The sequence below is a fragment of the Oxyura jamaicensis genome, chromosome 2, assembly GCF_011077185.1.
Source record: "Oxyura jamaicensis isolate SHBP4307 breed ruddy duck chromosome 2, BPBGC_Ojam_1.0, whole genome shotgun sequence".
Classification (NCBI taxonomy): Eukaryota; Metazoa; Chordata; class Aves; order Anseriformes; family Anatidae; genus Oxyura; species Oxyura jamaicensis.
In genome coordinates this window covers 716,018-1,000,760 of record NC_048894.1, presented here as the reverse complement: position 1 = coordinate 1,000,760, position 284,743 = coordinate 716,018, and the positions used below count along the sequence as shown (strand labels likewise).

General features: G+C 49.7%; 3 protein-coding genes and 3 long non-coding RNA genes across 29 annotated transcripts; 2 read left to right on the top strand and 4 right to left on the bottom strand.

Moving 5' to 3' along the window:
- Positions 1–2,533: 2,533 nt before the first annotated feature.
- On the bottom strand, positions 2,534–84,010 carry SMARCC1 (SWI/SNF related, matrix associated, actin dependent regulator of chromatin subfamily c member 1). Of its 3 annotated transcripts, XM_035317734.1 has the most exons (30): positions 83,759–84,010; positions 77,848–77,967; positions 73,879–73,964; positions 72,509–72,535; positions 70,185–70,266; positions 69,214–69,306; positions 66,394–66,463; positions 64,083–64,152; positions 62,897–62,972; positions 60,937–61,062; positions 60,120–60,238; positions 58,703–58,827; positions 57,890–57,949; positions 57,192–57,229; positions 54,687–54,808; positions 51,304–51,375; positions 46,663–46,776; positions 45,756–45,909; positions 45,334–45,447; positions 43,119–43,178; positions 39,221–39,479; positions 38,424–38,585; positions 29,166–29,221; positions 27,141–27,255; positions 26,097–26,251; positions 20,362–20,496; positions 16,322–16,580; positions 5,032–5,208; positions 3,311–3,507; positions 2,534–3,261 (listed from the first exon to the last, which is right to left on the bottom strand). In XM_035317734.1, the coding sequence occupies exons 1-30, from the start codon at positions 83,993–83,995 to the stop codon at positions 3,196–3,198; spliced, it is 3,546 nt and encodes a 1,181-aa protein (XP_035173625.1). In that variant the 5' UTR covers positions 83,996–84,010; the 3' UTR covers positions 2,534–3,195. The 3 variants fall into 3 exon arrangements, with proteins under 3 accessions (XP_035173625.1, XP_035173626.1, XP_035173627.1); XM_035317735.1 differs by lacking the exon at positions 72,509–72,535; XM_035317736.1 differs by lacking the exons at positions 2,534–3,261; positions 72,509–72,535 and adding an exon at positions 4,315–4,322 and having other exon boundaries at positions 3,421–3,507.
- On the bottom strand, positions 11,444–16,040 carry LOC118161949. Its single transcript, XR_004748236.1, has 2 exons — positions 12,722–16,040; positions 11,444–12,453 (listed from the first exon to the last, which is right to left on the bottom strand). It is a non-coding gene; the product is annotated as an uncharacterized LOC118161949 (long non-coding RNA).
- On the top strand, positions 78,212–78,809 carry LOC118161950. The gene is made up of 2 exons (XR_004748237.1): positions 78,212–78,547; positions 78,578–78,809. It is a non-coding gene; the product is annotated as an uncharacterized LOC118161950 (long non-coding RNA).
- A 2,521-nt stretch (positions 84,011–86,531) lies between the features above and the next one.
- Positions 86,532–91,009, bottom strand: LOC118161948. Of its 2 annotated transcripts, none has more exons than XR_004748234.1 (3): positions 90,846–91,009; positions 86,673–86,941; positions 86,532–86,588 (listed from the first exon to the last, which is right to left on the bottom strand). It is a non-coding gene; the product is annotated as an uncharacterized LOC118161948 (long non-coding RNA). The 2 variants fall into 2 exon arrangements; XR_004748235.1 differs by lacking the exon at positions 90,846–91,009 and adding an exon at positions 89,391–89,771.
- A 13,958-nt stretch (positions 91,010–104,967) lies between these two features.
- On the top strand, positions 104,968–138,572 carry DHX30 (DExH-box helicase 30). Of its 7 annotated transcripts, none has more exons than XM_035319737.1 (20): positions 104,968–105,066; positions 108,526–108,579; positions 117,678–117,808; positions 120,057–120,167; positions 121,597–121,952; positions 123,030–123,156; positions 123,821–123,970; positions 124,718–124,870; positions 126,391–127,212; positions 129,797–129,875; positions 130,729–130,833; positions 131,839–132,014; positions 133,115–133,321; positions 133,706–133,787; positions 134,296–134,489; positions 134,571–134,730; positions 135,021–135,178; positions 135,358–135,461; positions 135,627–135,766; positions 136,477–138,572. In XM_035319737.1, the coding sequence occupies exons 2-20, from the start codon at positions 108,549–108,551 to the stop codon at positions 136,710–136,712; spliced, it is 3,522 nt and encodes a 1,173-aa protein (XP_035175628.1). In that variant the 5' UTR covers positions 104,968–105,066; positions 108,526–108,548; the 3' UTR covers positions 136,713–138,572. The 7 variants fall into 7 exon arrangements, with proteins under 7 accessions (XP_035175628.1, XP_035175629.1, XP_035175630.1 ...); XM_035319738.1 differs by having other exon boundaries at positions 104,971–105,062; positions 108,528–108,579; XM_035319739.1 differs by lacking the exon at positions 104,968–105,066 and adding an exon at positions 105,695–105,867 and having other exon boundaries at positions 108,528–108,579.
- A 4,223-nt stretch (positions 138,573–142,795) lies between these two features.
- On the bottom strand, positions 142,796–258,062 carry MAP4 (microtubule associated protein 4). 15 transcript variants are annotated; one of them, XM_035319723.1, is made up of 25 exons: positions 258,009–258,062; positions 237,300–237,556; positions 229,603–229,668; positions 202,448–202,579; positions 199,924–200,034; positions 199,250–199,378; positions 198,876–198,950; positions 197,376–197,516; positions 195,396–196,013; positions 194,150–194,296; positions 193,197–193,367; positions 191,589–192,055; positions 187,724–191,552; positions 165,375–165,475; positions 164,264–164,476; positions 162,489–162,666; positions 158,356–158,415; positions 157,873–158,192; positions 155,500–155,628; positions 153,746–153,838; positions 149,382–149,463; positions 147,510–147,622; positions 145,039–145,216; positions 144,832–144,852; positions 144,655–144,734 (listed from the first exon to the last, which is right to left on the bottom strand). In XM_035319723.1, the coding sequence occupies exons 2-24, from the start codon at positions 237,535–237,537 to the stop codon at positions 144,845–144,847; spliced, it is 7,599 nt and encodes a 2,532-aa protein (XP_035175614.1). In that variant the 5' UTR covers positions 237,538–237,556; positions 258,009–258,062; the 3' UTR covers positions 144,655–144,734; positions 144,832–144,844. The 15 variants fall into 15 exon arrangements, with proteins under 15 accessions (XP_035175610.1, XP_035175613.1, XP_035175616.1 ...); XM_035319724.1 differs by lacking the exon at positions 144,832–144,852; XM_035319719.1 differs by lacking the exons at positions 144,832–144,852; positions 145,039–145,216 and having other exon boundaries at positions 142,796–144,734.
- Between the last annotated feature and the right edge of the window lie 26,681 nt (positions 258,063–284,743).

The following is a 284,743-nucleotide window of genomic DNA, read 5'->3' as shown; positions in this document are numbered from 1 at the left end:
GTTGCTGCCAGCCTGCGGCTGCACAGCTTGAAAAGGAGCTTCCAGACTCGCCAAATCCTTCCTTTTAGTTTCTCATGGGAAAGGAGGAAGAACTGGAACAAGGGCAGAGGAGGACAATGCGCACCCTCAGACTCCCCAAACTCTTTAGGTGTCCTAGCACGCAGATTTTGCTTTAATTCAGTTGAAGAAAAAAAAAAAAAAAAAAAGGGAGCTTTTCAGGAACCACACGGTGGAGCTGGTATTGCCAGGCACCACCCAACAGCGGCCAGGGGTTTGGGGATGGTGTTAAGATGCGGAGACCATTCAAGACGTGGTGTGTGCGTGGGGCTGTCCCCACAGCTGCCCTGCTGCCCCTCTGCAAAGCCTGCGTGCTACAAAGGTACGAACAGGAGCAGTAATTCACTCTCCAAAGCCTGCCCCTGTCCTCAAGAGAGGGAGAGGAAAGGCAGCAGCTGCTCCCCGTGCCGCAGAAGGGTGCAGCCAGGGGGGATAAACCTCCCCGGAGGGAGCAGCACGTGCAGGCACGGAGCAATTCACCCGTCTCACCTGGCCCTAAGAAGGAGCAGCAGCCACCAGCGTTCAGCAGAAGCCCCCAGCCCTGAGGCGTTCCCGTGCCTTCCTGCACCAGCAGCAAAGGAGGAAATCCCAGCCGAAAGGAGGGCAGGCGGCGTCTTGGCGTAACCGGTCCCGTTCCTCTCGCTGCACCTCGGACCGCGTCACGCCTCGCACATCTCCGCTTCCACCCTTTTTGTTCTCCGCCTTCAGGGAGCAATGGCCTTCGTCTATTACATGCATGGATCTGGGGTGCCCTGGAAGAAGTGCTGCTGTCAGAGGAAAAGCAGCTCAGCGGTGAATAGCGGCAGCACTGGGAAGAAAAGCCAGGCTGGGCTCCCAGCTCCAGTTTAACCAACGGGCAACCCATCCTGGCAGCCTCCAGAGCCCTGCGGGAGGACAGATCTGAAGATTGAATTAAACAATTAACCGTGAGGCTGGTACAGGAAGAGAGGAAAGGTGGGACCCTGCTAGGTCAGCGTGCCCAGTCCTCCTCTACTGAAAATGCCACCCCAGAGCGGTTTTGAGGTGCTTAATTCAGCCACGGATGTGAGCGTGAGCAGTGGTCGGAGGCAGCGGTAGCACAGCAAGCGTGTGAAAGCAGGAATCAAAAAGAAAATCGTCCTAGGCCTCGAGTGCTGTTTTACCTCATCCACAGTCGTGGAAGGTTTTAACATCCGAAATATTCCCAAGGCAGATCACCGAGGGCACTGTGAAGGGCCTTCACTCACCTGCCCTACTCGGATGCCTCCCAGCTTGCAGGTAACGAGCTCCGGCTTTGGGTTCAATCTCCGTGGTTAGGACGCAGCCCCCAGACAGCCCCGTGTTGCTCAGCGGATCCCCAACGCCCACCCTGAGAAACCAGACTCCAGACAAAGGGGCCCGAGCTTTGTACAAAAAAGACTTTTTTATTTCACAAAATTGGGTGGCTGTGTTGCAGGAATAAAACCGGCCCTATATAGAGGATCAAGATGAAAAAAGTCAGCACACGTATTATTTATACAGAAACACAACAGTGTCAAGAGTTCAGGTACTCTGTAGGATCATCACTAGTACAGTAAAAAATAAGTCTCCATCTGGATCCTTTAGATTTGAAGTTGATCGCGCTAAAAACAACCTGAGGTTATTCTAAACCGGACTACGGTCTGAACCAGAATCCCATGCTCACCCCAAAGACCCCGGAGGGAAAAGGTAACATTGGGAAGGGATTTCCTTTGTGGAAGGTGGAAGGCAGGCGGGCCCTGACCGTTCTCTGCTAGGCACTGTGGATTCTTAGAGCTTGACAGTGGAAAGCGTTATTCCTATGCGCTGGAAGTATCGAGGCCGCAGCCGCTGGCCTGAGCACGCAGCCGGTGTGCAGACAGCCCAGCAATGGTTACCCCACGCTCACGCACCCTCAGGACCTGAAGTCCAACCGTTAGCATCGATGAGTCGATCACCCGAGTGCTCCTCAAAGCAAACCCTTGTTTTTAAGCCCGGTGACTTACGTGGCTCTGCGGGCTTCGGGTTATCTGGGAGGCCTCTCTCTGGCCAAGCCTCAAAACACCACCTCGCAGGGCCCCGAGAGGCGCCCCTGCAGTACGGGAGCAGGCTCCAGCCGCTTGGCGTGAAACCTGCCCGGCCCTCTCGGCCCGGGGAGAGGGCAGAGGCCCCAGGGCAGGCACAGGGTTCCTCTGCAGCCGCTAGCGACTGGCGGAGCGGCAGCTCGGGGCTGCCTGGGTCCTGCGTCATACCCGGACTGCTCCGGTGGTCTCGTTCAGAGCGCTCCCAGACTTTGCCTTGCCCACAACCCCACCGACAGCAGCCTCGAGGAGGTCGGCGAGCGGAGGCGGTGTGTGCACGAGGGGCTCTCCCGATGCCGAAGCGGCGTACCGCGGCCACTGACCTCTGCCCACGCCGGCTGTCGCAGGAGGTAGTTCTGGCATTCGCACCCCAGCCATCCCAACCCAATCCCGTATGCTAGCACTTCTTTGCTACCTACTTTTTTTTTTTTGTTCATTTTAAAAAGTAAAAAGTATATGCTCCAAAAAAGAGGGACTAAAAATCGTGTTTTTATTCCTCAGTTGGCTACTGTACCAAACTACTCAGAGGGAAGGTTCAACTACCACCTTCAAAGGCAAAAGAAAGGTAAAAACTGGAGCAAGAAAACTCCTACCGTTGAGTGGTTTTATTCCAATTGATTTACTCCTGGCTTCGTTCGCACTGGATCAATATTTTCTTTAATAAGTTAGCGAGGCAGCCCCAGGACTCAGCTACTGTCCTTAATGATCAGATCTCTCTAATGAGCACGGCTGGCATTCCTGCACCTTCCGTGCTACAGCACGCCCTTACTTATTTTCCTTTTTGGCCCAAAACGCTGGTTTAACATCCAATCTTGATGCTTTGCGCGTTCTGCCTGGAGAACCTGAAGCACGAAGCCACAGGTGGATTGGGTCACATGCTGCATCCTAAAGCTCAGTTAATGCTTCCACCTTAAAAGACAGATATATATATATATATATTTTTTATGCTCCCCAGGAGAACCCAAAGCTCAAAACACCAAGATGAAAGAAAACCAGAGTTGAGGACGCTCCGGAAGGCGAGCAGACCAAAGCGTAAAGGACTTCCCACCAGCAACACGGGAGCATCGCTGGCGTGTCTCACCTAAAGACTTCCCAGAGGAATGCCGAGTGCTGCCGGGCTGCGAGCGGAGGGGACCGGGGGAAGGAGACACCGTGTGTGTGTGTGCTTGTACACGTGGACGTGCGTGCACACACGGCTGGGGCAGGTCAACGGGAGGCAGAAGCCCCCCCGGGGAACAGAAGGTAACTGAGGAGTTCTTTTTGGTCACCACTATGTTGCTGTAGAAGTTCCTTCTTCCTCGACTGCTTAGGGAGCTGCTGAGGCCGGCGGGGCTCCTGCCGGAGGTGGGGTCACCCCTTCCGCTGGTGGAGGCGGCTGCGCAGGGGGGGGGATCTGCAAGGACAGCAGAGAAACAGTGAGCTGGGAGCTGAACGGGTGGAGGAGCACAGCACGCCCAAGTGGCTGGCTCAGACCGGCCCTAGGAACGGCCACGATTGCGGCATCCCCCCCCTCGAAGCATCACAGGACCCCCCCAGCACGTCTCATCGCGCCTTTCCTACCCCTGAGCACTGCGCGAGCTCTGTGTAAGAGGGGAAAACCCTTCCCCGTTGGCACAGAGAAGACGAGAGGCGTGCAGCTCACCGGGTAGCAAAGTGCTCACCAGGCGACTTTCAGAGCTGGAGTTCGCATTCCTCATCTCCGTGCCCGAGCCTTCAGACACGGCCCCGTGCTGCTTAAAATGGACGCAACAACGCGCCTCGCGCGCACACAGCCTGCGCCCCGGCTCCGCGCGGCGTACGGAGGGTAAAGCGGAGGAACCCACAGCCGCAGCAAGTGGAAGGGCAGAGATGAAGTCCACAGAAGGGCAGCTTTCGTGCGCACGGAGGAGATGCTAATGGAACATGACTGACTTGTTCAGCAGGGGAGGGAAAAAAAAAAAAAGAAACCGAGGTAAAGGAAAAGAGCAGGCAGGAACACAACCTGACACGAGGTATTCCCTGAGGTAGCAGATCAGAAAAATGGAAGGCAAAGTAAGGAAAGCTAGAGCACCAGGAGAATAAAGAGCAAGGAGCTGCAGAAATAGCACCCGAACGAGAAGTAATTCATGCTCATGCTGATTGCCAGCAGTGAGTCAGTACTCCTCGGCAACTCCCTTCAGCTGGCGCCCAAATGGGATGACTTCTCCCAGTTATTTTGTGCAGGAGGAACTAAAAGCCACTGCAATCCCTGCCTGGGTGGGCACAGCAGCGAGGCAGGCCAGCAGCTTGTCCCGGGCTAACGCAGCTGAATTTATCGAGGGAGTCACCGCAGCATCTTTCTTCCGGCAGCCATTCAGCTTCTCCTCTACTCTCTGGGCTTGGCCACAATCCTTATGCTCATTCAAGTAACACCCACACGGTGGCTACTGACTTGAGCTTTTTTTTTTCTTGGCTGGCATAAATGGACTTCATTTGCAGAGTATTTATACCATGCGAGGAACGCTCCCGATATACTTTTTGCTTTTTTAAAAGCAGTGCTTCCTCTTCAATTCCAGCGCTAAGCTGTCAGTTTTTGTGTTCTGATCTATTTAAGGACCTCGCTGCAGTTTGTTCGTGAGGCTCCGCTGTGCATTCTCACAGACTTAGCCGAGAGAGGGTTTTGACAAAGCCTACAAAGCCTCAGCGCCATAATGAATAAAATAACGGATGTTATAAATAAAATGAAGGACAACGGAGTATGTTTGGATGCCTAGAGGGGAGACGAGCACTTAGAGCTTCCAGCACACCTCTGGAACCAGCCTTTGGCTGCCAACACGTACAGGTATTATTCCCGCAGCACATGAAGGGGTTTTCAACCGCAGTGACTTTTCCAGGCGAGCCACAGCAAAGCCGCACCACGCCAGGTGCGGTCAAACCGTTACCGCTGGAGGACACTTACACATGCCGTTCGGAGCTGCCAGAGGAACGCGGGGTCCGATGAGGTTCCCTGACATCGGCGACATGCCGGGTGGGGGAGGACCGCCGCCGGCCGGGTGGATGTTGGCCGACACGCTGGGCATCATCCGGCCTGGCATGGGCTGCCCAGGCATCATCGAGCCGGGCCCCGGCATCTGACCTGCAAGAGGATCGGAGAGACACGGTAAAGAGATCAGGAAGAACATGGATGTGATCAGAAAACAGTCCGGCCGTCCTCCGAGCAGAGAGAAAAGCCGTCTTGCACACAAGAGCCAAGTCTGCATGCTCTGGGTGCCACCTCCATCCACCCCAGAGAAATGCCTCTGCACCCCCTGTCGACACCTCAGAAGAGCTCCTGGGCGCTTGTCATCTCTCAAAAGCGTCTGCAGGAGAAGTGAGTGGAAGGTAACGCACAACCCGAAACGAAGCCTTGCTAAAACGGCGTTTAATATCCAAACAAAGGCACAGGAAACAAACCGCTACAACGAGACATTGAATTAAGAGCACTTGATGAAAATGGATTAATTTAATGGGAGAAATTAAATCATTTAATTTAAAATTATACTGTACAAGTATTTCCACTGTTAAAAAAGCCTACTCTGATGCGACGAGGTTCCAACAAATCTCCTTTGCTTATCGGCTCTGTAGGAGACCTTTGCGTTTCAGCAGCATCAAGGAACTGTTAGGGCTGCACGGCTTTGGACACCCACAACTTGCCGATTTGCTGCTTTAAAACCTCATTTGGAGAGATTATTTTGCATAATCCAATTATATTTACTTTTAGCCATGTATAAAGGTACAGCATTTGAGTTAGCGAAGCAGCTACTAGGCACGGGTTGTAAAGGCTTTCTCCAGGAGAGCACACTTCACCCCCAAACCCGGGCAAGTCTGTGAAATAAAGCGTGAGGACAGGGCCCTGCAACGAGGAAGGCTCTGAGAACAGCACGTAAAAGCATCACAGCCGTACTGGCAGAGCCAAAAAAAGTGCAAACGCCGTATTTGTGATCGAGGCAATACTTCGGCACAAGCACTATTAACTCGAGCTGCTCTTCTGAAGCCGAACGTCGGTGGTATTTCATCCACGCTCCCCTTGTCTAGGGTTTGGAGGCTGCTGGAAGGAGCGGTGCTGGCCACGAAGCCGCACGGGCTCACAAGTGGCTGGGGGGTTGCAGCTCTCAGCCAGGGCGAGCTGCACAGCCCCCAAGAGACAGGGCAGCCCCTGAGCCTAGGGGGAACCGGTGGCTTGGGCTGTGCCGTGCTGCTCAGGAATTAACAACCCAGAATAACGAGCAGCCAGCTCCGCACGAGGGCCGTGTCCTGCACTCCGAGGTGCAGCCTAGCCGCCACCCCAAATCCACCCCCATCACCTCCCTTGTGCAGAAAGAGGGGCTAGGGAGAGCACTGAGGAGTTAGGACAGCAGTTAAAAGAGGACAAAATAGCACAAAAACTGATGAACTGGCTCCACTTCCCAGCGTTTGGTGCCCCTGCCAACCACACAGGTCTCTCGGCTCGGCCACGTCCCTCCCGAGGATGCAAATCTCCCACCTTGGGAGCTCATCAGGCCCTCGGGTGCCAGCCTCTGCTCTGATGTGCTGGGTAAGGACAGGCAAAAACCTGCTCTTGGAGAAAGGCAGGCTGTCCTTGCACAAAGGCAAGGCAGGACCACGGGATAAGGGAGTACTTGCTGCTGAAAGCCGAGCCAGTACCAGCCTCAAATCTCCTCTTTTGTCCCCAGCAGTAACAAAATATTTCCTGCTCTGGTGATGATGAGTTGGTGACTCCAGGCAGCCCCCGGGAATCCTTACTCCAGCCTGAACACGAGAGGAAATGCGGGGCATTTCCTAACATTACACCGCACGCCTTTGTCCTCAGCCTCTCCAGGCAGAAAGATGCAGCCCTTGACTGTCTCTGGTCGCCCTCAGCTGACCTCGCTCCAATTTATTAATGTCTTTCTTGTACTGGTGGGCCCAGGACCCTGGACGTGGTCTAAACAACCAGCACAGCCCAAGTCCTCCCAGGCACAGCCTTTGCATTTGTCCTCGCTGCGTTTCACGAGGCTCCTGTCCTCCCGTTCCTCCGGCCTGTCTCAGCCCTCCTGAGCCCCTGCCCTCAAGCACATCGAGACGTAACGCTCGGACAGCCGAAGATCTAAGCAGACTTGGCATGAATTTACTGCCACGGGCATCCACGCATCTGTTCCGGGCCAGCTCACTTGGGACTGAGGAGTGGGCAGAAAGGGCATGGCAGGACACGGCAGGCAACACGAGAACAGTGCCACTGAAAGCAACAACCCGGCACAGCCCGGGACTTAAAGACGTGGTCACCCAGCAGTGCTACAAGTGGGGCAGGAGCTCCAGGATCAGCGCTGCTGGGTTTACACCCGCAGATCCTGCACCACCCTCCTCCAGAGCTGGAGGGATCAGCACAAGGCCATTGTGTCTCGGTTCTGTAGCAGAGGGCAGAGCTCGGAAACCTCCGCCTGCGGCTTCACACAGGTCAGTACAGCAGGGAGACGAGGAGCAGGCAGCTCTGCACCGTCCTGCAAGGCTGCCGATGTGCAGAAACCGATCTGGGGGCTTCTCCAACCTCGGCGGTAGCAGGTCGGCTCTGAAGCATGGCCTGATGCAGAACGGGCTGCACGAGGGCCAGCTCTGGCAGCGCGGATTTGCCTGACCTGTGTGGGACAGATGTGGGAACTTCTGATGTGCCTGGTGTTGCGTGGTGACCTGCGGCACTGGAGTCACAGCGTATGAGAGGACAGCTTGAATTTCAGTTGCCGAAAGTTCTGGGAAAGCTATTAAAACAAAACCAAAAGCCTGCATCGCCAGCCATCTCAATTTACCCAGAAGAAAATGAGATTTGCTAACCGATACCAAGCAAGCCCTTCACTTATGAAACGTCCTGGCTATTGCCAACTCGGAGGAGTTACTTTGCAGGGAAGATTCATACCCTCCTGCTCCATTTACCTGTGCCCCTTCACCTTACGCTAAGCAGTCCCCAGGAGCAGCTGGTATCTTCAGGGGTTGCTGTCGTAAATGCAGCTCCCAGAGCCCAGGACAGAAGAATGCTGCAGGCTGCTTTTCCTTGATAGGTAGGGAAGGAATTTGAGCATTTCCCTCACCGTACTGATGGGCTGCCTGTTCCTGGTCAGTCCAATCTTACCAGGTGCACTCACGACAACATTTAAGAGCAGCAGAGCTGGCGCAGAGACGTGGGCATCCAGCAGACGTGCAGAGGTCAGACCTACCAGCGGCTCAGGACACGCCAGTGCGGCCCCCTGAGCATCAAGTGCTTGGAGAGCAGAAGTGCTGGATCTGCACTCACCATGCCTCTTACAGCCTTCGCTGAGTATCTGCTGCCTACCAGATCTGAGGCAGCAGTGTGAGTCTTTGTGCCGAGCAGCAGACGCTCACAAACCAAGCTACAAACTACTCGTGAAAAGCCAAATTTGCCAGAGAACGGAGAAACCGGCGTGCCGAGCTTTAACAGTGGCACAATGTGTCCAGATCTGGGTTAGCTCAGCAGGATCGGCACGGCTTCTTGCCACGTCCCACACCTTGACTCACACCTTGTGCTCTGGAAGGAGATAACACGAGGACAGCCACGCTCGGTACACCAAGACGTTACCATGCTGCGAAGAACTCCAGCTTGAGCACATCTTTATTTTTTAACGAACTCTCGTATTTTCAACTACAAAAAATAAAGGGCAACAATTGCATCTGCAAACATCCAGAAACAAAGGGAGATCTACCGAGCAGATACAGGGCAGCTGAAACTACGGTGGCACGTCTGAACCTGTGCCAAAAGAAGAAAACGGAGACAGAACACAGCCCAGAGATGCAGAGGGCTTTGCAGCAAAAGGACAAGACGTTTGCCGGTATGAGTGAAGTTATTCGCTGGCAAAACAAAGGTTGAGGGGGGAACAAAATTGAAAAAAATCAGCACATCACAGCTGCGTTGCAGTAGAGCAGAACTGAGAAATCCCCAGTCTGGGAGCTGCCATCTGACACAAGCCTGAAACTCTCCAAGCACAATTTGGCTTTCTTCCTTCTAACGCCGCATGCCTGCAAGACTCTCCCCATGCAAATGAAACGATTAGTACTGGAAAACCTCGTCTGAAACACCCGAAGCTGGATCAGGCTTACTACATACGGAAACGTGCTTCACGTGAGGTCTTAAGCACCAATTAAATCAACTTAAAAATTTGTTTCTTCATACATTCAAGTTGTGTAATTACTCCAAATCTTCTAACACCGCTCGCTGGGAAGTTCCTGCTATCTGAGCGGAGGTATCTGTTATTTTTTTCCTCTCTTGGAGATTTAAAATTAAGTGGCACTGCAGTTTTTTTTCCCATAAGCTGGAGAAGAGCGTGTTTGAGTACAGGGCTGGCTGTCCATTCTTCGCCTTGCTGATGGGATAAGCAAGAATTTTGTCTTAAAATGAGCTTAAGGTACTTGCAGAGGAACAATCTTATCTCGTACAGAACTCCAAAACGCTGAATTTGAGCGGTAATCAAGCAATAGCCAACCAAACTGGGATTAACAAAGGGGAAATTGCCACTACCACCATGGCAAAAACGAAGTGCCGTTTCTACAGAGATCATACGCTTTTTCTTTTCACAAGAGATACCGTTTCAAGACAGCAGCTCAAGCATAAAATGTGGAAGTGTGACCTACATAAGGGGGAGAGCTTAAAAAACAGCAGACGCAGGAAGAGATAAAGCCAAAAGGTTCAATAAAATGAGATTTAGCGGACTAAAAAAAATCCTTTACACGTTAGAGATTGGAGACATTTTCTAATGCGTGCTCCGAAGCATTCCACTATTACCAAACTGCCAACCGCAGATTCACGTTGGAGCGAAGCTCACGAGGAGCAGTTTTTAAAGGATCTCCAAGGTATTTATCTCCATTAAATTAGCCTCTACCTCTAGGAAATCAGCTACCCGAGGGGCACTACAGTGGCCAACACAGAGGATTTTTGTTTCACTGTAGCAGTCAACAGGATGCAATGCACGAAGCCCGAGCCGATGCCAGTCCTCCTGCACACCTCTGCTGTATATCGTGCAAAGCGTGAATGTGCCAGCACAGGCAGTGCTACCTGAGGGCATTTCCCCCTCCCGTGGCCAGGATTTCAGAGAAGGCAAAGCAGCGGGCACCGCGACAGTCCTGACCTCCCCAAGAGCCACATCCTTCTACAATCCTGCTCTCCTACTATTGACTGAGTTGTTTCAAAATCCTGATGGGGGAGCAGGCAGACAGACGCTCTGGGCACGCCGGCTGGCTCGCGGCAGTGCTGCGAGACACGCTCCTCCTCGCTGCCAGCGGAGCCCACAAGACGCGGCAATCCACGCTCCAACCAGCCTCCTGCAGACGGCCTCTCCTTCCGCACGTCCTCCCCCTAACACGCGCTGCGGCAGGCGATCCTGTAGCCGAGAACTGTGAATAATTAACCACAATAACTCATTTAGCATCGAGTCTCGGGGGAGAGGCAGAGTTTCCACTTCACTTGCACGCTGCGTTTCCGTCGCTTCCCTCCAGCGCGATGCATTCGGCGCTGGCAGAGGCATCGGCGGGCTGCGCAGGCACCTCCGAGGGCCTGGACACACCGCAGCAGGCTTTGGGGCCAGCTGACGGCTCGCTGCTCGTCTTCTGTGCCCATCTGACAAACCCGATGCAAGATCCTTTGTCGAGAGGCTGCTTCATGTGTTACGCCAGCAAGGACAAGCCTCATGCACAGCAGCACTGGTAACCTTGAAATATTAAGGCACACTCAGTAACACCTCCTTGCAAGGAGCTGGGAGCTGCTCAGACTCACCGGAGAAGCTCTGCAGATGTTCAGCATGGTGCAAGTCAGCAAAATGTCATCCAGCATCCCCAAGAGGAGTCGTGGTCCCCCAGTCAGCTCTTATTTCCTACTCAAGCCCACTGCACTTCCCCACAAACAGCCTTCAGCACTAACACAGCAAAGAATTCGAGGTAAAGTTAACACATCTTCTGCCAAAATGGAAGTCACACAACTGCCTTTCCACAACACAGCTGAGAATCTGCCAGAGCACATTATCTGGCTTTAATATATATATTTTTTTGTGTTACCAACCACTGCTACACCTTACAAAGCCACAATGAAGCGTGGATTAGGGCATTAGGGATGAATACCACAAACCTGTTCACCACACGTATTACTTTGCTTTCCTGTTGTGTGACGACCCCCTGCAAGTCTTCTGCCAGCAAGCTCACGATGTACAAAAAGGAAGCACTGACAGTCCTTGGAAAGGATTTACCAGAAGGAAGCAAACCCTAAAATCCTTACCTGGACAAAAAAATATCCTGTGATTGCAGCCAGTTCAACGGGAAATTACAGAGCAACCAGTAGCTCATTTTTTATTTTTATTGTAAAATATTTCAACAAAAAATTGTGGAAAATATATTGGGGAAAAATGCTGTAACGTTACTCATCCAGCCGTGGTGGAAGGTGCATCCTTACCTCTATTCTATTTCTACTTTGGGTCAGAAATGATTTAGTAGCTGGAAATCCACTCTGAAGGGAGGAGCTAATTAATCCCAGCTATTAGCACACGCACCTCTCCCTTCCTCCAAGAACCGCAGGCTTCTCACAGCACACACCACAAGCATCACTTGTGCAAGGCACTTCTCGGCCTTTCACAGATCACCTGAACACAGAGAAACGTGTAACGTGCGTGCTTCAGATGATACAACCAGCTGCAAGGCCGGTAGCACAGGAAGAAATTCGGAATTTTATTTTATGTTCTAATTATGAGGTGCATTTTTTCATGGTGAGAAACTGGAATCCAACGTTATTTTTCTTTATTTTAAATGTCTTCCTTCCAGGGACTGGAGAGAACAAAATAAGCTCAGTCAAAATCAAGTGAAGAGTTGTGGTTAAGTCAAAAACGTAGGAAATGAGCTAGCAACGGGACTTGTCTGAAAACAGCGAACAGCACCACTGAGCTGACCAGGACCTGGTCACATCCAGGTGCCAAAGCCCAGACTCAAGGCAGCCAAGCTCAAAACGCAGGCTGGAGCAGCAGGCACAAGTTTAACTGAACGTCACGGCAGACACAGCAGAGTCCTACTTCGGATTCTTAACTCCAAGCTGTGTCTTTTCAACCATCAAGCCGTGCTGCTTGCTATGACTAGCAAAGAGAGAGCCCAGCCTGCCTCTGAGTCCAGAGGGGCTGCAAGCAGCGACTTCCCTTTCTTCCATTTCTAAATGCCTTTCAGATCTTTTCATCACTTCGTTTCCTTGCCATCTCTTCAGCTTACGTCAATCACTTAAAAGACATTCGACTCAGCTTTCTCTTCACGGTCTGCTGACCCAACAGTTACACTTTTTGCCACTGTTAAGGTCAGAAACCTGGCTGATAACGCTGATGAGAACCAAGGCCTGGAGTCGGGCCCACGTGGCTGCAGGGGGAATGGCAAAGGTGTATTTCTACCTCCAGCTCCCCCTCGGGGCCTTGCTGCTTCGCTTCCATTCACAGATGGATTTTGAAAACTTGCCCACTGGCAGGTCCAAGTTGTTTGGGGATTTTTCTCTAGTGCCAACTGAGTGGGGCAGCCCCTCCTGCGGAGCTGCCAGCCGGCCCAGCGGGCCGCGGCTCATCGAACAGCCTCCAGCAACCTCCTTGTACCCGAGAGAAGGATTATTCCACATCACTCGAGTTCCTTGGAAGCGTCCACTTTAGGGAAAGCAGGCTATTAATGGACAGAGACTGAGAGTTAGGGTACAAAACATTGTTTTTCTTGCACAAGGATTTCAAGCTCAGCACTGGCATGCAGCACGCTGACAGCTCCGAAGCTCAAGGTTCACCTATGTGGCTATCACTGACAAAAAACAGTTCTCAGATTTCTTCTGCACGTGTGTCTCGGCCCTCTCTACCTGGGACTACGTCTGCTAGATGAGGTCAATCTACAAAAAAACCCTCTGGAATTTTAGCACTCCACCAAGACATGAGGAGAATCCCCTGCAGGGAGGGAACTTCAGGCACAGATGTACAGCCAGTAAGGTGAAGTTCCCCAGTTTGTTCCAAAGGACCCCAAATTAGCAAACATTGTTCCTGACCTATGTATGAAAAAGTGTATCGTGAAATTATTTTACTGCTTAGTTGCCCTAAAAAAGTAAGTTAAGGAAAATGCATACATTACAATGGGAATTCTGTAGTATTTAACACAGATTCAACAGGACCAATATGATGCAATAGGGGATTTTTCTTTTCTTTTTTCCATGTATACAATACGTGGTGTGCGCGCACATGCGAAATGCAGCTGCTGACTGCCTCAGGGTTCCAGCAGGATTTCCAGAGATTGCAGCTTTGTGTCTGTCGCGTGCACCGCCTGCACACAGACCCAAGCTGCAACGTACTGATTTGTGAGAGAAACCAAAGTCACGCACCAGGCAGCTTAAGCTACCTAAACAGAAAGTCGGGTCAGTCTGTGAGTTACCTTCTCAGAGGGCTGAAGCATTCTTGTTACAACAAATACACCCTGGAGTGGCTCAGCATTTAAGTCCTGAACTCGCTCGAGGAACAGTGAACTCTGTTTCCTCTCCTTGCCCTTGAGATATGCAAAGCTCTGCTGCCTTCAGCCAGCTCATGTTGAAGCCAAGGAGCTCTGGTACTACGTCGTGGACTTCCCAAGCATCTCTAATAGAACTAGAAATTTTGTTTCTGACACCGAAGAGCCTGAGGAAAATGGACTATCTTGATTCTTAGGCGGGATCAGTCTGAGATAGTCTCAGTACAGAGGAAAGGATTTTGCCTTCAGATTCTCCAAGTGTCTTAAAAGGCATTTGCATTCTCACTTTCATAAAAGTACCAAGCCCATGAGCTATCAGGTTCAGTAAAATGCAAGATCCACCTCCTCCTGTGCCTGCACGCCGACAGACGGCACCAGATGCTTCCCTGTCAGGGAGGCTGCAGTGCTGCTCCTTGTCCATCAGCTTGCCACCCTCTAACAGGAGGGGGGAAGTCGATCTATTGACTAACTTTAATCAGATCTGAAAAAGAGATGTGCTGACTAATTAACACAGTACCACACTCCTCATAATACTCGCTGGAAGGGATCACCGGAGATACAGAGGGCCTGGATGATTATGATGGGGCTGAAATAATAAGGTGTTATGTGAACCAAGGATGCAAATATATTAGAAATCAAGCTTTATTAATCCCCTAGTGAATACAACAATGCATTTAATCTTGTTATATTTTCAGTCTCGATAGTACCTTGTAAATAGGAGCCGGTCTAATGATATACAGTATGATTTCCCCTCCCTTTACACTGTTTTCAATTTGCTGTTTTTCCATTTCACAGAACATTTCTTCATTCCACTGAATGAACGAACTCAACTGCCGATACAGCATACAATAGACAAATCAGGCTACAATGTTATTTGAATCTAAAAATTAGAGCATATTTTATCACATCCCCATTCTCCAATTTCAGAATTAACTTTTTGTCCACAAGTGCTCAATGAACTCGCTGACCCTGACCTCTTGAGAAGATAGTTAGCTTAAGCATCTAGATCACCAGACGACTCTTATCTTCCTCTCCAATGGAGATTTCCCTGCATCTGTTGACTGAATCGCGTTTTTATTACTGCGGAGATTCACACAATTGGATTTGATGCCTCACATTTCATGGTCATCTGCAAACCCTGCTAGTTCACTAAGCACTTTTGCTCTTTTTCAGACCATACATTCAACAGTACGATACAAACTGCCCTTACCTCAGGCTTTTATTAAGGCAAAAACTCAATCTACTGCACCCTTTAGGTTACTACGTCTTATTTTTGATCATGATATTCTTAACTTTCCAGTTTCTTCAGCTATGTAAGACCTTCTGAAAGATTTTTAGCTAATTAGCAAATAACCAATCAGGCCATCTTTTGGAATGGCTTTTGGTCAAGCAGTCGACATCTGACAAAAGCTCTTCTCCTTTGCTGCAATCCAGTCTACCAGGTTCATACATTCCAAGTGGTGACATTATTTTAAATGATCATTTCAACGACATGCAAGTATAGCAAAGCCTTCAAAGCTCATTCCCATAAACATCTTCACAGCACAAGTGCAACACTTGATAGTCCCAATTCCTTTCCACACTAAAATTGTTTTAAGGTGAAACTGCAAATGCTCTTAGTAACTTTGTCACTTAACAGCAGGGCTATTAGTTTTGCCATGAAACAAGGAGTAGTTTTTGAATAAATGGCAGAGATTTTGTATTTCCAGCAGATGTTCCTCCCCCTGTTAGGCACAGTCACTTGGCCACCTAATTTCTCCATCCCTTGGTATTAGGAACGTCTCCACCCTTGAACACATCTAAACACCAATGGGACAAGTCCCTCAGTTGTTGGATCCAGCCAGGCTTGCCCTGAGCAGCAGGCTGGACTTTCAAGCAATTCTCCTGACCAACACAGCTCTGCGATTCTCATCTCACATCTCACAAGGCAGAAAGCAAAGCCCTAAGTCGGGGGTAGGAGCATATCAGAATCAAGTCTCCTGCCAAATAAAGCTGCCTAAGGAGCTTTCTGCCCCTGTTTCTCATGCTTGTCCTTTCCCTTAAGTTTTTTACCCGATTAGATGTGTCATGAACTAGAGAATTGGAGTGAATGATTGCTGTTGAAGGAGCAGAGATCACTTGGCATAAAAAAGTCTAAAGAAATACAAACAAGCTCACAAACATTTGAAAATGATAGTTGGTGGCAGCTTGCAAGCTTTAAAAAAAAAGAAAAAGGAAGAGCCTTTAGAGGCTTGGAGTGACCACCTACCTCCAATCACAGAACCCTCAGCCTCGCCAAGCAACCTGCTCCAGTGCTTAGGGATCATCAGAGAAAAGGGTTTTCTTGTGTTGACATGGAATTTCAAGTGCTCATCCCTTCTTGCCCTGTCACTGGCTGCAACTGAGAAGAACCCGGTACCCTCCTTCTCATTCCCTCCTGTCAGATATTTATAGGCATTGCTAAGATATCCCTCCCCAGATTCCACCGCACATCTAGTACTGGGACATAAGCTCTAAAACAAAGCTGTAGTACAGGCAAAGCAAGAATATCCCAAGTTGGAAGGGACCCACAAGGATCATCGAGCTAACTATTCCAGCAAGCTGCTTCCATTTTACAGGAAGCACCGTTATAAAACACCACGTCACAGAACATCTGTCAAACCTTGTGCAATTTTATCCGTCAATACCTTTTCCTCTTAATTTAATCTACTCTGAGTGGTGACGAATAACCTCGGAGGATTTCTCCTTCCAGTTCTTACCTGGCTGTGGTGGGTGGGGTGGTGGCATCTGGTGGTGCATCATTGGGTACGGCGGGGGCTGCTGATGGGGCAGTAGGCCTGGATGTGCTGGTGCCCCGAGCGGGTTCATTCCAGGCCCACCGGAGTGCTGGTGAGGTTGCTGTGGGTTTTGACTGTGCTGCTGCTCCATTTGCTGACGAGCCCTTAATTCAGCGTATTTCAGCTGTTCCATGTGAAAATTCTGGCGTTCTGTCAGCAACTGCTGTCTCTGCTGCTCTAACTACGTCAAAAATAGGGAAAAATGAAAAGAGGAGAACATAGTTAAGAACTACATATTTAAGCCATTTCAATCGGATCGGCATTTGATTAGCAAAAAAATTGGCAGCGGTTTTTGGTAATGGGTACAGGCCATCTTCCAGCCGGAACTGATGAAGTCACCTTGTTTTGTCCTAAAGAATCCCCCAGTAATATGATTAACAAATTACTCGATAACTGTACAGAACATTCAGCCTCAATCCAGCTCTAGCAGTAACTGTACGTTTTTCTCTCATTGTGTTGGAGCGAGGAGAAATAGCCCAAAGAGGTTCCATAGAAAGACCAAAGCAGAACATATGCAGGCAAGAGCATGTGCTCAGTGACTACAGGCAGGACCCTGCTCTGTACCTTCATTTGAAGTGTAGAATCTGGACATCACAATATCCAAACACCAATGATTGGCGCTACCAACGAGTGTTATTCAAAGAAAAGCCTCATGTAACTTAGGCCAATTAATGTAAAGAGATTACTTTAATTATGAAGGCATATAGTTTGCAAGCAATGCCCAAATTACAAGATAAAGAAGCTTCAGAAAATTTATCTTACTATTGGGCATTTATAAGACCGATCACTGCCATGGTTGAGGAAATGCATTTGACTATGAACCAAGAAATCATAATGCATTTTTATGTCTGTTACTCTCAAGCAACTGGACCTATTTGTGCAGCTACTTTACGAATTTTGAATGAGTGTTTAAGACTTACTCCATTATTTATCCGAAAAGCAGGTTGCCAAGGAGACTTCCACCTTGTGGAAGTTCTCCAGAAATCCCGAAGCTCCACCAATGCTTTGTGTTAGCAGTTTGACTGCTGACAAAACACGGATGAAAACGAAATTCCACTACAGAGCACACATTCACCAGCAGAACCAGATGGGGACAGAGCTGATGAATAATACATGCTCCTTGTTGGGGGCTGTTTTTCAGCATGTAGGGACCACAATGTGATTATTCATGCTGCCATGACTCCTTTGTCCTTGACCAATCTGATACACTAGTGGGAGGAACTCGGTAAGAAGCAGAGACACATACACCAATGGTGTAATTGTGCATGTATGGAAACAGATTCGGTAGGTGACAGGCGGTTCAGAAGAGAATTACTGCAAATGACCCGAAACAAAGGCTTAAGCAAGAAGAACTGCTACACCATACTTTTTATATTCTTTTACACTCCTGCTTTGCTCTCTTCATGGCACCCTATCCTGCTACACCTCATCAAAGAGGTCAGAGCAGTCAAAAATGCTTTTTAAAGCATTACCAAACAGCATCCAGTATCTGAAAACACACCTTGTACTTAAGAAAATGAGTAAAAACTTCCCTCCTATACATTTCTTTCCTTCAGGATGAGAAGACACAGTTGGACAGAAGAGAAAGGCACATAAATACAAGTTACAGCACAAGCTGGTCTTAGAACTGGCGCAGGGCCCAAAATACCCGGTTCTGCATTAGGTTCTTGCATGTCACAATCAGTTCCAAAGCAAGTTTACAGACTTCTGCTGTACAGATCAGAAGAAAGATGGTGGTAAAAACGCATTTTTTATTGGGCAGATTTCCAGTAATTTGCATTCTCTGAACTCCATAAAATCTGCAGGGTAATGTCAGGCAAGAGCGGAGCTTGGCTATCTCAGCAAAGACGAGCGTGCTTCAGTCTGCTGCACAATCTCCTACACAGCTCGATTCATTAAATCCACCACATGCTTTAGGTACACATTCATGAATACTACACTCTTGACGATCTTCAAGTTTGCAGCAACGTATTTTTGCACTGTTGCAAAGTGATTCCCATTAGAAGGGACTCTTACAAACGCTTTATATATACACTGCTGCAAGTTGTCACTGTACTACAAACTCCATCTTCAGAAAATAACTCCTCCCTAACAGCAACAGGAAAGAAAAGCATTCACGTGTGATTATAAATTCTGGGTCAACAAGGCTCCTACCAATAGGATCCTTGGGGACACAATCAGAATTAGCACTGAAATTACTTCAGCTTAAACACCAAGTGTATTTGTTTTGTCTAAGACCTAACACCATCCAGTTAGCAGCACAGAGTTCTTTCAACGCTTGGGATCACCTCACCTTTAAAGTAATGAAGCCACCTTTGCTATAATGCAACAAATAAGGACATAAGCATACTGTGCAATAGCACTAAGCAAACTTTTGCTTTAATTATTCCACCAAATATCCATAGTGACAGGTGAAAAGTCCAAACTTAACTGCTAGAAAGCCAAGGGGAAAAAATCTGTATGCACTTTTTGAAAAGGAAAATGTCATATGCCTCAAAGTGGAAAAAAACCTGTCCGTAATAGAATGTATCCCCCAAAGAAAGAAATCTACAGAGAACCTTTTTGGAATAGTTAGGTCCATTTCTTGCATTGCCAATCAGTGTCAGAGGCAGACACCACACTGTAATGGCTGAGGATGCTGAGCAATCTAGAAATTCTTGCTGACATTCTGCTACAACAAAAGACCCCAGTTCGTCAAATTCTATCAGTGTGATTAGTGCCAAAGTGAGGATGTAAATTCCATTAAATTCACATGGTAGGGCAAACATGAAAACCCCTAGAACTATGAGTCAATGTCTTCAACACACCTGGAGTAATTGCCTATTGACAAAAATGAGCAAGCTAAACAACAGAAAAATGCAAAACCTGACTGCTCTCTGATAAAAATGAAATTTTGGGTCATGTTTACAGTAGTCAGAGAAAAATTGCTTCTCTGAAAGCCCACTGATCTATAAATGGAAGAACACTCAGTAATTGATATGTAATCCAGGCACTGGTAGGCAGAGGCAGCATCTCTTTCATATTACATCCTGATTTTAGGGATGCACAAGCCCTCAGTGAGATGTACTAACAGCGTTACGACAAATAAACCCTGCCTGAGATGCCCCATATATGCTCTCTCGGGGTCACTACTTTCTGCAGCTGGCTAGACCTCACTCACAGCCTGTGCCCTGGCTACTGCTTCACCAGACTGAAGTCAAATGAACAATTTCTCTGCTTTACTTGCCCAGCTCCTCCTCCTCTGTATCCTCCATATCAATCATGCTTCCTTGTCAGGTTTGATAATCGAGCTTTGTTCTCCTTTGATACCTTTCTGTTCCCTATGAGCAATCACCTTTTCTCATCTCTTGACATTACTGTTTCCTTCGTCGTCTTGCGCCTGCTGTTACCCCCTCCAGCTCAAGCAAATCCCTCATCTGAAAATGAGAAGCTGTTACTCATGAGCATGTATCCTTCTGCCACTGCTCTCAGGATTTTTCAAAGAGCTACTGAGAACGTCCTCAAAAAAAAAAAAGAAAGCTACCTGCTTAAAACCACATCTCCCATCTGAACTGGGTCAGGAATCGTAGGCAGACAGTGCTGGTTTCCTCCTTCCCTCTAGGGAAGCAAGGTTTCCATCCATTTCAGTCTCTTTACAGGGAAAAAGCCATTTTTGTGTCAGTTATCATTCACATCACAAGGCCTACACACAGGCGCAGACTTGGGTCCATATTCGTGCTTCCATGACAGCAAAAAGGATTAGGAAGCAAATCTGGGATATTGCCAGTTTGCTGCTTATGATAAAAGGAAGATTCTGGACAGAGAAGGAGGGCTCAGACACCACAGTATGGGGTAATTACAAATTTGAGCTGGGGTGGAAAGAAATTCCTAAAGGCGAGGAACAGCTGAAAGTGCTGATGGCATAAAGTCTTTGTAGTGACTGATACAATCCAGAAGTTCAGATTAGTGTCCCCACTACTTACTGCCTCTTTCTCTCTGTCCATAATGGTTTCCAACTCCTCAAAATGGCGAAGTTTTATCTCCAGCTTCTTCATCTGTGTTTCCACCAGAAGGGCAACCAGGGACTTGATCTTTCTTTCTTCCACTGCTGCTAGATGCTGAGAATAAAACACAGGATTTTTCTTTACACGTATTTTACAAATAGAGCATTTTAAGTAAACGAATTACCAGTTACCCCTGCACCTAGCTTTAGCCATTCTGTTCCACTTCTGGAAAGAAAGCAGGGCACCAGATTATCAACTTTATGCTCAGAACCAAAAGCCCTTGGAAGATTATTGAGCTTCTACATAAATATACAAACGGTATTGTGGATGCTCAGTATTCAAAAGCAAACCAGCTTTGCCCCAAAGCCTTCTGAATGTGCAACAGAGCATGTTCAGGGGAAATGCAAATAAGGAAGCAAAGGTTAGGTCATACTCAGTCAGCTGCAGGTCATCCAAAAACACACCAAAACTCATACAGGAGGCTTTTACCTGGAACAACCCACAGAAGCACTGAGATGACTTGCATGCCTCTGCCATTACATTTTTTTTTCCTCAATTAAATTAGAAGCTATGTATCTAGCTAAGTATATTCCCATTACATTCAACACCACACTGCTAAACCGTAAGCTTTCTTACTGCAGCAGTTCCACCTCAGGCTAGGGCAGAGACTGCAGAGAAACCTCTACGTATCTATGAAAAGAAACTGGAAAAAAAAAACACCCTCTGGTTTCCTTCAATAACCAGGTTGCAAAGCTGTATATAAACAGTGTGAAACAGAGCTGCAGAAAAATGCAAACAGGTTCCTCGCGAGGATTTAGCTTTAACACATACACACGCAGACACGTACATGACTTAAGAGATAGATAATATATATAGGATAGGTAGATATAAGACGACCTGTGAAATCATTTCACATTTTCCAAGTGTGAAAGGCATGCTAATGATGCTTTCTACCAGCTTTTGCTACAAGCCCACTGTTCAAACTAAAAATACACTCCAAATAAGACACCCATTATGGGCACACACTGCTGGGCAGTTTCTGTAGCAGCAGTCCCAGGACGTTTCCTGAGCAGAGCGCTGAGGCAGAGCCAGCCTGACCCATCCGAGGGCTGGGGGACAGCAAGGCTGCCTTTTGAGAAGGGCAAGGTGAGGGCGGCAGGGAAGAAGGAAGAAAAATGCTTGATGCAACCAGCAAGCAGGGAGTCATATTAAGCAGGCTGTGTCCCAGACCTTTGTTCAGAACTGGAAGAAATACTGAGGAGAAAAGCAGCATTAGAAAACTGGTAATCCTGACCAGAAACAGAATTTCTCAAATCTCTGATGTTGTTTCCATCGCTAATATGCTTTACTGGAAATCAACGCGGTTGAATGACAACACACCAACAATACAGCAAGTCTTTGGGAAGTCTTGGTACCGTATGCTCAAGACTCACTAAGTTTCCTTTTCAGTAAGGTCCAGCTTAGGGAACCACAACAATCCCCCAAGTTCAACTGCTGGCATGCCGTTGTGAAATCCAAGCAGGACCTTCACTTAAGTGCTGACCAGACTTGATGGTGCACATCTGAAATAAACTAATTGAGTGGCTGACAGAACTACAACATACAACGTCAATTAATATGGCTTAGTAAAGCAGGCTGCTCTGTACAAAAGTCAGTGACAGAAGTACCTCTGTTGGTGCACAAAGCCTTCGATAGTCATTTTGCCTTGCCTGACGTGTGTAATTTTAATAATGAAACCAAATTAACAAGATCAGCAAGACACATGATTAGGTGAAAGATGTCTCAAAATACACATTCGAAAGGAAATCCTCACAGAATTTGTTTCTGAAGAGAAGTGAAGAAAGCACTCCTTAGCCTGACGTTACTCAGGGCTTTCACATGGACAAAGAACAAGTCATTGCCAACTCTGAAGCTTACAAAACAGAGTACGATAAAGTTAACAGCGATTTAAATTGACTGCTAAGATGGATGCAGCAAGGTGCTTAACAAGTAACAAAGCAAAAAGAAGATATGACATTATCCTGGGACACTGCTGCTCTGAAAGAGCTGAGCATCCCCAAGCCAGCACCTGAGCGCCTCTACAGAGCTTCTGTTCCCCGTGTAAGCACCGACTCCTGGCCATGAGGACAGCAATTACCACCTCCGTGCCTGAGATCGTGCCCATTGCCACGAAACCCACTGCTTCCTCTGCTCGCAAATTCCTTCTCAGTGAATACTTGGAGAGGAATCCCAAGACTAGCTACGGACCCAGCAAAGGCACATTACAAGTCACTTCACAGAACCTAACCAGCCCCTAATCTTTTTAACCCGTGCTTCAGTTAGGAAAGGGGCTAATCACAGCAAGAACGTGACAACGGGTACATGCAACTGTAAAACCAGAGCACGAGACACCTGGAGAACGGATAGTGTCCTTGCAACACATCACAGGGAGCGTGACAGCCTCTCATCTACACACAGGAGATTAGTTGGAACTGCAACAGGCGGAGAAAATTATTTCTCTCCCTCCTCTCTTCTGTTTTGTGAAAACAGACCAGGTGCTTCACCTCACTTTTGTTTTGAGGCCCAGAGGGCTCCGTTCTTTTGCAAATGAAACAGAAGAAATAGTTCTGTGTATTTGCCATCTTTACCTAAACCAACGCGCACAAGGAGAAAAACTGCTGAATCCTGCCCTGCATACGTTCAAGCAGGAGATGAGGAAGGTTCTACACTAAGTTTCTAGAGCAGCAGCAAAAAGGAACCATTTAAAGACAATTGGATTTGCCTATAAACAGAAGACATGATGTAGCTTCCCACAAATAAGGAGAAATAATTTTAGTAACAGTGTCTATTCTACTGCTGAATTTCACATTTCTGAATACCTCCACGCGGAACAAGCGGTTGCTAACCAAAGACTTTTTAATTCAGTAGGAAAGCGTTGCAGTGGTACAATAGTGGCTGAAGCGCACCAGACTAGAAATAAAGCTTAACAGCAAAGTCAACCACCCACGGAAAAACTTCTGGCTAATTACGGGGGGTTTTGCATCACCGGCAGTTTTGAGATCAGCATCTTCTAGAAAAGAAGTATTTGATCACAACTACCTCAAAACAGAAATTCAGAAGCCATATGGTCGCTGCCATGCAGGAGGTCATGTTATGAACAGAACAGCCCTTGCAGGCAGCGCAGTGATGGTCCAACAGCTACGGCAGAAGGGCACACAACTGTACAGAAGTCAACAGCAGTCTGCAGGACAGAAGGCATTTTCTGTCACGGCCTGCTTATTGTGTTGGGTTGATGTGGCAAGGTTTTGGTAGTGGGGAGGACTTTGGGGGGACCTCTGTGAGCAGAGCCCAGCAGCTGCCCTGTGTCAGAGCAGAGCCATGAGATGCTGGTTGTGCCTCTGGGAGAGCAGACTGAAGAAAGGGAGGGAAAAGAAAGCAGCTGGGAGAGAAGAGTGAGAAATATGAGAGAAGCAGCTGTGCAGGCCTCAAGGTGAGTGCAGCAGGAGGGCAGGAGGTGCTCCAGGCACGCAGCAGCAGTTCCCCTGCAGCCTGTGGAGAGGCCCCTGGTGGAGCAGGCTGTCCCCCTGCAGCCCATGGGTCCCACATGGAGCAGATCTCCACGCTGCAACCCGTGGAAGAGCCCACGTGGAGCAGGTGGATGTGGCCTGGAGGAGGCTGTGGCCCATGGAGAGCCCCCGCAGGAGCAGGGGTCTGGGCTGGAGCTGCAACCCATGGAGAGGAGCCCACCCAGGAGCAGTGGGTCTGGGGGGAGCAATAATAGCCATCCTATGCCAAGTCTGTTTTGCCCACAGTGCTAACTGGTGAACAATCCTCCTGTCCTTATTTTGACCCATGAGCATTTTTTCCTATCTTCTCCTGAGGGGGGGGAGTGGGAGTACGATGGCATGGTGGTGCTGAGCTACCTACTGGTGTGAAACCACCAGGCTTATGTGCAGAAAGAAAAAAAACAGCTTACATTGATTTAAGAATCCAAGAAGAAAATGAGAAAAAGGGTCTTAAAATAATTCTAATAATGTTTGTACCAAAGCCATAACCTGTAAAAATGCATTGAAAATAGTTGCTCCATTCTATGTGTAGGAATACAGTCTCTCCCTCAGATGAGGGGTAAAGCTTCTTATCTCAAAAGAAAAACTTCAAATGCCTGCCTTTAACACCTGTTTCTCCTTAGAAGATAACTGCAATATTCCTCTAATATAAAATCACAAGGAAAATAACTCTGTAACAGCTCTTCACATGACCAGGTCTTTAGTTTAATATGAAGAACTGAATTACTTTCTCAGACCAGATACAGCTCACTGAAAGCCTTAATATTGTCTGGGTTTTTAAATGCAAGTGGAAAGAGAAATCCCTGTTGAACCTGAATTCTACTCTAAGTGTGACCATCCTAATTATATTATTTCCTGTAATATAAAGATAAATTTCTTCTAGAATATTATTATCATCATTACGAAAATTGCCATTAGCAAAGTCCCTTCTCCCTCTAGCACTCATTATCACCAAAGGAAGGAAAGTAGGATATAATTTTTTATTTGGAGAAAGATGACTTCCATGAAATAGAGATTAAATTCCACACTTTAAAGCAAAACATGGCTGAAAAATCAAAGAATCAACAGAATCATTTAGGTTGGAAAAGACTACAAGGGCAATGTTAAACCATGCAGCTTTTGATTTTAGAAACTAGTCTGAAAAGTAGCCAACTAAAAATATCCTCAATCTCATGGATTCATAAAGGAGGGATTGTATTATTTCAACAACATCTATCATCATACTTGCATATGATGCATCTGGGAAAAATAGGTCTAAAGTTCAAGGGGCAAAAAAAACAGACTGGAAAGTCAGTACAACACATACAACACCTCATTATGTCCACCATTATGTTCTGGAAATCCATCAGGAATAAATGCCATCCTTGCTTTGCTTTTTGGTATCCATAAAGTAGATGGAATGCTATGGAATTTGGCACTGAATCCCCAGAGCAGTAAGAAACCCAAACTAAAATGTGAATCCCCAAAAATATCAAAAGAGAAAACCGATTTTGAAAAAGATATTCTGAAAGAAATAAAGGCAGTCTGGTTCCTGCAAAAAGAATGGGAACAAAGGACAGCATGCAATTAGTAATTACAGGGTAACGAAAAGCTACTAGCCAGAACACTGATTCAAACCACAGCTCATTAAGAGACTACAGACAAACAGAAGTTTAAAAGCATGTTTTTGTCTATCATTAACAGACACACAGCACCTCTTAACGCAAATATCATCACGTTGTCTATAAAACAAATTGTAACACTGGAAATGAGCATCACATTGTTTTTACAGACAAAGGATCCAAGTAGAGAGGGCTTGTGTGAAGGCCACCGAATAGACTGGCACAGCAAGAAAGGCAACGTAAGGATGCTGCCATCCAGATCTATGCCTTCAACATTACAACCAGACCTACTGAGCAGAGAAAAGTCTTTACAAAAGACGACAGAAGTTTTGGGGGTCTTTCTTATGGATGTTCATTGACTTCATAAAGATGCAAATAGCAGCCTAAATTAAATTATACACAATTTCACTTCGTAGTTCAAGCAGAATAAATTCAAGATGACATGTGGTCTTTCAAGGTATTAGAGATCAGAACATGAAATTCCGCAGATCTGGAACAAAGGGCCATTTTAAAAACAGCTGTAACGTGAGCTGGAAATCAAGCCAACGCATATTTGCATAAAACAAACCTTTGCTTTGGTGGCAGCTGAGGCAAGAGCAGCAGCTGCAGCTGTAGCTACGTTTCCTTCCGAGATTTCGTGTTCCACTTTCTTCTTCCCAGCCTCATTTTCTTTGTCTTTGCTTGCATCAACGTTCTCCTTGTTCTCTTCTGTCTCCTTTTCTTCTGAAAGAGATTTCCCGCCACATTTGTTATGTGCATTCTCCCTTTGTTAACAATATCACTCAGGACAGGAATTGCACTTCACGCACTGCTATTGGCCAGACAAATCCATTCATCCACAGTCACATTCCTCTGTAACACTACTGCTGCTTGCCCAAATGCTGACGTGGGAACAATTTCAGAGGATCTGATCCAACAAATACGGCAAGTTTAAACGTTTTTAGTTTTCATCCTGCCAATTCATCTTCTGCCATCAGCTTTCTTTCATTAAGACTCTTGTAGCTGCATTTCCAAATCAACTCCATGATTACCTTTACTTTTATACGTGAATCCAAGCACGTCTTGTTCTACCTGGTGCTAAAATACTGATTGCGAGTTCCAGTAAAGATCAGTGTATCCACCAGGTACAAGGGGAATGTGTTAAAAATAAATAACAAGAGTAACGTCTTATGTAGGGAAAAAACTTACCTGCTAACCTGTCAAAATAAAGGCTTCACATCACTTCACAGGGAAATTGAGCTAGCACATTAACTTATAAGCATAGAAGTGAGCAGTCCCATTTCTTTGCATCAAAAATGATCAAATGGTGTGTAATACAGGCAGAAGGAAAGAATTTGTGACCTATACTCACTTTGCCATTGCAATTTCTTCACCCAGTCACAACACACAATGAAAGCTCAGCTCAGCTGAGGTCTAAAATGAGTTCAAGAAAGAATTTAGTGCCTGAGCTTTGCAGTGAAATTAAACTAGAATATTTACTACTGAACCATGAAGCAGCCTGATGTGCAAGACAAAATATTTCTGCCAGGGCTGAGTTTATAGACTATTCCAACAACTTTAGAGGAAGGCTATTAAAGCTAACACAGCTTGAGGAACAGCTGGGAATCATTACCTGTCTTGGTGTCTGCAGTCACTTCACTATCTTGTTCTTTTTCTGTGTTTCTCTCATTTTCTCCTTCTTGTGCTTTATCACCTTCTTCAATTTCACTCTCTACTTTGTTTTCAACCTAAATGAGATGAAGGATCGTTTGGAGAATGAGAGCTATACAAGACATTCAATGTTAACTTGGTTTATAGCTTCCAAATTAATTCACTATCATAAAGGAAGAGATTAAGTTTTAAAGGCTGACTTTACTTAAGCCCATTTTGACAACCGTACCCACAATCTGAACAGACAAAGCAGCTGCCATACTGGAATCTACCAGATTCAGTAACCCAGGTAAAATGCTTCATCTGAAGGTACATGAAATCCTGAAGATGACAGGTAAGGACATCTTCTACTCCCCACGCTGTCACCATTTATTCTGGTAGTTCGTGCACCAGTCTCCTATCTTTTCCATGCTATGTTAACCATTCATACAGTATTCAGCAATACACGTATCACCTCCAAATTCTCACGGTCACAACAGCATCTTGTGGCATTAAACACTACAACTGAATTACATACTGCAGGAGGGTGCTTCTGTCCCGGAACGGGTGGGAAAGACTAATGGTTGCAAAGTAGAAGTAAAATAAAAATATTTGTTAAAAATCTAGGTACCTTAAGATAGTATTCCTAAAATCAGCGGCAGCTTCGTGCTTAGGACTGGAAATATAATTTTCCCCTTGGGAATAATGCAAACTGACCCAAATGTTTCTCATTTATTCTGATTTAAAGAACAAAGCATCTTTTCAAGCTCTAACCAAGACGTCTTCTATGCCTGCATTTACCTAAATGTACCTGACTATTTATCAGAAGAACAGCGTAAGAGCTATCTGAGACCAGAGCGAGAAGTAACACGAAGTCTACAGACAGCAACACTTACGTCACTTTATCTCATTCCTCTGATGAAGCACGCAACACAGAAATACCATCTGTTGTTGCAGAGGGGATAAGCGCCTACCACAATTTATTTAGCAGAGTGATGTTTGAATTCCAGCATATTAGTTTTAATTGCAGTTTAGGTCAGGAACAATCACAGCCAGTGACATTACTGCTGACCATCTGAAAAGAGGTACTGCGTTTGTAGACAGTGTTATAAAAGTCCCCCAAACACTTGCATTCTTGTAAGCATTATCAACAGGTAGCAAGAATTAATTTCTTATCTGATCTTTATTGGCAGGCTGCATCACACCTAACATCAAAAGCACATACTGCACACACCTATAACCAAAATTTAACCCAGACTTCTCGTGAAGAGGAGTTTTACTGACCAGCTCAGCTATGGACACCTTCATTTAGTCAGATCTCATTTGCCCACATCCGTGGAACTGAGAACGGTTCCAGGAAGAGCCAACAAAGCCGCAAGTGATCACACAGACTGAACAGACGTAACTCACACTGCCACTGGAGAGTTGTGACAATAGCTAATAATCATTCAGGTCACCTGTTCAGCTCCACACAGGCTACTCAAAAATGGTTGCCAAATATACTGCAAGGAATCCAAACAACTCACCAGTTTCCAGGAAAGCCCTGATCCCTCTGATCTTGACAGAGCTGAAAGCTGTATTCAACTTGGGAAAGGCAATTTGCCACAAGACAAACTTTTCTAGGGCAAGACTTCAAAGTGGTACTTGCTTTAGACCACTACGAGTCATGAACCGCAACAAACCAATGTCCTTCTGCAGCTTAAGTCTCTACAGTTAGTTTGATACTGCCTGCTTTACATTTCCTCCCAGTCCCAACCTTTTTTTTCTCATTACTAAGGAAAAACATGCCAGCCATTTGTCCAGCACAAGAAACTTCTCCATGTGACTTAATCACTCATTAGAAAATGAAGTACTAGGAAGACTGGGAACTGTTAGGGAACACTGTTCATTCACTGAGGACCGACCAGCACACTACCATCTACCTTTTATTTTTTAGCAGACACTTTAGAATTTAGTAATTCAGGTTTATAAGTATTTTCTCAGAAACAGTGTGCTGAACTAAGCTTACCTTCTCAGACTGCTGCCCATCTGTTTCTGTTTCCATTTTTTCTTCTTCAGCTCCATCTGAGAACATAAATGAAGAATTTAGAATTTACACAATATCCATTTATTATACTTACTTCACAGTTAACTAAAATGTTCTGTTCTCTACTGACAGTGGTTTATAAAGAAAGCCAGACAGCACTAAACTCCTGGAAGACCCAATTCTATTACACTAATCTTACTTTAAAAATCAAAGTTTACTTGCAAATTTAAATTTAACAGGCTTTTATTTACAGTCCAGCAAGGACAAAACATTAAGTTATCTGTGCTCTACTCAAACACCCAATTTACCCCCACAGGGAGAAACCCCCAGATCTATCTAAGTTAGATAAAGAACAGTATGAAGTACAGCTCTGCAGTATTCAAGTCATACAGTAATTCCCTTCGGTAAGTCAAAGCATTATAAAATGTTTTTCCCAATACAGCCAATTTGATTCTGTAGATGGTTGTCAGCTGCATGATTAACCTCAATTACAGTGCTGCCAGACTTGTAATTCCTCCTCAGCATAAGATCCCCTGAGCTGCTTTTGATGGAAGGTCCACCCAGCAGCACTGTCGCGCATTGCAGGTCAGCTGAAGATCTAAATTGCATTTTGCAGGTGGTGAAAATACCGGAGTTCTGTGCTGAAGTTTGCCAAAGCAGACTTTAATTATTCAACGCCAAAGTAATACTGAGCATTGCATGAGTTACCAAAAGGGGAGCGGCACAGAGCACACGAGGCTAAATACCTTGTTACTGCCTCTTAGCACTTGATGCCAGGCACGGCACGTGGTTACAGACAATCTAATAGATTTTCCAGGTGTTCCATGTGCGATGTAGACCTAGAGGTCCCAGTGAATCAGAACTGAACAAGGATGCTTAAGTCAAAGAAACCGGTCCAAAAGGTGCCCTACGATAGATGTTCTTGGACGGTGCTCTCACTCAGGCCTTAATCATTCATTCTCTTGCTTCCTCCTCAGCTGAAATGAGAGTGATACTTGTGGGTTTGTACTGAAGAATGGATCAATGAAGGGATCCAGGTTAAACCCAAACGCTTTATTCACTTTCTGAGGAAAAAAGCTGTTACAACAACTCCTTAAAAGTCCAACTGCAGCTTCCCGGCTAGGTGCTCAACAAGCCACGCATCGCATTTGAGCGTAAGAGTTGGTTGTTGGTTTGGTACAGGAAAAGAAAGTAACGGTCCCAGCTTTTTAAAGAACACGTTTTCCAAAAGCAGAGCTAGCATGTGCTTTCAATGCTAACACCGAAGAACACAACTGCGCTATCCCAAGAAGCTAGAAGCACGTCATATGAACCATTTGGACACTTGGCAGGTTCTCACTGCTGTGGATGTGTGGGTCTGGACGCCGCCCACTGCCTCTTACACATCCTTCATATTTTGAACCCAAAACGAGTTTCCCAGAGACCCAGAAAAACCTGACCTTGACCACAAAGCACCTTCCGAGTGCCCGGCCTCAGCTTCGCGACACGACTACGTGATTCCTGCTGTTGCTCATTTTGGTTTTTGGCTGACGAGACCGAGCTCTTCAAGCTAATAACCTCTTATTTACTGCCATTCAAACATTTACTGCATTCAAACAGCCACAACAGAGACATCTGAAGGGTTCTGACAAAACAGAGCCAGACCCCCTTGAGTTACAGACTGCTGTCTGAGTACCAGCTGACCAGTTATCATCCCTTCTAATTTTGGCACCTACTAAGGGAGATAATAGCCTAACTGGTATGCAAATGAGACTAAAATGAGACAAAAGAAAAAAAAAATCCATCTCCTGTCAGTGCTACAGCAGTGACGGTACCATGTGCTGGATGCATGCACCTGGAAAGAGTGTTTTAACAGCAGTTAGCATATTCCTGTCCTTAGGACAGATCTGCTGCTGCTAGCCTTCGGTTCACTCATTTATTCCTTTATAGAACATTTAAATAAACGTTCTTGCTAATGAAAGCAGGCCTCTTCAGGATAGCAATAAATGTGTTGATGGTAAATACCATGAAGGAGTCTGAATAATGTACTACTATTTCCCAATATTTTCCTATACAGATTGTTTGCTAGACCAAGAAACACCGATCCATTTGAAGCACCCAGATGTTCTGTAAGAACAAACGAGGGAAACTTCAGCACAATTCTGTACTCCTTGCATAGGACCTCAGACCCAAAAGACTGGACACCAGTGAAATTTAATGTATGGAGGCATTAAAAAGGGAGCTTACTTAGATCACTGGCTGCAGCACACGCTGCCATACCCATATAAAACTGCTGGTGAAAAGCCTTTATCCATCTCTAAGCTTCTGAAGACATTGGCTGGTGTAAGGGTGCTCATTTTCTGTAATCCTTACTTTACTGGGAATTCCCACGTGCTACGCTGAAGCAAAACAGATGCACAAAATGTTTTTCCTTCAACAGCAATAGTTCTACAGAGAAGTTTTTACAAGAGTCCGTTCCATATGTAAGAAGGAATATCTTAAAATGTCTGACAGAGGTGATGGTTTTCCTCTTGGCTTGTTTAAGACAGAAAAACCTACTTATGTGGAGTATCTGCCACCATCACTCAATTCATGGTGGATGGGGACACACCTCCTCTGAAGCTGTAACTCCGAGTTAGGATTTGGTGACCTAATAACAACACCAGGAAAACCTAGGCTGGATTTTCTCAGCCAACTATTTCAAACCTAGAAGCTCCAACCTGTGCTTAAAAGTGTCACTCCTCATGGTAAACTAAAGAGATTTTTTTTTTTTTTTAACAGCAAAAAAAGGAGAGGCAAAGTGCAGAACATTCCAAGTGTGCTTGGTTTACTGGAGTGAAAGACCATGAGCTGAAACTAGGAGTGTATTGCACAGGAATACTGAAGTTTTCATTTCTGGTACAGCCTAGCTCAGACACCAAGAACTTCACGTGGAAGGACATGGACGTATGAGAACAAGTTCAGAGGAGGCGCAGAGATGGAGGAGCAGCTCTGCTACGGAGCCAGGCTGAGGGAGTTGGGGTTGTTCAGCCTGGAGAGGAGAAGGCTCCGGGGAGACCTCATGGCAGCCTGCCAGGGCCTAAAGGGGGTTGCAGGAGAGCTGGAGAGGGACTCTGTGTCAGGGGTGTAGGGATAGGACATGGGGTGATGGCTTTAAGCCATCAGAGGGAGGGTTTGGGTTAGATATGAGGAAGATGATGGCCTTAAGCCATCAGAGGGTGGGTTTGGGTTAGATCCGAGGCAGAAATCCTTCCCTCTGTGGGCAGCGAGGCCTGGCGCAGGCTGCCCCCAGGAGCTATGGGTGCCCCTGGCAGTGCCCAAGGCCAGGCTGGATGGGGCTGGGGGCCCTGGGCATTGCAGGGGGTTGGAGTTAGATGACCTCTAAGGTCCCTTCCAACCCAAACCGTTCTGTGATCCATGATTCCTAGCATCAGAATACAGCGTAATTGAAAGAAAAAAGGTCTGCACAAACAACCCAGAACTTAAATGCACAGAGAAGCGGAGCAGTTCTAAAGCTCAGAATCATACAAATCTCAGACTGAAACAGACTAGAAAAGCTCCAGCTTGTGGACGATTTTAAGTGGAAAAGAGATGTCCGTCTTACAAGCTCATAACGTGACACTGTTCGCTGTTCTGGAAGACAAGAACCTGTAGCTCAGGCTCCTCAGCCTGGACTCACGTCTCAGCACCCCATACCACCACGCTGCTCTCATGTGCCAGGGGCTTCCAGTCTGAGGGAGTCCCCACAAACCTGCAGCTTCACCTTTATAGTCTGGCAGAGGGGAAAAAAATAATTACTAAGTTCTTGTCACGCAACTGCATACAATTTGCTCAGGACCACCAAGTGGGTGCCAGCACTCCTTGCTAGATGCACATTCCCCATCACATTTGATAGCAAGCTGGAGGTTACAATCATGCAAGCTGCCCCTGAGAATGCCATAAAGTCAAGTCCTGTAAGACACAAACCTTCCTGCTCTATCCAGAAAGCCAGTTTGTTCTCGGGTCTGTTAGATAGGACTGAATTCCCTTTCTACCCTACGATCAGTTTGGGGTGGTGGTTTTGGGTTTCTGATTACGATGCACGTCAAGGTTTCCAGTCCCGAGATAAAGAGGAGCAGCAACTACCAACGTGTGATTCCCTGCAGCAAGCAAAGGTAGCAGCACAGGATGAGTTTGTGGAGGTTTACAATGTGCTACCTATCAAGCATGGGGTCGAAAGCATTTGCTGTTAAATCCCTATGCATACTGGGACAAGTTTTATTAAGTATTTATTTTTTTACTTGTAGACCATTGTTGGGACAGCTGCTGTGGCAGTAGTCACTCAAGGCAAACATGCACCCTAAGAGGGTAAACTCTTTTCCCCCAACCTTTAAAAAAAATCTCAAAAAAAGCACATACAGCATCTCTCAGAAAGGCAAGCGCCCTTCGACTCTCCCCGCCTCTAATACATCTAGCAAACTCTTCCCTAAGCCCAGCACGCTTTTGTATTACAGAGGGACACATCCAGCTACACAGTTAGAAGGAATGTGTGTGTGACAGTAAGACTGTTGTGAACATCCTGATTTAGCTTAGGTTTTCGAGTCCTGGCTATAAGATAAAATGTTACTTTAAAATCAGGATGACGACTTTAGGCAGGTTGTAGTCAATGGCTTTTGAAAACTGTTCTCTTCTATTAGCTAGCAAGCCGCTATCTGCGGTGACAGCGCTACGCCTCTGCAGTTCCCACTGGCAGAAGCCGTTCCGTGCTAGTACACATCGAGGAGACCATGCTGAAATACTGCATGTAGTAAGAAAAAAAAGCTAGCAATTATTAGTTTGGGCATTAAATAATTTTATCTGGGTTGAAGCAGGTTTTTGCTTCCAGCTTACGGGCTACTGGAAGTACCTCTAAACAATTAGAGCTCCAAAAAAATTAATTTTTAATTCAAGTATGAAAAGATCTAAAAAAAACACACCACATTTCTGACCCTCAGCATGAGAATGACAGAAAGTACTCCTGCGTTTCAGTGAGATACAAACACCTTAATGATTGAAAGAGGTTAAAAACACAACTACGTAATTGAATGAGGTAATGAAAGCATAACTGACAATGAAAATGAGGATTGATTAATTAGAGATACATGTTCCTAATACAGAAGGAGAAGAGAACTTTAAGACCTGATAATCCCTTTTACAGAGCACCAGTGATGCTCTTTAACACTCTTCACCAGGTTTGGTATCATACCTTGAAAGTTGCAGGACATGGGAAAATAAATTAATGGTCTTTCTTAAATCAATGGCAGGCAGATGGTCACAAGACACTACAAGGCATCTTTCTAGAGGAAGAAGGCACCTGCAGAGGAGGAAGCACTGCCTCTCCATGCCCTTCTTCAAACCTGAAGCAGCAAATATTTGCTGCTCTATGGCAACTTGTTCTGTTTTGCATGTTATCTCCAAGAACAGGGGGGCTGTTTGCTAATACATGAAGAATTTATAACTGCCTTCTGATGAAGCCCAGTGACTTTACAGAGAAGTTAAATTGACTGCAGGTCAGCAAGGGAAACTATAAAATTTCCAGCATCATAATTTACCGCATCACCAGCAAGCAGACGCTTGCAGCACATGCAGATAAGTAACCTCTGTTGTCACTAGACGAACAGTAAGCCAAACCCTACATACAAATGCAGGGCACCACGCAGGAGATTCAGCTCAGCAGCCAGCTTCAAGCTGCCCGCGAGGCATCCCTTCCCCTTTGTTTTCAATAGGGCAACACGTGCAACTTGTCAGAAGTCAGGCTTGAATATTAATATCTAATTGAGAGGAAATATACCATAGCTGTAGAAAAAAAACAGGGACTGAACGTGATAAATACGTTACCATCTAAGCCATAATTTATATCTTCCAAATTAAGTCAGGACTCAGAGCCTCCGCTGCTGCCCCAGGCAGCTCGCACACAGACAGCGCGATGGCCCCGCGGGCTGCCATGGAGAAGGAATTCCAGATTCACAAAGATGCCTGAGTCCATCACAAGGGGATTGATGGGCTCCGTCCTCCAACGGCACGGAGCTAGCTTACAGGCACCTGCACATACACAAAATGAACGAACTGTTCGCTGTCTATCTTAGTAATGTTTGCGTTATTTCAGAGTGAAAGCACACCCTAGGGACCACACGAGAAATCAACCTGCCAAAAATGAAGTAAAATAGCTTCTTCTGCATGTTTTCTGCTATATGTAGTATTTGAGAGCATTACATCATGTCCATAAAGAGTTAAATTTAATTATCTGTTTAAGTTGCTTACAGTTGTGGTGGAGCCCCTAAATCAGCCACCATCCCCCCAGTGTCTGCTGTCACAGATGAGCTACACCTGGAGGCCTCCACGCACTTGTGCCAATGGAAATGTTTCCAGTGAAATACTTGAGTAAGACCTAAAATCCACGAGTAACTGCCTCCAACACAGGCACTTCAGAGACTCCCCTGTGCCTAATTCAATGCACATACATGCAGGCAATGGAGTTAATCACCTTTGGAAAGTTATTAAGAAAGCACACACACTCAGTGAAGACCTAAGAGGGATACTACGCACTGCAGGTGCACTAAATATTCCCCTTCTCTGGGGCTTAATCCCTGGCCTGAAGAACAGGCTCCTTTGTTTGCTCTCCTCAATTCACTCAGTAAAACAAACGCAGGGCATCTTCTCCATCGCATTCTATAGCCTACAGCTGCGGTAGCATCTTGGAAACTAAAAGACAGTACCCGTCATGCTTATAGAGAATCTGAACCACTTGAGTCCATTCTTAATTCTACCGAAGCTTTACAATATTAATTTTAAAGGAATCATCATCAGCCTTTAGAAATTTTAACAATGAGGACAAGAATGAGATTCTTGGATACCAATGTAAGCTCCAGGAATCTCTTCCAGTCCCATTTCCCCCTTTCACATTCCACGCTGCCCACAGTTCGCCAATATTAAGGGCTTTCAAAAGATTGCAGAGCTATGGTATAATTTTATTTCTAAAATATACCAACTGATGAGCTTTAATTACAGTATGGAACCCTCCACAGATATTTTTAGTTCTCTGGCGACGTGTAGATACAATACCTCGGGTCTAGTCATGCCAAACGGCTCCGTTTCAGCGGTTATGCACCACAACGCTGCACTTCAACATCCAACACACCTCTGCACGTGCAAGCCATGGATTCCCCTACACCCTCCAGTGCAGAGCTGTTTTGGAGGTGGAAGGCGCTGCAGATTGCAGAGTGACCCAGTTCACTCTTGCTGAGCAGCTCCCCCAGGGAGAACCATCTGCTGTTGTCCTAATTTATTCCATTAGTCACAGCCCAATACAAATCGCATTAGCTATAACAGGACAGTATTATTATAGAGCTCACCACACAGCTCATTCAGAAATAATCGCGTTATGGTCATCTGCTCTCCAGCTCCCCATATTAAGTGACAAGCACTTCAAAATTTCTATTTGCAACTTGTGTACAAATTCTCCTACAGAAAGGGCTGACACACTAGCAGTATCACTAACGATGTCGATGATAAACTTCCACAACTGTGCTGCAGGATTAAGAATTAAGTCTTAAAGAAGCATACATGATACAGAGGTCCTTAATGTGCATACTACAGTGAAACCTGTACTCAGAAAATAGGGAAGAGTTGAACAGAGCCACGGCAGAAAAAAAATATGTATGTATTAGCCTAAGCTAAGTTTACTTTTAAAGTAGTCATCACATTAAACCAAGTCGCAGAGTAACACCTAGATTTGTTTCATAGTAGACTTGAAAATAAAACCAACCCCCTTGAACTTTCAACAGAGCTTTGATGCTTTTTGACAGTTTTGTGCAGAGCACTGCAGATACTCCAGATGCCAGTGTTTCCTTTCCAACATGTCCTCCATCTCTTTCCAAAGCACCGAGCTGCCTGACATCAGGTCTGTCCCACTGAGCGTAGGACTAAAAAAAGATGAGAAGGAGCGAGTGGCCTGTTATTATTTTTTTTTTTTACATTTAAGAAACACCTTAATGAGTTAAACACTACTTTTAAATCTTATTTACAAGTGTAGTTCTACTTTGGATGCTAAGTACCATAACTAGTAGTCCTGCATCTTCAGCTGTACGGCTAGCAGTGGGTAACCGAACAGAACTGGAACTGGTCCCTCACGGTCCCACCATACAGCACGCACCTTGCTCGTGCCTCTACACAGGGTGACAGCAGGTCAAGTAGGAGACACACGAGCACAGCCCAAATCAAACCTCCCAGTCAACCCAGATCACATTCCATTCAGTTTTATCCAAAGCTACAGTGGCATTTAAATATGCAGTCACTAAACTCTCCAAAACAGCTTGTGGCAAGCTGAAGAAAACAGCAGCCAACAACGACGGAGAGAAAAATTAAGATGTACTGACAAACTGGTAGATCAGTACCAAACGCAGGAGGATCAAAGTCTTTGAGAAAGTGAGCAGGTATGTAGCTGAATGTCCCCCTCTGCACTCATTTCACTGCTGTAGAAGAGCCAAAACAGAGACGGAATGGGGTTGCACAAAGCTTTATAGGGAGTTGCAGTAAGATACACTTTTACTCACCGTAGTAATAAATTTGCAACTGTCAAAGTTGCAGATAACAGACTTTATATCAGAGAATCTGCAGAATACCATAGAAAATAGTTCCTCTGAATCTGAGCTCCAAAACAAGAGCTTGTTAGTACGCAGTGTAACGTACGACAGCCAGAGCCAGGAACCACCATGTACCATTCACCTCTTAATAAAAAGCTGCTCTTCTGCTACCACCAGTTAGCAGCGTACCCAGCGCAATACTTACACTAAAACTAGTTGCCAAAAGGTGTGACAGAACATTATAGGCTCAGCTGGAGCACAAAGAGCCAATAAACCTCTGTTTGCTCTACCATAACTATTATGCTAGAAAGACATCATCATTCAACTGCTCTCATGCTCGTGGAACTGGTATGAAATCTTCCACTTTGGTCTTTTTGCGCATTCGACTTGTATACATCCCAAGCAATGGCATTTTCACTTAGCCAGCAGCAGGAAAACAAAAGGCTGAAACTAAAGCTGGCCCTAAGTCCATTAATTCATTGTCAAGAGTTAATAATCCGCAGAGAGCTGAAGTGGAATGGCCTGTCACACACGCTCCTTACCACCATTCCCATCTCCCGTTGGAGGCGAACTTAAGGTTTATTACGAGTCAGAAGAAAGTGCCTGCCAAAATCCGATTTGCAGATATTTCTGCAAAATGCAGAACCGACAGACAACCTACCGATTTTCTCCGGCTCATCTGGACCTGTTCCGGCAATGCAACTGCTCTCCAGTCCATACGTTGGATCCACCTTCCCAGAGGCTCGTGCTGCTTCCTGTACTTTCTTTACATGAGCTTCGACTAGCTCCAGCGGCACTTCCTCTCTGACTCGAGAAAACTCCTCTGTTAAAATTACAGGTGTGTCATATTGCATGTGTTTTACTGCAATTTGTAAGTTACAATTTTCTCAAAGAAGCACGCAGGTAAATCTTGTGACAAAATGCATTCTCAAATATAAGTTCCCTCTTTTCACATTAGGTAATTTTCTCTCTCAAATCAGGTAGAAGAGATTCTCCTTCCGGTCATTAAAATTATTTTTACACGCAAAAATAAAGAAAAACCAGAAGGAACTATTCCATTGAGTTTCTTAGGGGATGGAACTGTGGCTTATATTTTCAACACAAGCAAAACCAGGAAAACCTGAGGTTTAGCATTGTGCATTTTTAAAGAACTAAACTAAGAAGTTGTCACAGTAACACCAACTACAGGGCAGGGCTTGCAAGCTATTACTACTCAATGTGTGTAGAAGAGGGGATGTAAGCCCTCTTCAGATATTCAGTGGCTTTTAGGAGTTATTCTAGCTTGTCTGTAAACTGGCAGGTACAGTAACAACAGAACACAAACCTGGGTATTAGCAGACCCGTAGAACTTATTATCAATCCTCAATAAACTCTAGAAACAGCTGATTCTAAGAGCAGGCTGACAGAGCAGAATCTTGTACAGACAAGGTGAAAAAAACTGCTGGGGCAAACTCCTACCTAATGCAGCCTTTGCTGCAGCTGATGCCACCCGAGGATCCACCACCGATGCCAGAAAAGCAACGGTACTCATCACTGGATTGCCAGATTGGCTGAAAGGAACGGGCTGGTAAGCCAGCGGGCCGAGAGACGCATCGGAGTTCTCCAAATACGGGTCTTCGATAGGAAGCCTCAGGAAGTGGAGAATGCACTCATCTTGGGTGCGGCTCCCCACGTGCTCCGAGACTTTGTTCCAGTCATCTTTGTACATCTCCAGAGCCTGTAAAAGATGAAGATTGTGGTATAGACATTAGCTAATTTGAAAAACAACACAAACAAAAAAAAAAAACACAACTGCTTTATACAAAAAGACTTTTGATACTAGTTATTTTGGTGATGCAACAACAACAGAATCAAACAACTGTTTGAATCCTAAATTTTTGGTAGCGAAATTCTTCCGCAGAAGAACACACATCTCGCTGGCACACGAGTTAAACTTAAGCTACAGAGAGCATTACACAAGTTTTACGCTGTTACTCTACCAAAGAGAACTGTCAGAAGATTTTGGATTGAAGAGTAAGATTTGAACGGTTTGCATTTCCCCGTTTTGTATTCATATGTAAAACTTTACAGAGAAATAGTCTGCTTATCCTCCAAAGCCTCACCAAATTCTTTTAATTCTTAAGTACTCCACATGACAGCATTCTCGTGTTCCCTCATTAATATCTTAAATCACCAAGCTCTTTGGGGTAGGAACAGTATTTATTTCACTTGTACTATATGTGACGATGAAGTCCATTTTTTACCTCCAACATGTGTTATGAAGACAAAAGAGCATCAAAACACTACACCAAGGAAGAAAGGAAAATATATTCTGTATCATGAAGTGAAAAGAGATCAGCTTTTTAGGAACTACTACCCAGTCCAACTCTTAGCAAGTATTCAAGTTAAGAAATTGTTATTATGCAGGTAAGACACCTGATGAATTAAGGACCATCCAGATTAAGTCAAAGATTTGTAATTCTTAATTCCAGTCACTTCCGAAGTTACTTCAGCCAAGCTTCAATTAAACAATTTAATGAACATGAGATACTGATGATTCTGCATTAGTTTTCAAAAAAAACTAATAAATTAGTACCATAAAAAGTGGTATCCTAATCAATATTATCCTTCAGAAGATTTTGTTGTTGTTGAAAATTACCTTAGTTATACTTAAGCATTTGGATAGCATAAAATTAGAGTTTAAGTATCCTAAATAACTTTTAGATTATTGACATGATTAATGGTCAAGTCACCTAGGAAAAAGTAAAAACCAATTTGATTTCTAGACCTATTAAGTTAAACAAACGAATCATGAAAAACAAATCTGCAAACATAAACAAAGGCCCACCAGAAGTCTTCTGAAAATATTTAATACTAGAGGCTGCACATGAACAGTAAACACCTGTTTCCTTGAGTTACAGATCCCATTTGCATTTCAAATTGTGTGGAGTTAGCATTGAAGTCAACTTGCTTTTTAACTTATGCACTTGGGCACATCGTGGATGTTGAAAGCCAGCTTGGGAAAAAGTGACCTGGAAGTGGTTTAAGCTTTACCTTCCTGAAGTCTTGTATTTCTCTCAAAAACCTCGTTACTTAAATTGGGTGGGGAGGAGGGAGCCAACCCCAGTATACCTGCAGAAGGCCGCTGGTTCCCCACTCCTGCCCCAAAACACGGGGGGTAAGATTAAATGGGCAGGCAGCAGTACAGGAAGGAGGGAAGGCTGTGCTCCAGCAGAGCCTAGCTGGATGGAAAGAACAATACAGGAACTGTTGCAGACCACAAACTAGACAAAGAGAGGGGTTTTAACAGCTCCACAGAAAGAATACTGTGGCTTGGGAACGAACAAAGGACAAGCCACGTTGGACAGCCTGCTCAATACCGCAGCGATCAATGGTCCCTAACTGCTTATAAACCGTTCGCCTGACCTCCTTCACCTCCTTCTGATCTTGCCCCAGTGCTTAAAGAAATCAAACTCCTCAGTTCACTAGGTCATACTCATGGGGAAGCATTTATTTGTTGTTCAACATTAATTTCACTTTCCCTAATTCCATCTCAAGTTGTGCGTCTTTGTCTACCCATTGTTAGTCACACTGGCATATTACATTAAGTTTCGCTTTTCACGGCCATGCAGGATTTTTTTCTCTCTTTCTCCTTCATTACCTATTTTTCTGCTATACAAACTAGCTCTCCCGACAGTTGTCCTTACTATAAATAGCTGAAAGTGCCTTTAACTCCACGGAGACGCAGAGCAGCAGTGTGGCAGCGAAGATGGTTCTGGGAGGGAAACGAGATTCCCCCGCGTCCCCTATTCACTCAGTCAACGGGAGGAAGGACAATAATTATTTTAGATACGATTTATTCTTTGGAACTCCACTGCATATATATTTGCCCAAAGCTACCCTGAGGATTTAATTGGACTGGGCTGCCTTGTTATAACTGAATTACTTATGCTTGAACTGATGTACTCTCTTCACTGATTTATTCATAGGATAAATCCACGAAGAACGAAGAACATTATTAATTTAAACTCACATTAAATACATTTGCAATCTCAAGACTTAGTTGTTTTTTTTTTAAAAAAAAGAAAAATGAATACGCCATCTGGATTATTTAATTAGGCTACTACTTGCTATGTATGATCATAAGTTACAGACACGCAAAAGAATGGATCTTAAATATTAATAATAGCAAGCAAAGACAGCATATCCAGATACTACTCCTAAGTTTGCTCCATACAAGAACGCCATGAACAATATCTTATCTGTTTTCACCCTGTAAGCAAAATTTTTCCACATGCTGACACAAAAATGTGGGCTAAACAGTGTGCAGTCTGACATGAAAAAAACTGTTTTGGCTATTTGATGAACACGCTTCTGGATCTGTGAAGGCTAAATCAAAGTATGCTGCTGCTGAGGCACTTTGTCTAGTTCAGAAAAGAAGCCACACAAAAGTTTAGTATTGTTCAGCACTGTTAATACCCATTATCCAAACTTTGCCATATAAAATTTCTTAACTTTTCAAGGGGCTTATTAATGACAAAAAAAGCCAGAGCAATCTCAGTTTAAGCTATCTGTAAGTTAAAAAAAAAAAAACAACAAAAAGCATCCCAAAATGGAATTTTCACAAAAACCCTGAATTGTAACAAAACTGTATTCTATAAAAGGAAGAAAAAAATCCCACCCAATGTCTACTCCAAGAAAATATTCCTGTAATAGAAAGCTCAGTAGAAAAAAATATATATATATATTTCTTTTTACAGGAAATGGCAGCACATTAATTATTTCAGGCCACCTAGAGTCTCCTTACAAAGTGCTATGAAAAACCCACATTGCCCTGACACCAGTAGGAAAGACCAGAATGTACTTATGCAGTACACCCCGTGTGATGGTTTTCATCCTAGGTAGGAAATCCAAGAGACCTGAGAATTATCGTATTCAACAGCTTCAGACTAAGCAGTCTGGAAACAAAAACCCGATCTAGTGTGCCAACAGCTCTTTGACCTATTTTTTACAGTACCAACGTGACTCCAGTTATCTCGTGTAATTCTTGAAAAGATCTCTCTGCACTGCAAGATCTCTTCTTGAGTTTATGCACTCATTCCCAAACGCCTAATTTCTGGGTTGCAGATACAAGTTCAATAGAACTGAACCTTAAAGTTCATGAAGTCCCTTGAGAACACAGATGTTACTGCCATCTCTTTTTAGTAGTAGCATTCTTGTAGCAGTGATGGTCAAATAAAGAGAGAGAGTTTCGAGGGAGAGCTGTAACCGTTTATCATCAGTTCAGAAGAGACAGACCAGGAGCCTTGTACACGCAGATACTCAACCACACTCCTCCTCCAGTTATGTAGAAATTCCTTCCCCCTCATGAACTTACTTCTAATAGCAGCAACGTCTCTTGTTCCGTCCATTCTCTTCCAGCACTTGCACCTTTACTCTACAGAAGACAGAAAAAAAAAAAAAAAAAACAGAACGTAAGGGGAAGAATCTTTTAAGAATCTTTTGTTATTTGATCCACTCAATATCTAAAGCACCTACCTCTTACAACATTCCTTCTACAGTTCACCAATGCCTAATTATCTAATACACAAGTTCACAAATTTACCTAACATAGCTGAAACATGCCGGGCAGGGCATTACCGCAGGTTTTGGGGAGGTTTGGGGTGCGTGTGTGTGCCGGCTTGGTACCCTTTTCTCCTGGCTCCCACCTATCCTTGCATGCAAATACAGCCAGTTGAAAAGATGATTTTCCATATAATAAAAACCCTCAGGGAAGTAGATGGCATTCCAGTCAGCTTGATTTTGGCCAGTGAACTTAAGTCAAGAACAGAGTGGTTTACACAGAACATTCTGCAATTCACACCAAAGAACAGCAGCAGCTAACAGAGCACGATATCTAACTGCCCCTCATCAGCTACTGCACAGAAGATGGATGCTGCTGTCAGTCAGGGAGATGGAATTACTTGATTCTGGTACAACTGGACCACTGTCAGCTCAAAGGGCACATTTTGCAACAGAGTAGGGCTTATGTCAACCAAACTTCAGCACCTCTCAAACCTCTGGTATACTTCCAAGGCAGACTGGAAAGTGTGAAGCACATGCTGGTCCAGAAACAAAAGAAAAAGACAACACATACAATTCATCTATCTAAAACCACTAACTCTGTAAAGAGAAAAAATATCTTAACAGATAATGAGATGAGCTATCTGAAAAGACAGCAGTAGTAGTAGCAAGATAATCTGCATCTTTAGCAATCACTTGCTCCAGCCATTACTTCTCCCAAATTTGCACCCTGAGGTTAACTTCTCAGATCTCCTAGAAGCTACAAAACTCTTGGTGAAAACTTACTCTTCCACTATTACAGTAACCCTCATCGATAGGCATCAAATAAAGACAAAATCATGTTGTCAACTGCTTATAGAACAAAATTATCTAGATTGGATGTCTCTGTGTAAAACCACACCAGAAGGAAAAGGGGCACGTAAATCTATCTCAACAAGCATTTCAAAAATATCATTAGCACACAGGAAATACTAATCAAAGTGAGCTATTGAGCTACTGGTCAGTTCTCAAGGAGGCTGGTATCAATGGCCAAAAGTACAGTTGCCACAAACATGCAAAGCAAAAAGGGAAATCAGCTTCTGCAAATAAGTCTGCTCCAGTTTATTACAGATGCTTGCAAACAGAACCAAAGTCAATCACTGAAAGGTTTATGAACTTGGTAAGAATCTCTCTCTAAACGAAAAGAGTATGTCACTCCATGAAATGTGATATGGAATCAGGCTCTATAAAAAATGCTGATCTCTAAAAACATTGTGTGGTGGTGTGTTTTTTTCTCCCTCCAATTTAATATAGTTGTCTTGTGATCTCTTAGCGCAATAATCATTGTACTTACAGAAACCGTTTACACAGAATTAGCCTGATGCCAGCCCAAGAGAGGCAGTAATCAGCAGAACACTGCAGACCTTCCAGACTGAAGGCTACACTAAAGTAGTAAGCTCATATTCCTGCAGTAGCTTCAAGCACTATCAAGTACCCACGCAGGTATCAGACACGAGCAGGAGTTAAAGTCAACAGGTTATGGAATCTGCAATATCACTGCAATGGCAACTCAAAACTTAACTAGTTATACACTATGTTGCAATGACAGTGCTAAAAAGCCCCCTGCAATAGTTTTGTGACACCTTTTGTAATTAAGTGGCTTTCTAGCTCTCAGTCTGGAAAACCTTGCTCAGACTTGGAAAAAAGGATAGTTAAAGATGCTGCTGAAAGATTTCAATTGCTGTATTGAATTATTTGATAGTTTGTTGACTCTGAAGAATTCAAATAAAACATCCAAAAAACATAACATGAATTCAGTGTCTGGAGACTAACGGTATTGACTAGCTTGGGGTAGGTACATGACTTGGTATCCGATACAACTGTGAGTGAGGCATGCTAACATGAAATCTAAAACAGAAATAATGAAATAAAGAAATCTAAAACAGAAATATAATAGTAACATAAGGCATTTCACTGTCATCTAGTGGAGCACAATTAAGGAAGAATGCTTAATAGAAGCCACAGGGGAAAAAAAAACAGAACAGACTTGCCTTTGCTAAAGTCTTTTTTGAGTAAATATCTGTGCGAAGCCCGAAGTTCTGTAGATCAGTAGGTTTCTCTTTGTTTTTCTCAGGAAAACTCAGCATCTGCTGAGCAGCTGGAACCTGCAAACAAACATAACAGAAGACAGGTCGGAGGGTCAGGAAGTGAAAGTTATTCACGGTTTTCAGAACACAAAATGAACAAAAAAGCTGAACGTAACCTATAGAGATGTCTTTATATAATATCACTTACACAACACTATCAGGCTTGACTTTGGAGAATCTGACTACTTGAAGCCCCAAACCTAGATGGGGAACATTTCAGCAAAACATGCATACGTTATTCTATTAAGACATTCCAAGACACGGGCTGGAGCTACAAACTTCTCACATCTAAGGCAAACACAGTTCGTGCCATGCGTGGGGCTCACCTGGGGAGTGCGGATGTGGAGAGGCATCAGGCCAGAGGGCGTATCAGCGAGCACGTTGAAGTGAGGAGTAGGAGGAGGGCCCATTGCCATGGGACGGCTTTCTGGATCCACCTGGTAGTTGATGAGACCCCACTGCTCCAGAAAAGCATGTACTCTATGAGACGACAGGACAAATTAAGATCTTAACAAGCAAAGCCATTTTGGTTATGTAGAAAGGAGGCAGCAAAGGAAGCAGCTTTGGTTTAGGATCAAACTGGTCCATAATCTCCTAAAATCCTCCACTAATCACAATGACCAATACATGTTACATATGAGCTTTGTGCAGACTCGACAGTATCACTTCAGTGTGTTAGCTAAAACAAAACATGATGGTTTGGTTCTGGGTAACAGGAAATTATTAAAGACAAAGGCAAAGCAAAGACAAGGCTGCATGCATGGAGCCCTCTGCAGATGTAATATCCACGTGAGGGTTGCACATCCCTTGGTTTGCTTCCCTAATCTATCTGCACCCATTCTTCACTGGGTCTGCTTTTAGCAAGTTCCAGACTCTAGGACTCTGCTGCACCTCACAGCTTAAGACTGGTGAAACACATAAAACCAACAAAATTTAACCGCAAACCAGGAATTCTGAAAAGAACTCCACACACTGTACTAAACAGCAGAACCTAAATATTACAAGTTAAGATCCAAACGTTGTAGGCTTGGAGCACACAAAATATTATAAAGGATAGTATAACGTAGTCTGGTTACCATAAAACAAGGAACTGTCTGCTAATTGGCAGCACAATGGCTATTGCCCACGCCTTTCCTGTCACGCTGGAGCACTTCCATTTCCATTTCTTTTTGTTAAAGTGAAAGCAATGGCTGAAAGACCTATGGTTGTTTTTTTGTTTGATTGGCTTTTTACCTCATAACAGCACACACATCTCCAGTCAGATTCCTTCTGCAGGCAGTGCTGGTCAAGTACTCCTGAGGGTTTAAGCGATAGGTGTCAATCATGAAGTTGCGGTAAGCGAGGTATCTGAAAGACAATTGGTACGTATTTCATATTGTACACTGCTGTCTAACAAAGCTTAGTATACATATTTTAGGATTCACCTTCTAAAAAGTGTGTTTTGACTGACAAGCAAACACCTCCAGCTAGTTTTTATTGATGAAATGTAGTAAGGTGAAATCAGTATCAAAATATGCAAGCAGAATTTATGTTTCATGTACTGAATACAGTCCATCCATCTCTTCCAGATATTTCATTCTGGATTTTCTCAGTAATTGGATTCGTAACACGAAGCATACTTAAATCTCAATTGCACAAAGTTGTAAAACTCCAAATTAAACAACTCAAATTGTTACCTACTAATTGTCAAGTACTTTGAAAGCATTGCAACCAAAAGCAGTAGTATTAAGTCTAGAACCAGGCATGTCAGAAGGTTAAAGATGGGTTAACTCCTTGATGTATCTGCTCTTCCAGCACTAATATCATGAAGAGGAAAGCAAACACCTTCTTTTACACCTTTGCTTCTGCTCTATTACAAACATACAATACTTGCAAAGATCAGGGATATACAGTTGGTCATATACCCACTCCGTTTAGGTTTGAAGTTTCGAGAAGACAGACACTGCATCCTTGGTGGAAACAGGCCAAATACAGGTCATCCTTCTTGCCCCACTCCAAAGCACTCTGACTACAGCTGTAACTTGGCCACTAACCGAGTATTTGCTCAACAGATTGCAAGCTGCAGAAAAAATTAACAGGGCCTGGTCCTAGCAGAGAAACAGGGTAAATAATCCTAGTCAGTCCTCTCTGCGTGCCTGGAAGGAAAAAAGCTGCACAGAAAAACCAAAGTTGTACGCTGGATGGAACTCTACTGTTTCTATATGAAGACTTTTTATACATTGAAATAACAAGGAAAAGGTTAGAGAACCAAATGGAGAAGACAAAATCTCTGAAAAGCAGAAGGAAAGCATCCAGAAGCCAGCACAGCACTCCCCATGCACTGAGCTGGGAATAGCTGAAGCAGAAACTACTCCCATAGGTTAGTGCACAATGGTCCAAGTAAGCAAGTTTTGGGGTTCAGCCCACTTCCTGCCCTGTACACATTACTGCTCGGTCTTTTTCAGTAAGTTTCTGAAACATACTAATGCTTCCTAATACAAGTTGTTCAGAACAAAAACTACCATAAAGTTACTGCTAGCCCTGTTCTTTAGATTGATCAAAACCAAATCTGCCAACAGACACAGGCAAGTTTCCTAAGATTTGTTCAAAAAAAGTGTATAATAAACAGACAATTTCTAACTCCCCCTATTAAAAATTCAGCATGGGGATGTCTTAAATGCAGTGTAAAAAGCAGCCAGCACTCAACATTCGAGAACATAAATCATGCAGAGAATGAGCACCAGTGTCTTTCACAGGCAAGCCATAAGCAGACAGATGCTGCAAGGACCTATTCCTGCCAAAATCCCACATCCTCAATTCTGAAGTTATATATAGAACTTGCTGGAAAACCACTATGGGACCAGGTGTTGAATGTTGTTGTGGTAGGCGAGAAGCAAAAGGGAGCTTCTTCGATAAGGGAATATTCAGGAAGATTTCTGAATGTTCCTGGAGAGAACTGGGTTGCCACCTGCTTGGAGAAAGGCTACCTTAAAGTGCTCCTGGCTGCAGAAACAAGTTTAATACCTTAATGATAAGGTCACATTACTAGGCCGGGAAAAAAAGCCTAAGACAGAAATATCCCTGAAGTTTGTCCTGAAGGGAATCTGTTTGCAAGAGTGACACGACCCATAGGCTATAACTTGTCAACAGCAAGGAAGAAAAGTCAACTCGTATTTAGTTAAAATCCCTTCCAGACAGAAAGCAGGCCCCAGGCCCTACTGTCACATGAAGGAACCTGAGTGAGCTCTTGGGACACGGTATTTTGTTTGGCCTGAGAACTGAGCTGTAGGCAAGACATTTCCATGCAGAAGGACGTTTATTTTATTAAGACCAAATCACGATGCCAAGACCACTGCTACTCCTCCAATCCCTACATGGGGACAGAAATACACCCCCAGGATAACACCAGGACTGGGTGAAGGGTGTCCCTCATTTGCTTCCCTCGGAGGGAGGTAACCAGCAGTGGTTCATGGACAAGTGCCAGCACACCCAGTGTTTTGTTGCAAACTGAAAAGGAAGCATGGGGTTCCATGCGATAACCACATCAGTGGCAAATATACATTTCAAGATCCAGCTACCACCCTATAACCAAAATTGGAGGGGGCAATGTTTCTTCACGTTTGTCCCCAAGCTTTCTCCAGATAAACGAACAGCCCAGGAGGAACAAGCAGTTATTGTGTGTCCTCACTTACTGGGGCCTCAAACTAGTACCCATTACCATGGTTTTGGCTGCAGCTACTGGAAAATTATCCACGAACTATCCAAATCTGTAACTTGAGGAACTAGACTGAGAACCCTTGAAAGGTGTTTTCACAACTCTGCCTGTTTGCAGCCTGAAACATGAAGCACTAAAAGGCCCCAAAGAAGAAAAAATACATTGAATAGTAAAACTTACAGAGCAGAGTTAGTGTCAAATACATTCTGGAACTGCTATGATGCAGGTAGAGTTACCTCTGCAACTCAAACATAGAGAAGTTGGAAGCAAAGAGCAGAGACTCAAAATCAGTCAGGGTACAAGAGACCTCAGAAGGTCTCTAGGCCAACCTGCTACTCAACACTGAATCCAGACTGGGTTAATTAGGGCCTTGTACAGCCAGGAAATGTTCAAGGCAGAACATTGCACAACTTCCCCAGGCCCCTATCCCATTGCTTCATCTCCCTCAGAGTTCAAGAAGTTCCCTTGGTATCAACCTCCAACTTGCTGGGTTTCAGTTTCATTTATTTTTTCTGCTGCCACAGGAACAGGCCTGGCTCCATCCTCTCCGTGACCTCCTCTGGGCATTTGGCAGCTACTGTTAGAGGTCTCCCAGTCTGAAAAGGTTAATTTATCTTTTCTACCTCAAAATCAGATCAAAATCCTTGCAAAATACCAGCCATGCCTGAGAAGAGATTCAAGTACAAGAACATTTTCTGAAGTCTGCTTTGTTTACCTGTTAGACCAACACAGGATGATATTAATGCTATTATTTGCGCTAAGGAAAAAAACAATTTGGAGAATTGCTATGTAGAAAAACGCACAGTTTTGCACAGGTTACAACAACATACTGAGAAGACCCCTCAAATACTTCATTTCACAGTTCACAAGAAAATGGTTTTTAAATCCCCAAAAGCTGCTTTGCAGCTGAACCGAGATTTGCTACCATGATAAAGTGAACACAATTAGCCTGGTTCCATTGTCCAAGTCATCAAGCATACAGTCGTGTCCATTGTGATTTTTTGTGAACTCTCAGGTTTTAGGATTATCGTTTTAAGAAAAAGGAGTACATTGTTCAAAAGCCTTACGTTGACTATCTCCCTTTAATCAATCACCTTTCAGGACTGCTCTGAATAACTCCGTTTACTGTTATAACAGAAAATTCTCAAGGAAGGGAGATGTACTTTTACTAATGCACCTAACAAGATTTGCAGTAGATTCCCAAAATAAGCAATTGATGTAAAATCACCAGCTTATCTTCTCTCATTACTAAATCAGAGCAGAAATTAATAATTTGATGTATGGAAAGACCTGCAACATTTCAGGACAGCATTCAATTGTGATTCATTTTAAAATTTCTTGAAAGCTATATACAAACATGGTGTTTGTAAAATTTCAAATTAAGAACACTTAAGTTCTGCTGCAGATACCAGACCCCCCCAAAGCAATGAGATAGGTCAAACTGGATCTAAATTCAACCCAGAGAGCTCCACCTACATTTAAGAGGCATGATCAGAATTAAAAAGTCACTAGAGGGTTTGGAACAGCTATAAACAAATGCTTTTCTTCTTGCACTGCACACCTCCAGCTGTCTGATTTTAATCAGACTACCTAATATTCACTTTCCAACCTTCACCTGTTCTTTCAGAATTACCCATCACCTGCTCAGGGAACCATGAAATCAACACAGATAACTGCAGAAAATCCATTCCACAGTCTGACACAGCATCCTATAATAAACCTTGTCATCAGTGCTTAAACACAAAACTCTCAAGTTGCAAAAATACAGCATGTCATGAAAGGAGAGCAAGAAAAATAGGAGGATCATTAAGGTTCTACAGTATCATGATTTTATTTCTTTCAAGATGTCTCTGGAAGGTATGTCCTGCGCCACAAAAAAAAAGTCCAAGGGTTTGTTCCAATATTACTTTTGCAAAACTAGTTGGATTAATTTTGTTCCTGGCTAACCATTAATAATTACTGCATTGATAATTAAAGTTTTACTTCTGCTACCACAGTAATGCATAGTCGTTCTCAAACTACACGTAGTAGCTGTACAGGTGCTCTTCCCTTCTTTTATGCACTGACAAGACAATATCTGCTTAACACACGCACAGGAGGAAGTGACTGAAGGATCTGTGACACTAAAGCCTCCTCTGTCTCGCGGAACTCTCACACACCTATATTCACATTTTACTTACATTTCTGGAGTCTTGGACTTGTTTTTTCCGTTGAAGAATTCAGGAAGAGCACGACGCTCGATCACATGAATACTGTAACAAAAACACACAATTCAAGTGCCAAATCCTAAATAATCTTACAGAGTACCCTACACACCTTCAAATGACCATCTTGAGAGCCCATTTACAGAAAGAACTACTTTTTAGAAACCCGAGTATTCTAGCATGAGCCTGTGAATTAAACATTTTCATTAAATACGCAAAGCTGTATTAAAAAGGCATCACAACATTCAGTCACTGATTTGAAGCAAAACTACGTACCCAGTGCTGCCATAAACAAACTCTGAAGAGAAATCCGAGCAGCAGCCCGTTTCCATCTGCACATTCACAAGTTCTGCCTTCCAAAAGAGGCGTCTTTCCGTTCTCTAGCCTAATGACTGTTAACGTTCACCCAAGAAACCAAAAATTCCCCAACTAAACCAAGCTTTCATGGTATACACTTATAAGATGGGAGTGTAAGTGCATACTTTGAACCCAACTCCAAAACTGGTCTACATAATTACTATTGCTTACAAATCAGGCAGAAGACTGGCTTCAAGAGCACTGCCAGCACCTCCCTGGTCAATTAGGAAAATAAAATCCTAACTGTGGCTATTTGGAGCAACTTAACACCTTCTTAAAAATAATTCCTCCCCTCTGGACTCCAAGAAGAAACATGGAGATAAAACTGACCATGGAACAGCAAAACTATTGATACCTAAGGTGCTATGCAGCATGTAAGAGTAACTAATGTACAGATTACAGCTAATTCAGCTCTAGTTACTTGACAGATACATAAGTATTTTCCCTTGTGCAGCTGTTTCAGGTAAAGTGTAAATACTCTTTAGTAGAATTTTCCATTCTGCATGTACTACCAGCCTGCCAATGTAAGTTTTTACTGTCCTATTTACAAAATCGACTTCTCATCAACTTACTCTCATATTCCCTAAATAAAAGATAGGATTGATTTATTTTTAACATAAGCAAGGAAATTGGGTCCTGAAGGGTCACCGCACCTGGGGAGCTCTACCAACAAATAATTAACAAGAACATTTTGTGTAATCCATGGCATAGGTTAATATGTAAGAAGGTCTTGACTGCAAAGCAAAATTACAATGTGAGTAAACAGCCAGTCCACATGGACCTCGATTACTCCACTTAAAAAAAAAAAATATCCAAATTCTATAAGGGATGTGAAATTTAATCCACCTACTACTAAAGGAGGAAAGAGCATCAAGATTCAGAAAACCTTTATTTTATAAAGTATCAAAGATGCAGGACTTGTTAAAATAACTTATGAGAGTAACTTCATACAACAGCACATACTTCATTCGAGTTAAAATCTGGAAAACAAATCGTCCTTTAGGAGTAGTTACTTTTAAAGGAAGTATAATTTTATTTAATATATGATCTCATCTTTTCAATTTTTAGCCTAACATGCAGTTGTCCTTCAATACAGACACTGTTCATTCTTGTCATTTCTGCAGCATTAACTTGAAGAGAAAGATTAACTGATAAACTGTTCAGATCTTAGTAGCAAGCAAATTATTTGGTTCTTGCAAGGAAGTCACCCATAGCATAAAAGATTACACTGAAAATGAATTGAGCATCAAGAAGTTTCTCTGTTTACTAGAAAATTAATTTTAGTAATGACTATTCTGAAACAGCAGTTTATAATACATTTTAATAGAGGCACATTAGAATTATTCCTCAGCTTGCTTCAAATTTGTTGCAACTGGACACAAAGAAACATTTGCAGTTTGGGAGGGCTGCAGACAGCAGTTTATATATTTACATGAGACAAGAAGCATCTTTTGGCACCGCAACGGCAGTTACACCTGAAGTCTGAGGCTGCACAGCACTAAGTATATGCTCTCTACATCCCCAGGACTACAGAAACCTTTCTCCGGATGAAAGAAGTGCTCAGGGACACCAAAATGTCAGTCCCACAGTTGTGCTGTTATTTCAGCCTCACAGCCGAATCAGCTTAATGTGCAGATTGTTTCTGGGGCACCAAAATCCAAAAATCAAAGCTTTTTTCACATCCTGCTGCCTTATGGAGACCTACTCTTCCTGTCACAGAGATGTTTTGAGGTTGCCTTTTGTAAGGTCAGCACAGAGACATGTGAGGCAGTGAGAAGTTCATTCTGTTTCTTTAGAAATACTGCATTAGTCTCTCAGCTGTGCTTCACAGGCTGCTTTAGCTCTCGGGAACACCCTCACAGCTACTGCTACTACAAATAACACCCCTAAGGAGGTTTTAACCAACTGCTCCCTGAGGGCACCTGTACAATAACAGAAGAGTCAGCTCATGACAAAATGTTACCCTTGACATAATTTTCCCAGTAGGGAAGTATTACTGTACCTTCATTTGACAAAAGGGAACTGAGCACAGACTACAGACGTACCTACCTCGGGTTAAAGTACCCCTCAATTAGCTCAAGCTACGCAGCGTTTCACTCGACACGTGACAGATCTGTACGTACACCTCAAGCTTCTCTGCTCAAAAGCAACTGCAGCACCTACAAACTCAGGCTGTGTTCCTTGTTTTTTCTGCTTTCAGGACCATCTCAATGGAGAGCAAGGGGACTGAGAAAATGGATGGTTCTATTTAAGAGGGTTTAGGTCAACTCAAGCTGCTGGCACAGACATCATCCAAGCAACTGATTCTATGGAATAAAGTTTGCCAGAGCTGAAAATTGAACCAAACCCTTGTACTCAAGCGTCCTAGTGTTTCTCTTCAGGTTCCACTCCAAACACTGCCTGAACTCCTAGAGCTACGAAGGAATGCATGCTCAAGTAACAGCCTTCCCAGACAGCTAGTCCTTATCCTGTTTCCACAGTAACTTTTTATTAAAAACAAGCAAAAACCTACCTAAGAGTTTTAACTTGTAGAGAGACTTTAATTCCTTTCATTCCCACACCACAGAACTTTCAGTATACAGAGAAAATCAGCGTTACCCTAGCAAGTTAAGTGGTCGTATACAGTCACAAACCTGTGACTCCGAAGAGGATCCCAAAATGCAACAACTGACCCCCCTGCACAATTGAGGACTTATCCTCATGCAAGTATTAGGAAAGTAGGGAAGGAAAAAGGAATTCATTCTCCCATGAAAAATCAATGCAAAACAAAACAAAAAATGCTGATTCGATAGACTGAATATCTGTGCTCTCTGAAATCCCCTTCCTCACTCCCAGTTCCCCAAAACTGACAGAAGTCATCTCAGGAAAATTTATGGGTGGGAAAGACGTACCCATACACGGGAATTAGACCCAAAACGAAGTTAAATCTTTCTGCTCTTATCATGACTTATGAGAAACCACCTCCAAAACTCTACATCCCCAGTACCAAATTACTTCCTTACCAGTTGTAGTCAAACCAAGATGCATAGCTTGGAATAATGATGTGGTTGGTTTGTTCTGTGACGTTATCTTCACCTGGATCAATTGACCGACTTTGATCGCCTTTGTTAGGATCTTCGTCTTCCTGTATCGCAGAGGGAATGCACTGGTTAACAGGTTGCAAACCTCAACAGATACCTAAGAATTCCCAGGCAGCACAGAGTTAGCCTGTAACAAATGCTTTCCAACCCTCTGCAGCATTAAATTTTTGATGCAATCTCTCGTCAGTGGAGAAAGCCTCAGGGAGGAGAAAAAAAAATCATCTTTCTTAAAAAAATAAGGGAAGCATAAAGCCACTAAGAAGTTTTTATAGAACAGCTGTCAAACCTTAAGAGGATACTTGGCAATACACTTAGATCTTGCTTCAAGCCTTGTTAAAGTCTTCTAACTATAGGAGAAGATGTCTTTGCATTTCAATACTGCAGTATACCGCAAAGAGACATGATAAATACAGCACAAAGCTAGAGAACTTTGCAAGTTGACAGCCTCGCTCTTGCTGCCATCTCCAGATACAGACACTGCAACAGTTTTTTATTATTTGCTAAGATTATTTTTGCCATTCTTTCCCATGAACTTTCTCACTCCTCAAAAGAAAATTAAAAGAAATCAGATCCATTACTTCTCCTAGTTTTACTGGGAAACCCTTGTCACTGGTAATAATTTCATGCCTACAAAACTGCATCTCATTACCCTACATTTTTGCTTGGATAAACTCACATTGATCGATCATAAAGCTGGTCCTAGATACTTCTCTGTAGTGAAGAGGAGATACTAAGTTCAAGTTGTAACTGTGCCATGAGAACACTGGCACAGAATATAAACATCCTGTGTTATAGAAGATGGACAAACCTTTCATGGTAGAACTTAAGACTAATAGATCCCAGAAGTGAGAATGAGAGGGCAGAGGTTTCTTTAAGAATGTCGATAATAAAGTAAATAGGAGATGTTCTAACAAGAAGGCATGAAGTGCTGATAATGGGTCACATGCATTAACAGGTTAAAGAAATCATTGCTTTCCCATCAGAAAGTTAAGACTACATATGACATCAGCACAGATTCTTGTATGCAGAGGCAATTTTAAGGCTTTCACTAGATCACGTTTCTTGCGCATTTCTAACAAAGAACAACGGATAGTTGAACTCCATACCTTACCACAGGCAATTCAATTTTTAATGATTTTCTTTATCTGAATTACCAAGCCAGTCAGATTTCAAAGAAACAGAAAAGGCTGTTAAAAACAATCAAGTCCCTAATGCAAGATTTTAAGACTACCACGTTGCATCTTTTGGGACAAATGAAATTCCTCTGGAGATGACAAGGCATCCTTCTGAATCTATTTAGCGACCTGACATTGGCTGTTCAGAAAAGAAATCCACCCTCTCTTCATCTCCATAACTTCAATATCCTTCTCCTCTCAAAATACGTTCAGTAAAGAGAAAACAGACCATGACCAAAAAAAAAAAAAAACACACCAAAACCCACAACCAACAAATGTTTAGAATAGAACTTAAAGCAAGCCTCTTCCAACTTAACAGGGAATGAACACTTGCAGCATGAGTTCCACAGTTAGGGGTCATTCTACATGCAGGGGTGGAGAAATTGCACCACCCCAAAAAAAGAGAAGAGTATTTCTCATACTGGAAAAGCCTGCTGTCTTTCCAAGATGGTTTCCCTAGCTTGAAACAGCGCTGGCCTAAGAACAATATTTTGGCAATGGGTCCATGTGTATGTACCAAAATACTTAAACCCACTTAGTGTGATACCAGAGCCTAAAACCTATAAGAAAGGTTGCTCAGTAGCTAAACAGCATTTTTCTTATTTGGAGTTGTCTTCTTTCCCCAGTTTAGAGCTTGAAAAAGGATTTTCAAGCACTTATGTAAAACAATACATAGATTGGATATTTATACTGAAATACAGTAAAACTGGAAATACATCAGTAGAACAAGAAAGTCAGATTTTCTTAATAGGTAACTAAGGACACATCCAAGCATCTGTGTCTGCAGGCCTGCAACGTATGAGCTAACACAGATGTGATCTTTTTCTTACCTGCCTGTTCAGACAGGCATCCTACTCGGCAAGCAGTTAAAAATAGTGCCTGGCATACCAACAATGCAATTAGATACAGACGCTACGCAGCAAATCCATTAAAGTGATCAGAAAACATATCTAGGGTTTAGATTTAGTCTCGAAACCTACAGAAAAAGCACAACCTTTGAAAAACCTGCAGCTGAAAAATGTTTCTTTGAAAATACTTTACACCTGTTTTTGTTACTCGTTTCTAAAATCTTGGATTTATAAATACAAAATAATCTCACGCTATTCATATGATTTTTATAATAGCAAAACATGTCCTCCAACAACCAATTTGATTTCATGTATCACTTGAAAAACATTACAGGGGTAAATTTCTGAAGAAAAGAAGAAGATCTCAGTTTCTACCACATCCAGTATGAAATGACTGCTATTACCTTTCCTCCAGTTGCCACCGTCTCCTCATCCTGTTCATCTGAAAGGTAAAAGTATCAGGAATTAAACTAATAAAATGCACCTGACTACTCAGAATCCTTTCCAGCCATGCAATTGCTTAATTGGAAAGACTGCTTCATTTGTTTTGGGAGGGAAGTGAGGAAGAAAGCAAAGTGGACCACACATCATTAAGACAATCTCATCCTTATGCAGGCACCCAATGATCCCAGACAAAGGAACACATAAGAGCAGGAATACAGAGGAAGGATAATTAGAATTTTTCCACACTTAGGAACCCATAATTAATTATTGCCTGGCCCAGTGCCCTAGATGTAGCATTGTATAAGATACGGGACACTAGTTTCTCTCTCTTATGCCGAAGGACTAGCAAAGCTCAGGGAACCTGTGATTCACCCTAATGCCTAATCTACCCAATAAGAAAAAAAATCTACCAAAAAAGAGCTCGTGTCACTTTCAGAAGAAACGAACAATGCCTACAGGGAAAAAGCCTCAAAAAGGGAAACAGTAAGTATATTCCAACTGGAATACAAATGAAAACTGAATTAATTCAATAAAAAAGTAGAATTAGAGATTCCTTTTAAAATTGAGAGAGTTAAAAATATTTATTCTGTTGCCCACAAGCATGACTTTACTCTAAGAGGGGTGTGTGTGCACTTGTGTCTTTTTGCATTTGTTTTACCGAGGTCCGCTACTGTTCCTCCTTTCACAGGTGTGTTTTCACTGTCTTTCTTTGGGTTCACTGCAAAAAGAAAGATTGAAATCCCAATGAGTAATCATCAGACAAGCTACAGTTATCAAAGTCTAACATGCTTTTACTATCATATCAATAAACCATTCTGTTGGTCGTGTTTTTGCAGTTCAGAAGAGTTCATCTGGTCAGTGTCGTTTGAGAACAACAGACCATTTATTTGGCTACTCTCCGATTCCCCATCTGAACACAATGCAGCATCTATTGAGGCCGTCACTGCACTGTGCTCTTCCCACCTGCACAACACGGAACAATTCTTACATGCAAATTCAAACCAGATGAACGCCAAACCACGTGACACCCAACATGGTTTGGTGTTACGGACTGACTAGGCTAACTTATTCCTGGCCTGTCTTTATTTACTGCAAAAATCAAACTTTTCTCCTTGAATCAGGCCTGTTGCCAGAGTTCCCACTGACTTGATGTGCATTCTTTTAATCCAGAAAACTTCATACCCCGACACATGAACTCAGTATACTGGGCAAGAGCAAGCCCAAAACAGGCATGACTAAACGTTCAAGCAGACTGTCATAAATGTATTTCAAGAAACCTAAAGAAGGTGAATCTGTTGCCATTCTTGGAAGTCACATTCAGAGCCTTGTCTAGATCAATTTGGATGAGCACAGACTACCTGGCCCCATGGCCACAAAGTATTACAAAGATTTGAAAACACACGTTTATTTTCTCTATACAGTGTAAGCAATTGTTTTAACATTCGAAGAATCCAGTTTATACATATTTTACCATTTTTGGGAAGTACCACTTCTTCTATATTAGGTACCGGTGTGGGATCCTCCATGTCCTTTGTAAGATCTTCTTGCTCATCTTCTTCTTTCTGCCCTCTCCTTTTCCCATATAAGGCTGCTTGTCTAAAACAGATCACATAGAGATACAACCATCAGACGTTTTCATCTAGACATTATTCTTCACTAGACAGCAGGATTAAAGGATTGGGTTAAAATATTTTTGTGAAAACATTAGTGCTTGGGGAGTTAACAGCAACTAGTCTCTGTATATTGCTAAAAAAATAACATTTAAAAGAACACTATCAAGTTCACTTTCACAAGGTAATCAGATTCTCACCCTGAAGTATTTCTTGGTTTCAACTAAATAATTATCTTTTGCCATTGTTTCAAGACCGTAGAACACCACTGTATAAATTCTTAATTCCAACCCAGAACTGTCTCCAGCACGTTGGCAACACCTGCATACCAGTCAGACTCAAGGCAGCAGTGGTTCGCATACATTTTTCCCTTTTTAAAGTTGCAATAAAGGAATCTGCTGCATAGAACAGAGGCAGCAACAGATCATTTCAAGGCACACGGCCTCATTTTAACAAAAAAATCTATTTTATGATCAATTCTGTGTAGGGAGAAACAAAGCCAGAATTACTTAAGCTTCTCCTTACAGAATTTATCTCAGACTTGACATCAGGAACAGAAAAGTCAGATAATAAATGAACTCTCTCATCTCAGATGATGAATTTCCAGTCCTTTTTTTTTTTTTTCCCCCCAGAGCCCCACAAGACTTGTAAACAAGACTTGAATTTTTAAGGACTTTTTAAGTACTCCCCTCCCTACTATGCACAAACCCCATAAGTGATAAGCTGTTATCTGCATATAATCTTGACCTTTATTTAAAGGTCGAACGAGTGCTGAGGGGATACAAAACCAAAAAAGCACTTATCTGCAGGCCAGCTGCAATCAGCAAATGCTGCTCCAGTAAAGAGACATTTGAGAAGTGGACTTTAAGACACCTGGCTATGCAGACTAAAAACTTCTCAGTTAAATGCAGCAATTTATGTGTCTCTGCTTCAGAAAGCATACACGTACTATTTGCTTTCACTACCAGAAGTGATTTATTTTAGAAGCAGCTGAGTAACTTCTCATTTGAGAAGTTCTACTCTCAATGCAGCACTGCACCTTATCACCGAGGAACAGATAACATCCTGACTTGCACTAGATTCTCCTCCACCTGCAGGCAATACATTTCTACAGAGGAGCAGGGAAATTATATGTATTGCACCTAGCAAAATCACACTAATCTATTGCAGAAATAATTATTCTACTATTATCTAAGGTGTGAGAAGTGACAGAGGACAGATTCCCATAAGCATATCTTCAATAAAATTAGCCTCAGCTTCCAGGAATTAGATACTTACCCTTTCTTCCCTGTCTTTTTTCTTGACTCCACAGGAGTGGGGGGTGGAGAAGGAGAATGCTTTCTCTTCCTTGTACTTGCTGCTGCCTTCCTGTCTCTCCTCTCTGGACTACGCACGGGCTGTTACAGAAATGAAGGTATGAGCTCATCCCAAATACTCCAGTTATTGAGACGCTGTAGGCTAGTCTTCTTTAATACATCTTATAACAAAGGAGCTAAAAGTAGTAATACCATAACAAGCACCATATTCAGCTCCAGAATACTTTCCAAATACACGTCTGACATCGTGGAGAACCTTGACTTTTTTTATAGCCATCCCCCAGATACCACAGTAACTATCTACATAAGAACTGTGTTATAAGAGCAAGATTCAACAGCTAATTTCTGATGTGTTCAATACACTCTGTCCCTCAGGAAAGATTTCCCAGTGAGTAGCCTGACCTCAAGGTTAAACGGGCATGTTTTCACAGTCCTAACTGATTTCCTGCATCAGGAGGGATACAAAAATTGGAGAATTTGGAAATTAAATGACACCATTCAATGCACTCCCTGGTTTCACTTAAGAAAAAGTACAAAGTGGGTCTTATCTCTTACTATCCTCAGCGAGGGGAATGAGAGGAAAAGGCAAGAAAAAAATCAAAAGGGCACAGTTATGCTTCTGCAAAGACATAACAGAAGAAATGTCAGATGAAAATTAAACTGGACTGTATTATTACAGGTACCTGAATCTGTTCAAACAGACTGAATTTTAGCAACTTTTGCACAGAGAAGGAATATGAATGTTTCAACAGGTCACTCATAAGCAGAGAACCACCTACCTCTTCATTTTTCATGGAGATTCTCTGCCGAAAACTCACTGATTTCCTGTTCTCATCTACCTCATAATCCTCTTCATTCATCCATTCGTTGAATATATCTGTGTCCAAAATCCACTTGGCATGAACCTAAAGAACAAAACAATATGCTGACATGCTGATATTTTGCTTTGAAAACTTAACTCCACAGCAGACCTAATAGTACAAAGGGAACACTTGCAGTTTTGTTCAGGGTCTGAAGTTACAGACATCTCATGTGAGTTTTACACATAATTCTGAGGCAATGCAATAAAGGATGAACGTGCCTGTAAGCCTACTGAATGCCATGTCTGTTCCTCAGCCATTTTTAAGTCATCTGAGGTGCGAGGTCAGTTCTCGCAGCTGGACAATTGCTCTATTTTAAAAGTGCCCCCAAAATAGTACGTTTTTCATGCCAAAAATTACCATCAAAATCCTCCAAGTAGAACACAGATCCCCTTAGCAGATATAACGTGCCACAATGGAGACAAAAAATAGGAAGAGTTGGACGTATCTTGAAAAGGAAAGATTGACTATCTTGACTTAAAATACCATCTTCAAGTAAGTTCTAGTTCACATCACACAGCTAAACAATGAAAATAAATTGAGCTTCAGTGGATTTATACACAAAAAGCATAGTATGTGCCATTTATTTCCAAGGAACAACTAGGAATAAGTAGTGTTTGAAGAGACCAAATTACCTTCTGACCTGAGCTGCCCTTTCCTAACTGCTATTCAGATTAACAGCACAGGAGCACAGATACAGAACAACATTCCACGTTATGTATAAAAGAAGTCCCATAATAGGGCAATACAGGAGTATTTACTGCTGTTTGATTTAAATTGCTTTGTATTGTCCTCTCACAATGAACTAAATCAGAAAGACCTTTTTCCTCCCTGTGACATCAGCAAAGCGCAGAGCTCCCATCAGAGCGAGCCTTTCCATGAAGGAAGAGGAGACCCTCAGGGATTCTTTAAACAGCCTCTGGTTTTCTCAGAGACTCTCTCGTTGGCTCTTACTCTAGGGACAGCAGCATGCATTCATATACCACAATTCTTTAACAATGTCAGGGTTTTGGCAAATTCGGTCAAACAGAAGGGCATACAGAAGCTGGTACCTCCACTAGTACTGAGCCAAGACAAACAAGCCAGCTGAAAGGGGGACAGGGAGCCCATGGCCGCACGTGATCTAACCACGCCACAGTTCTACTTGGCTGGACATTAAGTTGCCACTACAGTGATGATAATTCAAGTAGAACAACGTGATTTTATTTGTACCATAGAATTCAAAATTCAGAGTTCTCCAAAATTCTCATAAAGAAGCTACTCAGTTTCCACATAATCTAACTCCTAATATTTTCGGCCGTTTCTATTATTATAGGAATGGATGAACTTTCTGCACACAAAAAGTGTTTTAAACTCTGTAAGAGGTGTGAAATAACCTGGGGTTCCTAACTGGGTAATTCTTTCCTCTTAACAACATTCTTCCAAAAAAACAAAACAAAACAAAACAAAACAAACAAAAAAAAAAACAATCACACAGATACAATATTTTCCCCAGCCCCCTCCTTAAATAGTGTATAATACCATCATGCCCAGTCAGTCTCATTCCAGAGATGGCTGCATTTCAGCAGCAGGGGAAGGATTTACTTTTAACAGAAACCACCTCAAGTCATGCCAAAATAAACATGGTAATTTTGGCATTATCAGAGATGCATTCATCTGCCCTTTTCACTCCCCAGAAATTTCTCAACAGCATTCCTTCCCAGACCAAAGAAATGTTTCAGGTATTTTCATTACAGCTCTAGAAATATTGCTGGCTTTCCATATATATGGAAATGCAGCCATTGATACGCAGCAGCACATTGAAACATCTATCCAGTAACACCTGGGGATGAGCTATATCAATACAATAACTTTGAGAAACTCTTTAAGAGAGACTTACCTTCCATGGCTTTTCAGGAATTGGAGGATCCTCAATTTCAGCATCTATTTCATTGGCATGTACCCAAGTGTCATAGCTAACGAGAAGAGTCAGAAAAAACAGAATTGGTCCCCTGGGCTGTTTATCCAGAGAGATCACCAGCAGGGGTATTTATTCAGCAGCTTTGACATGTTTAAATCATACTGCTGGGACAGAATAGCAAATAATTTTCCACTCAATGCAAGTTAAACAAAGCAATAATCACTGGATTCTGCTACAGGAATAGGGCACACTGAAAAGGGAGGTGCCCAAGGCATCTAATGCACGTTATTAGCTTTCTGAATTTAGAATCCATCTCTATGAAGTCAGCTCCAGCTTGAAATTGCCCATCTAGTCTCCAGATTCAGGGGTACAGATAAAATTTCTGAGTCACCTGTTCAAACTCTGGCAGTAATTAAGTCATTTCTGTTCTTACGAGCTTAAAGCGACAGATACTGGAATCGCTGAAGAAAAAACTGCATCTTCTACTTCAATCCCTACTGCTGTAGAATCTGGCTATTGTTTACGTTCACTTTTCCCACACACTATTCTCCCTTTTGGCTTTGAAGTCTCATTAACTTTGTGGAAAGGCTTACTGTGCCCTTTGGAAATTGCAGCCTTCCTATTGACTCTGCAGAAGACTAGACTCCTTTTCTAACTTCACCCACCTGACAGGACCATAAATAGGTATGCATAGATCAGTCTTAAAGCCACTGATTAATCTTTTTAATTCTTGGAAAAAAAATAACAATACTAAATTATTGAGTGGTTATACTTGTAAGACAACCCCTGCTTGTTCTGGAATATAAACAGTGACACTCAATCATTCCGAATCAAAACAACAGGAATGCAGTCCTGCCTGTTTAGGTTACGTTTTAGGAAGAGTCAACAGAGGACAGGTCTGAGCCTGCTGCTCTGCTGAACAAAGAGCAGAGCTGTAGCCCACACAGCTGGGACGTTCCCCATGCAGGCTCACTGCTGACAGGCACAGCACACACTGCAGACAGAAGGCAGAGCACTGGCTTCAGGAGAGGTAGGATTCAGCAAGCTGAAGGAGCAGCTCGTTGGAGGATGTGCATTTACCTGCTTGCAAGTTCTTATCAGTACCTTGCCTTTAACAAGCCTGAGAAAGATTTGGGGTGCGCTCTCTTCCCCCACCTTTATTTACCTGTCTGGAAAGAAACCCCAGTGCACCAGCACCTGCTTGTCTTTTTTCATCACAGGTCTCAGCCATTCATCTGCAAAGGGGAAAGAGATCTACCATCAGACTCAGACTTAACACTCAGCACACTAAACATTAGTCTGCTTTTCCATAGCCAGCCATAGAAAAGTCATTGTAATTCTCTCTGATGAGGTCTACTCTAATGAAATCACGGTGTCCTGACCTGTAGCAGTAATACACTTGCCTGCATTAGCTTTGCCATGCATAGACATTCATGTGCTCTGCTTGTATATGACACATTACATGAGTAAAATTATTTTAATGCAGCATATTATTACATTTCTTGCCCTGGCAATATTCCCACCCTAACACGCTCATGATTAAGACCCAGTGGGGCTTGAAACAATCAGCTGTTCCTCAACAGAAGTGAGAGGAGTTTCTGGCTGACAGGTGGAAGCGCTGCCAGCTCATCTTGTCCCATCTCATCTCTCAGGTGCTTTGCGTGGTTGGGATGGGACAGAGCAAATCCTCCAAAATGATGTTCATTAAAGACAACAGAAATAACGTAGAGATAACAAATAACTGGAGAGATATTCCCCAGTCTGTCAGGACATTTGTTTTTATTTTTTAAATCACTGTGCAAGTGGAAAAACTAAACTTATCCCAAAATGCTTTCTTGTCAACTGGTAAATGTTTCCTCTTTTTTTAAGAGAGGAATCCCCTCATTAGCTTCTTTTATTGAGTTACACTTATTTCACAAGTCCCTCTTCCCAGTATTAAGTTCTACCCTCAACGTGTATTTAAGAAGACAGCAGGAAGAGCTTTGAAGGAAGAATTTTGTGGCAGGGAGTGGTGATGAAACCAGCTTTAAAGAAAACATTTCCAGGAGTTTCGTGAGACTTGGATTTCAACTTTCTCCCTTCACATCAGTGTTAACACAGGCTTACTGAGCAGCACTAAGGCTTTTTCTGATCTTGTGATCGGGTGTATGCTCAGTTTGACTGGTATTTTAACTAATTTTTTTTTTTAAACTGCACACTGCACATCTGACCCATCCCCTGCAACTCAAATGAGGAAGAGTATGTCCCAGAGAAAAACCCTGAAGATTTGCACCTGTATCATGTTACCCTGCTTGAATTCACAGCCCTTTTTCTCACCTTACTGCAATCAGGCTTTGCAAGAGAGCTCTATCTAGTACACCTGCATGTTCACTGCCTACAAGACAGATAGAAACTATTGTGTTTGACCCTTTTCCAAGGACCTGAGGTGGTTAAAAATAAATACAAAGCTGTAGCTAGACATGATATTCCCAGAAGTACAGGGCACACAGAGCCAAGCACCAGCGGACAAACAATCCGTGACCATTCCAATAAGGAAGTGAACACTTCCATCTAGTGGAGATCAGATGCCAGGGCGTGCCAGAAAAAGTGAACTTAGGATAGCAAAGCTCAAACTCAACAACTGTCCACTAGACAATGAAATGTATTTAATATGAAAAAATAAGAGCTTGTTTTTACTACTTGCTGAAGGATACAACCATTTAATTGCTTTTGAGGTGCCTATTTCATATATAGAACAGACTGCATTATAATAAAGCCAACAACCCCAATTTATCAAGTCTACATGTTATTGTATCCACCTTGCCAAACCACACGCAATGATAACGTATCAGCATCCCCAGTCTACTGCTTGGGAAGAGCAGAACACGACAAACGGTTTTTCATTCTCATTTACTTTGGCATCTACGAACTTTCACACATTTCATGGTTTCCTAATACTGTTTCACTCAATATTTCAACCAATTCTTGCACATGGGGCAGACACACCAAGGAAGGAAAAAAAAACAAACAACAGTGGATGGAAACTTCAATTTTAAGCCCCCCCATCCATTATCCTTCCTTCACTTTTTCCATCTAAGCTGGTTTCTTCTTCAGTTCTTCCAGACCCTTAGGCTTTGGTCCCCTTCAGCATGTAAATTATTTGGGACAAAGAAAATGTTCATTTGCTTTGTATTTTGTTGAATAATGCATTCAACAAATATTAATAGCTCAGTTTCCAACCCAATCACTGAGGAGTAGTCAGTGTTACACACCCTTTCCTGAAAATGTTACCTCAGTTAAAGATGCGTTTGTTACACCTAACAGTTAGAAGCAGGACACACAATGATTCGATTTGGAGTTGTTAATCCTAAGAACACTTTGGAAGCAGCTCTCAAGAGCCGGCTAAGAACATTCTGTGCCTGTGTGAAATCTCCCCTAAGTGCTAACAAATGCAGTTACAAGATTATTTCCACTTAAAAAATTGGAAGCATTTTTACCATCATCCATTGAGGTAGGACTTGGATAAACGTGGTGGGTAGCCTTTGATTTCTCTTCAGTTACTGTTCCCTGTGGGAAGAGTAGAATGAAAGACAACACTGCATGAGAAACCCTCACATTACCCCAAACTTCTCAGTTGTTTCTTTTCACTCACATTCCACACAACCTAGAAACATTTGAGGCTCACCACAACGCAACTATGAAGAATACCACCACTAAGAAGTGCTAGAAAAAAGCAATTATTTCGAGAGACAATTTCTAAATACTACAATTTACATAATATTAACTCTGACAAGCAGGAACTCAACTAGGAATGGCTAACATGAAAAGGATATCCCCAGCATTCAACTCTGTACATTAAACGACAAGAATTCTTGCTCTTTGTAAAAAGACTCATATCACAGAAGGGAGTAAATCAGACACACCATTAACTCTACACAACTTTTAGGCACACATTCAGACACAAGCACGCTCTTCTTGAAGGTTTACAATAATTTTCTTCATGTACAAGAAGCAACAGGCAGACTCCTCATGCTTATGTAGATGCCACAATTATATACCTATTGGACCCACATCAGCATGGAAAAAGATGCTGCTATATAACTAGGTATCTGTTCAACAAATGCATAACAACACATGGTCAGTCAAGAAAACCCTCTCCTTTCCTCATGAGGGGGGCCAGCTGGATTCTCCCATACGCTGCAGAGACACTGCCAGTCTCCACAGATGAATAGTCTTTGCCAAAGACAGGAGAAATTCACTGAACTCAGGCTCTTTTGCTGAGGAGCAATTATGCTTTGGTATAGTTTTTTTTTTATGAAAATGTTATTCAAGGTTTACATTCAATAACTATTTGACAGATTTATTTAAAGGACTTAAGAGCAGATGGGACAGTTTACAGCAAACAACGTATGAACAACTTATTTGAAGGAGTCATCAGCATCAAAAGGAGAAAAATTTCAAGAAGCACGATGATGCATTACGTTACGGTAGAAATATTCGGAGGCTACTCTGATATCAGGGGCTGAAACAATCGTTTCTACCCCCATAAGAGTTCGCAGAACTGGGTAAAAGGAGAGGAGGTGCTCCAAGTAGCAGCAAAAAAGGAACTGGAAAGTGACAGGAATTTAAAATCATTCAAAGAGAAGTGCCTAGGCATGACTGAAGGACCTGCAAAGAGTTCAACAATAATGGAAATTCTCCCTTCATTGCCCACGAGCTGGAGAGGCCTCTCCAGGTATCTAACCTGACCTTTACCAATGATACCAGTCAGTTTCATTTATTCCCTAAGGAGCTTCAAAAAAACAATACATAGAAACTAGGCGAACAGGAAATCTTTCTAGATGCTACCTTGACTGAAGAGAAAGGGATAGATAACTTTAAAACAACTTTCTGAGGGATGTAAACAAAATATAAGGCTTATTTCCTGCCTCTGCTAAACTGAATACAACTGGAAGCTGGAGGCATAACAAGATGCACGAGTTCTCTACTGCCAGAACACTTCTTTTGAAGCAGATAGATATAAATGCTCATCTCACTCTTTAACTGCTTTCAAGATCCTAAATTATTATTCTGGTTCTTCTCAAAAGAATCCTCAGCATTTATAAAGAAAATCAGATGAGGTCTGACTACGAGAAGCAGTAACATCTTCATCAGCAAAGACTGCAGGGAGGACAAACTTCTTCCTGATGGTTCTAAGTCCTGAGATGCAACTACCACTGTGCTGGGGCAAGAGCGATGAGGAAACGCCAGGGAGAAGGGAGCTACATTACTGGGGAAGGAAAAGAAGAAAATGACAAATGACAACAGGCAAAAATCAAGACAGCGAGCAAGCACTGGCAGCAACACAAATTAAGAACTCTTTAGAATTCTTGAAAGGAAGAAAACTGAAAAAGCAGAATTCAACAATTTCTGTTTTTATTTCTTCACATCCCTTTTAAAGCAGGCAGTTTTGTCACCAGAGTCCGTTAAATCGTTCACAGACAAAGAACAGTCTGGGTGGAAAGGGACCCAGAGAGTTTACAAGTTTTTTAAAACAGCATCCTTTTACTGGCATCAAGGTATTTTCAGTGCTGTTTCCCTTGCTTTATTGTTACACAGCTTGTAAGCAGCAGTAAAATCATGGCTCATCCAGAGCCAGTTCTTCACTCGGCCCTATCTGTCAGAAGAGCTCCCATTCCAGAACATCTCTCTCAAGACAAGTGACAAGACTGTTTATATTTTGAAGAGATGAAGCTATTCATCTTGTTCAGTTCATCATTTAATGTATTAAATTACAACAGCAAGATGTTGACTCTTGTGGAAATACACTACCTGAAAGGAAATGGATGTTGCTTGTGCTCTGTTCAGTACAAGACAAAAATCAAATAAAATAAATCAAAGAGGTAGTGATTTTTTTTCTTAAAATTAAAACTTCTTTATGCTTGTTCCCACATACCTAGAATAGTTGTATTACACACTACCTTTTTTGGTCTCAGATTTGGACAAACTGTGAGCTTCTGCTCTATGTAAGCAGGAATTCAACGTTGCTGAGCCAGCAGCAAACTCATTGAGAAAGCATAAATCTCAACCTGGTTACTACTTTAAACTTCAACAGATTCACTTTTTGAACAGAGTTATGACTGTTTCCACATGAGGACAATTACTAATCGCATTTTACAAATGGTTAACATTTGGTCTTAATTGACTTCTCGTTGCTGCCTCATGTTGTCGAGGCACAATCCAAATGCAGCTGGTATGCTGAAGTCACGCAAATACGCTTGATCTTACAGAGTTACAAGAGACAAAAGACGTTTTAAGATATGCTATGTAACAGTTACCTGGTGGCGTTTGACAATATCCTTTAATTTATTAGCCAACTTCAGTTCTATATCTGGAATGAGGTAGATGGTTGGTCTACTCAGACAGTTGTTCTAGAGGAGAGAATAGGAAATTAAATAAGAAATTAGTAGGCCACCTGTGACATAAACCAAAAAATTCCGGTTATGATCACCAATGTTTGAAAAAGCTCAAAAGGAACTGCACGTATCAGACTGGCGCACTAATTCCAGCTCCAAAATCCTTACGACAACATTATTTCCCTTGCAGCCTCCCTACCACAGCCTTATCGTGTGTTTACATCTGGACTCTGCAGATTTGCTGTTAGCCCTGTCACAGACATTATCACGGATGAAGGAACTCAACCCATGGTAGCTGCTCTTATGTTCCTGCTTTCACAAAAACATCGTTAATTAAAATTGCGTCTTGGATTACAAAGAATTTTTGACAGGTTCTGGAAGACTTCACAGGAAAAGGAATTCATCTACCATGCAGCTTTGTGCACTTGTGCAGCCTTGACACACATACATTTGTTCTATTTGCAATTTTAACGTGTACTTTATGTATTAAAGCAGCCATAGAATGGTAATACTTTTTAATAAGGAAGTATCATTTCTTTTTGCTGTCCTTCCTATTTCCATTTTCAACAAGCACCTGAAAGTTACATTTTTACTATGTTACTTGAGTATAAACCACAGGTTCTTGACTTTGAGAAAAATATTCTGTTATTCACATGCAGCAGTAAAAAAAAGAAAAAAATAGCTTCAAGTTAGACTTCTCACAACTGCTCCCTCCTACCTTGTGGTAGTAATTCTGTAGTTTTGATAAAACAAGTGAGTCTAAAATGCACCCCAAAAGTTACAGATGAAGCTCTTCAGTGGATCACAACCAAGGTACACATGCTAATGAATCATTTCCCCTGAGCATATGTACACATACAGAGAAACCACTTGGTTTTGTACAAGTTGCTTGCCTGCACTAGTGTTTTCTCAATGTTCATGAACATCTCCACATTTCGATCCATTCGGGATGGATTCTGCAGGTCAAACCTCCGCCTGTTGAAGGAAATGATTCAAAAATATTAAAAAAAAAACAACTTTCTTCCATTCAGTAGTAAAGAATCTCTCATGTTTGACATAAAAAGCAGCATATTGTGGTAGCTATGTAAAAACACTTAAAGCACGATCAGAAATATTTTTGCTTCACTTGGCAACTCTCACAAGAAAAAGAATCACCATGAAGCAATCAGCAAAATGCAACTGATTTGTGAAATGTTTAACAAAAAGGAAGGTTGAAATTGTCCAGCAAAAACCCTGTAGCAGGTTTGTGCATTCCACTACAGTTGCAAAGGATAATTAAATAGGAACGTAATCAAATGTTCGAGATAGGTTTCGACAACTAGAGGGGGAAACTCGCGAACAAGTTCTCGTGTTTTCCTTATTTTTAGTTGCACCCACCCACCAGCCCCAGATCCTAGCCCAGGAACAAAGAGCAATCCATTGTCTGAGATCCTCTGAACCACAGGCCAGTCTGAGAACACCCCCACCCCCAGCATGTAGGTAGCTAATAACCCATGTCAGCATTTTATGATCGTCTTTATTGGATTCTGGTACTTCCAAGTTCCCCACTTCATTGACAAAGTAATAAAAAAAAAATCTCGAAATAACGGTGCAGGTTTAAGCATCTACCAGAAATGGAATGACACAATCTGAGACTTTCTACTGGGGAGGAAAAACCCCGAGAGCCCACAGCAGGCATCCTGCCAGGTCCCCCTGACACGTGCAGAAGTCACGGACGAATCACCTCAGATGAAGAACTGGAGCAGTGTCCCCAGAGAACTGGAAAGGCTGGACAGTAAGGGCACCTGTGCCAAAGCTCAGCACCTGCGTTGGCACCGACCCAGTGCCACTAGCTGGGTACGGGGCTGCAGGGGCCTCGGAGGGATTTGGGCCTGACCCCGCACAGCTCAGCCTTTTCCGCAGTGCGACGGCAGCTTTGGATGATCAGCTTGGTGACTCTTAGGTGTCAAACACTGTCTGGTGCACGGCTGTGCTGCTAGTTTTGAAAAAAGCTGTCAATAAGCCTGAAAATGCACTTAACCAGAGTGCTGAGCTGGCGGTCGGGGCGGCAATCAGGCTTTCAGCACAAAATTGTACTCAATGCAGTGAAGGAGCCATGCTCTGATTACCCTGGGGTGACTGACAGGCTGCTTTCACTTCACACCCAACTTCAGGCACAAGAATTTATTGCTGCACCCGTATCCTTAATGGCAGCTTCTTTTAAACACAAGCTTGTTTCCAGTAACACAGCAAATCAATTTTTAAAGTTCATAAATACACAATGAAGGTAACCAAAGCAAAATTGATTTTTAGGCACAAAACCCATTACTACCCAAAAATGGCATCCCACCAGCATTATACTACTAAATTTAACAGACGCCTCAGCTGAGGCCACCACGTTTTTCTTCATCTGAGGCTTTCTAGTATTTTCAAAAAGACGCTGTCCAAGCAGGTGGCACCACATAAATATGCTGTAGTGTTGTGCAGCACTAGCAAACATCCGCTATTAGTCTAAGGCTGTTTCTATCCTCAAATGGACTCTTAGGACCTGGCAAATAATTTAATGATAACATTTGACATATTTAATTTTAATTTTAAAAGAAAATTATGACCTCTCTAGACTGCGCTGTGCATGTTGAAAGCTCTACGCTGACTTCTGGAAGTAGAACAAGTCATCAAGAAGTCTGTCAGTTCACTGCACAACACAACTTAATGCATTCAGTATTTTACACCTAGATGCACAGGATTTTAAGAGCCAAGATCTTCTCCACGATTCTTGCACTGACAGCTTTATAGTCTATTTAAAATGTATGCTTCTCAGGTAAGTATAACAGAGTGTCAAGGAAGTGAAAGAAAATAAATGCCAAATAAATACAAGCTATTTTCCCAGACACCCAAAAAAAGTCTCCAGGAGCCGTGAAACAAAGCCATTTAAGGCATTCATGGTTTTCCAAAATTTTTACATTTGGTTGCCTAAAATCTACACCAGATTCACTTGATGCTATACATGCCCCCAAACCTTTACCTGCTTCTGAAGCCCATACTTTAAGAGAAGCGTGTCAATATTTTAAGAAATAACACTTTGTAGTTGCCCATTTAGATAAAATGGTAGCACTAACTCTTTCCGTCCTCAGTTTAACTGATACCCTCTGGCAGGCTTTAGCCAACAACTACGTGAATTGCAGTGATAGACAAGGTATGTCCAGCTGCACTGGATAAGTGCATTTTTGAGACATACCTATTATGACGAGGAAAGGTACTTCTCCTATAAGACAGATCATTCACAAACAGGTTAAGCAGGAGCGACAATGCATACCATTAAAAAAAATAATCATATTTCAGGCAAAACACCACATATTATTTGGTTGAGTCAGTGAAGGGTACATTCCAAGATCTAAGTCTGATCCACAGAGTTAAATTCAAGTATTACTTCCCTCTACATCCCACATGCACAAACACAAGGCACTACCCACTAGTTTTTGAGGAATCAGCAAGAGAGTGAGACGAGAGGAGGCAGCTGTGTATCTGAGCTTTGCTGGCCAAATTCAATGAATGAAAACTGAATTTAAGGAAAGAACGTGGAACGTTTAAATATGCCCTACTCATGAATATTTAACTCCTTTGCCTTAAGGCAAAAAGGTAGCAAGACACTCCTGAAAGATATGCCACACAGAACATTACAGATATCACATCCTGGGTGTTGGCAATATCAGAGTAGGGAAAAAAAAAGACTAATGGCTTTCTGATATAACCATCTTAAATATCCAATTACTTGACATGAGTATAAACAACTCCTGAAAAACAACCAGCCATACTAGAATAACTTGATTTTTTGCCTTTTAATTTGCTCTTGTGGGTCACAGAAACAGTCAGTTCCAGGAATGCTCTTACAGGTCTGCACAACATCAGATCACGAGCTATTAAAATTCACTTGCGAGAACAATCTCTGCTTGCTTTTATCTCATGACTTCTCATCCTCAATTTTCTTCCCATGTTCTCAAATACCATAATTCATGGCACTGCCTTCTTGCAAAGATTGTAACTTAGAAATGAACAAGTCAATCCACCACTGTGATATCGCATTAATAGCTTTAATACTAGTGTCAATATAGCTACATGGGCGGTGTCTTAGCTATTCACATTCCTCATTTATGGAGGGTGATAAGCAACAGATCACTTTGTATTTATTACGATGTGATGATGACGATTCAGATTCTCCTAGCCATAACTAAACCCTATAATCAGTACAGTCAGATATACTTGTATCTTATCTGGAAAATAAATTGTAAGATAACCAGTTAATTTGCTCAGTCATACAGCACATAAATTGAAAAAAAAAAAGAAGTCTCAAGTTTGTAATTAACTCCCAACCTAGAAGTTCAAGAGCTCAAACTTGGACAACTTGTCTTTAAATTTAGGAGTGAGGGCATGTCTTTAAAAAAAAACAAAAACGCTACCATCCGCAAAACGGGAAAAAAATCCTCTTCCCATCTCCAACTCCCTTGCCTACCCAGTTCTCCAGAAAGTATTAAATCTCAAGTAGTTCGCATAGGCATTTCATGTGCTTAATTTCATGCAGAAGGTGTATAAATCAAAATAAAAACTTACCAGCCCTGTTCATTCTTATATTTGTAAGCAGCACCAAGAATGTGACATAATGTACCTCCAGCTTTGAAATCCATGAAGCACTTTGCCTAGAACCAGAAAGGAAAGTGAGAGCAGTGACATTCACTTCTACGTTATTGTTTTAACAATTAATACATACTTGTTAGCCGATTCTCAGACATCTACGCCTTGTCACTGTGCAGATCTGCCCTAAAATGCTAAATCCAACTCATTTCTTCACTCTCACTTCTAGCTGAGCCACACATTCATAAACAGGTACTCCGACTTCAAGAACTGAAATTCAACAGCAGCAGCAGGAGACAGAAGGCTCTGCTGAGTCTCACCAAGCCTGTTCTCTGAAGTCACGCAGGACTGCTGCCTACGTAGAAAGGCAGTTTTTTCCCCCTAATTTTAGTTTGGAATTCTCTTTGCTATCTTGCTAATACCTCCTGTGAGGATGTTTGTATATTCTTGGAAAAAGTAAGTTACTGTCAAGTAATCTTAGCAACGGAGAACTGGAGAGCTCATCTAAAGCCAGGGCCAGACAGAAGCAGCACTAGCATCTGTTTTCAGCACGGTCCCCAGGGTACTGACATGCCGTGGATCTGAGCTTCTCAATACACAATTTGGAACAGGAAGGAGAAAAACATGCAACAGCATTTATGAACTAACTGGTTAAAGAAACTGACGTGTCACAATTACAGAACAAATTAGAACTGATTCTGTTCAGCAGGCCTTCTCTCTACAGTTACAGACTGTTTCCAAAAGGACTAATAAATCAATTTGACTGAACCACAAAAAGAAAGCGATTTAAGTTTATTTAAGCCATGTAATTAGTTACAAACATGAACTTCTTTCTAATAACTGCAGACTGCTCTTGGCAACTTTTATACAAAAACAGGACTTTCGAAGAGTTTACTTAGGTAAACAGGTCCATCCCTCAGGCAACTTCCGACACATCTAAAGAAAGCCGCTCTAATAATAAACCCAACTGATAAAATTAGGCCGGTCAGTCACCTGGATAAGCTTCCCCAGCATAAAGGCACATTCTGCCTGGGTGTCCACGTCCCCTGGCAGCATGAGGAAGGATGCAAGCCCACGCCTCACGGCCTGGGGTAGCACCTACCCCAAGGGGCCCTACGGGGCCGGCTCCTGCTGCCGAGACCCCAGCCCCGTACTGGAAGGGGAAATGACACCCATCATCCCTCAGGAGTGCTGAACACGCCAGGATAGTTCTGGTTTGTGTTTCTCAGTAAAAAAAAAAAAAAAAATCATACAATGCAGTGAACAGAACCTGGGAGCGGCCTGGTGGCTGGGCTCCAGACACCGGTGGCTGCCTGCAAGCTGCCTTCTGAGGGAACCGAGCAGGGAACACACACGGCAGGAGGCACATAACACCCACAGCAGCTTTCGGTTACCTTTTCCACATCAGGAACATTTCTGATCTAGCTTCTAGCCTACTTTTTTCTATCAGACTAGGTAATTTTCTTTAAAGTCAGTTAAATGATACTTCAGGAATGTTTGCTAATAAAAACAAGCACCATAGGACAAACGGTCTTGGCATTACTGACAAGCATCTAAAACTCATTCTTCAATCAGGAAACTAATATGGGAGCATGGGAACTCCATGAAACATTGCCTTCCTTGGCTCTAGGGCTGCGGATGGAAAGAAAAGCAGTTCTGTGTGGTATCTGATACACCAGTGTCCAAGAACAACATAAAATCCTTCATAAGCATCCAACAAGAGCAGAGCCGCTGCCGGCCTGCCACCTGTCGACAGCCCTCCTGTGCACAGAAAGTGATCAGGATCCAAGGCGACCACACGCGTACCTGAGCTCTAGCCGCCCGTGTTTCAGCACTATTCTTAGCGACCTCAAGCCCCTTATGGACTGGGCAGCTCCTGATCAGAAGCCTGAATTACAGCACCAAACAACGGCACGGACATGCTGTGTGGCTCCGAGAAGGCACTGCTGGTTCTCAAACGTGCCAACTGCCCCAAAACACTCCCTGCCGCAACGCTGCTTCAGCACTGCCGTGCAGGTTGGGCACCTCGAGGCTGTCCTACGTACGTACGGCCATGGCCTTCCAGGCCATCTCCTTCCCCAGAGCAGTGGGTGCCTGACCAGAGGCTCTGGGAGGTGTTGGCCGTGCCACCATGCACAGGAGGTCCGGCCGACACCACACCATGAAGAACGGTGCAGAAATTTCTCTCACAGACTGGCGTCCATTTCTACTGTCAGCAGCCTCCAGCAGGACCCTCTTATGCTAGTAGCAGCGGCCGGTTTAATGAAAGGAAATAGCTTTTAGCAATTAGACAAAACCTGTTCTGCCGAGCTGGAACTGTCAGCAACCTCCTAGAGATTCCTCCAACACTTTTACCCAACAAAATCCAGCATAACAAGGCAATAGATACCAACCGGCCTCACAGTTTGCTGTCTTTTAAGAGTTAGTACCTTAACATAACCTTTGTTTGAAACATGTAAAAACTGTCTTTAAGACAATTAATCAACATTTTCATAGCTGAGAACTATTGAAGTTAGAAAACATGTGTTTAAATGCGGTGATCAGAAGACACGGACGGCAGGTACGCTGTACCAGTCCTTCATTTAACCCACATCCAGTTACAAACCCCTTCCGTTACCACATCCTTGCCAACAACAGGAGCTTAAACTCAGAATTAACACCCTGTACCAAGTGCCAGCTTGTTGCTGAAAATGGGTACAGTTTTATGGTCCACACTGCCAAAGTAAAGCACCACAACATTCACCTCTGATCCTTTTCACTACCACTGAGGTGTGCCCAGATCAGAATGGAATGTGGTGAGCTACGTTTTAATGGCATCTTGTGGTGCTTCCTGGTGTGTTCCCAAGCATCACAAGAATCACCTAGTAAGTCAGCCTGAAAACCCTTTCTGGAAACAACATCCAAGAGTTCACACTCTTAACAAAAGAAGTTACACAAGCAAAGTATGTCTGGAAAAAAGTAACCATGAAATAATGCTAGTATTCTATAAAGGTGAAGCAAAGAAGATGGAGTTCCTTTCGTTTTCACAAAAACTTCAGTTTAGGATAATAATGGAATGAGCTATAAACATTCCCAACTTAATTTGTATATCCAAGAGTATCCCAAATTGCATGATCTTAGGTTCCCAGTAAGTATTTTGTGGCATAAACTAAGACCTCCTGCTGCTGTCCACAATGCTTATGAACACATTTCCTGCAGCTGTCTTGGCCCACAAAACCTACCCTAAACCGGCCAACTGGGTGCTTGATACCATGAGGATGCTGCAGTCCTTGCCCTCCACACCTGAAATCCCTAGCTTACTGTCCTGAACACTTGCTGCATCCCTCTTTACCACGTGTTTAAAGTTCACAGTCATTTGGGCAAGAATCTTTTCATGGTATAGAGGGTTCCAAGCACAACAGGGCTGATCTCTGAACACTGTCACAAAGATAGTGCTGGTAAAGACGTACCGAGTTTGAATTTTAAATGCTACAAGCAATCCTCAAGATATTATCTCTGTATACCAATATTCTGAGTGACTGGAAGACTATCCTAGACAAACTAGGTAACTATGCACTACTAAAGATGTGGAATAGCCATTTTTCAGCATTGAGCATCACAGGTTGGAAGGTTTTTCTGGCTATTTCTGTTGACTAAACTTATTTGTTTTGGAAAGAGCACGTTATTCAGCCAATTTAGGATGCATCAATCCAAATGGATTTGACTTAAAGTTTAGCAGTTTACACAGAACGTGCACTAAAAATTAAAAACCTTCCCACGGCATTCAGGAAATCGTTTCCAACCGCACAGAAAATAAGCTGCATCAAACTGAAACCCCCTTCCAGAGGATGCACCAACAAAAGCCTGAGACTACGCACACATCTCCCCGTCACCTGGAAGCACGCCAGCAGCGCAGACCCTGGATGAAGAACAAAATAGGCTATTGTAGCAGCCAACCCCGGTACTCACAGGAAGCTTTGTGAAGGCAGGATTGGTGACATGTTTTCCAAAGGCATCTTCCTGGAACTGCAGCAGCTGCACCACCAGCCCAGCCAGCGTTTTATTGGTAGGAGCATCTGCTTGAACGTACTGAAAGACAAAACACACGCGCTTACTTGGGATAGGGGATAATACAATGCAAGGCTGGTCTATTAATTCCCCAGACCACTTTTATCAGCTGTAGGGCACAGTTTAAGATTTAAGGACTGCTGGCAGGGGAGGGAGGATTGGGCACACGCAGAACAAGCACAACACACATTTTTCAAGCTGTACTCCTAAAATATAGGACCTATCTGTGAATCATCCTCAATTCATCACAGCCACTGGTGTTTTAAAGAAATACTAACTGCTTTGATCTGTTTCACAGATCCTAATAAAGGAACGGGCTAATTCTGGCCCACACATACACACGGCTTTCCGCAGCAACTTTAGCGTATGCTTTGCAACGACAAACATTTCCCAAAGTTACACTTCCAATAGAAAGCATACATGGGAAGGGAGAAATCACAGCATGGAATTAAAAAACAAACAAAAAAACGGCTGTGGAGTTTTCTTTACTCCTCCTCCTACTATATTCACTTACTAGATGTACTCTTCTCAGCAAGCCCGAAGACCTCCAAGAACAGAACAACCACAGAGAATACAGGGCAGTATCAGCTACCCTATAGTCGTTTGCCTGAGGAACACCATGTACCATGAGAGCTTTGTGCTTCCTTCGTATCAGGTTCTCCTACAGCCTCTTAAAATAAAAAGAGGCAGAAACCTGAAAAAATAAAACTTAAAACCTGAGCCAGAACCTTCAAAGGTTTAAAGGTGTGGCGTTAGCAGGAACTAAGCTTTCCAGCGTCCCATCTATGTAGTGGAAGATACCATGAACACGGCGACCTTCCCATTACGATGTTAAAGCATCTGACTACCTCAAGATTCAAGTTCCTTCCGTGCTTGTTAAAACAAGCAGAGAAAATCATCTGGGAAATCCAAACTTTGCAACAAAGGACACACACACCCCGAGGACTCCCTAGGTGTCCTCCCAAAGCTGCGTGTCCCTTACTCCTCCTCCCTCCCCGACCAAAGGAGGCAGTTGCCACAATTTGATGCAATTAACGACTCCTATCAATTCCCATCAGCTACCGCAGAGATATGGAAGAGCAATAAATCAGCCTTTATTGCTGTTAGAACCCAACTGAAGGTAAAGACGTTTGCTCTCTGACTTTTTTAAAACCCCTACCCTCACGCTCCTCTCAGCTAGCGACTATTTTTTATAGATAATTTTCCAGCTAGAAGCCCTGCCCGCTGGGGCTGAATTCAGAGCAGTTTAAGCAATCTTTTGTTGCATTACGGATGCGAGACAGGACAGCAAAATGGAGCACGTGACCAGCCCAGATGCCTCGCTTAATCCAGCATCTGCACTTAGAGCCCTTCGCCAGGTGCTGCGGGGAGCGTGCCCCTCTCCTGCCTTTGTCACAGGCAGCAAAACCCTCCAGCAGGGAGGCACGGAACAACGCTTCCACTCCTGCTGCTGGATTTGCCAGAACCCTTTTTTTTTTTTTAAAGGGCTGCTAAACCAAGGATTACTTCAGCGCATACAGCGCTGCGCGTTTTTAGAGCTGTTAATTAATATTTTTTCGTACAGGTTTAGAACTGTCGCACCCAGGACACGTGCAGATGAAGTGCCTGGCAGCTAGTGGCCATAAAGCCCCCATCGTTTCGGGCATTTAACCCCACATCACCACATTATCTGAACAAACCCTGCCCTCGCAGCTCAGCCGGGGCCATTACCCTGCACCCAAACGCAAATTCGGAGGCGCAGGCAAAGCAGGTGCCTGCTGCACAGACCTGAGATCTGCACGAGTGTGATAACAGCAGCACAGCAGATGAAACAATCCCGTTCCTATTAAATAATCCCGTTCCTGTTACCAAAACAGGCTTTGGTCGTGAAGATGCCCACAGGCCATACCTGTTAAACACGTCCAAAAAGCAAAAGCGCTGATCCCAGCTTGGGTCCAGCTACCTCGAGGTGGAAATGTTCACCACCTGCCCGCTGCACTTTCTCTGTACGCAGACGTAGATCGACGGATGAAGAATTTTTCCCAGTAAAACAGAGTACACTGTGACACCACGCCTCCAGTGTGCACAGGAGGCACGCTCCAGGTAGATCACAAAAATAATGCAGAAGGGGCTTTTGCACATCTCTGGAGCCACGCAGCCTTCGTGACTCCGTCAGTGCTGGGCAGAGCGAACCCAGCAAGCAGTCACTGATCCGAAACCTGCATTCAGCTCATGCCCTTCCCAAGCCATCCAGCCTACTGCAGCTCACGGCTTCTTTATGGCGCTAACCCAAAGCCTTCAGCATAATCCCCTAGGTACGGTTATCTCAGCTCCTGCTTTGAGGATCCCATAGAACACGGGGAGGTAACTCATGGAAGGGAACACGAGCGTGCCTGGGAAATGCAATCTTAGACACGAGTTCTCAGGCAGCTGCTCGTCCCTCGCCGACCCCGCTGCTACCTGCGGCACCGGCTGGAGGCTGTCAGAAGGCAGGCGATAGGAATCCCCGCTGCTGCCCTGCACTGCCAGTTTTTTGTGCAGGAAAGTCACTTTCTTGCCCGAGGTTTCCCCTGAACGACAAGGACAAAGCCTTCAGAAGGAAGCACGGGTGCTTAGACCTCTCGTTCCTCACTCAAACCAGCCAGGAACACTAAGGAATCTGTCTTTGTAGGCTGTAGTGCAGCAAAATTAAGGAAGGTAATTTCCTGAGGGATTCTCAGGGCTGTCGGAGGACCAGAGGACTGAAGCCACAACACACCTGCACTGCTCTGCACAGCAGACGGAAGCAGAAAGCGATTCTGCAGCAAATAAAGACCTTTAAACAATAAATTCTAGAAACGATGCACGGCTCCTGGACAAACAGCTTCGGCGTAAGAGGGATTTGGTAAAGGCTGATCTGTACTGCACATCCCTGCCAACTACGACCACAAAAAACACGACACGTCGTTACGCTACGCTGGCATCAAGCAGCAACCACACACGCTCGGAAGCCTTTTAGTATAACTCAAGTCATCCAAGAACTACTGCATCCACCACTAGCAGCAGCCATCACTTATCTTCCCCAGCAAGCTCTGCCATTATGGCTGCGCCGGACGAGCCCTTGCCGCAGACCCAAGGGACAGATTTGTACACCCAGTTCTGAAGTGGCTCCTAACCTTAAATAACCCCCTTACAGCTCCAGGGTGTAGCCCCGACACAAAATCCTTTCCTTCCCCCAAACAAAGAACGTTTCAGCTCAAATAGCCAGGTAACAGGGAAAGGAAAAGCAGCATTAAGATACTTCAATTTAGCTTACAGCCCTTTTTTTTAAGGGTGAGAGCACAACAGAGCTCCAAACACAGAGAAAAACCTCCCTCAGATTAAACCACAGCCAATCTGCCAAGAAGCACTTGATGGGGTCGGCACCCCGGGTTCAGCTCGTGGCGAAGGAGCGGGTGGGTGGTCCCCGGGCAGGCACCCAGCACCCAGACCCCTGCCCCTTCCCAGCACCAAACACCTGAAGCAGTAAAAGCGGGTCCTAAATATTCAGCGGAACACCCGGGCTGCCAAGCCATACCTCGCACGCCGCAAGGCTTAGTGTCCCTACGGACAGCCCGCACGCTGTCTTTAACTCCTTTCCAAGGCAACGCTCCCCTTGCTCTTTACAAAAGAGAACAAAACACCCCAAAGCCCGTGTTTTTGCAGCCTCCTGTCTCATTGCGGGGCATTTAGAGCCACATCTCCTGAAGGGTCAAGCTGGACGTGAGTAACGCGCTGGGAACTGTCCTCAGGGACTGCAGCTCTAAGGCCAAGGTTATTCTCCATGTCCTGTGTAACACATGCAAAGTTAGAAAAAAGAGAAGGTATTTTAAATACTTCATGACAAGGCATTTTCACATGAGCCATCTGCTGCTCAGTGTCAAAGGAATTACTGAACGTGTACCGTCAGAGATCGCTGAGCGCTTATACAATAGCAAGTGTGTCGCCCCGTTTTCCTCTGCTTTTACAGTGCAAATTCCTGATTCCAAGGGACACCAAACGCTATGAAACAGGACTCTCAGCTCCTCCAGGCCTTAGAACCATGGCATAATTCAGACGTGAGCCCCAAACACCCACACCAGGGCCCAGGACGAAGCGGGGTCCTGCAGCTGCCAGCCCGGGGAAACAGCACAAGGCGGCTTTCATGCGTCACACGTGGCCAGGATGGGCTGTAATAAAACAACACAGCTTTCTGTTGTTGTATCTGCTGTGACAAACGCCGTGCCCCAACGTCCCTGCGCTCTGTACCAGCACCCTTTACTAACAGCCAAGTCCCCAGCACCTTTTTGCCCATCGCCGGCTTCCTCGCTGCTGACGCTCCGGCCGTGAAGGAGAGGGCCAGGGGAGGTTTGTGCTGGGAAAGCCAGGACGTCGTCCTGCAGCAACACGGGGCCACAGAACCCACGGCACTACTGTGACAAACTTATCACCAGCCATGCTGCCCACACAGCCCATTCCTCCTGGTTAATAAGGGCTGGTTTTCTGCTACACAGCACGAGCCACCTGTACTACTATTTGAACCTCTTATTTTTCGAGCCGCACTCTAAAGACATGGAGAGCTCTCGTCGATTTGAAGACCTGGTTAATCTGGAGCCGGGAACGAGCAGATTCACAAAGGCAATTCTCTGTCCCCTCGACTCCTGGACCTGGGCCACGCTCGCTGCGGTTCGCTGGGTTTTCTCCAACACGGCCACAGCTTCCTCGGCGCCCCCGGGGCTGGACACACCGGGCAGGCAGCGCCGAGCTGTCCAGGGCCTGCCATTGGCACGGGCTGGGCAAGGTCAGCTCTAACCACTGCGTGCTCTCCTGAAAGAGGTCGTGCGCGCACAGCAGAGCTGCCACCTGGGCTACAGGAAACGAGATTAAGGGCGAAGCTCCCACCGCACAAAGCGGCACGACCCAGCTCGGACCAGAGCCTCCAGCGGGAGCCTTGCAGATGCCCCTCTAAGCCCCAGCAGTGCCTACAACAACAATCCGTTTCTTTGTTTCCCAAAAGGAGAATCACTTCCCGATTTTCACAGGATTTTCCGCAGCGATATTTTGAAATTCATTTGCCCGGCGGGGGGTTTCTTCTTCACCCCATTTTAATTACCTCGCAGAGCCCAAGAAACAAACGGAGGTATTTAATCTTCACGGCCGGTAAGGCCGGTAAGTGCAACCCAATTATGAGAGACGAGGCTTGCTTCGGAGCGCGGCGCGGAGGCTCCCACTCGGGTGGCTCGGATAAGGGGCTGCGGGGTGCTGAGGGCCGACCTGCCGGGGCTCTGCCCGGGGAGCGGCACCGGGAGAGGCTCCTGCCAGCCCCGGTGCCTCCAAGGAGCCGGTGCTGCCGGACAACGGTACCGGCCCGGGGTTACGTTACACACCTGAGGTCCCTCGGGATCGCGAGGGTCTTCCAGCTCGGGGACGCGGTGCTGCCGGGGGCCGGTCCCGGGAGGGAGCAGGGCCGCAAGGGAGGGCCGCTGCTTTTTGTGTTACGGTTTCGGACCGTCAGCACGGCCCGAGCCGCTTCCTCCAGCCGGTTCCGCGGCTCTCGGCAGCGCAGGGCCCGGCAGCGCTCGGCCCGGAGCCGCTGTGCTCGTGGCGGAACGGCCGGGAGCGGGAGCGGGCCGGGAGCGGGCCCGGAGCAGCCCCCGGTTACCGGAGCTGCCCCCCCCCCGGCCCAGCCCCCCCGGCAGCCGCCGCCCCGCGCTGCCCCCGCCGCCTTTGTTCGGGCCGGCGAGCTGCCACCGCTGCCCCCCCGCCCCTAGGCCAACTCCCCCCCGGGTCCCGGTCTCCCCCCGTTCCCCCCACCCGCCCGGTACCGGCCCCGCACCTTCTTGTAGTGCTTCCCGAGCCAGACGCGCACCGAGTCGAGCTGGGACACGGTGTCGGGGCTCTCCCAGAACTTGCCCGTCGGGCCTCCGTCCTTCCGCCGAGCCACCGACAGCGCCGCCAACCCCGGACCTCCCGCGGCGGCCGCGGCAGCCGCCGCCACAGCCACCGCGGCCGCCCCGGGCCCCGCGCCGCCGCCTCCTCCTCCTCCTCCTCCCGCCGCCACCGCCGCCGCCATTGTTGGCCTCGCCGAGCGCCGCCGCCGCGGCCCTGCGCCTCCCCCCCGCCCCGCGCCGCGCATGCGTCGAGCGCCCCGCGCCCCGCCCCCGCGGGGGGGACCGGGAAACCCCGCCCCTCACACCCCCCACCCCGCCCCCCCACGCACCGGCCCCGCGCTCGCCGCCGCCGCCATCTTGGCGCCTGCGCTGCGCCTCCCGCCCGGCTCCGCCGGAGGGGTCCCGGGGGTGAGGGGGGGCTCTGAGGGGCTCGGCGTCCCGTCAGGGCCCGGCCCGTGGTGGCTGTCCAACGCCGCCGGCTTGGTGGCTTCGGCTACAGGGCGCAGCGCTGCTCTGCCGCCTCCCTCCCCTTTGTTTCTGGAAGCGCCTTTGGGCGGCGGGCTTCCTCACACGGAGCGATTCGTTAAGTCTCTGCTGGGCTCCCGCTGGTTTTTTATTCTGTGGAGAGCTGTGCGCCCTCCCGCATCTGCTCCTCTTCTTAAGGACAGGACAGTGCCCATCAGACAAACACGCTTCCTCCCCACTGTCCCTTAGGAGCAGTAATTACAGTAATCCCAGAAGTTAGGTTCTTTTTTCCCCTGCCCTGTTTCTAAACAGCTGAGCCCTTGCCAGAGGACGGGTAATCCTCGTGTTCCTGGGGAGAAACAAAGAGCATTTACCTCACAGGGCTTCAGCCCAGGCTGTTTGTTCCCTAATCGGCTGCCACAGGATGTGGTCGAGCCCCATGGTCCTCGAGCAGCACGGCTGGGCGCAGTGCTTCAGTGACAAGAGCTTACAGAGGAGCACATCATCTAACAGCACGTAATAAACGGCGTCTTGGAGAGAAATAAAAGTGGAAGACAGGGAAATTGAGCAACGTAACCAGAGAGTAAATAAGGTGCGAACGTAACTACCCTATAGTGAGTTCTGATCCTGACGGTCTTTAATAAATTCCCAGGTGAATCCTAAGCAGAAGTTGTCTTGCTTTCGTCGGAAGATCACAGAGCATCGCTTAGGAACAGGCAGAGAGGTGGTTGCAGTCTTCCTCTTCAGGGAGGACTTGATCTGGTCGCCCACCAGGGATGGGTCGGTCATCAGCTGGGATCATGGTCCTGGGCTTCATCTCACAGCCCAAAGGACTTCAACCCGAGACAGGCTCCTGGGTAAAGAGCCAAATGACAAGAAAACGTAGTGCTCGTTGTGGCTTCCAAAAATCAGACGGACTAAAATGCAATGAACCAATCTGCACCAAGCCCTCACTGCTGGGTGCGTTCAGATTTATCGTATCTTTCCGTAATCACATCTAGTACTATGTAGTAAGTCATAACGAGGCAATTTTCTCCAATTTTCTTCTTTTGAAAACACCTTAGCTACTAATGTTTTGTTTGTGAAGCCAATCATTTGAAGTAAGAAACTCAACAAGTGACAGGCAGAAAGCAATCTGTATGTAATTATGCAATAGGACAAATTCTAGTAAAGAAATTTGAGCATACTTCCATGCTTTAGGTTTCATTCAACTACAGAAAAACATGAATGACAAAACTGGGGGGCTTCACCAGTTTTCATTTTTCAAACCAACCTAACGAGCAAAGTCCCTGGTTCACACAAACACTAACAAACCTGCACACAGGTGTGGTGGTTCCCTGTTTAACCCTAGAACTTTGTTTTCTTCCTGAACTCCCCACACTCCTGCTCCATCTGTACGCATCTTGGTACAAAGTACGCCACTCACCCCTTCCTGCCAGGCTGCAGTTACCCGTTCGCAGGGTGCAGACAGCGCAGGGCACCGTTACAGCAGGGAACCAGACCCCTCTGGCAGAGGACAGCCTTTGAGCTACCCGAACTCTTAAACACAGAGTATCACCGAGTCAACAATTGATTTTACAGAATGCGTCTAGGCAACGCTTGGGCATTTTACTGCCACTTTATCAAGTACAGACGGCAAACAGCTCTACATCAAAATCATCCCAATATAAAAACATTCCTGGGCTTACCCTGAGGTTCTAGAGCTCCTCCCACCCCTGAACACTCCAACCCAGAAATAAATACCTGCGAGGAAGGGCACTTATGGAGAATAAAAACAACCAAACATGCAGAAATCTGAGCTGCACAGAACATTTTGAAAGGCAAAGTGCCGTTCCCACACATCCTATCATCGGTTACCATCCCTTGGAGGTCTAGCACCGTAGCTCCCTCAGGTGCCTAAGCCTATCCTGATCCGGGAACCTCCTCTGCTGCTGCTGAAACAAGGTCTCACGCGCAGCAGTGCCACGCACTGCCCAGCAGACAGCCTTTTGATGCTGCAGCATGCACAGCAACACCTCACACACACCAGGTCAGGTTTGTCTTTGCGGACAGGCTTTCCTGGGCTGCGCTGCTGGACCACAACCTCCTCTGTGTGTTAATTTCCATCTGTACGCAGGTTTGTTTCTGAAAATGGCAGCCCTGTGAAGCTGGGTATGACAGCGGGTACAGAGTTAGGCCCCGTGCCCCACTTGTTACCGGAGACCCAGCGCTGAGGGTCTGCCTGTCCAGAGCTATCCTCGCGTGAAGGAGGAGACCTTGGCATGCAGAATCCAGAAGTGGAAATGTGCGAGGCTCCCAAGGCTGTACGTTCTGTGGAGTGAAAAGGAGAGAAAGGAGAAGTTGCTGGGATGAAGAGCCTAGAATCACATGCTCAAAGGATATTACAATACCCACCTCGTCCCAGTCCCTGACAGCTGCTGGAAGTCCAGCAGATTCAATTTAGAACACTAGCTCTGTTTGCCAGGGTGCCAAAGCAAACCCAAATTTTAAGACCAGTGAACACTTTGGAGTTCACAACCTTTCCAGGGTCACCATCTCAGCTACCCATTGGCATCAAGACCAGTGCCTTGCCACCTCCACTTAGGTTCCTTATTCTTCTCAGGCTCATCTGAAAGGGCTTCCAAAGCAAACGCTGCGCGCTTGAGCCCAAACACAGGACAGATCTGATACAAAGCGTACGGCACTACTTGTAAGGCTATTTGTAAGGATGAAAGGGAAGTTCAGTTCTTCTGGTAGCTTCAGAAATTAATCTATAGCAAAGTTTACTGGTTTTGGCAGAAGGTAGTTATAAAGTGGGCAACTGTCTGAACTATTCATGGTCACAGGTAACTCAGTCCCACACACCAGGAGTGAGCTCAAACTCCAGGTCAGCATTATTTTAGAATGACAACAAAGAATAAAGTTTCTTTTCCCACTCTGAATCCTGTTGCCAGCCCAAGTCTCGGCAGTCACAGAAGCTGAAGTATCCTTTGAGCAGCCTGTAGCTCAAACAGCGCTCACAAAATTCACTTTAGAAGAGTACATGCAAGCTAAGGCCAGCCAACATTAATGCTAAAATAATTTGGTGAATACATAGCAGCCTCTACAGGCTTCCATTTCAGACTTGTTTCAATTTTAACTTTTCCTAGGATTGCTTTTACACGCCGATGCTACGGTATCACACTGCTATGACCACTGGTGTTATTTTCACATTAGGAACCCCATACTTCTATGCCAGAACCCTGGAGAATAGACAAGCACCACCTTCCCAGAGTAACCTCACCTCTGCTGCTTCGTCTAGCATTTCCAGGGAAGATCTGGCATCCTCACCGCAAGACAGCATCATTCTGGTCCTACTGTTCACGGAGAGGGACTCAGGGCTTCACAAGCCAGTAGAAGAGCGCACATACAAATCGTTAAGGCCATTAAAGCCAGTAACTGGAGGAGCTGGCAGAGGCTGCCCGGCCCATCGGCCATCTGCGTTGTTGGAGGACCCAAACCAAGGCAGCATTTGGAGCACAGTTAGTTATGTAAAACAAGAAACCCGAGTCAAAGTAAGATCACCGTACAGTGAAAAATGTGAGCTGAGACGCACGGTTTGGGCCAAATTGCTTTATCTGTTCTGTACAAGATGGTCACACGGCCCAGTTGGTAATTTAACTAAATTAGTCCTTTCATTGCTTAGTTAAATTGGTCCTTTAACTAAGCATCTCATGGCTTCCTGGGCAATCACTGGCCATTCCGCTCATCCTGAGCATGCAGAGAACAGTTGAGCATTAAGAGAGGAAGAAAAAAAAACACTTGTGGAAAAGAAATACAACCAAAGCAGAAAAGCATACCAGCACTAGAGAGAACTGCTACAGCTGAAGTTACCTGGAGGCACTCCAACGTTCTTCCTGGGTGACTGCACTATTTGGACCTTTTTCCAGAAGTGAGGATTAAGAACAAGATGATCTGTCAGCCCCTCTCCCCCCTCCGCTGCTCGCCAACTTGTGAAAACATCAGTCAGTTCCAGCTTTGGTAGAGAAGCAGGGGGTCTCAAAAATAGGAAGCTCTCAAAATGTAATGAGAGCAGAGACAGGCCTACTGCTGCTCCCACTGAGGGAAAGGCAGAGTTCAACTTTTACCCATTTTTACCCTCCAAAAAAATGCATACCCAAAGCAAACCCAAATTTTAAGAGCAGTGAACACTTTGGAGTTCACAACATTTCCAGGAGGTTTCAAGAGGCTGATGACCCTACTCTGTGGGCTTCCCCCACGCTTTACATGCTAAAATTAAGTTTATAAATAAATATATGTTAGGCAATTAAGTTCTTTACTATTAACTTGTAGCTAAAATAAACCTGTAACGTGTTTTTAGCTTAAAAAAAAGGAAGGAGTAGAATGTGCTCAGCACTAAGTTCAAGACCAACCGATCTGGCCGGGGAAGCAGTGCAGCAGGCACGCTGCCAGCCAAGTGCCGCCTGTGGAAAAAAGCAAGTAGCTGTTGCTGTTTATTTAATAACAACATCCAAAATGCATTTCCTAGCAGTCCATTAGCAGGAAAGACCAATCTGAATTCCCGAGTGTCTGCAGCCCCAGGCAATGCTAGATAAAAGAGGTATTCCCCAGCTCCTCTAAGGCCATTCCCCTTTTCAGATCAATTTCCCCCAGCTTTTCTTTCAACTCACCATCGCTGAGCTGCCAGTGAAAGGGATGTGACTGGAAGAAGGGGCTGGAGGAGTCTCTGGGGACGAGGCCAGTGCGAGGTGCAGAGAACTGGGTTTTTGTGCCTGAGGACTGGAAACAGGAGAGCTGTGACTGGATGTTCCTTCGAGCTGCCTTTCCCCTTCGAACAACAAGCCTGTTCATTCAACACGAACAGAAAACCAAGGTGAGGTCAGACCGACCTAAGACCGGTTGGTTATGTTGCTGCCCCTGTAAGGTCACCTCCCCCCAAGGGAAAACAGCGCAGAAAACCGCATTAGAGAACAAACGTAACACAAGAGCCTCAAACGGAGTGCCACCGCTCTGCAGCACTGACCATGTCAGCTCAAGAACGGTGGTTTTGTTTCCCAAACACAGCAGACGGTGAGGAAGTTACAGCCCTCAAACAAAAATACAGTCCACGTACAGCCACTTATAAAAGCTTACTTCACTGTAGAACTTGTCAGGCTTGTCCCATCTCTAACGACCTCTCCAATTATTAACCATGCTGATTTTAATACAGACGTGTTCTTTGAAGTGCTGTATAACCTTAACTTGATACACTTTTTTTTTCTACATCAGTTAACTTTGTATTTTTCCATTTGGGACTGGCTTATTCCATGCTCCACGAATGGAGCAATCTTCTAAGCCTGTTGTGCCAAATGACCCCACTAGTCAAATCCTTCCCACAAACCTAGCTCTGTGAGGACCTTTGAGCTAAAAGTATGTAAAAATTCTCCTGCACCATCCCTGAGTGCATGCTCTCCACGGTCGGTGCCTCACACACCCCCTGCATGCATACTGCCCATGAATAATAACAGGTTTTGTGTGAGCTTGCGGCTACACATTTGAAAAAAGAAAGGAGGTGTAAGTCAAATAGCTGCTGAGCAGCTGAGAATTATACCGGTGTGTTGTTCAAACACCCTCCAACAGGTTCCTTGCATTTGTTCATCACATCCTCAGCTGGTACTGAAGGATATATATACTGTGGGTGTATCACATTGATATCAGCACTGCTCTTAGGCTACACGACCCATCCCCATCCAAGGCTAAGTTACCCCAGCTCAGACTGAACGTTTGTAGTTGTAGCTCAGGTGCTGACTGCCCAGAACGCCACTGGAGGCTGCTGATGTACCTTCAACGTGAAAGTTGTCGGGTTCTTTTGTTTGTATTGGTTTTTTTCCTAGTTCCCTCATGTTTCTTCATTACAGCTAGCACCAGCAACCACAGAACACTGTGAGTGTTCCACGTGTAGGAATTGTCCCACTACAAGAACATCAAGGAAAGCACAGACCGTAAGCTGGTCAGACATGTTACTTTAAAAATATGTATTTGGCATAAAAATATGCCTTTTAAGAAGCCCAAATGGAACACCAAGCCCAGTTCATTACAGAACTAGGATACGTTTTAGCTGGGTTTCCCTCTTCTGAGCCTGAAACTGGTTTGAGCCTTCTGTCGCTCATTTTAAACTGCCATAGATCATTTTAAAATCATCAGCTGACATGGGCTGATGAAGAATGAGGAAAAGAGGTCAGAATTTTGCCAGACAAATATTGATTTAATCTGATTTAAAACAAAGGTTCGTAACAGCTTCCTTTTGGGTTTCCTTTTCCGTACAAAGAAAGAAAGAATGGCAAGGGGTGCTTTTTTTTAAAAAAAAAGTCTGAGCTAAAGCAAACAAGCATTCCTGCATCCTTCCGAGGTGGTCAGAATTTCTACAGCTTACAAATTGCTGGACTCAGTTGCTTGGATGTTACTATATGACAGAGTAAAGTTACGTTCCTCTGGAAGAAAGTTTGCTGCTGACTCCATTATACTTTGACTGGTTGCCCTCAGGCACTGGTTAAAAGCCCACATTTAATTTTTTAAACCTCACCTCAAATTCGGTTTTACTTAACTTACTGGAGGGAAGCAGAAGTGAAGAGGGTAGCTTTGGGAATGCACTGGTGGTTGGATCTTGCTTCTTTCCAAAATTGGACATTTTCAGAGTCCTGAGTTGATGGCTCAGCAGTCTGTGCAATCTGTCCTCTCTTAACAAGGTTTCCAAGTGTAAGTGGAGAGGGTTGCTTGAAAAGTTATTTTGGTGACTGCGAGATTTCTCTTCACACACTTCATTAGCAATGCACATCTGTCAGTACGTTGATAAAACAATAAAGTGACACAGTAACTAAAGTAAGTGTGGTTGATTGCAGGCTTTCCCTCCCTTTGGTGCCGGGATACAGAGTGACGAGCACGAGCAGGGGCCCAGATCAGCTGCCTCTGTCCTGGCCCTCTGCTCATGGCAGCCCGACAGCCTGGACCAGACACCTGGCAACTGCACCTTCCCACCCCTGCAGCGCGCTGAACTGAATGACAGCCAACTCCGTTCTGCTTGGCACTTGTTTGCAGCCTTATTCGAGGAGCTGAGAGATTTAAGTGAGTTATACAAAAATAAATAGGCTTTTATAGTTGCACCGTAAAAAGGGTATTTTCCTCGTGGTCCCTTAACCTGCTCACAAACTCTGTAGTGCACATTCTTCTCCTCCCATGGCTAAAGGCACTGACAGTGCTGCAGTCTTCAGATATTTGAACAGAAACTAAACACCAAAGTTCCACAGCATTAGGAAGTGTAGTTCATACCAGTACAGAACACACTGAAAAGGCCACAAGAGTGTCCCTTAAAGAAGACACAGAGCTGGTTCTACAAGAAGTGATCTAGCTTATGGTAAGCTAGTTACGGCCATCACCTGGTCTGGTCTCCTAGGCTCAGAGATCTCCAGACTGCATCCTTGCACTGAAGGTGGAGTGTCTGTAGGTGAGCTGCAGAACGTCACTGGCTGGTTTTCATTATCCTCTAAAACATGGTTACAACTCAATTCACATATTTTTAAACCTTTATGTAAGGAGGAAGAGCAAAGAGTGCAGTGGCACAGTAAGGGATCCTCTTTCACTTACCATGAGGTAAGGACAGTACGGGATGGAAGCCAGAGTCCTGTAGGGCTATCTGCCCTCCTCGTGACGTGGTATCGGGGTCTATTGTCTGGAGAGAGGTTTTGCTGTCTGGAGCGAGGTTTTGCAGCTACACAGGATGCAAGAGTTGGGCCATTCACAGCTGCACTTCATGGTGAGAGGTTTCAGCGGCTAGCAGAAGAAAGAAGATCAAACATCTGAAAAGGGAAGCACGCTTCAGATTTAATAAATAAGACTGAAGTTTAGACCTAATACTTCCAGTCTGCCTTCTATAGGTGCACTAGTTTCTATTCACTGAAAAACTGAAAGGCACCTCTCTGGCATAACCTTCTCCAAGCTGAGGAGATGGTCACAAATACACAGGCCCCAGCACAACTAACAGGAACAAGCGGCAGATTTGCAGGGTGAAAAATAACGCCAAGAGTCAGAAACGTTTTGAAACTGGAGTGCAAGAGTACTAAAGCAGGCTGTTTCCCATCTTGACCATGGATGAGCTACCACGTCAAAATAATTAAGGGCATTAAGGGACTCGTTTAGTGCTGGTCTGTACTTTTCTATTTCCAAGCCAACAGAGCTGTTACTTTGCAACTCTAGTGAATCCACAATACTTCTTTGCCTTAAAATAAATAAATAAATAAATATAAAAACCACTTCAAACATATCCATGCCTTTTCCTATGCTGCTCATTCTCATTTTCCTTAAAAGCTCCTTACAGCGCTGATGCTTACAAAAACCTTGATAAAACTGCTAGGCCAGCCATCCACTGACAGCAGCATCTGTCACTTTGACCAACATTGTCTTATTCTCCATTTTTAGCTCACTTGTCTATCTGGAGTATGAGCTGCAACTGAAACAGCCCTGGCAGTTTCCTCAACCATTTTTCCCCTCACTGTTGCTAAGACACGTAATGCCCCTTGCCCTAGAACTGTACAAGTGACGTGAGATCAGCCAAACCAGGAGAGGGGGTAGGAACAGCGCTTTTACCTATAGCCTAAGCAGCCTGAATTAAGTCATATCAGCTTTGTGCTCTGAGAAAACCAAAGATCAGACCAGAGAGAGTAACAACCTTTTTGTCTTGATCTGCAGCTTGCTAATTCACTGTAATTCATTCAATTACCTCTAAATGAATACTTGAGAAAAGGGCTACAAGCAAGCAAATAAGGTAAGAGCGGGGTACTGAACTACCACTTGTCAACTGCTGCATCTCACCACACACATTCTGTGTCAGAACTGATGTGTTAGACATCTTTAGTCATCAGGTAACTCAGCATCACACAGCTTGCATCCAAGGGGTGCTTGCCTCATCAGGGCTGGTATCTCGGAATTGGGTAGTGATAACCCACTTACACTCAGTCGGTGCCAAATCTTAATTAAGCTTATATATTTCTGAGGGGGTTGGGGTTTTGTCTGTGGGTTGTGCTGGCTGGTTTTGTTGTTTCTATTTTTTCCCTCTCCTTTTTCCCTTCTCCACATACAATTCCAAGGTAATCAGCTCCACAAAGGTAAATGGCAGAAGGTTGCTGCCAGGCTAAAGTCTCAGGTATCCTCTGGGCATCATTACTCAGGAAACAGTTACCTGATTATTAAGAACTTAGATTTCTAAATCAGTTTCTGAGCCATAGCTAAATAAAGAACTAGCAACTTTTTAAAAACATATCTGGGAATACACATTTTAGGAAAATGCTTATTAGACCAGAACCTAATGTCCTGACGGTTTCTGCTAAAAAATAAAACTACATATTCTAAATAAAAATGCAGCATAGTTGAGTAACCACAGGGCCAGACTTCCACTGACCTTCCTGCTGAAGTGAGACACGGTGGTAGCTCAGAAAGGCTCACACTTTTTATACGTGCCAACTGGGCGGATTGCAGCAGCGATGCAGGTACTGTCCAGTACCCTGGTGTAGGAGCGAGGCCGTTAAACTGCTTCTGTTCGCGAAATCTCTAAAACTTCCAAGCTGATCTGAGAAGCGCTGTCGCAGGAGCCAGTATGCAGACTGCAACCAAACGAAAAATAACCACCTCAGGGCGAGAGCAGCAAGCCGCAGTACCCGGTTACTGTGGTGGTGATGTCCACAGCATTTATATCAGCAGCTGATGCTTTCACATCATCTTCCAGCTGGCCAGGAGGACTGCTGGGCGGCGGCTTTGTCCAGGCCTCTGGAACCAGGCCGCCACTGCACAGTTCCTTGCCACTCACTCCAGGTACGTGCAACAAGAAAAAGATTGCTGGCCAGAACCGGTTACTACATTCACCTCCAACAAAAACCCGTATGCACGTGTTCACGTCTGCGCTAGTATTGGTTGTCACACAACAAAGAAAACTAACTTCCAGTGCTAATTTATACATTTTATAGCATTCCACACCTAGATAGCATGAGGGAAAAAATACTGACATGGGTAATTGATTTGCCATTTCCCAATATTTCTACCTATTTTCACAAATTAGCATGAGATTTCCACTGTGAAATTTTGGTTACGAGCATACCTGGGGACCCCATAAAAGCTAGGGATAACCAGACTGGGGAAGTCTAAAGATTTACCTTTAGTTTATCATGGATGACCCACAGGTGTGAGCGTTTCAGTGGCAGCGTGAAAGCTCAGTTTTAGTAAACATTTTTAAACTTAGAACCACGGCGGGGTCTGGGTGGGAAGGGACCCCAAAGCCCCCCATGGCCACCCCCTGCGATGCCCAGGGCCCCCTGTCCCCAGCCCAGGCTGCCCCCAGCCCCATCCAGCCTGGCCTTGGGCACTGCCAGGGATGGGGCACCCACAGCTCCTGGGGGCAGCCTGCACCAGGGCCTCACCGCCCACAGAGGGAAGAGGGAGCATTCAAGGTGTCCCCTTGCACTCAAGGTGTCCCAGAACTTGCAGTCAAGGTGCATTCTATGAAGTCTCATCTTGTCTCCAAGCAGTTCTTGCAAATAAAAGTTTGAGAAATTCCTATTCGCGTTGAACAAGAAGCTTTAGGGCTTTCATTCTCTTCTGTTGAGTAAACTTCATATTTTAAAAGCTTCTTAATACATGGCATAGCTTGTAAAATACACACTGTCAAAATCTACACAAATGAGACAGCAAATCCTTCCTTCCAAGAGAAGCTTCAAAGGCCATCACTACATTCACAGGAACAAGACAAGCAGGTTACTTTGAACTGTTTCCAACACAAGCAGAGGGAAAGTTTTTTAATTAAGAGAGCTGGAGACAAAACATTTACATTTTGGGGTTGTGTTATGTGTATCTACTTGTTCAGGAGTGATCAAGGAGAGATCCTACCACGCTGCACCAGAGCTATCCTCAGAAACTTACTTTACGAGTTCCAAAGCGGAAGTCCTCATTTTAAATGTGCTCCAAAGCACCTGGTCTCTTCTCCTTCGAGGGGGTACAAATTCCTAGTACATGACAAAAATTCCAGTTTGGGCCCTTAGAGTTTCACACATAGCTTGGGATGGGAGCTAGATACAACAGCTGATATTACGGATTTTCCAGAGTCCACCTGTTAGAGAATCACCCCGTCTCAAGCACTTCTCACTAAATCAGAGCTTCTCTAACCCCAGCGGGCCAATTTAGGCGACACATTAATCCTAATAAAACTCAGTCAAGGCCTGCCCTACGAAGAGACGTGCCCTCTTGATAAGGGAACGTGGGGGTATTCCTCCAAGGGAGGGCATAGAAAGATAGAAATCCTTCTCTCCAGCCCTTCCGTGGCACTAACTGTTACCAAGAGCCAGCAGAGGCCTGGCCAGAGCTTGCATTAGCTGCAGGGTGACCGCCCAGCTGGCATCCCAGCTCCTCAGCCCTTTGTTTTTTCATGTGTTACAAGCCGCAAGCGCTACCAACGCAGTGTCTTTTATCAAAACTGGTGACACAAAATATAATGCCTTCCTTGTGATTAAGAAAAGCCTAAAATGCCATGGAATGCAGAAAGCAGGAAGTATTATTTCAGCTGGGCTGAAGAGTTAAACATGTAGTCACCTTAAAGTACGACGGAGACCTGATATACCACGTTGCAAGCAACTGTGGATTAAGGTTGCCATTTAAACAGATTTAGAGGCTCATAATTTGGTCTAATACCTCCAGAATCCTCTGGATTTCTGTGACATAAGTCAACAGAAAAGGAGGCTTATTATCTGCAGAATTAAAGTGCAAGTACTGAGGTAGCCACTTTCAGAAGATCGGCAATGCTGAATGTGAAGCATGGGAATAATCTGTTAAGAACTTGTTAAGCTATTGATCACTAGCAGAAATACAACAATAAATGTAGGCTTGGAGTAATCTACACTTGCTGTTCTCTCGTTGCACTGCCACCTACTCAATTCTAGGCTGACACTACAACATTAGAAATGCAAGTTGATTTTACAGATTGAATACAGCAAGTACGACCTTCACTAAAGCCATCTATGAAAGAAAAGCTGTTCTCTAACAAAGACACAGGAGGGACCTACGAGTCCTGGCGGACAGCAAGGTGACCACGAGGCAGCAACGTGCCCTTGCTGCCAAGAAGGCTGTGTTCTGGGCTGCATGAGGCAAAGGATTGTCAGCAGGTCAAGAGAGGGGACCCTGCCCCTGTGCTCCGTGCTGGTGAGACACCCCTGGGGTGCGGGGTCCCGTGCTGGGCCCCCAGTACCGGAGGGACCTGGACACGCTGGGGAGAGCCTGGTGTGGGGCCAGGAAGATGCCGCAGGGCCCGGAGCCCCTCTGCTGTGAGGAGAGGCCGGGAGAGCTGGGGCTGCTCAGCCTGGAGTCCTTCAGAGGCAACTGCCTTGGTACACAGCCGCAGGCATTATGAATTTGCCAAATGCAATTCAGGCAAATTTCCCCCATTTCGCCCCCTAAGAGAAGAGCTGCATCAACTTGCATCAAGAGAAACTAGCCCAAAAGGATTCTTAAGAACGGAAACCAGCTGATGTCTAGGAAAAACTGCACACCCAAGCAGGAGGTGTTAATGCTCTGCCTGAATGTTCTGCACCTTCCAGCAACTTCCTGGCTCAAAATGTCCTTGAACAGAAGCGACATCTCTGTACTGAATAGTTCTCAGTGCATGTCTCAACTTCTCCAGTCAACTTTTGAAACCATTTATCTCTACGGTGTCCAATAACAAGGAATCCTATAATTTGTTCCATGACAAAATGTAGAAACAGAGGAATTCAGGTCAGACTCCACCACCTTTCAGGTTCTGTCTTACTCACTGAGGGGAAAAAAAGGCATCTGCCAGCTAAGTATGATGTGACTTCATAGCAGAGCGTGACAGCCAGCTAAAAGCTGCTGTTGCAAAGTCAATTTCAGTTGAAATTATCTTTAAACTTCCACTGACCTGTAAACAACATCTCCTTAGCAGAAGAACAGTGCAGAAGGTAGCTGGAAGGAAATACTACGCAGAACAAACTTATTGCATGCATTTGCATTCATCTCTGTGTAAACATCATAATTGCCTGAGAACAGTAACTGCTTCACAGTGAATTAAAGATAATCATGGGTTGAAGAAATACTGGCATACAGCTAGCACAAGTTGCAGTTCTTTAGAAAGATTCAAAGCTTCTGAAAAGTTACCGTTTTCCTGTATTTTGTTGTTCTGTATAAGACACTGATGTTATCAAAGTCTAGGGCCCTTAGGAATCTTTATTTTCCACAGCATTAGAATTGTATCAAAGAGCAATTGAAAGCTACAGACCTCTGCTTTTGGCCTCAGAGCCCGTAACCCTGCCGGTGTTCAGGGAAGGCAGAGCCCTGCGGTAACGGGCTGCAGAAGGCTCTGCCCACAGACTCCTTGGCCATGCAGGGCTGGGTACGGTGCCTCACCTCCTCACCTGGCTGCACCGTAACGGAGGGAGAACGGGGGAGCACGTGTGCAAGGCGCACGAGGCTGCCTGCCCGCCTTGCAGTCTTCTATCTTCCCTTGAAGAACATGGTTCTAGTTTTGCTTACATTTTCCATTAACATCTCAAAGGGATGGGTTGATGTTTCCCAACTGGTCCAGGAGAGTTAACTGCAATAATAATAATAATAATAATAATAATAAGGAGAAATGAAATCGTAACATGTACCCTTACCGAATCTCTCAAATTCAGGGGGGTCCCAGAACACCCAAAGGGACAGAAATAGCACGTTGCCACTGGAATTTTAAAGCCCAGGTTCCTGTTCTACCAGTGCTTCTTCTCGTTTTAGTTGTATGGAAAACTAGGAAAAGGAAATGAAAAAGGAATCTGTCCGCAGGAAAAGAAAATGCTGATATGATGGAACGGGAGTCGATGCGTAACAGCAGGCAACTGTTAGTACTAATCTGCTCTTGGGAAAAATCATAAAACTAATTATATCAGACATCAAGCATTCTGGAAAAAAACACGAGACAACCTGTGGGAGCATTCGTACGGATAATTAGTGAAGCCTACATTACATTTACTGTTACAATTACCACCACCATCAGTATCTTGGGCACATCGCACCTCCCACGGCCTCGATCACTGCTGCACTGCAGCACCACAGCAGCTGAAGCTGGGATGCCTCCGTGAAGCAGATTTTGCCTTCTGCCCCCAGAGCAAGAGTAGCCGGCGGACAGGCATGGCAGTAAGCCACGCAGAACCTGTGTTTCTCACACTGACACGTAAGGTAAGCAACGTGGTACAGAACTGCTGTTTCAGAGGCCCAGCCTGGCATGACATGCATTATAACGGTTCTTTCCAGACGGAAGAGGAACTCCACGTACTTTTGCCACTAGCCTAGGCATATTGGCAGAAGGTGCGAATCTTCCAGGTGTAGAATCCACACCAAGCTTTTCCACGGTACAAAATATATCGAGTCTGCCACAGACTGATGGGAGAAAGTTCAACGTACAGGAGGACATCAGCTCTTAAGCTAGGACAGCCCACTACAGGTCACCTTTCTTCTGCTTCAGGCCTTATCCAGTTCACCAAACAGATCAGGACTTTTGGGGAAAAATATGGGGTAACGCAACCGAAACGATCAAAACACACACGGCAGAAAGAGCAGCAGCACAATCACAGCACTTCCTGAGAGAATAATCCGACAAGATCAGTATCTTTCAGGGTGTTATCACGCAATTTCTTTTGTTTTGTAAGAGCAGAATGAAGCCAAAAGAAATCAGGAAGAGCACTTTAAAATAAAGCTTTATCACATCTCTGCTGCAAATAAACAAACATACACCACCAGTATGTGCTCTGTAAGAGCACACGCGCTGAAGAATACTTGGTATGTTTTCAAGAAAAAAAGAAAGCTAGTGAGGTGAAGCAAGACGATGAGATAAATACACGGCGAAGAGAGCAGACAGACTGACATCCTTCGCTGCCCTCTGCTCCCTGGGGACAGCGCCAGGAGCCGAGGGACCGGCCCGGAGCTGGGGAGGGTCAGGCTGGGGGTTAGGGAAAGGTTCTGCACCCAGAGGTGGTCGGGCACTGGGACAGGCTGCCCAGGGACGTGGGCACGGCCCCGGGATTGATGGAGCTCAAGCGTTTGGACACCGCTGTCACACACAGGAGCTTCGGCTGGGGTTGGGTGGCCCCGGCTGGGCACCACCGGCCCTCACGCTCCTCGCCGGAGCCGCCTCAGCCCGGCTCCACAGCGCGACCTGGCGGCCTGGAGCGGGAGCCTGAGGGGAGCACTCGCCCCGCCCCCGTGCCGGCTGCCGATTGGCTGCTGGGGCTGGCGCCGGCTGGGGAGCCAATCGGAGCGGGTAAATAGTGCCTGCACGTGCTGGGGGGGGAGGAGGGATGAGAGGGGCAGGTTGGAGAGCCAATCACAACTGTCTGCCCGCCCCCCGAGTCTATATAAGGCAGGGTAAGGGGACGAAGCTCGTCTTGGCGCTGGCAGCCATCTTGTCCCGTGGAGGCGCTGCGTGGCTGCAGCCTCGCGCATCCCATAAAAGCCCTGTCCCACCACGCAGCCCTTCCTCCCTCCTCAACCCATTTCATTCCATGCTAATCCAATTACAGAAACAGCTCAGCCTGTGATTAATTCGTACCAAGCAACAGAGCTCAGTTGGGAGCACAGCGCTTGGTGTGGGTGACTGAGGGCAGTGGGCACAGCAAGAATACCCAGTGCGTGTGCTTTAGGCAAATAAATAACAATAATAATAATAAATAATAATGCCTTACAAAAGTAGACCTCAGAAACACACGAGGAAGGTTGCAATGCGTGAAGCCTTTGCTGAGGTTGCCTGGGAAGGTCAGGGGGTGACCACTGGCTCTTCTTGCCAACGCCTTCCTGAATTGTCCTTCCCTCCTTTCTTGTGACGCACCGAGGCAGAATAACGGTTAAGCAGAGCTGCTGTGACTGTCCTGGGAGAGGAATCTATAGAAAATAACCAAAAAACACAAAGAACTGGCCATGCACTGCCCAAGCACTCAAACCGCCTGAAGAAACGTTTCGAGGAAAGACGCAGTGTTTCTGCATGTGCTCGTTGGGCCCTGGGATGTCTTAGGTTATTTCAGAAGGGACAGGAGTATTTTCATTGGAAGTGTTACTGAAAAGGGTCACAGATTAGCAATTGTACTCTGTATAGTGTTTTATTAGAGGTTTGTTACTGATGTAACGGACTGAGAACACGGTTTCTGAAAATGTTATTTAATATCTGATGAAATATTTTTTAGTATCTGATTAAATATCGGATTAAATATTTTTCTAAGGTAATAAGCCAAAAACAACATTTAAGAATTCACAATCGTCTCATCTGGCCATGCAATATCTTTCCCCACAGGTTTATTTTACGGCACACCTGCAGCTGAAGAAATGGTGTCATTGCTGGTTGTACCAAAAGGCCAGTGTAGTTCAGAAGAAAATCGTATCCTCTGTAACAAAAATTAGACCACAAGAAGGTGCTGGAGACAAGTCAAAAATGAAAAAATAAAAATAAAAATAAAAGGGAAATAAAAAAATAACAAGGTAAAGAGGAACAAACCGTGGTGTTTTGTTTTGTTTTCCCAAGATCCTCAATGGGCCAGTACACTTCCAAGGTATAACAATTTTCCATTTCTGATACTTCATTGGGAATGGATTATAAAGTTACTTCATACAGTGAGATAAAACTGGATATTTTATAACTATGTCATATTGAGGGCCTGGGGGAAATGCATGCATTTTTTTCCTGACCAGCACGGAACTCAGCCCGTGTAACTTTTTTACTACCCCTGAATTACACAGATCCTGTCATGCCTCCTCACGAGAGCCATTAAGTGATATTAGAAATGAAAGCATGCAGTTTCATATAAAAAATTGAGACATGATGTATTATCCACTGACAATCCAGTCTAACAATTTCCATTAGAGACACCTTTTATATTTTTTTTTTAGCAGCTTGACTGCACAATTTTCTTTCACAATTCTCGGACTTGATTTAAAAAGCAATTTATCAGTTTGATCCAGTATCCCCTTTTCTGACGTTTAATACATCATCCAGATTATCGGAAGTTTTAAAAGGTACAGCAGGGAATTTAGCATTCTCCTGCACAATGGAGGGGATCAGGAAATGATCTGTCCACATCACTGCAGCAGCTGCTGGTAACATCCCACAGGAAAAAATAAAAAAAATCACAAATTCCTAGTAACAACGATGAGCTCAAAAATTGCATTAATGGCAACGACCTCCCAAGCAAATACTCACAGCAACTTTCCAAATTAATCCTCCCAGCTTTTCCACAAACCTAGCCTTTTCCATAAATTGTATTAGCCTGTTGGTGTAGAAAAAGCCACGAAAGCTTGAATCAAAATCTAAATACTTTCATCTGCGCTGCCCTATATTTCAACATCCTCCAGGTGTTGTGACAGAAAGAGCAGCAGCCGGTCTTAGCTTTTCTGACAATAAGCTTCTGCAAAATTACACCAACACTGTATTACATCCTTTGTCTTTAGGACTACAACAAGCCAAGTATGAACCACACACAGAAAGGTACAAGCAAGCCTGTAAGGAAGTCTAACGTAACTGAACTGTAAAGGCGTCAGATCTTAGAAGATAAAAAAAAAAAATAAAAAAAAATAAAAAAAAAAATACCAATTACTCATTTAATTCACCCAATGAGAGCTGCCGTGTCTGGGTAGGAAGAGAAGACCATACAGGAAAACAAATTAAAAACGTGTTTTACCGGAATTACAGCAAGGCTTAATTGCTTGCACACATTATAAACAATACAGTTTCTCATCTCAGACAACAGAACCTTACGTTTGTTTGTTTTAATTCAGCATTTTCATTATTAGGAACTTCATTTGCGGGACAGACATACCCTGACTGTTCTCATTTAAGGGTGAGCAATGGGGGTGTCCCTCTGGTGGTGCTAACCTCCTGGAACCTCCTCCGGTAACTTCTAAACCCACTAACTAGTTTCAAATAAAGTCAAGAGGGACATAAAAATGCAGAGATAACAACTTCTTGTGTGGAAAAGACAAGTAAGATCAGCCTCCTTTCCACGCGTAGGCAGTCTGGATGCAACGCTCCTAACGATTTTCATGGCTTTCACGCTAATTGCTGTTACTTGTGCAGCTGGTGGCAAGGGACAGACAGAAGAGGGGCTCATAGAGGAAGTTTAGGGGATGTGGTTGCAGAACATATAGGAGTGTTTAGGTGTCGAGATGAGGATCTAAAGGTTTCAGAGTGATGAACCCTGAGCTGTTTGGTGAAGTGACAAGCCATGCTGGGTGGCAGATGGGGCATGGATGCAGGGAGGAGCTGTAATGGTTGAACTGCAATTTGTGTAACGGGGGGCAATAGACAGGAGACTTTTTGGTGAGTTACGCTGGACATGGTAGTTTTAACTTTTTTTTCAGAACAAAACCAGAGGATTAGATAAACAAAGCCTGACAACGAAAAAAAAAGAAAGAAAAAGTATCATCTGTGGTTTTATCTTCACTCTTCACCTTACAGTTACAAGGAGTGACAAACTGTATTTAGTATTGCATTTAAAACTTGATTAAAAACAGTTTTTGCAGCATCTCTTAGGTTACGTGGAAAAAAAACTACAAAGTAACACCAGTAAAGATGTTATAATGAGTAGGAAGCGAGTAGAGCATTATAATTAAATGATCATGCTTTAGATGGCATGACATATTCTCTACAAAGTCATTGTATTAAAGTGATTTTCCATTCTAAGCCCCCTGAAACCAATTGCTTTACTTAAGGTGACTTAACAAATGACTTCTGACTGATTATGCAGGCTTTTTAGGTTAAGCCTGCAATAATGGCATAAGTTACTCCACTTATCTCAGCACTTTCTTTTACTGTCCTTGTTCTTATCTGTAAACACTAGAGAGGGACGAGGATAAGCCCTTAACCTTTCTGCCTTCGCACTCTGCAGACATAAAGGGGCTTCATGCTGCACCTTCTGAATAAGGGTGCTGTATGCAGCGATCCCCAGGCATCTGCAGCAGATGCAAATTCTCCACGCTGCCTCTTCCTCCCCTCCCACGTGTTCTCCGGTCGGCGCTACCTTGTTTTATGGTTCTGCGAGCAGGCAGGTAAATTCTGGGGAAATTCCACTTTCAGGCTCTTGCCTTTAGATGACTTCCTTTGCATCACGTTTTGCCTCTTCTCTACCGTGAAGACAGCCACGGCCTGCAGACCACAGCAAGAAAATGAGAACTTCAGTAAGGTTTAATCATTCCAGGCATCTCAACACATCAGTCAAGAAAGCCTTTGAGTATCAAGTATGTTTTCAAATGTAGTTTCCATCTCACAAAACAAAGCTTTTCTTGGGACTGGTATTCTGAAAAGTTTATTTTACAAATACATGGATGATATGAAAAACTACAGTGAATAAAAACGGACAGAAAAACAGGCAAAGAACTCTGGATACAAATAAGCTTTTCTGTAAAAACTGCTAAAACCCGTATCAAAACCTCGTTGAATTTAGTGTTAAATTACCAGACGGAACTTAAAACATGACCATTTTCCATAATTTTAATCCTACTTTTTCCACGTTTACCTTGCTGTATGGCGCTAGAGAATCAGTAATGACAGCAAACCGGCATGCCCAGCCCACAGCTCTATTTATCGACAGCCCAGTTCCCTCACAAATTAGTCTTTCCCTCACAAATTCAGCTACCCTCGTTGCACATTTTCTGCTGCCACTAACGAAGCTCACCACGGCACCCACGCGATTTTGGTGTTTTGTAGGAAGCAGTGACCCGTTTGGGCTCAGTGGAGAACCCGAGCGTGTCAATCCCTTGTGCGTTACCGCTGCACTGGCGAGGCACTGTCAGAGCTCTACACTAGGAGTTACTCGGAGTACTGGGTTCAGTTTTGGGCCCCTCGCTACAAGAAGGACATGGAGGTGCTTGAGCAAGTCCAGAGAAGGGCAGTGAGGCTGGTGAAGGGTCTGGAGAACAAGGTGTACGAGGAGCAGCTGAGGGAGCTGGGGGTGTTCAGCCTGGAGAAGAGGAGGCTCAGGGGTGACCTTATTGCACTCTACAGGTACCTGAAGGAAGGCTGCAGCGAGGTGGGGGTCGGTCTGTGCTCCTACCTGCCTGGTGACAGGACCAGGGGGAATGGGCTGAAGCTGCGCCAGGGGAGGTTTAGGTTGGATATTAGGAAGAACTTCTTTACTGGAAGGGCTGTGAGGCATTGGGATGGGCTGCCCAGGGATGTGGCTGAGTCACCATCCCTGGAGGTCTTTAAAAGACGTTCATATGTAGAGCTTAGGGATATGGTTTAGTGGAGGACTGGTCAGTGTTAGGTCAGCGGTTGGACTCGGTGATCTCGGAGGCCTCTTCCAACCTAGGTGATTCTGGGATTCTGAGATTCCGGGATTCTGCGATTCCGTTTCACGGGGTGACTGCTCACAATAAGCCCCGGGCAGTACAGGGGGCAGACAGCGCTCCTCGCGGCCCTCACTGAGATTACTGAGGTGAAACCCTGAGGTGAGCCCCTGAGGTGAGACCCACCCCCGTGCCCAGCACAGGAGCCCCCTTTCCCTTCCCGCCCCGCCGGGCGGGCGCCTGAAGGCCGCAGGCCTCGGGCTCCATCCGTTGCCATGGCAACAGGCCCCGCCCCCCCGGGCCTCGCGCTCCCCGCCGCGGGAGGCGAGGGGCCAGGTTCACATCCTGGCGCGGCGGCGGAAGAGACGGCGGGCCCGGCGGGCGGCGCCCCGGAAGCGCCTCGCGGAGGCTCCTGGGAGTTGTAGTCCTGGAGCGGCGGCGGACCGGCGCCAGAGAGTTGGCGGCGAGGAGGAGGAGGTCGGTGGCGGGGAGCGGGGCCGCGCCGCTCCCACCGGCGGGACCGGGAAGAACGGGGCGGGGAGGGGGGCCGCGGACCGGGATCCGAGGCCCGGGAAGGGGAGAGGAGAGAGGGGGCCGGGCCCGCGGCCTGCGGCGGGGAAGGAGCCGGGGGGATGGCTGCCAGGCGGGGCCGCCGCCGGGGCCCGGCGGGGCCGAGCGGGGGCTGGGGGGGCACCGGAGGGGGCCGAGGGGGGCGTGGAGCCCACCGGGGGGGGCAGCCTCAGCCCCGGGGGGGCGGACTAAGGAGGGGGCGGCGGGGCCGGGCCGGGAGAGTGAGGGGGGCGCCGGCCTGGGGGGGGCCTGAGGGGGCGGCCCCGGCCTCGGGGGGAGCCGGGCCGGCCTCGGGAGGGTGCCGGGGGGGGGGCCGCGGGAGCCCGGCTCCTTTTGTTCCCCCCCCGGGGGCTGTGCCCCGTGCAGCCCGGACGCCGCCGGTCCCGGCGTGGGGCTGCTGTGGGGCACGGGTGGCGGTGCCCCTCGGTCCGGTGCCCCGTGTCGTCCGGGTCCCGGCGGCGTCACGCGTGGAACCGTTCTGTTCCACGGCCCTCGCGAGGGCGGCGGGGCTGCCCGGGTAGCCCCCGAAGGAAGTTCCGAGGGAAGCCCGGCCGCTAATGCTTTCTTGGTCCCCTTTCCAGCAGCAGGAGCCCCGCAGGATAGGACTGGTAAAGAGAGATTTCTTGCACGCATCCCACGCGCCTTTGGCCCGAGTGGCAGAAAGGCAAAGTGCCTCGCTTTGCGTGGATCCCCATGTAGGTGACCCTTGAAAGTGAACGATACGTAAGGCGATGTAATTTCTCCTTTGTTCTCATGACAAAGCACTTGGGGCAATACCTCAGTGCGTGCTGCTGGAATGTCAGGAGGTGATAACCAGAAGTTCTGTGTGGCGGACGTGATTTCTCCTCACACGTGCGTGTAGCAGTTCTCAAGTGCATCAAAGAAGCCCAACAAAGACCTAATTCCCGGGCCTTTGAGATTTTATCTAAGTCTCCAGCGCCAGATTCACTGGGTTCATGCCCTGCCTTTGCAGTAGGGGCGCTAAGTCTGTCACTACCAAGCTTTTAGTGTCTCTTATACCCCTGGGTTTCCAGTACTTTGCCAAGCGTGAGGCGCGGAGGCGCTCTGCCTTCTGATAGTGTCACTGCACGTGGTTGATTCTCATCCCAAATTGCCTCGTCCGTAAGAGTCCCGTGTCGTCATATTCCCCTTCTTCCTAAATCCAGTGTCCTTTGACGCCCACATCTCCCACCTGCCCTGGGGCCTAACAGAACGTATTTTGAGCTTTCCGGAGTCGTCTTCTTTCAGTGATGCTCGTGCGTCCCCTTCGTGGCAGTGCATGGCGAAGCAGTGTCCGTAGTGGGACACCTCTTTTTGGTGTCAGGGTCTTCGGCAGCCCCAAAAGGCTGGGATTTCCACCTGGCTGCTGGCTCTGCTAAAACTGATGGTTCCTCATGTGAGATCCCACGCGTTCGGATCCACCGGATCTGGTCCTGAGTAATCTAGGGATGACGCTGTGGTCTCTTCATAACCGATACCTTAAATCCAAGCTCTCTTTGACCGTGTTCCTTCAAGATGTGCAAGCTTTAGGTACTTGAACGCCTCCATGCAATTTACAAGGCGTTTCTCATCAGCAGGGTTCTGTTCCTGCACCTCGCCTGGACCGTTCCATCTCTCCGTGCCTTTATTCTCCTCCACGTCCCGTCCCCGCTCCCATCCGGGCTGCCGCCAGCTCTTTGAGGCTGTTCCTGGTTGCCCACTAACTGTCCCCACCTCGACTGGAGATCTGCTGCTTGTCAGTGGGGCTCTCAGTTGTTGGTCTCGTAAGCTCAGCCGTGTAGGGTTTTGTTATTTTTTTTCTCAGTCTTGAAGAGAAATGACCACTTTCTTCAACTTCATCTTGTGCTTATTTTTGGAAGTGCCACTTTGCCCTCCCTGGTGCAGGTGAGCCGTTCTTCGTTCTCTTTTCCGCTAATCCGTGCTCCGTAGGTGAGCCTTGCTCTTCCTCTGAACGGCACGTTGCCCCAGAACACTCTTGTAGACCAATTTCCCTGTTGTTTTTTTTTTTTTCCCCCCCGTGTTCTTTGGAAGGGGCTTAGTCCACCTGCAGGCAAATGGCTTCCCCAGTTTTGTCGTGCTTAGAAATCTGGGAGGAAGATTTTGCCTTGTGACTTAGATCCAGGAACACGTTGTGGTGTTCATCGTTCTTCTGGTTGCCTTTCTCCGATGACTTCAGAGTGTTCGAAGACTTGGTTTTCTGTGTTGGAATATCGTCGGACTCGATTTATCAGGAATACTGTCGGCTTTAAGACGGTTTGTACCCAGCCTGAGATGGTCCCTGCGTGAAGGGGACGTGGAGGTGTGTGGCTGCTCTTCACACCTGCAGTTTGCATTCCTCCTGTATGGTTGGATGCTTCAGCCTTGAGAATCTCGTTTGAGCCCCACAGCAGAGCTTTCTGACTGAGCGGTGCAGCGAGTTACTTGCGCTGTTTTCTTCAGCCACCTTGATAATTACTACAGCATGTAACGACTTTTAATTTTTAAACAGGCCAAATAACTGTGTTTTTGATTCAGCCATTGGAAAAGGACAAGGCGCAGACGTGTCAGGAAAAGCAGGTTTGGCTTCGTGTGCCTGTAGGGAGCTGACTTGCTGGAGGTGTTCTGAAAGCCGGGCCGTTTTAGGCCTCGTTTGCTGTCGCTGAAGGAAACGCTAATTTTGTCGTTAGTTTTGCTGAAGGCAAAAGCAAATCACGTGAAAGCATCATACTTGTAGGAAACGAGTTGTGCACATAGGAGTAGTGTGGGTAGTTAATGTTAGCTCTGTGTAAGTGAGGACCCTCACCGATCCGACCTGTCCGTTCAAAAATCCTCGTTAATTCTCATTAACGTTCTCTGTTAACAAGAACGCCCAAAATGTCTTCAATATTGGGCATGCCAGATGCAAAAACCCCAAACCAAGCTGTTTGTTTTCATTTTTTCTCTTACTTAAGTAAAAGTGATTTTAACAAGAAAACAAAATAGAAAATTCAATGTAATTTCAGTAATGAAGATTACCAAAAGTACGCGTCTGTCTTTGCTTGTTTTGCTTTAAGGAGAGGAGAAATGATGGCCGTGGTCTCCCTCTCGGTGGCGTTCAGACTTAAAAAGGTTTAAGAAACTCTGCCTAAGCCAGCATCATCGAGCAGACAAAGCACTTCCAAAACCTCAACCTGCCCTTTGGGTGCAGAGCAGCCAGTTACAACAGGATAGCAAACAGTACGTGATTCAAACGAGGCAGGCGGGATAGAAACACCGAGGTGAAATTTGTTGGGGACTGTCGGCTTAGTTTTGTGCTCCAGACAGCTACTTTCACAAGTTCTAGGCGCTTTAAGCATCTCAAAGGAAAGATGAATTCTAACTTCCTGTTCCTTTCTGCTACTCTTGCTTTCCTAGGAATCATCGCTTTCTGCCGCGATGGAGATGTTCTCACTGAATTCCCTTAAAGGTAAGCACCTGAGGCAATCTTACGAATGAACTATATTTTTTTTTTCTTTGTTTAGAGATTTAACACTATGGCAGACTCCTCAAGAAAGTACTTTCTAAAGAAACAGTCCTGTCCTTCTCTCTGCTGGATAAACGAGAGGTTTGCCCTGCGTGTGTCTTTGTCAGGCTTCCTTCTCAACGCCTTAGGGACAGAAAAGGAAGTAGATGTGAATTTACCTGGGCTAGGAATAGGTGCGTAACACACGATGCTGAATTTTGGTTGTGACAGGCTTTTTCTCCGAGGGGAGCCCGGCCTGCACAACTTTCAGCTTGCTTGGTGTGAGGCTTGTAACAGTTGTAACAACAACAGTAGTTGTTGCGGCCTACCTAACTGAGTTCTGCCCTGGTTAGTGTAGCGCGTGAGTAAGTTCCTTGCCCGAAGCTTGGGGCAGGCCAGCCAAGTGTTAGAGAATTCCCGGTAGAGGACAGATTCTGGAAAGGGGAAGGCCCTGTTGTGCCACCCAGTAAACAACAGCGTAGACCTGGGGGAAGAAAGCTAAATAGGGAACTATTTAGCTCTCAGTAAGGGCTTTTTTTTGCCGCCTTAATTTTATCCTCCTACTCATAGCTGCCACGTTTTGTACCAATTCAGTGAGTGATTTCTCCCTAGTGTTTGCATACTTCAAATATTTGTCAACTGTTATCATGTCCTTATTTTCCTGTCATTGCTTTGCCAACCTCTTCATCTATTTTTTTTTGAGAAATCCCTTCATTCACTGGCTGTTCTTGTTTGTTTTCTTTTGTTGTTCTTTTCTGAATTCTGTTACTTGACCTTAAAATAAGGAGCATAGCATGGAATAAAATACTCCGGACATGGCCGATCCGGTGACGGATCGCTGCCTCCCGTCTCGGGGAAGTAATGCTTCTGCTTTAGTGCTCGGGGAACACGAGTGTACCAGCCGTTCTTGTAACGCTGCCATGCTCATCAAGTGAGTCACCAGTGTTTGTGGGTTCCATATTTAAAACAAAAATTCCCATAATGCTTGATATATCCAGGGCGTTAATTAGGTTTGAAGTAATTTTAGTTGGAAATAAAAAGCCTCTGACCTGTCAAATAAAGCGTGACCTGAGCTGGAGCCTGAGAGAGGAGGAACTTTCCTGAGAGGGCTAGTGGTTTGTCATGGCCAGGCTGGGTTTGGGACTCTGGATGCTGTAACACTTCTGCTCTGGGGGAAAAGGAAGCCTTTAAAGTAACGTGGTTCGTTAATGCGCTTCTGCACGGTGCTGCAGCCTTTGCAAAGGCTTGGCTAGAGAAGATGAATTAACCACAGCTCATCGAAGTGAGCCTGAACTGGCAAAGCCTGGGAGGATGGCTTTAAGTGATGACTTACATGCTGTTTAACTCTCATCTCTGCAAAATAAAGGTACTTGGATTGAATTTACGCAATCTGTGACTTCTGGAATTTTTTAATAAATTGAGTCTTAGTTATTTTTTCTGTGCTCACAAGATAATTTTCGTATCACTCACAGTGACAAACCACTAGCCCTGCTCGTGTCTAACTTTCCGTGTACCACCACACTGTCTCTCAGCATCTCCCAGGTCTCTCCTTCCCACTGTGTGTTTCCAAGATTTTCCCAGACATGTGCTTTATTCATGTTTCCTTTTGCTTGTTTTGATTTTAATCATTGTGTTCTCCAGCCATGGTTTATCTCTATAGGGCTCTTGTTCTTTTTACTTTTTTTTTTGTGTGCCTCTTCAAGATAAAGCTTTGTGTTTGTTTGTTTTTACAAACTGCACACAGACAAATCACTAGCAAACTTACAGAGGTTCTGAGATGTAGATCGGAAAATGCAAATTTGTATAATATTTTTTTTTCAAATGTTCACGTATGTATGCACTTCCAAAGATATACCTCATACAGGGTTTTGTGTGATAACTTTCCACTTCTTGAACCTCTTCTTGAGGAGTACAAGCTTTGTAGAGCTTGTGTTGAGGTATGTTAGTCCTTTTGTGGTTTTCTGGGGATTTCTTTTTCTGATTTAAAAAAACAAAAAACAACAACAAAACTTTTTTCATCATGATATTTAAACAACTATTCATGTGAAATTTTTGGCTTACACACAAACTATTCACTGAGTAATGAGGCATTTAACATAGAAAGGATGTCCTGCTGTAAAGAAGCACACAGCCTAATGGTGTGCAGCTGTATGTTGCAGCCAGGGATGATAACATGTATATACAAACTTAATATATAGATAATTTGGACTTTTTTTTAAAAATATAAAAAGGCATAAAGTGCCCTAAGTCACTCGTACAGAACCGAACAGGAGGGGAAAGTGTGTGAGAAGGGAAAGGCACTGCGGTCTTGCCATGTAACTGCCTCAAACATTTTGGTGTTTATCTCAACGCTAGAAAATGGTATTCTGTAAGCAGGCTTCATTTTTAGTAACAAACACACCTGGACACGAATTGCACAACCTGCACGTGAGTGAGGGTGCAGATGGGGTGCTCGTGTGGATGAAAACAAGTGAGAAATCCGTGCAACTTTCAGGCTCCAGGGGAGCTTCTGAGTTTCCCCTTCTCAATTGTTCTGGTTTTATGAAGGCAATCGGAAAGATTGCTTTGCCTGTTGGTGGAATTGTGTGCAGGAGGGAAGCCCCGGGGTAGCCAGAATCACAGCCAGAGCTGCTGAACTCTGTGTGGAGCAGCTCGGGAGCGGTTCGTGAGGAGGGATGGATGGCCGTGTGTGTCGGCAGAGCCATCGCCAGGCGCTCGGACCTCGGAGCCGATGCCTCATTCCTCTGGGGGCAAGTTTCTCGGGGTGTGTGCGAAGCCATCCTTTTTATTTTTATTTTTTGTGATATCTCCAAAATGCTCCTAAACCCCTTTGAGGCGCCCTGCGTCCGTCTGGCGCCGAGTATCTGTGAAGCAAACAGATTCGTGCTCGGCAGGAGCCGGGACACGGCCAGCCGCTCCCCGCGAGGAGCCCGTTTTTTTTTTTTTTTTCTTTTTTTTTGGTCCTTTTTCTCCTACTTTTCCCTCATTTTTTTTTTTTTTTTTTTTTTCCCTCAGCGCCGGGTCCTCCCCGCCTGAGGTACCTTGGGGGGGCGCTGTGGCGGGGAGGCGGCGCCCGGGGCCCGGCTCGGCCCGGCCCGGCCCAGCCGCTGCCTCTGCCCCGAAGCCGGCACCGGGCGGCCTCAAGATGGCGGCGCTGGGGCTGCTGCTGCAGGCGGCGGCGGGCTGCGGTTCGGCCGGGCCGCTGCGCCTCTGCCGCCGTTACCGGGGGGCTCGGGGGCTTTGCAGCCGCCTGCCGGCGCCCGAGAGCTCCGAAGAGGCCCGGCAGGAGGAGGAGGAGCCGCAACTGGCGGCGCGCGGCGAGGGGGAGGACGCCGCCATGGGGATGGGTGAGGCGGGGGCGGCGGGGAGCGGGCAGGGCAAAGACGGGGAACCGGGCCGAGCCGGGCCGGGTTAAACGCAGCCGAACCGGGCCGAGCAGAGCTGAACCGGGCTGAGAAGCACGTAGCGGAAGGGAGGAGCGAGCCCCGCTGCCCGGTGCTGGGAGGAGGCGGCGGCGTGTGCGCGCCCACGTCCCTCCCGCCCCCCTCCTGCAGCCGGGCCCTGGCGGCGAGCACCGGGGGGCTCGGCGGGCAGCGGCGAGGCCTGCGGGGCCCCGGCCCGGGCCGGGATGCGCGGTAAGGGAGAGGAGCCGGGGGGCTGCGGCGGGGTCTGCACTCACGGCTGCAACGCCGCCGCCTCAGGTACCGGGGCCGGGGGGCGGGGGGGGGGGGGTTGGAGGCGGCGGGGGCCGGGGCCGGGCCCTTTGTGGCGGCCGCGCCCTTTGTTGGCGGCCGGGCAGAGCCGGGGCTGCCCGCGGGGCCTCTCAAGGTCGCGGCTCCGGAGCCGGGCCCGGCCGTGGGGGCACCCGCCGGGGTTCCCGGAGAGCCCCCCGGGCTCGAGAGGGCCGCGGGGCCGCGATCGGCCTACAAAGGGCCCGGCCCCGCACCGCCGGGTTCAGGAGGGAATCCTCGCTCTTTTTAAACACGCCCGTGTTCACGAGTGGGCTCTGACGCCTCGCGTGGGCACCTCGCATCCCTGAGGGTACCCAGCACGAAGCGGCTTTGTGCGGGGCCCGCTGCTTGTGGGGTTCCACCCGTGTTCCCATCTCGGCTCTGCCCCCCCTGCCGCCTCCTGGGGTCCCATCTTCCCCCTGGGAAATGTGTTTATCGTGCATTAAAGGTGCTGCTTTCTTTTTTCTTCCCTCCCTCCGTGTTCTGTGCTTCCCTCCCACCCCCAGCACTTACTATTTATTTGTAATTTTCTCTCTAGTTCCTAGATTCTTTGGGCTCTCAGTTCCCTTTTCCTTTCAGAAGCTTTCCCGAGCTTTACCCCATGGTTCAGTCACTCTCCAGTTGCGTTCATGCTGTTTGATGAAGCAAATGAACTTATTTCTGAAGTAAATGCTGAAGCGCCCCGAGTTGTTTAATGGCTTCGTTCAGGTGTTGCCTGAGAAAAGCAGAGAACCACGTTTTTTCCCCCTTTTGTGCTACAACCCTCAGCACTCTTGCGGACATCCATTGTCAGAGGGTGCTCGAGGGCTTCGTCCTGGGGTTTCATCTCCCTCCCATGGCTGCGGTGCGTTCCCTGAGGTCCCCTGGAGCCCAGGGGCAGCACCGAGGGTGGATCTGCTGGGACTGGCCTCGTCCTGCTGCTCCGTGCGTGGGGAGTTTGGGGACGGCAGAAGGTGCGCTCCAGATAAGCAAATAAAATGTCCCCAGGGTCCCGCTAAAAGTCTGCCCTGCCTGTACGGCCGCGACTTGAGCATGCGGAGATGATAAAAGTTATTTTAAAGGCTTTTAAAAGTAAGACTGAGTGCTGTGCCTCAAGTTGAAGTCTTGTTAGCTATCCACGGTTGACAACGTTTGTTGCTAGCCCTGGATTCTCTTACCAATGTGGAAAAAGAAACTGGGATCTGAGGCCAGCTCCAAGCCTTGCAGTGTGCTCACCTCAGAGTTCCCTTCTCTGGCCCAGATGTGGGGTTTTGGAGCGGGGTCTGGGACAAAGATCTCTTCTCTGCCTGCTCGGTCAGGCCTGGGGCACTTCACTCTTTAAGACTTACGTGATCTTGACCTCTCTTTTTGCTCTAAGAAGGAATCTTTCTCTGCAGCTAACTAAATTTGCCGTCTCCTAGTGTCACGGAAGGACCCTGGTTGGAGACCCCCTGGGTGCTGTGTGGCCTGATCCCCACTCGGAGCAGGGCCAGCCCGGCACGGCTCGGCCAGGGCTGCGTGCGGCCGAGTTCTGAGCCTGTCCCGGGGGCAGGCCAGCCCCTGGTGCAGTGACCAGTGTTGAATTTGTTCTTCTTCAGGCAAGAACTGCATGTGGGGTTTTATTTCTATGTGTGCTCGAAGGGAACCTTGGTCAGGGCCTCTAGATGATGATTTAAGAAAAGAAGAAGGTAATACTGTTTTGGTGTGCTCTCAGCTGGTGGAACCTTTTTTCTCTTCACCTTTCTCACTAGTAAAGTGTGCCTGGGCTAATTCCTTACGAAGTGGCTCTTTTGGAGCCCCAAGGCTTTCTTCTTCCCTGCGAATTTTGATCTGTTAGGAGCATTCTTCACTGAGATGAGTCTATAAGCAGGAGCTTACGTCTTGGTGAGCGCTGCGTTTAAGGGTTTGTCCTTGCTGCTCATTTGTTGCTTCTCCAGGGAAGACAAAGTGTTCAAATCGATCCAGCGCTCCTCTGTCTTCCTTGAACAAGACCATGGGCCGTTGTATTTGTGCTCTTGCTGTGCCTTTACTTGTCAGATGTGTTGAGGTTAACAGAAGGCTTAGCCACTACGCACAGGAGGGTTTTGTTCTTTCTCTTTCAGAGTTGCTTGGAATTACCGTTGGCGTCCACAATCAAGTTAAGCTGAAGCTCTCTCTGGCTTTGAGGAACAGGAATTAGTTAACGGGCTTCATTTGGCAAGCCCACCGTGAGCTGTCTGGTGTCTAAGACAGGCTTTAATATTCCTTCATGGCCTCGGAGCTGAGGTGTGGACACCAGGGATGGTTCTGGCTCGATTGGAATTGGGTGTGAAAATCAGCTTTTTTTGTTGTTTTTCAGGGAGTATTAGGCTGTATTCCTGCCTCTGCGGGGCTGTGACTTCCATTAGCATCGTTCCTACCCAAATATCCGTTCTCAGCAGTCAGAGAGCTCAGGCACTCTCCGGGTGAGGGTGCCAAGAAATCCAATCTGTCGGGGAGGAAACATTCTGCAAATCCAGGGCTGCGGTTTGGGGTTGTTTCTTTAAAAACTATGAGCGAGGCACGGCTTCGTGCAAAATAAGATCCTTTCAGCTCTTGATTTCGGGCTAAGAATGGACTGAGGGTGATCCATCAAGCCTTGGGGTTGCTGTTGATACGTCAGATGGCACTGCTGAATATGGCATTGTCAGCTGTGAAGAAGACATTGTGTCTCAGCTGGTAATTCACAGCCTCAACTGCAAGCCAGATCTCGGCTTTGTCACTTAGAGACCCTATTCTTCGCTTGAGAACGGATTAAATATTTAGTCCTGACTGAGGAGTCACCTCAGAATCTGAGGAATTGGCTCTGGCCTTAGGTTAAAACATGTATTTCTTTCCGGGCATTTGAAAAGAATGTACTTCTTGCCTCCATCTGTTCCGTATCACAGAATTCCTCGGGGTATTGCTTCTGAAAGGAGAAGCAACCGGGGGCCAAATAATACAGGCTGCTGCTAGAGGGATTTATTTATGTCTCCTTTATTAAATGAATTTAATAGGACATGTGGGAATTGGGCTACTGTTCCTCCCTCCGAGCGTCCCAGCGGTGTGGGTAGGGATAGGCATGTAGAGGGCTAACATTTTAGGCGCTGTTTCCAGTTTTGGTGGACAGGTGAAAGTCTGAATGCAGTGGCCAGGTGGGTGCCTCGTGTTTGCTGGGCAATTGCAGAAAATTGGCTTGTGGTTCTTTGAGGCTGAGGTTTTCGTGCTGTCCTGGCCAGCTCGTGGACAGGAGGAGTTCCTAAGCAGAGTACTTCCTGCTCTGTATCCCTCTACGTTGTCCGAGGGGTTTGCTCAAGGGTTTGTGAGAAGCAGCAGCCCGAGGGCTCCCTTCTTTATAACGGTGGTGCTGGGGCTGACCGTCACACCTGGAAGTGGTGGAAAGCCGGTGTGCTTTCCCCGCTGTTTCCCCACGCTGTTTTCCCCGTCGGTATGGCCAAGGAGACCGAGCAGGTTCCAGGTTTGTTTTGGTGCTGCCCCCCAGGTAGCAGGTGGAAAAGTGACCCCGAACGGAGCCAGTTGCCCATCCGACAGCTGTCGGATTACAGAGGGACCCGTCCTCAGATGATACCCAGCTCTCGGCATCCTTATCGCAAGGCACGGAGGTCGTGTTTCAGCATCACCCTGCGTGCTAAGGAACCCAAACTCCTGCGGTTTGCTGGGCCGTTTGGCTTCTGGAAGCCGTTTCTCTGAGGTTCAGCTGGTTCTTCTCTGCTTCCGAGGAAGAACTTGCAAGCCTGGCATCAATAACTTTTTTTTTGAGCCCTGGATGAGCCCCCTGACTTTTTGGTGCTGCTGTTGGAGAGAGCGACGGGATCAGCAACGTGGTTTTTGCTCGACCTTACCCCAGGATCTCCAGTCTGACCTCCTGGTAACTTCACTTTTCTCTTGAATGAAGCTTCGTGACAGTGCCTCGCCATGCCCGCACGGCAGGTCTCTTTACTTGAATACTTCCTTCTTTGGAGGCAGTTGCTCTCTAGCTTCGTTACAGCAACTCTGCAGTCAGAGACTTTAGGAAAAGGCAGCGGCAGCTCTCGGTGGTGCTCCGAGTGCCGTGGACAGGCCACTTCTCCCTCCTCCATTTGGTAGCTCCATCAGGAACCCCCGATTCCAGCAGCAGGGCGGTTGTGTTGTGCTGACCCCATGGTCCTCGTGGGTCCCACAGCTCGGATGTTCTGTGATTCTCTGCCTCGTTGCTGATACTTGCCCTGAATACCTCCAGAGAACTGGAAGCCTTCTTCTGCGATGTCTGCGAGGAAATATTAATGGAGTTCTGCCCACCAGGACAACATTTGTTGGCGAGCTTGGCTTTGTGGGGTCAGGTTGTGGGGCTTCATGGGGTCAGGTTGGTGTAGCTGGGCTTGCTGCTGCCGGGACGGGAAATCCCTTTCCCCTCTCCTGTTCCTTGTGCCGGTTTTGGGTACCTGCAGGACTGTGCAGTTGGCCGGGTTACTTTGGAGGCATTTGCCTCCTCGTGCCCTGCCTCTCAGGGCAGGTTCGTCTCCGAAGGCTGCGCTGGCAAACTTGGCTTCAGGGGGTTCTCTGAGCAACTCAGCACAAAATCACGTTCCCAACCTGTAACCCCCCAAAGGAAGGGCCTGGAGATGGAGCAGGGATTCCCAAAGTGTTCTTTCACATTTACATTCACAACGGTGTCGAGCCCCTCGGTTTAACCCCGAGGTGGCGTGCGTGGCTGAGGAGGCGGCTGCGAACATCAGAGTCTGTTGGAGGTGCTTATTGCTCAGTTTGGTCCTGATACCGAGGGGTGGCAGGCAGAGCCACTTGTGCATTCACAGTGAGGAAAGGGCACCGACTCCCCGCATTAATCTGGGTCTGAGTTCTGTGCTGGGATGTTTGCGTTTGGGTTCAGCTGGGTGTATGTTGTCTGACGCTTTTTCTGTTGATGCTGTGTTTTTTTTGGAGGGGAAAACGAAATCACAACGGTTTGTAAAGACTTCTCAGTGTCACTGAATTCGGGTTAGCACTGAGTTGGGCTGCCACTGCTGCAGTTTTAACTGGAAGCTTTAAATTCATACTTTGAAAGGAGGGGAGAAGTACGCCCTGAGTTTCAGGGAAAGTATTGGTGATGCTGCGTTTCCAAACTAACAATTCTGTGTTGCCTTGTGTTTGGCGCTCAGGAGACTTTGCACTCCTGTGTACCGTTCTGCTGATGCCTGGAGACGTTGAAGGTGAACCTCTGAGCTTCTGCCCTGTCTGTAGCCTTAGAGACATTCACGCTCCCAGAGCGCAGCGAAGCAGGTGTTAGGACATGTCTTTGAACAGGACTGCACAAGAATTGGAAGACATTTAGCTCTTCTGTTGTTTTTTTTTTTCCAGATTCCAGAGACTTGTTGAAGGAATTTCCACAGCCTAAAAACTTGCTCAACAGCGTGATCGGACGGGCCCTGGGCATTTCTCATGCAAGGGACAAACTGGTATACATCCACACTAATGGGCCAAGAAAAAAGGTAATTCTGCTGTCCCAGGCATTGGTGGTAGGTAGGTGTGGCGGAAAGGAGCCAGGAACACTGCTAAACCTGGAAGTAACCCTTCAATAAAGTTACCGCACACAAAGTCCACGTAGAAGTTGTGTTACTATCTTTCTAACAAGGTTTTCTCACTTCTTCCCGTTTCTCTATTTTCACGTGCTTTAACACACACATAAATGTCCTGTCTGCCTCCTTTTGTTTGTGGAATGGATGAATTTTTGTTCTTTTTGCCCCGTAACTGGCTTTCTTTACACGTAGTTTGCTGTCAGGTGAGTTGGGCTTTGTAACCTACTGCCTGAGGAAGTGGTAATTAAGCGCTATATGTTAGACCTCAGGGCTACGTTTTGTTTCTATATTCTAATATAAAAATGCATAAGAAAGCCTAAAATGTTCACTTGCAGTAAGAAAAGATGAATTTGTTTGGAATGGAGGGAGGCTTCTGGTACTAAAGGGCAAAGTTAAATACAGTTGTAAATATACTTGTTGGTAAACGAACCAGAGGAATTCCAGGCAAACATTTTGCCAATCAGTTTGAGCTCGGCTCCAAGACTTCCACATCCCAGTCTGTGCTAGGAATTGAGCAGCTGTTCTTAACTCATGGGTGCTCTGTCTTCAAGGTTTGCCGCCTCCTGTTGTACAACCCCTGTGGCCCCAGGCCTCTCGCTCTGTCTTGATCTGAAGCCCTTTCCAGCTGAAGTTTAGCTGTAACGTACATTCCAGGAACAGACTCCGTTCTGACGGATTAACATTTTCCAATAACATTCTGTCTTAAAACTTCCCAGACACTTTTCATTACCTCATCGTTTCTGAGCCTACGCGTGTTTTGGGCAGTACGTTACCGATGGTTACTTTGGAATTCCTTCGTTATTTGTGTTTTTGCGTTACTCGCTTTTCCTCAAGCAGCAGTGCAGTTTCCTCGCTGATGTTCAGGAACGCCACACCTAGTGCCTCATCATTTTTAGTTCAAAATCAGTTCAGATTCTTGCTAGTACTTACACAGATTGATGTCACCCATAACTCTAGATTTCTTAAAAACAAACAACAAAACAATAGAGCAGCTCTTGTAGAAAACAAGGTGGGGAAAAAAAAAACAAAACCAAAGCAAAACAACAGGAAGAAGAGTGGGGACAGGAGGCCAGGCGAGACAAACTGGGGCAGTCTTGGTTGGAAGTGGACAGGCCTTTTTCGTGAGCACCAAGTAACCCGGCCTTCCCGAGACAACTTTTTTCTCAGCAGCTTTTTTCTCTGTGTCTTTTCACGCAGAGTCCTTAGGCAAAATACGTAGCGATTTTCGGCAGGAAGATGAGATTCAGACGGCAGGCAGGCAGGCAGCCAGATGGAGGCTGTTGAAAAGTCAGGAGCCTTTTTTTCTAGCCTTATAGGTGGGGTTTTCCCAGCGGACCTAAATGCCACCTTTCATCTTTGCTGCAGAAACAGGAGAGAATTCCTTAGGCATTTCCCCCCTTTGAGCCTTACAGAAACTCAGCTGCAGCATCTGCGGGGCCGGGAGTCGAGCGAGCTCTTCGTTTGGAGCAGTTTTTACCAAAGGGCAGGGTTCAGCTCTCAGTGTTCTTTGCAGGTTTTTCAGCTGCTTTGAACCAACTGTGCTGGTAGAAGAGGAGCTCTGGTGGTACTGTTAGTTCCGTAACAGCTTGTGCCGGGCAGCACAAACTGCAGGCTGCATCTCTTCTGCCCGAGGAGAGCGGTACCTGCCTGCGTAACCGCGGTGCAGGATGCTGCTAATTAAAACTAGGACAAGGAAGCAGAAAGATGTGCTCGCCGTTGCAACTGGAAATGTGTTGGAGAGTGCATGTCGCTTCTCAGGCACGGTGTGCTGCAGTGCATGCAGGAACAGTTAAACGGAACTGTTCTTGTAACAAGCTCTTGGCATTTGATTCCTTGGGGCTGACACAGCGCAGCCTGCGAAGCTCCGGCCTGCGGTACGTGGCGCTGCGCTGGAAGGCAGCCTGCTTTCTCGGCCTGCCTCAGCCACCAGGCTCCTGTGTGGCTGTGGGCACCTCGCGTCTGTTTCCAGGCTTTTGTTTGTGTCTTCCTGGGATGGAGCCTCCCGTAAAGCGACCCAACAAGCAGTTTTTTTGGGGTTTTCAGTTGTAGTCAGCTTCTTTATCTGGAGTTCAGAGATGTTTGAAGTAACAGCGCTTCTGGCGGAGGGGAGAGATGGATTGCTCTGTGCTGTCTCACTTTATTGCTTGTCTTTGCTTTTCAGAAAGTCACTCTGCACATAAAGTGGCCTAAGAATGTGGAAGTGGAAGGCTATGGGACCAAGAAGATTGATGCTGAGAGGCAGGCAGCAGCGGCTGCATGCCAGCTCTTCAAGGTGAGCTTTTGCCCCTTAGTTTGATGAACCAAGCCTTTGAGCATGCAGGCTTTGCGCATTTTGGGGTGGTGTTTGTCTATTACTGGTTTAAAGTTGGGCTAATCTGCGTCTTATTTGTGGCTGGAAGTGGTCAATGTGTGTGCAGCCAACATCGAGCAAGCACCGTAAGGTTGTAACGGGCCCTAAGATGTGGTGTGACACAGCAGCTCTCTGAGGATAAGGTGCCGTCTGTCCTCAGCTCTCCCGCTAGCTCTGTCTGTAACCTCGGGCAAGTGAGTTTGCTTTTGGAGTTTCCCTTTTGTCTGCGGAGTAGGAACAATGCTTCCTGTGAAGAAGCCTAGAAAAGATGCCAGGTGCTCTGCCAATAGGAGCTTTTGGGTTTGCTTGTAGAGCAAGAAAGGTACATTAAGAAAAAACTATTTAGTTTTTAAGTGAAGCGTTCAGAAGTTAAGGATTGCAGTGCTCAAACGAGCTGTTCCTTCAGCTGCCTTCTGCGGAGGTTCGTTTCTTTAATCCTGTGATCAGCAAAACGTGTTGCACTGACTTGTTGCACCTGCAGCACGGTGCTCCTTCAGCTCACATTCACTGGAGGTTTATTTTTGTTTCCTTCTCACGTTTCAACAGTCAATGAAAGCATTGTTTCGGGCTTTCGTGGAAAGCCTGGAAGTTTTCAAGGGGGAAAAAGTCCCACCTACACTTGCAATAACATTATTCGCTAAGTTTTGGGAAGTGGTTCAACTGTGCTTTCAGTTCAGAACTGGAAAACAACAAAAGTCAATCCTGGGACCGTAGATTAAGCATGCGAAGCTTTAACCCATGTGCTTTGCCAGCTAGACCTCTAACCAACAGAAACCCCTCATAAAGGGAGGCCTTGTGCAGTCCCAGCTGCAGAAATAGCTGCAAATGCTGCTCTAAGTGAAGAGGCACCCATTCAAGAAAAGTGGAGGTGTTAATTGGAGTGGAGGTGATGTAGTGACTTCGAGTACAGCAGCTAGCAAAGTGAATTCTTGCTGTCCTAGGCACTCCTGCAGCACAAAATACCACTGAGAGGCCTAAAGATGTAATTAGTTTAGGTTCAGCCTTACCAAAAAGATGCGTCTCATGCTCTGAGGTGCATTTCAGAACGTGTAAAATACAAGGTTTGAACTGTATTTGGTAAAATGCCCAGAGATCTAACCCAGCCTCTCTAACAAGCTACAGGATACCAAGCAACTGAGCTCTGGGAAGGGAGGTTAGTGAACAGACTTCCTTGAAGCAGTAACAGCTGGAGGAAAGCTTGACGTTTCTGCAAGTCCCTGTTCTCTCTCCTCTTTCTGTGTGATACGAAGAACTTGCTCCTGCATTTCTCTCCTTTCCCAGATGTTTTGTTTCCTGCAGTTGCCCCTCTCTGTCTCCTTACCGCAGCTAACAGCGCGTTTTTCTCCTGCAGGGCTGGGGTTTGCTGGGGCCCAGAAATGAATTGTTCGATGCCGCAAAGTACCGGCTCCTCGCGGACCAGCTTGGCTGCCCCGATGAGAGGTGGTGTTCGGAGGGCAAGTGGCGCTCCAAGTCTGGACCTTCTCTCGCCGACTTGTCGACCTGCTGGCGGCGCATGGAGCCAGACGACTCCATCCAGCCCATGGAGCAGGGCCGCATGCCTAAAGCCATGCGGAGAGAAGAGCTGGAGGAAGGGGAGCTAGAGGAGGGGGAGCTGGAGGAAGGGGAGCTGGAAGAAGAAGCGATCGATGTTTCTGATTATTTACCTATGGCGCATCAGGATGCTCGAACCTCAGGCAGAGATGCAAGGTAAGTGCTTTGATAGCTGCTGGTGCAGGGCAATAAAAAAAAAGGCTTTCTTCGTAGCTGAGGCAGCCCTGTGGTTCCTCCGAGCTGAGCTGCAGCTTCCCACCTTGCTGGTGTGACCTTGAGGCTATAACGAGGTGGGAATCAGTCTCTTCTCCCAAGCATTAAGTGGTAATACATAAAGGAAATGGCCTTACCTTGCAGGAGATTTAGGTTGGATAATAGGAAGAGGGTTGTGAAGCGGGGGAAGTGGTTGAGTCACCAGCCCTGGAGGTCTGCAAAAAACGTGTAGGTGTAGAGCTAAGTGACATGGCTCAATGGTGGACTTGGCAGTGCTGGGTTAAAGGCTGGGACAAGCTGATCGTGGCAGTCTCCTCCAACCTAAATGATTTGTGATCCTATGACCTGTGGGTGAGCCGGACTCAACTTTTGTGCCAGTTCTTACCTGAGAGAGACTGCGGCGGCCTGATCTTGTACCTGGCTGTTATCACTGGGGAGTGCCGAAGGGTCATCTCTGGAGTCCTCTCCTTTGGGTAGAGTGCTGCCTACCTGTTTGCTCCCTTTCTTACTCTTCTGGGCTTGGAGAGATTTCGATTTCCAGAAAACCGTAAATATGCAGTTAGGAGTCCCTTTCTCGATACCCCTACCCCCACGGTTTTGGGGGCAGTATTAAACGTGCTCCTTTTCATCCCAGCAGTTCCCCATGGTTGCTTTCTTGACCTCATGTTTTATGAGCACAAACTTTGGATTTTAATAGTCAACAGGAGAAAAAAATCAGGAAGGACCTGGTGGTGGTGGTTGTTTGGAGGGATGCTCTTTGGATTCAGAAATTCAACGTTATTTTTTGTAGTTTTTAAAAGAATTTAAAACCTGTTGATGGTGTCTGGTTTGTGGTACTAGTGTAAAGGCTGCCTTGCTTTTTAGTTGGTGATTATTCTGGGACTGACAGACTTTAGCAGCAAGACACAACTCGACTTTTCAGATGTGAAGGCACAGATAACCTTGATCTTAGTTGCAGCAAGGTGGGTCTGAGCACAGCGTGGCTGTTTGCATATCCAACTGTTCTCCTCTTCCACCTAGCCGAGGAGGGAGTTCCATCGAAATGACAGACGACAACACTGCCATCCGCGCTCTGACGCAGTTCCCGCTTCCCAAAAATCTCCTGGCCCAAGTGATTCAGATCGCCACCTCTTCCTCCACGGTCAAGGTAAGGAGTGTGGGGACTGACCTGCGGGGGATGGGGCTCTGAGACTTGCTGCAGTCTCTCTGGATGCTTCTTTGGGCAGCTGAGACCTGGGGAGAGACGGGTGGTTAACGAGGCCCAGAAGAATCAGCCTGAAGAGCAAGAAAAGTCTTAGTGGTAGCAGCTAAGGAAATAGAAGCCCCAGGAATATTGTTACTTGAGGTCGGGGCAGTAGAGGAGCTGTTGGTGTGAACAAAGGAGCATATTTTCTAAGGTGATCAGCTTGTATTACCCCTAACATCTGCAACAAACACAAGCTGGTGTTACTCGGAGAAATGTGTGAATGACGGAGTCTTTCTGCACCTCGGCTCTTGCCAGTATGTGGTGATTCTGCTCCTCGGTGTGTGTCACCCAGCTCCTTTCCAGGCCTCGTGTGCTTTAGCAAGCCCTAGCTGGGCTCCACCCCGCGTGCTGCCAGGGGTGTTCTGCACACAGCTGGCTGCTCTCACTTCCGCTTCAACTCGTGAGCTCAGGGGTGGAATTTAGTGCAGCAAACCTGTTCTGGTGTTTGAAAATAATACTGATCGCAGCTCTGCTTAGAAACAGTGGCGTGGGGTGTATCTGAAACTCTCTGCCCACGGAGGCTCTTAGCACCACCCCAACCTGATGTTGGTTACGTGCCTTTTAGGAATACATGCAGTTCCGTACAGTAGGTACCAAGACCAAGATCTGCAAGCTCACGCTCCGCTGGCCCTGTCCCATGACTTTTGCTGCCAAGGGCCGTCGCAAGGTGGAGGCAGAAAACAAAGCAGCGGCGTTGGCCTGTCAGAAGCTTAAGGTAAGCACCTGTGGTTCCCAAATCCCACGTCTGATCTGTCATATAGAGACAGCACCTTGCTTGCACCTCACTCACCATATTTGAATCTCATGTGGCGACTCCTAAAACTTTGTGACTTCATGCTCAATAAACACACGTTTTTGAACCTGAGGATTCAGTCCAAACTGCTGTTGTACCCCTCAGGTATCCCCCTGGGATGACCCCTTGAAGGCTGTTGGCCTTGTTTTGATCCCTCAGCAGTGATGTGTGGGGATTGCTCCTGAAGTGGTAGCTTTTTCTCTCGGACCCCTCAGCGCTGCCTACTAAGACAGACTTACCTTCCTGTTCTGGTAGGTGAGCGAGTCCAGCCACGCTGCTGTGCTAGGTTTTGCTGCAGATGCTGGAATTAGCAGAGGAGAAGTCCAAGAAGACAGCGTAGGGCTTAGTACTGAGCTGTCACAATGAACCAGAACCACAGCAAGAGAGTTAACAGCCCCGTGGCAAGAGGGCTTTGTCACGTACAGTTGTGGCTGCTGTGTTTTTGATGGGTCTGTTTGAGATCTTTTTGTGAGCACTTTGTTGGGAACAGGTAGCAGTTTCACCAGAGCTGTGATAGGGGCAGGTTTTTGCCATGCCAAAAGCAAGCAGTGATAGATTTGAGCTACGGGGTAGGGAGTTCACCCATCAGAACCTGCAGGACCTACACCTGCCAGCAGATTGCCTGCAAGTCTTGTGTCTGATGGTCTGGTTTGCCTCTCCTCTTTGCAGAGCCTTGGCTTAGTGGACAAGAACAACAACCCTCTCAGCCACGCCATGTACAACATGACCTCGCTCCGGGAACTTGGTGAGAACCAGAGGAAACCCTGCCACATCAAAGTTCCTGAAGCCACCCTGCGGAAGATTGAGAACTACCTGAATCATGTAAGGCGTCCTCAGGTGTCTCAGAACCACCTGTGGCTGAACACATGTAATGTCAGAACTCGGACTGCATGCACGTGGGTTGAGCTTTGTGCCAAAATGTTGGGGGAATTTATGACTTGATGTTTTGCCACAAAACTGATCAGTCTTTGACACGTGGGGAAGGAGACCCTGTCTGGGCAGTGAGCCTTCTCTGGGTGTATTTGTGATGTTTGTCTGTATTATTTGGCCTTTGGGGGTGCTGGGGAGTGCAGTTTTTGCTTACAGCCTCCTTTTATAGGCTTATGACCTCTGCCCTACACAGCTCTTGCTACCAAACCCTGGTTATACCTTGTTGCTTTACAAGGACCGGCTGCTGGTGAATTTTCAGGTTTTCCTCGGGAGCGTCTCTTACAGCACGTGTAAGTTAGTGGTGGGAGCAGATCCCCAGCACCTGGCAGCGAGATCCCAGGAGATCCCCCTTCCTGCTGTGGGTGCACACCCATGGGAGCTGAAGCGCTGCCAAGACAGGTTTCCTTGGGAGCATTCAGTGCCAAAGCAGGAGTTGGTGCTAGCGTGAGGTGAGGATGGGCACGGTGCAGGTATAAACGTCTGTAGCTCACTGAAACTATTAAAAATGATGCCTGTGTTTGGAAGCTGGCAGCTCACTGTTGCAGCACTCCTGGTGATGAACATCTCAGGGGATGTTTAGAATATCTTACAGATGCTGGAAAGTAAACCAAGTGGTAGTGGGTACCCTAGGAAGCCAAAACCAGGCCTAAGGCAGCAGACGTTTCTGGATGACCTGTTAGAGTGGCCGAGTTAAGGGCTGTGGTCTGCATCCCACGTGTATGTCACGCATTAGGCTTGCCGTTGTGACCCTGAGCAAGGCTGAACCCAAAACTACTGATCTGTCACTGAACTTTCAATCCTGTGACCATATGGGCCAGTGCTTCGATTTGTGTTCTAGCCACTTCCTGGCCTGCTGTTGCTCCTTTTGGCTATTCCCCTAGGATCTTACTTTTTTTTTTCCTTTGCTAAGATTGGACATACCTGGCTTAGCTGAACACCTATGTTTTGGGCAAGTTACATGTCCGGGCTTCCTGAGGGAAAGGAGGGTGGTGGTGCAACTTGAGTGTTCCAAAAAGCTGACTTCGGGGGCTGTTGCGGCACCTGCATGCAGTGTAGCTACTGACCTGGAGAGCGTAAGATGCTGTTCTGGGCCTGTCAGGTCAGGTGTTGGCACTGATAAGTCTGTTAGACCAGGCTACAAACTTCAGGGGATGCAGCGAGGAAAATGCAGGGAGATGCTCAAAGTTGCACTGAGCTGAGGTTATTTCAAGTGAGAATTACTTCTACCTAAAATCTGAAGGGTACCTAAAAAAAAAAGAAGGTGGGCTACCTAAAATCTGCAGGGTTTGGTAAAGCTTTGTGGCCACTGCCAAGCCAGTCTGGCTGAGTCCATTCCAGGCACTTGTTTTTCTGTCCTCCTGAGGACTGCTACGGAGCTTCTTGTCCCTCACGCCTTTCTCCATCTCCCCCAGTACCCAGTGGACATCAGGGAATCCAGGCCCCGGATTGCCGATGACATGATGAACCTGAGCAAGGAATCCGGCGCGATAAGCGACGCCATCACGGGGAAGACATACATCCCTATGCTGGAAGCGGAGGAAGTGCGCCTTAGCCAGAACCTCCTGGCCCTCTGGAAAAGGAGAGGATCCTCGTGGCAGGAGAGCCACCCGCTGCCGGTGGATCCTCACAAGGACACCATCCTCTCGGCCATCGAGCAGAACCCCGTGGTTGTAATAGCAGGAGACACGGGCTGCGGGAAAACCACGCGGATCCCTCAGCTCCTGCTGGAACACTACATCCTGGAGGGACGCGGCGCCCGCTGCAACGTCGTCATCACCCAGCCCAGGAGGATCAGCGCCATCTCGGTCGCCCAGCGCGTGGCGCAGGAGCTGGGGCCCAACATGAGGAAGAACGTGGGCTACCAGGTGCGACTGGAGAGCAAGCCCCCCGCCCGGGGAGGAGCCCTGCTCTTCTGCACCGTGGGCATCCTGCTGCGCAAGCTGCAGGGGAACCCCAGCCTGGAGGGGGTCAGCCACGTCGTGGTCGATGAGGTCCACGAGCGAGACGTCAACACGGATTTCCTGCTCATCCTGCTGAAAGGCATCCAGAAGCTCAACCCCGACCTGCGCCTGGTCTTGATGAGCGCCACAGGAGACAATCAGCGTTTCTCGCATTACTTTGGGGACTGCCCCGTGGTCAAGGTGCCGGGCTTCATGTACCCGGTGAAGGAGTACTATCTCGAAGAGATCCTGGCCAAGCTTGGTAGGCACCGACACCGGCACTATGAGATTAAGGTGGGTGTGCAGCTTGTTCCCCTTGGGTCAGGGGCTGGCTTCTGGCATGTCTGCAGGGCCTGGAACCGGTCCCTCTTCCTGTGGCTCTTGGGCATTGTTTGCTTAGCTTTCATTCCAGGTCAATCCTCCTGAGCTAAGATCAGCTTAGCAGAATCCCTTGTATTTTAATTAATTTATGGATAAAGTCAACTTCAAATTTAAGTTACTTTTGTCCCTCCGTAGTGGGAAATTTGTTTATGCCTGAGTAAGCCAACAGCTCACTGTACTTGTGTGTGCACAAACGTGCAAGTCTAGTCCGAGGTTAGGGTGGTGGTGCCGTGGAGCAGCGCTACCCGAGTGCTCGTTATCTCCCTGAATTCCTTGATGTCCTCCTTTTACAATTAGCCTTACAGCTCCAAACTGTTCAGGTAAGTGCTCTCCAGATGTGCGCTGTTCGCTGGGGATAACTGTCACAGAGTGGGTCACGGAGTCACAGCATGGGTGGGGTTGGCAGGGACCTCCACAGCTCCTCTGATCCAGCCTCCCTGCTCAGAGCAGGGTCAGCCAGAGCAGGCTTACGAGGAGGTTCTGGATATTTTCCACAACAGACTTCGCAGCCTCTTCAGTGTCTGATCGCCCTCACAGTGAAGGTTTTTCCTATGCTTAAAGAGAATTTTCTGCATCTTACCGGTGCCCGTTGACCTTTCCTTGCTCAGCCTCATGAGGTTTCTGTCAGCCTGAGGAAGTTCCTCCCCGTGGCTGAGCAACCACCTGGTCATATCAAGGACTTCTCCCAGCTTTGTATCATCAGCAGACTTGCAGAGGGTGGACCCTTGCATTCAGGTTCCTCGTGTGGCTGGTTGTTTTCTGCCCCTGCTCTTTTTAAGCTGACCTAAGTTCCAAATTGCTGAGACAAACAGCTGCTGCTCCGTGCCTGGTGGGTTTAAGGCCTGGTTTTGCCCCCTAGAATTTCACTTTGACTCTTGCTACCTGTTAGGTGCTGTTGAGTAGAGGTGCAGAAATGTCAGCTAGCTTCCAGGTCTGGAGAGCAGGAAAAGGGCTGCATGTTCTCACTCCTCAGCCGAGGAAACTGGCAGCAGCGATGACCAGGGCAGGTGCCAGATGGAGCCAAACCCAGGCTCCTGAGGTTCCTGGCTCCTCGTCCTGGGGAGGCCATCCAAGAACAGGCATCTGCTCGCTCCAGAAGACGCTTTGGAAGCCTGTGCACCTTTCTGCCGTCTGCTGCGTCGCTGCTTATTTACTGCCTGTGTCCTGCAATCACAGAACATCCCGAGCTGGGGGAGAGAACCCGTGGTGGTTGTCAGTCCTACTCCTGCCTGCGCACAGGGCAACCTGCGAGTTAAATGTGTCCGTCAGCGAGCTGCTGGAGCACCCAACAGCCTGGGGCTGTGATTGCTTCCCCGGGGAGTCTGCTCCAGTGCCCAGCCTTGTTAATACCCAATCTGAACTTCCCCTGACACAGCTCTAAGCCGTCCCCCTGCATCCTGCCACGAGGAGAGAGCAGCTCCTCCTCTGCTCCCCCTCCGGAGGAAGCTGTAGGCAGCAGCAAGGTGTCATGGTTTAACCCCACCAGCAGCCGAAATCAGGACACGAGGACACCCCTCGCTCTCCTCCTTGAGGCTGAGCAAACCAAGTATCTTCAGCTGCTCCTCAGAAGCCGTGCCCTCTAGCCCTTTTACTCCTTTGTTGGCCTTCTTTGGACACATCCTCGTATTTTCGGGCTCCAGGACATAACAGATAAAAAACCCGTGCTCAGTACGTGAGGCGTGGCCGCAGCAGTGCTGGGCACTTTGTCCATCCAGGAGGACACTGTGAGAGACAGTCTCAAAGTGCCAAAATCCCCAAGCCCCACGTGTACCACTTCCCTTCCCCTCTGGGCAGGTAGCCTTGTCATAAAGGGGTACCAAGCTAGCAGGGCACGGCTTGTCCTCATGAACCCGTGTTGGTCTTCACGGCCTGCAATAGCCAGGGTCATCTTTCTTACCCTTCCTGAAAGTGACGATGACGTGGGCACGCTCCCAGTCAGCTGGGGCCTCTCCGGATTCCCAAGACCACTGAGAAACCACAGAGTTTTGCAGTAACATCAGCCAGCTCTCAGTACCCGGGGACGAATCCTGTGGAGCCCCGTGTGCGTCTGGTAGCAGCAGCAGACCCCACACAAATTCGGAGCCAACTGGGAGCTCACCGCTCCCCACGTCGTGGTCCTGCAGCCCAGCACTTGTAAAAGACAGAGGCCAAGAAGGCATTAAAGGCATTTTAAGAGATGGCTCAAAGAGTGGCCGGCCCTGGTGGGCCCAGCACACTTGAAAGCAGTTCCCAGGGACCTTACTGACGAGTTCCTGGGGCAGCCCAGGCTCTGCCCTCCCAGCAGCCAGGGCAGTAGCTCTGCTGCCCGTTTTTCTCCCATCACCAAAGATTTTACGCTCCACCACTGAATGATTGCTGTGGCTGAGATGGGCACGTCACTACGCCCGTGAGACCACCTCTGTTGCCAAACAGCAGAGCTAGGAGGGCCCTTTCCCAGTCAGCTCCCTTCGTGCCTGTCTCAGAGCGCTGTCCTCACGGGGCTTCCTGTTTTATGCAGCAATCAGACGACGAATGCGTCCTCGATCTCGATCTGATCACCGACCTTGTGCTCCAGATCGATGCCCACGGAGAACCAGGTAGGTTCTGCTTTTCCCCCTTCCCCTTTCCTTTTTCTGGGGGAAAAAAAAAAAAGGTACCTGCAGAGCCCAGACCCTGTGCAGAGAAAACGTGCTGAGTTCTGCAAGGCCGCCTGGAATTCCTGGTGAGCTGAGCGCGGTCTCAGTCTGCCCTGACCCCGTTCTGAGTCTTTGGCTGAGACGACGAATGAGTCCTTGTGCCTTAGGCAGGGGTGAATGTGGCTGAGTGCTCCAGGCAGTTACACAAACCCCTCCTTCCTGGAGTTTGGAAAGATGGCTGGGAGCTGGGTTGGCTGCTGATTCCTGGGCTGGTCTCAGAGTCCTGAGAGACCCCGTTCCTGGGCTGAAGTGCTGCCTGTGCACCAGCATCTGCAGCCTTGTGCTGCACTGTCCAGGTCCTTTCCTGTACTGGGAGGATATCCTTCCCTGGGAGCTGATGTTTTTTGAAGGTGGGATTTTTCAGCTGGCTTCTACTAGCTTTGAGACACTTAAAGCTCTTTGAAGGCATTCACTCCCAGAACGCAGCCAGCCTTGTTTCCTTTTCCCTTTAAACTTCTGCCCTGGGGAGCTGACAGAGGCAGGTACAGCAGAGCAGGCAGGCAGGGCACATTTCCCTGGGTCTGACTTCCCTAACGGCTGCATCTGTCCTCGCTTTGTGAGGAGTGGGCTGCAGGCTTCCTGAGCGACCAGCTGCCAGGGGACATCCCAGCCCTGGTCCTGCTTTTCTTCAGGTTTCTTGGGCTAAGGGTTGCTGTGGGCTGGGAAGTAACAGGGCTCCTGTCTGCAGTTTCGGAGTCTCCAGCGGGGAAGGAGCTCTTGGATTGCCAGGTTACGCGTTCTTGCTCTGTTCCAGGTGGGATCCTCTGCTTCCTCCCTGGCTGGCAGGAAATCAAAGGAGTGCAGCAGCGCCTGCTGGAGATGCTCGGGTCTCAGAACAGCCGGTACCTCGTCTTACCAGGTGAGATGGCAGGGCTCCATTTCTCCCCAGGCTTCAGGAGGAGAGGCCAATTGACTTGATGAACCCCTCCAGCTGCTGCACGCAGATAACAGAGCAAGTTTGTGTGCTCTGGTGTACGCAAATGTGTATGTAAAGCACAAATAACTCCTAGCAGAGGCTATCCAAGCCAGCAGTGATTAAAGAAACCGGCTCCCTGTCTGCCTCCAGCAATGCAGATGAGGGCAAGAGGAAACTGCCGAGCTCTGCCTTGCTGCAGCTGCATGCTGAGCCGAAATAGAAAAGCTCTTTGAGGCTTGTTTTGTGGGGTGGAGGTGTGCTCCGTGCTTCATCTTCTGCTAGTGAATGTAATGTTCTGCATCCCGGGAGGGAAATGTAAAACCAAAGCCAGGGTTGCCCTGCAAGGCTTCAAAGATTGTTGGTTGCTTGGTTTGGTTCTTTGTTTTTTAGCAGTCCTCCCTATTCAGTGTCAAGTAAGGTCAGAAGGGGTGCAGCTTTGAACAGCTCAGCTGCTAAAAAAATGCAGGTGTTGTTATGAAAGCTGCACGTTCTTCTGCTCCCCTGCTGTTCTGCGCAGTTGTTGGGAGTTTCTCCGCATCGCTGGTCTGTAGCGTGGAAAATGTGATATCAAAGAGCTACAGGCTCTTGTCAATAATCATTTTTGGAAAGTTAGAGCAGGTGGCGTTGAGGATGCCCCATTCCCCTGCCCCACAGGCCTTTTGAAGAGGGGAAGCTGTGGAACTGGACTCCAGAAGAGAGTGGGACAGATATTGTGGTGGAGCCATGCACCTCCATGGGAAAGGAGGGGTTCAGAGATGGTGTGGAAGTTTTGTTGCACTGGTTTCTTTTTTCTCTGGGGTCTGTCTGGCAGGAAACTGCTGACAGTGACTGTCGGCATTACTGAAAGTGGGAGGTGATGGTACGGGAGGGCTGAGAGTCTTTGCTCACCTTGGCCTTTGCAGCAAAGCAGTGAGGCAGGGCAGGACCGACTCTGTTTTTATCTGCTAGTGCACTCTAACATCCCCATGATGGACCAGCAAAACATCTTCCAGCGGCCTCCGCCCGGCGTCAGGAAGATCGTGCTGGCCACCAACATCGCTGAGACCTCCATCACCATCAACGACATTGTCCACGTGGTGGACAGCGGCACGCACAAGGAGGAGCGCTACGACCTAAAGACCAAGGTACTGAGGCTTTCTTGCCTCTGCTGGGTGCGTTTGGGATGCGGTTGGAGCTCACTGGTGTTTTCAGAGAAAAGAAATGTTTGAGAAACCGCTGAAGGGGATGATAGTCACTTCCCTTTTGGCCCCTGGAGCGCTGGCCCTGGGTCCCTGTTTGGGGACCGAGGTTGTGACTCGTTGTTCAGGAGCGTTTGCCTTCAGCACGTTCCCTGCCAGGCTTCTCATCAGCTCCTGCGGCACAGGCAGAAGCCTGCCATCTCCAAAGAAATGTAAGGCAAATCCCTCTCGCTTCCCAGCTCTCGTTAACACCATTAACATTTGCAGCTTTTCCATTTCCCCTCGGCCTTTTCCCGTGGTTTCATCATCAGCCTCTCTTACCCGACCGAGGCCGCTCTGACCTACTGGGAGCTGCTCGTTTGAAGCCATCTTCACCCCACTGTCCCGGCTTTTTGCTCGGCTGTAAGGGGTGGTGCTGCAGTGCTCAGGCTGTGTTTCAGGCCGTACAAAGCTCCCTGGGAGTACGTTTTCCTAACAGCCTGAAGCAGCTGTGCCACTGCTGCTCTCGGAGGGAGGGATCCTGGCTGTATATTGCTGCCCCTTCCCTTCCCTGTGCTGGAACATCTCACGGGGCCAGGTGATGACTCAGGCCTTGGAACAGATCTAGTTTTAAAACAGGCGCTTTATATTTGGCCACTTTTAACCCAGTTCATCTCGCAGGGCAGCTCCCGGCAGGCCCTGCGGTGTCTGTGCTGGCATGTGGCAGGATTGGTGCGGGGAGGATGGGACCGGGCCCTGCGGGCAGCTCCCAGCAGGGCCCTGCCGTGAGCTCCTGGGAGCGCCGCGGTGCGGAGAAGAGGCTGGTGTCCAGCAGGTGGCATCCAGGCCTCACCCCTGTGCTGAGTGGCTCAGGCCTCTGCACTGCTGCTCGCCAGAGAACGGCACCGCAGGAGGCAGGATAATAATAGCAAGGGCTTCTCTTCCCCTTTAGCAGGGGGGTTGATAGGTCCTGAGGAGTTCCCAAGGTCCATGGACCAGCTGGAAGGCTCCGTTTAAAGCGGACAGAGAGCCGTGAGAGTATTCACACCTAATTCTTCTTCTCCTAGGTGTCTTGCCTGGAGACAGTGTGGGTGTCCAAGTCGAACGTCGTGCAGAGGCGAGGGCGTGCTGGCCGCTGCCAGTCGGGATTTGCCTATCACCTCTTCCCTCGCAGCCGCCTGGACAAGATGCCGACTTACCAGGTTCCAGAGATCCTACGCACCCCACTGGAGAACCTGGTGGTTCAGGCCAAGATCCACATGCCAGAAAAAACAGTAAGCACAATACACGCCTGCAAGACTGCATCTGAGTGAGCCAGCAGAATGCGATCTGCCTGGTGCCAGTTCTAGAGATGAGATTTGACCACAGACACGAGTAGGAAAAATCCAAGACGCTGCTGACTCTAGTTCTTGCTTTCCTAAATGCGCTGCTTCCTAGTCAAGTTAAGACCAGGACGGGCGTAGATTATCTAGGTCGCAGAGTATGTCTAAAAGGCACTGTGCAGAAATGGAGAGGACTGAGCTCATATTCCTGTAGGCAAACGAGGAGGGGAACTTGTGGCCGTGGGGCAGAGCAGTGGGCTCCTGGAGGCTCTCCCGCTCTCTGGTCTGGGCAGCGTGCCTTTCCCCCCCCTCCCCATTCTCCATTGTGTGTTGCAGGCGGTTGAATTTCTGTCCAAGGCTCTGGACAGCCCCGACATCAAAGCTGTGGATGAAGCAGTGATCTTGCTGCAGGAGATCGGTGAGCTAAGGCTGCGTCCTGGTGTGGGCGTGACGGAAACGCGTTTGCTGTGTGAACGTGGGAAGTGAGAGTTGGCACGGGACCCTGCGGGACAGACTGGGCAGGATTGTCCTGTGACAGGGCTGGCAGCTGGTAGGGACTTCTCCAACTGCCCACGTTGTGGTGCTGTTTTGTTTCCCACACGGCTCCGCTCAAAGAGCGGAGAGAACTTCCCAAGTTTAAAAAAATAAAAATGGGGAGCACAGAGAAAGAAGGAAAACTGATCAGGGGTCCGCATCTGGGGCCGTGTTGGTCATCGTTTGGCTGTTGCAGCCTCTTCTTTGGTCTCAGGTCCTTCACCCTGGGGGTGGGAGGTTCTGGGTGCTTGCGGAAGGCCCCTGTGCTGTGTTCCTCTTCGGTAGGTCACACCAAATCTTCCCAGCCCGCTAGGAGCTCCCAAAAGTGACTGGCCGCCCCTTTGGCCCCCTTGGAGCTGATGGCTCTGCCCTCGTGGGCGGCTCTGTTGCAGGAGTGCTGGACCAGCGAGAAGCCCTCACCACGCTGGGCAAACGCCTGGCCCAGATCTCCACGGATCCCCGGCTGGCGAAGGCTATCGTCCTGGCCTCCATCTACCGCTGCCTCCACCCCCTGCTCGTCATCGTTTCCTGCCTCACCCGGGACCCCTTCAGCAGCAGCCTGCAGAACCGTGCGGAGGTGGACAAGGTGAGGAGCCCTCCTGGAGGAAGGCAGAAACTGGGGAGAGAAGGGGCTGCGGCTTGACTCGCCCGCGTGTCTATCTGCCAGGCCAAGGCTGTTCTGAGCCGGGAGAGCGGGAGCGATCACCTCGCCTTTGTCAGAGCTGTGGCGGGCTGGGAGGAGGTGCTGAGGCGTAGAGACAGCCGTGCCAGGGATAACTACCTGCAGGACTACTACCTGTACGGCCCCAGCCTGCGCTTCATCAACGGTGAGTCTCTGAGGCCTGCTTCTCCCTCCCCTCCCCTGAAGAGGCTGAAGCACTGGGGAAGGGCACGGTGCAGAAATGGGGAGGCCGGGCAGACGACTCCTGGGGCGGGTGCGAGTTCTGCCACTGGCTCTCACGACTGCAAATAGAGCCCTGGCTGCCGGGGAGGCCCCGGGCAGGAAAGGTCTCCTCCTGTCCTGGTGCTGAGGCTGGAGCCGGTGCTGCCCTGCCGAGGTCGCTTCGTGGTGGGGTGACAGAGAGGGTGACGCGCTGGTGCGGTCTCCTCCCCACAGGCCTTGTCAAGCAGTTCTCTGAGAACCTCTACGAAGCCTTCCTGGTGTCGTCCCCGTCTGACTGCACCATGCCCTCGTCCGTATGTAACCAGTACAGCGAAGAGGAGGAACTGGTCAAGGGAGTGCTCATGGCTGGGCTCTACCCCAACCTCATCCAGGTACGGGCTCCCCCCTCCGCAGTTGCTCTCCCGGGCTGGCTGGTCGCTGCGGGTAGCGCAGGGAGGCGTGGAGGTGCCAGTGACAAGAGTCCTGCTCTCTTGAGGCAGTTGGGAAACTCGTGGCTGCTCGTGGGCAGTGCCCGCCCGCTGTGCAGGTGTCTGAGATGCTCTCGTTTCAGGTGAGACAAGGCAAAGTGACCCGCCAAGGGAAGTTCAAACCCAACAGCTACGCCTACCGGACAAAGGCTGGCACCGTTCTGCTCCACAAGTCAACGATCAACAGGTGAGGGGGGTCCACGTGTGTGAACAGGGGGCGGTGACCCCACACTCTTGGCTTCCCAGCACCAGCGGGCTGTGCTGAGGGCCCTGGCAGTGCCTCGGGCTCGTGTGCCAGTACCGGAGCGCGACACGTCTCCGTCTGTGCCTGACGAAGCTGTTCCCTCTGCAGGGAGGCATCCAAGCTGTACAGCCGCTGGCTAACGTACTTCATGGCCGTGAAGTCCAACGGCGGCGTGTTTGTGCGGGACTCCTCGCAGGTCCACCCGCTGGCTGTGCTGCTCATGACTGACACAGACATCCACGTCCGAGGTGAGTGCTACGGCAGCTGCAGGGCTCACGCCTGCACCTCCTCGCGCTGCTGCCGCCACCCCAGGCGCCCTGTTCCTCCACAAGGAGCGCAGCAGGAGGGGCTGCAGGTCGGCTGCCCCTGGTCTGCACCGCGTAGCAGCTCTGTGTTCGTGGCCAGCTCTGTGTTCGTGGCCAGCTCTCTCACCCTACTTCTTGAGCCTCTTGCTTTGGATCTGGGCGTTGCTCTCCTGGGGCCACAAGCGCAGTGATTTGTGAGCTGCTCTTGGCGGTAGCTCTGCGGGGCGGCGAGGTAACCGAGCCAAAGGCAGGCTGAGCAAGCTTTGCCCAGAGGCTCATCCCTGGGGAATGAGGCATCAGGCGTCAGCCACGACTGGGAAGGAGACTGGCGCGTGGGGAGGAGCGAGCCCTTCCTGCCCTGTATGTGTTGCTTTAGCCCCTGGGGTTTGGGTGCTGCCGCAGTTGGGCTTAGCCCTGGAGCGCAGCCGCGCTGTGCCATCGGCTGCCAGCTGTGGGAGGCGGGGGAGGTTCCCGGTGTGATGGGTCAGAGCGCTGCCTGGCTTCTGTGGGAACGCTTTGGCCCGATAAATCCCCCAGACGGGCTAAAATGAGCGTGGGGTGGCCCTGCGCTGCCCCAGGTGGAGCGGGCTGAGCGGACAGCACCAGACCAGCTCCTCACCGTGCTTCTCACCCGCTCTCTTCTCCCCACCAAGATGATGGCTGGCGAGCAACAGTCTCCCTGACAGACAGCGACCTCCTGGTGCTGGAGGGAGACTCCTACACCATCCGCCTCCTGCGTGATTTCCGCGTGTCGCTCTCCAAGATGGTGGAGACGTGCCTGTGCTATGAGATGGCAGCCATCCCCGGGGACCTGCACCACCAGCACAGCCAGCTGCTCGACATCCTGGTGGATCTGCTCAAAGGCCCTCCTGGCAGCTTTGGCGCTTAGGCAGAGCTGGAGGATTGTGTGGGGACTTGTAATTTGTATAAAGATGTTCACAAATGTTTATTTAAATAAAGTTCTATTTATCCCTTGTGAAGTCATCTCTCTCCATCCTAGAAGATTAATGTTGTCTGAATCTCCTGCTGTCGGCTCCGTGCATGGTCACCGTGTAGGAAGAACCAGCGTCGCACCGCCCGGGACGGACTGCGAGTGCCGATGGACCCTGACGCGAGCTTCGTGGACCCCCCACCTCCTCCGCTCCGCCAGCGTCAGGCCCTGAACTGGCAAGCAAGGACACGGCTGCTGCGTGCCGTCCTCCGCCCCATCCCCACAGGGCCGGGCAGGAGCAGCTCTGGTTCGAGAGCTACTCCGGGCTCAAGAGGAGGACGGATGTCTCGGCTCGCCTGTGCCTGCTCCGGGGGCCGGGGCCGGGCAGAGCGTGGATCCAGCAGCTCTGGCGCAGGGCGGTGATTTCTGTCGTCGTACCTCTCCCCGCAAGGACGTCGGAGGGGAGGAAGCCCCGAAGGCGCCGGAGGCGATGTTCCACGCGGGATCCGAGCCTCACAGCGGGGCCCTGCCGCCCCACAGCGCGAGCGCAGTCGTGGCGTTATGAGTGTGAGATGTGACTCGTTGTTCCTACTCTGCCTGTACTTTTCGTCTTCTTGCGTTGTTATTATTTTCTTTTTTTTATTATTATTTCTTGTTCTCCCTACGTCAAGGAGGCCGGATCCCTGTAACTTGTGCAACACAGGACGTGATTGTAGATGCCAGTCTGCCTGTGAGCGCTTTCTCCTGCAGGAGGCCAGGAGCATAGGCACAAAATTCTTTGTTTTCTATGAACAGGGACCATATTTCTGTGGAAGGATTGCGACAGGCACAGCATTAAATGAGAGGTCTGGAGTTTAATCCCAGCTTTGCCTTGGATCCCCTGTCAAATGAAGACAGTGACCTACCTCACAGGGCTGTTGTGAGGCTTCGTTAATGTTCGTAACGCATGGGAGACCTCGGGCGGGACAGAGCCACGGAGGAGCAAGTAACGCGCTGTGCGGGCGCTGGGGGAGCTGAGGGCTTGTGCCCACGGGGGGCGGGCGCAGCGTGGTGCTGGAGGGGGGTGCTGCGACTGCTGTGCCCAGCAGCTGAGCAAAAGGCAGTCGCAGGGCCTGGGGTTATTTGTTTTTATTCACCATTTCTTATGCTCTTTGTATCTGAAATCAAGGCGAGGTGAGCGCCCGGCTGGGCACGCTGCTGTGCTCTGCCGGGGGAGGAAGGGGCTGAGCTCCTGCAGGTGTGGACGATGGCCGAGGGGGTCCCTGCCCGCGCTGGGGCTGGGGGCTGCCTGTTGCTGGGGCCACCTTTTGGTTCTGCCACTTGTTCTCTGCTAAGATTTAATTTACTCGTCATGGGCTTTAATTAACGGAGCTGTGGCCCCTGCCATCTGAACTGAGGGACTGGAGCGGGGCGTGCGGGAGCACCGCGGCTCCAGCGGCCGTGGGCGAAAAGCACAAGGGCAGGGGGCGGCGGGGGCTCGGGGCCACTTCTGCCCCCCTGGAGCCGCCGGCCTCCCGTGGGCGGTCGGAGTCCTGCAGCCTGTGTTCACTCGAAACTTTTCATCTTCATTTCACTTGCTTGAGGTTGTCACTATTATTTGACCGGTGTTTGTTTCTTTTGGCCTGTATAATGGGCAGTATGGTTTTTTCCCTTCCAGCAGGTTTAAAAAAAAGAAAAAAAAAAAAGAAAAAAAAAGACTAAGCTATTGTCTAAATGGTTCAGAACTAGTGTGATATTGGGATACTTCAGTGGCTGTTATGTGATACTGGATCTTTTTACAACATAGATTAAAGACAATAAAAAGGGATAGAGTAGTAACCGCCTCTGTCCTCTTCCTTTTTATTTATTCATTTTCGGTGGCTGACCAAAGGCTGGAGCTGGGAGAGGGGCAGGGCTGGGGTCTCCCTGCCCCTGCTTGGCCTCGCCTGGCACCAGCCCAGGGACACCAAGCACCGGGGGAAGGCGCAGCCCCAGCCCTGTTGGTGTGTCTGTTACCTGGGTGGGGGCAACAACGGCTGCTTCAGCTTGTGATAGGACACGGGGTGACAGCTTTAAGCCATCAGAGGGAGGGTTTGGGTTAGATCCGAGGCAGAAATCCTTCCCTCTGCGGGCAGTGAGGCCCTGGCGCAGGCTGCCCCCAGGAGCTGTGGGTGCCCCATCCCTGGCAGTGCCCAGGGCCAGGCTGGATGGGGCTGGGGGCAGCCTGGGCAGGGGGCCCTGGCTATGGCAGGGGGTGGCCGTGGGGGGCTTTGGGGGTCCTTTCCCACCCAGCCCCCACTGTGGTTCTATGAAGAGCACTCCTAAGGCTGCCTTGAAAACTGAAGCCTGAGAGCTGAAGTGGTTTTTGGAGGGATTGGGGAGAGGTGTCACAAAAACAGGGATGTGCCCCTGCTCCAGCCCGGCTTCCAGCAGCTCTTGGGGCCGGGACACAGCTGGGTCTTGGCAGAGCCAGTACCCAGGAGGCAAAGGCCGGGGCTTTGGCTGTGGGGGGCTTTCAGAAAAACTGTGGTGGCCAAGAGGGGCTGGGAGCTGCCTTCAGGACAAGGGGTCACGGGAAAAGCCTTTCTCCCCTCTCCCCCCACCATGCTCCCAACTAGTAGGACCCTGCACACTGAGCTTGACTGCATCCTGCTGAGGAAGGGTAGAATTTTTGTGTGTGTGTTGGGGAACACAGCTCTTGAGGGCTCTCCCCTCACTCCCTCATTCACAGCTGTGGATGGAGCCTCACCCCCTCCCTTGCCCTGGACCCAGACTTGGCCATTCCTCGACCCCAAGGGGCTGGGCAGGGCCGGGCTGCTCCCAGGCTCCCCCCACACCCACCCCAGCCCCTTTACCCCCTCCTCTGGGCTCCCCAGGCCCCCACAAAGGCACGCCATGCTGAGGAGGAACATCTAGAAGCTTTATTTCAACCCTTTACAATAGTAATAATCATCACAACATCAAATCAGGAAATGTTGCTAAGGAGACAGTCGTACAGCCCTCGGAGGAGGGTGAAACAAGGCAGAAGCAACCCGCTAGGAATCCAGGCCATGGCAGGAGGGGCGCTGACCCCAGCCCCTCTCCCAGGCCTCACCCCCCTGCAAGACCCCCCCCCCCCGCCCCAGCCCGCTCCTCCCTCCCTCAGAGCCCCCCTCGGCACAGGTAACGCCGGCGCCGCGCTCCGCCACAGCCGGGCCCGGCTGCGCCCCTCCCCGGGCAGCACCGAGGAGACGGTGCCTCTGCCCAATAATCCTATGACACAAAATAATGAGAATACTTCACATTTAGTGAACGCTTTGCAAGCTGCTCATGCCTCACAACAGCCCGGTGAGGTAAGTAGTTATCATCCCCACCCTGCGGATGGGGAAACTGAGGCAGAGAGGTTCCGTGACTTCCCAAGACCACGGAGGAGCTGAGAGCCAGGATCAGGCCTCCCGGGTCCTGTGCTCTGAGCTCTCCACCCCACCGCCCTCTCGGTCCACCCCGCTCTCCTCCCTCGGGTCGTTATTCCCCCACTACGTCTGTACGCGTTGTACCTATGTTACGGGGTAGCTGAAGCTGCAGGCAATGCTGAATGCTGGAGCAGGAAGATCACAAAGGTGCTGGACGGGAGTCTCGTGTCTGATCGTACTCTAGACACCAGCTGGTGGCCAGCGAGACTCGTGCCAGAGGGGGATTTCAAAGGCAACTGCTGACTCTAGCAGGATGCAGGTGGTGAGGAGGAAGAAGCGACAGAGCCTGCCTTCCACTGCTGCCTCCGGAGCAGCTCCTGCTCCTCCAGCTGCCGCGGGGCCCTTCCCACCCCTCAGTGCCCAGGCCCAGGGGCTGCAAACACTGAGCTGCTGCTGAGAAATTCTGCCTACGCATCACGAACACAGGAGGGGCGCTGAGCCCACTCACACACCCTCGCAGGGACAACAGCGGGGTCAGCACAGAAAAACTACATTCAGTTTGGGGTCAGGACGCCGACCTGCGAGGGGAGGCGCGCGCTGAGCACAGCAGCAAAGTGGCTGCGGCTCCCGTCCTCCTGCTTCTGTGGCCTCAAGCCTGCACGCTTGACTACCTGAACGTACTTTATTTTTACAGTATAAAAAGCCCCAAAGTAACTGCGTATGCCACTGATATGCAGGGGGACCCCCCAGGCGCCAGCAGCCGAGCAGCCCCTGCCTGGTTGCGCATCACTTCTGCAGCTCAGCCACCTCCAAGCCAACTCCCGCCCTGACCAAGCGCTTGGGAAAGGCTTTGCTGAGCACCCTGCCCCAGTCCCAGGCAGGAACCAGCCCCAGCACACCCTCAGCGCCTGAGCCCACCGCGCCTGACTTCTCCCAGCTGGGCTCATGGGAACCAAGCAGCTGCTCTGCACCCCGAGCCCTTCCCCACCTCCCCGCCTTCCCCGAGAGCAGAAACCACACCAAGCACAGCTGCAGAGAAAGCCAGGACCCACCCGAGGCATCTCAGGCCACAGACATCTACAGACAAACTGCATCTCAGTCAGACCACAACTTATTTTTTCTTCCCCAAGAGCATTTGCTGCCGCCAGCCCTTGATCAAGCTGGTGGCCAACGCAGTTCCTTCCCTGGCCCAGCCAGCAGCTCTCTGCAGCGCTATTTAAGGTCTCAGCAATAACCAGCTCACTCCCATCTCTCCAGACAGGAACTTAAAGTCATTGCACCACACACCGATCCCTTCCCAGGCTAGCCATATGTACAGCCAGTTCCTTAAAGCAAAATTAAAAACAAAAACATTGCAACCCAAGCTGTCTTAGAAAACACCACACCAAGCTAATGTATCTGGACTTTGTCAGCTACACACAGGCACAACAAGTGTTAGAGAAAGTGGCACGGAGGCACGGGGCCGTCGGTACGCAGCTGGACGGGAGGCGCTGGGCAGGGTCGGCCGGGCTTCAACGCCGCCGCACCCACAGCGGGACCTGGGCCGAGCCTGCCGAGCAGCCGCTCACACAAAGCATCGCAGCGGGGAGGTGCCCTCGCTGTCCCTTCGCAAGCTGTGGGGGGGTTTCGCTTGCTTTTTTTTTGCAGTCCCAGGAGATAAAGTGCAATGTTGCCGCTTGCCTTCCTACCGCCGCACCTGAGCCAAGGCCAGGACGAGGCCGTGGGCAGCAGGGAGCCACCCGGGCTTCACCCTGCTCACCCAGGGCAGCGCGGCAAGGGGGGGACGCGGCGTTTCGGTGCCCGCCTTGGCTCTGGTTGACCAAGGACAGCGCCACGCTTTGCCTCCCCTCCTGGCGCACGTGGCTGACCACTGCCCGGTGCTGCCGCAGCTCCGCCCGGCCGCTGCCTGCCCCAGCCCCGAGCCTGTGCCCGTTATTGCTTCAGGAAGAAAAGTCCGCGCCTTTTCCTGCGGAGGGCAGGAGCCTGCTCTCCCGATTCCCTCTCGGTCAAACTTCCCCTCATTTCCAGCGCTGGAACGCAAACCAAGCAACCAACCATCAACAGCTTGACAAGCTCTAGCTGGTGTTCAGAATTTAGCGATAAAAGAAGGAAGCATCAGCGAAGGGGCAGTGATATATACCGGGGGCTGCATGCGGGTGACCGGGTGGTCGGAGGCCGCGGGACCAGCTGGAGGGTTTCGGGCAGCACCGCACAGCTCGGCGCGCTCGGGGACCGCTCGCCAGGCCGGAGGTTTCCACCCCAGCCCCGTAACTGGGGCCAGCGCCCGGGCGGCCGGCGGCGTTACCCCACGGGCAGGGGCTGCGCTGCTCCCCGGGCACCTCCAGCTTCTCTCATCCACGGGGCAGGGGAGCGGGAGGGGCCCGAGGACACCGGTGCCGGAGCAAGCGGTGGTGGACACGGAGCATCGCTCAGCACCGCTCAGCACCGCCGGCGTGGCTTTCCCCGGCCTTGGGATTAAAGGGTTGTGGCGTGGAGAGGGGAGGAGAGGAGAGGAGAGGTGGTGGTGAGGAGGAGAAGGGGAGGAGGAAGGGAAGCAGTGGGAGTTTGCTGGGGTATATATAACCGCCCCTTTCAGGTGCAAATCTGCATTGCTTGTTTAAATTTGTATTCAGAGGAAAAAGCACTTATGAAACTAGCAGACGACTTTGATGCAAACTAGTACATTTTAATGCCATTTTATTAGAAATCATGCAAACTTTAATATAAAAAATACAAGTGCAATAAGAATCTTTGTGTGTAAATACAGATTCCGGGTTATCGTGTCATTGTCGGCTTTCCCAAAGAAATATTCCCACAAGCATGAGAAGCTGCAGGCTTCCCTCTGTCCCCTCCTTTGATCAGCTCCCCCTTCGCACACGCCTGGTTCAGTTTGATCCCAGTGTTTTGTTACTCCGCCTTTTTTTTTTTTTTGCTTTAAATTAGTTTGACGACCCAAGAACACTTCTTTTTTTCTTTTTTATTTACATTTCTTTTTTTTTTTTTTTTTAGTGTCATTTGCAACATCAAACGAGGAGCTCAAGAGCCTCAAAGAGTACGTAGCGATCCCCTCCCGAGTCAGAGCTGCAGCTCCCTGGCACTACAAACCTGCCGGCCCCAGCGGGGCGCTGCCCCCCCTCCAGCCCTCCACAGACGTCCCGCGACCCCCGCCTCGTGCCCTGGGCGCAGGGTGGCCGCTCCTTCCTCCCCGCGGCCCCCAGCGGCCCCGTTCGGCCTGACGGCGTGGTTCCCCACGCGCCAGCCCCGGTTAAAACCACGCGCACCACAGACCTGCTTGCCTCAGAACTCCCGGCCCGCGTTAACCTGCAACTCCGCCGCGAAAGCAGCCTCCTGCCCTTCCTCCAGACCTCGGGCCCCGGCTGGAAAAGAAGCCAGGGCTTCGGCTCCGCCAGTTAATAAATAATAAACCGTCTTTGCTAACCCACAGCAGGTGCCACGGCCTCCTCCAGGGCCGGCGCTTTGGCCCTACAGGAGGTTTTTACCAGCATCGACTCAACTCATCTCGGTGCGGTCAACGCAGGCTTCACGTGAGCTGTTACAGCACGGAGTCTGCCTTTAACACATTCCTGTGCCTTTCATTTCAGACATGGCTTAATCCCATGAATTTTGCTCCATCGTTTTAAAATATTAAAAACCAACAACAAAAAGTTACAATTGCTGGATATGTCAGTAAGAAGCCAGCACTGCAGCAGCGGTTAATGTCTCTAACTCTCCTACGGTTAGGAAAAGAAGGAAAAGAGAAAAGGAAACTTAGCACGGGTCGGTAGCACGATAAATCATCAACACATCGTCACAAAGAATAAAAGGCTAAAGTCAACAGTTAAAACAGCCTAACGTGTGTGTCTAATATATATCATCATCAAACAGGATCAGCAGAAACTGAAGCAGCAAGGAGGAAAAGGGGGGTTGTTTGTTTTTTTTTTGTCTTAAAAAGAAAGACCACAGCTTATCCCTGTTAACTCCGGCCTGGCTCCACCAGCAGCGGAGGCGCGCTTCCCCCCAGCCTCCCGCTCGCCAGCCCCGGCGCGCCGGGACAGCGGCCGTGGGCTGGAGGTCGCCGGGTGCCGTCCCGAAACACGACTACCAGTCCCTCCAGGATCCTCCTAAAAGCAAAAGGGATGAGGCGAGGAGAGGGAGGGAGGGCAGCGCTTCCCAGCCCCCCGAGGGACCGAAGGCTGACACGCTCGGGCAGGGGCTGCGCGGCCAGGACGCTCCCGTGCCTACGGCCGACCAGACGGCGCTGACCCGAGGGGCAGCGCGGCCGAAAGGGACGCTAGCCCTGCTAAACACTGTCCCCTTCCCACCTAAAGCCAGACGCCGGGTTAAGAGAGCCAAGCTGCGTTCCTGGGGGGGGGAGCGCGAGGGAGACGGGGCGGGGGGGTCACAAGCCTTGCTGAGAAAGCGCTGCAAGGGGAGCTGGCTGTTGCAGCGGTGACAAGGAGGCGACTGAGCCCAGGCTCTCGCTGACGGATGTGCTACGCCAGGGGGAGGTGCTGCTGGAAAGGTTGGGGGGTTTGGAGACGACGATTTCCGCTCCGTGGTCTGTTCGAGCCTTGGCCTTCTCACGGAACGTCAGCTTGTGAGATTCAATCTGCAGCGACACAAGGGCAGGTGAGAAGGGGAAGGGCAGGAGAAGGAAAGAGGAGGGGGGGGGGGGGATGGGACAGGAGGGGAACGGAAGACGATACCATAATGTCATCATTAGATGCCTGGAAAATAAAAGGCAATTTTCTTAATTAAAAAAAAGGCAAGACCCTGCAGACATCGATACAAACAGTTCAACTTTCAGATTACAGCGGTGTGACCGGTGCTCACGGGCGGCTGCTCTGCCCCTGCTGCAGTGCTCTCCCCGTCCCACCCGGCAGAGTGCGTAGAGAGAAGGCGCAGGCACTTACTTGTTTCTTGTATCTGAGTCTCGAAGCTCTGAATTTCCCTTTGGTCACCCCCGCTCAGGGCAGTGGGCACTGCCGGCCCTACGCCATTCTCCCGCATCTCACTGCCTGCCGGGGCCGCCGGCACCTCTCCGTTCTGAGGGGCTGGCGGGAGCTGCCCTGGCTCCGCGCTCCCCTCAGCCTACAATGAGACAACGGGGTGGGGAGGACGACAGGACGAGTCAATCGAACGTGGGGTGGCGGCGGGGGGGAAACGCGGCTCCCCCGAGCCCCCTCCGCCCTCCCCAGCTGCCGAGACGCGCGCAGGGACCGGGGGCGTTGGGGGGAGGCAGCGGCCCCGTGGTTCCCCGGGAAGTCGCTGTCCTGACCGGCTTGCAGAGCTCCAGCACCCCGTGGCACCTCGCTGCCCCCGCCAGCTCGTCCCAGCGCGGGCAGCGTGCCCCCGGCCACGGGGTAGGAGCTCAGCACCCTCTCCCCGCGAGCGCCCGTAACGCTCGGGTGAGGGAGGAGGAGAGACAAAGGCAGGCCAGGTAACAGGGCTGACGGGGTGGAGAGCAAGCAGGTGGTTTGAGCAGCTGCCAGTGGAGCAGGCACCTTCCCCAAGGCTACGTAGCGGGTCCCAAACCCAGATGACCAAGCTTGTACCAGGATGCTGGACCGCCAACGCCCGGCCTGGGGGCCCAGCCTCCAGAGAAGGCCCCGTGTTGGCCGGTTCTACCCCAGCTGGTGTCCCCGAGGGAGCCACCAACTCCTGCCAGCCTCGGAGAGCCAACCGAGAGCTGCTAGAGAGGAGAGCAAGGTGCCGACAGGGCCTGCCGGGAGGAGAGCAGGGTCGCTGAAGGACATTCAGGCACCACCGGTGCTGCAAGCATGGCAAGCAGAGCAGGGCTCGTGCCCCTGAGCCCTTTGTGGCCACGTTCAGGGGAGGAGCACGGGGAGGGGGCTGCTCTGCAGCAGCTCTGCTCTTACCCCGTGCCCTGTGGTGTCTGATCCTCGGGGAATGAAGCTGCTGCACGCCAAAGGGGCCACCTGCGGCCGCACAGGGCTGAGGGCTGGGGGGGTGCAGCGGGGAAATGACCCGGTGTCTGCATGGCAGGGCTCAGCTCCAGAGAAAGAAACCAGCAGGAAGAAAGGGGTGAGAGTGGCACGGCCAGACTCTGCACCCATGGCGACAGCGGGAACACCAGACTAGTTCTGAGCCGGAAAGCTTTCGGCAGGTTCACGACAACCCTCCTCGCCGGCAGGGAGCAGCGGCACGTGGCCCGCAGACTCCAGCACACTGAGCAGCCAGGCTTCAGCAGAAAGCTCCCCGTCCCCAGCAGCACTGCGGGCACTCCACAGCTACCTTCAGCTCTTCACTGAGCCCAGGCTGAATTTTACACCGAGTGTCCCCAGCAAACGCCCCGGCAGCCACCTCTCGCCTTGTTGTGGTGGGGATGACGGAGCACGTCCTGAATACACTGAGTTCTGCGGCCCGAGCTGCCCTTCAGGCCAGGGATTGTTTCTTTCACGAGCACACAGCAATTTAACACAATGGCTCAAGGCAGCCGAAGCCGAGGCCCTGCCATGACACAAAAGTGCTCGAACAAAGCGGTGCCGGGGCAGCCGAGGGCAGCCGGTGGTTAGGAGGAGGTTCTGCTCCTCCGCCTGGCGCTCCTGCTGGGGGAAGGGGCCAAGTCACAGGCGTGACGCTGGAGCACAGGATTGGTTTTGCTGCTGCTAGGGCTACCAGCCAATTCAGAAGCAGCAGTGTTTCACACAAAGGCCCCAGCACAGGCGAAGGTACCTAAACATAATGCCCAGCACTGCTCTAATCACTGCGTGGCGTGGTGGGTCAGGCCCACACATCCATCACTCGGGCGTTGGAGCGCGGTGATTTCCCTCCCCGGAGAGCAGATGCCTCCTTGCTGCAGCGAGACCTGCAATCTGCAGAGCTGAGCCTGGGGGGCAGCTGGAGGTGTGCTTTCACGGGGAGAAGTGGTGAATCACACCGAGGAGAACACACAATCCTCTCTTGCCCTCGTTCAAAGGGCCTTTGGGCTGGGCTGCGGTGCAGGCTGCGGCTGAGAAGCGCTCCCGAGGTGCCATTTCCCAGCACAGGGCGCCTCGATCCCATCGGCTTTACAGGGGGTGAAAGGGAGGGGGGAGAGGTCCCAGAGGGCCACATGCAGCAGCTCCGACAGGCTTACAGAGCCATCCCTGCTCTCCGACTCTTGGGGGAAGGCTGCAGATGCAAAGGGGCAGTACGAGCCCTGCAGGTAACGCACGGCAGGAAGCCCATTCGGGCAGGCTGCTGAGTGGGCTCACAGCTCTCTGCTTTTCAACTCAAACTTACTCCTGGGGCTCACAAAACAGAGGCCACGGAAATAAATAGATGGCTATAAAAGGCTGGGGGTGGAGAGGCTGGGCTACAGCAGGACAAGAAGAACCAAATATAAGCCCTACCCTGATGTACCAGAGCTGGCTGCACCCACCTTCACTGTTCCTCCTGCTGGCAAGTGTCCCACGTTGTCCAGAGAACCCACTTTGGCCTGGGCCTTCTCCTTGAAGTTCAGCTTCTGGTTCTCGATTTTGACGTCTCCTCCTCCTAGAACAAGACCGTGTAGGGGTGAGTTTATTAACGCCTCCAGAAGAGTCCCACTGAAGATCCGTCCCCTCCCCAGTCCCCACAGAGCAACACTGGGGATCAGTTTACAAACTGGCACGACCCAAGTTGGTCAATCCCACCCGTGCAGGCCAAGCAACACCGCAGGCACACGGGGCTGGAGGGCAAAGCCCGGGAGGTGCCGTCAGGTGGGGACAGCCGCACGTCCCGCCAGCTGCCCGCTATCTGCATCCCTCACCACGGTCGCCGTCAGCTCAGCCCGCCTGCGAAGTCGCTGGTGCTGGGAGATGTTCTACCCCTTTTTGTTCACCGTGTGCCTTTGCTCGTGAGCCATTCCCACTCCTCCTGCATCGCCAGCAGTTGCACGGTTGCCTGGACTGGCAGCTCCCCCCCGACACACAGACCCTCGTGCCACTGCCTGCCCGCAGTGCCAGCAGAGAAGCCAAGCTCGGGGAAAGGAGGAAGGCTTTGGGTTCAGGAGAACCCAAAGGGCAGTAAGACAACTAGCAAGATTCCCTGGCTTCAGAGTGCTGCCGTTCCCATTAACAAACTAAGAAGGCGTGTGCCATCCATATTCCGGAAGGTTTCTCAGAAAACTGTTGAAATAATACTGAGCACAACTTGGCTTCCCCGTGACATCGCTAAACACTCAGTCCTCAGCACCTCAGGAGCTTTGCCAGGCCAGTTATGAAAGCCAACTGATTTGGTCCAACGAGATCAGTTAAAACATTTGACACCAGGCAGCTCTGGACGGGTTCCTCAGCTTCAATCAGCCCCGGACAAGAGCAGCCGTTGTTGCGCGGCGCTTGTCATTACAGAGCACCGAGCACACAGAGGTCACGCTCGTGGCACCACGGTCCCAAACGGGAGCGTGTTTTGAGGCGCTGAACCGTGGCGCTCCGCGTACAAGGTTGAACTGCTTTCAACCTGAGGGGCTGGCAGAAAGGGTGCAGGAAACTCCCAGGAGCGGACAAAGCCAGGCCTGTGGGAGTTGTTCGCAACTCTGGTCGGTGAACGTTGTCCCTGGCACACGGATGTTTGGTTGCCAGTCTTGCCGTGCAGGTAGCTGTCCTCAGCGATGGACAACGTGCAGTGTCAGTACACTGCCCGTGCTCTGGGACGCCACAAAGGCTCCAAGAACCTGCTAGCAGCCACGGTACCTGAACTGGAGACTTGCCTGCACGCCAGCTGAGTGGGAAGCTGGTCACGGCTTGCTTAGGAAACCTGGGACTCGCAGGAATCCACGCAGAGCAACTGCTGGGTTCGCAGTGGGGAACAAACTATTCCTGCACATCCCATAATATGTCGCTGAAGAGCCCAAAGGGCTATATATAAGACAGGAGCTGCTACGGAACCAAAGGCTAAAGGTCCCTCGCATCTGCCTGGAAGGCCTGGAGGGAAGTTACTTTGTCCTTCCATGGCACCTTCGTCCCCAGAGCCCTCTGGGAGCACGAACAAAGCTCTCTCACTCCTGAAGCCGTCATGGCAAGTGTCTGCTTTGTCGTGTGGGGTGGAAAGAGGACGAGGTCAAAGCAGTCCGTTACCTCCACAGGCACGACAAAACCCTTATCTCCTAACCCCCTCCTCTGCTCGTGAAGCCGCTAGGGGCCTAGGCAGCACTTCCAGAAATACCCCCCGAAAGCAGCACACCCCTCAAACTATTTCAGTCACAGTCCAGGGCAATCTTTAAGGGACGTGCAGTTTCTGCAGACAAATCACGAGGAAATGGTAAAATTTCTACCTGGCTTATGCTTGATATTTGCTTTCGAGCCACACTTGGAGGACACTTTGGAAAGGTCAACTTTCTTGTTCTGGATCTGCACCTGGAAGACAAAAAGAAACAACTCAGCACAAAGAATCCTTTCCTGGGAATCTGGGGGCCAAGGCACCATCTCCACCAGCAGCTGGCGCTTAGGGGATGTGCACCCCTTTTCCACTGGGTGGGTTTTCCTTACCCACTGCCCAGCACGCCACTGCTGCAGAAGGCTTGAGCACTATTAAATGCCTGGACCAGCCACAAGTGGTTAATGTGAGCAGACAGAAACCGAGCCCGGATAAAAGCTAACAAAGGACCAGTAACCAGAAACAGCTCCTGGATACAAAAGCACTGGCGGAAGGACCAAAAAGAGCCAGTTTTGTTGCCCTGTTCCCCAGACTCATGGCCTGGGCAGCTTCAGAGAGGCACCAGGACGGACATCCATCCTTGGTGCTACTCGGCCACCCTTGCCGCAGGGCCAGAAACGTGTCACCAGCTCCAGCTGTTTTTTTCTACCATTTTCAACGTGTCTCTTCCCAGCCTCCTCACAGAGCCCTTCCCTCCCTGCCAAGGACAGGACACCAGGTAGGACCGTCATGCCCCGACGGAACAAATGGCTCGAACAAGGAACAAGCGGCTTGAAGAAGGAACAAACAGCCTGAAGAAGGAACAAACAGCCTGAAGAAGGAACAAACAGCCTGAAGAAGCTGTCCTTCTCACAGGCAGAACACTGGGAGCAGGGAAGCTCTCTCCTAGCACTGTTCCCTTTAACCTCATCCTACCAGTGACCGATACTGGCGTAGAAAACCTCCCATGAAAAAAATACAGGGTGATGAAATCAAGAAATCGTGACACGTTCATGACTCGGTGAGTGATCTCCCAAGCCAACAGTGAGCCCAGTGTCACAGCACAGCGCGTCAGGACAGCGGTTTGAATCTGGGGAGAAGTGTCTTCTCCGAGGCAGGACAAGGGTGAAGTCAAAATGTCATCGATTTTGTCTTTTTGCTCTAAAAATATTTCAGCTCTGACACCCAGATATTCCAGCCACGACGTGAACTGTACAGAGCCCCACTTCTACATCTTGAAAATCCTCCTGCAGCTCCAGGCGGATGAAAGACCCCTCTATTCTGGAATTAACCTCTGCGTAACTCCCTCTACACCTCTCATTTCATAGAGTCATAGGACAATTTAGGCTGGAAGGAACTGCTGGAGCTCAGCTGGCCCAGCCCTCCACTCTGACTTCAGATCAGGCTGCTCCTGGCCTCATCCAGCCATGCTACGATGACTTTCAGAAATACAGGAGTGTGGTTTGTGCCAAGTTGTGAAACGTCAGGTGGCAAAGCCTATCAACAAACTTTCTGCGGGAAAAATTCTCAGGAGCTTTCTTATTGTTTAATTTTGTTTGTTGGAGTAATGTTAAGAGGATGTAACCTGTCCATCCATGTCAGCAACCACCAGCTGGCACCGATGTGCACAAAGAGTTCTGCCACAAGTTGTTTTTCAGAGAAAATTAGAAACCTTTGTTTTTGAACATGACAACAATTTGTTCACTTACAAATCACTCTAAGGGTTTTTTGGAAACTACCACGATAATTTGTAGCACGTCTCAGGAAGCATGACTCCTCTGTTACTTGTGAGGAGGGATGAGTCAAAGCCATGATGCCTTGTTTGCTCAGCACGGTTCAGCTTCCTGATACGTCGTTCCCTGTATCTTGTTCCCTGACTCAGAGACAGCAGGCACTCCGAAAACACGAAATCACGGCCTCTGAATTTCATTTTTGTAGTGGCAGCTAGTGAAGTTACGAAAGCTTTTGTAATGTGGGTATTTATTTGGACTGAATTTTTAAAATAATGTTTATCATCAGCAAGGGCAGACTTACCCAGTCAGGACTACTCATCATTTCACCCAAGGATCCAAACAATGACACCCAAATGGCAGCGTGTTTCCTCTAGAGTTTCTAACATGAGTTGGTTTCAGCTTGCAGTGGGGGACGCGTTAAGTGACTGGGCTTGCATTTGTAGAGCCAAATGCTCCGACTCTGGTGCCAGAAGTAAATCTCAGACCTCAAAGCTCGTTACAGAGGTTTTCATAGAAGCGTGACCCTCACCATGTTTTACGTTTTGTACCTCTCTGACCACCTGCCAATCCACCTAAGCAGGTAAAACCAACGGGTAGAGAAACCATATGTAAATTCCAGACCAGCTTGCTGAATTCCCAACGATACTTACGCTACGTGCATTTTGGACAATTTGTGTCTCTACTGTTGCTTTCTTTAAAATGAGGGCACAAAAATACTGAAGCCCGACAAAAGCTTTTGCCCAGGAGATTTGTCTTTGTGCCATGGTACTTCTGTCAAATGTAAGAGAAATACGAAGGATATCTACTGCTTTTGAACGTGGCTTCTCGTATAAAAAGTGAGTAACAGGAACCACTTTTATAGGAAGCCAGACTGGGCTCTGTGCCTCTTCTGCTCACATTGGTACTGGGCTGGGCTTGGGGCGCTGGATGGCTGGGAACAACTACCTGAAGCTGGCTTTGGGACTTTGGGAACCTGGAAAGAATAAGCACTTTATTCCCTGTTCTCAAAGTAAAAACCTTAGGTAGATGAGTAAGGAGAAGAACTGCAGTGGTAAAAGGAGAGTGTGGTAGGGAGAAAGTGGGCACACACTTGTCCTCTGGAGTTGAAAATGTTCCCAGGACAGAAGAGCAAAACGTAAAGAAAGCACAGGACTGGTGATTTACTAGAAGGAGGAGTTCCTCCACGTAGTTATCTAGCAAGAAAAGTATCCTTCACATTAAAGCACATCTCCGTTGGCCTCAGAAAAGGAAGCATTTAAGATCTGCTGTCCACTAAAAGACTATGGAGGTAAGAGTGGCCACAGAAGGGTGGCTTATAAAACACAGCTCCTCTGAGTGCACGAACGGCAGCAGCAGAAACATGCATCACAAAAAACCAGCATGATAAGGGCACCTACTTCACACAGGGGTCTCAATGTCAGGTTTTCTTCCTATATTTAAAGGCAGAGAATTTCCCTGCGTGAGCCTTTCTATGGGAAAGCTCCATCCAGGTATGCGCACACACCCCTACATACCGGGCACGTCACTGAAACATGAAATGGGAATGGCAAATCCCAGTGGTGAGCATCAGCAAGCTGAGAAGCAAGGAGGGCAGAGACGTGCCCAGGGTTTAAGGAAGAACTGGTCGTGTAGGGAAGAGATTCAGCCAGCCAGACACACACACACACACTTCGGTTTCCCAGGAGGTGGCCCCAGCAGCTTGCACCGGTCAGGACCTGCGGAGCACCTCTATCTGCTGACCTGATGTCAAACAGAACCCACCGACCACACAGCAGCACTAATTCCGGCCCCAGAAATTGAATATTTGCAAATAATTCACAGCGCGATGGTGCGGGGAGCTTCACTGCAAGCACCTCTCATGTGCTGGGCCCAAAGAAAGCATCACAGGCTGTGGCAGCTGGGCATCTCCTCTCAGGAGCCCGGCATCCTTAAACACCAACAGACAGAGGTTCCTTGTGCTTACATACATCTTTTTGCAACCATCCAGCCTTTACTTCTGCACACTAACACTAGCACAAGCAGGCCAGCGCAGCTTTGGTAAGGTGTCACAGACGTGTCCACAGGGAAACGCCTGCCAAACCACCACCACTGCTTTCCAGACCTTTCAGATCTATTTTTTTTTTTTGGGCAGACACTTTCAGGATGCAATACGCCAGACCAAGGACACAGACAGAAGATTAGCCTTCCCTTTAACAAGCTCAGCTCTGTTGCCAGAGATACCAGAAGCCTTTAAATTTAGAAGTTAATCACAGCTCCAAGATTAAGCCCCAGTCTTTTCTTCCTCCTTTTTTGAAGTCTCCCTTCTTGCAGAGCATGAAGTAAAATTAACCTGACTCAGATTAATTTTACTTACTCGCTCTAGTGGCCAGTGAAGAGCAAAAGGCCACGATTCTTTGCATCTGATCAGACACCCAAAGCAGGTCAGAGACTGATGAGGTGCCGCCATTGCCTCCATGGGGAATCCACAGCGAGCTGGCTCCTGGGGTCAGCAGTGTGCACATCCCACATCTGGTCAGTTAACAGCACGTAAACCATGCGAGAACTAGGTCAGGAGCATTCGTGCTACTGCACCCCGGGACCCACACACCCGTGTATTCAACCTAGCAGCCCAAGGGGGACAAAAATCGCCAGCCTACATTATTTCCAGGAGCCCTGAAGCTCTGCCATGCCTTTCTGCCTGGAGCAGGGCGTTCTACAGGCTGACTGCCACAAAACACGGTACAAGAGAAGGAGTTAGTAGAAAGACAGCTTGCCCAGAGCCCATACTTACATTCCCACCTCCAGGGACATGCTTAATATTGTCCTTGGAACCACACTTGGACTGAACATGGCTGTAGTTCACTTTTTTGGAGACTATCTGGACCTAGAATGTTACAGAATGGAAAACAACACAAGGGAAGAGGACTGGTTAGAGTTGTCATACGGCAGGCTGGAGAGGATGCTCTACATGGTGGGTAAACGGGTTGTGTTAAGCTCAATCCGAATTTAGTGTTAGGTGTGAAAGCAACTGAGGAGGAGAGTGAGAAAAAAAGGTGAACGAAACGAGAGGCTGCACAGACGGTGTTAGTGCGAGAGCGGAAGCGCTGCCACCGCCGACCGGCTGCTGGGGGTTAGCACCGGGCGCCTGCCTGCCACGAGACCTGGGTCCACGTCAGCCCTGCACGAGGTTTCCTAGGAGGGAGCCCGCTGGTGAGAGCTGCCCCGAGCATGTGGAGGCACAAATCCGAGCGGCGAGAACCGGCTCGGCCGCCTCCTTCCTCCACGGATGGAAAACACGGGGCCGCTGCCTCCAACGGAGCTCAGAGCTGGCGAGGGTCTGCACTGAGCTCATTTCTGGTGTCTGCACCGTACCCATTTCTGGCCCGGGTCTTTCTGGTCCGTGTCTGCACTGTCCTAATTTCAGGTCCGTGTCTGCACTGCAGTGATTTCTGCTTGCCAGGGCTGACTCCAGCCTGGGTAACGCCTCTCAGAAGCCCTGGGCAGTAAAACCCAGCCTGAGAAATGTTTTCCCATGAAGGCTGTCGGACCCTCAGTTAAATTGTATCAGACAAGTCTGACGTTAATTAAATGGATGCAGAGTTTCTCCTTTAAGCTAAAAGGACTCTTTTTTTCAAAATAAAAAAGAGGATGCTAAATGCGCTGACTTTATTCACCAGGGTGAAGTAACTGAGTTAGAGTAAGAGGCCCCCACTTACACAGGGTTAGTTACAACGCGTGTTTAGTCTGGGAGTTATTTAACAGCATGAAACGTGGCAGAAGCTGGGTCCCGGGGTACTTGCTAGCAGGAGGTGATAAATTCAAAGCACAAAAGGAACCACCAGCAGATTCTCACTTTAGCAGGTTTCCAGAAGCTACTCAGCCAGTTCTGAAGGACTGGATTCAGTACAACAGAAGTTGGGGAAATGTGCTTTTTCTGTCGAATTCACGTGGGTTTACTGGCTCCCCTAGAGGCACAAATCTGACTGTTCTCTAACGGGCGCTGCCTGACGGTACCTGCAGTACGGGCACCGCGCCTCGCTCCCCGTCTGGGCCTGGCTGGCTCACACACTGCGGTGTGACGACAGCTTCAGAGCTACCCACCAAACGGGGGCTGCCTTCGGTACGGTTAAGGGGTTTTGCTGCAGCCAGGCTGGGAACATCGCAGGGAGGACACGAAGAACATCCTTAACGTTCTGCCACCCTCGTGAAAAGCAGCGCTGGGCGAAAGCTCTGGTCTCAGTTACACGCTCGTGTTGTGTATGTAAAGGGAAACTTCCAACTCAAAATTAAGCCCACCTAAAAGCTAGAAGGGAGGACTACGCTGGAAATGTTTTATAGCAGGCATTGAAAAGTTATCCACCACGGTGACCCCTGATGTGCTGAACTGGGAACATCTCAGGCTTCAAGAAAGAACGGGAGAAGGGTCTGTGCAGGGAATAGTGACACTGACAGGAGAAAGCAGAAGAGTTGAAGAGGAGGGAAAGTGACTCAAAATGGAAATGTTTTCCTTCGCCTCCCACAGAGAAAAGTCTGAAATAAACTCACTTTCCCATTGGGCTGTTTGGGGGCACCCTCTTTTGTTACGGTTGTTTTAGCTGTAGCCATTTTAGAGACCGCATTGGGTTCAGGCTTTCGAGCAGCAGCAGCTGATTCTGGCTTTTTCTCTACTTTCCCCTAGATGGAGACAAATGGGTGATTTCAACCAGCAAAAGCAAACGCGTGGGCAGGAACGTACGGGAACACAAGCACCCCGATAAAGCCCACGGAGTGGCCAACCCAGGAGAACTTTTATGCACTGCAGCTGTTGGCAAAGTAAATCGCACGTCGGTAAGGCCAAGGGCAGGAGGGGCAGCAACGCCGCTCGGACACGGGATGGCACCCCGGGGGCACGGAGCAGTAACTAGGACAAGTTCTCCACTTCTCAAAGAACTCGTAGGCGCCCCTCATCAGCATCCCGTTCCTTCCCCTGTGGCCACACTGGCAGGTCTCCAAGTGAACAGAGTACCCAACACGCTGTGAAAAAACTCCCCCCATCCCTCAGGAACCCAGCAGCAGCTCAGGGCCACCTCCTTGACACGGAGGGCACGGCACAGGTCTCAGGGGCACACGTCCACGGGCCAGCTTTCTTTGCCTTGGAGCTCTCGAGCTCAGCTGGACACAGATGGGCTGTGCTCCCACCTCCGATTTCTCACCCCCATGCCGGGGTGACTCAGGCTTTGGGATTAACAGATGATTTATTATTTATTTTTAGCTAAGCAAATGCAGGCGGGCCGAACTGATCTCGCTAAACAGAAAAGTGAATAAAAATGTACGGGTTGTAGAAAAAATCAGCACCTAGCTGAATATCCATTCTTTTTGGCAATTCCATTAATTTTGGTAATAATCCATTTTTTGGTAATTGAGGTCCAAATAGGAGCAGCAGACCCTGTGTTTGGGGGGGGTGAGCAGAAATCCTCCAATTCACTGACCCACCAGCAGAGCAGTAAGCAAATAAAAAGCCTCAGCACCCCCTAGGTGTTCTCATGCTCTGAACACACCCCAGCATAAATGTGACTACGAAACAGACAGTTTTCTTCAAAAGTAGGATTTACCACTCCTATGAAAATAACAACAAAGCAACGGAGAGTAAAACTGAATGTAAACATAAATCCTCTCAAACCAACACCAGAACCCTGACGCTACAAAGCTCCCCAGTCCTACAGAGCCCTAGCACGGCCTGCAGTCATGGAGCAGGCCGACACGTTCTCTTTGAACAGATGTTAAAAGGATCTGTGAGCTTCAAATATTGCAATCTGAAACCAATTTGGAAGTGTCACCGTCCTGTTCACAGCGTGGAAGTTCTGCCTTCTAGACCTGCAAGCGCTGAGGACCGTCCTGTGATGCACAGCTCAGCTATCCCGAACCCTGAGGAACGATTCCACGCCTGAATCTCTGCGACGTGCAACGCCGCAGCCCGAGAATGCCCTTGACTTTCATGTGCCTATAGGAGATGGAAGCTCCCAGCATGAAATGAACTCTCTTGGCATCGGATTAAAGTTATATGCTGGGTTACTCATTACAGCAGACCTGCAGCAAAGGCAAGCGGGCAAATTAGTTCCACTCTGTGGTAATTAAAGCCCTCTGACTGCGCGCAAGCCGCTAATGCGTTTTGTCAGGCAACGATGGTGTACCTGCCGTACAACGCCCACTGAAGGCTGTGTGATTATGCACACCCACAGAGTGATTTAGACCCTCAGAAGGGGGGTACAGGCATAGCCCCAAACCTTTACCATGTACGTGGCAGACAGTCACAGTGAAAATTAATGTAAGATCATTACGGACTGCGAGCCCCAAGACTGATCTATGTACACACTACTCCCTACAGCTCCTTCCTCGCTAACCTCTTCTTTTCTTGTGGCCACCAGCACTTATCCGAGGAGCAGTGTATGTTTCATCTCAGCTCTAGGTCTGACAAGTTGAACAGTCCCTGTTCTAGAGCTGGGAAAGGTGCTGTGGACCTCGCACCCGAACCAGATGTCCTGTGTCACGCTGCGCTATTCCACCTTCTGTACATTCACCAGACTCAATTCCTCTGCTCAAAGGCAGAGTTTTGGAACATAGACCTGCTTTGAGCTTGCAGTACCAACTAGTTCCTATGGTGGGCTGTACGACAGGAAAACAGAACCACAATGTTTTGAATTCCTGTATGTGTGCCAGTAAACACCAGGCAGGCTTTTAAGGTGGGTTCCTTCTGTACCCGACTACCAATGCTGTGTTAATGCCCTCTGCATAAACCAAGAATCCAAAGAGGAGCTCTGCAGAGTACAAATATGAGAAGAGCAGTGAGGATACAGCCACCAAAATTAGCCAAGAGCACCCACAATGCTTAGGAGCTACAGTTTCAAGGAGCAGTTCGGTATCAGGTTTGAAGAAACTTACCTTTCCTCCACCAGGCTGATGCTTAATATTGTCTGTTGATCCGATTTTGGAACGTACATTTTTCAGATCTGGGGCAGAAACGCTGCTGGTTGGGCGAGGAGGCTTGGAAACAGCGCTGGGTTTAGTTGGAGCCTTAGCAGTTGTTTTTTTAGCATCCGCAGTTGCAGCTGAGGTTGTAGTGGGTTTGGTTGCAGCAGGCTTGGGTTTGGGACGGCTGGTGGCTGCTCCAGGTAAACTAGGCGCGCTCGAGGTGGTGGTAGGAGTGGTGGCACTACTTTTTACTGCATTTCCAGAAGCGCTCTTAGGGCGGGCCAAGTCTGCTACAATGATCACAGCGATAGTTAGCGGGGGGGGGGGGGGGGAAGATGGGTCAGCTGCCATTTACACAAACGTCCTCAGCATCCTGAAGGTGTACAGTGGCCTGCTTAATAAACACAGCCGCAAACCAAGAGGATTTGGATTAGATGGAAACAGCAAAATTACCTGATGGTGACTTTGCCGCGGTCTTCTTGGCCTCTGCAGGCTTCGCATCAGTCTTGATAGCTGCCCAACGCAAAGCACAGCGGTTAGTATCTCAGAGAGAAAGAGACAGAGACAGTTTGCACAGAGGAGAAGCCTGGGATCCTGGCACAGCTTCCCCTGGAGGTCATCACGTACTGACGGCCCTTTTCCCCCACTATCCCTGTTTCAAACATGCTGCTTGAAAGGAAGCATCTCAAGAATGGCAACACTGGGCGGAGGTCCTCGTCGCAGCAGCAGCAGCCACTCGTGTTTTCCAGCAAAAGGATCAAAAAGATCATCACTCAATGATGCAACGCACTTGGCTGTGTCGTGCGAGTTTACTTTTTTGTTTACTTTTTTTTCCTTAAAATAACTTTCAGAATCTGTCACGCAAACATTATTTTAACTCTGACCTAATTTCATTTCTTAAAAAGCCTTCCTTTGCTAAACAGCAAAAGCAGAATCCCGTTTGTCCATCTCTAACCCTGCTATCGTTGCCAGATCCGTTCTAACCAATGCCAATTTCCTTGCAGAGAAGTTATTGCACACTGTGGTCCCTACCCCAATTATCTACAAATACAAATCAGTCACTAAACGGAAGACGTGCCTTTGGGCGAACACCCGTGCTCATGACCCGATTCCATTCCGCACAGCCAGAGGACAGTCCAAAGCAGAACACATCCACGGTTCCCAGAGCAGAATAAAACCGTACACTAAACTGATCAAGGGAAAATCACAGACTGGAGAATACAAACGGGACCTTATTTCGCAGAGCTCTTTGATCATGAAATTGTAGTTTTTGCTGTCGATGACTTGGCTGAAGTCTGCTTCATTTCAACAGCCAAACGAAAGCAACGTTAGAAAGAAATACAAATGGAAAAATCGAAGTAAGCTAGCAACTGTGAAGGACCCCCACCTTCTAATACTTAATTTCCATTAACGGCCTTAGATTTTCCAATAAACTCAAGTAGCTGGCAGGGCATTTTATGAAATGCCAGCATAGAAAAGAAGAAGCAGAACAGGCAGATAACCACAGGTCAAGTGAGCCGGGATCGTTCCACCCAGACTCTGCTAAAAGCATGCAGTTAACCACCACCGATAACTAGCCGATGAGATGAAACACACTGGAATAATTTAGTAAGGCCTTAAGGATAGATAGATACATAATTAATACCAATCGCTTCCAAAAGGCCCTGTCAAACCGACCTCATCTCCCTCCTTGAGACCTCAACTTTAGCTGGGAAAGCGGACTGCACGGAGAAGAGACGTAGCGCTGTATGGAGGCAGGGGGGCCGCGATTTGGTACACAAGGAGAGGTGATTGCTTCCCCTCGTGTCAGCGGGGAGCCAGACGCCGAAACGCCTGCTGTGTTATTAGCAGGTAACATCAAAAACCTGATAGAGCTACTGCAGAAACATGGATACCAGCAGCCACAGTGGTCTTACCCAAGCACAGCAGCCATTTTCACAGCCAGGGGAAAAGCCTAAATACGGATAAAAACTAAACCCAGTGCCTCACAACCCCTGCCTCTTGCTGAGGAGAGCAAGTGCCTGCCATGTAATACCTGGAAGTGAAGCCACACAACCTGCAAACAAGCCACAATTCAGGTGTTTTTGTATGCTGAGCATGACCCACCACTTGAGTGAGCCACAAGAAAGCGGCTCTCTTTTGACACCTGAAAAGCACGAGCGGATTTCCTTCTGAAACGCCATTTTCTGCCAGAAACTTTTAATCCGGCCTCATGCTGGGCTGTGCGAAACGAAGCTGTGACCAGAAGAGATCCAGTTCTCCATCACCTGCAGCTCTGCACCTCGCTGAAGCTGCATCTGCTCTGCCCAGTCTGAACTGTTGCAGTTTGGCTCGCTTTGTGGCTTCACACCACCACCCTCCCCCTTGCTTTCTCCTCTCCCAGAAGAAGCCTCCCCTTTTTTTTTTTTTACCGTTCATGACTCCCCCAAGCATCCCCAGATCCAGACAAAGCTGCTCTCACTCCCGATGGAGTTTCTCCAGCTGTCCTCAGCTCTCCGTCGCCCACCCAGGCCCCTCGCTGTTCCTTGGCCATGTCCCTCCACGCTCCCGGGTGCAGAAGCCTCTCCCGCCACACATCTCGCCACTTGGAACAACTTTTCTGTGTCTCTGCATCACTGGCTCCATCTCCTTTCAAATGTCATCAGAAAACCCTTCTTTGTCTCGCAGTTTTGGAAGGAGAAATTAACTCAGCTGAACTCATTAAAACGTGTTTGGCATTCTGTGCCGCGGTTTGCATAAGAGGCCACACAAAGTGAATTTGACAAGAAAGTCCCCAGGATTAGTTAAGATACGTGGCTCTCGGAAAGTGCAATGCTTCCTCTGCACAGGATTAATCCTATTTTCCCCTAGAGCAAAACGTGTGGGATGCCCATCGGGTCTAATATGTCTGAACGCAGTTCTAACACCGTCATTCTTTTGGGAAAGGTGGGTTATGAGTTCATGCGCTGGGACTCGGAGCCAAGCAGCTAACATGCATCAGTTTTTACCTGATTGGCAAATTTGGGTAAGTGACTAATGAGACCCGGCCGTTTGAAAAGACTTGAGAATGTTTACCTGTATTTTCATCTAAGTTAAACCTCTCCAACTGTTAAGGTGAGTGGAAATGTTTTCACGAGGCTAATATTCTGCTCGTGGTTCTTGCTGACTCCGTTAAACTCGTGGGAAATTCCCTCTTTGGCAGCAGTGCCCGGGATGGGATGCTGCTTTTGGATGAAGCTGATGTGATTTCAGCTCCAAATTCCTCCAGCACCAATGAAGAGGAAAAAACCAGAGTGCACGTAGAGAAAGAAGGTGAAGCTGCTTCCTCGCAGCAGTTCATCTTTGATTTAAGAGATAATTAAACTAAGCTAAGAGATAATTAAACTAAGCAAGTGCAGCACCCAAGTCCCCTCAAAACCCCCCCATTTCCCAACGGAGTGGGAAGTCAGACTTCAGCCAGCCCAACGCCCGAGTCCTCCCGTTCTCCTTCAAGCTGTCCATGAGCTACAAACACCTGAACAATTTCGACCAGACCCGCTGACAAAACTAAAAGCCTGATCCCACGACCAACCTAGGGCATCTGAAAGATAAGCCAGTACCTTCTTGCCTGCCTTTTTTACATCCTTCCAACATTCCATGTCTAGACTTTGAAAATGACAATGCAGAAAGTTCAGTTAGGTACTTACTTGAGGCCTGAGAGGACCGCGTGTTACAGTTCCAGTAGGAACACACCACAGGTGAGCTGGTGCCCGTTACAAAACAGCCAGCTAGAAATACACCAAAAGAAGATCTGCCACACTCCGAGGCTACCTGTAGCAACGGATAACCGTCCCCCCTTAAAGTTCTGCCTTCATCACCTTCCAGCCCTGTATCTCGACATCCCTGTCTGCTACAAGGGGAAGCTACAAACTTTTTTCCACTTCCATTCAACTTTCTTTTTAGATGCACCAGTTTGAGAACTTGAAGTACCATCCTGAAGATTTGCTTCCGGCAAGTTTTAATTGCTTTGAGTGTTTATTTTAACTGTTACCGTAAGAAAATGAAGAGGTAGTAACATCCTTACTCTTAAATCAAAGGTTCAGCAGTTCTCTTAATTCTGAATCACACGGAGCTGATTCAAGTTGGCCTGGAAGAAGCTCATTCAGGTTTGGTTTTGGAAGAAGCAGTTCTGGCAAGAAAAAAATCTAACCTACCGTCTCCATGCTTTGGCACAAGTTCCTGTCCCACGCTGTATTAAGACAGTTAATATTTATTTTAATATAATAACATAGCTATAATTAAGCCTCTGGTCACTTCTGACTAGCACCCCTCAGAAGAACAGGTTCACAGCAGCCACAGCTTCTCCTAAGTGGCTGCATTTCAAGGTTCTAGGCTTATTTTTTCTTTTGAACCTGAAGATACCAATCTGGTTCACTAAGAGGCTAATTTTAATACAATTGGGATCGCAGGGTGATGCCAACAAGATGACACCTAAGCAGAGCAAAAGCTTGTCTGTAGGACTGGGCTACGTGACGGACGCACACCTTTGTGAGAGGCAGTGGTGCTACTCAAACTGAAAACCTGCAGCTGCTGAGAGAGAGCTCCAAAGACAACGAGAGAATACTTACACGTCGGCCTCTTCGGTGGAGAAGTGGTGGTGCTTTTTGTCCCAGCAGCTGCAGTGACGGGAGATGCTGCTGTTGTCTTAGGAGCAGCGGGGGTGCTCCTGGCAGTAGTTCTAGGAGTGACGGATGATGGAGGCTTTGAAAGTGAGGTCCGCTTGTCGGGGCTCTTTGCATCTGTAACCTGAAAATGGATGGGCTGCATTAAAGCCAGAATTTCACTGACGGTCCCTTCAAAATGTTAGCCAACAGAAAGCATGAAATACTTGAAGCTCTTTTCTAATACAGAAGGTGCAACTGTGTAAATTCTTCAACACGTAAGCTGGGCACTGTCAGGACATTATAAAGCAGAGAATTAAAAAAATATAATTAAGGTATATAAAAAAACGTAATTAGATCCTGAGATAATAGGTGAAAACAAATGACATGAGTGATTACATCAAACAGGAATTCAGAATCATGCAGAAGCTTAAATAAAACTGAAGACGCCGATGTGCAGAAAAAACCAATCTGTGCCGATTTGGTTTTCCTTAAGACGCTACAGCCAGTGACTTCTGCCTGCTAGGAGCTCGGCTCAAGCCCGGTTGCTCAGTGTTACCTGCCCAAGTGCCAGCATTTCCACCCAGAGGATGCTGAGTTTGCTCCAGCAAGCACAGATTTACGTCTGTGCCTTCAAATCCTCCGTTGTTATTTCCATGTTACATGTTTTTTCATTTAACTAGTTTTTATAAGAAGCTCCAATGCAGTTATTTAAGCTTAAACGCGTAGTGAAAACAAGAGCATGTGAGCACCAGCTGAAAGCTTCTGAAATAGGTTTTAATATTCCCTTCCAAATTTCAGTTCTACTGTATGATAACTTGGACGTAAAAACTGTGAACAGGTTTCTGACTAGAGCTATACAAAGACACAGATAAAACCTTAGCCAATCTATCTCAAGCAGACGTAAGAGGTGAAATGATTTCATGTGTCAAGCTCGCTGAGAGCAGAAAATTCATCCTAACATCCATATGATTCCAGGCAAAAGCTGATTACATTTCTACAGCGTTTAAACGCGCAGGGGCAGGGGAGGGATGCTCCACACGTCCAGTACCTAGCTGCACATCTGCACAGCGCAGAAAGGTCACGGAGTTGGTGCAGGGAAAAATTAAGGGACGTTTCCCATTCCTAACGTTGCACGTGGACACCTCCCCGAGCGTTAAGATGGAGCACTAAGAATCGTCCACAGCTCTTCTTACTGGAGAGTTACAAATCTCCAACGTTTCCTAAGCACACACACGTGCCATCAGTTGCCTCTCTGCAGCTTTTATCATGGCCAGACACCATACAGAGACCATCGCTGGCAAACACTGAAGTGTTCACGCTGATTTTTTCCCCCTGATTATTAATATTGAAGCTCTTTACTTCGCTTTCCCACGCTCCTGTCAGGATTTAGCAGTTATCCCGGGTTTGCAATGCAGCTATGTTTTAAACAACCCTCCTTTAGTAACGGTGGGACACGAAGAAATGTCCTGTGTATTGGACAGTCCCATGGAAAACCACGCTGATACAGTCGAGTTTCATTTTCTCCCTTGTGATGACACAGTTAAATGCCTGGGAGCCGAGGCTGTAGCGGGTTAGTGGGAGCTGATGCCAATAACCGTGCCTCTTGCAGTGAATCGCGTTCATTATCTTCTCCTATGTTTAGCCCTAGAATTAGGTTTTGACTTGTGGGTAAAACAGCCGGCAGGTTAACATGTAACTAAGGTCTTGGAGCTCCCCCACAAAAGCAAAGAGTTTCTTACCTTTGGTTTAGTCTCTTTTGGAGTTAAGGTGGAGGGACGTGTAGTACTGGTGGCTGGGCGTTTAGGAGTAGTGGCTGCAGTAGGACCTGCGGTAGGGCTCGTGGGCTTTTTGTTTTGGGCGGGTGCGGCAGAGGCTGGCCGCTTGGGGCTGGTAGCGGACAGCGGCCTGGCTTTCGTTGCTGCAGGCTTTGCTGATGGTGTGGATGCTGCAGGCTTTACGTTTGTTCAAAAAGCAAAATCCAGCGTAACAAAAACAAAAACACAACAAAAAGTAGCGCATTGTAAACCAAAACGTCAAGCTGCAAGGACATGAAAATGATATTTCAAATGAAACGAAAACTCGGCTTTCTGTTTTCTGAGCACAGCGGAAAGATCGCAACAAAGCAGCTCTGGTGCCTTCGGAGCCCTGGGGAGCTCTGCCATTCAATTCAAAGGGAACAGGATTTATTCCAGCAGCACCCGAAGCGACAGAAGGAATCGCTGGTAAAGCTGGGATTAGTAATTGGGTGCTCCCGGCCATGCAGTCCCGCATGCGGTAAGCAGGACACTGCTTTCCAATTACATGCACACAAGGGATTGCAGGCTCTAAATCCTCATCTCATCAGCGCCAGGGATCATCTGAGCACTGCCTGCAAGGGGACCAAGCACCCCCGGCCCCTGCCCCTACTCTAACTTGGAGAATTTGGGCCTGGGTTGTGTTGAATGCTGCATGCTTCTTAGGCAGGTCCCTCTTATTTCAGAAACAGCCCTGAAATCAGAGGTTACCAGGGCCTGAGCAGGACCTCTCAGTGCTAAACGTCGTGCAAACAACTAGGGGAGTATCGGTAGAGCAGAAATGTTACTGAATCTGTCTACCATTTCTGTACCACAGCTGCCAACCAGAACATGATTTTAAATAAAAGCTTCCCAAGAATTCATTGAACCCATTTTCAGCCAACTCGCTGCAGCCTGCCTTGTTTACAGCTCCCTCACTGAATGCCTTTGTTTCAGCAAAGTGGCTCACAAATGGCAGCTCAGAAAAGAGAACTCGTGTCGCCGCGGCTTAAGAAGCAGAAAAGCTGGCAAATCAAAACCGCAGAAGCAAGCAGGCCGAACGTGACCCGATGCCTACCTTCGTCTTCTTCTCCGGGCTGGGAGGAAGCTCTTTGTTTGGAGGCGCTGTGATGTCGTTCCCTGCCACGGCTTCAGCTGGTTTGGGCTCTTCGGGTTTTGCTGGCAAAAAAAAAGAAAATGAATGGAGACTTAAGGGTGAGCTTTTGGTTTGGTTGGTTTGGTTGCTTTACTAGTTCCCTCTTGTTAGTCACTGCTGTAACAAGAGATGGAACAAGACGGTTACGGGTTGGCTGTTTCTGGAAGAATTTCCCCCAAATCAGGACACTCGGAGGAAGAAAAATTTTCCCTGCGACGGGGGCAGGCTGACAAACGTTCATCCAGATGCCAAGAGCATCCCATCACTCAGCTGCTGAAGGAAAGGAAGACAGCTGCTGAAGGAAGCCTCGGGTTTAATTAAAAATCACAAACTTTCCCATCTTTCATGCTATTACAATCAGTCGTTGGGATACCAGTGGTGAAGCTCTGGCCTCTGCCAGCTTTTACACCGCGGCTGTTACCTTGTTACCTGCTATCCCTACCTCTCCGGCTGTTTCTCCCCGGCCGCTTTTCTCCCGCAGCTCAGCCTCGAGCTGCAGAGGGAAGCAGCAGCCCGGGGACCTCGCTCTGACACACGTGGGTGGTACGGAGACCGGTGAGCGTGGGGTGCACGGTGCCATGCTGCTGCACACGGTGACTCGCAGCGCAAAGCCTAGGCTCAGTCGCAAGGGTGGCCGGGTTTGCTCAGCACTTGCTGGGTTTTGCCATCACTCGGAAGGGTTTCGTGCCAGGCAGGGAGCAGTGAGCGCAGCGCGGGAGCCACATCCACCTCCCCCATCACTTCTAACAGAGCATTGTATGACTGGCAGTGCAAGGCTAACTCTTGCCTGCCCTCCAAGTTAAACCACGCAACACAACGGGACTGAGAGCAGCAGCTCCCCAGGTTTCATCCCCAGCTCCTCAGGGCCGCCAAGGACCTACAACGACACCCCGGAGACCCGCGGCACAACTCCCCGGCGGGCAGCGCAGCGGCACAGCCGTGGGTACGGCCGCTGGCCGCGTCCCCGGCGACTCCTGGCAGATCTGAGAAGGGCACAGTGCAAACAGCCCATCACGCATCTCCTCCTCTTCCCCTTGTCACCGGGGCAGTAAAACAAAGCCTGCGTTGGGTGCTTCTTCTTCTAACAACGCGGCGGATTGTTGCGCCGCAGCGCATGATGAGGGCCCGCCACACAATGCTGCGGCAATTCCAACAGTGAAAGGTTGTTTTGCACGTCTTTTGAAAACTGCTGTTTTTATTTCACATCTTCGCGCTTGTCAGCCTTGAAGGGAGAGCCTCAAAGGGCAGTTCAGCTCTGCTACAAGCTCCATTGTTGAAACAAGCAGAATAAAATCGGGCCTTCCCCCTGCCCGGGCGATGCCCAGCAGCACAGCGGTTTTGCTCTCGTTGATTTATTTATTTTTTCTGACTTGGGACAAGTTTAGCAGCTTTTTTTTAATTCATATTGCATTAACCTCTTCCTAGTCACTCCCAAGTCACCTTAAACATTGTGCAGCACTGTGCTTTATGTCTGTTGCATACCAAAAAAAAAGTTAGAAGAAGCCAAGCACCAAAACGTCCAGGCTGGCTGCTTTTAATGCAAAATTCTTCAGGAGCATTCACGTTCATCTAGAAAGTCCTTTTTTTTTTGTAGCTGACCTGTATCGGCTCCTCTCTGCTGCTTTTCTCCACCGAATGTCAACAAACCTCCCCGTCCATTCGGGGCTTCTGTGCCCCCAGGCCCGGAGGTTTGATTTTGGGGAGCTTTGCTTGGAATCCTGCCTGTCCCAAACACAAAGACATGAGGTCGCTTCCACTGACTGCAGATCGCCTCTCACCCACGGCCTGTCGCTGTGACCAGGTGATGGTGGTGGTGGCCAACTGGGCAGCACCACTAAGCCTCTTGCCTCGCAGCCACAGCGGTGCATCGGCTCAGGAAGCCTCAGGAGGCTTCTCGGAAACCCTGAGCGCAGCTTCGGGATTTAAACTCGGCAGCTTCCTTGCTTGTGATCCAATGAGAAGATGAAATCCATGGAATTTCACAGCAACACCGGCGGCAGCGCAGGGCGTTTGGAGGGAACAACCTCACCGGACACACAAAGGAACTGGCCCGAGTGGACGGAGGGTCCGTAAGGCGAACGAGATCGTTCTTTTTGGTGGGAACATTAAGCTGTGAGCAACGCTGATGGAAGCCAGGACTGCGGGGGGGAAGATGTGGCGGCGGAGGGCCGCAGGACGCTACGCGGCTCCCTTCTGTCGCGGCCTCTGAACCCCGGGGGCCTGTGCACAGCCCCAGGGGACTACAGAGGGCTCTGCTCTGTGCTGCCCCGAGCCGAGCCACAGCCCGGCGTGCTGCCCGCTACGCTCGCTCCCCGGGTGCTTACGAGGGGCTCGCTCCCACGCAGAGCAGAGAAGCGCCTGGGAAGACGCGCCAGTTGCGGGAAACGTTCGGAAAAGCTGCCAAAGCTTAATCAAATTTGTTCATTAGTCTGCAAGAATTATTGAAGAGACTTTTCAGCCTGCCTGTTCCCCCAAGCGTGGCAACAAACCTCCGAGAGGTATTTCAAGGACATCGTGCTCGGAGCTGGGACATCGACTGCTGCCCAGGCTCCTCCCGCAGCTCCTGCTCCGCGGTGCTCGCGGGGGGACCAACGGCCCGGCTGTGTCAGCGCCGCCACCGGAGCTGTGCCAGGGGCACGAGGAAGGGGCTTGAGGGAGAAAAGTGTCCGGTTTCCAGAACTGTGTGCAGTTCTGGGCTCCCCGGTACAAAAAAAGACAGGGATCTCCTGGAAAGAGTCCAGCGGAGGGCTACAAAGGTGGTACGGGGCCTGGAGCATCTCCCCTGGGAGGAGAGGATGAGAGCCCTGGGGCTGGTCAGCCTGGAGAAGACTCAGAGGGGATCTCATCAACGTGTATAAATACCTGAGGGGTGGGAGACAGAGGGATTGGGCCAACCTCTTTTCAGTGGTCTGTGGGGACAGGACAAGGGGGAAATGGCCACAAAATGGAGCCCAGGCAGTTCCGCACCGACATGCGAAAGAACTTCTTCACGGTGAGGGTGACGGAGCGCTGGGACAGGCTGCCCAGGGAGGTTGTGGGGTCTCCTCTGGAGATATTCAAGGCCCGTCTGGCCGCCTACCTGGGCAGCCTGCTGTAGGGAACTGCTTTGGCAGGGGGGTTGGACCCGATGGTCTCTGGAGGTCCCTTCCAACCCCTGCAATTCTGTGATTCTCCGAAGAAAGGACAGGCCACACGGGCAGCTCCACAGCGAGAGCGCGAGGCAGCCCTGCGGCCGGTTCTGGTCTCCCTCCTGCTCCTCACGCTGTGTTCCCACACCTCCAGGCTCGTTACTCAGCCCGACGCCAGCCGGGGAAACCAACCTTTGTACATGTGCTGGGCCATGCCGCCGCGAGGCACCGCTGCCTCACCAGGTCCAGGAGGGACCCCGGAAGAAATTACTCAGATCTAAGCAAGCCCGAGAACACAAATCGCCTCCGCCACGATCACCAACCCGACAACCGCAGGCTCCGGGATTTTGTTTGAGGTTTTGCAGACACCAATTACGAGCAAACCCAATGAGTTGTGCTCGTGTTTCCCCTGCAGTGATGGTGGGTGTCCTTCGGAGGCCCCCAGGGCCCGCCATGGTGCTGTGGGGCGCAAGGACCTGCGGGCAGACCCCTGCCCCCACGGGGCTGCGGTGACTTCGTGTGTATGGAGCGGGTGATGGGGCCTCTGGGTGATGTTGGACAAAACAGGCTCTGAGAAGAGGACTAACGACAACCATCCTGCACGTCACAGGCAGTGGCAGTGTTTCCCTTGACAAGGTTTCACTCTCACCTGCTCCAGGAGGGGTTTGGCACAGATCGGTGCCCTCTCTTATATAAAGATCTCCCCAAATTCAGCGACCTGGCCATTCACTGAAGGCAGTCCCATGCTGCAGTCGCAGACAGCTCACCCCAGCCCACAGGCTGAAGCTCCATTGGGCACAGCGGGGCCAGCAATAAATTAAAAACCATGCTTTTGAATGGGTTTGTCACCAGAAACCACAAATTTGCCGTCACTGGGTGAAGGACCCGGCCAACAGGACAACGTGGTGCTCAGATAAAAGTGAAGTCGGTGGGAGCAGACTCCGAACAAACAAGGAGCAGCGACTTCCTGGGGGCAGTAAAAAGAGGATGCTCTGATGGCACTTGGAGAAACAGGCCTCAGGTCCTTGCTATAGAAGGGGACGATGCTGTTCCTTTCGGTCAGGAAAATGACAGAAGGATAACTTGTTTGTCCCACGCTATCAGGGAAAGCCACGAAGAGCACGAAGGAGGAGGTTTACACAAGGCAAAGGACAGATGTGTTTAAGACAGATCTTTTCCCCATCAAAGAACAGCTGCTTTACCATTGTTTGAAGACCAGAACTGCCCTCCAAGGCCCAGTTTTAATCTTTAAACAGACTCGTATATTGATGCTTACATACGGCTCAGGAGAACAACTCCTGACGGAGCCCCCAGGCGTATCTCACAGTCACTCAGGCCCAGCCCATGCTATCGCCGCTACAGAACACCAGGTCACAGGATCCTGATGTGCAGCTTCTCCTGTGGTTAGCTGTGCTTTGAGGAGACTTCCTCTCCTTAGAAAACAGGTTAGGAAATTGAATCACAGAGCCACAGAGGGGTCTGGGTGGGAAGGGTCCCCAAAGACCCCCGTGGCCACCCCCTGCGATGCCCAGGGCCCCCTGCCCCCAGCCCAGGCTGCCCCCAGCCCCATCCAGCCTGGCCCTGGGCACTGCCAGGGATGGGGCACCCACAGCTCCTGGGGGCAGCCTGCGCCAGGGCCTCACCGCGCTCATAGTAAAGAATTTCTTCCCTGTAACTAACCCAAAACCACCCTTTTTTACCTTAAAGCCATCACCCCGTGTCCTGTCCCTACACCCCCTGACCAGGAGTCCCCCCCGGTTTCTTGTAGGCACTTCCCTTCCCACCACAAGGCTTTACAGAACCTCCCTCCCGATGGATAAGGACGTGCGCTGATGCCGAGTGTGGCTGATTTTACGTCCTGCTGTTTGCAAACCAGGGCTGTCCTCCAAATGAAAGAGGAGCAGGACAAATCAAATTGGGTGTTCTGATGGAGTTTTCCAGATGCTAATGGGGGCTCTTCCTCAGAAGCAGCCCCAAATGGTGGCAAAAGCCGGCGTAATCTGAAAACAGAAGCGCTGGGCACCGGGAAATGACAGCATGGGAGACGTTCAGCTTCAGGCTCCTGACGGAGCAGAACGCGCCAGGAACGGCAGGACACCGCGCGCCACCGCGCCGCTCCTTCCAGCTGGCCCAGGTGCCAACTGCACATACGGACAGCCCGGGCAATGCTTCAGGTTTTGAACCTTGGCTCGTCACTATGCAACTATGCCAGTTGTGAGAGCTCAGCGACCTGCCTGCGGGGGTGCAGCACGGGGGCCGGGCAGCGCGGCGTCACCTCCAGGTCCCGCCGGGTCGGGCTGCTCGTGGCCGGCTGTTTCCCACCGTAAGGAAAAGGTTTTGCGACGCGAGGGAGCTCGAGCAGAGGCCCAAAAGCTCCGCGTGATCTCCGTCGCTGGAGACACGCAGACCTTGCAAGGGACAGATGTGGCCCTGGAGCTACGTGACCTACTTAGACGTGATCTTGAGTCTGGGGTTAAACCAGAGACCTCCGGAGCCCTGCTCCAATCTGAGTGACTGCTGCAGCTCTGTAGAGGAGGATGCCCACGCCATACGCAATTAATCATATGTCTCCTTGAAACCAGGAGCTGTTTATGAATAGAGGAACCATTTATAGTTTTCCTAACCATAAGGAAAAGGAAAAAAAAAATCCACGGTTCTCCAAAATAAATCCCTCTCACCAGGCTGTGACTCACAACCCAGGGACTACCCGATCTGGAGGGGATGGCTCTAAGTTTTCCATCAGCTTGTCCAACAGCTTTTTAGGCAAAGGAATCATTTAATATTAGAACGACAGAATAATGCAGGTTGGGAGGGATGTCTGGAGGTCACTTAGCCCGATTCCCGACGGAAAACAGGCTCAACGTACACCAGATTGCTCAGGACGTGGTTCCTGAGCACCCCCGGTAGCGCCCGCTGCCGTTACTTTCATCTGACGACCCACGTGCTTAGCCTGGAAAAACCGAACAGCCTTTTCTCGTTCACAGTTTCTGCCATTCATGAAGCAATTTGTGTCATTCACAGACAGTATCACACCCGTCCCCTCTCCAAGTCCTCTCTCCTCCAGGCTGGAAAGTCAAGTCATTCAGCCATTCTCCGGTGTGATGCCTTTGCTTGTCACCCTTTTAATTCCACTACCACCTTTTAGAGGCAGAGGACAAGCAGATTTACTTCTTGCATTCAGAGCAGAAGGGTGTGAAGCACCTAGAAACTGACGCAATCGTTTCCCTAGTTTGATCTCCTTTCCTCCCTGAACTCCTACAATTTCATCTGCGGAAGGAAACCCCCACAAAAGCACCCTTATGACATCCACGTCTGATAAAATCAGAGGGCTGCAGCTCGTGCTACGTGGCGCCGCGCGGGAACACAAGGGGAGCGCACGCAGACCTCCAGCCTTGCAGGGCCCTTCACGAGCAGTGTTGCTGGAGCAGATTTCTCGTGAAAGCCGTTAGTGTCTGTGAAAATAATAAATCAATCGGACGCTAAATCTGAGAAGTTCTGCAGTTCGTGTTTCCTTCCCTGAAAAAGTAAAGTTAGGGAAGAGTACTTAGAGAAACACAGGAGCATCTTTTTACACCACGCAACCGCGCGGTTTTATGAGTGATGGAAGTCGTGCAGAGATAAGCCCATGGGCGTGTACCTCTCAGGTGTCACGCCGCAACTCATTCAAGAACTGGCATTCCCCAGACTTCCCTCTCCGTGTCAAAAGGAACAGGCAAGGACCCCACCGCAATGTGACCGAGGTGGATCTTAAAACGCCCGCAGCGAGCGCTCCCATTTCTGCCGCCGTGGTAAGCAAAAGCCCGAAACCAAAGTGCGGGTAGGTGGCAGCAGTCGTTATTTACCACGCAGCTGGAAGATTAGGGACGTTTATTACGCATTTTCCCCTTTCATTGACTAGGTACAGGAGCATTGCAGCGGGTACCTGAGAGCACAGCACCTCAGCCCTCTCCTCCCACCCTTCCCACCCCTTGCTGGGTCTGCTCTCCACCTTCCCGGCGCCCAGGCTCTGCCTGAGCTCGGCTCCTTCCAGGCTTCGAGCTGGGCGTGGATTTGCAGCTGCGTTCAGATGCGGCAGTGAATGAGGCCACACGCTCATCCTCCACATCCCCAGCAAGGGATAGCGGCCAGGCTAAGCCGAACTAAAACATCCCTCACTGCAGCAGCTCCGTAATTCTCCTAAGGATTAGAGTCATCAACAGAAAATCCATTAAGAGAAATAGATTAAGCAATAAGGCAATGACCATCTTTACTCTCCCTCTTCAACGTAAACAACCTTGGAAACAAAGCCAGACCCCGTTCAATACTGCTGCTGCCCAGACGTTGCAGAGGCGCGGGTGCTTTTTGTCCGCCCTCCTCCTGCAGGAGCTGCTCCATCACAGAGCCCACCCAGTTAAAGCCTTTCTGTCGGAGGCCCTTAAGACAAATCTACCTACCAATACACCAAGTCTCAGTTTAAGCAGAAATACGGCCCTGCCTGCTTTCCCCTCTGCAGAGAAAGGTGAACAAAATGCCTCCTGCTTGAGCCAGCTGCAGGACAGGTGAGCGTTTTCTTTGGCACAGAATGGAACTCCATCAGCTCGTACGCTTCGGCTCATCATCACCAGTCGAGGAACAGGCCAGATGTTCTCCTGGCCTGCCTCTTACAAGCCCAGGTTGATTTGTTACGGCTATTTTTTTACCAGGAAAGAGAAGTCCTAAATCAGAGTGTCCTAAATCAGAGTGTCCTAAATCACAGAAGTCCTGAATCAGACACGGAAATCGGGTGTTTGTTTAGAGTAACTAACACATGTTCTGTCTGACTACAATACCGTGCTACAGATTTGATGCTGGACATTCAAATAGCTGGAATTCATATTCCCATCTGTCCCTGAGACTGCTCCAGGTGTCAGAGAAGTCTGAGAGTGCTTCAAAGTGACGGCCGGGGCTTGAGCATGCCTGGACAGGGGATCCCGGCTTCCTCTCAGGTACCGTAAGCGTGCAACTGCAATCCCCCCGTTCCAAGTGCCAAAGCATTTCCAGCACGATCTCTGAGCCGAGCACACGGGTGGGGTATCACCGGTGATGCAGCCAGTCCCGTGTCAAACTCCTGCACCTCCCTCCCCTCCAGCCTGCAGCCCTTTGCTTCTTTTCTCACTAAACGCCCAATTTCACCTGGCAAGGAACCCGGTCAGCAAGCCACCATCCGCCCCAGTAGCCCCACTGGAACGAGTAGCAGTAATTCGCTACAAGGTGCTTGGGCTGATTTTTCCGAATCCCGTAATTAACTTCAATCTATTTGATGAGGGGCGACAGGCTTCCCACCCTCGCCCAGCAGCGACTCCAGTCTCAGGTCCTGCATTTATCCCAGCCGCCGCACGACGACGTGTGCTGCTGCAAAACACCACGGGGGACTGAGAAACGATGTCGGGTTGCACACCGCGCTTCCAGATCGATGAGGAAGGGGCCAGGAAACCAGGACAATTTTCCCGATGTATCGGGCTTCTGAGCAGCAGCGAGGCGACGGTGCCGGCTGGGCTCGGTCCTGCCATGCCTGGAATCTCTGATACTGCAGAGTGAAAAGTATTTGAACTTGGAGAAGATTCAAAGAAAAAGAGAACAGGCAGCAGGGAAAGGCAGCGGGGAACCACGTCGTTGTGTGAGACCGTCGGGGCTGACATCTTAGGTACGTGCAAGAAATCACACAGCGGCTTCTGCACAACGCCGACAGGAATCCCACAGATTGTTAGGGCAGGGAACAATGCGACCTCTTGTTTGGGGAAGAAGCTGCGGTGATTACTGATGAAACAAGGGACCAGAACAGTTCCACGATTCAGCTCTGATCAGTTCAAACCCGCAGCCGTGGTCTCTCGCCTGACCTACCTGCCGCGGGTACGCGGGACTCCAACGGGTATTCCTTCCTGGCAGCTTTTAGACTGACATTTATCGAGGTGTGCAGCCATCCTCCTGCCCAACTGTCCGTAAGAAATATGTTATGCACAGTTCTAGGCCAACCTAAAACCAGGAGTGGTAGAGGTTTAGCCAAAACCAACAAAACCCGCGGAAAGCCTGGCTGTATGGGGCCGAGGAAAGCTGCTTCGGGCGGCAGTTCTGAGAAACGCCGCTCGAGTAACTCACATCTGCCTGGGCGATTCTTGCAGGCAATGTGAGGATGGAAATAGGTTCAAGGGACGGGAGTTGTTCCCCTTGAATGCAGGCTCAGACTGAACAGCTAGAACAGAGGGAAGGAAAACCCATTCACATCGGATCGCAGAGGTCTGCTGGCCGCTTTGGACACCCTGCCTTGTGGCAAGGGGAACGTCAAGACCAAAGCAAGGAGGCTGCTGGGGATACGAACGGGCGATTGAGCCAGGAATGAAACGCAGAGGACAGATTTATCGTCAGTTCTACGCGTACAGCCACGGCCGCTTGCTTGGCTGCGTCGCGTTCATCGCAAGTGCCTCTCTGCTTCCTAGCGCAGGAGGGGAAGCTAACGCTCACCGCAAAGCGTGAAGCCTTTCGGAAACATCCAAGGAATTCTTGTCTGGCTCCTTTTGCATTGCAGAAATTCTTCCTAAGCTGCACATACACACAGCAGAGCAAGCGTTTCTTGCTTCTACTGCTGGGTTTTCTTCCAGCAGCAAATAAATCCAGGCTGTTTCTTACCAAGGCATCGCAGGCAACACAACAAAGCGAACGCGAGCTGCCCAGTTCCCACCTGTCAATTTTGGAGAAGGGAATAAAGAAGCAGTTCCATACAACTCCCACCTCCTTACCTGGAGAACCCTCGAGCTGCCTGCCGATTCAGCCGTTACCAGACCAGCTCACACCGAGACCTGTGGTTTTAAGGGCTCTAAACGAGCTTTTGTAACACCCATGGCAGAATTTCCAACCCAAATGCTTAAAAAAGCTCGGTACCAAACTGGTTGTCTACAGAAAGCGACCGAGCAAAGACCTGGGTGCCCCTGTCTTTCAGTGACCTTTCCATCGCCGGTGCTCAGCACCCCGGGGGAAAACACGCCAATCCACGTGCAATCACTTTTAGTGGGTTTCTGATTTAAGATACGGGTCCGTGTTCTGAATGGTGCCTCTGAGCTCCACCGAACGGCCGGCCCGGCCAAACCGGGCTTCCTGCGTGTCCAGGGCACGAAGCTCCTTGCGAACGACACCACGGCCTCGCTGCAAATACACTTGGGTCCCCAGCAGATGCCAGCGAACCCCGACACCACAGGAATCCCCGTCACGGAAGGTGCGTGGCACAAGTCCACGGGAGCAAATAAACAGGAGGAGGAGCGCCTGTTTGTGTGGGATGGTGACAGGACAAGGGGGAACGGTTCTGAACTGAGGCAGGGAGATTTAGGTTAGATATTAGGAGGAAGCGGTGAGGCACTGGAACGCGTTGCCCAAAGAGGCCGAGGGTGCCCCGTCCCTGGAGGCATTGAAGGCCAGGCTGGATGGGGCTCTGGGCAGCCTGCTCAGTGGGTGCCAACCCTGCCCTGAGCCGGGGGGGTTGAACCTCGATGATCTTTAAGGTCCTTTTCAACCCGGGCCATTCTAGGATTCTATGGCGAGTGCAGGATTTTCAGGGGCTGCTCCAACGGGAGCGCTGCTGGCTCCTGCCCGCGGTGGGGCTCGACATCTCCGCTCAGGCTCCGGATGTCTGCAACCCGCCACGCGCTGCCCCCAAACCTGACACTGCCGCATCTCACGGCTGCCAGAGCGACTCAAAGTCTGCGCACCAAGCAGACCGTGAGGGGCAAGGCTCCGAGATAACCATCAGGGCTGAGGACACGACGCGCTGGCACTCCGCAGCCCCAAGTGCTGGAGGCGGGCCCGAGCATGAGCCCTGGAAATGGAAGCATCTTAAAGAAATTATTGGGGAAAAGTAAAAGATTACGGACAGAACGTGATTGTGTTGAACATGACTGCTGGTGGCTGGAAGCAAAACGTCGTCAGAGCATCTCCCAGGCTGCCACGCGTCTGGGGCCGACCATTGGGTGTCACTAACACGCCGCCGAAGCAGGAGAAACGCATCTAATCCCGTAGCGAGCCCAGCACAGGCTGCCCCGAGCTCAACACCCCCAAACCAAGCGTTTCGGAGCCGGACCGGGGCAGCACGTCCCTTGGCCCATCGGGGTGTTACCCCCCCTGCCCCAGGTGCCACCATCTCCCGTTTGTCGTAGTGCCCAAGGCCGAGCACGCCGGCCGACTGCACAGGAAGCGGTCGGGTGCAGGAATCCTTGTGCCCGTCTTTTGTCTTTATTCCCTGACACATTTTCTTTCATCTTCCCACGAAAGCTCAGGCACCAAAGACGAAGCACGCCGACCCTCCTCACGCCCCAAACCTGGGGAAAAAGCAGGTGTACTTTTTTTTGGGGGGGACGGATGCTGTTCCAGGCTGCAGAACAACAAATAACCGCTCTTTTCACAAACCCTGCGTCTAGGAAGGCGGCCCCCGCTCACCACAGCCCCGCCACGCCGCGGACCACCACCAATTAAAGAAGCTGCTGTTGCCACGGGGGCTCCAGGGGAGGGGAGGCTGCGGCCAGGAACGGGGAATTCCATTTTGCATCTCAGCACCGAAGTGCTTCGGGGGAGCTTAACTACAGACATCGTTCCACCCGGGTGCTCCTGCAGGTCAAACGCACACCAAAGGGTGTAAAAGCTTCACCGAAAAGGACACTGCTCAGATCTGCGAGGTGGGAACTTCGCTAACGCCCTCGCTCCTAACAATACGGCCCCAAGCCAGCAGGGCACCGACGCACGGGGAGGGAGTGGCAGGAGGGTGCTGAACAGAGACCTCTCACCGTGCGGATGCTGCAGCCTTCAAGATCTATTTTAGGACCCCGGGAAGCAATTCAGGGCTGCTGCTAAAACAGCTGCTGTGGGATCAGCCAGGCGGTCGTTATTTGTTTAATTTTTAATTTTCCCTCCGTTTTTGTCCACCCCAAACCACGTCCTTTGTTCTAACTACCGGAACCTGAGCTGTGGCAGCCCCGTCAGGTGTGCCGGGCACCCACCCTCCGTCTGCAGCCCGCAAAGGCACTCAGCTGCTGCCTAGCTGCTGTCTGCCTGCTCCCAGGGGAGGTAAAAATTAGCAACATACCATCACGTGGTAGATCTCCTGGCTTGGGAGACGGAGCGCTGTGCACATCGCTGACCTCGATTTCTTTTCTTTCCAGCGGAGCACTTTTGCCGGCTTCCATCTCAGCGCATTTGCTTTTGGGAGAGTCGAAGCCGGCGGCCCCATCGGCGCCGTTCCCCTTCTCCCCCTTCGCCGCCTCCTCCTCCCTCCCTTTGTCCTGGCCGCTGATTTCAGGGATTTGCTCCAGTTTGCTGTGATACAAGCCCGGGCTGCCCAGCTCCTTCCTGGCCGAGTTGCTGCCGCTGCCCCGCTCCTCTCTCTTCTTGGCAGCCGGCTCCTCGGCCGCCAGGGGCTGGGGCTCCTTCACCACCACCAGGCTGGGCAGCCCCGCGCGGCTCTGCCCCGTGCCCGCACCGCACGCAGACGCCTGCTCTTCTGACACGGTCATTGACCTCTTCATCGGGGAGGCCGGCTTCCTGGCCGTGGGGCTCGAGCACTGGGTCAGGCTGCTATTAGGAGAGAGCAGACCGGTAGCGACGTCTTCTCTAAGCACCGGCTCAGGGTATTTGTCAGCCAGGTTAAGGGTTAGGGGCACGGACAAGTGCGAGCACTCGGACATGGCACGCCTCATTGCCTTCCTTTGGTGGGCAGCCCTGTTCAGAAAATTGCCGTCGTCTGCACAGCTCAGCTTGTCTTCCATCTCCTCCTCCATTTCGGTGGCGTTATTAAAGTCACTACTTTTGGAGTCATCTTGCGCGAGCTCCACGGTTGTAGTCGGGGGTTCCGGCTTCGATGCAGGTAAGGAAGAAGAAAATCCACTCTGCACATAGTTGTCGTTAACCACCCCAATTACACAATAGCTGGGGGCTCCATCTTTTTTCACGGCTGCTTCCTTAGACCCTGAATTGTCAGGCAGGATGGGGTGGAAATTAGGATTCCAGACGCTGATCTCCTGTTCCTTCATGTATTTGCCGGGCTCGCTCTCCGACACGGACAGATTGGGCAGGTTGGGGTCTGGCTGGCTCTTGGTCTCCATTCCAGCCTTCCCGGCTGCCTTCTCCTGGTCGGTGATGGCTTCATTTTTACCCAGCCCAGAACAGGATTTTTCAGCTCCTGCCTGCCCCAAATGAAAATCTGTAGCTTTAGGGTTTGCGAAGTTCCCCTCTGCAGAAGGAAACGTTTCAGAAATCAGAGACCAGCTCTCAAGGTGACCTGCAGCTGCCTGGTATTTTTTGCCTTGCACCTCAATTTCTCTTTTGTCTTTCTGAGCTATTTTTAGCTCTTTGTCTAGTTTGCCTTCAAAGAAGCAGAGCTTGTCCTCATCCGTGAAGCCGGCGTTCTTAACGAGCCCATCCTTAATCGGTCCCCCTGAGTTTACATTCAAGCCAATCTCGTTAAGCTTCCCCTCAGTCCTCTGCCATTCGAATTCGGTTTTGCCGAAGTCTTTCGGGGACTCCATGCAGTGGAAGGCTTCCGAGAAGCTCTCCGGGTTCTTGCTTTTGCACAGCTGGCTGTATTCGGAGAGCGGTGCGGGCTGCTTGTTGGAGAGAGACATCTCCGATGCCTTCGCCTCCTCCCGGAGCTGTACGGCTGCCGCGGAGCCCAGCGAGCCGCCGCTGCCGCCTGTGACGCCACGCCGTGCCCCCGCTCGCGGCACAGCTCCCTCCTCCCCACCCCTCCCGAGCGCGTTCATTTACCGGAGGCAGCCACTAGTTCGAGCGATGGAGGCGAACCGGCAGCTCTCCGCTTTCTGTAGGGCCGTAGAGAAAGGAGGTTTTGTCGCGGGAGTGGTGGGCTCCGGCGAGGTGCTGGGGGGGCTTCGATGAGCTCGGTGAAATGATGTTTCTGTCAGCAGCGTCTCCTCGGCAGCCGCACGCTCCTGGAAATCGTGCCATCCCCCCTTTCCCTGTCAGTCTGTGTTATGATCGATGCCTTTACAAGCGTTAATGCCTGCCGATGAGCCGCGCAAGAATACTGATGAACTAAGGTCAGCATTTTCCTCCCCTAACACAGAACAAAACCTAGGAACAACCCCAGCCCCAAGCGCCCCGGTGCAGAGCGATCCCTCGGAGCAGAGGGCTTTTGTTTGCAGTGAATTTTAATACGTTCGTTAGGAGCCAACAGTGACCACAAGTATTGCTGCAACAAGGGTTTAGTGATTCACAGACCAGAAATCCTGCCACTCACACAGCGAGTGGACAAAGCTGAAAAGGATCAAATCTCAGCTAGACGAGGCTTTGTAGTTGTTAATGCCACAAACCTGACTTTTTATTTCTTTTCTTTCTAAAATAAAGAGGAAAACCAAGCATACCTGACAATATTTTTGACCTGCCTTTTTTCTGTAGCACGGAATTCACACCCAGCATTTCACATTTCATGTCACTGGTCCAAAACCAGTCCCAGCACGTCCCAAGTGCGCTACTCGGGCATCCCACAAAGCCTCAGCACGCAGCATCCTCGGCCAGGCTCTCTAACGGCCATTCCTGATTTCAGTATCGTTTCCCTGATCAATCTGGGAGCCTGCCGCGCGTCAGAGGTCGCTTCCAGCCACTCAGCCCCTGGCCTCTGGATTGCTACGGTTGCATTAGCACCAAACCGCAGCCTTGTCTTTTTTCCTTAAGTGCCTGGTACCGATTAATCCTTGACGAAGGCAAATTTTCTCCCCCGAGCCAGTTACACCGCTGTACGGACACTGACCATTACCGACGTCAATAACCTCCAGCCCGGGAGAAAATGTTACCCTTACAGCTCAAGCGGTAGAAGGACTCCCTGTTACAGCTTAACTGAGCATAGATGTATTTTTACACCCAGAGACTGCAAGCTAGAGTACGCCCCCTGAATTTAACCTGCTGCTGGGAAATGTTACAATCCACACATTTATCTGCTTGTATTTAAGCTCCGGGTTTAAGACGCTGCTATATTTAAAAACAATGACTAAGGAACTGTAAGTTATATGAATCTTTCACGACACCCTCTAATTAACCAGAATACTTCCACCCACAAGCTTCACTTCTCAAAAGGCCTCAACAGTTTTGTGTTTTTTTTTTTTTTTCCCTTTAAAATATTCACGGGTATCTTGCTAGTGGAAAACGGGACCTTGGCGCGAGGCTCGCATTCGCTCTCCTAGCTGGTGTGGCACTAATGTTTGCAAGCATTTGCTCGCCCTGCAAGTGTTTACAGACTGGTCCCCGAAGATGTAAGACCCCGAAGTCATCCGATCCCATGTGATGGTTGTTAGTCCCTCATTGCTCAGGCACTTCCCAAGCTAGGTTTTAACTCCAGCTCTGGGTCCAGCACTTAACGCACCGCAGCGGTGGTGAGGGCAAGCCCGTAGAGCTACCTCAACCCAGCTGGCAGGCTTCGAGTGGCTTTTGCTCGGTTCTTCTTTTAAAAGCAAACATCTACCACCTAGAGAAGAGAGCAGGAAACCCACCCTGATTTAGGGGTTGGTACTGCTGAGCCCGGAGGTGCAGAAGAGATTTCCTGTCGCTGGCAAGCAAAGCCTGCCTCGTGATATCCCCACAATGCAGCCACCACCAACCACCGCTGCTGCCTGATGCTGTAATGGGCTTTAAACAAACGAACTGATCCGCGTTCAATACCTGCGACAGTCAGGAGCAGCAGCGTGCTTAGCTATGAAAACCTCTGAAGTCATTAATATTTCCTCTCTCATTAACGGAGGTAATTCAGAGTTCATGCGCCGAGAGCCTTTCAGCAACTTCATCCTGCCCACTGCACGTTGTCTCCAGACATCCTGTCCCAGTCCTCCCACCACTGCTTTCTCCCAGATATATTATTTCTTGAAATTTCTTCCCATTCTGCCCCGAAGCTACCTTCTCTTCAAGTGCTCAGCTTTCAGCACGACCCAGTTTGCCAACACGTGCAACATGCCGCCGGCAGCCCCGATACCGGAGTTTTGGTCCCAGATCTTCCTTTAAAGTCTTACAGAGCTTAATTTTTCTTACAAATGGTAGGAGAAGGGGTAGTAGGCAATGAAAAACAAGCAGGAAAGGATGAGTGGATGGTCAGAAAACAGGAGGGCTTGGACAGATTTAACGAAAAAAATGACTCAAGTGAGGTAGGGCCCATGCTGAAGAGCAGTTGGGTCACAAGGGCAAGGTAGAGACTTCCAGAAAGGAAGCCCCACCGTTGCCTTTCCCCGTGGTCCAACCTAGAGGAGGACTGAATACTCTTCAAACATCAAATCGGGGGTTCCACAGCTCGGCTCTCCCCCACCTTTCATTCTGTGATGTGGCTGCGAGCTCTCACATGGGTGCTGAGCCGGGCATGGAGATTCACCCAGTGCCTGGAGCTCCTCTCAACCCCTCAGGGGTGAGGCAGCCACGTGTTTCACAGGGGGACACGATGCTTCACCTCCGCACACCCTCCTATTGCCATCATCTCCTGGCCTTTCTTAAAGGTACAGCTGAGACAAGGAAGCTGAGCACATGCAGGGCATGTTTCAGTATGAATATTCAACACCCAGAGTCACTTATCCACGCTGCCCGGATGCTTCTCGGACGTCCCCGGGTGCGAGGACGTCCCTGGGCACGAGGCACCGCGTGCCACAGCGGCTGCGAGGAGCCCCCGGCCCCGCGCGGGTGCTGAGATCACTACGTCGGCGCGTCAGGGCTCCGTACCCGATCTGCAAGCTTCCAGCTCAGCAGATGAATCAGCCTAGCGTTTCTATTTTTGCTTCACTCCCAGAGCTATTACTTATCCCTCCTAATGCCTTTGCTGCCTTTTTTTTTTTTTTTTTTTATTCCCTAATCTAACACAATCGTCTCTGTGCAGTCCTTTGCACTGGTTTCTACGGCAACAGCACTTTCCAGGATGAGCTACTCCTTGCCAGTGTCTCCAGCTAATGTGCTCTCTAATTAAGTGCTATTACCAACAACGGGCGCTGATCAGGCCGACCAGAGCCACCACGGATATGCTCTGACCATAAGAGCCACGACCACAACGCCGCAGTTCACATCGGCTCCTCGGTGAGCTCCGTGCACGACCAGCGGCGACGTCTGGAGCCCAGGGCGCGCCGTCACCCGCTCAAGCCACGTGCCTCGCTTATTCTCATGGCCTGGAAGAAGCCAGAAAGGACGGAAAGGTGAGCCAGGATGTTTAGGATTCTGGCCACTGTAACTTGGACCTACAGGCTTAGCATCTGAACGGTGCGGAGGGTTACCAAACACAGGCTCACGTACAGGGCAGGCTGTTCGCAGCTCAAACCCCATTTAGAACAGAATACTCGAAGATCATCTTCAAAGGTCAGCTAGTCCAACTCCAACTCACTTCAGCATTTAGTATGTTAAAAATCCCAGTGATCAGCCAAAACCAGCACTTAGTGGTTTGGGAGCGGTTCCAACTCAAAATATTACCAGGATTGGGTTATCGTACGGGTGTTTGACAGCGGAAACGGCAAACAGGCAAAGCAAAGTCACAGCAGGGAGCAGTGAACCAGCCGTGTAAGCCAAGACGGACGAGGCTCCCAACTCAGGTATCCCCAGAAGACAAGCAGCCTCCCTAAGGAAATGCATTCGACACTCTAGAGCTGGCAGAATGAGCGGTGGTTCTGCTTCGTTCCCAGCTTTTCTGGAACTTCAGAGCGCAAGGAGTGAGCGGGAACACAAAGAGGAAGAACAGAGCCCTGAGGCGATGGCCAAAGCCTGCGGGTGAGCTCCTGAATGAGGCCGCCCAGTGGCAGCAACAGCCAGGATCAGCACAGCCACGGCCCAAGGCCAGGCAGGAAGAGATGGACGTGTGCAGTTACAGCTGTTCTGAGCATTCCTTAGGACGAACATGTTTGATGTGTTCAACATAAGACAAAGAGGCCTCTAAATACCCAGCATCTGCAAGCTACAGATCTGCAAAATGTCTTCTGAATTTACCTTTTCATTAAGATTAAATCGATACCTCCCCGAAACTTTCTGCAGAAGCGGAATCAAATGCAAGCACACGACTGCTTTTCGGAGGAAAAGCAGATAAGAGCAAATTTCTCTTGTTGCTTCAGAAACACCTTTAGTACTGAGATGAGAACCGGCTGGTGCCATCGCTTGTGTTTCACCTTCTCATATACCTACCTAGGATAACGAGCCGTTTTAATTAACACAACATGATGTTATGCTGACCATTCTAAAAGGCGTTATGAAAGTACCACTCCGTTATTAGCAAGCACTTGTCCGAAACAATTCTGTGATTTTGATTTCGGCTACAAATCCGTACAGTCCACAGCCCCTTCAAGTTCCCGTATCTCATTAGCTCGTATTAGACAAACCCGATTACAGCGTGGGGACCCACAGGAGAACTACAGACACTATATCAACGAAGGGTGGCTGTGGAAATGCTGAACCGATTTAACATTATAATGACAACAGCATAATGCAAACCAGCCAGGGAAAGAAAACAGGGGAAGGGCTTCATCATGGCTGTAAAAGAAAAGCGAACACTGTAATTAAGCAGGGACGGCGTTTCTTGCTGTTAAATGTATCCTATTTGCACACAAGGGATTTAGAGCTGTCAAACTGAGAAATATGTACTGTTACACACCGAGATGGTGCCAACGGAGAGCACCGGTGACTGCTACAAAGACAGCTTGTCATCGGCTCCGCTGAAGGCACGGGGGCTGGAAGGATGCCCGCAGGAGGCGGTGAGATGATTGCCATGGAAGCTTTTGAGGAAAGGGGGCAACTCAGCAGCAGATGACCACCTGGACAGGCCCCTCCGAGCCATGCCTGGGAGAACGACCCCGAAATGTAACTGTCCTGGCCACCAGGCGATTATGCAAGAAGCTCGTTACTCTGCGAGCAGCCAACCTCCCGGCACTACACACCGCAGCAGCAGGCTCATGAACATGGCCTCTTCCCAGAGAGCTTAAACAAATCAAAAACCTTAAGAAGATACAAAATCCAAACCACTGAATCAAATTAACGTGCTGTTTGGTTGGTTGCTTTTTATTTTTTTCCCTTTTTTTTTCTTTTAAATAGACTTTTCTTTAAGGACAGGCTGGAGGAAATATATTTCTGATGTCTCAGTGCTGAAATACAGCTGGAGGAGTAGAGGGATGAGAGCAGTAGATCTGAGGCACACGGCTCAACACTGGATTAAAGAAAACCTTCCATCATTTATTCTGTTTGCCATTCCTCAACATCAGATCTCCAGTCCTGCGTCAGCCAGGGCTCCTGCTTGGAAGCCCTGATTTTAGGACCCTGCTTTTCATGCATAAATTCCAATTTTAGTTTCAATTCCAAACAAGAAGTGGCACAAAGGCTCAGTCGCATTTTAAAGGCTGATAAAGTCTTACACGTTTTGGTTATCATCTCAACTGCCTCCTCCTGACATTCAGGGATATAAAGCAGTTTTCCAGAAGAATCCAGGGAAGTTCTTACATTGGCAGCAACAAAAATGGGAAACTGTAATAAATCCGAAAGATGCACAAAGGATTGAATTCAAATTGCACGAAGGGCTCTGCATCTGATAGCTCTTAACTCTAAACCACAGTCAAAATTAGAAAACACAATTACAGAAGTTTTCAGGCAGAGTTTCTACAAGACGCACACAACTTCCGCCGGGGAGAGAAATCTGCAGCATCACTGTTGCCATGACTCCCAAGGGAGCCGTATCACAAAGCTCGTACCTATTTTAGCAGTTCATACAGGAGCTGATGCACTTAGGAAAGCCATCCTGTTATTCTAGAACAGACAGTGTAAGACACGGGAGCCTGGCTAAAGAGACTGCAGTTTCTCAACTTCAGCAGAAGATTATCCAAAATAACTCCATGCATTAGTCTTATAATACATCGCTGACTGCCCACCAGGGCGAAAAAAATAGCTCATGTGTGCGGATATTCCAACTCGGGATATTCTGTTCTGTGACTCTGTATTCCATGTTGCAAAGTATAGGCTTCACATCGCCCCCTGAGACACAGAGACAAACTGTTGGCCAAGTTCTGGTGCTAGGTAAAGATGGAAAACCTTTGAACAGTTGATCGTTACCTTAGCAGGAGAATAAGGCAGAAAGAATGAGGCTGGAAGTAGAAGCACAGCCCTTGGCCACCAACTTTGTGAAAATTTGCATTATAATATGATCTAGCTCTCTCTGACTGCTTCTCTACCTAGCAAAGAAGCACACATGTTCACGTTTTTAGATCTCAACACCTTCCCTTCACCGACTTCTGTTCCTGACCTGCGTTGAAGCAGCGCGTGGATTTCGTGCCTTGCCCTCGGATGCAGCCTAAGGCACTCGCACACCGGCTGCGCTCACCTTAGGGACTCGGCTTGCATTTTGCTGGCGTTCTGCGGCTCACCAAACAGCTAGAGAGCTACAAGCTGGGAATTGGCTGCAAGGAGAGAGGCCCTGGTAACATATGTGGTGGCTGAGCAGCCCAGAGGCCCGGTGCTGCGCTCACCGGGGCTGCCAGCAGCCGGCTGGGCCCTGCCCGGCACCGCGCTGGGCTGGGGCATGAAGCACCTCAACCAGCATTTCCAAAACAGGCTCGGTCCTTCAGGGCTTCTCTAAGAAATAACAAAAAATCCAGCCGTGGATCTGTGAAGTTCTGAGAGGATGTCAGCTAGTGAAGATTGATAAAGTCCCGCGCAAACTTAGGCCGGGCCTGTTCACAGATGCGGAGTGTGTGCCCCCAGTTCACTGACAGGTTACACAGCTGGCTCTCAACTAGGAATCCTTCAACTAATTACACAATTTACCTTACTAATCACACAATTTTCTCGAATATTTACCTGTAAAATATTCAGGAAGAGCTTTTCTTTGTTTGCATGGATCTCCTACTAGAATAGCACTCCCTTAAACCCAGCAGTTAGCAAAGGAAAGTTAAGACTTCTGGCAGGTGATGGAAAGCCTCTAAAGATTTTTATTTTTTAATTTTTCAAAGACGATGCTGTCTTTAGCTTTCCCCTCACTCTGTATCGTCATGCACCAAAGAACATCACTTCTGCAGGCACAAGTTCATGCAGAGAACACCACTTCCACCAAAATAGAACTACTTCAGGTTATGCAACACTCATTAAAATTACAAAACCTCTCAAAAACCTGACCAGCATGTTAAGGCGCACTTGAGCTCGATGTTTGTTAAGTTAGTGGCTGCATCATGCAAACTGGCAGCAAGGAACTCCACAGAAATGGGAACAAACTTTCATGCCCGATGACGAGGCAGAAAATCGGAGCGGCCCAGCACATCTCGGCGATGGCTGTCAGGGCAGGCCCCGGTTCTTTCTGAGGAAGGCTTGGACTGAGCAGAAGTACAAGGGTATTATAGTAAGGATACAGCTGATATATATACTCTCTCTTTTAAAGGTCCTATGAATTTCCTTTTGTTCTGTGAAATTAATCCCATCTCATCCTGTGAGAACGGGGGGCTGTCCCCTGGTCAACAGCCGGGGTGAACAGCCCCAGATGCTTACCAGCACCTCCACAGGCTCAGCAGAGACAGCCCCAAAGCCTGTCAGTCCAGCTCGTGTTCCGTTACACTCTGCTTTCGTAAAGATTATTACTCTAGGAGGAAGCACGCTTTACAGGCTTAACAGTTCGAGGTATGGCAAGATGAAGTCACTAAGCGACTGCAGGAGGAAAAGTAGATGGTGCAGGTAGCCTCTTGTAGCGTTGGAGGCTCAACACAGTCGAGAACATTTCCTACCACAGGAATACCCAAATCCCTGCCCTCCGGCAGCACACGGTGCTACTTAGTGACCGCGATGATTCACGGCTGCGTGACTGCCTCTCGTCTCCGATGACAAGAAGCTAACGTAACCTAACACCAAAAAGTGCAAGTTTACTTCAAAAAGTTATGTACAATGTGTATGTAAAATCGACTCTGAATGAGTAAAACAAATAATCAAGGTCTGGAACTTAAACCAAACTGTCAATCCTTCGGAGTTTGGGAATTAGCACTGTGAGACAGGCAAGCAGAACTGACAGCCTTTTAAGATCAGCCAAAAACCCAGTCATGCCACACTCGCTTGTGCCACATAGGATTAACGATTACGAACTCATGCCAACGCACTGACAAATAGCAAGGTCTTGCACGCAAGCTGCCTGGATTACTGCTGCTAGCTCCAATCACAAACACACACCTTTTTCTTGCCTCTGCCGGCTTATACCAGTGGCTCTCAGCTGCTTTGGTCTCTCCTGGTCTTGAGCAGCAGACCTGGCTGGTAGAGTCGGCACCCCTCTGGACTTTGTGGGTCTCATGTAGCCTTTCAGCTGTTCTGTTGCTTTAACTCTCTCTTTCTTTGCCTCCTTTCCAGCTTTTTGTTCAGATTCCTCTTCATTTTCTTTAATTGTGTCTTTATCTCCCGCAGCCTTCGATGCTGGGCCATCCTTCAGGTGAGCAGCATCCTCTTCTGCTGGGCGAGGATGAGCTTCGCTGTTACCTTCAGGACTGACTTGGGTTATTTGGGCAGCTGGTAGATTTACACCAGCTGCCTCTGCTTCAGCTGCTTTCTTGTCCCAACTGCCCGGGCACTTCGCTGAGCCCTGCTCTCTAATCCTGCCTCCATCCAACCCAACCTCTTCGGCTTTCTTCTCCACCAGAGCTTCCACCACCTGCGATGTGGCTGCGTCTGCCTTGCTCTCTGGTATTGCCGTGCCCTTCTCTCCAAAAGAGACATTTTCTTCTAGTTTCTCTGTCCCTTTGGCACCTAGGGGAGCTGGGCTGTGTTTGGTACCTGCCACCTTCTGAGGAAGGTCAGAGGAAGTGTTGTCAGTGATTTGCTTTTTGTCGGTGGTTTTTATTTCTTTATCATCGACCTTTGCCACAGGAGAAAGGTAAATTTCATCCTGTTTTGATTTAATGTCCTGTTTAACTGAAGGATCCGGAGAAAGTGCTTTACCTGCCTCAACACCACCCTGGGAAGCAGTCTCTTCAGTTTTATCATTCTCTTTCTTTGAAAGCTGTTTTCCAGGCTCCTCATGTTTCAAATTGTCTGGTTTCTCAGGAGTTTTCTGTATCTGGATCCCCTCCTTAGCACTAGGCCCAGGCTCTTTGCTGCTCTTCTCTGCCGTCATCTCAGGAGAAGGAAGCTCCTTAGCTCCTGTACCTCTCTCTGTGTGCTTTGGGAAGCCAGAAGAAACATTGCCAGTGTCATCAGGGCCCCGTACTGCAGCCTGAGCAAAGGATTCAGGGTAGTTTCCTTTATTATTCCAAAGCATTTGAGGCCCGATGGGAAAACCTTTAATATTTCTGTTTTCATCTACAAAATCCATTTCTTCCATTCCATATTCCATCTCAGGTCCCATGGGAGGCAGCACTTTACTCTTGTTCATTTTTGTCTCTAGAAAAGCAAGCTGCTCAGGGGCATTTTTAGACTTTTTACTTCTTCCCTCACTACCTCTCTTTTTAGATCTATCAGTAGCTGTGGCCGAGCTGTGATCTGACACTGCTGGGTGCTCTAGAATAGGAAGTCCAACCCCAGTGCTACCAGGAGCAGGACTTTCTGCTTCAGATTTGGCAGATGTCTCCTTGTCAGGAAGAGGAAACATCTCTGCACCTGCTTTGGGCTCCAGAAGAAACGACTGCTCCAAGCTAGCCTCCACCTTTTTGCATTTCTCTTTATTATTTGTGCTCAATTTTTCTGGCTCCAGAGGTGCAGCAGGAGCTTGTGCTCTACCTGTATCAGACGGGTCATCTAGCAGACTCACTAAAGTCCTGAAATCATTCTCTTTGTCCTTAGACTGAGTTTGTTTAGTATTTCCCACCTCTCTGCCTACAGCAGGGATGTTATCCGGACCCGCTGCGGCAGACTGCTCAGGACTATTTTCAGCCTTTTTGCCTCTCATTTCTCTACCTTTTTTCTTAGGCTTGTCTGTCACCAGGTCCCTGATGGGACCGCATGCCGTGGCTGCATCTGCCCCGTGCTCCAGCAGAGGCTCAGCTGTTTTCACATCTAGTTCCTTACCTTTAGTACCGGGCCAAGTCTCTTTAGTGCTGGCTGTTTCTGGCTCTGCTGTCTCTGTTTTAGGACCTGAAAGAACTGGCTGGTTAGAGGAACCTTTCCTATCACCACCCTCTTCTTCAGGCTTTTCTAACACCTCTTTGGCTATTCCTGTCAGGTTCTCCAGCAAAACCTCTCTTTCCAAATCAGATGCCTTATCTTTATCAAAGGTCATTTCCTTTGTTTTTCCAGCCACCTTCTCTTTGTTTGGAACACTGCTTGCTCCCACCCTAGTGTCCATTTCAGCTGACTGCCCATAAGAACTTTTTTCGCTTTTTTTCCTTTTCCCATCACTGCTTCTCTTCCTAGGTTTGTCTGGCATGAAGATTGCATCAGAATCTGTCACAACGAATTCACCTGGAGAAGTAAGTCCAGCCTCCTTGCCTTTAGCCATCGCGTTTACCTCCTTGGTTGTGCTGATTGTGTCAGCCATGGCAAGATGCTTTCTCTCATCTCTCCTACCCTCCAGAAAGAACGGTTGGTCTAAAGCAACCACAGCAGCCGCTTCACTTTTTCCAACATTTTCTTTAGGCCTCTCTGGTTTTAGTTCAACGGGCCTCTGAATTTTAGTTCCCTCCGATACATTCTCCTGAAAGCACCCAGCACTACAGCCTCTCTCGCCACCCCTATCACTGACTTCCTCGGTTTTATCAGTCTTGGCAGGAAGACCACTAAGGTCCATCTTACTCTCAAGAAAAGGCTGCTGGAAAATACCTTTCTCACCTTTTTTACTTTTTCCATCACTACCTCTTTTTTTTGGCTTGTCTGCTGTTTTTGCAGGGTAGGTTTGTGCACTGGCTGACGGGTGTCCTCTTGTAGGAAACCCAGGCTCCCTGCCCTTATCAGAGCAACTTGCTTCTTTTATGGTCTCCTCTGCCTTCACTCCATCAGCAGCTTTGCCTACATCCTCCAAAGCAGTTACCTGCTCAGGGGAACTTTTGTTTTTTTTGACTTTCCCTTCACCACGCTTTTTTTTAGGTCTGTCCATCCCATGAGCAATACTGAGATCTTTTCCAGTCTGCTGCTCTAACGCAATAAATCCGTCCCCTTTGTTTTTATCAGGGGAATCTGCTACTCCAGCTCCGTCTGCTGCTTCAGCAGCAGCAGCGGGATGTTTGGCTGCATCAGGCTTAGCTGCTAGAAGAAACGGCTGCTCTGGAAAACTGTCAGCCCTCCTGTTCTGCAGAGAAGTAACTTCCTCGGGTTTTTGCACCACTAACTGTGTAACGGGCATTTTAGTAGTATCTGCGGGCGTCTTCCATGTTCCCTCTGAAGTACTAAAGCCAACTGCCATGCGCTTGTCAGGGGACACTGGCTTGGTTTCTTCAGCTGCCGCTGGCTTGTCAGGAGGCTGGTTTGATGGGGCCACAGCCCCTGGAGGAGCAGGCTCTTGGAAGGATTCGTTTTCAACCCCTTTGCTTTTTTCGCAGCTACCTCTTTTCTTCGCTGCTTCTTCCAGTGACCCACTGGGAGTCTGACGGCGGACAGCGTCGCTGGATGCTTCACGCCTGGGAGATACGCACTCAGCTTCCTTCTCCTTGTAAGAAAGGAGGGTTGCTGAAGGCTTGACCTCTAAAGGAGTTTCTACTTTGCTTACATTGATGGCTTCTGAAAGAGAAGCCTGCAGGCCAGCACATCCTGACTCGTCAGACCCCCTCTTCTCATTTTTACCAGGAAAACCTCTTTCCACAGGCTTGGTCAGCACCTTTGCTGTAGCAGGTTCCCCCGGCTTAGTCTCACCTCCCTGCTTCAGGGGAACCTGTTTTCTCTTCCCTTTGGAGTGCAACATCCAGCTGTCACCTCTCACGTCTTCTGTTGGCATGAAGTCTCTATTTTTTGCTGGCTCAAATGGCATGCTGCTTTTCTGGGCCTGCAGTCCCGGTGCCGGCACTGAGAAGGCATTTGGATCATCCAGGATGGGACTTCCAGTTATTATTTTAGCATCCTTTGGCACATCTGAAGCTCTGTTTCCTGAGGCAACGGACTGCTCTTTGTGAACTTCGGCGGGCATTATGGGGCCACCACCTGGTTTTTGCAATTCACCACCAACTGGAGAATTTTTAGGAGCTCTTGAGACTGCTGTGTTTTCATCCCAGAACTCCATTGCTCTTGGCAGCTGGTTTCTCTTTTGTTTTGGTTTCTTTTTCTTTTTCTTCACAACAGCCAGAGAACCTTCCCAGTCCCAGCTCTCCCTGGGTGCATCTCTGCAGCTCTCCACAAGCTCTGGCAGCGCACCGGACGGCTGCTCGGTTGCCTTTTTATGTGAAACCCTAGTGCGAGGGGATGCTCCAGCAACAGATCCAGGCTCCGCTACCGACCAGGGGTCTACTCTGGGGTCAGTGCTCTTCTGCTGTGGCAGACCTATTTGCCGTTCCTCTGGCACATCTGCAATAGGCACTGCTGCAGGTTTTGCTCTGCCAAACCTGCGGTCACTTGATTTGTTAGCTTGCCTTATTTGTGCAGTAGGTAGACCTGGAATACAGGAAGCCTGCTCAAACATCAAAGCAACTATTTGCTTTTAAAAATATATTATATATATATATGTAAATGTGATTTTAGCCATCTAAACCAATCCATACAGTCACATATGCAGAACTTCCCAGCACCGATACCACGCTAATTCTAAATCCACCTCAGCGTGGCTGGGATAGGCATTTACACACAAACCCTATTTCAACTATTCCCAATAAATCCGCCAATGCTATTTAAAAATCCATAGTTCCTGACACATGCTCTTACCCCAACACAAAGCAGCGGTTCTGGTAAGGCAGTGTTAGCTTTTTTTAGAAGTGCATTAAGGATCCATTTTGTCTCAGCAAGACAAGGCAACGCACACTTTTTCTCTCCCTAACTGGCAACCTTCCCAAGTGCAAAACCAGAGGTTTAGTGGAAAGATGAGACTGGGGAAGAGAGGAGGGGCGCAACGGGAGGGGGGAGCAGAAGAGCCAGGTTCCCCACAGCACCCACAGTGGAAGCAGTGGAAGGCAGAGCCTCCGTCGCAGAAGTCATTTGCTGTACTCGGTTACAGGCAGGGCTAGGTTTCCTTAGCTACAAGCCACCGATTTTAAAGAGCATCAGTCATTTGTCAGTTCGCCCTGGCCCACAAATCAGCCTCCAGTCGCAAATGTAAGCAGTAACAGCTCTTTGGAGAGGCTGGGTTAGTGGAGCAGGGGAGAAAAAAAAAGATCCCATTTTCCTTTGGTAATTACAAAATCCAATTTGGAAGGAGGCCTTCGCTGGGAATACTGCAGTAAGAATTAATGGTCCTTTTTAATACCAGGATAAAATAAAACAGCAGTGGTAATGGCGAAAAGATGGTGAGCTTTTATATTCTAAAGCAGGAAAGATAGAAGCTAGTACCAGTGAGAAAGTAACGGCAGCAAGCGTATTTGGGCTTTTAGTCCTGTGAACAGGAAGGGGAAAAGATTATTTCAGAGCGCAGGGATTAGAGGCGAAGTGCAAGCAGAATCACCGATGAATGCAAAGAACTGCCCGGCTGATTGGTGCAAAAACAATTTTTGCTTGCTCAGGTGGCAAAGAAGTCAAGGGGAAAAGGTGAACAGTTCCCAGAGGACATTTCCATTCTAAGACTGAATTAGTATTTCTATTCTACCTGTAGGTTCCTGTAGAGCTTTTTCTTGCTGGGGTTGTGCATGCTCGATATGGTTGTGTTCAGCCTGCTCCTTTTGTTCCTCTGTAACAGTAACATCCACAGTAGTAACAGGTTTTTCTGGAAGGAGGTCTTTATTTTCTAGTGCAACAACTTCTTTTGCTTCTACTGGAACTGAAATATGAAAGTGGAAAAGAAATGAAATGAAATACAAAAAATATGAATAGAAGACTTCAGTTCTTATGAGTACGGGTAACCAGCAGTTTAAAAGCAAGCCCTTGGAGAGGCTACAGGTTCCATCTTATTTTTAATAGGGATGAAGTTTGTACGATTTGTTTGCCTACCATGTATTACCTCCTCACAACCCCATTTGAAGAAGCGGTTTTCTATTTTGCCTGCCATGCGAAAGTAAAGGTAAAGCATGAGGCAAAGACCAGCTCGGTGCTTACGGTCACAGTGAGGCTGTCAATTAAGAAAATCAAAGCAATGCTAGAATATCCTCCAGTAGCAGTCTGCGGCCCCTACCTAATGTTAGTCGTCTCGTATTGCTATGTTTTAGAATCTATTCATACGGACACTACAGAACTCCTAGCTACACAATTATAACACGTTCTAAGTGGTAAAACAATCACATCGGAGAACAGCTGTCTTTTAAAAATTTAAATGAGATTGATTACATAAAGACAAAGATTGTGAGAGATGCTGGTAAAACAAATCTGGATGAGGAAGAAAAAGGCAAGTTACGTGATGCTCATTGCCGAGGTTAAGGCGAGCACCTCGTTATAACACAGTCCCCACGTCTGTACGTGTCTGTAACCTTCGTGAGGTTAAATCTGTGTTGCTTCGTCCTTCGTAAGGACAGGAGAAGAGTGTGAGAAAGAATCTGGGTGCTTGGGAAGAAGCAGCCGAGAGCAAAGCGCTTGCTGCAGCTTTCTGCTGTGGTTTGCATTTCTCACCTGCTGCTTCTGGAAGATGGTTTGTCTGTTCTGGAAGACGATCTTCATGGTGGCTGGGAGGTGGAATACTGTCTTTGGCTTTCTCTAACGGAAGATCAACACAAGCCTCTGGGCCTTTCAGTTCTTGTTCCATGCTTGCAGGTGCTTCTGGAAACACAATGTAGAGAATAAAACTTCATTTTTTTAATTTAGATGAGATTAAGCAGGGTAAAATTACATCCTTGCCTCATTCTTGTTTTCCTCGGGAAACCAGAGGTTTTCTTCACTTTCAAAACAGTGATAACCTGCTTTGTAGCATCACTTTCTAACAGCTCTCCCCTCCTGAAAACTTAAGTGCTCTTCTAAAGGAAATCTTCTGGTGTTGGCTGGTGTTTGCTCTTTCATTCCCCCACCTATGCCCTTCAGTTACTACATTCTAATAAGGTTTTTCTTTTGCTAAAATTTCTCTCCCTTGACATGTATTCTTATCATTAAACCAAAGAATATTAGAAGGTTAAAAAAAAGGAAAAAGAATTTCTTATTACACAGAACTCTTTCTACAGTCAAGCACCACACGCTGGGTCTGCCCAGTGCTGCTTGCTGTAGTGACTGCCATGTCTTCAGAAAGGAAAGTGTCCTTGGAGAAATCCACTCAGCACAAAAAATCCTTTGTCCACCACAGGGAAAAAGCAAAACGCTGGCCACCCTGAATCGATGCCCGTAGTCATTCCAAGGAAATGGCACAACATCACCAACAAAGCCTATCAGTCTCCTCAGAAACTGTTTTCAAGATAAGAAGCTTTGTTCAAAAACAGTGTCCTACGGCATCTGTGGAAATTTCTGTACAGGATAATGATGCAAAAATTAATAACATGGATGACCTAGAATGTCTCTATGGCTGTCCTAAAAAAAAGAAAACAAAAAACCCCACAGCCCTGTAAAGAATGCCAAGTCCTTAAAAAATCATTAGGTTATTCTGGTTTCATATTTTATAAGTGAAAACTCCTTGTGAAGTTCTTCCTCTGCCTGTATCTTGTCAGTGGAGCTGTGCTCTACTTAAGATTCTGATGTGCCTCGCATTTAAATATCTTAGCTACTAACAAAAAGTGTTTTTGATGTGACAGCCTTACTACAAGTGTACAGCCCTGTAGTAGTCACTATCCACTACCAGGATTGTTGCTGCTGGTGCCGTGCCAGCTTCGAGTGGCCTTTGCACGCCACTTGCTGCGTTATTTCAAGCCTGAACGAAGCTTTCAGATAAGCTCACCTGCAGGAGGCTCACGGAGGGGTGATTTGCCGTGCTCAGCAGAAGACTCAGGTGTTATCAGCTCTTCAGGTGTAGCAGCCTTGGTGTCAGCTGCAGGGACAGACTTAGCTTCTGAGGCAGAGACAAAACCTGAATCCACAGCAGGAAAAGGCTTGGCTTCTGCAACAGGAGCAAACCCAGACTCCAGAGCGTGCAGGTGGTTAGCTTCTGCTGGAGGGGCAAACTCCAAATCCACAGCATGACGAGACTCAGCGTCTGCTGCTGGGCTAAATGCCAGATCCATAGCATGGTGAGAGTTGGTGTCTGCTGCCGGGGCAAATCCTGCGTCTGCCGCTGGGGCAAACTCCAGCTCCACGGCGTGATGGGACTTCGAATCTGCTGCTGGGTTCAAGCCGGTGTCCGCCACTGGGGCGAACGTGGCATCGATACCATTAGGAGGCTTGGCTTCTGGGGCAGGAGCAAACCCCACATCCACAGCCTGAGGAGGCTCTGCTTCTGCTGCAGGTGCAAATCCAGCATCTGCAGCTCGGGGAGGCTTGGTGTCTCCTGCAAGGATGGCCCCAGCTTTTTCTGCAGAAATGGACGTGACATCCGAGGCAGGAACACACTCTGCATCTGCTACAGAAGAACAGATTGCAGGAATCAACAAAAAGGAACAAATGGAAAAGCCCGACGGTGCAGTTTATGGCTAGAGAGCGGCTTTCCCTTGCCCTCTTGGGCCTTTTCAGCAGCACTCACTCCCCCTTCCACTCCGCTCAGGTTGCACTGCTCTTGCTGACAGATTGCTCAGTGCACCCAAGTGCATCCCCTCCTCCGGCCTCCAAAGCCTTGCTTTGTATCCGTGGCTACAGCACCAGACATCCGCCTGCTCCTAGCCTACAGCCGCCAAAAGATGCGTTGTTATTGTTTAAAATCTGACGCTACAGAGCTGGCGAGAGACCAGAGCTGGTAGATCCACTGCGAGCAACAGATGCCAACGGAACAGACACCAGAACCCTCATGAGGTTTTTTCACTGTACAGGAGACGAAGACTTTGGGTGTCACCTTTAGGAGCGTGGCAGCGTATTCCAACAACTGACAGAGCCCTGAAACGTTCCAGAGCCACACGCACTTCATTTCAAACGTTGTTTACGCTGTCCGTGGGCAGGACAGTGCCACAAGTCAGGCAGAAGCAAGGGCACCACTGATACAGAAGGCACTGCCACCCAGTGAATCGCCAGCTGCCCTTTATCCTCTCAAACTTGGCCTCATTCACGCTTTACATCATAGCTACTAAAAGCCCAGCTCTTTGTTTCAAACTAACATTCAGATTCCAGCTGTCTATAGGCAAATTTTACCAATTATCCGAAGCCAGAAGCACTGGCTGTTGCACCCCCCTGCCAAACACTGGGAAATATGTTAAAAAGATATTTAATAAGCTGAAAAACGAGAGAAATTAGAAAAATGGTAAAAGTCCCTTCCAAAACTGCGCTTCAGGGTGTATGAAGATAAAAGCAATGCTCCACTGAACCAAACCAAGTGCTTTCTGTTTGTTTCTTTGAAGGATTTCGATCTTACAGAGGATAAGATGGAGAAGAAATAGTTACGTGCCGTGAACCTCCTGCTGTCTATAAATAGGTCAAAAACGCTGTTTTAAAGTCTCTTTATCTCTTTTAAAACAGAGTTTTAAGGTGTTCATAGACAGCAGGAGACTCATGGCATAACCATGTCCTTGACACACCCTAACGTTGTCAGGAGGTGACACCTGGAGAAATTCTGATTCTTTACTAACCATTATATCTGACTGTGACCGAAGAGATGAAAAGCCTAGCCGACTTGCTCTTTCTCACCAACACAATCCATATGAACCTTCAGTTATGATGGAGATTGTTAATACCTTGCTGGTTGTTCTTCAGAGACCATCGCATGGCTTTCCACTACTACAGCTTGCTCATGACGGGTCTAAAACCAGCACCAGTCGTGAGACAAGGGCAGCTTTACCTGGTATGTCACCTTCTGATGCATCAGTAGCTTCAGCCCCTTCTGGGGATGCTGTTATTGCAGTAGGAACAAAATCAGGAGTCACTGCCTCCGGGCTTTCTGGCAAATTTGGCTTTTTTGCTTCAGTCACTGTGGGGGGCACTGGGCATAGAAAATGAAGTTTGATTAAGCACTCGGAAAGATCTCAGCACACAGCTTTATCTTCTGGACTTGCCAGGATTTGAATCACCCTCCCTAGGTGCTGCCCACTCCGTGCTGACTGCAGCGAGCCTGATGAGCAAGCTCCCCCACTGCAGCACCTCGGTGGGGTAGGACAGAGGCAGAACCTGTTTGCATGGTCTGCTTCAGAAAAACGACCTGTGCAACAGCTAAGAAAACGTCTGTATCCTTAGGGAAGCAATTCCTGAAACAAAATCCAGGAAGGTCCAGCTACAAAGCATCCCTGCCCTACCCTGGAACCTAGGTGGAGCCATGAGCTCTAAACACAGCACCTACCCACGATCCGTGTTAAACTGCTCTCTTCTTGGCTCGTTCGCCAAGATCAGCAATAAAGATCCCATGGCAGGTCAAATATCGTAATACATCGATCTATCAATATATGCAACCGCACCGCAAACGCGTCCTCCTCAGTGGAGCTTCAATGCTTTAACTGTAGCCACAGTCTCAAGATGATTGGGCGCAGTATGCAGGCTTGCAATTAGAATTTAATTTAAAATTCTGCTGGTTATGCATGAGCCAGAACTATGTTTGTTGGTTCCCTCAGCTGCACTGGTCCTCGGAAGGAGTAAGCATGAGCACTCTGACATATTAAAGTCAGCAGATTTGACTCTAGTGTGTTCGAAGACCAGGGCTCCTGAAAGGAGCAAAGTTCCAGTTTTACAGACTTGATTTTCTAGAGTAAATTTTATTTACCCTATTTATTACTTTGGAGTCACGTAATGCTGGAACAGATACCCCAGCTGGAATTCACGGTACCCTCAGTGGTACAAGAGAAGCTCAGAACGGAGATGCAGTCTGGAGTCCACCAAGCTCGCTGCTACCAGGGTTATTCTGCACACGTCTGCAGCTGCAACTTTAATTCCCCATAGCCCATGAAGGGCTTGCTTACCCCCATGCTTTCAGTGGGATGAGGTCCAGCGATATGATATGCCCAAAAGGGCACACCACTGGTTTATACTAAGAGCTGGGCTTGGAAACGCATACATTAAATTTGTCACCCTAAATAAGAAGGTAAACGGTGTGCATAATGCAGGGTTACCCCATCCCTTACGACACTAAACCTGAAAATGTGTGTTAAGTAACATTTAAACCACACATTTTTATTCTGTTAATTTGAGAACCAGAAATACTGCTTTTCTTGGTCAGGTCCCACCTCACTCCAGTACTGCCTTCTGTTTCTTGAAAAGGCACGGGGCCAGCAGCTCTGCTTCTGCTGCTCAGGAGCTCTAGGAACGAGAGGAACTAGGCAGTTCCTGCAGACTAAGTCGAAACTGTTTTTACCTGATGGCTCAACAAAGAAAGAGGCATCTGGTCCCTTCACATCATGCTGAGCTCCCATCCAATGTTCTTCAGGCACTACGGAAAAGCACATTTAGTCCTGTCACAGAGCATCACAGGGCTTGGAAAAGCCCTCCAAGCTCATCTGGCCTGACCACCCCCTACCACCAATGTCACCACCAAACCCTGTCCCCAAGCACCACGTCCAACCTTGCCTTGAACACCCCCAGGGACGGAGACGCCACCACCTCCCCGGGGAACTTCCTTTAGGACTTCTTCAAGATTTTTTAGGACTCATACATGAAGAATTTCCAGCCGCACACCCTTCAAAGCCAGCTACCGAGACAGACAGCAATGGCAAACCGTCTGCTTCTCACCTGCGTTGTCTTGCAGAAATTCTGCAGCTGAGTCCAGGCCCATGAAGGCTGATGGGTCTAGAACCTCCGCAGGACAATAGGGGGATCCCAGGAAAGGTTGTTCAGGTACCATCATAGATCCATGCGGTGCTAACGAAATAAAAGGCCGTTTGTCAGTCATCATTTGCCATTTGCCATTTTCGGTAACGTTTGTAAGCAACTCTCCCAAGCAGTTCCCTTCACAAGCCGCATTGTGACCCTTACGTCTGATTTTTTGCAACAAGGTAAGACAGCGAATACATCCAAACTCTTTGCCTTTTGCCTTCTGCTTCTGCTCCCAGGGATTCTCGTTAGTAGCCACTCAAGCTGCAATAGCCTGAACACCGAAGTGGAAAAAGTTCCTGCAGCTTTGGTCGTTAGCCACGAAGACAAGAGCCGTTAGTAACCCAAGCCCCAGCTCAACTTGTCTAGGTGCCCCATCTCCTCCTGCCCAAATACGCTTAAAAACAAACAAACCAACACAAACCACAGAAAACCTTCTGGGAAGCAGCTACCGGAATGCCTTTTAGGCACAAAGCACGGGAAGAGATGATATGGTCTGGGCACTTAGCAGCTTAACAGCTTTCAGTACGTGAAGGTCGATGCAGAAGGCACCACAAAGGACCACCAGGGACAGATGTGGAGGAGGAACTCACCGTGGATGTCTGTGGAAGTGTCAGCGTGGTCCGTGAAGAGCTGCACATTCCTCATGTCAGCAGGAAAGGCCAAATCGGGGAGGTTCTCCCCTCGGTGCATGCCGAAGGGGTCTGAGGGGACACAAAACGAGGCCGGCGTTACCGCACAGTCGAGGATACGACGTGCCACAGGGTTATTTCAAAACAGCCACGGGATGACCCCAACCCCAGCACCGCTGCGATGCAACGGCAGAGCGAAGGACTTCCAAGGGAGAGCTGCTTGCAAGACTATTCATGGAGGACAAACGCCTCCCTGATTAGACGTTACGCCCAACAGCGAAACACGGCTGCGCAGACCGCACGGGAGGGAAAACTGCCTGAAATGTAGATGCTAACAGTCGCACGAAGAACCCGTCTCCTCCTGCAGTTTGTAAGATGGGTTGCTGGCCGAAACCCGTCCCTCAGAGAGCAGCCAGCCTCGCTGACAGGAGGATGAAGAAAAGACGACCCCCCCGGGGGTCGGCCACTGGGCCTTACTACAGCCGGGAAGGAGCCGTGGCGCTCCCCTCGCAGACGAAGTGTCCTGAGGTTTACAGCCCCTGGCGGTGTTTTGTGACCAGTGGTTTCCAGCACATCTCACCAGCTTGGGCCAGCCGCTCCGTCCCTCCCCAGGGGGGCACGGCCCTGCGATGGGAAGCTCCGACAGGAGGCTTCGAGCCCTGCCAAGGGCCTTTCCTCCCGGCTCCCCGAGAAGGTGGGGGCGGACCCCGAGTTCCGAAGCGGCTGCCACAGGCTGATGTGCAGACACCACGCAGATTTCTTGGGGTTAAGCACAATTAAAAGGGATTCAGCTGAAGGCTTCTTGTTGTCTCTCGTCTGACGTGCTAGTTCAGGGGACGACAGCAAAGCCGCGAGTGTTCATTGTGCTTCCAAATGCCAGCGCTGGGTGAGCAGCACGGATTCTTTGAGGAATCTCTCGGCCTGGTTGAGATCCCGAGACAATGCCTTGCTTCAGAGTAAATCTTAGAAAATGGTAATTTCAAGCTGTTTACTACAGCGCTACCGAGACTGTAACTGCCTTTTCCCAAGTCAGCAGAACCGAAGAAGCATTGCTGCTTTGTGACGTGATGAAGCCAGACAAACGCTAAGGATCTCAGAAGGTGTTCTCCAGGCAGCCGGAGCAAAGATTGACAAAACACTTCGGAAAAGTTCTCAGAGAGACACAGCTCGAGTTGGCTGCTGATCCTGGCCCCCTAAAGGCACGTTTCTTTAGGTCGATGAGAGATGCAGCTCTGTGTTCAGCGATTTGCCTGTGCTTCCAGGAACGAATCACGGGACGCTCCCGACTGAGAGCCTCACGGCATTGTAAGGCTCACAGGGAACGAGGCAGCGCTGGAGTGTTACCCACTCCACCCTGTAACAACATGTCTAAGCAAGTCTTATTACAAGCAGCGTGAGATATAAATATAGATATAAAAATGCACGCATCTGTAAGGTTTTGATGACAACCACTGCTTTCACAGGGCTGAGCCCCAGCACCGGACCCCAGCTCGGTGTTTGCGGTAAGGAGCAGCGAGGAGGCTCAAACACGCGCTTTTTAAGCTGCCTGGAAGCAGCAGAGTACTGCAGAAGCCGAACCGAGCTTCTCACCAGGGTTCTCACCGCGGAACGAGGAACTACAGCAGGGCTGGGTGGGAGACCTGTTACACGAGTGGCCAGAGAATTCTCGCCTTTGGAGGGAAATTATCCTACAGAGAGCCTGAATAAAAATAAACCCATCCACTTTTATGAGACTGCTGTTGACTTATTCCCTTCCTGCCAACATTCTTAAAGCTTGTGTGTCCTCCCACTGCTCAGCTGCAGGAATCCGTCCATCTTTAAGCTGCCTCTTGCTTACTCAGCACCAGGAAGGGCAGCCCCGAGGAATGCCTTGGTCCTGCAGCACGCACGGTAACTTCGGCGCGTACGGGTGCACGAGGTACTCTAAGGACACGAAACCTATGGATGTGTGGTTGCCTGCAACAGATAACCCGCTTCGTTCAGGCAAAGAGAAGATGGGAGGATGGGCTAGGTATTTAAATTGCCCTAATCAATGCTTCATCATCTGGCTGTTGAGTGTAACTACATCACCACCCCATTCTCAGACCCAACAAAGCAATGGGGCGGGGGCAGAGCCGCGTCTCAGAAACCAGTGGTTCTTTCGTTCCGGCTGCTCCATGAAGCATTGCTCACCATTGTAACAGCAGATCATTTTCTCACAGATCTCTCAGTAAATACAAGATTCAGACAGCAAGAAAATAATTCAGTAGGCAGGTCTACAGCATTCGAAAACATCCCAAAAAAGGTTAGGTTAGGTTAGGTTTCACCCCGTTTCAGCCGGTCTCCTTCCCAAGCTGACTGCCTGTTGCAATCTGGGCAGCCTGGTTCTTGGTTCCCTCAAAAACTGGCAATTCATTTCCCATGGATTTTTATCAAAAATGAGAGAAAATGGGGTGAAAGCTATCTTTTTGCAGGTGCTGCAGTTGGAGGAGTAACACGGGCGTACCTGCCACCTCCATGGGTTTGAACCCCGGCTGCGATTCAAAGCACAGGTCTCTGTCGTCCATCGCCCAGGTGTCATTGCGATCCAGAAATTCCTTGTAGGACAGCTTTTCATCCATGATTTCTCCTGGGAACACTGAAATTAGGGAAGAAAATGGTACAGTCAAAAAACCAATAGCCCAAACCTTTCAGAGTTTATAGCCACCCGACGACATTCGAAGGCCAACACTGAACACCAACCGTTACCCGAAGCAGAATTTGTGGTTATTTCGTTTTCGGCTGCTTTGATAATGCTTCCATCTAAGATTTGGAGCAATGGGGCTTTCTGCATTTTAGCACACACCAGGTCAAGCCGATGAGTATGACCGGGGGCAGAGAACCCGCACACCACGGCGCTGCCCCGTTGTCAAAACGCTGCACGTTCACATCAGCTGCTCGCGCTCGTCCTTAGGGAGATTCTTCACAAGAGGAACCCCGAGGAGCTGACCGAAGCCACCCCTGTGATGCACAAGTGCTGAGCACAACGCACCGGTCACCCCGGGGCGGTCACAGCGCCTTCTCTCCCGCACAGACAGCGCCTCTGATGCTCTGCCTTTGGCCGTGCTTATACAAGTGTTTGCACCCACACGGAGTTTTTGCTCCGTACTCTGCTAGGAGGACAAACTCCAGATCGTTTAAGGGAATCAGCCCTCGTGGCCTGGCACCGGCCGTGTGCGTGCCAGGGGCTCTCGGGGTCGCTGCACCCCACAGACGGCCCCGCACAGACGCACGGAAATGCAGAAGAAATTAGACTACAGGAGGGAAAATTGTTTAAATGGGGCTGTCATGAGGAATAGTGGGGGTACGCCACCATCTGTTTCTGATGTCCTTAGGGCAAGTTGGGAAACAGGTAGGAATCAGAGCCAGGAGGTGCAGCTGTGAGCTGAGAGCCTCTGCTGCCCTCCTCCTCCTCTTCCTCTTCCTCCTCCTCCTCTGCTTCGGTGCTGGGCCTTCACGGACACATCTGCATCACCCCAGCCGTGCTGAATAACCCTCCAGTTAGTAGAAGCGTTTGGCATCGAGGTAATGCCAAAGCAGCCACTGCTGGAGAAAGCACGGTTGTTTCAGCTGCTGTTCAAAACGCTTCCAGATCTCGTGGTTTTGGCTCTTGTGCACGCCAAGTCCTGAAGTTCTCAAGCACGATAAATGTGGGGGGAAGGCTCCACGCAAGCTCCCAGACTCACGATTCCTCGGACCAGTTCCCGTGTTAAGGAGACCTGAATTTATCAGGTCAACACCACCAAACTTCCCAAGCAATTTCCAGTTTCCTCCGGAGAGGAATGAAAAGAAACAAGCACACAAAGTCCTCGCCTCATCACCTAACGCAACACTCGACACGCTCCTGGCAGCACAGCTCGCTATGCTCTGCGTGCTTCTCCCTTGGCTCCCAAGGCTCAGGAAAGGGCATCGATCGTGTGCAGCGGAAGAGATCCCCCCAGAGCCCCCTAATTCGGAGCAAAACTGCGGTTACTAAAAGCCAAAACCATGTTAACACACAGAAGTAACGGAGCAGAAGAAAGAATTACAAAATACAATGCTGATCCATTACAAGTAACAGCAAAAGCCCAGCAGCAGCTCTTCTGGAGCAGCTGGTCACAAAGAACTCATGGCCAGGTCGAACAGAGGCTGTAAAAACCCCAATAATAATAAAACAAAGGGATTGAGAAAAAAAAATAAGGAAGAAGGTGGCTTGGTCTCTTTGCTCAGATATAAGTGAGCCCCAGAGCTCGATCACACATCATCCCTCGGGTGACAGCCGACCAACTCCCTGTGCATTGCCAGCACGAACGCGGCTGGGCAGAAGCGCCGGGGTTTCGGAGGAACGCAGAACTGGGGAGCTGTCTGCAACAGGACCGCGGTGTGGCGACCACCACCGGGCACTGGGCGAGCGTTTCTCACTGCGGGCTCGGGTAGCAGCACGGGCAGGGGCTTGTGCAGGACAATTCCTGCTGCGGGGCACCGGGTGCAGAAGGCACGGTACCGGAACGGCACGGCATTACCTCGTCACCTTTACAGCGCTCGGAGGGCTGGGGAATGGGAATTTGGACGCTGGTATCTAAGGACGTGACCTCGCTTCTGGGTAAACACCGCCGAAAAAAAAAAGCAGGAAGAACGGTTTCGGAATGAGTCCAGTTTCTGGCCGTCAGGGGAGTTGTTCCTACCTCCCGTGCTACGGCCCTGCAGGTGCTACAGGCTTCCTGAAGCGGTGCTGGTTTGGCAAGCGCTCGCTGCTTTTCTGCCGGTGCCTTGTAGCTGTTCTGCTGCTGCCTCGCCACGGCTGGCATGGCTGGCTCGAGTGGTAAGGGCAGGGCAAATCCCCAGCTTCAGACGGCACAGGACAGCACAGGACAGCACAGGACAGCACAGGACAGCACAGGACGGCACAGGACGGCACAGGATGGCACAGGATGGCACAGGACAGCACAGGACGGCACAGGACGGCACAGGATGGCTCAGGACGGCACAGGATGGCACAGGATGGCACAGGATGGCACAGGATGGCTCAGGAAAGCACAGGACAGCACAGGACAGCACAGGATGGCACAGGACGGCACAGGACGGCACAGGATGGCACAGGACAGCACAGGACGGCACAGGATGGCACAGGATGGCACAGGATGGCACAGGACGACACAGGATGGCACAGGATGGCTCAGGACAGCACAGGACGGCACAGGATGGCACAGGACAGTGACACCAGGCGTGCAGAGGAAATCGTGTATTAGGACAGACAATGGTCACGGAATTCACCAAGTGCTTGGAAGAGAAAGCGTCCCTGTACGTGTCAGGAGGCGCCGTTATTTGTAACTGGGGGACACGGTGGGCAGGGGTTTCATTGTGTTCTGCTGGGAATAGCTCAGGACAGGAACTGCTGTTCCCTTCTTTACAAAACCAACAAGAAACAGAAAAACAAGGGGCCTGGAGCCCAGAGACAACTTGACATGGACTTTCTCTAGGAGGACTGTAGCGGACTCTCTGCACTGGGGCCTGCTAGGTCTGCCCGACTGTATGGCAGGCCGGTCAAACCCCGCGGGGCTGTGGCAAGCCTGTCCCCAGCACGGCATCACCTGCCCGCCACCGACACAGCCTGCAGCATGGAGGTCACAACGGGTCGGTCGAAGTAAAACTGCCTCAGCTTCCTCTGTCTGCTCGGGTGTTGGGTTGCTGCTTGGGTTGGTTTGTGCTTTGTGTCAGTGCACAGGCTGCAGCCCTGCCCTCAGACGAAGAGCTGGCGCCTTCCTCAGCCACAGGCCTTGCTGGAAAAGGGACGCTCCTGGTCGCAGCGGATTTGGGCACCGCACGCCGTGCAGCTAAAAGCAGACGCTGCCGTCTGATCCATCCCCACCCCATCCCAATACTTTGCACCAGCCTGGCCGAACACGAGAGAGGTGACGGCAGAAACAGGTCCCAACGGCTGCAGGAAAGAGGATTTCCAGGCCCACCCCCAGCCCTTCACACCCTCCGAAAACCACAAGTGCACCTGTGAGCTTCAGGTAACAGCCGGAATCAAACCCAGCCAAGCAACTCGGCTCTTCCAAGGACCACTCCTGAGGTGCTAGGAGCAGGTGCAGGCAGCAGCCAACATACTCAGTGCTAAGCGTGAACGTGTCGGATCCCACGAGCTGCAATTTCATCGAGTATTAGAGCTTTGCTCACAGCTGAAAATCCCGCTACAACCCCTGGTAACAGAAAGCGACCCAGGAGCACAGCTCCCAACGCCTCGCTGAGAAAGTTCACCCTTACGGCGTACTTACAGAGCGAGCTTGCTTCTGAAAGTAAGAATAAGGAGCCCATGCACGTAGCGCTCTCCCTGCTCTGATCCCACTGCTGGTCCTGGAGCTCAGCCCCGCTGCTGCCGGCGTCGCTTGGTTGCTTTCAGCATCTGCCAACACCACACGGCCACAGACGGCAGCCCCGAGGCCGGTCCGTCCCAAACCGCGCTCCTGGCGACCTGCGTGGACCCTCCCAAGGTGCTGGGCTCAATCCTCCGTGTCCAAGCCCGCGGGCTGCCGGGCATCCCCCAGCCAACCTGCAGCAAGGAGCTCTCTTTTATAGGGGATTACCACGGTAAAGCCTCTTCGCCGGAGGAGCCGCTAATCTTGGCAGGTCACTGACCAGCTCCCTGGCCGGAGGTTAAGGATCTTCAAAGGCAATGAGTCTGCAGCCACGGGATGCTCAAAGCACACAGAGAGACCGCAGGGTACGACACCCCGCCGCCTTTAAGAGGACCTTGGTGCTGCTAGAAGGGCTTTGGGAACGTCCCCACACGCTGCTGCTCTGCTAGCTCTCGGCTCCGCGCTGCAGCACCCAGCTGGTGGCCCCGGAGGCTGCTGGTCCCCAACCCGAGGACACGTGGGATGCACAGGACAACGTGTGGAGCAGCAGTAACAGCCCCGCAGGAAGCCCAAAGATCTGGGGTGCCCCCCTTCCCTTGCCGGTGACACTAATTTAGGGTAAAGGCACCAAATCCTGGCCCTAAAGGGCACGCGGTGCCTCTTCAAAGACGCTCAGCGCTCCCCCTCCGTGCAGGCCAATTATGCAGCAGCGGGAGGTGCCTTGCAGGACAGCTCCTCAATATTTCACGATCGTTTTCATTACTTTGCAAAGCAAAATATTGCCTAGCTCAGCGCCAAGGGCCTTAAAATCCCTCTCTGTGAGCATTACGGACAAGCTTCGCTCATCCCCCAAAGCCTAAGGATAAACACAGCGAGCAGCTACTCGAGGTACGCCAACAAGCATAGCGAGAGAAGCCCTTGCACTTGTACCCAAGAACTCAGAGACTTGAAAGGAGCGTTTGCATTTAACGAGGCACGAAGCTGGGAGCCCTGCTGCTGAGGAATTCACCCGGACCAGCCGCTGGGTGCTCTGTGCCCGCTGCCTTTCCTCTTGCCACGCTGACGTCCAGGCGGCTCCGCCGAAGTTTTGGGTTTCCATCAGACGGTGAGGCAAGGCGAAGAGCAGACAGGCTGCCCAGAGAGGCTGGGGGGTCTCCATCCCTGCAGATGGTTCCAGCCCCAGCAGGACGGAGCCCTGAGCAACCTCCCCAGGTCTCCGTGGTTGAGCAGCGGGGATGGACGTCAGGTGGCAGAGGTCCCTCCCAGGTCCTAAGCCTTGCACGCAGTTCAGATGTTGCTTTTGGAGTGAAAAAATTCTGTCCTTGCAAAAAGATAAAGGGTGAGCTGCCAGGAGCTAACGCTAAAACCCAGGCTAGCTGAGATTACTCTCAAACTGACTTTGGTGCAGTGAGGAGTGAATGAAAATCCACCACCGAGCTGGATGGGAAAGATCAGGCCATGATAGAAGGTCCACCCGGACCTGCAGGGCGTTCCAGACGGGGCTGACAACTCAAGGAACGTTTTACTGCTTTCCGTCGGAGGTTTCCTGCTGTTAAATAATCTGGAATGCTGCAAAAGCTCAGGGCGTGACTGCCAGAGCCGGCACCTCCCAGCTTCCGAGACGCGAAGTCACTGAGCTGGGAGTTCAACGCAAGACTTTCACTTAACCTTTTTTTGAAAAAGCATCAGAAAGAAGGGGGAAAAAAGAATAAAAAAGCAGCATTTGTTGCAGCTTATTGTGTAGCTTCGCTCCTCACCCCTCCTGACAGAGATGCTCCTTCAGCAGCGACCGCCTGGCGATAAGCGGAACGCAGCAGCGCTCGCACGGAGCGCGCCGCCCACCCTCGGCTCCAATTGCTCTGCTGGCGCTATTTGTTCTCCGGCTCCTGCTTCCCGCGGGGAATGTCAGCTGCTCAGGAAGTGAGTAATTAGTTAGCACATCTCCGATGTTATTAGAGGGGGCTGGCAGCTCGCTGGCGGCGCTCCGGACGCCGCGCGCCTTCTCCAGGTGCGCCGCGAGCCGCACGCCGCCGGCCCCGCGCCCCCTGCCAGGGCTTCCCCGAGTGCCCAGCCTCGGAGCTGGAAGGGGAACAAGGCACGTGCCCAAACCCAACGCCTCCTCCTCCCTGGGCTGACCAGCATTTTCTTTGTCCCCACGGGTTAACGTGATCGGCCTGAGGATGAGAGGAAGGAAGAATTACCCAGCAAGGCGCCGGGGGAGGGAACGCCGACACCCTACCCAGACTGACTCGAGGAGGAAGAAGCAATTAACAGAGACCTAAACGACCGCTTGTTCCTGAGCCTGTGTGAGAGATACCTGGCCCACGAGACACCGCCTGCTTACGGGCAGATTCCACAAGTTTTGGTAACAGAGGCACTCCCAGTCCGTTTTTTGTACAAAGGACTCTACCGAGGTGACTTCCGCAGCGTTGTCATAGGCGCACACAAACACAGCCGCGGCATTTCGGGGGCTTTCTCCCCATAAAGTGTTTCCCAGAGTAATTGTGTGGGAAGTTAAGAGGAGGACACTTCTGTCTGAAGGCAGGGGAGGGTTACAGGAACACCGCCTGTGCCAGCAGGCCGCTGAAAACCAGGCCCTTGGAGCACGGCCGAGTATCTCTCCTCTCCCCTATCCATTTTTTTTTGTTTTCACGTGGGATGTCGGAGAGCCAGTGACACAGTTAACCAGTTTTCCTGTTTGACCTGGGGTTCCTTCCGAAAGCTGAGGGCTTTCTGCACGCCTGGTAGTGAGTATTTCAACCCAATGTCATGCAGAAGACGTGGACCTGCTCAGTACGCCTCGCACAAGATGCAGACAACACAGACGTATCCACGCAGAAACCCCACGGAAGCACACCAGGCAGCGTTCCCTAGAGCTTATGAACTCGAATAAAGCAAAATTTTGAGGCAAAAGCCTCGCAGTGCGGGATCCAAGGGCTCCCGGGGGGCGTAGAGGCCTGCCCAAAGCCCGCTGCTGCCACCGAAGGGGAGCCCGAGAGGCGAGGAGGCGGCAGCGGGGGCTCAGCCCCGGGCTGGCCAGGCCCTGGGCACTGAGGTCTGCTCGCACGTACCCGGCTGAGGGGAAAAGGTTCGGCTTGAAATAACCCCCCCTGCCCTCACGTGAAGTCTCAGCCAAGCTGTGTCGCATTAACACCCTCCAGAAGCCTGCCAAGCCCCGGAGCAGCGGGGTAGGGGAAGGGGCCGGGGCACACGTTTCAGGAAGACTGACCGTGCTCCAGATGAATCCAGGGTCGCAAAACAACGCAGAGCTTGCGAGCCCTTGGGAGCAGGGGAAGCAGCAGCAAGGAACGCGCCCAAGGATGCGGTCAGCGAAGGTCGGTGCTGAGCCTCAGCGCTCAGGTCTTTCATCCGCAGGTCTCTGAAGGCATGAACTGCAACCCCACTGGCTGTAAGGGCTTTGGTTTCCTTTCCAAGGCAGGTTTGGGGAGACCTTTTCTTCCAGGGCAATGTAACTGGTCTCCTAACAGAGATGGAGGAGTCCCCTAAGCCTCCTGGGGGGAAAACGCTACCAGAAGAGACGCGCCACCCCCAGCCGCGCGACAAACAAGCTCTACAAGCGAGCAGGATCTGCGGATCGAGCAGCGGCTGAGGTGTGAGCTGAGAGCAGGACATCTCCTCCCTCTCGGGTGGACAACAGCTCAGGGCCACGAGGCCGGGAAGAACCGCGGTCCAGCCCAGACGATGCGCTGGTCCGGGGGACTGGAGAGCGCCGCACCACAGCCTGGACCACGGCCACCGAGGGTTTGGCACGTCCGCAGTGCAACGCGGAGCTTCTGCTGCTCTGCAAGGAGGAATCACAGAACGGCTCGGGTTGGAAGGGACTTCACAGATCACCCAGTGCCAGCCCCCTGGCGAGGGCAGGGACGCCACCCACCAGAGCAGGTTGCCCAGGGACTGCGGCTTTCCAAGCACGGTGCTCCCTGCCCAGCCCCAGAACTCCACAGCGCGGAGAACGCGTTCAAGAAATAGCTGAGATATGAAAAGGCAGCGAGGTTTTAAGGAAACCATCCCTTCCCTAACACCCGACGGTGATTCGGTAACTTGGCTCGAGGAATTCAGCTTGCTCTAAGCTGCTCTAGGCCAGAGGAGAGAACAAAAACTTTAAAAAAGCACCGGGTGCACCAGCGCACCCGAAGTGTCCGGCCAGCTCCAAAAGCTCCCACTAAGGAGCACCTCGGGAGCTGTCCCCAGGCTCAGGAGGGCACAGGATGGCCCCAGATCTCTCCGTGAGGTCTCCACGGCCCCAAACTCGCCAGCCGCAGCCGCATGGAAGGCAGCAGCCCCCTCAGCGGCCGTCTCATCTGCTGCCCTGTGGAAGAGAGGCGGCTCCAAGGACCATCTCCAGAGCCTGTTCCTCACCCCGCTGTTCTCCAGGGGGCTGTGATCGGGTTGCTTCATTTGTCCTAATGTCCGCTCAGGAATTTAACGTAGCCCCTGCCCTCGCTGGGCCCCTGGGCCCCAGCCCCACGATCTCAGTGCACGCCCGGCATTGAAACTTGCTTGGATCTTCCTCCCCACCGAGGTCTGTATCGCTCACCAGAAGCAGTAACAGAAAACAGAGCTGAAGCAGAGAAGGGTCTGAATACGGCAGCCTTTGGGCATCGTTTCCTCCTCCCTCTCTGCTTAGCAGGGGATGTTTCTTCGGTTTACTCCCAAGAAATCAGAAAGCCTTTTTGACTCGTGCCTCAGTGGCTGTAAATCACTTTGTACCTTCGCCTGTAGAGTTCTCACAACTCGAGCTTCACGTCCTGGCTAAAAAAAATCAATAATCCAGGCCTCTGCTTTCTCCTGAGCCTTTCAAGAGCTCCCGACACAGCCGTGTTGGCAGGAGTCTAGGAAGGCCTTGCCTGTGCACAAATAATTTGCCTTTGGCTTTGCATTTTTCTTTCCAACAGATGTAACTGGAGGGTTAACCGCCAAGACAACCTTAAGCTCACTGCCCTTCCTCCCCGCCGCTCATACCTCTCCTTGCCTAAAAATAGCCAGTTCCATCCCGTTTATTTGCCTTCCAGCTTATCTCCCGTCCTTATCTTCCTTCGGCTCTCGTAAGCAAAGCCATGCAGCAGACGCAGCAGCAGCTCACTCGGCAGCCCTTCTCCTAGCAAAAGGAAATCCAAACGATTTCCTTCAGATACTCCTGGATCGGAGGCCAGCACTTATCGGGAGCGCCAGACGCCCCGACCCGCTGGCAGGGAAGCCACGAGCAGGAGGAATGTGCGGCCGACGTGCACGGGCCGCAGGAGCTCTGATGAACCGGAACCTAACGGTGCTTCAGGCTGAGCAGTTCCAGCCCCACGCCATCAGCGTCTGGTTGCTGCTCAGCTTCAGGGCGCTTCGCTCCTTCTGAGCCACGTATTTCGGTGCTGCCACTCCTTCCCCGCCTGCTTCGCACGAGGTGCAGAGGAGCCTGGTCCCGTTCAGGAGTGGCAATGCAGTGACGCCGCCGTTGCTGTCCCTCCTGGAGGGACACGCACGTTAAATACCTGTGCACACGCACAGCGTGCGCCTCCTGAGTCCCATCCGCGGGGCCATGCCCGCAGGAGTCCCCGTACGCTTCCCCTGCGGAATGAGAGGGCGATAACGGCAAGAAGTGCCTAAAATAGACAATTTCCCTTCAGCATCGCAGGCACGTTTGTTTAACGCTGAGATTACAGCCCGATTCCCAGCCCGTGCTCGCACACGTCGCCGTGACCTACTTTCCGCTTTTAAAATCCCGTGGCAAGAGCAGCGAGCTCACACGAGGAATCAGAAGCAGCCAGGAGAAATCTGCCACATTTGCGAGAGTTTTATGGCCGTTAATTCCAGCTAGTGTCAAACTGATGACACGAGGGACATCAAAGCATGAAGCCATTTACATAACGCTGGGAGCAGCTCCGATCCTACTTGTTAGGGAGCTGCTGCTCAGAGAATGAGAGCAAGGACGCGCTGTCTCCGCTCCTCTGAAATCCCCGTGATCTGCAGCCCCGCAGAAGTCACCGGGTCTTCTAGGAAGTCTCTGGCTCCTCCCAAAGATGTCGGGGTTGTTCGGCAGTGCGAGGTAAACCCTGTCAGCACTGCCTTGGTCCGTGGGACAAGCCACCCGAGGTGGAGAGCGGCAGGGCATGAGGGGGGCGTCTCACCGAGGGAAGGACCGCCGGGGCTGGTAGCTGCTACCCACGCACCGCAGACCCGCGATGTAAAGAAAAAAAAAACCCACATTGCACAGATCTCTGCTCTAATTCCGACGTGCCTCACCGAGACGCACGCGGCAGAGTCGGGGCTGAGGCACGGAGCCAGCGCGGGAGCGACAGCGCTGCCGCGGGGCTGACAGCGAGCCGTCTGGATGTCGCCAGGGCTGTCGGGAGACTTCCGTGGCCTGCGAAGCTCCAGTGGCACCGAGCGCTGCAGCGAAGGCCCCGCGGGGCATCGCGGCAGTCAGGGCAGACACGGCTTCGGGTTTGTTTTCATTTTTTCAGAAAAACACAGGAGCACGGAGAGCCTGACCTTGGCACGCAGCTCAGCGGCCGCACTGCGCTCCGCAGGCAGCGCCCCGGGGGTGCAGCGTGCGCCCACCGAGCGCCAATAACCAGGGCGCTCACAGCACCCGCTGCATCCCTGGAAGGCAGAACCCCCCGGCCTGTCCATGCTGGAAGGCAGGAGGTCACTCCTAGAAAGAGGAAAAAAGAAAAAAAAACTCCCATCACCCCCGAAATGTTTGGAGGTACGGCTTGAGACACAGAATTTGCGTTGCCTCCTGCGTTCCAAGATGCGCACCGAGCTGTTTAGCCCTGGTTACCCCCCCACTTCTCTGCGTTAGTGCCCAAGCACCTCTGCACGGCCATCCTCGCAGGACTGCCGATGCTCGGGGCACAAAGCGGGGACGCGGCGGTGCCGCCCGGTGCCTGCCCTCCAAGTTTTGCTGGAAGCTCACTCAGCAGCAGCGAACTCGATTTCTCCGGCTGACTCAAAGACGAATTCCAAGAAACAAGAACTGCCACCACGCCACCACCTTGGGCCCTCCACAAGTCCTAGCAGACCTTTCAGGTACGCGTCAGCTGTAAGCCTCGCAGTGTGTTCACATTTATCAAACATTCCGCCCTTCAGAATTAAACCTGGTGAGGCTGAAGGCCCTCCTCTGAGCGCTGAGCTGTAGCACGGCCGGGACGTGAAACCAAACCAGCTTCCAGCACGCCTCTCCGTATCATGTTCCTTCCCCTTGCTCTGGGCAGCTGGCACCAAATCCTCCCCGACTCCGAGCTACCAACCGGGGCGGCTCTCGCGGATCTGCTGCCGAAGCACCCGTCCCCGGTTCCCTGCTACTTCAGCGGAGGCAGCGGTTGTGGCTGTAGGATGAAGACACCGACCGCTCCCTAAAACCCGACCCAAGCGTTTCCATCTCAGTGCCATTTTGACAGACAAGGCGTTCGCATCGCCGAGAACCAGAACGCCGCTCATGGAGCAGATTTAACGCACCAGCTTTTCTAGACAAAGTCAGTAGGCAAGAGTCGACTTAGCTGAAAGCAAAATATTTTTATCTGTAGCCAGGGGAAATGTTAGGGAAACTGGAGACACGAGGAAGTGCCAACAAGGTAAATAAAGGATTGGCTGAGTGATGAGTGGCTGGGCGATGTCAGGAGAATTACCCTGCCGGAGGAGCGTGACTAGGCACTGGAGTTTGAAGGTCGGGAATCCAGGATAAGCCACGGGTAACATCTTTCATTATAATCTGAGAAATTAGAAAGGGTGCTGACAAACTAACTTCAGAAGATAAAGTCGGCGAACAGTGCTAGGATGGCATCCAGAAGTTGGTGGGTTTTGGGAACTGGGACCTGGGGCTGGAGGATGGACTGTGGGTATTAAAGCGGTTGTGAAAGCATGAAAAGAAGAGCAAGAATTCAGACAGTTTAGGGAAAAAAATGGAACAGGGAACAGACCTTTCTCCATAAATTTACCGGGGAAATTGCTAGGTGTTTCCCCAAACTCCGAATTTGCACCAGAACAACTGCTCGTGTTATTTCCAGAGGGTATTTAGTGCGGGATGAGAAGCAGCTTTCAGTGTCTCAACGGCACGGGGCAGCGCTGCGACAGGACGTGGGAACACCCCAGGACACGAGGCGCTGCCCCGGGCTCGCCACCGTGTAAGCTCGGAGCTCGGCTCCAATGCTCAGCTTCCTTCGCCGCCCCAGCAGGCCGGGTGAATTCCCACGCTGTGTCCTCAGCTGGACTGGTGGCTGCCACAAACAACGATCAGAACGGCAGATTGGGCTAAATTACGAGAATGTAACCACGTCGCTTTGGGCTCTAACCAGCACACCAAGCCCAAGTTTTACCGCAGGGACAGGCTTGTGCTCATCGACTATGGCACTTCAGAAGCCGCCTGCTTTTTCCGCTGTCTGTCATGGTAAACGCACTGCAAATGAAAATATTCTACAAAAACAAGGTGGATGGACGCAGACAGCATGTAAGCAAGCAGGGGACACTTCTAAAAAGCGACTCTTTCAAGTGCGGGACTGTATTTTCCTATGGGTTCGTGTAAATGGAACTAATTCTTTCCACTCTTCACCACCTCACTTCAGATTTGTGTTCTCGACTGCTCTGAAAACACCACAACGCCACGCAGCTTTCCATCTGAACAAGCCCCACGGTCTGCAGAACACAACCACTCAGAACGGAGGAGCTGCAACCTGCGAACAACGCCACTCGGCTGAGCCAGACCAGGCTGAGAAAGAACCTGAGAACATCACCCCTCCACGCCAAAGTGATTTGTGGTGGGTTGGGTTGGGTTGGATTGGGTTGGGTTGGGTTGGGTTGGGTTGGGTTGGGTTGCGTTGGGTTGGGTTGGGTTGGGTTGGGTTGGTTTGGGTTGGTTTGGGTTGGTTTGGGTTGGTTGTGCAACACCGCAGCTTTGCAACACAAGAATCCTACTTGATAGCCACACGTAAACCATAAAAGAAGCTCTGTCAATGAAGAAGCTGAAGTACCTTTTGTGTGGTCAGACTCAGAGAAAAGCGTTACTTCCCACCTCCGATGCGCTGTCAGCGCGTGCTGGCCGGAGGCATTTGGTGCTTCCTCTCTGGTACCAGAACAGCTTCGGACTTTCTGCCCTGCCCCCCTGGCAAATTTCACTCTACACATCACGTCTTGAACTGGCACCGAGAAAAGATTCTAAAACACAAAAAGCTGTGCACCAATCAGGGCACCACGTCAAGACCCCAGACACCTCTAACCCTTCCTCTCCGGCAGGTCCCCTTAAGGCCAAGCAGCTCATACAGCACCTCGTGGCAGAGTGGAGACCTTTCTGCTGCCTAACGCTGTCCCGTCTCTGGTCCCGGTGCTCCGGCAGCCAGTTTCTGGTTGGGAAGCAGTAATTTTAGTGGCTGGCTCAGGACACACAGGTTCTCCTCCCAGCCTTCCCACCAGCTCGCCGTGGGACATCGTGATGAACTACCAGGCACTCTCCTGGACCCACGGTCGGCAGCCCTGTAAGGTATTAGTGTTCTAGCTTTTAATCTGCACAGAAAAAAGGACTCCAGAATTTCAAAGTGCCGTTGTTTAATCCTACGGTCATCTCTGAGGAAATTACCAATCCTCTTAAGTGCAAGTAACTGCTAAATCCCCAGCGTCCAGAGGGGCAGAGGAAGACAGCATGTTTAGCCCGAGGGTTTGGTGTCTTTCCGGAAGACAGACAAACCTTGAGGGCATAGAAAAAGCTAACCGGTCACACAGAGCCACAGAAAAGTCTTCTCTTTTTTTTAGGTAGGTTAAATACAGTGTGCTCTAGTTAACAGCAAGAAGGTTAAATAACACGGTAAGAAACGCGACCAAACAAACCCCAGCAACCCTTCCAGATGGTTTGTTTTTGAGGATGAATCATGTTCTGTTTGCTTCCCAGAGCCTCGTGTCACTTCTGGGCCATGCAAAGTCATTTCTAGGTCCAGAGCTGCCTACAGCATCAACAGTCTACAGAGAAATCCGCAGCCCTCCAGCCATGCGGAGGGAGCTGCTCATCCTGACGAGCTGAAGATGCATCTGGCTGCTGGAGCTGAATCGATGCCTGCTAAGGACTCTCAGTTTCGACCCAGCATTTTTCCAGGAAGCAGCTTCTTTTGCCGTTCACTCCTGCCAGACTTATGCTCAAACCCCACAGCAGCTCCTTGTTCCAGGAATCGTGATCCTACCGTGTTCATTCAGGCAGAAGCCAGCAGCTTCAAGGGAGGTGGGAGCAGTGCTGACACATCGAGGTGAGCTTTTATCACGCTGCGCGAAGGAAAGGAGACGCTGCACGGTGCCTGTCACCACAAACGGAACCAGCAAGCGCAGCCTCCGAGCATCCTCGTGGCCTCCTCTGGGCTCGCTCCAGCAGCTCCACGTCCCGGTGCTGGGGGCCCCACGACGAAGGCAGTGCCCGGGGGGGTCTCACGAGAGCGGAGCACAGGGGGACAACCCCCTCCCTCCCCTGCTGGTTGTGCTGCTGCTGCTGCAGCCCAGGGCAGGGGTGGTTTCTGGTCCACCAGCACCCCAGGTCCTTCTCCTCAGGGCTGCTCTCCACCCGCTCCCCACCCAGCCAGGATCTGGGCTTGGGATCGCCCCAGCCCAGCTGCAGGACCTTGCCCTCGGCCCTGTTGAACCCCCCGAGGTCGGCACAGGCCCCCCTCGCAGCCTGCCCAGGTCCCTCTGGATGGCATCCCGTCCCTCCCGGGTGCCAGCCGCGCCACACAGCTCGGTGTCAGCGCCAAACTTGCTGAGGGTGCCTCAATTTCACCGTCCTCGTCACAGATGAAGATGTTTAAATAGCACCAGTCCCAGTACCGACCCCTGAGGAACGCCACTCCTTGCTGATCTCCCCCCGGACGCTGAGGCGTTGACCACAGCTCTGAGTGCCACCACCCAGCCAATTCCTCGCCCACCGAGCGCTCCAGCCATCACATCCACGTCTCCCCAGTTCAGAGACACGGATGTAACGGGGGACGGTGCCGAATGCTTTGCACAAGCCCAGGTGGGTGCTGCCAGCTGCTTCTCCCCTACCCACCGGTGCTGTAACCCTGTTGCAGAAGGCCACCGCATTTCTCAGGCACGATCTCCCCCCGGTGAAGCCGTGCTGGCTGTCACCAATCCCCTCCTCATTTTCCAAGTCCCTTAGCAGAGTTTCCCGCAGGATTTGCTCTGTGATCTTGCCAGGCATAGAGGTGAGGCTGACTGGCCTGTGGTTAACCAGTTCTTCTTTTTTTTCCTTCTTTAAATATGGCCAAATTTAATTCGAAGAGGGCTTTAGCTTTCCTAACCCGAACCCTGGCAGCTCGGGCAATGCTTTGTGTTCCCCCCAGGCAACGTCCCTGCTCCCACCCTCTGCAGGCCTCCCTCTCAGAAGCAGGATCCTCCCTGAAGCTGTGCTTCGTACTTCCAGCAGTGGAGCTGGCAATTAGCTTCTCGAACTGCACCGCGGTAGCAGCCAAAAATGCGGTTCCTGATGGGCACGTTTATCGTTCATGTTTCCGTGCATTGCTAGTACAAGACTTCAGAGATCTGACTCTGCTCAAGAGGAGCTTTGTGGTGTTCAGTGAGGAAAGAAAAGCACCTGGCTCCCTGGGCATCTGGGGCAAATTCCCAGTGCTCAGGGTGCCGATGTGCCCTCGCTGCTGCCCATGAGGGGTCTCTGGCTCGGCCTCGCTGTGCCCAGGTGTGCTTTGTGATCAAAGGTCTCCTTCCAGAACGGGTCAGATTAACCCAAGGTTACCCCTGGCACTAGCTGACACCGCCGGAACGAGAACGCTGCGATAACAACAGATGCGGTGTAGTTATAGAAGATAAAATGCACAATATAATCAGCCTTACCCTGTTTTCAGCGATGGGGCTGAAATGGAAGAAGATTACAGAGCTGTGGCCTCAGAGCGAGCTGCAGCTGGAGCCCACGTGAGGGACGTCTCCTCACCCCCAGGGCCGCATCGAGCCCCCACCACAGCAGAGCCACTCCGACACCCCAGCATGTAGTGCTTCCCACGGCTTTTGTAGGCAGGACGAAACCCGATTACACCAGGTGGTACAAGCCAGAAGGCAGCACGGTTTTAGAAAAGGAGAAAGAGGTGGAAAAGAAGAGAGCTTTAAACCAGAGAGCCTGCCCTTCGCACAACCCACCCCCCCCGGGCTCCCCCCAGGGACGTGCGGCCGCAGCGCTGCGGGGCTGATCTGGTATTACAGAGAAATTCTTATGAAGCTAAATAATTAAGCCAGACCTAGCAAAAAGATGAGGATAAAACGTATAGACACCCCCCAAAGCTCTATTGTGATGTGTATTTCACAGCACGGTTTGTTTTCCTTTCCTTTGCCAAGCCTTGCGAGCACGAGCAGCGCATCAGTTCCAGGAATCCCGAGGGTCGCTGCAAAAGTTGTGGTATAAACCATCAGGATAAGCCATACCAAACAGGATGCTGTCCCAGGAGTTGAAAAGGGAAACAAAGCATCTTTTTAACGTGCAGAGACAACTAAACTAAAGGAAAATCGGGTAACAGAAGCAGAGGATGGAAGCACGACCTGTCTTTGGGTGCCAACGCAGGGTGGGCAAGTGGTCCTAGCTGCTGGCAGCAATGAACCTCGGGGCCTCTTCGACCTGCCCCAAAGGCTTGCTTGAAAAATACCATTCTGAAATAACTGGACGTTGCAGCTGCATCTTTACAGGGTTATCTATAAGAAAATATGCTGGGTAGAAAGAAAAGGAGTACTGAAAAATGGCAATCCAGCTGTTCTTGTGTAAAAGCTGATGAACTTAAAATTAAGGATAGGCAGAAAACGGGTTACGTGTTCTATTAGATATTAATCTGCCTGTTTGCCTTGTGCTTTCTAAAGCACACCTTCATAGGTCGGTTGGTTTAAACGCACCTGAATATTGAATTTAAGGTATAATTTCCCAAGCTTGACCACTTTAAGAGCTCCTTGCTCGGGAAATTCAAGCCTTAGAAAAACCCCGCCGCTTCATCCAGCTGCCAGAGGCTTGCTAGAAGGAATATTAAACACCACGAAACCGAAAGGGTTTTGTATTTCCATCTGAAAGATCTCCTTAGGCCTCACCACAGAGCTTTGCACAGCCTTCCTGACGTACGCATTCCTTCGTTACAAGCTTTCCTATTTTCCATTCAACGAGTTCAGTCAAGATGCAGGGTTCCCCTTTGAATCAAAGTTTAAAAGCAGGAAGGGAAAAGCAGCAGTAGCAGGTTGCTAGGAAAATACCACGCGAGGGAGACAATGCCATGGCAGCGGTGTTTTTAAACACAAAGGGCCCCTCCTGCTCGCAGTCCTCCCTGGAGCTTCCACTGCAGCCCCAGCAGCGCGCGAGGCCCAGCACCTCCTGCCCCTGCACCGGCAGCCCCTCCGGACGCGGGCTGACAGCCGGTAGAGGAGCGTGCTGGCTTTCTGAAAATCCCACGGCCCCGCTCACTCGTACCTCTTCCCTTCCTCATCTCACTGATTTCGCTCCGATGGGCACGGCCACGGCCCAGAACAGCAGCGCTTTTGGCCAGGCGCTGGGGTCCTCAGGCGCAGGGGCTGCCCGGGGCAGGTTCCCTTTGCTCCTGGGGGTGCCGAGCATTTCGTAAAGAAGTTACCATGGTCTGACATGCTCCACTTTCCTCCGAATAACAGCTCGTTACACAACGGCTTAAGCTGATTTGATACGAGCGGCAAACGAGACTACAGCACAGGGAGAAAATCTTCTTGAGCACGTCGGCTAACATATGTAAAAAGCTGACTGATTTATGTCAGCGGAGACAACTTCAGAATCTAATCAGCAGCTCGAGTCAGCCAGCCGAAGATTTATCTTATGTACAGCCCTACCCTGGAGTGGCAGCGAGTGCCGGCAGGCGCCAGCCTGATGCTCACTGCCAGGCGCGGCAGGTGAGCTGACCTGCTAGGCCTTCCTACGGCTTCAGAAGGAAAGGGGATGCAAAACGTCTCATCCCGAGGGCTTTCAAAGCGTATGTAGTGCGATACAGGTGAGTCTCCTCTGCTTGGATGGTCAGAGAAACCGTCCGCACCCCAGACCGACGAGCACGTCGCACATCCAGAATTGGTAAAACGCTCACGTGTCCTCAGGAGCGGCCTGGATTTTGTCGTGATTATGCATGCACACAGCTGCGTATCACGGTGCTCTTCGGGGCCCTCAGATTCAGGAATTGTTCTGTACTCAGGATGAGCCACCAACACCTCGCACAGGTACGATGAACAAGCTGACCGACAGCTGCTCACTGCCAACAGAGCGATGCCCACGCTCACCTGACGTGCAGACGTGGGTGTCCCTTACAGGACGAGGAGAGCTGATCTTACACCTGGAAGTAAATCTATTGCTAGCTTGAAGTTGGTTGAATTTAAAATAGAAATAAGTGTTTTGCTTATTAAATCGAGTATTTATGGTAGGAAGGCCCTGCAAAAAATGCAAGATTTGCAACATTCAGATGATGAAATCTAGAAGATGAAAAAATTTAGATCAGATGGTTATGGCAAAAACGTTCCACGTGTGGACCTTACTCACCGAGGATTGCCCCGCGTTGTGGCAGTGGTCACAAGTGGACATACCCAGTCTCATGAAAAGGATGGCTAAACCCCAAGAACGTCTGAGGTGCGCTACCACATTTAAGCTTCCTCACACTAAACTTTCCTCTGCAGAAAGAGTTTGTGTTAGCAGCAGCTGGCTCCTCCTTGACACTGAGGAGGAGATTTTCCCTATTTCATCTTCCAAGGTCAGGGCTTTTCGAAGGAGCTATTCCCACGGAATCAAAGATTCATTAAAAAAATCATGCAGTTCTTTCAAGGTGCACACGAAACCGGTATTCTGAACTGGATATTCACCAAAATATCCAACATCTTAACTGAAGGAAGGATGTTGGAAATCGCTAGCACAAACAATTGCCTGAGAAATCATCCTTCATGGCAGTCAAGGTACATCGACATCAGGTTTACCCCAAATGTGACTACGCAACTCCCTGAGATGGGGATAAGCAAGAGGTTCAAGGACGCAGAGCACTTAAACGCACTTCTTTTAGCACAGGCCTGCAATATTTTAAAGCTAAGCTGCCGCAGAACATTACGTATGCTTAAAGAGCTATTGTAAAAGCAGCTCCCAGAACAGCTTTTGAGCTGGTATCGGTCAGGTACGTTAAACTAGCGGGCCTCCAGACAACACAGGAGAGCTGGATGCATGAGATGCACATCCAAGCGACACGTCTGCAGCCTGCTGGTCTCAAAGTCCTCCAGCACTGCGTGAGGGGAGCCCAGAGCCTGTGGCTGCCCCAGCGCCCTGCATGGCAGCTTGCAGGCCTTGTCCTGACCCAGGGCATGGAAGGGGCTCTTCAGAGTGACAAGGTGTTCCACATAAACCTCTGTGCTGAGCAAAAATCCACCCCACTGTCTCAAGTACCACAGTGTTTGCAAGTGCTTCAACAGCTGGGAAGTTCCTTCCAGCTCTCTGAACTGCTCATGAGCCGAGATTACACCGAGTGCTACTCTGAACTCCTCTGCCAGGTGAAGAAAGCTGCAAGGGCTCCTCAGGTGAGCGGGCACCAGCTCCTCCCCAGCTCTGCACTGCAGAGCAGTTTTCCTTTTGCACACTTACCCTCCAGAAGCAAGGTGAACAGGATTGGCATCGGCAGGAGCCGGAGTGCAAACAGAGTAGGAACAGCCTTCACCTGCGCCCCCAGGGCTGCTGACCAGCTCCGTAGACACCCACCTTCACCCTCCTCCTCCTCAGTCCTAAAAATAAGTACCCCCAAAAGATCAAGCAGACGCACACAAAAGCTCTTAGTCATGCCAGTCTGAAGAACTAAAGGAGCCTTTTGAATTATTCAGCTTCATGCTTTCTTTAGACTGAAGCAACACAAAATAACTACTTCAGCAAACAGGGTGGGATCCAGACCCATTTTGAAAAGCCTGAAGAGCTCTCCCTGAAGTCCAGGACGTCTGAAGAGCCTTTATAAATAAAACCTCATACCATACGTGAAATAAGCAGGCAGGTGAAAGAGGAGAAATAGCTTTAATAAGAAAAGCACATTTTTAAATGTCCTGTTTTCAAGATGCTAAAGACAAGGAATATATGTGTTTGTTTGTTTGTTTGTTTTTAATAAGAACTTCCTCTGAAAGCAACTTATTCATCAGGGAGAGAGGGTTTAGTTAAACCAGTGAGGCAGCAAAGACTGCTAGGGAGGCCATTAAAAGCTCCCACTGTATTCACCAGAATACTCAGAAAGATTGTTAAACGTAGATTGCCATTCCCGTAGACACGTCATTTTTGTGTGAATCCTTGCAAAATCAGGTACCTTAAACCACCAGCTGTGCATCCACCGCAGTGCCCCAAGCACTAGATGTTATTTATTTGCTAGTTTATACGTGCAGATTTTAAGTGCCCTGCATGTGCCCCATGGAAGTGAGCATCCAGTATTGCTGGAGCACTGTGAGATGGGACTTTCCTTCCCTCTACTCCTGCACCCCCTTTAAAACAACAAAATCACGCGTCTCACTGAAAGCATTTCAGTTCTAATGCGCAAGCTGAACCGATTCTTTGATGGACATGTTTACGAGCACCCATCCCAACAGCGAGGTATTCCAGGTTAAGCCATCACCTCTTCCAGAATAGCAGCAGGGTGGTCAGTCGGGGACGTGCAGTGAGCTGCAGGTATTAACTGTGAACAAGCAGCACAACCCAACGAGATTCTCAGCACTCGTGAGAGGTTAGTTTGAAGTGTTTATTACGGTGGTTTATTCAACAGTGATACACAGCTTCACATCATACAAAGCATTGGAATCTGAGAAAAAATTCAGAAGTGACAGCAGACAAGCACAGAGGAGTTATAGTATGTTCTGAAAATACGGCATTACCTCCAAAACTGGACAAAATGACATGAAAATTAAACAGAGTAATACATTTGGTAGCTACCCAGCTTTCTGGAAAAAAAATACACAAGACCAAAGACACGCTCTCTAGCATATTAGTTTACTGCACTGAGTTTTCATCAAGGTGCTTGTACATTTTCTGGGGGTGACCAACGATGCGACACGCCGCACCGACCCCCCAGCATCCCCACCTCCCCTCGCCCTCCTTCCCGCACAGCATGCAGCCCCAGCACAGCCACACCACCCTTCTGCCCCAAAAAACACTGCTGTCACATCACAGGGCTCGTGGTAAGGAAGGCCGTCACGAAAACGCAACCAACCAGCTCTTCCTCTGTCTGCACTTTATACGCAGTGTAAACCCAATGACGTTTAAAGGAACGAGGATAAAGGTGTGGGGGAAAAGTGGCAGTGCGATGGAATGAGAGACTCGTGCTAGCATGAGCAGCTGACAGCGACTGAACCCTGGGTGCCCCGCGTTCATTAGCGGTCCTCGCTCTGCTCGAGGCCTCGCGGTGACGGTTCGTGGATGGTCGCAAGCCCGACCCCTCTGTGCTGAGCCCTCCTCAGCACCGCCATCACTGCACAAAGTGAGCACAGCTGGCCAGCAGCTCCCTCTAAGCAGGGCTTTAAAACATTGCTGTGCTCCGCTGCAGTGAAGCGCTGCAGGGGAAGAGCCTCTGAAAGCTTCTGTTACTCAGTCTGAAAATTCCCCTGATTTATTATTTACTTTCTGTTTCTGGGGCACTGGTGGCTAAGCCCACTTAAGGCAAAAGGTGAGAAAGAATGATTTGTGGCACTAAGCTAAAATGCCGGCAAGCTAGCAGCGATGCTGCCTTGCTCTGGAATCAGCCATGCTAAAAGGTAGTGACAGGAGGTCTCTAAAATACATCTCCCTTTATGGGAACCAAAAACAGGAGGAGAAAAGCACTTCATGCCAAGAGGGAAGGGCCAAGCACCCCCCTTGCTTCACGTACAACTGCATTGCACCAGGGAGGCTCTGGCAAGGCCTCGGCCGCCTGCCAAAGGTGGAGGCTGGTGGCCTCGTGCTGCCACACGGCATGTCTCCAGTAACACCAGAAAGGCAGGGGACACTCTCAGGACCCTCTCTGCCACTGTGGCTTGAGGCCCAGTCACCGCTCCGGCTCTACTCCACAGGCGGTGGCCATTTTCGTACTTCAGTCACGGGCTGGGCCCAGCAGCTGCAGGCCTCATGTCGCCTCCGTGGTGGCTGTCAGCTGCTAAGGAGGCGTGGGGTGGTGGGTAAAGCAGTTAAGTTCCCACCAAATTAGAGGACAAAAGCCTCGGGCCCTGCCGCCCATCGCTAGCAGGCTGATTACGTGCCACTCACTGCCACAACTCTGGGCGCTATCGCCCTGGGTGGGAGCGTGTGAGGGCTCAAAAAGTCCTAAAGACTGGTTGGGTCGCTATTAGAACTTCAAAGAGAACCTTGAGGTGGTGTAACTGCAGCACTCATTCCCAATGCAATACTCTTGTAGGAAATGATTAGCAGGCCAGCACCACAAAGCAGTGAGGTACTAGCGGGGAACTGGGAACACTCACGTGCTTCACTCTCTTCACAAAGAGAAACATTCTTTTTTAGGCCAAGTTCTCAGTACAAGAGCTTTTGGCAATTTGGAGAATCATGTTCTGCCTCTGGATTTTGATTCAAATAAAACCTGTACCTGACTCGCTTTCAATACCTGATAATTTTAACTGCACAACACTATCTATCCTCAAAGTCTACCGGTCTACAAAAAAGTCTGAGCTTGCCTCATTTAAAATACTAGGTAGTCTCTCAGTTATTCCCTTCCCCTCAACTTCATCTGTTAATGGCAGTAACTAATACTTTTGGAAACAACAGGAGTTGCAAGGGGCTGGCTGACCTCCTGCAATTCTGCTTCAGGTTCAAATAGGCACGTTCCTTTTGGTGTTGCTGGAAACTTCCGTAACTATTTCAAGCTAGATTTGGCAACTTGTTCACGGGACTTTTGTTTCCCTCAGAGATGGAAGGGGCAGATTTTTTTTCCATGGCAGGTAAAATTTCATCCAAGTATGCTGTCATACCAAAATGGAGCTAAAAGCACGAAGTTAAAGAAAGGCTTACCTCCAAGGTTTGTGAGAGGCAGCACAGTAACAAAGCAAGCCTACAGAGGCAAGAAGCTGGGGCTGGTCGTTCTCTTTTATACTCCCAGTTGATCGCGATCCTTCAATCCATCCCTCACAAACCAAAGAGGAACCTCTTGGGCCTCAGTAAACAAGGTTATTCCTAACCTATTTTTCAAGTCTTCATAATGAATGTTATGAAGTGGAAACATTCATTTTGATGATGTAAAGATTGCCAAAGATAAAAACCTCATGAGAAGGTTTCAAAGCAGCAGGGGTAAAGGCAAGTAGCGTTATTCTAGGCTGTGGTGAGCAGGGGGAGAAGGGAGAGGAGCTGCAGTCATGGTGCACCCATCCACATGAAAGCACAACTTTAAGTTTAATACCAAACCTTCTGTTATTAAGCATCCATGAAAAAAAAGGATTTAAATTAAATTTAAAGGTGGTTGAACGGAAAATGGAGCTGTAGTTGTGATTTAAATACAGTGGGAGTGCTGACATAGTGCAGTTAAAAACCATCATGCACGTTTGTGCTTACACAAAGAAAGGAAGGTTTCAACAAGCACTGCAGAGCAGAGGGAGGAGGAGAAGGGCTGATCGGCCGACAGCACAGCTACCCTTTGGTTTCTTCTACACGTAAAGTCCAAGGATGTAAAGCAAGAGCTCTGCAAAATGCTGAAGATTTTAGAAGTGTAATGGCAGGTAGAAAAGTACATTGGTCTTGTAACTGTGGCAGCCCCAGTGTTAGGAGACAGTCTAGGCTTCTAGGAGGAGAAAATAGAAGAGAGGAAAAAAAGTAGGAGAGGGAAAAGGGATGGGGAAAGGGGCAAAAAAGCGCAAGTCATTAGTAAACATGAACATTCAGGTAGCACACTGCACAACAAGCAATATTTCATCTAGTGCAGCCAGGAGATTTGCCAAAAGCCAGATTAGAGACACGTGATATTTTGCTTTTACAAGTGTCTGAAAATACATCTCTAGCCATGCTACGGCATGACACTGTGCCACATGCAGAAATTAACTGTGATAAATCAAGATTAGTGACAAATTGCTATCAAGAGAGCAGCAGCTCAGGATGTTGCTTGCTTGTAAGCACAATTTGCACTGAAAACGGTTACAAACTATTTTTGTGATGTGATCTCGGAGGAGAGAAAGACAAGCAGGCTGGCTTGGAGAGAAAGTCCATCTAGGGGAAGTATGGACCCAAGAGCAATACTTCCCCAGGTTACTTATCTTCCAACAGCAAGGAGAGGTATCACGTTAATCCGTTTGATTGTCCTTGATGGATTTCTTTCCATAAATTTGTCTTTTTTAAAAAATATATAATTCCTTAGAACTCTGGGCAAATATCCTGCAATAAGGAGTTGCAAACATTGCACTGTTCAAAAGTTGTGTGTATTTTGCTGTAAACCTGCTGTGGTTTTACCAGGCACTTTGTAGGTTTTGCTTTGCGTGGTGAAGGTTAAGAGTCATCCCGACCCGACTACCTGCGTGCTGTCAGCGACCACCAGATGCTCCCCAAACCAGTGACCACCAGCTATTCCCCACAGCCGCCCCGGGCCTGGCCCCAAAGGCCTGCTCTCCTATTTGTCCTTATAAGGAAGAAAAACCCGATAGAGGCTTTGTGGGCAGGCTGAGGGCCCGAGCCCGAGCTCCTGGTCTGCAGCTCTCCAATTCTCAGCAAAGCAAAACAAAGCAAGCCACCCCCAACCCAAACAACCCAGTGCCCCTCCAGGCTCAGCCCTGCCAGGAGCCGGGCTCCGGCCCTCTGCATCAGCACGACACGAAGGCTGCTCGGGGCCCTCACTCACAGGCAACGTGAAGGCAGCTTCCCTACCTCTGCTTTATGTTCCCAAACACCGAGCTCCACACATCCCTACACCGGTTTTGCCCCTGTGTTACAATCGGTCTGGATTTACGCCACCTTCTACGTTAGCAGGGCTTCGCGCGGGGCAGCCGGACAGGAGGCAGCACGGGCTGCCAATGCAGCACTAAGATCTCAGCCCCAATTCTAGCCTCTGCATGCACATACACCAGATGGCTGTAGATTATGTTGCATGCAATAAAACATTAACAAGTCAACACCTTGTTTTATTTGATAGGTGAAAAAAGTGTAGCAACGCTTCCGGGAGACCTAGCCCAGAGCGATATGTATTTTCAAACAGCCTGACTACAGCTTTCCCCTTTGCTTAAGGCATTTCAGAATCCAACCCAAACACAGCTCTGCTTTTAAAAGCTCTCTGTAGCTCTTAGCACGGCTTTTTCCAGCAGTACGCTGGGTTCTGGGAGCACCGTCCTTGCCCCGCTCTCAGCTACTCCTTTCCTACCTCTGCACCGGGCCCACGCTGCACAACCCACGAGAATCACTTCAGCTTCAAAAAGACAAATCAGGAAACGGATCCAGTTGAAAACAAGCAAGCCAGCCAAAACCTGAAGGTGGCGTACGGCCAGAGCCAAAAGGATTTAGGCAGCACCAGCTCCCAAACGCAGCAGCAGGCCCTAGCGAAGTCTGTCACCTGCCCTGGAACATCTTCCCTGTTTCTGCAGAGCACCAACTCCTCAACTCTCTGAAAGAAATCTCTACTACCTGCTTTAAAATTAGCATGTGTCACTTACTCTCCAATGTATAAGCACTGATTTTTTTAATTATTCCATATGGAAAAGGGCAGGGAGAAAGAAACCATGAAGTAATTGTGTAGATCTTCTGCTGTTCTGAGAAGCCTCGTTAACTTGACGCCTGTGACTGTTTCTCTTTTGACACACAGTTTCCACCACTTTGATGTCACTTTTAGACAGTCTTCAACATGAAAAAAATTAAACCCCACCCCACAAAGATGGAACATGAATAAATTAAAAGGCTGCAGACACACAGAAGTATCTTTGATCAGAGTTGTTAGCATCTAGCACATGAAGAATTAAACCTCCAGAAAGCTAGCATTAACAATAACAACCATTTTTAAACACAAATTCTGAAGTTGAGTAAAAAAAACACCATTGCATTTAGGTAGTCATACCTGACGTGTCCTAAGTCCGATTTTATTATGTACTAAATAGAGAGGAAGTATCCTGAGGGAGGTTCGGAAGAGTCCTTAATTTCAGTTTTACACTAAGTTACAAGATGCACCGCCTTCTGTTGACCAGATTTACAATGGCAAATTAAGTACACAGATCACATTTTAAATTCCCATCCTCCATAAGAACACGCTAACTAAAACGGGGAAAAAAAGGCCTTTCTCATTCATCCCCGTCTCTCCCACTCCTGTTAAATTCACCCCGATCTCCTGGATTATTGTTGTCTCGGGGCTGCACCTACGGACCAGCAAGGCTGCGAGTGCTGGGAACATCGCAAGCCTTGGCGACGAGCTGGCCTGCTACAGCTGAGCTGGAGCTCATTGAAAGGGACACCGAGAGAACAGCTCCCACCGATGCCAGGATGACAGCTCTGTCTAGGGCCTGCCAAAGCCCACACCCTTCCCACCAAGAAATAAGGCAGTTTCAGTGGCTCATGCATACAGCCTCGGAGTTCAGTGCTGCTCCCACTGGAGTTCGGTTGGAATTTGACAGGAAAGCTGATTCACAGCGAGAGCCTCTCATAGGAGGGAATGGCATTTGTCATTAAATGTAACTGCTGAAGACAACGAGCTCCAGCATACGCTGTGCTGATAGCAAGAGCAATTACTTTCTGGGTCCCTTACAAGTCTGAAATATTGGTCCACTCAATTCCTAAGAAGTTTCTTGTAGAACAAGGTGGCCTCATGCTGTTCCAAAGACCCGTTTCAGCTTTGGCAGCACACTGCTACAGCAATGACTGTGAGCAACTTACAGCGGGGCAGTTGAGGGTGGAAGGAGATGGAGCAGCACGAGAGAAGCTGCAGAATGATCAGAGCAGCGTAATTTCACTGGCAGCTATGTACTGAATGAAAAAAGTGCATCAGAGGATGACGTACTCAGAAGGAACCTCACCGTCAGTCTCGCTGGGAACAGAAGCCATAAGGGTCAGGGGAGAGCTCAGGTGTGAATGTTACGGGTTCCCTGGAAAGCCATGAAGGTATCCGAGCCCTAGATGTCACCTTGGCCATGGATAACGTACACAGTGCCTTCAGAGTGGAGTGCTTTATGCACATAAGCAATTTCAAACCCAAAAGCAAATGGCATATTTATGAAGAATTTGAAACAAAATAGGTAATTTTAAAACCCTCTGTGGAGAAATGCTAGTTAAAGACGACTGCATTTGGTCAAAACGAGGTGACAGCTGTTCCAAGGACAGATACGGACAACGATGTGATTCAATCAGGTGGCAAGCACTTACCTGGGCGGTGATCTTCTATTCCATGGTCACCATTTTCTAGAACCGTTGGCCCAGAAGCTGAAGTATCTGCAACAAATGACAGGCAATGTTGGTACTGGAGGAAACCCATCTTAATCCAAAGAACAGAGCAGCACTGGCGTTCTCAAACACAGCTAAGGATTTCTCCCCAGATTCCTTTCTAAAATGAAGGCACCCACGTGGCACTGAGCCTGCGCGCCTCGAACCCCAGAAGAGCTGTTCCGTCCCGGAGCCCCTGGTCCATGGTGGACACCCCAGGCACCGTAACGAGAAGCCTGTTTGTATCGTCACCTCACACACAGCCTTCCTAAGGGCCAGGGGACTCCGGATTGCCTTTAAGGGGCGTTCTGTGATTTTTGATCCTGTTCTAAAAGCACAGGTCCATTTTGCTACGCTGCAAAGAAATACTTATTGGAAAGAAAAGGTTGCTTTCAGTCAAACGCTTGTGAGCCTCCGCACAAGATTTACTCTAAAGATGCTTATGTCAGACTTCCTAAAGCAACTTCACTCCCAACGGAGCACGCACGGAGGTGACCAATGGCTCCAGACATCCAGGTGCTCTTTAGGAGTCCGGAGGCCTGATGGGCTGCACCCACGAGTGCTGAGGGAGCTGGGCAACACCAGTGAGAGGACACTCGGGGTTATCTTTGAGAGGTTCATGGTGACTGGAAGAGCTTCCTGAAGGCTGGAAGAAAGCAAACGTCACTCCCATCTTCAAAAACAGCAAGAAAAAGATTCCGGGGAACTACAGACCCCCCAGCCTCACCCCCTACCACCTTTTACCGGGGACTGAAGACCTCCATTTCAGCTTCGACAGCACACTGCTAAGGCAAACATCAGGGAGAGACTCAGAGAGGGGGAGGCTGAGGTGGAAGACAACCAACACAGAGGCACGTAAGACAGCAACCACCGGGAGATTTACTCTTTACAGGACTGGGACATTCAAGGATATTCTCAGTTCCAAATCTTGTTCCAACACAAAAAAATTCAAGCAGCACCGGGATCCACGCACTGAACTTGGACGGTGTGGCAGCAAGACCTGGTGAGAGCTGAGGCACCTTAGAATCAAACAACCAAGGTCTAGTCTCGACTTTGCCATCTGCTCAATGGGCAGAATTTAATTAACAGGTACTAACATGATTTTCTTTAAGAAGCACACTTCTTGTTCTGGTAAGCAAAGTTTTCCCTGTTCATCCAAATACGCTGGTGAAATCCTATATTCTCCCCTAACCTTTACCCTGGGCTGCTGAGAATCAGTAACCATGAGCAATTTGGCAAACTGCTCGAGGAGTTATTCTATTTTCAGCGTGTGAGATCAGACTGGTCCTTACAGAAGCAGCTGGATTAGGCCAGCATTAGTCCTAGCGTGGGCTGCCAGCAGCACAGCGGTTCTGCAGAGCCCCCCCCCGGACAGGTGAACGTTACGAGGCTGTGTACATAAATCATAATTCTTGCAAGAAGCACCAAATCTCAAGATGTTCTGTAATGTCTTCAATAAGCTCCTCTTAACCTCTGTGAACTTAGGCTGTTTCAGAACTGGAAAAATGGGAGAAATCTCTCCACGAATGGCCCTGTAGAGCATTGGTTAATCTTAACAGGCGTCACAAGCCCTAACAGCAGTTCAGCTCCGCAGGACGTTTGCTCTGCTTACTGCGAGCCACTGCCCAGCATAATGGCTACAGAAACCTGAAAGCTCTCCAAAAGCCAGCTGGAGATGCTGCCGTCCCTGAGCCCAAGCCATTTTAAAACAAAGCTACGTTACCAGCGGACGTCAGGCCCAGCACTGCAGGGCTTCACCCAGCTCGCGGGGAAGCAACAGGGAAGTCTTTCCAGTTACTTCAGTGGCTCATGCTGGTGTTTTACAGAAATCCATCATGAACTTGCCAGACAGCTTATAGAAAAACATACACCTACATCCTTTTCAAGGAGCTGAAAATACTCCAGGAATCCCTGGACCTGTTTCTTAGCAGTTAAACACTCCAGCTCCTCCTGCTGTCAGTCTTCACAAGGTCTGGTACTCACTGCAACAGCAGAACAGGCTGAGCCGGGAGCTGGGAAAGCTACTGCCAGGCCCTGCATTCGCTCATCAGATCACGCAAGGAGAGCTCAGGGTCACAGGGCGGCTCGCACAACAGCTTCGCGAGTGCCGAGAGGAAGGCTGGGTGTCGTGGGGAACAACGGGGTCTTACAAGGGATCTCCAAGGAGTTACACAGAAGCCATCGCTCAGCCCAAGTGCGGGAGCTGGGAGCTTTCTCGAGCCCTGCTCAAGCGGGTGCCGTAACGCTGGTTTAACGGAGGCGCTGGCGGCGCCGCTACAACCACAGCTTGAGGCTCGAGTCTTCGGTCAGAGTAAACACGCCAAGCACCTTTTTGTGGTGGGGAAGTGAGGAGCAGCCCCATCTCCGCCACCCACGGACACTTCAGGGGCTTAATCTGCGAGTGAAAACTTGAGGGCAAGTTCTGGTTTAGGCTGGGCACGGTCACGCCGTGCTTCGTGCTGTCCGAATGCGAACGTGACGCCTCGCGCAGCCGACCGGCCGCTGGGAGGTCTCTGCTCCCGGTGTCACTGCCGTTATTTGTGCCTTACAACTAGGACTCTGATTGCAAACATGACTAGATACGGCAAATGCAGCCTGGCTGCATGCTGTTAATGCTCGCTTCATGTTGTAAAGTGGCCATTTGAAGCCTGGGCTGGTAGCACGCACGCATGACCGACTTGTACGCGCTTGGGAACTGCTTCCACCCAGCGGTGCTCGTGGCGGGTCGACGCATTTCAGCTATTCACACAAACACCTCATCTGAAGCAGAGTTCCATCTAGGCTGATCTCCTAGGTAGCAAGTGATCCAAGCCAGCTGTCTTTTATCGAAGCCAGGACAACGCACCCTCCCCTCCTAAGGGCTCTGCAAGTGTAAAACGAAAGCTAAAAGCCACCAAGATATTAGTCAAGACTTTGATCCTTCTGCTCATTTGGGAACCCATTGCTGAGCCCCAAACCTCATTTTAATTTGGCCACTTGAGCGTTTTGATTTGGAGAGGCCCTCTCCTGAAGGTGAGCACAGCACACGTGTGCAACGTGCTTCCGCGCTGCCTTGGCAGGATGATGAGCAGGTGAAGTGCTTGCCTTTAACGTTTGGTTTCTTTGGGAGACAAGCTTCCAGAAAACCAGGTCAAACCAAACGCGCGCTTCCATGAAAACAACTCCCAGCAGTGGAAGGTTTTGGTTTTTATGCCTCTGAAGGTCAGCTCCTTCGGAGCAGTCAGATTCACTTTAGGTAACCGAGCGCAAGTGTGAGAGCACCCGGCAGCCTCCGGGCCAGGGCTCCTCCCCTCCATATTCTAAATTGCTTAAAACCAAAAACCATGTCAAGATGTTGTAACTACATAATCCTCATCAGAATCACAAGATGGTATTTGCATCTGGCCGGTGGATCAAAGGATTGTTTTTATATAAACAAATTTAAGGCAGCATTTGCTAAACCCATAATCTGAAGCAAACGGGCAGTGCCGATCCAACCCCTAATCCCCGGGGGCGGCTGGGCACGGCGCGCACGGCGACGTAGCCGCGGCTCAGCGCGTTCCCACCAGCCGTGCTGCAGCACCCAGGGGACACCGGAGGCCCAAAGGGCCCCAGAGCCCAGCAGCCAGGCCGCGGACACGGCCCCTTCGGCTCCGCGGTCCAGCAGCCTTTCGCTCCTCTGGGTGCGCAGGCTTGGTTGGACGCAGCTTGTCAGAGAGCTCGGATAAAAGACATGGGTGGGAACAAACGTGCTGATCAGCTGGGCACCACGCAGTCAAAACTAGCTGGAAACTCTGAAATAAATGGCTTAGGCTGCTTCAGTTCAGACATTTAAATATTCTGCCTGCAAACAGCTTCAGAACAGGCGTCAAGCTCATCTCCCGGACTCACCGGGAGGCTTACAGCTCGGCTTGCCTGACAGCATTCCCACAGGATGTAAGCACTCCGATCACAATTTCAAGCTTCTAACCATCAGAATTGAAGAGAATTTGAATTTAAAGGAACCAGGGCTCGCTAGGTCCTGTGTTTCGGGGACGCCAGGGCGTCTGAGCACCAGCATCACCCCAGTGATCCTAGAGGCTGTGCAAAACGACTGCCCTAAAAAAATCAAACCATTCTGCCTCGTCAGCGAACCCAGCTAGCTCAGCTGCACCACTTGATTTCAGAAAGCATTGAAAACGTGGCAAGAACACTTTGGCTTATCAAGACAATGCCTAAGGCTCCCTGCTCCTCCAGCAGTGGGAAGGAACCGTCCCAGGGCGCGGGTGGCAGGACAGCTCAGGAGCTTCCTGCACCAGGAGGATGCTCCGCTCCGCTCAGCTCAGCCCAGCTCAGCCCAGCCCAGCCCAGCCCAGCCGGGTCCGGCCAGCAGCACGGCGCAGTGCCAGCAGAGCCATCTCGTGGCAGCGCTGCGTTTGAGAAGCCCCAACATGACCGCCCGTGGCGAATCCAGAGGCCTTCCTCCAGCCCTCGCACCATGCCCAGGATTTGCTTTCCTCTAAAAGTCACCTCCGGATTAGGGAGCCGGGCGAGCGTCAGAGCGCAGGACCTGCACGTCCGCATCGACGCGCTCGAGGCCACGAGCGGCGACGGCGCAGACCCAGCTTTGTCCCCAGGTACATGATGCAGCCGTGCGGAAACGCAGTGTGGGTCCTCACCCGAAATACATCCCACAGGAGCGCTGCTGCCTGCTCTAAGCACTTACAGCACCGCCTCTGCCTCTCAGCTGGCGCCCACTCCCACCCAAAGGTGCACAGCCCTCGCTGTAGGCGAGCCCAATGGAGAGCTGCCTTCGTCTTCACCTGGAAACCGCTCCGTGACTTTGGTGCGAAGCTCTGCAGCATCCCCTAAAATCCTGGGGACAAAAGCAAAGCTAGCTGCAAACGGCACAAAGCCCTGCACGCACCCACAGTGATCCTTCAGCAAAGACCACAGCGGATTACCCCAGAATTCACCAAGTTATCACGTCCAGCCAGGTGCTAGAAAGAAGCAAACCCTTTCCAATGATAGTTTAGAAATTAATTATCATTAAAGCTTTACCCAGGACACATTCAGCTGGCCATCCAACCGCTCATCACCTCTTGATCTCTTTGCACTTGGAGTTCACTGGTCTAAGCCCATCGGACACTCAGGAAAGAGTGAAAAAAAAATCCTCAGGCGGCGATGGAATAGCTTGAGCCCGACAGGACACGTGATGAAACCTCTTCTGACTGGGGAAAGGCACCGTCAGTAGCCGAGGCTGTGCTGTCGGACCACATTTGTGCCTTTCAGCATAAATAAACTAACAGGCAGGGGCTGAAGAGCCCGATCCACGACCGCTGCTCCTCTCCCCCAGGAGAGCAGGGCGCCGGGCAGCCAGGGGGCAGAAGCCTCGCGCCCAGCGCCCCCAGGAGCTGCAGCAGAGGTTGGCCTCCCCTCCACACAGCCTCACCCTACGCCTCACGTGTTTTACAGCCTCTGTAAGAACACGGACATCGAGCTTCCCCTTTTATTTTTATTTTATTTTATTTTTTTTTTGTAAAATCTTTTATAAACGTGGAAGAAATCTCTCAGAAGAAATAGGGATCCCTAGCGCTTCAGGGACAAACAGAGGAGCCAAATTAAGACCTAACGGGATCAAACGCCAAGACTCACCTGCAGTAAACTGACACCGTTATGAACTGCGGAGCCCGGCAAACCCCGACCGCCCCGCACGAGGTGGCCAAGCTGAAAAATGTTATCTTATCCCCCCCAAGCAAGCTCTCCAATGCCGTTAGTTACGGTCTTGTTTTGATTTTGCCAGAGATTTAGATAATGCTCAGAATTGTTCTCCAGCTACACCAAAAAAGGGAGAAACCAATCTCCAGACCAGGAACGCAGATGCAGACACTGCAGCCCCCCTCGCTGAGCGAGGAGAAACGAGTCCTGCTGGAGCACACCGGCAGCCAGGGCAGGCGCCGGGAGGACGAGGGGGTTGGAAGAGCCAGGAGATGCACACAGGCAGCGCCCGGCCCAAAGGAAAGATGTGTCAGCACTCTCAAATCTTTGCCTCCGTTCTGCCTAGGAACTGGCAGGAATTCACAATCTAGCTCAGCGAGTTTTAATTGCCGAGCAAACCCCAAGGCCTCGTTACACCTGCTTCAGGAGTCTGCAGTGATTTGAAATGCCGAGTCCTGATGGTCCTGGGCAAGGGATGCGCATCTGGGGGGACCTAAGGAACTTCTACTGGAAGCTGGTAATACAACGATTTAACAGGAACTGGAAAGCTCTGGTGCTGAGATAGCCTAGAATCTGCAACGTAAGGAGTAAGGAATTGTTTTACAATATTCCTTGAAGCCCGTGCAAAAACGTTAACAAGTCTTCGTGTTTCTGCAACGCCGAGCTACACAAGAGCTGTTGTTGGAGTTCCTATAATTGAATACGATAACACGCATCTGAATAGACCAAAGCTGTGAGTTTTCCAAGCTCTGCCCGCTTCCTTCCTTCCTAATTGTTTGTTAGAATTTAATGAACTGTGCTAGCACAGGAAAATTCGAAATTACGCTTTCTGTACTACCGGGCACCTGACTCGCTTCTAAACAATGCACATAAGCGCCTTGAACCAGAACAGAAATTCCCTTTGTGTGAATCCCCGCGCCGTACTCCTGCAGGTCTTATTTATTCTGATGGGTGATCGTTCCAGTTCTCTGTACGTCCCAACTACATCAGCATTAGTGAGCAGGAAGATTAAGGCACAAAGAATTCTTCTGAAAGAAATCACCAGGTTTCCTCTTCAGGAGCAATCTTTTTTTTAAATATAGCAAAGATCAAGGGGAAAAATAAACAGAAGGCCAAGCACTACATATCAAAGGTGGCTGGTTTCGGGGGGAGGGGGAAAATTTGCTGAGAAATAAACAGGGGAGGACCCCTCGTATCTCGCTGTTCTCCTTCTCATCCAGCATGGGAAGTATCTTTCCAAACCTCTCCTTTTTCTAAGTAGTGTCTGGTAAGGTTACTGGCACCAGTAGATACCAGCTGGGCCAGTGTGTGTTGAGAACCAGCAGACACACCTCCACATTTCACTGCGTACACAGGAGCGGCACGCACACGGCAGCAAGGATTCAGGACAAGCAGACCCCTGGGCCAGCGGGCAGCCGCAGCTCTGGCTACTGAGCGCTCGAGCCTGAAGCTCGCAGCAGCAGGGGCCCTGCGAAGATGCCGACCTGCAGACCACACCAGCAACAACAGCTGATCTTCACGCCTTCATTTCCATCTTCATGCCGGTCACTGGTCTTTACGCCCTGGATGTGCGGTCACCTGGAGTGGCCGTTACCAAACCTCGCCCTGTTCTAGCATTTTGAGAGGGACAGGCCTGGAAATACACCACCAGCAGCGCAGCGTTCGCGCCCTTCTGGCAGCGCTTCCTCTGAGAAGCCCCAGGCAGCCCACCAGGCGTTCATCTAAGAGCATCTTCTGCCGAGTAGGAACGACCGCTTGTTTTGCGGGCTGAAGAACCGAACAGAAGGCAGAGCAGAACAAGAGACAAATTTGATCTCAGTTCTTTGCTCTTCAAATAAACTGTTCAGACTAAAACCAGCAACACACAGAAGTCCTCCTTCAGCGGGCCCAGCAGCAACACAGTAAGCAGAAGCGCTGCGCGACGCCGCGCGGTGAAGCTTTCTGTTCTGCGCCAAGACACTTACGTTCCACCTGAATGCCGTCTGCATGGGCTTTGCTTTTTGGTTCCTGGCTCCCAGCTTTTGCATCGTCATCATCCAGCAGAGGAACGTAGTCTGTTTTGTTTACTGTTTCTCCAACCACGTCGTCAAACTTCTCTGCTTCCAGAGTGGCGATGAAGTCCCTTTTCACTTCTTCCTCGATCTCGGGAGGTGGCTCTGTCAGAGCGTCCGCGAGACTGAGGTTGTGATCCAAGTCGGCCATGGTTCAGCACCTCTGCGACCTACACAGCGATTTGGGGAAGAAGACAAAGAAACAAGCGTATTTTAGTAAGAGCCCTTTTAAGCACGCTCAGTTTTGCTGACAACGGTGCGCCTCCCGATACCTAACCCAAGAACTAACAGTCACTTCAGCTCAAAACTCCCAGATGTTTACAACCCCCCCACACCACAGAGGCGAACAAACAAGCCAGATCACCCGAATCGTGCCACGTTCGGGCAGTAAAACCTGCCACGTGATGTTTTATCAGAACCTTAAAAAAAATACCAGGCCAGCACAAACACAACCTTATATTGATTTGCGCCCTGCCCCAGATCTGCGAGGTAATTACACCGCCCCGGCAGCAGGAAGACAAGTGACGCAAGCGAATTTAGTTCTTGGGCTGGACTCCACCCAGCCTCCCCTGTGGAGATGAGGATTTTACATAATCTCTGATGTATACCTCAGGGATGCTCCTGATCCCGTAGATAGCGTCCAGCTGGGCGTTCCTGTCCTCAGCAATCCCTGCTAATACCCACCAACCCAATCCAGCCCTGGGATTTGTGCTGGAAGGTGAAGTTTTAACGATGTTTACGCAGAAAAAAAATATAGTAAAAAGCTAAAAACTGGGAACACGAAGAGGACTCACCACCTACCTTTTCCTCCCTGATTTATATCTCAGTGTTCAATCTCAGTTCCTCACACTACCAGAGGATGTACCTAACCCAATTCAACTGCTTTGCAGCAAAGGCGTTCATGCTGGCGTAAGAAATACACCGATCAACAACTATTTGCACCCATACACAATTATTTTTTCAGCTTTCAGCTCATGAAGCTATTAGCAAAGACCCAACAGAGGCTGAAGCGGATGTGAAGCCGTACAAAGAAAAGCCCACCGCTTCTGCCTGGCAAGGGCACGTTTCTGAACTTCCTTGCGGGCTGGTCGTGCATACGCCATGCTCGCAGCATACCAGCAGAATGAAAAGCTCGATTCTTGCATTGTTGCCTTCAGCAGAAGGCGTCAGGTCACGAAAGGCTAAGAGCGAAGGGCCGCTAGCGTCTGAACCAGCATGCTCACAGCTCCTACCGCAGGAGCTCCGCTTGCTTTGAATTTTTGTCTACACGTGGAAGAACGAAGCGAGATGCTGCCAAGCACTGCAACGCTCCTCAGGTGCGCAACCGGCGCCAAGAAGCTCTAAGTGAAAGATGGACGCCCTCTGCTTCAGGAGCCCAGCAAGGTGAGGCAGGAGCACCCCATCCAGAACCAATACAGGACCCGAAGGAAGGTTTGGGAAGGAAGGTTTAGAGATCCAACGCCAATTTCACCTAAATGAAAGGCTACGGAGGAGTTCAGGCCAAGCTGCTCAGCGTTCTGTGGCCAGTTCCCAGTACGGGAACCACAGAGCCACGGCAGGGACCGGCAGACGCCGCGGTGTGCCCGCAGAACGGCGCCCGCGCAGCCACACGCACAATGGCCGTTTGTGCGCCGCTAACGAAGGGCCGACCCAGGCGGCCGCTACGCCACACTCCAGGGTCACTGCCTCACGCTGGGACGGCAGAACACAGAGCCCTTGTTCCAGAAAACAAAGGCTCCTACTCCTGAACTATGGAAATTCTTCACCAGCGGCGCACGGCCACCAACGTACCTACGGGCTCGAGCCTGGGCAAGGCAATGCTTGGCATTCTGCACAGACAACGGTTTTACGCTGATACCGGCGGCTACGTAACCGCAGGCAAGCATGGTAGGGGAACCGATCCAGTGAAAACCTCTTCTTTCTTCCCTTCACCAATGAAAGGTCGAGCTTCGAGCCAGATCAGACTCCAAGCAGCAACTGCTGTTCTGGGGGCTGAGATAACGGCGCCAAAGAGTTACCGCTTGCTGGAAACCTGGAGGTGAAAGGTTTGGAGCTCTCAGCCCTTGGGGCAGGGCCACAGCGGAAGGGGTTATTGCTATCAAGACCAGCTGTGGTTTTTACTAAACCGAACGTCTCGGAACAGAATTGAGGCTTGACTTGCTCTTTCAGACGGAGCTCCACGCTCCCACTGCTTAGGACGTACCACCTTACCCCTCCTGCTGGTACAGCGCCTTTTAGAGCAGCAGCTCAAAGAAAGTTCGACGCCAGGACCATTTCAGCCTTTTCTTCTGAGAGTTTCTTCAGGGATGAAACCAGTACTCAACGTTTTCAACCAGCCGCTTCACGATGCCACCGGGAAACGCAAGGATCGACGCTGAGGTGAGGAAATAGCTGCAGAACACCCAACAACTCGGAGAACCGGCAAGCAGAGGCTGCACGAGCACAGCAGGCTCCAGAAGAGGACTCCGGCTCCTGCCCTTCACCACAGGCACAGCAGGGCAGGCTGCTTCAGACCGCGTGCGCCACGGCCCTCGCTGCCGTGCCATCGTCTGGTCCCGCACCGACACCAGCCCAGCCACGTTTATGACGTGGAGGTGGCATTTCGGAAAACCTCTCCTTCTAACCTCACCCCAAAGGCTCATCAGCAATAGGTTACAGTCAGTAAACCGAGCTCTCAGCCCCCAACATCCACGCGTTCGCTTCCGATTGAGCGTTCCTGCTATTTTGGTTTCGAGCACAGGAGGGGCCTTTTAGCAGCGTTTCCTCTTGACAGCTTAATTTAGGGTCTGTCCAAGCAGCAAGACATCTCCCATCCTCCCACTGCGATGGGAACCATTGCCCAACCGCTCTACGGAGCGGCCCTGTAACATTTAGCATTCCCTCCCCTGCACGATCCAAACCGAGCGGGCGTCCACAGCAGAGCGCACGTGGAGGCGTGCTGCCGTAACCATCGGTTTGCAGTCACAGAAAGCTCCTAAGCACTGCTTTGGTGGCCCAGAAATTACCTCGGTCTTGCTCCACTGAGATATTCCATCATCGTTCCTCTACGCCTAAACAACTGCACTCCAATTAACATTGCAAACTCCTCCAAAGCACCGGGAAGGGCAGGAGGCGCCACAGGAACACGCTGGGGAAGCCAGCAGGAGCTACTAAACCTGAGTCAGCGCCGATCCCACCCAGATCATCCTCTGGCACCCAAATATCCCATCCAAAGCCGCTGTGTGATGGGCATCCTGCAGTTGTTGTTCCTGATTAAAAAGAAGTGGTACCACGACCAGTAGTTGCCATAAAGTAGCACCGACAACGTCTCCGTTTCAGACCTGCGTAGGACTGGGACACGAAAGCAATCTAGTTTCTGGGGAAAAATAAATAACAACGGGGTAACGCAGACTTAGCAGCAGGACATTTCCTCGTCTACATTTAACTTAATAAGGAATGCAGAAACAACAACAACAAAAAATCAGTGCAACTACTAACAGCCAGTTGGTGTTTTGCAGCAAACAGAGAACCCGTCTCTCCGGCACGTAAAGCACCCAGCAAATAAGGGGCTGCCTCCTGCCCAAAGCACCGCGCTGGCTACAGGAAGCTTTCAGCAGTCCGGGCAGAAGGAAAGGCCGCCTAAACCAACACTGGACTTGGCCCAGAAGGAATTTCTCTGCTGCCTGCAACGTCTGGTGTCAGAGCAGCTGAAGCACCAACTCCCCGGCTCCCGGTCCTATCCGGGGCTCAGAGCTGAGACAGAAGGAGAGCAAGGATGCCGCACAGATTCTGCACGAGGGCAGAAGAAAACTGAAGAAGTAAGCACGTGTTGAGCAGCGGAGGAAGACGGATGCTTTCTGCACCACGTTCCTCCATAGAGGAGAGTTAGCTGTGCACAGGGGGCGTGCAGGGGCATTCACCAAGACACCTCGGGGCACTGGGCGTTACGCAGCTGCGTGAGCCGGGCACACAGAAGACGACCACTACAAAGAACTGCGACGCTAACTTACGAGATGAAAGGGAAAACTGAGCGGTGACGGGGGCTTCGGAAGGCAGCAGCTAAAAAAACATTCGGTAATTCTTCATCTGCAAGACAGCTGCTGCGGTCCTGATGGCTGCTACGCGGCACAGGGAGCACCAGGCGATGGTGTAACGGCAGCCTGCACGACTCAAGGCCTGCATCGCTTGAAGGGCCTCAGAGGACGGCCAGGACCCCCCGAGGGACGCCGGGTCACGCAGGCGTCGTGCTCAGGGGCGAGGTGTGGGAAGGAGCAGACCGTGGTGCCGGCAGCCCCGCAGGGACAGCTGCACGGCAGACGAAGCAGAGAGCTTTCCGGTAGCCAGGCGTTCTTCAGTCTGTTCCAGGAAATCTTCAAATTACTCCACGGCAAATCAATTACACTCCTTTACTCACTGTTGTTCCCAAAAATGGTTCGTTCAGGCCTCTTTGTGTTCCAGGAGCAGCTGGTCCGTTACACCCAGTATCTGCCCCATCTGTTCTGCTTTGTGCTCAGTCTGTGCGCCCAACGAGCAACCTACTCCTTTCCATCCAAAGCCATCTTCTGGAAGCTGAACCGGAGCAGCTCTGCTTTCATCAGTTACCCCTCTCACAGACCCCCTGTCCTACAGCTCCTGCTATTTTCCCAGTTCTCAGCCCCTTTCCGGGTGCTCCCGGCAGCTCACGTCAGGTCTGCCATGGGGGAGGCGGAGGCTGCCTGCTCTGCGCGGTCTGCGGTCGGACTCGCGAGTCCTAGAAAGAAATCCGGCCGGCGATTCCACGCACAAGTTTTCCTCTAAGTACCCCAGCAGAGCAGCTTTCAAGAAACATCTTCTCCTGCAGCCTCCCTCCGCGGGCAGGAGCGACACAAACAGCGCTTGCATAAGCCGCCGCCTCTAGCTTCCCATCTAGGGAAGAGTGGGATTTGTTTCCTGAACTTTGTATTTCCATTTTGGAGCTGCTTTCGCTGCGGCGTACACGCCTCTGGGCACGCACGGTCTGAGCTCCAATTTATGAGCTGTCTGACCCAGATTCCGCACATCTCGGCTGAGGATGGCGAAAGGGGAAGGCAGGCACGCGGGTGCAGGGGACGCTGCCCCCCAGAAACGATGCTCGAAGGCCCGTCCACTGCTTGACCGGAGCCACAGCTGGCACGAGGCGCTGACCGACTCCCTCAGCCTTCTGGCAGGGGGACCAGGCGACTTCCCCCGAGCACTGCATGGCCCCTGCTGCTGGGGAGAACTCCGCGCTGCTGCCCCGCACCAAGCGAGCTGCGCCCAGCCTCTCCTCTTCCAATTAAAACAGGCTGGGTAATTAGCAGCCTCCCCAGTAGCATTACTTACGCATTGCCCCCACCAAAGCAAAGCGTGAGCAGCCCTTGGGGCAAAGAGGTGCGATCTCATGTGCAGTGCGTCTAAGGGGAAAGGGAAACAGAGCAGCACTCCTGGTTTTTAGAGGAGACACCGACACAGGGTTTAAGGGCAGGTACATTGTTCCACCAGATCCCCTCGCTCCTTTAAAATCAGCTCCCAGCCCCATGCAGCGCAGTCCCTGCCTGGGAGACACGGACAGCTCCGTCACCGTTCCATTCCTCTCCCCCCGCCAGGCTGCTGCTCTTAGCTGAGGCTCTCGGGAGCACTTGGCGGGCACTGAGGCAGAAGGGAACAGGGCAGCAGGGAGCAGAGAGATGCCAAGTCATCGTCCTTCAGCGCTGCGTTTGCAGGGAGTCACATGAAGAGGACGCCTGCACTTATCTTCCCAAAAGGAGGGCACATCAATGAACTGCAGAGCTGACATTTTACATTTTGTGCATAGACACACCAAGCCTGTGACCTCCTCTTCTTTTTTATGCACAAACTGAACCAAGGGTTTGTTTGTTTTTCCCCAAAAAACTTACACAGGGCTGGACCTGGGCTTTATTTCTGTGGCTGTTCCAAGTTGCAGGAAATCACTCCAATTTACTAGAGGCTCTTCCTCACAGGTACGGAGATGCACGTCCAGGAACCTTTAGCTTTCAATGGAAAGGCAGCATTTTCACAGAATCCCAGCCTGGTTGGGGCTGGAAGCACCCCCTTGGGTCCCCCTGGTCCCCGCCGTGCTCCAGCAGCCCCCGGAGCTGGTGCCCAGCCCCACGCCAGGCGCTGCTGGAGCTGTGCAGGGAGCAGCCCCCAGCCCCTCTCGGGGCAGCCTGGGCCAGGGCTCCGGCACCCGCCCAGCACGGACGTGCTGCTGGGGGTCAGGGGGAGCCTCCCGGGCTCCAGGCTGGGCCCTGGGCACCGCTGGGCAGAGCCCGGCTCCGGCCTCTCGGCACCTCCCTGCAGGTGCTGCCGGCCATGGCTGGGATCCCCCGGAGCCTCCCCTGCTCCAGGCTGTGCAGCCCCAGCTCTCCCGGCCTCTCCTCACAGCAGAAGGGCTCTGGGTCCTAGATCATCTTGGTGGTCCCATGTTGGATGCCCTCCAGGTCCCTCCTGTACCAGGGACCCAGCACTCCAGCTGCAGCCCAACCACCACGGAGCAGGGTCCCCTCTTAACCTTCTGACAACTCTTTGCCGGGTGCAGCCCTGGACAAGCTGAAGGATCCGCTATGGCGTTCAGCACCACACCGCTAGCGGACAACCACAGACATCGACGTAATAAAAACCCAACACCAATGTCACTTAGAGCCGCTGCTCCCACGGAGGTGCAGCTGGTACCTCCTGCGCTCTGCAGCTCCCAGCTCCTGCCCTGTGCCACCACCAGCCACGTGCCGAGCTCCGGGCGGCTGACACAACCCATCACACGTGGTATTTTTTGACCGATTTCAAAGGCAGGTTTGGACCCGCAGCAGTCAGCGTCAGGATTAGGGAGAGCGGTGTCGTCCAGCACCACGCTCCCCTTCAGACAATCCGTGATGCTGCAAGAGAGCTTCTCGTCGCTCGTACAGCTTAGCGATCGCCTCCCTTCTTCACAAGAGGAGCAGTGGCGACTCCAGAGCGGGGAGATTTGGGGCGTTTGTTGCTTTTATGCTACACCACCAGGCAAAGCACTTGCGTGATCGCTTCTCAGGACAACTTCATCAGCGGCTTCCTGGTTAATTTTAAGTATCTGAAATAGACGGGAAGCCTCAACTTCCAAATCCACACAGCCAACTAATCGGAATGGACACCTCTAATAACAATAATTATAACAATTCTCGCAGGCTGGGAGCAGGGGATGGACGTGGGGGCACCACGGAAACGGACCGCGGGGGACTGGGGACACTGCAAGGTGTGCCTAAGAAGCCTGGGCTTCTGCAGAGCGCTCAGCGCCCCGGAGCCACTTGCTGAGAACCAGGAAATAGCTGCAGAGGCTCGATGCAAATCTCAGTCCACTTCCACAGGCAGCTCACGGCTGCACGCGATAAGTGCCGTGCTTTAGCTGCTCACTTCAGATAGGCTCAGCAAACCCGCAATCCAGCTCGTCAGCGGGGTTTCGCAGAGGAGACGGAGCTTCAGCCACTGCTGCTTCCTCGCGGCGTGGCACAGCTCGCTTGGCGTCACTTCCCCTTCCTCCAGCTGCTGTCTGACTCCCTGTGCTCCTCACCAGCTCACCGCACTGTCCCCTCATCTCACCTTCAGGCTGCTGATCCCACCCGAGCTGCTTCTCCTGGAGCAGGGGGCCCGTGAAGAGAAACGTCCTGAGCAATTCCCGAGGTTTCCCAAGCAGCTCCTGAGGTTCTCGAGCTGTCTGCAGCCTGTTCAGCCAGGGAACGTGCAAGCGAGAGGCTGAGACAGAGCCCAGCAGGTAACGAAGCTCCAGGCACCGCTGCCCGGCCTGGGGAGGACAGTCAGAGGAAGCCATGAACAGGAACAGGAGCAAAAACAGCAACTAGATGAAAACCTTGGCTGAAACCTGTACGCATGCACTCTGGTAAGGAAAATCAAAGCATAAATCAAAAAAGGAAACAAGCCTAAGGAAGTGGAAGGGGCGAGCAGAAGAGGAAAAAAATCAGCACAAGAGGAGCGAGCTGACGGTCAGCTCCCCATCTCATGCCGCTGCTCAACGCCATGAAATTACCCCTTGGTCTGCGTACTGAGCCAAGGGAGAACAGCGCCGTTACCTCCGGGGGGTCGGGAACCTTCCCAGGCAGTGGCCACAGAGACAGGCAGGGAGGCGGCTGTCCATGGGCACACACCTCAGGTCCGTGAGAGCCTGAAGCCACCGATGCTGCGCTGCAGAAGATGCTCGTGGTGGTGGGCAGGGGGCTGCAGCCCTGCAGGCGGGGAGCAGAGCCGGCGGTGCTCAGCCACTGCCCTCAGCCGCGGGCACGGCGAGGTTTGCAATGAATGAGGAGTGACCGGCAGAGTGGAACGGAAACCACCGCAGCAGGGCCAACGGCCTGCGACAGGGAAAGGCGCCGGAACAAAACGGGCTCCAGCTGCGTGTTGCTGTTTGGTTTTTGGTGTCATACCTTCTACTTGTATAAACTGCAACTTCACAATTTCAAAGCTGGTGGCTTCAAATAAGCGCAGTTGTTTCGGTTTCCTGCTGCCCTTGTAAGGATCTAAATAATTCCGGTTTTTCTTCAGCAGTTCCAAGAACACCATGCAATTGCAGAACTTCAGTACCCGGGACACAAACCATTTCCCCGCAGTTCGAAGCGAGGCATTCATTATTTCTGCTGCTAACAGACACTGCACATACACCTCACTGCTACAGCCAGGCTGGGCACGAGGCTGCGATGAACCTTTCTGCTCCATAAGCTTGAGACGTTTTCATCAACTAAGTTTCCTGTAAGCAGGCAGCCATGAAGCCTACGAGGCGTGCTTTCGCCATGTGCAATGATTCAGCTGCCGGGCGAATCAGCCGAGACAGACACCGGGCAGCCTCCCATTATTTGCGTCTCTTCGGTAGCGTTGGAAAGATTCTCTCAGTTTTCTGCAGATCGGAGACAAATTCGGCTTTCTTCCTGCTTTTTAGACATCCACGGCCTGGAGAGCCTCCACTCGAGCCAACGAGAGCGTCTGCAAAGCAAACTGGGCAGACGTCCTGGGCTAGCCAGGGGAAAACCCTACGTTAGCCTCCTCTCCCCGCAGGTCTCCTGCCTGCCATCGACATAAGACCATGATTACGGCCAGCCTGCGAGCTGCCAGCCCGACGTTTAGCCCAGCTGAAGCTACGTTTCAGTTTAGAGCTGGACATTTACTTACGTTAAAGTCATCCGTCAGCTGGACCCAAGTCAACCAGATTTAAGAAAGAGATTCTATTTTCTTAAACAGATTTTAAAAGAAACCACAAAAAAATAGAACAAAGAACTGGGGGAAGTCCATGCAGTGGTGGTGATGGCAACAAGGACGATTCAACTCTACCTTCCTCAAGCACAGCAGAATTTTACATTGCTTCAGGAAAGTGGGCACGACTTGTCTTCCCGAGGAGTACGGCGCAGAGCCCGACAAGCACAGGGATGCGGATACCAGCCTTCCACCTCCGCACGGCAGCTAAGCCTTCAACATCAGCCAGATCGGCAAAGCACGTCTGAGAAGTTACACGATCACAAAGCACCAAGTACTGAAACGCTCCCAAATGCAAATGTAAAAGCCTCGCTGAAGCTGGCTGCTCTGAAGACCACCCTAACAGCTACCAAGGACTGAGAGACCTTACGGAAGAACTACAAAAATCAAGAGCCACAAAAAAAAAAAAAAACACCCACACACCTCCTCAGAAAACCAGACAGGCTGTTCCAGCCTCTACAGGGCGACAGCTTTGTGTTCTGGGATGATGTTTTCCCAGACACAAACCTTACGCCAGCAAGGCTAGATCAGCGCGTCGCTCAGCCTCTCCGTCGTGGTGCGTGCGTCCACTCCTCCGCGGGGAGCGCAGCGCTCTGTGCTGCTCACCCAAACAAAACAGGAGCTTTGCAGCCGTAGAACAAACTTGTACGGTGATGAGAAAGTTGGGTCACCGGCACTGACCTCTGCTGTAAGTCAGCCCAGGAATTGATCTTGTCATAGATTTTAAAGAAGAGCTCTCCGGTGCCACAGCGCATGGCAGCGAAGGCCGAAGCCCCTCAGCAATCAAAGCCTGGCTCGCAGAGACCGTCGGCTGCTGCCCCCAGCCTGCCCATGGACGCAGCCCTCCAGGCGCTGCCTCCCGGAGGCAGAGCGAGCGGCCGGGCGGGCAGGCGGCTGCGACACGGGTCCCCTTTAGTGCAGGAACCCCTCAGGAGGCCCCTCGGGCTTAGCTCCCGGGAGAGGTGACCATGAAGGAAGGCGATTCCACCCGAGCAGCCCTGCCTGCAGGAGTGACTGCGCCGCTCCCGGTCATTATTGGAGCCCTCTGATCGAGCCACATCTCCAGTTAGCGAAGGGAAAACGTGGAACTCCAAGCTGTGGAGGATCTCCGCACCCACTGGCGGGCGATACGTGCCTATCGTGCCCCCTCCCCCTTGTTTGTTTGCCACTTAGGGAAAAGCAGGTTAAAAATAAAGCCTAAATTCAGCGCTTATGCAAACTGAAATAATTAGCCAGGGTTAGATCTCCATCAAAGATGAACGTGGAAGGAATACCCAAATGACAGAGCACCAGTACAAGCTCGTTTGCACCTCTAAGTACCTATGCACATGAGCAGGGTGCTTGGCTACACAGCACCCTGCACTGGAAGGCTCAGGAGGCATCGGGAAGAACGCAGCATGGCTGGCGTCACTAAGATCAAAGATGAAGGCAGCTGGAAAGGAGACGGGGAAAGGTCTCCTGTGAAAGCCTACGAAAAGAACAGGCTGACTCCAAACACGCCTTCATTTTACATCTTGAAGGCAAGCCTTAAAACCAAACCGAAACAAGCCCCCCAGCCTCCCCGGACATGCACACGGCTTTGGGAAGGATCCCTTCCCACCCCAGGTCCTGGGACGATGAAGTGCTGCACAGAGCCCTCAGGCAGCCAGGGAGTTCCATCAGAACAGGGGCCTTTGCCAGGCATGGAAACCAGACGAGGCTGGATTAAAAAAAACAGAGGAACGATTCCAGAATTCGCACCTCTGCCACACAACTGCCAATCTTGGTCATTCAGATTTTCAGGTACCCTTCTTGCTCTTAAATTAAGAGCTAAAATGACTCTGGGAGCTACGAAGCTAGCGCTAGGAGTCCCAACTAGTCCTGCAATGGAAAGGCAGCCACCCATCCTGCTTACTAACATATAGACATCTTCCTCCCGCTGCTTCAAAAGCCTCACGAGTTATTACTGGTCTCCAATTGCTTCGGTTTGTCTCCAGCTCAAGGCCACAAGTCGGGGCGGTTGGGAAGAGCCGGGGCGGTTGGGAAGAGCCCGACTTGCAGAGCTGCGAATACGAGCAGCACCGTTCTGGAGGGTCAGCTCCAAAAGCAAGAGTTTCACGTACATACCACGAAGCTGCCAGTGTCACGCTGCTCCTCACCTCCCTGCACAGAAAGGTGCACGGCCACGCAGCCGGTAAAAGCAAGTCCCATCTAGAAAATCCTTGCACGTGCTGACACTGCTTGTTAAAGCCTTTGGGCTTGCCACCAGAGCTGTCCCGATGAGCCTGCGGGGCTGAACAGCTGCCACGAGGCTGGAGCCACTCTTCCAGGTGAGAGCTGGTCCTAAGGAAGAGCTCCCAAAGCATGGCACCGCGTTAGGACACCGCACCTCCAGCCCTGCTCAGCGGCACGCGGTCACAGCAAGGAGCCTCATGAAACAGGAGGGGAAGAGTTGTATGAAGTCATGCGGCTCCTTATTGCTCAATTTTTTTTTACTTGTTCATTGTTTTAAAATCTCTGGTCTGATATTTTTATCCCTTTAGTCATATCCCAGCGCAGACCAGAGCACCGAGGGAGGAACGGAAGCACCCAACACCTCGCCATCAGCGGGGAGCGGCCGACCTGCGCCCCACGTGTGGCAAGAGCACGGTGCAGCTGCGCCTTCCCACGAGCACACGGTGATTCAGGACTCCCGGAGCACTCCGGATAGCTCTGTTTTAGTAACTTGTTACCCAGCTCTGGCTCGGGCTACTAGACTTCTTCCCTCTGAGATAAAAAAACTCCTTCTGCCGGTGAGGTAAGATCACCTACACCAACTTGTAATGGGGACTTCTATGAAAATCAAAGCCACCGTATGGGGTTGGATGCATGCCTTCATGCGTTTCCTTTTGAGAACTTGTTCCCAAAGCGTTGCTTTAGGGGAGGCAGCAGAGGTCATGGAACAGGCCCACTTAGCGCTCCGAAAGCGTCTAGAGTTGCTGATGAAGCTGAGGAGGCAGGACGTACTCGTTCTTGCTCTCCAAGATAACATCCTGGGACTCCAGGGCAATCAGTCAGAGCATCACTCCTCTGGCACGCAGCACCTACGTGGCAGAGCAGCCCCTGCTGCTTCCTCAGATTTCAGGAGGAAATCCAGGGTGCACGGACAATTTTCCTGCCCCGTCAGCCCATGGGTGCTCACTCAGATTTCAGCCTCAGTTGCAGCTTCCCACCTGTTAATCCCCTTTGGGACGTAATTCCTGCTCTCTCTGCTCAGGGTGAAGAGGTGCTTTGCACAGAACTCATCTACTGTCTGTGCAGGGAAGTGACTACGTGCAGCGTGCCCAGAACGAGATGCACGGGAACTGTAGGCATGAAGCCTCTCATGCTCTTTGTCAGACACTTAACAGCTGAGCAAAGCCGAGACAGGAACTTCTTTTGCTCTCTGGCTTTGAAAAGCCTAATTCTGGTCTCAGTACTCATGAAGGAAAAAAACTCCAGGCATTTAAGAGATTAGCTCCACCACATCCCTGGGAATTAGGCTTAAATTGCTCTGGATTTGTCTAAAATCCCAAAGTGAGTTCTGGAATCTCCCCACGGTGCCACTGGGGAGGGACCAACGCTACAGGGCCAAGTCGAAACCGAGGGCAAATCGTCCTTGCTGCCCTTCTGTCCAAGCCTGTAGCCCCAGGAAGGACAACACAACAGAAGGAATCCCACCTGAACTCATCCTGAGGGTGTGGAGAAGCCTCCTCGGAACCAAGGAAGCATCTCTGAAGGGCAGGGGGAAGGGGGAGCCTCACGTACGAAGGCAGCTTTGCATCAGCCGAGCCCCAGCCAGCCAAAAACCAGAGCCAGGCTGAGCAGCAGAGCGACAACTGCAAAAATTACCATCAGCCCAACAGACCTGTTCCAACCCTGACTTCCCCTGCACCCATTCCCCCAAAATGCAGCCCGTATCCGTGCCTTCAAAGGGTGTTTTATGACTGTTAATTATACTACAGCACAGAGATAAGAGACTACCAGCCTCCTGAATGATTCCCTTCCTCTGGGCGATTTCATTCCCGTCAACCACTCAGCGCGATGGGGTAAGGCTGTCCGAGTCAGGCTGCTCCATGACGAGCTGTACAGTTTCCAAGCTGATAAAAAGTCACATTAATAAACTCGCCTTGAGTCACAGCAGAGATGCTCTGCCAGAGCAGCCTCGCTGGGAGTACAGGAATAACTTTCCTATAAGCCCCGGCAGGGATTAGGGCCTCTGAAAGGTGGGGATTAATGGCCTTGGCCGGCCTTCAAACAAGCCACATGGATGATGAGCGCAGAGATAATAACCGTGAGGGACTTTCAAGCGTCTGCCTGAGCGCAGGCCTACGAGCGTTGAAATAAGAGCCTAAAGAAGGCGGGGATGTCGTCTCCAAGGCCACGAACGCTTACCTAAGGGAAACAGAGGGGCCTGCCCACCTTCTGCGCGGACTTGTAAGTTTTAGCTAAGAAATAGGTCGCTTTAGAGCCCATTTCAAAAGAAAACAAAGCCGTACTTGCGTGCTGGCCTCCGAGGCGTTTCACAGGAGACGGGATTTTGGGAGCCGCAGCGGAGCGGCGGCACCAAATAAGGTTTGCTGCATCAATCAGCGCGGGGAGAGCCTCCTGCCTGCCCTTGGCAGCGCACGGAGGGTAAGAAGGCGGCGCGGGGCAGGGTGCGAAAACCCTGGCTGTTAGCAGAGCGCTTGCTCGCTTTCTGCGTGGCGCACTGACCGCTAAGCCACAAACCAAACAGGCACGGCGAGCAGCTGTTGCTGTCAGCTGCTTTCCTTTAATAGCACACGCATCAGAAAGGAAAGCAGCTTCGACCTCACGGAAGGCAAAACACAGAATAATGGCTTGGACTTTTCCTACAGAGCCCTTTTTCTCGGGAGGGGGAAAGGCAGGCTTATTTCTAACCAGATCAATCTGCGATTCCCATTTTTATTAGGCATTCTTCCCCCCCGAGATCATCTTGCTGCCACGGCCCGGGAAGGACAACTCGAGTACACGCAGAGGGAAGAGTTTCACTGCAGACGTTCACCTCACTCTGTCCTCCCTTCAGCTCCTCTACATTCATCCTACTCCACATTTGTCTTGTCTGGGCTGTTCCCAGAAAAATGAGTCTTGTGCTTACGTGACCATCTTGGCTTTCATTTTAAGGGGATTCCTGGTGTTGCCGTGCTGCTTTCTTCCCAAGCAATACGGACGCTGGAGCTACAAACCAGGAGACGTGGAAGAACTCACAAGTCGTGCTGTGAGAAGAATGGTTTTTCAGAGTTCAGAGATGCCGTTCAGATTAATTCTGGCTCTTGATACTTTCATGAATTCAGTGGTTTGCCTCATGTGAATACACGCATCTAAGAGGGCAGCGGGGAAAGTAAAGACCAGAGAAGACAGATACTCTGAAGTTAAACAAAAAAGCTCTCAGAGTAAAATCTGCAGCCATTAAATAGCACTGAAATGTCACACTCGTGTCACAAATACACCGATAAGCTTTTACTGCACTAAGTCTTGAAAATCGGGAGGTCAGCTTTCCGCAGAACAGCCGAGGCAGTTCCAGCTCGTGGAAACAGCCTGGCAGAAAGAGGCCAGCGCCTCAGCAGCTCTGCTCCCTTATTTCACAAGGGGACATCAGGGATAAATCGAGCCACGGGTGGCGCTGAAAGACCTCACGCCCAGCTGCTGGCGCCACCTTTCCGTACGCAGGTAGGGGAAGCGACGATCTGATGCCCACAGGAAAGGCTGGATGCCATCTGCGAGCAAACCAACCCCATGGGAAGCGCCCCAACACCCCCAGCTGGCGTTACCCAAAAAGCAAGGTAAAATTTGAGCAGGTAGCACGCAACACGACGGGTTGCACAGAACAGGAGCTACAGCAGATAGAGCTATGGAAACAGCAGCGCTTTGCTTGGCACCTGGGTACACACAGCCACTGCTTCCAGGAACTCCGTTTACATACAGAGTGCGCTCCTTTACCTGCACGGAAGAATCCTGGCTATGCTAGTGACTGCATCAGAGCAGCTACTTCGCTTTAATTAAGCTAAGCGCCTCTTGACAGCGTAATTACATAGTATAAGAACCTGTAGATCAGGACACAGAACTGGGAGCTTCCAAATGAAGAGGCCGCCTGGTGAACCAACTCCGTCAGCGACAGCTCACCGCCAGCTGGATGTCTGAGCCACATGAGCAGAACAGCAACTCTACTGATGCTTTTTCAAGCAAATGACTTGCAAAGAACAAAATATTTGAAAGCTTTCACTATCGGAAGTTCAAAAGCTCCCGAAGAATGAAGCAAACCACGCATCTAGGCTAAGAAACAAGGTTTAGCTCTTGTAACTTCCGCAAAACCTCACCAGAGAAAGTGGTAGCTTATGGACTCGTCGGGTGCCTGGCGCACCGTGCCCTGCCCTCGGGCTCCTGCGAACTGACAGAGGTACCCCAAAAGGGATCTGGAAGTAGAACAGACACCCGACCTAGCTGAGAGATAGGGGGTTGCCGTTTCAAAACCACAACAAAGGCCTCTGGAACCAGACATTTAGAAAGGAGAAGCAAACGCTCTGTTAGTGCCTAGCCCTGGTTTTGGAGCAGCAGGAGGGACGGAGCTCTGCAGCCACGCAGGCAGCACAGCTCGGAGGGAGCCGCGCCTGTTCGCTGAGCGCCAGCAGCAGCTTCCCATCCACTCCGTGTCAGATCCTTCAGCCAGGAACGAGCTGGTCCCTGCACTCCCAGGGAGGCCTCGCAGCTGCCCAGGAATTCATGAAGTCCCTGGGCAGCGCTAGGGTGGGAGCAGAGCATACCCCATGGACCGAGAGCTGGGGAGCCCGCTGCTCCTTCTGCGTGCTCCGGGGCAGCCACATCCCTCTGGGTTTGTTAGTTTTTATTTTAAGTAGGGATATTTCTGTCTACACATAAGCGAGGAAGGTAAGATCAGAAGTCCTCTCAAACCAAGGTGGAACGTAGCTCAACACTCCTGGGTGCCTCTACAAGAGGAACTGGAGTCTTTGGCTACCTACAGCTCATGAGAGGATTTGCTAGAAGCCTGGGAAGTAAATATTGCCTGCGTGCAATCCAAGGGAAGGAGACAGTCCTTCTCTTGGAGAAAAATACAGGTGGAGAGGTTAGAAGCGCTCAGCAAGTCTCTCGGTAGCACGTTACCAGGTACCCCAGCTGTAGGCCGAGGTCCAATATGAAACGCTGCTCGGCTAGAAATGAAGCAAGTACATTCACGTCTCCTTTCACAAGGAGAGTTATCAGGCTCTTGAATTATAAAAATAGACTGTTGGGAAAGCACTGTGTCATCATGCACTGACGAACTGAGCAGCAAGGAAAGCGGGAGGTTACGAGCCAGGCCCTTCTGCTTCCTGCGGACTCGCAGCTTATTCCTCCGGAGCACGGGGGGGCCGGGCCAGCCCTTAAGCCGCCGCTGCTCCCCACCAGCTCGCCATCTTAATTCTCCCCTGGGCAGGGAAGTACTCCTGCTCTCACGTGATGTTTATTCTTAGCTAAATAAAAATCCCTGGGATCCTCTCTAAGTTCAGTCATGCAGCTGGCCAAGCGCCATAAGAGCATCACGGAGCTGCCGCGCTCGGGGCCGGCATTAGTGCAGCAGGGGCATATTAATAGCACGAAGGGCGGCAGGTTACGCAAGGAGGCCCCGCAGATAAATACCTTGCCCCAGAAAGTTGTTACTGCCACGCACAGCTCAGGAGAGGCTCTCGGTAAAAAAGCAGCACACGACAGCCTAGGCTTTGAGGTCAGGTTAACTCTCTAACCTTCAAACAGCTCAGCCCACCCCCTCCCGAGCTGTGGAAGACCAGGCGGTACTATTTGAACCTTTCCGGTACCTCGAGCTAGTTTTAGTGACAAAACTCAATGACGAAACTCACGCCGAGCTAGGAGAGCTACCAGCACCAGCTACTTGTGACCCACGTTACTACAGGGAGAACCACGCTCACGGAGCAGCTTCCTAAAATAATCGCAAGCTGAGGTCTGGGGGAAAAACACTGCAGCCAGCGAAGGCACTGCTCCCATCCGTTAGTTATTCTTGTTATTATTCTTTTACGAGGCTCGCTCAAGCATCACCAGTGGGTGAATGCAGACTTAGTTCAGCTAGAGGGCTGCCTGCACGGCTGTCGGGTTACAGGGCTAGGTGAAGTGGAGGAGAACAACAAGATGTCCCGTTAGCCAGTGCGTGCATCAGGCTGGGGCACAGGAAAGCGTTACAGGGAGCTCCAGCAAGGGGCCTTAGCTCACTTCTCAGTCTTAAAGCCTACATGAGAGTAGTTGGGGTTTTTTTTTGCTCAGACCCTTTGGTTTTTGACATCTGATGGAGCAGCAGCAGGGGGAAGAACACTCATTTCTGAAATTCGTTACTGCAGAAGAGTAATTTCCACCTTCCAAAACGCATGCAGGAAGCCACCAGAGGAGGAAGGGAGTAGCTGCTGCAGTTCGACCACTATTGTATTTACGTTTCCGTACTCCTGATAATAAATACATTCAACCAGGGCTTAAAAACAAGGCATTGGTTAGAAAACAAAAGCCGAGTCTTCAATGAAAGAGATCAATAAAAACACTGCAGGTCTCCCTGCAATGTTATCAGGTACAGCCTCCGAGTTTCTGCAGGGAATGATTCACTTCCCTACTGCAGGTACAGCCGCTGCCAGCACCCAGCACTGTGCCCTTTGCCACAGGCAGCGTCCCCTCCAAAAAGAGGGGGATAAGGGACCAAGCAGCACAGTATGGAACCGAACAACCCCCTCCCCCGCCTTATTTCTCCTTTTTTAAGGATTGAAATAAAGGGTTCTGCCCACAGCTCTTCAGGGAGCTCAGACCATGTGTTGGAAGGGATGTATTAGCACGGCCTCCTTCCCAAGGCTTCTCTTCAAGGGCTGAATCTCGAGCCTGTTCCCGGTATGCTCAAAGTAAGAGGCCAGTGCGTACATCCTCACCCCCTTTTTGAAAGGCTGGATGCCAAATGCCGCAGCCCCTCTTCCAAACCACAAGCTGCTCGTGATCAGTCACACTCCATTTGCTGAAGGACAGGGGCAGGGGACGTTTCCCTGTCTGGGCAAGCTCTCCGTAGGCAGAGCTCTGCGGCAGGATGGGAACAGCGAGGAGCAGCTACTTCCTCCTCCTACCATTATGGCAGCAGCAGCCCCAACCCAGTTCACTCCTCACCAACAGCACTGATCCTGAAGATGTGCTTTTGTGCTCGTTTCCTTCCAGCTAAGGCACTTGCAGAAGAATTAAAACATCAGGAAACGTTTAGGTGGGGAGGAACTACTTCTGCAAACATGTTACAACACAATATCCAAATGAAACTCTAGGTGCCACGGGAGTCCTACTCGGTACTTGTAGTTTAAGCAAGATGACCAAGGTGAAACTGTACTTGGTGAACAGGGCTCCTAAGAGAAGGCAGGATCTGAGCTAGAAGGCAGGATCTGAGCTGAACAGGTTCTTGGTGTTGCTTCACAAGGAGCCCCAGGCACTCCTCAGTCAGGTCATCCAACAAGACCCAGGCAGCGGTCGGCCTCGCACAAACACCTCTCCTTCCTGCTGCTCTCCCGGGTTCCCCCGACGGATACCGGGGCGGAAGTTGCCTTTATTCATTTAGCAGTCAATGAGCGTGGATTAGATGTTCCCGGATAAGTTACTTCAGGAAGCATTTTTAGCTGCTGAATGCAGTCTGTGGGAAACACCTGTGTGGTTCCATGTCCTGAGCCCATGGAACAACAAGCGTTGAAAGGTGCAACTATGAGTACAGTCGGGGCTCTGTGAGTCAGCTTCTATCGTACCTTGGGTTTGTGCAGTGGAAAAAAGGAGGAAAACGAGACTGTAGCGAACTCACCACCTCAAACAACGTGGGGGCTAACAACACGACCAAGGAAATTGCAGTCTGAGATCAACTCAAGACATCCCAGGAGCCTGACAGACATACGGCCACACCAGCCAAAGCCAGGTGGAAAGGAAACTGATGGAACACGCAGGGAGGACAGCGTAGGGCTCTTCCACCCGGTGTCATCGCTGTGCAGCTGCGTGGAGCACCAGCTCCACTCCGCCTCCCGTGACCTCTTTTACTCCACTGCAGCCACCACGAGAAGCATGCAGAGAACCTGGGCGCCTCCCCTCCCACCCCCTCCATCCCACCCGAAGCGAGATAAGCCATCTCACCTGGCTTCTTTTCAAACAGCTTTTAGAGAACGACTTCAGATGGCCTGGCAGGCAGCCACAACACAGCACAAACAAGCGGCAGTGATGCTGAGCCTGGTTTTAGTCGTGTCACGAATGGACACACGCGTTAGCCTGACTGCAGGGACAAGGCTTTGTACCTCTCCTCCTTAGTCCCGTGCACACAGAAAGACTTTTGGAGACGTGGGGCTGTCACTTCACGACAGTTCTACTAAATCCCATTGGATAGTTGCTGATGTTGAAACAAGCGGCATGAATTGGTTTCTGTTCTTTAAGGAAAGTAGTCTGGAAGATAAACCAACTTGCACCGCTTGCTTCAACATCAACAACCAACATGAAGATAGGAAGAAGTATTAATTAGTGTAGCAAACGGGCAGTAAACTGTTCCCAGGACTTGAAGAAATAGGCAACATTTGAGAGCAGCCCCTGCCACACGACTCAAACTGCAATGCAGAATTCATCTGGGCCCCTCAGATAAATATCAAGAAATTGTCATTCCTTCCCTGAAACGTTACGGAAGCACCTGCCCCTCGTATGTCCTGCCTGCAGACCTCACGACAGACTCCAGCAGAAGTTTAGCTTCACAGTGCCTTCCACAACTGGAGGACAGGACGAGCAACTCAGATGATCGAATGCTCCAAATTCCTACCAAATTAAATCAGACCTGGCTTCATCTTCGCTGAGACTGCCCAGCTTCATCTTTGAATCAGAGTAAGAGGTCTACAGAAGGTTTGTGTGACGCGTGGAACAAAACGTCTGCCCTCTGCAGCACAAAGAGCAGGAGGAGAGGGCCAGCGGGCCAGGAAGGCCATGCCTTGAGCCACACGCTGCCCCTGTCTCGAACAGAAGCAAGGGAGTGTTAGACCGTAACACCCAAAATGAAGGAAACCAAAAGAGCAGTGCGTAAAGCATTTACCAGAAACAGAAGTTGAACGCATTTTGGACACTTACTCTGCAGCAGCTCAAGTCAAAGGACTCTCCGTATAATGCCTTTTAAAGGCATGCAGGCTATCCTGAGCCCATTTGATACTTGCCTTGTCATAGCCAGGCCTGCCTGCTCCGCCAAGCCTCGCTACTGAGCTTCTGTGGGAGATAAGGAGCTCGCTGAACGCTGGATGGTAGCTGTGAGCCCAGGACGGACAAAGCTCAGTGTGTACACACAGCTGCATCGAGCCTTCACTTCTAATCTGAGATTTAGTGATGGATAGTTAAAAAAAAAGTTCATACCTCAAAAGCAGGTGTTCCCTTCAGCAGGTCCTTCAGTCTTCAGAGGCTGCTTACCTGCAAAACACCAAAAACATGCGGAATTCAGAGGAAGCCAGACTATTCCCCAGTACTTGCACGTCAGCTTACGAGGGTGGCCCGAAGATGAATTCTGTCACTCAAGATGAACTCAAACGTGAGAAGCCTTGCTGCAGCCCCCCCGGAGGCTTTCTTTAACGCTCCCTTCTCAACAGGAACGCTATCTAGCTATGACTACTTCACACCAACATTTGCTCGAGCCGCCAAGGACATACGATGAAAACTGTGAGCAACTTTTCCCTTATTATGCAATTTAATAGGTTTTTATAAACGCACCGTTACCCTGAAGTGGACAATCAGGACATCTCTCCACTAAGCACCATTTCAGGTGCTTACAGAGTGGCTTAAAGGCTCCCAGAGTCACCGGTACAGGGACACGCTGCCCAGCCCCCTGCGACGCAGGCTGGGTTCCTGCGCTGGGCTTTATCTGACCGGAGACGAACAAAGCTAAAGCAGCACCAGCACGCCTGTGAGATTGATATTTTAAGGGGATCCAGATTTCAATAAGTCAATTAGGATTTGTGCCTTTCAGGCTGAAGATAGCAGACTACTTGCTGAATGTTTGCCACGATGCCCCTGAAGCCGTGCCCAGCAGCTTTACCAGGGAACCATTTCCTCCTCTGCTGCGCGCTGCATCCCAAGCCGCTGTATCCCTTATTCTACACCTTGGTCATTAGCGTTGCTGTATTGCCAAACAAGCCTACCTAAAAATAAAAGAAGGCTGTTAATACTCCCTACAGTCCCCACGTCGCGCTCAGCGGACGAGAACACAACCCAAGCCACAGAGGAAGAGCCAGTTCAGCATTTCGGTACACAGAGAAACATCCATCCGAGGCGTTCCTCACGGTAAGGAGCTGAGTCAGCCTCACAACAGAACGGCAGCCCAGGGCCTGTTACTAACGCACCCATACGGACACAGCAGCGCTCGCTCCTCTCGCTACAGAGGCACGTTTCCTGTTCCACGGCAGGAGATGACAGTTTCCAGTTAAATGAAAAACCAGGCCAGTGGAAACAGCACCGCTTCGGCTTTAGCTGAGTGAGAGAAACCTCCTGCGAGAGCCCCATTCCCTTCCGCAGGGCTGGAAGGGAGAGCTCAAAGTTAATTAAGGAATGGAGAAATACCTTGTGGATGATTCAGAGATAAATATTATGGATGAGCTCCTGCTTGTATGGCAACATTACCGCTCCCCCTCCAACAGGAGGAGGCTCTGCTAATAACACACCAGAAACCCACGTTTGCGTTTCCCACACCACCGCTCGCCGCCCCGTGACAGATCGGAGCATCGGGGACTTGCTCCCCAGCTGCTTCCAGCCGACGAGCACCCCGCTCACACCCGCAGGCCCTGGTGGTCTGCTCCGCTAAGAGTTCATCCCCCAGCTTTCACAGTAACCCAGCAGCTCTCCCACGCTGCGTTTCAACTGCTCTTTGCATTGAGAATACCCATTTCTTAAGGGGAAAAAATGGATAAATAAGCAAGCCACTCTCTTCTGTGGCAGAATATTACCGATAGTGAGAAGTACTAGCTCCCTTTTTATTGCTGGAAGTCACAGCTCCATGCCCAGCCGCACAGCGCTGCATCACACGCGGTTCTGGTGTCAGTGAAGGGAGAGCGGCCGCAGGCTCTTGGTCTGGGCAAGAGCCTCCTGGTAAAGCTGCATCTGTAGCTGCTCTACGAAGCCTGGAGGGAAGCATTCACATGCTACCAAGGTCTTATCAACTATCCAAAGTTGTAAAAAATTGCTTTTCTCCTTATGCAGAGAACCATAAAATGGCTCAGGTTGGAAGGGACCTCAAAGCCTATCCAGTTCCAGCCCCCTGCCATGGGCAGGACACCTCCCACCAGATCAGGCTGGCCAAGGCCCCATCCAGCCTGGCCTCGAACACCTCCATGGATGGGGCACCCACAGCTTCTCTGGGCAACCAGGGCCTCACCACCCAGAGTGGAGAGTTTTCTCCTAACCTCTAACCTAAATCCTCCCCTCTTGTAGTTTGCAGCCATTCCCCCTTGTCCTGCCACCTGAGCAGCATTGCTCTCCATCTCTTTTTACAAGAAGGGCGGTGAGGCACAGAACAGCACCTTGCACCTGTTGAACCTCATCAGGTTCTCATGGGCCCACTTTCCCAGTTGGTCCAGGTCCCTCTGGGTGCCATCCCTTCCTTCTGCTGTCCTGACGGCACCGCTCAGCCTGGTGCCACCTGCAAGCTTGCCGAGGGTGCCTCAGTCCCACTGTGTCATAGGTAACGATATCGACCGGTCTCCGGACAGACCCTGAGGTGCCTCCAGGACCGCCTGGAGCCATTGAGCGCCACTCCCTGGTCTCTCAAGCCAGCTCCTTACCCACTGAACTGCCCACCCCCCAAGTCCATCTCTCCAATTTGGAGACCAGGATGCCACGTGGGACCATGCCGAAGGCCTTACAGAGCTCTGGGCAGATGACATCGGTCGTTCCTCCCTTGCATGGGATGTCTGTGACCGGCAAGCAGAAATGCCGCTCGCTCCTACCCCAGCTTGACAGCTCTCCTGGAACAGAAGGTGGGACAGCAGAGATCTGCACGTGCTAGACCTCACAGTAGTCTAAGATGCGCACTGCCTCATGCCCTCAAAATAAACTGAGAAAGACTCCAGCCACTTTTAGAAGTCTGCGTGAACGGGGGAAAAACACAGCATCACCCAGGGAGCAAATGCTGACCTGTGCCCATCACCACCCGTAGCTGCTTCCCAGTTTAGAGAAACAGAGGGAATTACTTGAACATTAGGGACACCTGTCCGTACATCGCAACCCTCCTTCCGAGTCCGCAACTTTCTCCCCAGGAGAGTTTTTACGCAAGTGACACCGAAGAGCAACGCAAGAAGCGGAGGCTGCTCTGCTCATCATTTACACCCCACACCACGCCCGCTCTTCGTTTTTATCTTGCCGGCACTATCAGGGAGCAGGCAGTGCCTGGTATGCATACTGTCCCATCGTGTTTGCTACCCCCTAATAGCCAGTTTCACGTCCTGCACCAGTACTTCTTGTTCCTCGGCTCCTCTGGTTCCCAAGCTCCGTGTACTTTTACTACTGAACGTTTCGATGCTCCTCTCATTCCATCCCATTTTCCACTGATGGATCTTTCAGCCCATGGAGCTTTCGGCTTCCTGTCCCCTCTCACCCTTGGTGCTTTATTTCCACACCTCTCGATCAGCAGGCGCCTTTAAATAGCCCCGGCTCAGACACGCGTGGTGCACGAAGATCACTTGATATGGAAAGCGAGGAGGGATGAGGCACCGCAGCGAGGGCTCCACGTGCAAAGCAGCATTACGCTACCCCTGCACGTTCAAACGCAGCCTCGGGGACCCCGAGCCTCTGCTGCCACGGTGGCCACGAAACCCCGAGCTAAAGGAATCCCAGACTTCCACCCCAGTCCTTCCCTAGAGGAAGAATACTCCAGGTGGCAAGTTAACTACAACTGGCCACAAGACCTGCCTTCATGGCCACAGTCACCTTGGGGAAACGCCAGGGGAGGTGCCCAGAAACCAAGATCCTAAAATACGAGGTTATTTACGGAGGACTTCTTTTCGCCATGGGTACCACTGCCAAGCAGTCAATGAATTTTTGATCACCGTCAAATTCCTGCTCCTACGCCTGCATGAGGCACCTCCGATAATGCTGACAGTACTTGAAAGATTGCTTTTAGACTCGATTCCAGGTGGTCGAGTAGAACTTCTGCCAGGAGAGAAGGCAAGTGCTGAGTTCAGACCCAAGTCGTTCAAAGAGCCTTCAAAACACGAAGACTGGGTTCCGCTACACTCTAGAAGTAAATAACCTTGTAAGGAAGCATCCCCGAACAGGAAGGCAGGCGTTTGCCAGAGTCACACCACACTTGCTACCTGCAGAACGAGCTCGTGCTTCCCCAGCGCAGGCAGTAGAGGGAAGAACGAAGATGTCCAGCTGTAAGGAAGCAGATACTCCTTGGCAATATCAGCCTTTAATCCTTATGAAGGAGGACAGGCTTCAACAAACAGTCCTCCGCGAGAATCCAGGCTGACAAAGTCGGGCAGTGAGGTTCACACGCTCAGACAGTAAATAAGCAGCTGCGCATGGCTTCTTTTATGGCACCACGGATTTTCATATGTCAAGAGCAATTTGACTACAGAAACAACAAGCAATGATTCAGAAAGTTGGAGGAATGACTCATGGCCTTGTAAATCACCGGTGTGAAGGTCCCACCAAGGTCCTTCCAGAACGGCCCTGAAGCCCAACGGGGAGGTGAGCTCCTGCAGCCTTGCTTCGGCAGCACGCAGCCAGCCGAGGGGCACGGGGAGGGCGAGGAGCCGTCACCAAGCGCGTTACAAGGCAGGGAAATACATGACAGGAGGCCGAGAACACCCGAGAGCTGAGATGAAATACTTTGACAGATTATTTTTGAACCTTTCTGAGGGTCAGACGTGTCGAAATGAAGCAAAAACCCAAACACAAAGCCAGACCCAAAGAAGAACCATGGCAGGGAACGCTCTCAGTAAGAAAGCAAATTCCTTTCTGGTAGAAGCTCAATAAAAACAGAAAGTGATTTAAGCAAAACCAAAGTCTCTCTTCCCAGCTGAGCAAGTCCGCAGCCAGCAGGGCTGTTAGCTAATTTTAGCTATCACAGTTGCATTCCCAGCAGCACCTCTAGCTTCCTGTGTGGATGAGCAGTTCTGCTAAAAGCAGCCCTAGTTTGGATTCAGAGCATGCAGATTTCAGAAGGGTGATTTCTGACCAGTTCCGTCCATCACCTCTGCTGCATAACGAAAACGTCTTTCACATTTGCATTTAATCCTCTGCTGAAATACTTATTTTTGGAACAATTCATCGAACGGCAAGCCTTGAGCCCAGCGGAGTTACAGCTAAAAATAAAGGTATTAAAGCTCCGGAATTCTTCCTACTGCTCCACCTAATCAATAGAGACCCTCCGTGACTCCTGTCACATGCTTCATTTGTCAAAGCACGTGCCCACGCCCACACTTCGGCAGCGTTATCCAACAGCCTGCCATCTTTTGGGGTGATAACACCAGAGAGAGACATTTTTAATGAGCTGAGACGTTACAGAGGCTCAGAAGCAAAGACTCGGTTGCATGCGCATCAGAGTACGAAGCCATAAATACCGGAGCCCAGTCCCGAACTACGAATGCTACCGCATCTCAGCTCAACCACACCGAGCTGAAGCTCACCCTGCGGCCTTTCGCCCTTAGCTGGGTCTAAGCATTAGCGGTCATCTGAGGAGGACAAGACGACGACGCAGCCCTCGCTGCTAAGCCCTCGCTGGCCCTGTAACAAAGACCTGCTGAGCCAAGTGCACCTCCTGTGGCCGGGGGACCTTATGGCTGCCCCCAGCAGCATGCTCAGGGCCAGGACGCGCCGGCACTCAGGGCTGTTCGTGAGGAGGTAACCGACAACCTCCAACACCCCCCGTTCTCCTCTGCAGCTCTCCCTCCTGCCTGCCTCAGCCGCCGCCATCCACCCGTGACAGCTTGAGCCAAAGGACCGGGATGAAGCCAACCTCCAGCTCCAAGTCCTGGCAGGCACCGAGGCCACACGCCCAGCAGGCAGCAGCAAAACCTGCGGCACGCTTGTCAGCGGCAGGCTGTAATAACGCAACGTGCAAAGCAAAGAGCATCCTTCTCCACTCACCAGCCCCACGACGCCCATTCAGCGCTAATTCAGACACCGCTGCCCTCCCGCAGCCCAGCTGGCAGGTCGGCAGAGGGCTCAGCACCAAGGCTGCCCCTTCCCCTCCGCCCGCACAGCCAGCAAACCGCTGCGTGGGTCAGAGCCGTGAGGCGGGCAGCGATGCTGCATACGTTCACCAGGTAACTGCAACGCGCCTGGAGCACACCCACCTGCTGGCAGCCTGGGCGGAGAACACCGGCGGCTCTCTGGGACTCTCAAACACCATCGTGCCTTGACTGAGGGAAGGAAACTCATCTTGCACAAGAAAGTTGCAGGTGCCAGCAGCAATTTTCCAAACAGATTAATTTGTCTACAGCATCAGCTAATGGGCAAAGAAGTGGTTCAGGTCTCCCATGCCTTGGGGACCTCCAAGTCCAGCCTAGCAGTGACAAGATGCAAGGGGACAGCTTTAAAGAGAACAACTGTCGGAGTTCTGACCGCCTCCGAGGTTTTACAGCTGTAAGGATGGACGCTCAGTCTCACTCCACTTGGATGTGCCCACGTTTTCAAGGTGACAGCTGCCAACCCGCATAACCTAAGCGCCAGCATCACCCCCTTGTGTCCCCTCGCTTGCTCACAAGGCTCCTGCAGGGTCCCAGCCCTCCTCTCGCAGCTCCGCGTCCCCCTGAGCGGGTGCAGCACAGGGGGATGGGATCACCCCGTGGGTACCTGCGGATGGCAGCGGGAGGCAGAGCAGGGAGCCGCACGGCGCCTCTCGGGGATGCTGCCAACAGGCTTCGTCTCGCTGAGAGCTCACCGCACCTCTGTGTGGGATTTTAAGGACTCACAGGGAGAACAGCAGGTGCTCTTTGTGTCGAGGCGTACTTGGCGCTTCTGAATGGGTCATCTCACGGGGACCCGAACTCAAGACACGGCGGTGATTGGAATCGTGCTTCCTCGCCCAGCCTTGACCTCGCAGGAATACCTTTAGGGCAGATTTTTGAGGTTCATTCTAACAACAGATTTGATGTGGAACGTTTTGGAGGAAAAACTAAATGCCCCAAAGTCTCGCAACCTATCCAGTACTCAAATTAAGCAGAACACACGCTGTGGATGTTTGACTAGCACCCTGGGTTAGAAGATCTGAAAAGCGTATGTTGCTTAGCTAAGAAGAAAAGGTATCTATGTCCAGAAGAGTCATTTAGAGCAAATTCTCATACCCAGCTGTGCTCTAAGTAAGCAAAACCCAGTATCTGAGCAATCAGTCTGACAGGTTTAATAACTGGTGCGTTGTAAGTGTTCCCAAACACCTTAAATATTTAACTGAGAAGGAACCGAACCAGATGTTAACGATGTCCTTTAAAAAAGGCCACACCCAAGCCGAGACCATCGCTTCAGAAGGTGAGCGAGACTAAGGCAAATCCTCTTAACAGCAAATTCTGCACCTCCTTTTCATGGCGATATATTTTAAGGACTGGTTGCTTTTTTTTTTTTATCAAGAAGTCTGTGAGCAGATCTGAATTCAGGCCACACATCTCCCTAACGAGCCACAGCACCCAGCTTCTGTCACAGCTGTTCTATTCATCATCCTCATCCCCCTAAGAAACGAGGAACAGGAGGCAACGTTTTCGAGCGACGCTCATCCCTTTCACACAGCGGGCCACCAAAGACATTTCTCTGCTTTCTCGAGGGGCAGAACGGCAACGAGGAACAGAAGGAGCAAGAGGGAGCAGGGGGAGAAGTAAAACGAGTTACGTACTCACAGCGCTGCCGCCGAGGTGCCAGCAACCAGTGCGCTTTTCTGCTTGCCTTTTTTCTTTTTTGGGATTCCCTGTTGAGCACAGATGCAGCTCTGCAGGAAACGCTATCATCCTCCACCCGATACCTGCCACCTGCGCACGCGTGGGGTTCGCGGGTTGGTTTCCAGCGCCTCGTTCCTCTGCTCCAGAAATTGGAGACCACGGTGAGCAGCGTGGCTCCAAGGGCACGAGCAGCAGGGCCGGTTTCAGCACAGCCAGATAAGGTCTTCTTAGAAACACCTGACACTCATTAGTCACAGGTGAACAAAAGCGTCCCCAGGGCAAGCCACACACGCTGCCTCTTGAAACAGATGAAAGAAGGAAAGCAGTACTTCCTCTGTGAAGAGCTCACGCATTAGAAGGGTGGATGGAAATGAACATTTTTAAGGCTAGACCACGCCAAAATTCAGTATTTACAAGTGAGAATCACAGCAGAACTTGACTGCACTTTTACCTTCTCTATATCAGCTTTGGGACCTTTGTAGCCAATGATGACACAGAAGATGCATCAGCAGCCCTTATTAGACAGAGGGAATGCATTTTTTTTCCTAGTGCTGCCAGACAGCAACGTAACTAGTACAGACAGGAGTAAGTTTTAAAAGAGAAACACTAATTTTGAGTTTTATGTTACACAACCAGGTTTAGAGTCTCTGCATCATCAGTGGAGTTCTCTCTGCCTTCCCCAGAGAGAAAACTTTAATAGGGGTCAGAAAGAGGAAGGAAGAACATTAAATATTTAAACTCCCCTATGCGTAGACACACCATCGCTTTTACCTAAGTGCCAGAAGCCACTGAGCTTCTCTTCTCGACTGGCTTTTCTGGAATCAGCTCCTAAGGAGAGTCGCTGCCCCACGCATCTCTAGGACAAGTGGCACGAGTTCACCTCAGGGTGAGGACCGGCTGAGGACACCGAGGGTGACTCTGAGCCGCTGTAACTGCACAGAGAGATCACCAAATATCCCGAGTTGGAAGGGACCCACCAGGATCATCGAGTCCCACTCCTGGCTCCACAAAGGACCACCCAAAAACCAGCCCCTATGTCTGAGAGCATTGTCCAGATGAGTGTTGAGCTCCGGCAGCTCGGGGCCGTGCCCACATCCCTGGGCAGCCTGTCCCAGTGCCCGACCACCTCTGGGTGCAGAACCTGTCCCTAACCCCCAGCCTGACCCTCCCCTGCCCCAGCTCCGGGCCGGTCCCTCGGCTCCTGGCACTGTCCCCAGGGAGCAGAGCTCAGCGCCTGCCCCTCCGCTCCCCTCCTGAGGAAGTTCAAGGACAAGGAAAGAAAGCCGAGTGAAAACGACCTGAATACACGGTTAGAACTGCCCAGAGCTCGAGGGATCCTCGAGATTTGACAGCGCAGTGTTCCAAATCTTGCTGTTCCAGAGCGTGGGCTGCAGAGTGAAGAATTACAGGTCCTCACCACTGTCCTACAGCCTGTGAAAACTCACCCCACTCAGCTCTAGGTGCTGTAAAACAACCCGGGCAGACTTTTGGGGGGTTATTCCCCCCCACACCCCCTCAAGCTAAACAGCCTTTCCAGGAGCCATGGCTACTCAGTTGCACAGGGACCGTGCACTTCTCCTAGGACCAAAATACTTGCTTCTAAACTAGAGGGGATCCTCTACCAGCTAACAGCGAGGCTCAGATCATTACACACCATATGAAGCATTATAACCGACTAAAGCCGAGACCATCTGGATCAGGACTGTAGTCCAGAAGTCTTCAGGACCTGCTGCTTCAAAGCCCTACGTGCACAAGAGCAGATCTACCACAAGCACACGGTGCCAGCGTCCTGAGGCACCAGAGCTGCTGACACAGAGCACGATGGGGCCTGGTTATGCCGGCATCAGAGCCTCACGAGGACGCCACGTGGGTGGAAGCGATCTGCAGAACACCACCCCGCGCTCAGAAGCTGCAGAGCGTCCCTCCACGTCGCGCTGTCCTTGGCCCCACTAGGAGCAGCACGCGGGTTTGGTGGAGCTCAGCCTGGACCAGCTGCTGGCAGTGTTCTGGAGACCGCTCGGCTTCTCCGTCACTCGTAGCGAGGACCAAGCACCGGGGAATTAAGGTGGGTGGTGGGAGCCACGCAATCAGCTCTTCTCCCCTTGTGTGTCCCGTAGCACCTACATGGAAGGCCCCTGGCTAAAATCTGAGCAAGCACAGGTAGATTTGTTGTGCAAGGCGTAAGCAGAAAGCGATATCCGTACCTGCTGAAAGGGAAGAAGGGGAGATAGAGGTCAGAACAGCGAGCCAGATAGGATTAAGATCATTACCATTTAGTTATTTGCCTAATGGATTCCGTATCACATTTCCAAGGCACAAAGCAGCCCATTTCACCCCTTCCTCCTACAACAGTCGGCCTGATTCACAGCACTCCTCTACCTGACCGGCAGCCTCCTGCGGCACTATCGTGCACACGAGCAGTGAGAAAACAGTAAAACAGTAAAAAAACAGTAAAACACTGCTTTGGTTTTTAGAGGGGGAAGGGAGGGGCAAAACAGAGCGTGTGCTAACCAGCCTTTGGGAAGGTGCAGCACAACACAGGACTGCACGCTCTGCGACATCTTTTCCCTACCACCTGCCACTATCATCCCGTCAGCTACCTGACACTGCTGGGTTCATTAATATGGACTCTGCTTTTGGGGTTTCCATAGGAGCCTTCACACTTTGAGGTGATGTAAAAACGGAGCCTGCTGCAACTGGAAATTCTCATCCCTCCTAAGAGGAGCAGTCCCAGGCACTCAGACTGCCTTCTGTCAGTGGGTGGTTTTTAAACCTGTAAAGGTAAGTTGACTACCACCACCACCCCCCTCTTTTCCTTTTCACAAAGGGACTGAAAAAGCAGCAGTCCGATTCGATGCCAATTGGCAAATGGATTAACCATTCGATTTGAGCTACAACACGCTAACATTGTGCATCAGAACTACTAGAAGAGAGGAAGAGCACCAACTTCCCATTGTACAACTGCCTCTGAAAACAGCTTTGTCCCATTTGCTGCGAAGCTGAATGGCCTCCTAGCACCCAACTCCAGAGGCCAGCAGGCTACAAGGTGCAGACAGCTGTGAGAAGCCGGATCAGGTGAACGACTTAGCTCAGTACTGAGACCCGATACCCGCAGCGGTGTACCTGACACAGGCTCTGAAGCGATGCCCTGCGGGATGGCTGCAGAGCAGAGTACCGGAGTACGACCATACAGCCAGCGTTCACTTTACCCCCTGAGACACTGTGGTGCACTGATAAACTTGAACAAAATACGCACATACAGACATCGAGGAGTTATGGCCACGGCCAGAACAGCTGGAGGCATGGGGGACATGAGACTCGTCTATTTTTATTTTGCTGCATCTTAGTAAATTGCTCTTCAGTCACAGGGAATAAAACGTGAGATGGAGAAGAACTAGAGGGGAGAAAGAAGTGAGAGACTCAGCATCGCAGAGGACTCCTTCCCCACAGACCCTATTCTGTTTCACTGAACACAGAGGAGCAGCTACAGAGAGTGAGCATCATCACAACAGTGATACCCTACACGAGGGGAGCTTGGTGAGATTCCAGATACCTGTTCTATGCTTATCAGGGGAAGTTTACGTGGTTTCTGCTCTGAAAACAAAGTTTCCCATCAAGAGCAAGCACAGCACAACAAGGGCACTTCACAGCATAAATTAGTGCAGATTCCCCACCTTAAGTCTCAGTTTCCAGAAATCCCAAGCTATGCAAGCACAATGCAGCAGCACTGGGGTATGACTAGATGAAAAATCTCCTTGTGGAAATGTTTCCGATGTGCCAATAGAGCCAGCTTCCAGCTGTGCCCAACCCATACGATTCTCATTTCTCGCAGCTATTGGAACCAAGAAGTGCTGCAGAGCCCCGAGCTGCAGGAGCTTGCATGGGGGAGGGCAGGGGAACGTGCACACAGCGCATTATTTATCCAGAACAGCAAGGCCCTGACCGAGCAGAGACGAACCCTAAGGGCTGTCCCAGGGGCAGAAGCAGCCCATTCCTCATAAAGGTCCTTTACTAGGAGCCGTGCCCACGCACCCACCCTGCTCACGCTGCCCTCGGCTGCGTGGTGCTGCCTTGGGAGGAGTTATCTGCAAAGCACCCGTGCCTGCGTGGTTTTAGGATCCATGGTTTTAGTGTCTTTGCAAGCTCACCGGCGAGACCCAAAGCTGTTGCGCTGCTTCACTGCGCCAGCATCTTGACTGCAGCTCTGCACCCGCAGGTCGCACTCCCAAATGTTGTCGCCACCGCTGAAATCTGGCCAGGAGGTGGGAAGGGGATGAGAGCAGCCCCTGCCAGCAGAACACGAAGCCTTCTGCACAGCTCTGCTCCCTGCTGCCCTGCCTTCGGGGACTTCCCAGGCAGCAGCCCCCAGCAAGCAGCATTCACTCCTGCTGCATTTACATTTAGAAGCTGTTTCGGTTCCAAAACGACTGATGAACTCTTCTCCCTCCCCCATTTAAGACAAATTCCAAGGAGGAAGATAAGTATCTTACGCTGTCTCACATCCAGCTGCACTGTTATTTTTTAAACAGTTCTCAGCATTTCACCAACAGACAGAAATAAAGCGTTTGAATTTGAGTGGAGCAGGAACTTTTTGGCTCCCCCTACGCGCAGAGATTGCGTTTCAAACTGGAATCAGCTTGCGGCTCGCAACGCACCCAAGGACAACAGATAATCACAGCCTGGTGAGAAACCAAAGGAACAAAACAACTACTACAACTTCAGGAACAGGAGCTCTATGTTTTAAAGTCAGCTTAGGCCTAGAATCAAACTCCTTTTGTTTCTGGCACATGACTGAATTCCAGCTCAGTGAGACAGATACAACGGCCGACTCCCACAAGCAGTCGGCGAAGAGCTGGGGTTTGCTCTTCCTGCAGACTTCGAGTTAATTGCACGCTTCACAGCACCGCAATTTTATCATTTTAAAAATGGGAACACGTAGAACGCCTGAGGTTTTTCATCACCACTTGACAGTCACTTGCACTACGGAAGATTCCACTGCTTCCCCAACTTTTCCTGAGTCATTTAATCGTGAAGCAGAAGCACCTCTGGCCACACGCACACTAACGCCTTACTTATCAGTTCATCGTACCAAGCTCTAAAATGAATAGAGCTATGAAGATAGAGACCATATTAAGTAAAAATGCTAAGACCATATTTCATACAGATTCTTTGAAAAAAATTATCAGTATGATTGCCAGGAAAATACACTAAATTCACAGGGAGTAGCTCCTGCTCAACCCACCTCAGAGACCAGAGCCCATTTCCGAAGGGCGGCGCCGAGCCGCTCCGCTGGCACCTCTACCTGCCGCCACGCCACGGCTGCACGCGAGCGTCCACGCAGCTCCTGCAAACGCAACTGAGCACGGTGCTCGGTGGTCAGCCCATGCAGCATACGTTTGTTTCAGCAAATAGTTGGAGCATTGCACAGAGAGCGGTTGGTCACCAGGATGAGATCATTCCCAACAGCAAACTCTATCCAAAAGCTGTTTGTTACACGCTGCTGCACCTCAGAAAGTTCGCTGCATTCCGTGACTGAAGATGGTGCACGGAAAGGTTCACTTGATTGTTCAGCAAATATTCAGGAATTGCCTTTGTTTTTTTTTTGTTGCTTTTTTGTTTTAAAATAAGTATTTCTACCTCTTTAGTTTAGCATACTTCAGAAGATATTTTAGGCAAATTATTAAGAACATAAGGGGGTGACTCCTGACTTCAAGTATCAGAGGGTTTGGGGAAGGGCTTCCCCCCGTGTTCAAAAGACGTGATTTTTAACTCTTAGAGCCTCCCTTCAGGCCCTCTTTGCATCCCTTTCAAGTAAGGAGAAAGTGTCCTGACCTGCACACAGCTGGCCTCAGGCTGGAGAAAAAGCAAGGAAGGAAAAGGGGTACTCGAGGTACCCTTGCTGGAGAACAAATGAGGAAGAGGAATAGTGCCCACACCACCATCCTTTCCTCCAAAGGAAAGGAAAACACACCTCCTGGGCTCCCCTTGGAACCTACTTTCACCTACTTTCAAAAGGTGGCTTCAACCAAGAGCCCGACAGGCTCCAGACAGCCGACTCCTCCATCCAAACCCCTATCAGTGTCTGAGGTTCTGATGCGTACCTGCCCGAGGGCACGCGCACTTGTGCTGAAGATCAGCACGTTGCAGATTCACAAGGGAGGCAGCCCCGCGCAGGCCTCCAGAGGAGCTGACCCCACACACCCCCAGCACACAAAACACGCACAAAGCATCAGGCTGAAATACCAAAGCGCCTACAGCACCCCCACGTTGGGTGTCGGGGACTCCACGCCGTGGAAGCTGAAATCCTGGTTCCATTTCCTCCTCAGCCTGAGACCACCCAGACCCACAAGCCCCCTTCTGGGCAGGGCTCTCTTGCAGCCAAGGGCGCCTCGCACAGCATGGCAGCTCCTGCGGGGCAGCTGGGCCAGGAACGGGAAGTTACAGGCACGAGAGCAGCCAGAGCATCTGCCCCATCCCTCCTAGCTGAGCGCTCAAGGCTTTTAATTCTGCTTCAAAAACTGCTTTGGTTTTATGCAAGAGGCTTGCTGGGTAAAATCAGAAGTAATCCTACGGACATAAGCCAGACCCCACGAGCCCTGACACCCGAGCATCCTGTTCCCTGCACTGCAGCCGAGCATGCCAACGTCTGAGCCTCCTTCCAGACCTCCCCTGGTATTCTCCTCCAGCGCACGCGAATCCTCAGCTACAAGAAGCAGAAGAGAAACAGATGCAGAATTACACTTTGCTGTTGCATAGCGCAAGAGAAACAAATCAAAACGCAGCAGTATTTATTAACAGCTGGATCACAGGAATTAAGAACAAAGAGAAAACTGAGAAGCCGGGTAGTATTTAGGAATCGAGAGCAGCTCCAGTTGTGCTCTGTGAACCAATCCCGCAGATCCCTCACGAGGCACAGGCGGCCGGTTCTCTGCTCACTTTTCAGAGGCAAACACAGATGCTTCTGAGAGTTTCACCCCGTGCTTGGTTTGTTTCTTCTCTCATCCAAGTGCTGCCTGCGGCTCACTCGCTGCAGCCTTTCAGCTTCAGCTAGAAGGAATGAGCCAATTAACCTGGGAGTTAATTACACACAAATGGGAAAGCAGGCGGCCTTTAATCAGCCCAATCCAGCGAGCATCTCCAACACTCAACTTTTTTTTTTTTTTAAAAGACTAAAAAAGTAATTTAGTAAAAGCTAAGATAGAGACCAACTGACAGGCAGACTCCAGCCAAGAAATACCGGACTTGAATCAGAATCCCCCAACACAGGGTACAGCTCTCTTTAGTAGATGGAAGTGGTCCCCTCGATATACACCCCCCCCTCCTTTCTGGTATGTTTCTGAAAAGTGTAACAGCAATCTATCACCTAGAGCTTCTGGCTCCTGTACTTTGAAAGACTAAAAGAAAGCCTCTCAGAAGAGATAAGCAGCAACACAGGGGCAATTAGCATGACATGCAAGCTACAGGTTTGATAAATCATGCCAGGAGGACAAAGGTAACGGTGGTAACCAAAGATAACTCTGCTGTCTGGAGATGTGGGGACTTCCGAGCTACGGGATTTCTTCACTAAGACCAGCACCCGCCCGGCTACGGGTTATTCACCCCCAGGCAGGAAAGGCATTTCTGCAGCAGCAGGTCAGTGCCAGCAGCACAAAGAGACCGAAGGAACCATGTCACACACCCGCATGGCACGCAGAACCACACTGCTCACGGCGGCACCTGAAGCTCCAAGGCCCACAGGAGCAGGGCAGCACACGCTGATCCCTCACCCGAGCGTGGAAAGCCAGAGGTTTAACAAAGGACACCGAAATACAGGTTAAGGCATAAATCCACGCAGGCAAGCCTTCAGCCCAGCCATACATACACATTTAGTGGGTTTTTCCAGCCCCAGTCCCCCAGAAGAGCTCAGGCTTGAACCTAAAGCATTGTCAGGAGCGCTGAAAGAACAGCTTTGGAAGCCTGGTGTCAGTAAACAGCAAGAGTCGCTGGTGGACGCACGGCTTCCCCTTGGAGTTTGACCCAGCAACAACTTCCAGCTTAACCCAAAGCTTAGATTGCTTAGGTAATCATCCAGTCATCTGGAGTTTGAAAACTGAAATAACTTAAGGACACAACCAGGTAGGCAAGTCACTTCCTAAGTGACTTGGTAACCTGGAACGTGGCTTTTCTTTAAAAATTTAGCAGGGAGAGCAGCGCTACCCGAGCCTTTCTGCACAGGCTGGGTCATGCGCTCGAGATCAGAGACTATTTCTGTTCCACCTTCCTGTTCCAGAGGGTTGTTTATAAGTCTGTTTGTTTTACTGCTCAGTTTATAAACCGTGAAGTCTTTTTTAAGCAACACTACAACTTGAGAAAAAGGCTTGTTTTTACAGCTCTCCAATCACGGCGCTCCGATGCATTTTGGCTTTGATCACCTATTTTATGCACTCGTTGTGTCACCCTCTTCTGATTTGCAAGTTAAACACTATGCTGAATTTGCTTATTAGAGTGCGGTTGTGGGGATAACTCCCGCTGAAGTTCTGATGAGATAAGGATATGCCACACGTCTGTCTCCATCTCCCCCTCGGCACTCAAAGTCACATTTCTTCCATTAAATGGCCAAAAGTGGAACTGCTGAGCAGCACAAATGCCTACTGTAAAATAAATAACGTGAACAAATGTATTTAATCCTATACAGATCTCCAGAGCTAGCTTTGCACTGTATAATTTTCTGTTCAGTTCACGTTCAACCATGCGATTACATCAGCACCTCAAAATGATATTAGGAGATGTGACGCCTGCCAGGGAATTTCATTTGGGAAATGTAACAGGCACAGTCAGCATATTTGCCTGCTGGAAAATAAGGCTACGGACAAATTACATAGCAGAGAAAACAAACATACCCCAGGCCCAGAGGAAGAGAAAGGTTTTATTTCCATCACTTTGGCATTTTCGGCCTTTCTGCAGGCTCACCACAGAGGGAGAGTGGCCGAGGGGCCGTTCAGGAACAGACCGACCGAGGCGAGCAATTCTCGGCGGGATCCAGCACAACCGGGAGGCCTTGGATCTCAGGGAGCCACGCATACGTGGGGTCACAGGATGGGCCGTGGGCATTCAGCTCCTACCAGCACAGGATGGAGCACTGCTTTCACTGCGACAGGTGATCAGCCACGCCAAGAACATCTCTCGGCATGTTCTGCTCCCACTCCCCAGATGGGGATCCTTTAAGGGGAAGGAGAGGATCCCAGGGGAAGGCGAGGAGCCCAGAAGGGTTGGTTACAGCTAAGGCTCCAGACCAGCTGGCCAATGCCTGCAGCTCAGGCTTTGAGTTACAACCCTTCCACTGGGCTCACTGCACCTACAGAACCTCGTCCCTCCCTTCCCACTTCCACCCAGGAAGAGACTGTGAGGGAAGAGGCGAAGTGACCATGAAGAATACCCCATGGCCAGGGAGCTTACCAGCAACACAGGAGCTCTGCCAGAAGTCTCCACAGGTTGATCTCAGACCGCACCCCCAGGAGCTGTAAGTGTGAAAACACCGCGTGCTGTGGGTAACACGTGTGCCACCAGCCCAAGAGAAGAAGTTCCCCCGGTTTCCTGAAGATGACACTGAATGTCAGCACTGTAACAGGTTACTGTGGAAGCGGGAAAGAAGCAGAAATGGGAACCAAATTAATTGTCGTTTTGTTCCCTCCTTCCCTGGTCTGTATTCTTGGAGGCATGGTCAGCTACAGCGCAGAACAGGAGAACAAGACAAATAAACATAATAAACAAGAAAACAGAAAACCTCATTACTCTAGATGTAAGTATCTGGAATTAATCAGTCTTAAGCTTCTTGGGAAGAGCTGTACACAAACCCCCAGCAGCAACACTCCGGTTCAAACCCGGGGGAGCAGCACCCCTGCAGGACAGGTCCCGGCACTGAGCACCGTGCGTAGCAGATGGATTCGGGCTCGGGAGAGGGAGCACTGGGCGAGGCAGCGTGCTGCTGCTGCCACTGCTGCTGTGCCAGGCAAAGCTGCTTCCAGCACTGCCAGGGAGGCTCTGGGAACAAAACATGGGCAGAAGGACAGAGCCCCTCGTTCTGGCACTACCTCAGGGCAGGGAACTGCCACCCAAGAGCACAGTCACTAAGAAATACCCTGCGCTCAAGTCTTTTGAGTCAAAAAAGCAGAAGCCACCATGGCTCTCCTGGAGGTTCAAGCTCAAAGCCACGTTACTCTGACAAATCACAGCAGCTTGAGGAGACTACAGGCAGTTTGGCAAGAGCTAGCTTAAGAGCCCTAGACGCACCATACAGCTTCACCCTTAATAACTTAACCCTCCGAGCTGGGCACTCCCTCACTTAGCTCCTCAAACGTTTTCCTCTCACTGCCCAAACAGCATCAAGTCAGCGGTGCACTCCCGAGCATAACTTTCTATTCTCTTTCCTGACAGTCAATTACCAAAATAACTCCTCTATCCTCCCAGCGTCACTTTTGGACCATTTCCTACTCTCATTATATAACCAGGGACCTCTACTTTAAAAGGAAATCTCATTTTATCGCAGGAAGTCGGTCCCCCAGGGGGAAAATATTAGAGACGTCTGCAGCGCGTTTAAAAAAGACACGGCATCAGCTGATGCCAGCCGGAGTTAAGGTTTTTAGAAGCACTGTATTAAATTACGTGCTCCAATCAACCCTCAAACAGCCTTCCTGAAAGGTCTTCGAAGCAAAAATAAAACCACCCCACACGCAATGCGCTCAGATGGCCCACGAACAGGCTTTGGTGGGCAAGAAACGCAGGTAACGGAGGAAAACAGCAGCACGGGCCAGGCGTGAGTCGGACTGGCAGGGCGCAGATGGAGGGAAGGAGCAGCAGAGCACCCCTGAGCACAGACAGCTCCTGGGGAGGCAGCAGAGACCCAGATCGGTGCTTTAAAACTAAAGGCTTTCATCGAACATGTAAGGAGATTTACTGCACAATCCGTCCGTCTCCTGCCAGCCGACAAATTCAGCTGCTCCTGGCTAGCGAGACCCCAGCCGTGCACTAACCCCCCCAGAGCGCCCCCCTACCTGAGCACAGTTCTAGCTCACCGCCAGCACAACGGAGCACGCCCGGACCATGGAGCAGTGGACCAAACGAACACAAACCCTAGGGAAGGTCCCTCTCCAGCGAGGGCTCGGGTTGGACGTGGAGGAAGCCCCTGGGAGCTGCCTGCACACACCCGGCTGTGCCCATCGGCTGGGCCTTTGTGTGGTACCAGCCACTCGTGGTCACTTGGCGAGCTGCAAACCTCAGCTTGGAATCGTTTCTCACCGTCACGGGGTTCACGTGTTTTATTGGAGGGGGAAATCTCCCCGAAGCTGCCAGTAAAAGAACGTAGTGCATCAGAATAGTATCATGAGTTAAAGAGTTGGTTTAGTTTTAAGACGACAACGACCACGGATGCAAGCAAGAGAACAGCTGACCAGTTATTTTTTGAAACCATCATTGCCATCTCCTGCATTAATGCCACGGTTCTCAAATAAGCGTGCAGCTTACTGGACACATTTGGTTGGCAGCAGCCAGGCAACGCCACACACTGCATTCAGATCAACAGCCGTTACTGGTAGTAAAACCACCATTATATTTGAGTGGAAATTAAGGCTGCAAACGTCAGTTTCAGGCAAGTTATAGCGTCCCTCCTTAAAAGAGAATTCCCAAGCTGGAAGTAGGTTGGACCAAAAGCAAATAAGCCAGGGTTAAATCAAGGCAGTGCTAATGCAGATATACGTAAATCCAGGCAGTCATTCACCAATTACACCAGAGCAAGCTACTCAGAGGGTCACCCTGGGACAAATATGTAATCCCCAATGTGACACTTGATCCTATTGCCCTACATGCTCTGTCCAAATCCCAATGCACAACAAAAACAAAAAAAGTACGTTTTAGTCAAAAGACCATTTAAAAAAATATCCACTCCTCAGAAGACAAGGGAGATACCCCTTAATTCTCATCTTGTACACCCTTTTGGTTAGAGGCGCCGTCTAAGAAAAAAACAATACACGTGCTTTAAGCATAAAGATATCCTGAAAACAGGAGCGCCGAAGATTACGTGCGCTGCTTTATGTATAAGCTCTGCTTTATGTAACCGTTTGCATTTGAGCCACCCACCACGCAGAGCTCCCATTGTGGCAGTGTCCCAGCAGTCCCCCGAGACAGCGGTGCCAAGCGTTAGGACGTGTCACCCCCAGGCCACCTAACGGCCACCAGCCTCATCGCGAGGTGACGATGTCCTGTCGCTCCATCCAGCTGGAAGCTTCTGGCACTGCTGGCAGAGGTGGAACCATCCTGCAGCCTCAGCAGGAGCACAAGCTCCTAGTACCAATGGCACTGCTGACCCGACGTCTCCTCCAGGGCCTCAGAGTCATTGTAAAGGCTTCCGTTCACATCCCACCTTTCTCTGCAGAGGTTCCTATCTGCCTGCTCAGGGATAGCTTCATAGGTGTTAACGTTTTTCTTTTATTATCAAAGTAACACTTCTGAAGCTGTGCACCCATAACTCATCTCGTGACTTTCTATTGCATCCTTAAATACACTTAAGTTACCACTGCATATATGAATCACTTTAAAATCCACAGCTCCTGCTAAGTTAGAAGTCCAAGTCATCTCTCTCAACATCTAGAACCCTTTTTCTAACTGCTTTCATTTCATGACCAAAACAAGAAACCATCTGCTGCCACCACAGCAGTCAGAGGGAAGGAAAAGCCCATGACTCAGTTCTTTGTCTCATTCTTTACCTCTTATGTCGGCAGCATCCAATTCGAAGCCTCTGCTGCAGCTGGCTTGGGGATTTTTGTCTCTGCTCCTCCACAGTTTTGAGGTCTCCGATTACTTTTACTGTTAAGTAATAAAATATGCAAGAGAACTTCCTCACGGTGACAGGACACTGGGACAGGCTGCCCAGGGAGCTTGTGGGGTCGCCTTCTCTGGAGATATTCAAGGCCCATCTGGACGCCTCCCTGGGCAGCCTGTTCTAGGGAACTGCTTTGGCAGGGGGCTTGGACCCGATGGTCTCTGGAGGTCCCTTCCACCCCTACAGTTCTGTGACCCTGTGATTAATTAGGTATCCATGGGCAGCAGAACTCCTGCTCTGAGATTCCTTAAGACCGGCGCAGATCGGTGTAGGAGCATCTTAAAAAAAGAGCACCACACCCAACACAACTGCAGCAGAGAACCAGCTGCTGCAGTCAGAAGAGTGACAGAGGGAGAACAAGGTGAAACAGGAAGAGGCCCGGAAACGGATGAGAGGAAAAATCCCCATCAGCAGCAACAACCCCAACTCTAGATCCATACAGATATCTGACCCCACCCAGAAGAGCTGCAGTGCAGGCAGTAACGGCATTACAGGCAGGAGCGGAGCACCCAGAGCTGCTATAAGCAGTGCTAACAGTCAGTCACACGGACAAATGCTTTCCCTAGGCTCTCCAACAGCACATATCCGCGTTTTTGGACGCTTCACCCCACTCCTCCCCAGGCCTTACCTCCACACAGCTCACAGCCACGCCACTGGCAGTGCTTCTCCACGAACTTCCCGGAGCACAGAGCGGGTTCGGCGCCTGCCTGCATCCCCTTCTCAGCCAGTTCCTCCTGCCTCCCCTTTTACTGAGTTACGTGCCTCCTAAAAATAATCCGAGAAATCCCACCTGACCATAACCCACTTTACAGCCCGCAGTTACAATGCCGCAGAGAGCCCAGCAAAAAGCTGCAGCCTCAGAGCACTCCCTCTACACAACAGGCACCGCGATACAGGAACAAGCCCCGGCGGCACGCCGCTGGAAGGACAGACGGCCAGGGCGTCCACAGCACGGAGCTACAGATGGACCTCCTGCAGCGAGGGCACAAGTGGCGGGCTGGGGGAAGGGAAGAGAAGGGGCAATGAGAGTGACAAGAAGCGAAAGCACACGCCTGCTTCCCCCAGGAGCATTTTAAGCATGTCACCAACTCCAGCTCAGCCGCGCTGCAGGCATCGGGCGGGGGGTTCAGAACCCTGCAGGCAGGGGGTCCCCAGCACCACGATTGTCACTGTCGGGTCCGAATTGATCCCATAGTCCAGGGCTTCAGGAGTCCTAATGGGAGTATGCAAACACACTTTGAAATTCATCTGATAAAAGCTCCCATAGTTTTACTTTGTTTAAAGCAAGTGTCAACACCCCGAATTCGGCTGAAAAGCAGCCTTCCAGGATGATGTAGCTCCAATGCAATTTCACCAAAGGAACAATGACTCACTCCCAGGCGGAATGCGGTGGAAACGGATGACCTCATGCTCTGAAAGAAGCTTGCTTTTTCAAAAAGAAATAGCTTCAGTATGTACAGTATCTTCCCAACAACTAGCATTTTAAGAAGGGAGTTTCTGCACAACGGAGTTCACAAACTGACCTTTTTTTGGCATGTTTCAGCTGTAGCTAGGCCGAAAGGCTTACAAGGACTACGCACGCAGCCCACCGAGTTGACGGTTTCAGTTGAAGGCTGCACAACCACATCCCTGCGTGACCCTGCTGCCCCACGTTGGCCCTGCGTAGGGCAGGGCAGAGCCAGGAGGGAGGCACCGCCCCAGCACCCAGCGTGGACGGAGGCGTTACAGCAACGTGCTAGCGCTCAGCCGGTACCAAACATTTGCAAGCTGCGAGCACTCGACTGACGAGCAAGACAAGCCTGCTTCGCGTTGAGCTGGATTCCTGGCAGCGTTGCGGGGGATCCTCTATCTACCAGAGGCTGATTTTACGACTGACCAGCCAGCAGCTGTACGGCTTACTAGGGTTACCTGTCACAAGGATGGCCAGAATGACTGGAGGGATTTCAGCGCGCAGTGACCCACCCCTCGGGTTTGATCCTGCATTGTTCCCGACACTCCAGACAAAAGGGGCAGAGTGTGGGCGGAGAATCGGAGTTGGTGACACAGCCTAATCAGGCTTTCAATCATGCTAATGGATGTGATTAACTGCATACTGCTCCTGGAAGCTTCCTGCAGCTGCACAGGAGTAGCTTGATAGCCAGAACTGCATGAGGGAACTGCTCAGCCCACGTTAATCTCCAGCTACACCACGTGTGGCACGTCACCCAGGGTGCAGGGATGCACCTAATACTTAGCCTTAATTCCTCCCACACAGCAAATCTTCCCCCGTGCCAACGCAGTCATCTGGGGCAGGCTGCACAAACTCCGGACCTGTTTGTGCTCAAGTCTCTCCACAGAAGCACGTCGCCGCTCCGCGAGGCTGTTAGTCTCACCTTCACACACAAAGCTGGTACCAGGCCTGCTGCACTGCACAAACGGGCCCCAATTATGCAGCTAAAGCTGATTTCATTTTTTGCTAGTTTTGTCCCAGTCACAAGGACGCAGCTAGCCTTCCTTTGGGGTTAGTATCTTGCCACCTCTTTGGAGGGCTACTTATTCAGTGGCTGCCACTCTGAGGAAAAACTCAGAGAGGAGCCAGACAAAGATGAAAAAGCATCAAGAAACACGCTTTTCTAACAGTGAGGCGCTTGGGTAGGCAGGGAAGAAGCCGGGCCCTTCCCTCAGGCAAATAACCCCCCAGCGTCCCACCTGCCAGCAGAAGTTGCAAGGGAAGGACACGTACTTCGGAGCTCCACCACGCCATCACTCACGCACACATCCCCTTTGCAGCTAGGTAGCAGACCTCCACCTCCCAGCACCGCGTCCACCTCCCAGCACCGCGTGCCTCCGGTGTTTTGCAGAGCACAACTGCAGACACGCTGCTATCAGCGCCCGTTTGGAAAACACAGGCATCCCGGGCGCTGTCATACAAGTCTAAGACTAAACTTGTTTGGGAACAGACCTGCCCTCCCCAACAAACCCTTGACACTCAGATTTTCATATTTTTAGTTTTTTAGAGCTTAAATACTGCTCCGGCATCGCGCTGGTGCCTGTCCACTGTCTTTGGGTTTAGAATTCCAGCACAGCACAGCTTTAATGTCACAAAACTCTGAAATAATTTGGAACACTTATAGTTTCCAACTGCACTAAGGAGCCTCCCCGTGAACAAGACAGAGCACTAGTGTGAGCCAGAAGCATGGTGCTGGCATTGTTACCAAGTTAAAAATCTACATAACATCCACAGCAACTGATTTCGCTGACCTTTTCATCCCACGAGAAATTCTTTTCCATGTGCAAAATACCAAGTCATTAAATTGGCTTCTGAGATGTAGGAGGCTGCAGAAGTTCACGGCTAGGGACAGGAGGGCGAGCTGTACGAGCCTACCTGCACACCTAATTCACATGGGCTGTACTTTGGCAGCCTGGCTTTTACGCCACCCCCTCGAGGATCTGATCCAAAGTACATTTACCCTTCCCTGCGGGAGATGAACTCTGCAGCAGGGGACAGCAGCGACGATGGCTCAGACTCAGGCTGTTCTGCCACCGCTCTGCAGGCTGTAATCACAGAGCCTGGCGCTCCTCTGATCTACATCTGAGTATGACCTAACCTGCCTCCGAGGAGATACAAAACGCAAATGAGTTTGATAGCACTGTTAAGACACGAGGAAGCCATACACAGGCATTTGGCTAAGCAAGAGATTCATCTATTTTAGTTGGGACAGGAAGTATAAACACGAAGCTACAGGAAATAACTCTGCCTTTCAGAGCAGCATCAGCTTCTTCCAGTTTAACTTTGAAACTCCAAAAGCACACACACAAAATATTTTCACTGTCTACAATCAGACTGGCAACAACACGATGAGTAACATGCCTTGAGCTCTTCAGTTTCCGAGGAGGAGACCTGGATTTTATCTTCAATCTACACCAAGACTGGCAAGGTAAATTATTTGGGATTTTTTTGGACTAGAACAAGGTACAACTATACTCCATTTGTCTTTTAAGTAACCACCACTTTCATTTGAATTGCAAGTAGCTCGAATTCATCTTCACAGATTCATACCCTGTCTGACCAGTGGTTTCCCTTAGTCATAAGTTTGGCATAGATCAGAATTTGGAAGTCTGCACATCAGTGTACGTGGAGACAAATGCAATTTAGGGAGCAGTTATTAGCTGAAGATAATGAATAGAAAGTTTATTAAACAGCAGGTGAGCTGAAGAATAGCACACGGGAACAAGCGAAGCACCAGGTGATAGGTACAAACTAGTCCTGAACTCTACAAGAACTCAAATTTGTTTTAATGGCTCAGATTCATTTATTTCTAGGGAAGAGAGGCAACCACTAAAACACAGCAGGGGTTGGGACCTCAGTTATAATTACTGTTCCATTCACTAAAATTAAGGCTGAGTCAGCCCTTTCTCAAACTCTAGAGGGATATGTAATTTATTTGTTTAAACTCAGTATTCATCAGACTTCATAAAACAAGTTTAAGAATGGAAATCCAGTCCTACCCCAACCTCCGCGCAGCCTTACCTACCGCTCCTTTGAAAAACAAACTTGTTCCCATTTCCACGGTGTTTCTGCTGACCGGGTTGTCTTGTGCTCGCGCTGTCGAGGGGCAGGTGGGTGGTGGAGGGCGTTTAATACCGCGATAGGACAAGTTCACTTTGGTATTTAAAACCTCAACTTCACTGGCAAGCGTCCTTAGAAGTTAAATGAAGGAGCACTCTGAACCAAGCACCTGAGAGGCAGCGTTGCCACCTTTATGTGAGGCTTCCCGGCACCACAAGGCACGGCACAGATACCAGAACAAGTCCTCACTGCTTTCAGTAGCTTACGGGAGCTCGCCCTGCAGTTATTCACCTCCTGGCCTCTTTGCTCTCTACGATGCCCACAACCCACTTGGACAGAGCACAGGGCAAGGGCTGAAGCGAGGCACTGGCCCGCAGCACCGCACCGTTCGTAACCTTCAAAGCTTCCCGCAGACAAATTGGAGATGTGCTCCAACAAGTTGCCCAGATAACCTGCACGGGGAGGTCCTGTGATTCCCAGCGCCAAGCTGCGGCGTTCAACGCTCCTCAGAGCCAGCAGCACATAAAGCAACTGACAGAGTCGTTAGCTTTTAAGAAACTACCTGATAAAGTCAGATATTAAGCGCTTAGCGAGTACCCCCTGCCATAAGCACACTACCAGCAGGTCTCCTGTTCGCTCCTTGCGGGCGAGGGACTGGATCCTCCCTATCACCATCCGAGGGCTCACTGGGCACCCACAGAGCTGTGCCAATGGCAACACCAGGCTCTGGCTGAGCTTTCAGTGCCACAACCTGCAAGTCACGGACACCTCTTTGTATTATTTGATCTTTCCCTGGTGTCATTTCTGTAGACACAGAACAGATTTAATAATATCTGCATCCTTCAGTCTCAGAGTCAATCGCATTCACAAGCATCAACTCTTCTCCCTTTGGGCTAATTATTTCTCGCCACGGTGTCATTATTTCACAAAGAAAACAGAGCACATCGCTGCCACTGCAACAGAAAGTCAATTAAGCTATTTTTAAAGCTCAGCAGTCCACCTCATCTGATCTCAGGAGGGCACGAAGCCATGAATCCTCCAAAATGCGACTAAAAGGATAGTCAGAAGCCTCATCGGTTCTTGTAAGCCCCCCCTTGCCTCCTGCTTAAGTGACTACTTGGCTGGGCAAAACTGCTTTATCATAACGCTATTACAGCCTTGAATATTGTTGAATTATTCCTTATCTTCCTCAAAGAGAAAGTTAATCGAGTTACAGCAGAACATTCTACAATACCAGTACAACATACAATACCAGACGGAATAATTAAGGCCTAACAAAGAGGAAATAAGTTTTACAGTTGGAGAACCCCAGCGCTGGCAGGCCTGTCCTTTCAGTTTGCAAAACGCAGCTACGGCGGCGTCAGCTGAGCGCCCTGCGTTGGGAGGCACCGCGCAGGGCTTGCTAGCCCACGAGCTGAAACATTAGCAAAGTGCTTGGATGTCCATCACGCTATTCAAGGAGCCTTTCGGATGCACTGCTGGAGCTGCAAGCTGGGAAGAACGTAGCTCGTTAAATATAGAAGTCCAGCTTCAAGAGAAAAAGATGACTCGTTTACCTTATTCTTTTAAAAGTTATTTGTTAAGCCCGCGTAGGAATCGGTGGACAGAAAGAAAAGGGGAAACAACCAAGATTTATCGGGAAACACTTAGGAAGGATTTTATCATATATATAAAGATAAATAAGAGCCAGGTTTAACACGCTTGCGGATCGTGAGTTTCACACCCACCGGGGCAGAATTGGGGGTTACCCCAACGCACTCTGTCCCCAGGCAGATCAACCCGGGGGGTTCTGCCGGTGCCACCCCCAGGGCCCAGCCCCCCGAGCTGC

Excerpts from the sequence above, each read along its gene's own strand:
- MAP4 (XM_035319719.1), bottom strand. The coding sequence starts at position 237,537 with ATGGCCGACTTGGATCACAACCTCAGTCTCGCGGACGCTCTGACAGAG. Across the intron at positions 199,379-199,923 it reads CACTTCCACAGACATCCACG|CACCGCATGGATCTATGATG; the intron begins GTGAGTTCCTCC and ends TTATTTCGTTAG. Across the intron at positions 147,623-149,381 it reads AAATATCAAGCATAAGCCAG|GAGGAGGAGACGTCAAAATC; the intron begins GTAGAAATTTTA and ends GTCTTGTTCTAG.
- DHX30 (XM_035319734.1), top strand. The coding sequence starts at position 111,761 with ATGGCGGCGCTGGGGCTGCTGCTGCAGGCGGCGGCGGGCTGCGGTTCG. Across the intron at positions 111,963-117,677 it reads GGACGCCGCCATGGGGATGG|ATTCCAGAGACTTGTTGAAG; the intron begins GTGAGGCGGGGG and ends TTTTTTTTCCAG. Across the intron at positions 133,788-134,295 it reads GATCTTGCTGCAGGAGATCG|GAGTGCTGGACCAGCGAGAA; the intron begins GTGAGCTAAGGC and ends GCTCTGTTGCAG.
- SMARCC1 (XM_035317734.1), bottom strand. The coding sequence starts at position 83,995 with ATGGCGGCGGCGGTGGCGGCGGGAGGAGGAGGAGGAGGAGGCGGCGGC. Across the intron at positions 61,063-62,896 it reads TTCCTGAAAAGCCATGGAAG|GTTCATGCCAAGTGGATTTT; the intron begins GTAAGTCTCTCT and ends TTTGTTCTTTAG. Across the intron at positions 27,256-29,165 it reads ATGGGCAGCAGTCTGAGAAG|GTTGAAAACAAAGTAGAGAG; the intron begins GTAAGCTTAGTT and ends CATCTCATTTAG.